General features: G+C 44.3%; 7 protein-coding genes across 12 annotated transcripts; 6 read left to right on the plus strand and 1 right to left on the minus strand.

Moving 5' to 3' along the window:
• Positions 1 to 15,405: 15,405 nt before the first annotated feature.
• amacr (alpha-methylacyl-CoA racemase) lies at positions 15,406 to 50,906 on the plus strand. 3 transcript variants are annotated; one of them, XM_041897858.1, is made up of 6 exons: positions 15,406 to 15,491; positions 15,839 to 16,174; positions 20,698 to 20,841; positions 29,905 to 30,065; positions 48,006 to 48,192; positions 49,637 to 50,906. In XM_041897858.1, the coding sequence occupies exons 2-6, from the start codon at positions 15,868 to 15,870 to the stop codon at positions 50,044 to 50,046; spliced, it is 1,209 nt and encodes a 402-aa protein (XP_041753792.1). In that variant the 5' UTR covers positions 15,406 to 15,491; positions 15,839 to 15,867; the 3' UTR covers positions 50,047 to 50,906. The 3 variants fall into 3 exon arrangements, with proteins under 3 accessions (XP_041753792.1, XP_041753793.1, XP_041753794.1); XM_041897859.1 differs by having other exon boundaries at positions 15,412 to 15,491; positions 15,917 to 16,174; XM_041897860.1 differs by having other exon boundaries at positions 15,423 to 15,491; positions 15,898 to 16,174.
• Positions 50,907 to 56,245: 5,339 nt separating this feature from the next.
• LOC121582209 (membrane-associated transporter protein) lies at positions 56,246 to 76,809 on the plus strand. 3 transcript variants are annotated; one of them, XM_041897863.2, is made up of 7 exons: positions 56,246 to 57,147; positions 60,312 to 60,488; positions 64,791 to 65,149; positions 67,065 to 67,205; positions 68,024 to 68,147; positions 74,354 to 74,559; positions 76,522 to 76,809. In XM_041897863.2, exons 1-7 carry the CDS (start codon positions 56,676 to 56,678, stop codon positions 76,741 to 76,743), a joined length of 1,701 nt encoding a protein of 566 aa, XP_041753797.1. In that variant the 5' UTR covers positions 56,246 to 56,675; the 3' UTR covers positions 76,744 to 76,809. The 3 variants fall into 3 exon arrangements, with proteins under 3 accessions (XP_041753797.1, XP_041753796.1, XP_041753795.1); XM_041897862.2 differs by having other exon boundaries at positions 67,068 to 67,205; positions 76,516 to 76,808; XM_041897861.2 differs by having other exon boundaries at positions 76,516 to 76,805.
• Positions 76,810 to 77,987: 1,178 nt separating this feature from the next.
• Positions 77,988 to 80,623, minus strand: LOC121583225 (relaxin-3 receptor 1-like). Its single transcript, XM_041899415.2, has one exon. It carries the CDS (start codon positions 80,278 to 80,280, stop codon positions 79,048 to 79,050), a length of 1,233 nt encoding a protein of 410 aa, XP_041755349.2. The 5' UTR covers positions 80,281 to 80,623; the 3' UTR covers positions 77,988 to 79,047.
• Positions 80,624 to 91,437: 10,814 nt separating this feature from the next.
• Positions 91,438 to 99,181, plus strand: gzma (granzyme A). The gene is made up of 5 exons (XM_041899416.1): positions 91,438 to 91,598; positions 91,721 to 91,868; positions 92,278 to 92,437; positions 92,663 to 92,932; positions 98,858 to 99,181. The coding sequence occupies exons 1-5, from the start codon at positions 91,514 to 91,516 to the stop codon at positions 99,035 to 99,037; spliced, it is 843 nt and encodes a 280-aa protein (XP_041755350.1). The 5' UTR covers positions 91,438 to 91,513; the 3' UTR covers positions 99,038 to 99,181.
• Positions 99,182 to 103,753: 4,572 nt separating this feature from the next.
• On the plus strand, positions 103,754 to 167,781 carry LOC121582210 (ankycorbin). 2 transcript variants are annotated; one of them, XM_041897864.1, is made up of 18 exons: positions 103,754 to 103,988; positions 104,560 to 104,639; positions 129,508 to 129,638; positions 135,391 to 135,479; positions 135,988 to 136,052; positions 146,963 to 147,020; positions 147,876 to 147,946; positions 159,199 to 159,305; positions 159,500 to 159,687; positions 160,180 to 160,217; positions 160,696 to 160,782; positions 161,446 to 161,535; positions 161,822 to 161,977; positions 162,534 to 162,635; positions 162,848 to 164,383; positions 164,603 to 164,764; positions 165,738 to 165,803; positions 165,903 to 167,781. In XM_041897864.1, exons 2-18 carry the CDS (start codon positions 104,604 to 104,606, stop codon positions 165,978 to 165,980), a joined length of 3,060 nt encoding a protein of 1,019 aa, XP_041753798.1. In that variant the 5' UTR covers positions 103,754 to 103,988; positions 104,560 to 104,603; the 3' UTR covers positions 165,981 to 167,781. The 2 variants fall into 2 exon arrangements, with proteins under 2 accessions (XP_041753798.1, XP_041753799.1); XM_041897865.1 differs by lacking the exon at positions 160,696 to 160,782.
• A 43,214-nt stretch (positions 167,782 to 210,995) lies between these two features.
• LOC121583135 (ragulator complex protein LAMTOR1-like) lies at positions 210,996 to 211,418 on the plus strand. Its single transcript, XM_041899340.1, has one exon. The coding sequence runs from the start codon at positions 210,996 to 210,998 to the stop codon at positions 211,416 to 211,418; it is 423 nt and encodes a 140-aa protein (XP_041755274.1).
• Positions 211,419 to 219,904: 8,486 nt separating this feature from the next.
• On the plus strand, positions 219,905 to 237,059 carry LOC121582211 (fibroblast growth factor 10-like). Its single transcript, XM_041897866.2, has 3 exons — positions 219,905 to 221,131; positions 234,753 to 234,856; positions 236,077 to 237,059. Exons 1-3 carry the CDS (start codon positions 220,807 to 220,809, stop codon positions 236,266 to 236,268), a joined length of 621 nt encoding a protein of 206 aa, XP_041753800.1. The 5' UTR covers positions 219,905 to 220,806; the 3' UTR covers positions 236,269 to 237,059.
• Positions 237,060 to 285,100: the final 48,041 nt, after the last annotated feature.

Raw genomic sequence — 285,100 nt, forward strand, 5'->3', positions numbered from 1 at the left:
TTAAATACACAACATTATTCAAATGACACGATTCACATTACAATGTTAAAAGCGCATACCTTTAAAGTTGATAAGCCATACCCTAACCCAGCCTACACACCCATGAATATGCCATCAATGCCGAGTCTATCAGACAGTGTCGAATTCTTCTCCCAAACAGCATCGAACACATCGCTGAAACACAAATAATTGTCTTACATGGCTGTCGTTTACGTGAGTAACACATAAAGCATTCACAGAGAAAGAAACAGAAGTTAGTTTACCCAAAAGTTCAACAGAGTTTGACAAACAAAGCCAAGGAGGTGGACAGGGATGTGCACTGTTCCCTGTCCTCCACGGCAGAACCAAAGCTGCCTTGAGAAAGGTTCGGCTCAGGTATTTATGACATTGCTCACCTCATCTCACACCACTGGCTACATTCCTCTCCCACCAAATGTATCGGCGCCCCGACAATGTACTGAAAAAGAAAAGGAGTGAAGAGAGCATGACAGACATTTCCCTTAAATAATAGGCCCACATCTTAATCGCCTAACTTACCTACTGTACTGGTGACTCACTGTTAAGCCTCACTGATTGAGGTAATCTTCGAGGGCCTTCAACATCAGGAGTCTCTTCAGGCCCAGTTTAAAATACATCGTTCTCTTTAGCCTTTACGATCCCATCCATTCGCAGTCCAGGGGCTCCCTGCTCCAGTTCCACTGAGATCACATCTTCCTCGTCACGGCACTCATAGATTAGCACTCCTGTGAGATCATCACAGTCATCAATAGCGTCTTCACTCACCTCATCAGCTGGTTCACGGTTCTCAAGGCTTCCTTCTTCCCTTAATTAAGGCCAAGGAACTTGATCTTCATGGAGCTATAGTTCTCCATGTTCCTCTCAGTGGGTTTGAACCCTCTATTAGCAAAGGCGACAGGCCTGAGCCTCCTCTTGAGATAGCACCGCCCCTAATCCCCCATGGCTACCATCAATCTCTAATACAAAAGGTTTTTGGAAGTCAGCATATACTAGGATAGGTGTTGAGATCAAAGCTTGTCTGAGCTTGTGGAAACATGCCTCGCATTATGTTGTCCAAGCCTCTGCTAGTGGTTTCCTATGGGTCTTTCCATTTTGACCTGGGGGTGGTCAGCTGGGCCACTACTCGGTGGAGGGGTGCTGCCATCTTGGCGAAACCTGCTATAAACCTCTGGTAGTAGCTGGTAAACCCCAGAAAAGAGTGAAGATCAGCCAGGTTGGTACTGTAGGAACCCTCATTCTCTCACGGCTGCAACTTTGTCCGGGTCAGTGCCAACACCTTCCGCTGAGACTACATGACCGAGGTACTTCACCTGCTTCTGAAAGAAATTCAACTTTGACAGTTTAATCTTCAGTCCTTTCTGGTGCAACCGGGAGAACACTTCCTCCAGCCTCTCAAGGCGTTGCTGCACTGAGGACGAGAACACAATCACATCATTAAGATACAAAAGAACAGACTGGAAGCAAACATGCGAACATGTGCTCCACGAGGCATTGGAATATACTTGGAGCATTGCATAATCCAAACGGGATCCGATTGAATTCAAATAGGCCAAATGGTGTGCAAAAGGCAGTCTTGGACTTCTCCTTTTTAGGCAATCTTTACCTGGCTTTATCCACTTTCCAAATCAAGAGTTGAGAACCACTCAGCCCCAGTGAGGGCGTCCAACGACTCTTTGATTCTTGGCAGGGGAAAAGCATCTTTCCATGTCTTTGCATTCAGTTGTCAATAGTCAACACACATCCTTCTACTTTCATCTTTCTTCAGCACCAGTACAATGGGTAAGGTAAGGGCTGCTACTCTCACTGATAAGGAGGGACTCTTCAATAACTGTTTGATGTGGGCCTAACCAACTCATACTGGGAGGGGTGGATACTAGTAACGGAATCTCACGGGTGATCAGATTAGTGCACCCACCATCAGTTTCACTCTTAGCAAACAAAGTGCTATACTTGTCTAACAGGGTTTTGGCTTGTAGTTTCTCTGCACTATCAATACCCTCAAAGGGAGGGAAGTCCAAAACTTGCCTCTCACTGGGACTGGCTACCTGAGAAGAGACGAAGGCTGTGCACTCATGGGAAACCCATTACAGCATTTCACTGTAATGTCTGCACCTGTTGTATTCGGCGCATGTGGCCAATAAAATTTGATTTGATTTGATTTGATCTGCAAGGAACTCTATTTGGGGTCAGTTTCAACTACTACTCAAGCTATTTGTATAAACGCAACATGTAAAGTGCTGAGGAGTATTTCTGTCTTTAATAAAGCCCTTTTGTGAAGAAAAAACAACAACAACTCATCCCCAGTGGGTGGACCTGGCTCCCAAGTGGGTGGGCCTAATGCATTTATTTCAATTGACTGATTTCCTTGAACTGTAACTCAGTAAAATCGTTGAAATTTTTGCATGTTGCTTTTACATTTTTGTTCAGTATATAACCCTGCGAGGGGTCAGCCAAACGTCAGAGTAGCCAACATTGGTGACTGGAACATAAGCTACTCCTCTCTCCGCTAGTGTAGCACATAGGGATGTGTGAAACTTATTCCTCAGCCTGAAGTGTCCCCACTTGTGCCAGTGAATAGCTAGCTTTTCGTGAGGCGCTGACTGGTAAGACCCTTCAGGAGGGCGGTCACATGTGCTAGCATGGCAGCGGTCCAGAGTTTGTGCCAAGTATGGGCTGAATCGGGAGGAAGTGGTAGCCGCTAAGCAAGCAGCGTGACGTCCTTTACACTAGCACCAGGGAAGGGGAACTAACAACCCGCCGTCCTCTGGTTCTAGTAGCTCAACCAAAAACTTGAACTGTTCCTGGGAAGGAACCTTGGGACATGTGACAGGTATAAGTGTCAATGCACCAGCAGTAACACGGAAAAGGGGTCTTACCCTGTACCCTGACCTTGTGGGCCTCATATAGAAAAGCTACTGCCTCTGCCATCTGGCAGTGTCTGAGGGCTCGTCTCCACCCGGGGGCTGCCGATTGCACTGTAGGGGCTTCAAAGAGGTTGGGGCCATACTGTTCAAACAAGTCATGGTAAAAAAAGAAGTTGAACCAACTTGTGGTGCTGAAAGATAGCCGAAGGATAGCTCTGTCATTCGGCCAGTTCAGGATCAAACAACAACAATTTGCAGTATAGACTAATAGGCCTACCACTACGTATATAGCTATTTGTAGGCTATGGTCTAATGTAAATACAGTGGGGAAAAAAAGTATTTAGTCAGCCACCAATTGTGCAAGTTCTCCCACTTAAAAAGATGAGAGAGGCCTGTAATTTTCATCATAGGTACACGTCAACTATGACAGACAAAATGAGAATTTTTTTTCCAGAAAATCACATTGTAGGATTTTTTATGAATTTATTGGCATATGATGGTGGAAAATAAGTATTTGGTCAATAACAAAAGTTTCTCAATACTTTGTTATATACCGTTTGTTGGCAATGACACAGGTCAAACGTTTTCTGTAAGTCTTCACAAGGTTTTCACACACCGTTGCTGGTATTTTGGCCCATTCCTCCATGCAGATCTCCTCTAGAGCAGTGATGTTTTGGGGCTGTCGCTGGGCAACACAGACTTTCAACTCCCTCCAAAGATTTTCTATGGGGTTGAGATCTGGAGACTGGCTAGGCCACTCCAGGACCTTGAAATGCTTCTTACGAAGCCACTCCTTCGTTGCCCGGCGGTGTGTTTGGGATCATTGTCATGCTGAAAGACCCAGCCACGTTTCATCTTCAATGCCCTTGCTGATGGAAGGAGGGTTTCACTCAAAATCTCACGATACATGGCCCCATTCATTCTTTCCTTTACACGGATCAGTCGTCCTGGTCCCTTTGCAGAAAAAACAGCCCCAAAGCATGATGTTTCCAACCCCATGCTTCACAGTAGAGTATGGTGTTCTTTGGATGCAACTCAGCATTCTTTGTCCTCCAAACATGACGAGTTGAGTTTTTACCAAAAAGTTATATTTTGGTTTCATCTGACCATATGACATTCTCCCCAATCCTCTTCTGGATCATCCAAATGCACTTCAGACGGGCCTGGACATGTACTGGCTTAAGCAGGGGGACACGTCTCGCATTGCAGGATTTGAGTCCCTGGCGGCGTAGTGTGTTACTGATGGTTGGCTTTGTTACTTTGGTCCCAGCTCTCTGCAGGTCATTCACTAGGTCCCCCCGTGTGGTTCTGGGATTTTTGCTCACCGTTCTTGTGATCATTTTGACCCCAAGGGGTGAGATCTTGCGTGGAGCCCCAGATCGAGGGAGATTATCCAGTGGTCTTGTATGTCTTCCATTTCCTAATAATTGCTCCCACAGTTGATTTCTTCAAACCAAGCTGCTTACCTATTGCAGATTCAGTCTTCCCAGCCTGGTGCAGGTCTACAATTTAGTTTCTGGTGTCCTTTGACAGCTCTTTGGTCTTGGCCATTGTGAAATTTGGAGTGTGACTGTTTGAGGTTGTGGACAGGTGTCTTTTATACTGATAACAAGTTCAAACAGGTGCCATTAATACAGGTAAGAGTGGAGGACAGAGGAGCCTCTTAAAGAAGAAGTTACAGGTCTGTGAGAGCCAGAAATCTTGCTTGTTTGTAGGTGACCAAATACTTATTTTCCACCATAATTTGCAAATAAATTCATTAAAAATCCTACAATGGGATTTTCTGGAATTTTTTTTCTCAATTTGTCTGTCATAGTTGACGTGTACCTATGATGAAAATTACAGGCCTCTCTCATCTTTTTAAGTGGGAGAACTTGCACAATTGGTGGCTGACTAAATACTTTTTTTCCCCACTGTATAAATAGCGTACATTTAGCATAATATCATTGCACTGTTTGCGAGGAGAGCTTTATTGCGAGTAGGATTTCATTGTATTGTGTAGCTTACACGCTGTATAATAAATAAACTTTGATTTGATTACCCAGCTAACAATGACCTGTCGGTCCGCCAGCGTTTTTAGGGTGGCATGCCGTCAGCAGCTTGCCGCGGTCGGGCCTCCGGCAGCAAACCATCCTCAAGCCGATAGTCGGCAATCGGTCATCCGTCCACTAGCGTTTCTTGAGCGGCAAGCCGCTATGCTAGGTGGAGGTCTGACCTTCATTGGAGGAACTTCGGCATGTCGATATGCGGACCTGTGCGTGCGACCTGCTGTAACACCTTCTCATAAATTGAATAAGTACTGCTACTATTGCTGAAAACAATATATACAGTGCCTTGCAAAAGTATTCATCCCCCTTGGCGTTTTTCCTATTTTGTTGCATTACAACCTGTAATTTAAATGGATTTTTATTTGGATTTCATGTAATGGACATACACAAAATAGTCAAAATTGATGAAGTGAAATAAAAAAAAACTACTTGTTTAAAAAAAGTATAAAAAATTAATAACGGAAAAGTGGTGCGTGCATATGTATTCATCCCCTTTGCTATGAAGCCCCTAAATAAGATCTGGTGCAACCAATTACCTTCAGAAGTCACATAATTAGTTAAATAAAGTCCACCTGTGTGCAATCTAAGTGTCACATGATCTGTCACATGATCTCAGTATATATACACCTGTTCTGAAAGGCCCCTGCAACACCACTAAGCAAGGGGCACCACCAAGCAAGCGGCACCATGGTCAGGGTCAGGGACAAAGTTGTGGAGAAGTACAGATCAGGGTTGGGTTATAAAAAAAGATCTGAAACTTTGAACATCCCACGGAGCACCATTAAATCTATTATTAAAAAATGGAAAGAATATGGCACCACAACAAACCTGCCAAGAGAGGGCCGCCCACCAAACCTCACGGACCAGGCAAGGAGGGCATTAATCAGAGAGGCAACAAAGAGACCAAAGATAACCCTGAAGGAGCTGCAAAGCTCCACAGCAGAGATTGGAGTATCTGTCCATAGGACCCCTTTAAGCTGTACACTCCACAGAGCTGGGCTTTACGGAAGAGTGGCCAGAATAAAAGCCATTGGTTAAAGAAAAAAATAAGCAAACACGTTTGGTGTTTGCCAAAAGGCATGTGGGAGACTCCCCAAACATATGGAAGAAGGTACTCTGGTCAGATGAGACTAAAATTGAGCTTTTTGGCCATCAAGGAAAACACTATGTCTGGCGCAAACCCACCACCTCTCATCACCCCAAGAACACATGCCGGATGTTTTTCATCGGCAGGGACTGGGAAACTGGTTAGAATTGAAGGAATGATGGATGGCACTAATCAAAGCCCAGACCTCCATCCAATTGAGAATCTGTGGTATGACTTAAAGATTGCTGTACACCAGCGGAACCCATCCAACTTGAAGGAGCTGGAGCAGTTTTGCCTTGAAGAATGGGAAAAACTCCCAGTGGCTAGATGTGCCAAGCTTATAGAGACATACCCCAAGAGACTTGCAGCTGTAATTGCTGCAAAGGGTGGCTCAACAAAGTATTGACTTTGGGGGGGTGAATAGTTATGCATGCTCAAGTTCTGTATTTTTGTCTTATTTCTTTTGTTTCACAATAAATAATATTTTGCATCTTCAAAGTGGTAGGCATGTTGTGTAAATCAAATGATACAAACCCCCCCAAAATCCATTTTAGTTCCAGGTTGTGAGGCAACAAAATAGGAAAAATGCCAAGGGGGGTGAATACTTTCGCAAGCCACTGTAGGTTAGGGTGTAGGGGCAAATCTATGTAATCTTGTCTTCCAGAGATTTTATTATCTATTTACTTTATTTAGCCTAATCAAATAAAATAAAATTGTATTTGCCACATGCACCGAATACAACAGGTGTAGACCTTACAGTGAAATGCTTACTTAAAAGCCCTTAACCAACAATGCAGTTTTAAGAAAAATAAGTGTTGATTAAAAAATAGATGAATAAAATATAAAAAATAATAATAATTAAAGAGCAGCAGTAAAATAAAATAACAGCAGGGAGGCTAAATACAGGGGGTACCGGTACAGTGTCAATGTGCAGGGGCACAGTTTAGTCGAGGTAATTGAGGTAATTGTCACGAACAGAAGAGGACCCAAGAGCGCAAGTTCAAATTCAGAGTTCTTTATTCAAGGTTACAGGCGGGAAGAGGAGTCCCAGGGGTGTCAGGGGTCTTTCAGGGTCCTCCTGTGGGTACCTGTGCTCCGGGGGTCACCAAATGTCCGGGGGTGTCCAGTCCAAGTGCTTAGTGTGTGTGTTCCCCAGTGATGGAGCGGCGTATCGGGCTGAGGGTGGTGAAACGTCTGGGCACGCTCATCTGGTGGTCGGAGACCGGAGGGGCTGAAGATCGGAGAGTAGTCGAGGTCCAGAAGGCAGGTTGGGATAGACGGGGCAGTAGAACAAGGAGGCAGTCAAGAAAGGATCGGTATCACAAACAGGAGTCAGAGCGCAGACAGGCAGGTTACTGGTCCGGGTTTGAAGACGATCTGACAGGGCTTGGCTGAAAAACAGGGCTTGATATACTGGGAGAGGTAGTGGGGGAAATGCAGTTCAGCTGGCAGAGTAATTAGAACAGAGTGAGGCAAGGTGAGGATGGTGAGTGGGAAATGCAGTGCAGCTGGCCAGGTAACAAGAGCAGAGCAGGGCAGGTGGAGCTAGTTAGGCTGAGTAGAGAGAGGGAGGTGAGCAGAGTGGAAGATAATTGAATGCAATTAATGTTGCTACCAGGGAGAGAGAGTGCTCATGACAGGACCCCCCTCAAGGGACGGCCCCAGAAGTCCCAAGAACAACATCATGCCGGGAGGGTGGAGGGGGAGCAGGCGGCGGGTCAGAACTCCTCCGAGCGGTCAGTGAATCTCCTCATCCTCAGAAGGAGCTGGAGGGTCACGGTCGGGAGACAGGACAGGCACTGAGACAGGAGCAGAGGCGGGCCGGACGGGCTAGGAACCCCTCTTGGACGGCCCCTACGGATTGCAGGCTGATCAGGATGTAGTCGGTGGAAGTCAGTGATAAGGGTCCGGTCCACTATCCTCCTGGCCGGGATCCAGGTCCTCTCCTCTGGACCATATCCCTCCCAATCAACGAGGTACTGGAGACCCCTACCCCTTCGCCTAGGCGGAGCAGCCGCCGGACGGTGAAGACAGGACCGCCATCTACGAGGCGCGGAGGAGGTGGCGCCGGAGCTGCAGGGACCAGGGGACTTTCATGGACCGGCTTGACCTTGGAGACGTGGAAGGTGGGGTGGACCCGCATGGAAGCTGGGCAACTGAAGTCGGACCGCCGTTGGACTGATGACTTTCTGCACAGGAAAAGGACCAATGAAGCGAGGGGCCAGCTTTTCGTGATACAACCCGCAGCGGCAGATCCCGGGCAGACAGCCAGACCTTCTGACCAACCCGGTAAGTAGGTGCTGGGGTCCTCCGTCGGTTGGCACCGACGGCGTAGCTGGTTCCAGACTTCAGGAGCACAGTGCGAGCCTGGGCCCAAGTGCGGCGGCAGCGGCCGGGCATACGCAAGAGCAGACGGACAGGTGGCATCCGCCTCCTGGCTGGCAAACAGTGGAGGTTGATACCCGTAGACACACTGAAAGGGGGAGAGCCGGTGGAGGAACTGGTGAGTGAATTATGGGCATATTCCACCCAGAGCAGGTGTTGAGCCCAGGCCCGGGGGATTTTGGGAAGCCACACACCTCAGTGCCTTCTCCAGCTCCTGGTTCATGCGTTCAGTCTGGCCGTTTGACTGCGGGTGGAATCCAGACGATAGGCTGGGGTGGCCCCAAGGAGACGACAGAACTCCTTCCAAAAGGTTGCTGAGAATTGCGGGCCCCGGTCTGACACTATATCCTGGGGTAGGCCATGGATACGAAACACATGTTCCAGGACCACCTGGGAGGTCTCTTTAGCAGAGGGTAGTTTGGGAAGGGGGCACGGAGTGGGTCATCTTACTAAAGCGGTCAACAATGGTAAGGATGACTGTGTGTCCGTCAGAGGGCGGAAGGCCCGTAACAAAGTCCAGTGAAACGTGGGACCAGGGCCTCTTGTGTATGAGTAGAGGTTGCAGCAACCCAGCAGGAGGCTGGTTGGGAGTCTTGTTTCGGTTACAAGTGGGACAAGCTCGGATGAATTCTCGGACATCCCGTCTCATCCCCGCCACCAGAACCGCTGGCGGACCAGATGAAGGGTGCGAGTGATGCCGGGATGACAGGCCAGACGGGATTCGTGCCCCCACTGAATCACAGGTGACCTGAGATTTGCTGGAACAAACAGACGGTTGGGGGCGCTGGTGCTTGGACCTGGCTGGTCCCGAAGAGCCTCCATGACCTGCTTCTCGATCTCCCAGGTGAGGGCCGCACGACCAAGTGGCTGGGAAGAATGGGAGCTGTCATGGCGGTGGTCTCGTCCCTTCTGAAACATCCGGGGAAGAGCATCAGGTTTGATGTTGCGAGATCCCGGGCGGTAGGAGAGCGTGAAATTGAAGCGCGTAAGAACAGAGACCACCGCTGTTGACGGGAGTTCAGCCTCCTGGCTGTTTGGATATACTCCAGGTTCTTGTGGTCTGTCCACACTACGAATGGTTCCTTTGACCCCTCTAACCAGTGCCGCCATTCTTCAAGGGCGAGCTTGACAGCCAACAGCTCGCGGTTCCCAATGTCGTAGTTGCATTCGGCAGGGGTTAGCAGACGGGAGTAGAAGGCACAGGGGTGCATCTTGCCATCCTCAGCTGCTCTTTGAGAAAGCACTGCCCCCACTCCCACGTCCGAAGCATCTACCTCCACCACAAACTGCCTTGCTGCATCTGGCATCTGGAGGATGGGAGCAGAAGTGAAACATGTCTTGAGGATATTGAAGGCCTTATCAGCAGCTGATGTCCATTGGTACGGTTGTTTAGTGCTGGTTAGCGCCGTGAGGGGTGCAGCCACTGTGCTATAGTTTCTGATGAATCTCCTATAAAAGTTGGCAAAGCCCAGGAACTGTTGCAACTTCTTCCGAGACTCAGGAACTGGCCAGGAAGTGACAGCCGACACCTTCGTGAGATCCATCTGAATGCTGCCCTCGGTCACCACATACCCCAGGAATGAAACGGTCTTGGCATGGAACTCGCACTTCTCTGCCTTCACGAAAAGAGAGTTCTCCAGCAGGCGGCGCAGGACCAACCGGACGTGGTGCGTGTGTTCTGACAGAGTCTTTGAGAATATTAAAATATCGTCAAGGTACACAAATACGAACGTATTTAGCATGTCCCCTGAGGATATCATTCACTAGGGCTTGAAAAACTGCTGGGGCATTGGTGAGGCCGAAGGGCATGACGAGATATTCATAGTGGCCGGTTGGTGTGTTGAACGCTGTCTTCCATTCGTCTCCCTCCTCATCCGCACCAGATGGTAGGCATTGCGAAGGTCCAGCTTAGTGAATACAGTGGCTCCCTGCAGCAGTTCGAAGGCAGACGAAAGTAAGGGCAGTGGTAGCGATTCTTAACCGTGATGTCGTTCAGACCCCGGTAATCTATGCATGGACGAAGAGAACCGTCCTTCTTGCCGACAAAGAAGAATCCCGCTCCCTGCGAGGGAAGACGACGGTCTAATTATCCCGGAGGCAGAGAGTCATTAATGTAGTCCTCCATGGCCTTTCTTTCCGGGGCTGACAGTGAATACAGACGACCCTTGGGAGGTGCTGTGCCAGGCAGGAGATCAATCGCGCAGTCATAGGGTCTGTGTGGGGGTAGAGATGTCGCCTTGGATTTGTTGAACACCTCTTTCAGGCTGTGGTAACAGGCCGGAACATTGGATATGTCGGAGGTAGCGCTAGATCCTTCCCGGTGAACGGGCAGGGTGGCCCCCTTAAACAGGTCTGGTGACAACTCCTTCCCCACTCACGGACTGTTCCTGTCTCCCAGTCGATGTGGGGGTTGTGCTGACGGAGCCACGGGTATCCAAGAATGAGTGGTTGGCCAGGTGAGTGTAGGAGGTGAAACTGGATGGACTCCTGGTGGTTTCCTGACAGCAGGATTGTCACAGGGGCGGAGATATGAGTGACAGTGCCAAGATGATGCCCATCCAGGGCTCGTGCAGGAATGGGTTGTGTCAGTTGATGATGGTTCACGCCCAGTTGCTGTGCAAGCTCAGGGTCCATGATGTTTGCTTCGGCCCGGAATCCACAAGGGCGGCCAATGTATGAGTCTTGTCAGAAAGCTGAAGGCGGAGATGAAGCAGGGTCTTTCGGATGGAGGGAGACTGAAGGCTTGTTGAGCTCACCCGGATCTCCCCTACACCTGGTGAGCTGCGGCTTTTGCCGGACAAGTAGCGACACGGTGATTCTCGCCACCACAGTAGAGGCAAAGGTTGGAGCTTAGACGGCGCCGACGCTCCTCGGGAGTCAGAGAGGCACGGCCAATCTCCATGGGCTCAGGCTGATTGAGTTGGCTATGGGACTTGACAGGCAGGGGCTGGACAGAAGCGGTATCGACCCGAGTACGGATGGCAGGTTGACTGAGACGGCCCTTCTCCCTCCTCCCGGGTCTGTACGGCGGTCAATGCGAGACGGCAAGGTCAATGGCGGCATCAAGCGTTGAGGGCGGGTCATGGGAAACAAGCTCGTCCTTGATATAGTCCGCCAGGCTATGGAGGAAGGCTTGCACCAGTGCCTCTGGGTTAAACGAGCTTTGACTGGCCAGGGTACGAAAGTCAATGGAGAAGTCTGCCACTGTCCGATTGCCCTGACGGATGGTGAGCAGAGCTTGTGACCGCTTCGGCTGTTGGCGAGCCTAGGTCAAAGACCTTTAACATCTCCTCCTCAAAGGCACTGAAGGAGGCACAGGCTGGGGTTTGCCGGTCGAATTCCGCCGTTCCCCACAACCGAGCTCGACCGGTGAGATGTGTGATGACATACCCCACCTTGGCTCCCTCTGTTGAGAAAGTCCTGGGCTGTAGTGCAAACTGGATTCGGCAGCTGCTCGAGAATGGTCTTACTTGCTTCTGGTTGCCATCAAAGCGTTCGGGTTCCCAATCCTTGGTTCAGGAGCGTGGGGATCTGGTGGCAGCACTGCCGGGCCTGCAGCATTGGGACCTCCAGCGGAGGGATGAAGGAGTATCGGTGGTACAGGAACAAAAGGACCAGGGGGGGTGCAGGTGGAGTAGCCGGGCTTGGAGTAGTTGCAGGGCTTGGGCTAGCTGTTGTTGCTGCAGTTGGAACTGTTGTTGCTGCTGGTTGTAGCTGGAGAAGGGAAGCGATGTCGCCAGCCATCCGATTTATGTCTCCCTCAGAGCGTTCCAGTCGCTGTAGGGCAGTCCTCTCTGGCTCTTCCTCCATCGTGGTCAGGGAGTGCGCTGGGTCCATGATGGTCAGATCGTTCTGTCACGAACAGAAGAGGACCCAAGAGCGCAAGTTCAAATTCAGAGTTCTTTATTCAAGGTTACAGGCGGGAAGAGGAGTCCCAGGGGTGTCAGGGGTCTTTCAGGGTCCTCCTGTGGGTACCTGTGCTCGGGGGTCACCAAATGTCCGGGGTGTCCAGTCCAAGTGCTTAGGTGTGTGTTCCCCAGTGATGGAGCGGCGTATCGGGCTGAGGGTGGTGAAACGTCTGGGCACGCTCATCTGGTGGTCGGAGACCGGAGGGGCTGAAGATCGGAGAGTAGTCGAGGTCCAGAAGGCAGGTTGGGATAGACGGGGCAGTAGAACAAGGAGGCAGTCAAGAAAGGATCGGTATCACAAACAGGAGTCAGAGCGCAGACAGGCAGGTTACTGGTCCGGGTTTGAAGACGATCTGACAGGGCTTGGCTGAAAAACAGGGCTTGATATACTGGGAGAGGTAGTGGGGAAATGCAGTTCAGCTGGCAGAGTAATTAGAACAGAGTGAGGCAAGGTGAGGATGGTGAGTGGGAAATGCAGTGCAGCTGGCCAGGTAACAAGAGCAGAGCAGGGCAGGTGGAGCTAGTTAGGCTGAGTAGAGAGAGGGAGGTGAGCAGAGTGGAAGATAATTGAATGCAATTAATGTTGCTACCAGGGAGAGAGAGTGCTCATGACAGTAATATGTACATATGGGTAGAGTATACAGTGGAACAATTCTCATTCTTAACAATGAGTTAAAATATAGGGTAATTACTGTGCTTATCACCAAGAACACTACTGTTATTCCCCACTGTTATTCAGCCTTATTCTAAAATTGATTAAATAAAACATTTCCCTCATCAATCTACACACAATACACCATAATGACAAATCAAAAACAGTTTTTTATAAATTTTTGCAGAAGTATTAAAAATAAAAAATTGAAAAATCACATTTACATAAGTATTCAGACCCTTTACTCAGTACTTTGTTGAAGCACCTTTGGCAGCGATTACTGCCTCGAGTCTTCTTGGGTATGATGCTACAAGCTTGGCACAACTGTTTTTGAGGAGTTTCTCCCATTCATCTCTGCAGAGACTCTCAAGCTCTGTCAGGTTGGATGGGGAGCGTCGCTGCACAGCTATTTTCAGGTCTCTCCAGAGATGTTCGATCGGGTTCAAGTCCAGGCTCTGGCTGGGCCACTCAAGGACATTCAGAGACTTGTCCCGAAGCCATTCCTGCATTGTCTTGGCTTTGTGCTTAGGGTCGTTGTTCTGTTGGAAGGTGAACCTTCACCCCAGTCTGAGGTCCTGAGCACTCTGGAGCAGGTTTTCATCAAGGATCTCTCTGTACTTTGCTCCGTTCATCTTTCCTTCGATCCTGACTAGTCTCCCAGTCCCTACTGCTGAAAAACATTACCACAGCATGATGCTGCCACCACCATGCTTCACCGTAAGGATGGTGCCAGGTTTCCTCCAGACGTGATGCTTTGCATTCAGGCCAAAGAGTTCAATCTTGGTTTCATCAGACCAGAGAATCTTGTTTCTCATGGTCTGAGAGTCCTTTAGGTGCCTTTTGGCAAACTCCAAGCGGGCTGTCATGTGCCTTTTACTGAGGAGTGGTTTTCGTCTGGCCACTCTACCATAAAGGCCTGATTGGTGGAGTGCTGCAGAGATGGTTGTCCTTCTGGAAGGTTCTCCCATCTCTACAGAGGAACTATGGAGCTCTGTCAGAGTGACCATGAGGTTCTTGGTCACTTCCCTGACCAAGGCCCTTCTCCCCCGATTGCTCAGTTTGGCCGGGCGGCCAGCTCTAGGAAGAGTCTTGGTGGTTCCAAACTTCTTCCATTTAAGAATGATAGAGCCACTGTGTTCTTGGGACCTTCAATGCTGCAGACATTTTTTGGTACCCTTCCCCAGATCTGTGCCTCGACACAATCCTGTCTCGGAGCTCTACAGACAATTCCTTCGACCTCATTGCTTAGTTTTTAGCTCTGACATGCTTTGTCAACTGTGGGACCTTATATAGACAGGTGTGTGCCTTTCCAAATCATGTCCAATCAATTGAATTTACCATAGGTGGACTCCAATCGAGTTGTAGAAACATCAGAAGGATGATCAATGGAAACAGGATGCACCTGAGCTCAATTTTGAGTCTCATAGCAAATGGTCTGAATACTTATGTAAATCAGGTAGTTCTGTTTTGTATTTTTTATGAATTTCTTAAAATTACTAAAAACATGTTTTCGCTATGTCATTATGGGGTATTGTGAATAGATTGATGAGGGGAAAAAATTATGTAATCAATTTTAGAATAAGGCAGTAATGTATATAAATGTGGAAAAAGGGAAGGGATCTGAATACTTTCCGAATGCACTGTATAATTTTTGACCTTTTATTATTGTGCACGTGCACAACTCATAAACACATAATATTTTGTCTATGTAGAGTAAGATGATGGCAAGGATCTTCAACTAGTAGGCATAAACCACCTGAATATTGATATACATTAGATTATTCTTGAAGGTTGGGTGGTTTTGAGAAAAAAATATTGTTATAACAAGAACATTTTCAAACACCCAGCTCTTGGGAAACATAGATCAGGGGTTGCCAACCCTCCTGGAGAGCAAGCAGGATTTTCTTCCAGCCCTATTTTAAAGAGATAGTTCACCCAAATAACAAAATCCAAAATGTTTGTGTCCTTACCTTGAAAGCAGTCTGTGGACAAGGAGACTGCAATCTATGATTTAGTTACCCACTGCAATCAACCATTAATATTAGTATTTCCTGTGCAGAGCCTTGGTGTAGTGGTAACACTCTTCGGCACTTGTTGCATACAACTTTCCACCTGAGAACAGAGATCAATCCCTAGCTCCAACCGTCCCACTGTTTCTTCCATTTGCCTGTCTACCCATCTCATTTAATTACTGTCTGAATAAAGTGTCAAACCACCTAAAAAATATGTTTAAAAAATATTAGCATACTTAAAATGTCATCCCAGAAAGTAACAAGTTTTTCGAATTTTGAGTGTTGATTTATTTTTCAAAGCATCCTGAATATGCCTGACCTGTGTTTTTTATTTGTTTTATAGGCCTAAGCCATGTAATTTGCTTCTATTCTCCACCAATGACTGTATATATGAGTTCTCCATGCTTAGTGATTATTTAAAGACTACAATTCCCGTGCACCCCCAGGAGTTTGGCGTCATCCGGAAGTGCCAGTAGTCAGAAATATTTTGTTCACGTTTTGTTGTTGTCCAGCAAAGGTAGGTGTTTCTGAGTTTCTATGAAATAGACTAATGCCCAAACACTAAAATTGAATACTTTAGACATTGGCACATGTACTGCGTGTTCGCTATTTATCTACATAGCATGCCAAAAGAGAACTTAGCCTACGAAGCTAGATAGTGGTGGAAGCAACTCTGCCAAGTGAACTATGACCCATATTCATTGTACGTTGGCCGCAGCAGTCATTGATTATATTTATATTCAACAAAACCTTTTATCAAGCTATTTTGGATGCACAATAGCATGTAACAAAATGTAATTACTATTAATATATCTAGTTAATAAAGGTTTTAATATACTTTAATTGTCCTTTTTGTTATGATAGGCTAATCACACTGTATCACACTGAATTGCATGTTCATTACATCACATACAATACATCAGAACACCCATCTTACAACAGCGGGTCGATTCATGGCGCTTGCTGGTGTGCGTGTCATCGAGCTTGCGGGCCTGGCCCCAGTGCCCTTCTGCGGCATGATTCTGGCTGACTTTGGCGCCAAGGTGATCCGCGTGGACCGGACCAAGGTTGCAATGGCAATGGACACGCAGGCTCGAGGCAAGCGCTCGGTGGCGATCAACCTGAAGAGCCCAGAGGGAGTAGCTGTGCTGAAAAGACTCTGCATCCAATCAGATGTTGTCCTTGAACCCTTCCGCAAAGGTCAGAGATGTTCATATTGTGAAAATGCCCCCTTATAGATTAGACATGGCATATGGGGTTATTGAATGCCACTTATCTATAGAAACATGGTCAATTATTGACAGGTGATAGAGATGAGAGTCAGGGTTAAAGGTTTGTAATTTGTTTCCATTCATGTGGTACAATTCAAACTTACTTTTCAAGGTCCAGCAGTAACTCCTGCACCCATAATGTGTGTGCACATGTGAGCATGCGTGTACTGTATCAATCATTTACTAAACGAAGAGAGCAACGTTACAGATGTTCACCAAGGTCTGATTGGGAGTGGATGTACTATACAGTGTAAGAAAATGCATTTGAATGCACCAACTGGTGTTGGCTAAGTCATAAATAAAACAGGGAAGGGATTCCCATACACAGTTTGATTGTTCCCACATGTGTTCTGCCCAGAACACACATGTCAAAGTGAAACGTGTGATGGACCTATAAGCCTTTGACGCATTATAGGTTTATCCATAGACAGCAATGCGTAGACCAGTGCATTTTATTTTCAGCTCAGAAATCAAAATGGAACAATTTCCTACTGGATTCGGAGGGACATCTTCCAAGTGTGCAGTGCACTTTGGACACATTCCAATATATAGTATCAGAAATTGCAACAAATTCATAAAACATTTTTTACCTTGAAAGGAGACTTCTTGCTAATCAAGGGAACGCTCTTTATTTTAATGTAGAAAGCCTAAAATGTTTAATGAATCATAGTTGTCCAAAAACAAATGTAGTCCACTGATTTCCCTATTAAATGTGTCGATGTGGCCATTACTAAACACAACAATTAAAACCAGAGTGAAATCAATTGCTCTCATCTGGTCTCCTGCTGTGCTGGGTTACAATTTATTGAGTTTCTCATCATTTGGTGTAAAAAAGGCTAAGCTCTCTGCTCAGGTTAAATGCAGAAGACACATACAGGCCATGGAAGAACTGGGACATTTTCAGTTTCCAGGAATTGTGTACAGATCCTTGCGTAATGGTGTGATGGCGGCAGGTGAATGGCATGACAATGGGCCTCAAGATCTTGGCACAGTATCTCTGTGCATTCAAATTGCCATCGATAAAATGCAATTGTGTTCGTTGTCCGTAGCTTATGCCTGCCCATACCATAACCCCACCGCCACCATGGAGCACTCTGTTCACAACGTTGACATCAGCAAACCGCTCGCTCACATGACGCCATACACGCTGTCTGACATATGCCCGGTACAGTTGAAGCCGGGATTCATCCGTTAAGAGCACACTTCTCCAGCGTGCCAGTGGCCATCGAAGGTGAGCATTTGCCCACTGAAGTCGGTTATGACGCCGAACTGCAGTCAGGTCAAGACCCAGGTGAGGCTGACAAGCACACAGATGAACTTGCCTGAGACGGTTTCTGACAGTTTGGCCAGAAATTCTTCGGTTGTGCAAACCCACAGTTTCATCAGCTGTCCGGGTGGCTTGTCATAGACGATCCCGCAGGTGAAGCAGCTGAATGTGGAGGTCCTTGGGCTGGCGTAGATGCACATGGTCTGTGGTTCTGAGGCCGCTTGGACATACTGCCAAATTCTCTAAAACGACATTTTTAAGCCTCGGCTTATGGTAGAGACATTAACATTAAATTCTCTGGCAATAGCTCTGGTGGACATTCCTGCAGTCAGCATTCCAATTGCACGCTCTCTCAACTTCAGACATCTGTGGCATTGTGATGTGTGACAAAACTGCACATTTTAGAGTGGCCTTTTATTGTCCCCAGCCACAAGGTGCACCTGTGTAGTGATCATGCTGTTTAATCAGCTTCTTGATATGCCACACCTGTCAAGTGGATGGATTATCTTGGCAAAGGAGAAATGCTCACTAACAGGGATGTAAACAAATGTGTGCACAGAATTTGAGAGATATAAGCTTTTTGTGCGTATGGAACATTTCTGGGATATTTTATTTCAGCTCATGAAACATGAGATCCAATACGTAATATGGTACACTAATCATAGTTCGGTTGTAATCCAGAAACGTTAGAAAATGTATCTAGATCCTCTGAGGCTGTGCAGGGATCCAAATTGTGGATTTAAAAGAAAACATGAGTCGTCAGCGTACAATGACACCTTTGTTTTTAAGCCCTGGATTTCTAGGTCCTTGATATCATTGTTTGATCTGATTTTAAAAGCTAACATTTTGATGGCCATAATAAAGAGATATGCCCATAGTGGACAACCCTGTTTTACTCCTCTTGACCGTTTAATACTTTCGTACTATTTTACACCTGGGGTTACTATACATACAGGTAAAAGTCAGTAAATTAGAATATTTTGAAAAACTTGATTTATTTCAGTAATTGCATTCAAAAGGTGTAACTTGTACATTATATTTATTCATTGCACACAGACTGATGCATTCAAATGTTTATTTCATTTAATTTTGATGATTTGAAGTGGCAACAAATGAAAATCCAAAATTCCGTGTGTCACAAAATTAGAATATTACTTAAGGCTAATACAAAAAAGGGATTTTTTAGAAATGTTGGCCAACTGAAAAGTATGAAAATGAAAAATATGAGCATGTACAATACTCAATACTTGGTTGGAGCTCCTTTTGCCTCAATTACTGCATTAATGCGGCGTGGCATGGAGTCGATGGGTTTCTGGCACTGCTCCAGGTGTTATGAGAGCCCAGGTTGCTCTGATAGTGGCCTTCAACTCTTCTGCGTTGTTGGGTCTGGCATTCTGCATCTCCTTTTCACAATACCCCACAGATTTTCTATGGGGCTAAGGTCAGGGGAGTTGGCTGGCCAATTTAGAACAGAAATACCATGGTCGAAACCAGGCACTGGGTAGATTTTTGCGCTGTGTGCAGGCGCCAAGTCCTGTTGGAACCTGAAATCTCCATTCTCCATAGAGCAGGTTGCAGCAGGAAGCATGAAGTGCTCTAAAACTTGCTGGTAGAGCGGCTGCGTTGACCCTGGATCTCAGGAAACAGAGTGGACCGACACCCAGCAGATGACATGGCACCCCAAACCATCACTGATGGTGGAAACTTTACACTAACTTCAGGCAACGTGGATCCTGTGCCTCTCCTGTCTTCCTCCAGACTCTGGGACCTCGATTTCCAAAGGAAATGCAAAAATTTGCTTTCGTCAGAAAACATGACTTTAGACCACTCAGCAGCAGTCCAGCTCTTTTTTTCCTTAGCCCAGGTGAGGCGGCTTTTCGCGCTGTTTCTTGGTCAGCAGTGGCTTGACCACGAGGTATGCGGCAGTTGAAGCCCATGTCTTTCAAGCGTCTCTTGGTGGTGGATCTTGAAGCCCTGACTCCAGCAGCTGTCCACTCCTTGTGAATCTCCCCCACATTTTTGAATGGTTTTTTTTTCACAATCTTGACTAGGGCGCGGTGATCCCTATCGCTTGTACACTTTTTCTGACCACAGTTTTTCCTTCCCTTTGCCTCTCTATTAATGTGTTTGGACACAGAGCTCTGAGAACAGCCAGCCTCTTCTGCAATAACCTTTTGTGTCTTTCCCTCCTTGTGCAATGTGTCGATGGTCGCCTTTTTGGACAGCTGTCAAATCTGAGTCTTCCCCATGTTTGTGTAGGCTTCAGAACTGGACCGAGAGACCATTTAAAGCCCTTTGCAGGTGTTTTGAGTTAATCAGCTGATTAGTTTGTGGCACCAGGTGTCTTCAAAATGTAACCCTTACACAATATTCTAATTTTTGTGACACTGCGGAATTTTGGATTTTCATTTTGTTGCCACTTCAAATCATCAAAATTAAATGAAATAAACATTTGAATGCATCAGTCTGTGTGCAATGAATAAATATAATGTACAAGTTACACCTTTTGAATGCAATTACTGAAATAAATCAAGTTTTTCAAAATATTCTAATTTACTGACTTTTACCTGTACATTTAGCCCATTGGATAAGAGATTATCTTAAATTTAAAAAATCTATCTATCTAAATTGTAGTCGTACTTTATCGAAGGCCTTTTCAAAATCAACTATGAATACACTATTAACAGAAAAAACAATCTTCAGTTAGTGGAGATGGAGGAGACTGAATTGAAAACAACATATGCTTAAAGTACTTTGCTTCCTCTTTCAAAATATAGTTTGTTGATTCATGGATGACTCCGTAAATTGTTACATGTTTCTGTAAATTATTTTTGGTAGTATTTCTATGTTGAAAGTTAGCTGTAGTTACTTTCCCACTTCACTCTATTCAGCTGGTGGCTGTGTTGAAAGGACATTTTCCCCAGGGTTCGCACTGTGGTTGGTGTATCTGATGGTCATATGAGTGCAGAGTGTATAGAAATAGACTGCCAGACAGTGTCCCTTGTTTGCAAGAGGCTGTAGTTGCTTTGTGGTGCGTTGCCTTCTGTTTCTGGGTATGTGGTGTGAGTGTTTGGTTTTGAATAAGCTGGGCCTGGCTAATGGTACACTTTAATGTTGCTCCTCTGTACTTTTATTCCTAATTTGAAGATATGTAAAGTATCCTTTAACTGTGTGTTTCTGTGTAGGAGTTATGGAGAAGCTGGGCCTGGGTCCAGAGGAGCTACTGAAGGAGAACCCTCGTCTGATCTACGCACGCCTCACCGGCTACGGCCAGAGTGGAGCCTACGCCAAGGCTGCTGGTCACGACATCAACTACCTCGCCATGTCAGGTAGAAACAACTTCACTTTACATCCATCCAGGACATAAGATGTGGAACAGCTTCAGTTGAAAATCAGATATAGAAATACTGATTATTCAATGGCATATTATTTAGGACTGATAGCACTACAACTAATGAATGGTCTCGATGGCAACCATCTAGGTCATTACACGAATAGAGTGCCATTTTTGCGCTCCTTTTGATATTTTAAATAGAAATTATGCACCAATATTGTATTTTAAAAGCCTGTTATATATTATATTACAAGTGTCCTTTAACCCTTAGCCTACAATAGTCGCGCCCCCGCGGAAATCGAATTAACATAATAAAACAATCCACATGTTTTTTGCATGGGCTGCTTCTCAATTTACCGCATCTGCCGATATCGCCCTTCTTCATCTGCGGTGAAAGGTAGCAGTGCTTGTCAGACCATGAGACATCCCGAAAATCGGTCTTCTCACGAAAACGTCTGTAGAGTCTGAACGGTTTGGACTATTATGACCACTCTTTTGAAAGATGAGACTCTCGCGAACACGGTGTTGTTCTCCGTTTTGCTCTAGGACTCCCACAAGCCTCACAAGCCTCGTCTGAAGTTCCCTGGTATCAAAATGATAGTTTAGTGCCTAAAATAAGGGGGTAAATACATGTAAAAATATATATATATATATATATATATATATATATATATATAAAACAATATACAGTGAGGAAAAAAAAGTATTTGATCCCTGCTGATTTTGTGCGTTTGCCCACTGACAAAGACATGATCAGTCTATCATTTTAATGGTAGGTTTTATTTGAACAGTGAGAGACAGAATAACAACAAAAAAATCCAGAAAAACGCATGTCAAAAAATGTTATAAATTGATTTGCATTTTAATGAAGGAAATAAGTAGTTGACCCCCTCTCAATCAGAAAGATTTCTGGCTCCCAGGTGTCTTTTATACAGGTTCACGAGCTGAGATTAGGAGCACACTCTTAAAGGGAGTGCTCCTAATCTCAGCTTGTTACCTGTATAAAAGACACCTGTCTACAGAAGCAATCAATCAATCCAAACTTTCCACCATGGCCAAGACCAAAGAGCTCTCCAATGATGTCAGGGACAAGATTGTAGACCTACACATGGCTGGAATGGGCTACAAGACCATCGCCAAGCAGCTTGGTGAGAAGGTGACAACAGTTGGTGTGATTATTCGCAAATGGAAGAAACACAAAAGAACTGTCAATCTCCCTCTGCCTGGGGCTCCATGCAAGATCTCACCTCGTGGAGTTGCAATGATCATGAGAACGGTGAGGAATCAGCCCAGAACTACACGGGAGGATCTTGTCAATGATCTCAAGGCAGCTGAGACCATAGTCACCAAGAAAACAATTGGTAACACACTACGCCATGAAGGACTGAAATCCTGCAGCGCTCGCAGATCCACCTGCTCAAGAAAGCACATATACAGGCCCGTCTGAAGTTTGCCAATAACATCTGAATGATTCAGAGTGGAGAACTGGGTGAAAGTGTTGTGGTCAGATGAGACCAAATCGAGCTCTTTGGCATTAACTCAACTCGCCGGTTTGGAGGAGGAGGAATGCTGCCTATGACCCCAAGAACACCATCCCCACCATCAAACATGGAGGTGAAAACATTATGCTTTGGGGGTGTTTTTTCTGCTAAGGGGACAGGACAACTTCACAGCATTAGGGGACGATGGACACGCCATGTGCCGTCAAATCTTGGGTGAGAACCTCCTTCCCTCAGCCAGGCCATTGAAAATGGGTTGTGGATGGGTATTCCAGCATGACAATGACCCAAAACACATGGCCAAGGCAACAAAGGAGTGGCTCAAGAAGAAGCACATTAAGGTCCTGGATTGGCCTAGCCAGTCTCCAGACCTTAATTCCATAGAAAATCTGTGGAGGGTCCTGAAGGTTCGAGTTGCCAAACCTCAGGCTCGAAACCTTAATGACTTGGAGAAGATCTGCAGAGAGGAGTGGGACAAAATCCCTCCTGAGATGTGTGCAAACCTGGTGGCCAACTACAAGAAACGTCTGACCTCTGTGATTGCCAACAAGGTTTTTGCCACCAAGTACTAAGTCATGTTTTGCAGAGGGGTCAAATACTTATTTCCCTCATTAAAATGCAAATCAATTTATAACATTTTTGACATGCGTTTTTCAGGATTTTTTTGTTGTTATTCTGTCTCTCACTGTTCAAATAAACCTACCATTAAAATTATAGACTGATCATGTCTTTGTCAGTGGGCAAACGTGCAAAATCAGCAGGAGATCAAATACTTTTTTCCCCTCACTGTATATGTTTCCTGATCTTTCTTATATCTCTCAGATATAGGACAGACACTTCAGAACAAACTTCCTTCTTAGATATTTTTTGGGACTATGTTGTTCCATGTAGTGAATCTGTTATTCAATGCGTTTCTATTGGCTAATAGCAGGAATGCCAAATTCAGTGTTTCATCCAATATTTTTTTGATATCTTAAAGGGGTCTTAATTCTAAATCAGATTGCTAAATAATCCTTGGTATGACCATCTTAAAACAATTCCATATGTTAGCGTGAACTCGTTTTAATATGGTGAACCTATTCCTTTTAAAATTATAAGAAAACATTGAACATCTAATAGTCAACTCATAGTGTAAAAGCAGGTGAGCTGGTACAACTGTTAAAACACGTTTTAACAATTTTTGTAGTTTTTTGGGGGGTGGAAGCTTGCAGTCAATTGCTGCTCCCTGTTGCACACAACAAGCTTCCATTCCCCCCATCACAAAGGGAGTTATGGCTGATTTGAAATTGGCACTCTAGTCTCCTTTTCACCTCATTTAACACCTGATTTACAAAAAGTACATCTCAATAGGTGGTCCAGGTAAGTCATGACATAGCATAAGTGGGGGTGTGTCCAATGTTTTTTTGTGTGTGTGTAATTTACTGTATTTACTTGCGATATCGCTTTTCAACAGTAAAAGTAAAACAATCGCTGGAGGATGTCTTTAAGACAAGAACATCAACCCTGTTATGTCAACCCTGTTACGTATCTGTGTCAATAACGCAAAATTAACTTGCTAACAACCTTTTGTCGAATTCGTGTGGCTGTCGTCATCAACCGGAAACAGGGTATGCTATCATTTGACTTTTAAAATAAAATTCCACTTAATTACTCAAAATGACGGCGTCGACACGGCCACGACTTTTCACTGTGGAAGAGGATGTATCTGGTAATACACTTTGAAAGCGATGATGTCGAGGTGAGTGAAATAAGTAAACAGCAGATATAAAGTACCAGTCAAAGTCTGGACACACCTACTCATTCAAGGGTTTTTTCTTTATTTGTTTATTATTTTCTACATTGTAGAATAATAGTGAAGACATCAAAACTATGAAATAACACATATGTAATCATGTAGTAACCAAAAAAGTGTTAAAGTAGCCACCCTTTGCCTTGATGGCAGGTTTGCATAACAAACTTCCCTTATCCACCACCTTACTGATCAACGCCCGGTCACTGAGGGTGAAAGCGGATGAGCTGTCAGCGAATCTGCGCTTCCAACATGAATACTAGGAGGCCTGTTTGCTGGCGTTTACTGAGTCTTGGCTGGATGACAGAGTCCCGGACAGGGAAGTGGAGCTGGCAGGTGGTGTAAATCGATCCTGGTAAGCGAGAGACTCTGTACCCTCGACATTGAACTGCTTTCTGTCTCACTGCGACCCTTTTATCTTCCCCTTGAGCTCCCCCAATTGTTTGTTACCGTTGTGTACATTCAACCAGAAGCTAATACAGCAAAGGCATCATAGATTATTTATAATCTGTCACAGAAAGTGGATTCCATCTCCCCGACGCACCTACATTTATTTTACGGTATTTTAACAACTGCACTTTGCACAAGATCCTGCGCACGTACCACCAGTATGTGAAATGTCACACCAGGAAAAATAAGACTCTTGATTTGTGCTATGGGACAATACCAAATGCTTTCTCTGCCACCACCAGACCTCCCCTGGGGACATCAGACCACAATGTTGTCTACCTCCGGCCAACCGACTGTCGGCTCCTGGAGAGGGAGAAACCTACAGTTAAAACTGTCCAGATCTGGAACAACAATAGTATCACTCGTCTCCAAGGGTATTTTGACTGTACTATGTGGAAGGTATGAGGACAGCAGCTCTGATCTTAACGAACTCACAGACTATGTAAAGTTCTGTGTTGAGTCAGTTGTGCCTACCTGTAAAATCTTCCCTAACAATAAGCCTTGGGTATCAAAAAATCTAAAATCACTACTTAATAGGAAGAAGGCAGTTTATGCTGAGGGCAATAGACAGGCTTTAAGAGATGTACAACATGATACTGGTAGACAAGGAGGCATTCAAGCAAAGGGTGGAGAGGACCCTCTCCTCAGGAAACTCAAGGGTGGCCTGGCAGGGGATTAAATCCATGGCTAGTGCCCCCCCCCCACATAGGCAGGGGAAAGACCAATGCTGACTTTGGGAGACATGAGGGCCAAAACATGGCTAATCAACTAAATGTTTTCTTCTCAAGATTTGAATCCGATGGCTTTGTGTCTGAGGTAAAACAAATGGAAGCATCATTACAAATGTTTGAGGGTTGTTGTTAAACAGGCTGATGTTGTGAAGTTGTTCAGGGGATGTAATGCACACAAGTCCAGGCCCAGACAAAATAAGTGGACATGTGTTGAAGCACTGTGCTGAACAATTAACTGGTGTTTTTACAGACATTTTCCAATCCTTGCTTGACCAGCAACACGTGCCAGCATTGTGGAAAAACTCTATAATAATTATACCCATTCCTAAAGCATCTAATCCCTGTGTGCTGAATGACTGCCGCCTTCACATCCTTAGTAATGAAATGCTTTGAGAAAATTGTGAAAAGTCATATTCTCAGTGCCAACCAGAAGCTCTTCGACCTGTTTCAGTTTGCCTATCAGCCCAGCAGAGGAGTTGACGATGCCGTTCTTACGCTCCTCAACATGGTCTATAGACATCTAGAGGGCGCCAAATCCCATGTCAGTGTTCTGTTTGTTGACTTTTCTTCTGCCTTCAACACAATCCAGCCTTACATTCTGGTACAGAGACTCATAAGTGACTTCTTAGATGGAGGGCTGGTTTTGTGGCTGTTGGACTTACTGAGCCAGAGGTCACAGCGGGTCAAGGTGGGTCCCCACGTGTCGGAAAATACGCACCACCAACATGTGTTTTGTCCCCACTCCTGTACATCTTGTACACTAATAGTTGTACTAGTTCCCATCCTGACAGACACCTAGTTAAGTTCGCTGATGACACTGCCTTGATCAGCCTGTTGTATGATGACGAGGAACACCATGGCCCGGTCCTAAATGACTTTGTAGAGTGGTGTGATGAATCACACTTGGTCCTCAATACCAACAAGACCAAAGAGATGTGCATAGACTTCAGGAAGCGAACAACACCTACTTCTGCAACATGTATCAGAGGTCAGAACATAGAGATTGTAGAAGAATACAAATATTGGGTGTCCTCTTGAACAATAAGCTTCAGAGGAGTAAATGTACAGACCTGATCTACAAAAAGAGTCAACAGAGACTGTACTTTCTCAAAAATGTTGACTGTACTATACTGACTTTTTGTATTGTTTGTTGGTTTGGCAATGCCACTGGATTGTCACAGCAGCAAGCAATGTATTTGGAGTCAAACAGACAGGCTTGGATGAGATCTTTAAGGTCAGGGCCCTCAGCAAGGCTCACAAAATTATTTCAGACCCAAGCCACCCCCTGCTCCCGGACTTTGAACTACTCCCCTCTGGGTGCAGGTATAGGGCAGCCCCCCGGCAGGAATAACATAACTAGACAATAATTTGTGCCAGGTGTGATATCCCTCCTAAACAGCTTGGGCTAATGTTCCTATCGACCCAGTAAGGCCAGCAGGCTAGTCTCTTTTTTTTATTGGTATGTAACTGTTATGAATGTTGTATTGTACATTTGTTTTCTACTGTATTTAAACGCCACTTTAAACGTGTATATGATACTGCAACAAAATTTCCCAATGAGGACAATAAAGTCAGTAAGTAAGTTGTTTGCATTTTTACATTGTTACAGAAGTAAACATTTTTGTCAATACAATAGCCTACTTTGTTTGGGTGCATTTAGACTTTATCTAATAATTATAGCATTTACTGAATTGTTGTCAAAGTGCTATTTTTACATTTTATGCCACTTTGTAGGGTGGAGCCGTGCTTCAAGAAGTTTCATGGCATGTTGTAGGCTAAATGCAAACACTGACATTAATTTGTCCTACAAATCTTATAGGGAAATTGGGTTTTGAAATACTTATATTGTCCTCTGGTCACATTTAAATAATATTTTAAAGTATAATATAATTATACTTTTTGAGTGAGTCATTTAGTCAAATTTACTACAATTTTAAATACTCTTAGGGTTTTTTGTTGTGTTGAGTGTTAATAGTTTTTTGATAGTGAGTGTCTTTACACAATGGAAGACAAAATTAGTGTTATTCCTATTGACATGAATGTGGTGTCATGTTTACATTTTAGTCATTTAGCAGACGCCCTTATCCAGAGTAGTGAGTGCATACATTTTCATACTTTTTTTCATACTGGTCCCCCGGGGGAATTGAACCAACAACCCTGGTGTTGAAACACCATGCTCTGCGAACTGAGCTACACGGGACACTATATTAAAGAAGAGGTTGTGCTCTTTAAAACCAAGTTAAATTGTAATTTGTTTTTTTGTTTTTTTTGTTTGAAATGTGAAAAAATTAGCTTTATCTTTAAAATTCTCAGTAATCTACAGCAGCATTCTATAATTCTATTGTGGTCTAAAATACATATTTGTATGTTTTAGTGTTAGAGAAAATGTGCATGTTTTTCTAAAGGTCTCTTGATCAAAACATCTGTCCCCACCGCTGTGAACGTCTCACTGAGCTCTAGATTGCCTTCCTGAACTCGTTAGGAACTCACCTTTCATCTCATATTAGTATTGTCCATATATGACAAACAAAGTGTTTTTTGTTTAAAATCTATGAACTATTTTAGATTAATGGCTATAAATCAATATCTGAATGTGCTATAGGGATGAAACCACTCTCCTGCTGCGCTATGATGTAAGGATTGAAGGCATGTGCTTTGTCAGTGGCTGTGACGTAGGTTTCAGCCAGGAGTTGATGGACAGTCGGACACTTAACATCCATTTTTTGTTTTTAATTATATAAGGACTTGCCATTAGACTAGATTTTTTTCAGATCATTTACAGCATCCTTTGTTTACACTTAACATCATTTTTTGTTTTTAATTATATAAGGACTTGTCATTAGACTAGATTTTTTTTCAGATCATTTACAGCATCCTTTGTTTATGTACAGTGGGGGAAAAAAGTATTTAGTCAGCCACCAATTGTGCAAGTTCTCCCACTTAAAAAGATGAGAGAGGCCTGTAATTTTCATCATAGGTACACGTCAACTATGACAGACAAATTGAGAAAAAAAAATCCAGAAAATCACATTGTAGGATTTTTAATGAATTTATTTGCAAATTATGGTGGAAAATAAGTATTTGGTCACCTACAAACAAGCAAGATTTCTGGCTCTCACAGACCTGTAACTTCTTATTTAAGAGGCTCCTCTGTCCTCCACTCGTTACCTGTATTAATGGCACCTGTTTCAACTTGTTATCAGTATAAAAAGACACCTGTCCACAACCTCAAACAGTCACACTCCAAACTCCACTATGGCCAAGACCAAAGAGCTGTCAAAGGACACCAGAAACAAAATTGTAGACCTGCACCAGGCTGGGAAGACTGAATCTGCAATAGGTAAGCAGCTTGGTTTGAAGAAATCAACTGTGGGAGCAATTATTAGGAAATGGAAGACATACAAGACCACTGATAATCTCCCTCGATCTGGGGCTCCACGCAAGATCTCACCCCGTGGGGTCAAAATGATCACAAGAATGGTGAGCAAAAATCCCAGAACCACACGGGGGGGACCTAGTGAATGACCTGCAGAGAGCTGGGACCAAAGTAACAAAGCCTACCATCAGTAACACACTACGCTGCCAGGGACTCAAATCCTGCAGTGCCAGACGTGTCCCCCTGCTTAAGCCAGTACATGTCCAGGCCCGTCTGAAGTTTGCTAGAGTGCATTTGGATGATCCAGAAGCGGATTGGGAGAATGTCATATGGTCAGATGAAACCAAAATATAACTTTTTGGTAAAAACTCAACTCGTTGTGTTTGGAGGACAAAGAATGCTGAGTTGCATCCAAAGAACACCATACCTACTGTGAAGCATGGGGGTGGAAACATCATGCTTTGGGGCTGTTTTTCTGCAAAGGGACCAGGACGACTGATCCGTGTAAAGGAAAGAATGAATGGGGCCATGTATCGTGAGATTTTGAGTGAAAACCTCCTTCCATCAGCAAGGGCATTGAAGATGAAACGTGGCTGGGTCTTTCAGCATGACAATGATCCCAAACACACCGCCCAGGCAACGAAGGAGTGGCTTCATAAGAAGCATTTCAAGGTCCTGGAGTGGCCTAGCCAGTCTCCAGATCTCAACCCCATAGAAAATCTTTGGAGGGGAGTTGAAAGTCCGTGTTGCCCAGCGACAGCCCCAAAACATCACTGCTCTAGAGGAGATCTGCATGGAGGAATGGGCCAAAATACCAGCAACAGTGTGTGAAAACCTTGTGAAGACTTACAGAAAACGTTTGACCTGTGTCATTGCCAACAAAGGGTATATAACAAAGTATTGAGAAACTTTTGTTATTGACCAAATACTTATTTTCCACCATAATTTGCAAATCAATTCATTAAAAATCCTACAATGTGATTTTCTGGATTTTTTTTCCTCATTTTGTCTGTCATAGTTGACGTGTACCTATGATGAAAATTACAGGCCTCTCTCATCTTTTTAAGTGGGAGAACTTGCACAATTGGTGGCTGACTAAATACTTTTTTCCCCCACTGTATGTACCATGGTCCATACGGACATTGAGAAAGGATGATGCATCTCCCTCCATCTCTGCTTCTCTCACTCATGTATTCCTCTCCTCCTTTGTCAGGCTTGTTGTCCATGCTGGGCCGGAGCCATGAGAAGCCCTATGCTCCTCTGAACCTGGTGGCAGACTTTGCAGGCGGGGGTCTGACATGTGCCCTTGGGGTGGTCCTGGCACTGCTGGAGAGGACCAGGTCAGGCAGAGGGCAGGTCATTGACACCAGCATGGTGAGTACAAGATCACATCAGCCCAGTTGAGGTCTGAGCAGATCACAGGCCACATTTACACCCACAGTGCTGTTCTCAGTGCGCTGCCAGGCATCAAAGTACTGTTTTCTGTACACCTCCATATCCTCTAAAGACAATAGTGAGATGATGCTCTATAGCTCCAGGACTGTATATCATAAGATGATAGACATACTGGTTTGTACGTTGCAACATACACATTTTTGCCTAAAGAATGCCATAGGATATAATGTATATTTAACAGTAGATAACTATGTGACATTGAATGCGGGCTATCAACAACAAATGGTTGTGTTCCTGCCCCTTTAACCTGAACACTGCTCTGACACAGAAATCACAACCACAACACTATCAGCATGTCTTGTGGTTAGCTCAGTACAGTCCCACTACACAGTGCAAAATCGCAGATCAATTCCATCACTGAACCAACCCAGCACCACAATCGCAACTGAAAAAAGTAAAGAATACTGTATCTGTGATATTTTTAAGCATTCTCATGTACAGTACCATGTGAATTTTAAATGCCATTGATGTCCAGTATGGAGATTAGGTAGGATGTGCTAAGTACTTGACTTAGGCAGGAGCTCACCGGAACTGAGTACCTGCACCTTCTATAGAATATTTGCTCAAATAGTATTGAGGAGTTCCTGCACCTAAATATACTGAACAAAAATATAAACGCAATATGCAACAATTTCAACGATTTTACTGAGGTACAGTTCCATGGAGGAGGGTTTTGGATTTTTTTTTTTTAAGTGGTAGGAATCTGGTTATCTATATATTTATATTTATATACAGTGAGGGAAAAAAGTATTTGATCCCCTGCTGATTTTGTACGTTTGCCCAATGACAAAGACATGATCAGTCTATAATTTTAATGGTAGGTTTATTTGAACAGTGAGAGACAGAATAACGACAACAAAATCCAGAAAAACGGCTGTCAAAAATGTTATAAATTGATTAGCATTTTAATGAGGGAAATAAGTATTTGACCCCCTCTCAATCAGAAAGATTTCTGGCTCCCAGGTGTCTTTTATACAGGTAACGAGCTGAGATTTGGAGCACACTCTTAAAGGGAGTGCTCCTAATCTCAGCTTGTTACCTGTATAAAAGACACTTGTCCACAGAAGTAATCAATCAATCAGATTCCAAACTCTCCACCATGGCCAAGACCAAAGAGCTCTCCAAGGATGTCAGGGACAAGATTGTAGTCCTACACAAGGCTGGAATGGGCTACAAGACCATCGCCAAGCAGCTTGGTGAGAAGGTGACAACAGTTGGTGCGATTATTCGCAAATGGAAGAAACACAAAATAACTGTCAATCTCCCTCTGCCTGGGGCTCCATGCAAGATCTCACCTCGTGGAGTTGCAATGATCATGAGAACGGTGAGGAATCAGCCCAGAACTACACGGGAGGATCTTGTCAATGATCTCAAGGCAGCTGGGAACATAGTCACCAAGAAAACAATTGGTAACACACTACACCGTGAAGGACTGAAATCCTGCAGCGCCTGCAAGGTCCCCCTGCTCAAGAAAGCACATATACAGGGCCGTCTGAAGTTTGCCAATGAACATCTGAATGATTCAGAGGAGAACTGGGTGAAAGTGTTGTGGTCAGATGAGACCAAAATCGAGCTCTTTGGCATCAACTCAACTCTTGTGTTTGGAGGAGGAGGAATGCTGCCTATGACCCCAAGAACACCATCCCCACTGTCAAACATGGATGTGGAAACATTATGCTTTGGAGGTTTTTCTGCTAAGGGGACAGGACAACTTCACTGCATCAAAGGGACGATGGACGGGGCCATGTACCGTCAAATCTTGGGTGAGAACCTCCTTCCCTCAGCCAGGGCATTGAAAATGGGTCGTGGATGGGTATTCCAGCATGACAATGACCCAAAACACACGGCCAAGGCAACAAAGGAGTGGCTCAAGAAGAAGCACATTAAGGTCCTGGAGTGGCCTAGCCAGTGTCCAGACCCTAATCCCATAGAAAATATGTGAAGGGAGCTGAAGGTTCGAGTTGCCAAACGTCAGCCTCGAAACCTTAATTACTTGGAGAAGATCTGCAAAGAGGAGTGGGACAAAATCCCTCCTGAGATGTGTGCAAACCTGGTGGCCAACTACAAGAAACGTCTGACCTCTGTGATTGCCAACAAGGGTTTTGCCACCAAGTACTAAGTCATGTTTTGCAGAGGGGTCAAATACTGATTTCCCTCATTAAAATGCAAATCAATTTATAACATTTTTGACATGCGGTTTTCTGGATTTTGTTGTTATTCTGTCGCTCACTGTGCAAATAAACCTACCATTAAAATTATAGACTGATCATGTCTTTGTCAGTGGGCAAACGTACAAAATCAGCAGGGGATCAAATACTTTTTTCCCTCACTGTTATATATATATATATATATATATATATATATATATATATATATATATATATATATATATATATAACTGTAAATCGCTCTGGATAAGAGCGTCTGCTAAATGACTAAAATGTAATGTAAATGTAAATAGTTTCTGAATAGTTGGGGCGCGAATCTGTTGCATCCCGCAGTGTGTGCGATGTTTGTAAACCATCTGTCAATGATGGCTTTACAGTGGTGTGGTGTTGGACTGATGTTGTTTATCGTGTACATACCCGCTACAAAAGGACAAAATTATGAAAACGCTGCGGAATCCAATATACAGCAGAGAGTTTCTACTACAATGCAACTCAAACACAAATGCGATGGATATCCCAATGGCCCATCTAATCCCCGATTGTCTGCGAGTGGATTACAAACCCAAATGCAAATGTAAAAAACGCGGGGGAATCAGACAGAGAACAAACTTCCATTACCCACCACCTTACTGATCAACGCCCAGTCACTGAGGGCGAAAGTGGATGAACCGTCAGCGAATCTGCGCTTCCAACATGAATAGTATTGAGGAGTTCCTGCAACTAAACATGCAATTTCAACGATTTTACTGAGTTACAGTTCATAAAAGGAAATCAGTCAATTGAAATAAATTCATTAGGCCCTAATCTATGGATTTCACATGACTGGATTTCGCAGCCATGGTTGGGCCTGGGAGAACAGTCCCACCCACTTGGGAGCCAGGCCCACCCACTGGGGAGCCAGGCCCAGCCAATCAGAATGAGTTTTTCCTCACAAAAGGGCTTTATTACAGACAGAAATACTCTTCATTTTCATCAGCTGTCAGGGTGGGTGGTCTCAGACGATTCCGCAGGTGAAGAAGACAGATGTGGAGGTCCTGGGCTTGTGTGGTTACACATGGTCTGCGGTTGTGAGAACAGTTGGACGTACTGCAGAATTCTCTAAAATGACATTGGAGGCAGCTTATGGTAGAGAAATTAACGTTCAGTTGTCTGGCAACAGCTCTGGTGGACATGCCTGCAGTCAGTATGCCAGTTGCAAGCTCCCTCAACCTGAGACATCTGTGGCATTGTGTTGTGTGACAAAACTGCACATTTTAGAGTAGCCTTTTATTGTCCCCAGCACAAGGTGCACCTGCGTAATGATCATGCTGTTTAATCAGCTTCTTGATATACCACACCTGTCAAGTGAATAGATTATCTTGGCAAATGAGAAATGCTCACTAACAGGGATGTAAACAAATTTGTGCATAGAATTTGAGAGAAATAAGCTTTTTGTGCGTATGGAACATTTCTGGGATCTTTTATTTCAGCTCATGAAACATGGAACCAACACTTTACATGCTGCGCTTATTTTTGTTCAGTATATAAACGGTACCGACACTCAAAATGAGTACTAGCACCTATTTCAGTCTAAGTCAAGCACTGGATGTGCTCAAGGTTTGGTTTCATTGACTTTTGCCGTACCACACTGTCATATTTTTATTAGAGCCCCATTTTCATTTTTCAATGAATATATTAACTCCATGATCGCTGTAAACATTACGTTTTGCCTAAGGCTTGTACTTTATTTTTCCTCCAGGCATTGTTGGCACTTTTCTATAGCTTTTCCAAAGTTAGTTACCCCAATTTTAACTTTAATACTATGCATTGAAGAGATATCTCCAAATGTACTTCCCAAAAAATTACACGGTTTTAGTTACAGGAAAAATCATATTGTAGCTATTCAAATGTTCTGTAAACCAACAAAGACATGATTCTCTTTATGTAGACAGCATCTGTAGGTAAACAAACAGCCGGCTACTTCCTATTCATGCCTGTGATGTAGATGATTGATGCTTTGTCAGTAAGAAGTACATGTAATATGCTGTTACTGCCTCAGTGAGGGTCCATGACAATCACATCATTATTGTTGGTCTGCAAGGCAATTAGCCCTGCCATTTTGTTCAATGGCAACCATCTCAAAATATTTCTTTAATCTAGTGCCACATGCAAACATGAACACAGCTGTGAGGGGTCAGACTGACTGCCGAAAGGTACTTAGCACAGTAGGAGGTCGTTCTTTCTCTTGCTAGAACAAAAGACACCGCCTGCTGCGTACCGACCTGGTACCGACGAACCAGACGTTTCTACATGTAGAAGCCTGCCCGTCAGTGGCCGACAACTTAACTTTGAGCTAATCAGAGAGCACTGAGCTCCGCGTTACAACAAAAGGAAAAAAGAGGGCACTTTTCCCATTGTAATCCACTCCCTTTTCATCTGAATTGTTCTAACTAAAACAATAAAGCTGCATAATAAATATTTTTATTCTAGATTAACTCTTTACATCTTTTACATCTAGCTAAGGAGTTTTGTTCCTTGACGAAGCATTTTTTGTTATGTTTGGCAATGTGCACTTTCTCATTAGTTAGCTAGCTAACGTTAGCTTGCTAACTGAACCAGGCAGTGTCACACATTCTAATGAAACAAATAGGGTTGTAAGTGCTGCACAATAAACACAACACTAAATGCTTTACAAGCTAGCTATCTAGCAAGATGAAATAATTTAATTCACTCTCCATTATCCCATACTGCCAGTGCCAGTTCGCTTGCTAGCTAACATTAGCTAAATGGTTAGCATTTCCATTTGGCAGATAGCACAACATAGCTAGCTAGCTACTCCACCGAATCTCTGCAGCTAACAGGCAGTTGCTTAATTGAAAAACGAATCCATTGTGATTTAATTATAATGTTGCTAGCTAAGATAGTTATCTAGCTAGTTGTGGCCATCTGGCTAGTATCAATAAAGGCTTATTATAAATTCTAGCTAGCTAGCAACAACACTAGCGCCAAAGAAAGTACAGTGTGAAGATGGGCAGAAACTGCATCTCCAATAGAAATCCCCTATCACATTTGTCATGGCGACGATGGCTAGCTAAACTCATGCGCAGAAACATGTAATCGGGTCCAATGGTCGTCTCGCACCGAACTGCGCATGTGCAGGCCGTTAAATCAAAGGCACTCCTTCGATATGAAGTTGTTTTTGACAAACATGAAAACGTGTGTCACTTTTACGAGGTTGGAGTAATAACATGTTCAACTACTTAAGACATTAGCTCGAATCTAGTTTGTGCCTTTAGATTTAGAGAAAATAACAACTAAGGAAGAATTTTTCACTTCTCTCATTGACTTCTCAAACCCCAAACCCTTGCCTGGTCTGCTTGGTCTGTTTCGCAAGAGTGCTCGGAAGTCTCGTGGTGTTCTGCCTCTGGGTTTAGGAACTCTGTGCTAGTGCAGCTTGCTAGTTGGCTAACATTAGCTATATAGCTACAAATGTAGAAGCAGGCAAAAATAATGCTACTGCCACCTTGTGGTCTGGAGTATTTTAACGAGGCTGATGGTGGATGATCTGTTCTATGTGAACAACAAAACATTTACTGCCGATACTCTTGGCAGAGGTGCTAAGTACCTATCGACATGCCCGGTCCTGGCCGTTCTGCCGTCCAAGGCGAGACAAAATAATTGCTGCCCTCCTATCCCCACAAAACTAGGATAGTGTAGTCGGCCTGCAATGCAGTTTTATGAGTGCCCATCCATGTCATACCATTTGTAAAATAGGCAGTTTCATTGGCTTTATTAGCCTAATCCTGATTTCATGACCAAGGTTTAAGACTAATAATTTTGGCTATTTAAGATCTGCATATCAGATACCCAAGTTTATCAGCAGTTATTTTGAGCCTATTTGCGATGCGAATCAATGTGTTTACACAGCGGGAAATGCAGAAGTATTTTCTTTGCTATGATCAGCTCGTCAAAAATGGATATATAGAAATCTCTGACAATTTAGCAGGAGTGAAACTCCCGGACAGCAGTCGTGAGTAGCCAAATTTTACATGGAGTCATAAGATCAGCCACGATGGCTAAGTTTCCACCTCCTGAAAACTTTGACTTCAGTTGCCCAGAACACTGGCCAGAATGGCTCCAACGGTTTCATCATTACAGGTAGAAACTAAGCTAAACAAAGAGGGTGGAGAGGTACAGGTCTGTACTATGCTCTATTTGCTGGGGAAGGAAGCTGAACAAGTTTTCAAGACATTCACTTTTTCCATGGAGGAGGATCAGAACGATTTATGAGACTGTTATGAGTGAACTGGACATTATTAGAGGCCGCTTTCATCATCGCGCCCAAAAGTCAGAAGCCTGCACGAGAAATACATCGGAAGCCTGCACGAGAAATACATCAGAAGCCTGCACGAGAAATACATCAGAAGCCTGCACGAGAAATACATCAGAAGCCTACACGAGCTAGCTGATTCATGCGCTTTCGACACTGCCAAAAAACGAAAATATCCCGGACAGGTTGGTCATAGGGATATTAGATAAGGATTTGTCAGAGAAGCTTCAGCTAATGCCGGACTTGATGCTCGACAAAGCGGTAGAGCTTGTGAGACAGTCGGAGCAAGTAAAAGGGCATATTAGCGAACAAGGGGCTGATGCTAACGCTGCACAGCTCAGTGAAGTAGCATACAAACGCACGTCGCACAATGAGAAACAGAGACAAAACAAAGGGGCCAAAGAAAAAGGACACCATGTGAACATGACAGGACACTTCAGATGTAGTAAAGCTAAAGAGGACAGATGTGCTGCTAGGAATGCAGAATGTAGGAAGCTGGAATATTTTGCGGTTCTTTGTCGCTTCCGTGTGGTCAAAGAGGTTACTGCAGCCAACAGGGGAGGAGAAGAGGATGAGTTCTATTTCCTGGGAAAGTCACAGATGTTGATGACTCAAACAATGCATGGACAGTGGAAACTGCCAATAAAATGTACTTAAAAAGACGTTTAGGTTGACACAGGCAGATACAATTGTCATCAGAAAAGACTTATAGCACACTAAAAAATATGCCACCACTGAAGAGCACAGTAACTAGACAGCCCAGGGGGTGAACTGAACTGTATGGGTCACTATACATTTACTAATATTTGGAAAGGACAGCAGTTTAGGTTCAAAATGTATGTGATAAAGGGGTCAAATGTTAGCCATCTGCCAGGCCGTAATGTAGATGTTGCAATGGGCTTAGTAAAGAGAATAGAAGAAATCAAAAGCACAGAGGAGCTCAAGAGTGCTCATCCTGCAGACGTGGGCAAACTGAAGATAAAACCAATCAAAATAAGCCTGTGAGATGATTGTGGTACCCTACAGTGTAAACACAGCCAGACGTGTGCCCATGCTCCCCAAGGTGAAAAGGGAGCTTGACCGCATGGTGGCGTGATCACAGAGATCAGGGAGCCTACAGAGTGGTGTGCTCCTATGGTCCTGGTTCCCAAGAAGAGCAAAGATCAGCTGAGGGTATGTGCTGATCTGAGAATGTTAAAAAAGTCAGTGAAAAGAGAGTCATACGTTCTACCTACATATCCTGCGAAAGCTGGCTGGTGCCAAGATGTTTTCTCTTTTAGATGCAGGAAGTGGCTTCTGCCAGATTCCACTAGACAGAGAGAGTGCCAAGCTTAACATATTTATAATGCCTTTTGGAAGGTACTGTTTCAGCAGACTTCCATTTTTGGAATCACTAGTGCCCCAGACATCTTCCAGCATGAGATTACAGGGCTCCTGAAGGACTAAGAGGGCGTGGCCATTTACGTGGATGATATCCTTATTGTCTCAGACACACCAGAGGATCATGATGTGAGACTCCTATACACACTGAAGGAAGCAGGTTTGAAGCTCAACCAAGACAAATGTCTACTGCGACAGAAACGTCTCAACTAGCTATGACATGGCATGCCATTCTCGTCAAAGCAGTCACCCAGCTGGAGCCACCAAGCAACATGACTGATCTGAGGATCATTCTGGGTATGATCCACTGCCTAGGCATGTACCTACCGGGTCTAGCTGATGTCACCAAACCGCTCATCAACCTGATCGAGTGATGCTGCAATGCAGGTGGAGGCCTTTAGGAAGGTAAAGCAACTCGTCACCTGTACTGGCATTTTATGACATGACAAAGCCTATCATAGTCAATGCAGATGCCAGTAGTTATGGGTTAGGCGGGGTCCTACTACAGAAATACGATGGACAGTTAAAGTCAGTCGCTTATTGTTCCAGGACTCTCACAGATGCAGAGAAGCGCTATGCACAGATGGAAAAGGAGTGTCTCGCGGTAGTCTGGGCATGTGAGAAGTTAACCAGATATCTGTATGGCCCAGATGCATTCACACTGCAGTGATATCACAAACCTCTCATTCCACTCCAAAGACCTTGACTTAGTGCCTTTGAGGTGCCAGAGACTGTTGATGTGAATGATGCGTTATAACCCAACACCCTTTCCAGACATCCGCAGGCAGCTGTTACATGAGAGATCGCAGAGCTGACCAGTATAATCGAGGCCTATGAGGCCATGCTGTATGAACTGCATCCTATCTCACCCACCAAGTTTGACGTCGTCAAGAAGCAGACACAACAGGATGCAGAGCTGCAGATGGTGAAACACTGTGACAACAAGATTACCTAAGTATGCAGTCAAAGTGCCAGACAAGGTAAAAGCCTACTACACCTCCCGACAGCACATCTCAAGAACTAGTGTTGTATGGTAATAGAATAGTAGTGCCACAAAACATGAGAAATGAGATGTTAGAGCGCATACATGACACAGTCATTAGGACATTTGTGAAGTGCCGGGAGCGAAGTAGTGTGTGGTGGCCTGGAATAAGTAAACACATCCAGCAAATAGTCAGTACATGCAAACACTGTCAGGAGTCCAAATCTATTCAGAGGAGGGAAGCTCTGATCACCACTCCACTCCCCAGTCGCCCATGGGAAAGAGTAGCAGCTGACATATGTGAACTCAACAAGCAAAACTACTCGGTAGTTGTGGAATACACTATATATACATAAGTATGTGGACACCCCTTCAAATTAGTGGATTCGGCTATTTCAACCACACCTGTTGCTGACAGGTGTATAAAATGGAGCACACAGCAATACAATCTCAGACAAACATTAGCAGTAGAATGGCCTTACTGAAGAGCTCAGTGACTTTCAACGTGGCACGGTCATAGGATACCACCTTTCCAACAAGTCAGTTCGTCAAATTTCTGCTATGGTAGAGCTTCCCCGGTCAACTGTAAGTGCTGTTATTGTGAAGTGGAAATGTCTGGGAGCAACAACTGCTCAGCCGCGAAGTGGTAGGCCACACAAGTGCTAAAGTGCGTAGCGCGTAAAAATCGTTTGTCCTCGGTTGCAACACTCAATACCAAGTTCCAAACTGCCTCTGGAAGCAACGAAAGTACAAGAATTGTTAGTCGGGAGCTTCATGAAATGGGTTTCCACATTGATACATTCAATTGATTGCACATGATTTGGAAAGACACACACCTGTCTATATAAGGTTCCATAGTTGACAGTGCATGTCAGAGCAAAAACCAAGCCATGAGGTCGAAGGAATTGTCCATAGAGCTCCGAGACAGGATTGTGTTGAGGCACAGATCTGGCGAAGGGTACCAAAAAATGTCTGCAGCATTGAAGGTCCCCAAGAACACAGTGGCCTCCATCATTCTTAAATGGAAGAAGTTTGGAACCACCAAGACTCTTCCTAGAGCTGGCTGCCTGGCCAAACTGAGCAATCGGGGGAGAAGGGCCTTGGTCAGGGAGGTGACCAAGAACACGATGGTCGCTCTGACAGAGCTCTACAGTTCCTCTGTGGAAATGGGAGAACCTTCCAGAAGGACAACCATCTCTGCAACACGGTCTTAATGGTAGAGTGGCCAGACCGCCCGCTTGGAGTTTGACAAAAGGCACCTAAAGACTCTCAGACCAATCAGAGTCTAGTCTGATGAAATCAAGATTAAACTCTTTGGCCTGAATGCCAAGCGTCAAGTCTGGAGGAAACCTGGCACCATCCCAACTGTGAAGCATGGTGGAGGCAGCATCATGCTGTGGGATGTTTTTCAGCGGCAGGGACTGGGAGACTAGTCAGGATTGAAGGAAAGTTGAATGGAGCAAAGTACAGAGCGATCCTTGATGAAAACCTGCTGCAGGCGAAGGTTCAACCTTCAAACAGGACAACGACCGTAAGCACACAGCCAAGACAACACAGGAGTGGCTTCGGGACAAGTCTCTGAATGTCTTGAGTGGCCCAGCCAGAGCATGTACTTGAGCCTGATCGAACGTCTCTGGAGAGACCTGAAAATAGGTGTGCAGCAACGCTCCCCATCCAACCTGACAGAGCTTGAGAGGATCTGCAGAGAAGAATGGGAGAACGTCCCCAAATACAGGTATGCCAAGCTTGTAGCGTCATACCCAAGAAGACTTGAGGCTGTAATTGCTGCCAAAGCCACTTCAATAAAGTACTGAGTAAAGGGTCCGAATACTTATGTAAGTGTGATTTTTTCCGTTTTTTATTTTTAATAAATTAACAAAAATGTCTAAAAACCTGTTTTTGCTTTGTCATTATGGGGTATTGTGTGTAGATTGATGAGGGGAAAAAAATATTTAATGAATTTTTGAATAAGGCTGTAACCTAACAAAATGTGGAAAAAGTCAAGTGGTCTGAATACTTTCCGACAGTACCGGTCAAAAGTTTGGACACACCTACTCATTCCAGGGTTTTTCTTTATTTTTTCTATTTTCTACATTGTACAATAATAGTAAAGACATCAAAACTTTGAAATAACACATATGGAATCATGTAGTAACCAAAAATGTGTTAAACAAATCAAAATATATTTGAGATTTGAGATTCTTCAAATAGCCACCCTTTGCCTTGATGACAGCTTTGCACACTGTTGGCATTCTCTCAACCAGCTTCATAATGTAGTCACCTGGAATGCATTTCAATTAACAGGTGTGCCTCGTTAACCTCTACGGGATTGGTGTCACGTATACGGGAAGGTTGAGCTAACGTGCGCTAATGTGATTAGCATGAAGGTTTGCTGTTACTTACATAGACATGTCTTACATGGGTTGAAAGCTTACATTCTTGTTAATCTAACTGCACTTTCCAATTTACAGTAGCTATTACAGTGAAATAAAATCATGCTATTGTTTGAGGCGATTGCACGACAACAAAAAACTTATCACGGCAACTGGTTTGATACATTCACCTCTGAAGGTAAATAATTCAGTAAACTTCCTCTGATTTGTCATCCTAAGGGTCCCAGAGATAAAATGTAGCGTAGTTTTGTTTGATAAAACCCATTTTTATATTCAAATATAGGAACTGGGTTCTACAGTTTGAACCCCTGCTGTCTCTGGCTACACACCCACCCCGCCCGGCCATCTAGATGTGTGAAAGTTGGTGTATAAGCTAATGATCCATCATATATGACATTCCTGGGAGTGTGTAAACTTACATTTTGGATTACCATATCAGATCCCTTAAGCGGTTAAAAGTTAATTTGTGGAATTTCTTTCCTTCTTAATGCGTTTGAGCCAATCAGTTGTGTTGTGGCAAGGTAGTGGTGGTATACAGAAGATAGCCCTATTTGGTAAAAGACCAAGTCCATATTATGGATAGAACAGCTCAAATAAGCAAAGAGAAACGACAGTCCATCATTACTTTAAGACATGAAGGTCAGTCAATACAGAAAGTTCAATAACTTTTAAAGTTTCTTCAAGTGCAGTCACAACAACCATCAAGCACTATGATGAAACTGGCTCTCATGGAAGACCCAGAGTTACCTCTGCTGCAGAGGATAAGTTCATTAGAGTTACCAGCCTCAGAAATTGCAGCCCAAATAAATGCTTCACAGAGTTCAAATAACAGACACAGTCCAAATGTGAGATTTTTGGTTCCAACCGCCGGGTCTTTATGAGACGCAGAGTAGGTGAACGGATGATCTCCGCATGTGCGGTTCCCACCGTGAAGCATGGAGGAGGAGGTGTGATGGTGTGGGGGTGCTTTGCTGGTGACACTGTCTGATTTATTTAGAATTCAAGGCATACTTAACCAGCATGGCTACAACAGCATTCTGCAGTGATACGCCATCCCATCTGGTTTGCGCTTAGATGAACTATCATTTGTTTTTCAACAGGACAATGACCCAAAACCCACCTCCAGGTTGTGTAAGGGCTATTTGACCAAGAAGGAGAGTGATGGCATGCTGCATCAGATGACGTGGCCTCCACAATCACCCGACCTCAACCAATTGAGATGGTTTGGGATGAGTTGGACCACAGAGTGAAGGAAAAACAGCCAACAAGTGCTCAGCGTATGTGGGAACTCCTTCAAGGCTGTTGGAAAATCATTCCTCATGAACCTGGTTGAGAGAATGCCAAGCGTGTGCAAAGCTGTCGTCAAGGCAAAGGGTGGCTACTTTGAAGAATCTAAAATCAAAATTATATTTTGATTTGTTTAACACTTTTTTGGTTACTACATGATTCCATATGTGTTATTTCATAGTTTTGATGTCATAACTATTTTTCTACCATGTAGAAAATAGTAAAAATAAAGAAAAACCCTTGAATGAGTAGGTGTGTCCAAACCTTTGACTGGTACTATATATATAATATTCTGATCAAAAATATTTACGCAACAATTTCAAAGATTTTACTGAGTTACGGTTCATATAAGGAAATCATTAGGCACTCATCTATGGATTTCACATGACTGGGCAGGGGTGCAGCCTTGGGTGGGCCTGGGAGGGTATATGCTAACCCATTTGGGAGCAGCCCCCCCAATGGGGAGCCCAGCCAATAACAATATCCTGCAGGTGAAGAAGCTAGATGTGGAGGTCCTGGGCTGGCATGGTTACACGTGGTCTGCGGTTGTGAGGCTGGTTGAACATACTGCCAAATTCTCTAAAATGACGTTGGAGTCATCTTATGGTAGAGAGATTAACATTTAATTATCTGGCAACAGCTGTGGTGGACATTGCTGCAGTTAGCATGCCAATTGGACGCTCCCTCAACTTGCGACATCTGTGGCATTGTGTCGTGTGACACAACTGTACATTTTAAAGTGGCCTTTTATTGTCCCCAGCACAAGGTGCACCTGTGTAATGATCATGCTGTTTAATCATCTTCTTGATATGCCTTACCTGTCAGGTGGATGGATTATCTTGGCAAATGAGAAATGGTCACTAACAGGGATTTAAACAAATGTGTGCACAAACTTTGAGAGAAGTAAGCTTTTTGAGCGTATGGAACATTTCTAGGATTTTTTTTTTCAGCTCATGAAACATGGGACCAGCACTTTACATGTTGCTTTTATATTTTTGTTCAGTGTAGAAATGGCTTACCTTAAAGACATGTCAGGAGAAACTACTCGAGCTAAACTGAAGAACATCTTCGCCAGGTGGGGATGCCCAAATGTGCTAATTACAGACAAAGCTCCCCAGTTTTCAGGTAGAGTTTTGACGCAATTCTAAAGACAGATTTCAGACACATTACCACCTCACTATGTCCAAGCAAATGGTGAGACAGAGAGAGAGCCATGCAGACCGCCAAAAGGATCCTGAAACAGGCTGACCCATTCCTAGCGCTCATGACCTACAGAGCAACGCCACTGCAAGCCACAGGTGTGAGCCCAGCTTGGCAGACATCTCCGCACCACAGTCCCCACACTGGAGGCTAACCTACAACTGGCATGGCCAGACCTCCAGCAGGTGAGACGTGTCAACAAGAGAGCAAAGCAGAGCTACAGGCGTGTCTACAACAACATGTGCAACGTCAGAACCCTTCCAGAACTCCAGCCCGGAGTCAACGTCGCCGTGAAGCTGGGTGGTGAAAAAGGCTGCTCAAAGGCAGCATTAGTGCTTCAACAGTGTGACACACCCACGTCATACTTGGTACAGACAGACAAGGGAGTGCTACGCAGAAATTGACGCCACCTGAAACCCTTCCAGTGCTCCAGAGACTTCTACAGAGGGTGGAGAGGAACAACCAGAGTGTGACACAGAGTTGCACTTACCTTTTCTTGATGCCGACCTACCTCCTGTCACAGCACCACAGACTCCAGTACACATGACTTCTCGTGGCAGAGTTGTCAAATCACCAGACAAATATGGAGAGTATGGGCAGTAGTTGACACGTAGCCTGCACTATGTGGCAGAATAACCCCACTGCAGCTATGAAGGTGACTGGCAGTTTACCCAGCTCACCTTAGGTTAGAATATAGTTAATGTTGAAGAAACAAGAGACTGTTCTAGGGATTATTCGGTTGACCAAAAAGTAGTTGATGTTTGTGTTGATTAACTTTTAAAAACAGTTGTTTACGAATTCATATGTTAAGGAGACAAAAGTTTATTACAGAGTGATGGATATAAACAGTAATTAATGTAATGTGATGTTTTGACACATTTTAGAAACATATCTTAAAAGACTCAAAGAAAGGGTGATGTGTTGTATTGGAACTATTTTATAATAGCGTGTATATTCATGACGTCATAAATGGTGATTAGGCGAGTCAGTTCGCGTGCACCCGTCAAATAGCAAGTCCAGGGAAGACAGTCTCCGGTGTTATGTTGTGTTATGTTGTTTGTTTCTTTAAAGTCAACTAAAAGTGATATTCGCCTCCAGATTCTTCATATAAAGCTTAACTCTACAACTTGAACCTACAAATTCACACCGCATGGAATATCAAAAGAAAACTCGGTGACACTTGTATATCAGATTCCCATGTCATGTTCATCGGACGTCCATTTGCAGATGTACTATTTGCAGGTTTATCTTGGCAATCAGCCTTGTACTTGATGATGCTCAGTGATTACTCACAATTACAAGTCTGGTGCACCCCCAGGAAGCCTGAGCAAGCAGCTTTATCATGTGGAGATGAGCTTCTCAGTGTTCTACTCATCTACAGTGCCTTCAGGAAGTATTCACACCCCTTGACTTCTTCCACATTTGTTGTGTTGCAGCCTGAATATAAAATTGATTACATTTTAGATTTTTTGACACACAATACCCCATAATGTCAAAGTGGAATTATGTTTTTCATTTTCTTTTAAACAAATTAATTAAAAATGAAAAGCTGAAATGTCTTTAGTCAATAGGTATTCAACCTCTTTGTTATGGCAAGCCTAAAGAAGTTCAGGAGTAAAAATTTGCTTAACAAGTCACATAATAAGTTGCATGGAATTCTACACAGGGACACTAAGTCAATCTTAAATGAATCATTGTTTATTAACAGCAAGCTGGAGAGGTCACAGTCAAACGTAGATGCATAAAGTACCGGTCTGAAGTGCGCTCCACCGGGGCAGTCCCGCTTAGTTCTCTTTATATACTGCTTACACAGACAAGTTACAGTTGAAGTCGGAAGTTTACATACACTTAGGTTGGAGTCATTAAAACTCATTTTTCAATCACTCCACAAATTTCTTGTTAACAAACTATAGTTTTGGCAAGTCGGTTAGGACATCTACTTTGTGCGTGACTCAAGTAATTTTTCCAACAATTGTTTACAGACAGATTATTTCACTTATAATTCACTGTATCACAATTCCAGTGGGTCAGAAGTTGACTGTGCCTTTAAACAGCTTGGAAAATTCCAGAAAATGATGTCATGGCTTTAGAAGCTTCTGATAGGCTAATTGACATCATTTGAGTCAATTGGAGGTGTACCTGTGGATGTATTTCAAGGCCTACCTTCAAACTCAGTGCCTCTTTGCTTGACATCATGAGAAAATCAAAAGAAATCAGCCAAGACCTCAGAAAATTCATTGTAGACCTCCACAAGTCGGGTTCATTCTTGGGAGCAATTTCCAAACGCCTGAAGGTACCATGTTCATCTGTACAAACAATAGTACACAAGTATAAACACCATGGGACCACGCAGCCGTCATACCGCTCAGGAAGGAGAGGCGTTCTGTCTCCTAGAGATGAATGTACATTGGTGCGAAAAGTGCAAATCAATCCAAGAACAACAGCAAAGGACCTTGTGAAGATGCTGGAGGAAACCGGTACAAAAGTATCTATATCCACAGTAAAATGAGTCCTATATCGACATAACCTGATAGGCCGCTCAGCAAGGAAGAAGCCACTGCTCCAAAACCGCCATAAAAAAGCCAGACTAGGGACAAAGATCGTACTTTTTGGAGAAATGTCCTCTGGTCTGATGAAACAAAAATAGAACTGTTTGGCCATAATGACCATCGTTATGTTTGGAGGAAAAAGGGGGTGGCTTGCAAGCTGAAGAACACCATCCCAACCATGAAGCACAGGGGTGGCAGCATCATGCTGTGGGGGTGCTTTGCTGCAGGAGGGACTGGTGCACTTCACAAAATAAATGGCATCATGAGGAAGGAAAATTATGTGGATATATTGAAGCAACATCTCAAGACATCAGTCAGGAAGTTAAAGCTTGGTTGCAAATGATTCTTCCAAATGGACAATGACTCCAAGCATACTTCCAAAATTGTGGCAAAATGGCTTAAGGACAACAAAGTCAAGGTATTGGAGTGGCCATCACAAAGCCCTGACCTCAATCCTATAGAAAATTTGTGGGCAGAACTGAAAAAGCATGTGTGAGCAAGGAGGCCTACAAACCTGACTCTGTTACACCAGCTCTGTCAGGAGGAATGGGCCAAAATTCACCCAACTTATTGTGGGAAACTTGTGGAAGGCTACCCGAAACGTTTGACCCAAGTTAAACAATTTAAAGGCAATGGTACCAAATACTAATTGAGTGTATGTAAACTTCTGACCCACTGGGAATGTGATGAAAGAAATAAAAGCTGAAATAAATCATTCTCTCTACTATTATTCTGACATTTCACATTCTTAAAATAAAGTGGTGATCCTAACTGACCTAAAACAGGGAACTTTTACTAGGATTAAATGTCAGGAATTGTGAAAAACTGAGTTTAAATGTATTTGGCTAAGGTGTATGTAAACTTCCGACTTCAACTGTATATTTGCATGATTTCGCTCATAATTAACGTTTGGTTCATGCATGTGACCGACCAATACCTCATGAGGCTCCTTCTCTCCAAGCTGAGACCTTGAAACTGATATGTCCCTTTCTCAAAACAAGGTTCAGGGCGTACTGCCAAATTGCAGATACTGATGGTGAGGATTCCTCCCAGGCACGTTCAATCAGTCACTTGCATGAACACAGAAATTGGTTATTAGAAAAGCAGAAACATAACATTTTCCATCACTCGCTCTGTGATCATTATCATTACATTTGATTAATTTGGTTATTACTTAAACTATCAAAGGAGTAAGTAAAAAAAATTAACGCATTAAACCACAGACACTTTCAAACCCTTCATTCTGGGTTGTACAATCCAACTTGTAAAACCATGGCTTAAGATCTTTGCTTCATACAGTTACACTTATGCTTCATTACACAATTTCATTTATGGATTCTGGCAATGACATTTCAGCTGGAGCTTTTATCGCGAGTGGCATGTTAATGACAGATCGGTATCTCAATGCATTTGTAGTCTAAGTTACTATACATTTCGCAGTGTGCAGACCTCCACAATCAACTTGATTTAGAGAAATGTAGGCCAGGGATGATGTTGAAATCAGTGCAACTTTGTGTTTGCAGTTTGTATGCCAATCGTAAAAACAGTATATTCATGATCTCTCTAACCTACACCTCCCTATTATTTCCAGGTAGAAGGAGCTGCCTATGTTGGCTCGTTCGTGTGGAAATCTCGTAGTATTGGCATGTGGAACAACTCGCGTGGGGAGAACATGCTGGACAGTGGAGCTCCATTTTATGACACGTACCAGACCTCTGATGGGAAATACATGGCTGTCGGGGCTATTGAGCCACAGTTCTATAACCAACTCATCCATGGTCAGTTTTACTCAACTTTACTTTCACTGATTGTCTTATTTTCTTTCTCTCCTGCTTCTCTCTCCTGCTTGTCTTTCTCCTGCTTGTCTTTCTCCTGCTCCTCCACCGCTTCTCCCAACTGTCCAGGCAGGCTGATCAGCATCTCTCTGCAGATGATCCCTCCTTCCCTCCCCTGGCATACTGAGCACATCTAACAGTCTGTCATGTATAATGCATATTATACACACACACACACACAAACACACACACGAACACATCATGCACAGCAAGATAGGGCAAACAACACACACTATTCTTTTTCATGTATGCAAACCGTCTTTCAGCTGTAAAAACCATTTGCATTTTAATAACTGGACAGATACAGTGCCTTCAGAAAGTATTCACACCCCTTTACTTTTTTCACATGTTGTGTTACAGCCTTCATTTAAAATAATGAAATTGAGAGAAAAAAACAATTTTTTAACACAAGGCCTTATCTACACTGGAGTTGCTTATCAAGAAGATGGTGAATGTTCCTGTGTAGCCGAGTTACAGTTTAGACAAGTCTACTTGAAAATCTATAGCAAGACCTGAAAATGGTTGTCTAGCAATGATCAACAACCAATTTGACAGAGCTTGAAGAATCTTTTAAAGAATAATGGGCAAATGTTGCACAATCCAGGTGTGGAACGCTCTAAGAGACTTACCCAAAAAGACTCACAGCTGTAATCGCTGCCAAAGGTGCTTCTACAAAGTATTGAATCAGGGTTGTGAATACTTATGTATTTCATTTTCATTAAATTTGCTAAAATGTCTAAAAACATGTTGTCATTATGGGGTATTGTGTGTAGATGGGCAAGAAAATGTGGAATAAGTCAATGGGTATGAATAAATTCTGAAGACACTGTAAATACCCACAGGACACCTCTTGATTAACTAATCTGTATTTGTTTAAAGATTTCTCTAAACTCTCAAATAATGAAGTGTGTCATTCTCACACAGCTTGAATGACACTGTTTGAGCCAGATAAAAGGAATATCAATGATGAACCTTTCTGTAATGTCAAACATTGATGGGTGCTTTTTCATTACCTATGGATTTAGTTTGAATAGATATTACTTATTTTTCCTGTCACTATCTGGGCAAGTGGCAAAGTCATAAACCCTGACTATTTTTAAAATGTCTGTTCTTATTATCTAATTTTAAACCTAACCATAACCACGCTGCTAACCTTATGTTTAACCTTAACCACACTGCTAACCTTATGTCTAAACCTAACCTTACCCTAACCTTAACCACACTGCTAACCTTATGTCTAACCCTAACCTTACATTTTTGTTTTCAAAATGTTTTACGATGTATCTAACTTTGACTTTGCCACATTTAGTGGGAACCAATATTTCCTCTACTGCATCCCTATCTATGTGTTCCACATATCTCATCACTTGCATATCACCATTTCTAGGCCTGGGATTGGATGCTGCCAACCTTCCTCCCCAGATGAGCTTCTCTGATTGGCCAGAGCTGAGCCAGATCTTCACTAAGCAGTTTGCCACTAAGACACAGGAGGAGTGGGGTTGCGTGTTTGACGGAACGGACGCTTGTGTGACTCCTGTTCTCTCTATGGACGAAGTGATCTCCCACCCCCATAACCAGGAGAGGGCCTCCTTCCACAGGGACGCCCAGGGGGAGGTGACTCCGAGCCCCGCACCTGTCCTGTCCCGCACCCCTGCTGACCCCTGCCTGGCTCGGGACCCCCTTATAGGGGAACACACACGCCCCGTTCTGGAGGAGTTTGGCTTCAAACTAGCAGAGGTAGATCAGTTGCTCTCAGCTGGTATTATTGAGTGTAACACAGCCAAAGCACGGTTGTAGCCAGGCCTTTCTCCTTCCACTGCCCCCACCCTCTCTCCTCTTCCCTCCATCCCTTTGTCCTTCTTTAAGAAAAACACCCCAGCTCGCCAATGTACACTTTAGTGTTTTAAGAGTTAGACAATGATCTTTGGTACATGGTGTGCCATGCATTGCTGGTGTGGGAGTTACTCAATCATGAAGTACTTAGAGCCCTTGGATGAATCACACTGCAAATGCATTTAATTCATATAATTGTTATGATTATATGTAGCTCACAGATGTTTGTAGTAATGGCTTCCCTCCAATATGCCATAATTGCTTCAGTAGAACATCTTTACCTACTGCAAGCCCTGTTGCCTTTGTAAAGGTTTGCACTGTAAGCACTGAATTGTAATTTATGTAATTATGTTAATAGCTAGATAACAATGACAATATGTCAGTCATTACGAGAGTAAGGGAGAGCAGAATGAGGAGGAGAGAATGTTGACCCTTGACTGTAAGTACTCTTTCATATAAATTATTACCTATATCCAAGGTTCGTGATTGTACATTATCAAATAAAATGTTATTGATCACATACAGCGAATACAACAGGTGTAGACTTTATAGTGAAATGCTTACTTACAAGCCTATTCCCAACAATGAAATAATTAAAGTAAGAATAATAATTGCTAAATAAAAAAGGAAGTAGTAACACAATAAAAAGGAGTACCAGTACCGAATACATGAACGTGTCATAATGTGCCCCTGAAAATATGGTAAGAAATGATTCTCAGCTATTGACTGAAGTGCCTGTATTTTATTTTAAATGTGTTAAAAGGTGAATGGGCACCCTATTAATAATATTTCTTGACAATTTGTATTAAAATACTTCAATTAAAGTCATGTTTATTTTTTCATTTAATTGTGTAGTACCACTGTTAGATCAATGTAATGCATGATGTTCAGAAGCCTAGAATTATATTTGATCATATAAGTATCACCCCAAGCTATAGATGCAGCACTTTAAATCAGGAATATAATTTACTACAGACATAAACTTGATCAATGTTGTAAACATATGAAGTCGGAGGTTTACATACACCTTAGCCAAATACATTTAAACTCAGTTTTTCACAATTCCTGACATTTAATCCTAGTAAAAATTCCCTGTCTTAGGTCAGTTAGGATCACCATTTTATTTTAAGAATGTGAAATGTCAGAATAATAGTAGAGAGAATGATTTATTTCAGCTTTTATTTCTTTCATCACATTCCCAGTGGGTCAGAAGTTTACATACACTAAATTGTTTAACTTGGGTCAAACATTTCGGGTAGCCTTCCACAAGCTTCCCACAATAAGTTGGGTGAATTTTGGCCCATTCCTCCTGACAGAGCTGGTGTAACTGAGTCAGGTTTGTAGGCCTCCTTGCTCGCACACGCTTTTTCAGTTCTGCCCACAAATTTTCTATAGGATTGAGGTCAGAGCTTTGTGATGGCCACTCCAATACCTTGACTTTGTTGTCCTTAAGCCATTTTGCCACAACTTTGGAAGGATGCTTGGGGTCATTGTCCATTTGAAAGACCCATTTGCGACCAAGCTTTAACTTCCTGACTGATGTCTTGAGATGTTGCTTCAATATATCCACATCATTTTCCTTCCTCATGAGGCCATCTATTTTGTGAAGTGCACCAGTCCCTCCTGCAGCAAAGCACCCCCACAGCATGATGCTGCCATCCACGTGCTTCACGGTTGGGATGGTGTTCTTTGGCTTGCAAGCGTCCCCCTTTTTCCTCCAAACATAACAGTCATTTTAAAAATTTCTTTGTTTCATTAGACCAGAGGATATTTCTCCAAAAAGCACGATCTTTGTCCCCATGTGCAGTTGCAAACCGTAGGCTTTTTTATGGCGGTTTTGGAGCAGTGGCTTCTTCCTTGCTGAGCGGCCTTTCAGGTTATGTCGAAATAGGACTCGTTTTACTGTGGATATAGATACATTTGTACTTGTTTCCTCCAGCATCTTCACAAGGTCCTTTGCTGTTGTTCTGGGATTTATTTGCACCTAAGTACGTTCATCTCTAGGAGACAGAACGCGTCTCCTTCCTGAGCGGTATGACGGCTGCGTGGTCCCATGGTGTTTATACTTGCGCACTATTGTTTGTACAGATGAACGTGGTACCCTCAGGCGTTTGGAAATTGCTCCCAAGGATGAACCCAACTTGTGGAGGTCTACAATTATTTTTCTGAGGTCTTGGCTGATTTCTTTTGATTTTCCCATGATGTCAAGCAAAGAGGCACTGAGTTTGAAGGTAGGCATTGAAATACATCCACAGGTACACTTCCAATTGACTCAAATGATGTCAATTAGCCTATCAGAAGCTTTTAAAGCAATGACATCATTTTCTGGAATTTTCCAAGCTGTTTAAAGGCACAGTCAACTTAGTGTATGTAAACTTCTGACCCACTGGAATTGTGATACAGTGAATTCTAAGTGAAATAATCTGTCTGTAAACAATTGTTGGAAAAATTACTTGTGTCATGCACAAAGTAGATGTCCTAACCGACTTGCCAAAACCATAGTTTGTTAACAAGAAATTTGTGGAGTGGTTGAAAAACAAGTTTTAATGACTCCAACCTAAGTGTATGTAAACTTTCGACTTCAACTGTGTATATATATATATATATATATATATATATATATATATATATATATATATATATATATATATACATACACACTACCGTTCAAAAGTTTGGGGTCACTTAGAAATGTCCTTGTTTTCGAAAGAAAAGCAAATATTTTGTCCATTAAAATAACATCAAATTGACCTTCTAGGCAGATTTGCAAAGAAAAAGCCATATCTCAGACTGCCCATCTTAATCTTTTATTTTTATTGGCCAGTCTGAGATATGGCTTTTTCTTTGCAACTCTGCCTAGAAGTTCAGCATCCCAGAGTCGCCTCTTCACTGTTGACGTTGAGACTGGTGTTTTGCGGATACTATTTTATGAAGCTGCCAGTTGAGGACCTGTGAGGCGCCTGTTTCTCAAACTAGACACTCTAATGTATTTGTCCTCTTGCTCAGTTGTGCACCAGGGCCTCCCACTTTTTCAACATTAACAATGTCTACACTGTATTTCTGATCAATTTGATGTTATTTTAAATTGCTTTTCTTTCGAAAACAAGGACATTTCTAAGTGACCCCAAACTTTTGAACGGTAGTGTATAATATATATTTATATATACAGTGGGGAGAACAAGTATTTGATACACTGCCGATTTTGCAGGTTTTCCTACTTACAAAGCATGTAGAGGTCTGTAATTTTTATCATAGGTACACTTCAACTGTGAGAGACGGAATCTAAAACAAAAATCCAGAAAATCACATTGTATGATTTTTAAGTAATTAATTTGCATTTTATTGCATGACATAAGTATTTGATCACCTACCAACCAGTAAGAATTCCGGCTCTCACAGACCTGTTAGTTTTTCTTTAAGAAGCCCTCCTGTTCTCCACTTATTACCTGTATTAACTGCACCTGTTTGAACTCGTTACCTGTATAAAAGACACCTGTCCACACACTCAATCAAACAGACTCCAACCTCTCCACAATGGCCAAGACCAGAGAGCTGTGTAAGGACATCAGGGACAAAATTGTAGACCTGCACAAGGCTGGGATGGGCAACAGGACAATAGGCAAGCAGCTTGGTGAGAAGGCAACAACTGTTGGCGCAATTATTAGAAAATGGAAGAAGTTCAAGATGACGGTCAATCACCCTCGGTCTGGGGCTCCATGCAAGATCTCACCTCGTGGGGCATCAATGATCATGAGGAAGGTGAGGGATCAGCCCAAAACTACACGGCAGGACCTGGTCAATGACCTGAAGAGAGCTGGGACCACAGTCTCAAAGAAAACCATTAGTAACACACTACGCCGTCATGGATTAAAATCCTGCAGCGCACGCAAGGTCCCCCTGCTCAAGCCAGGGCATGTCCAGGCCCGTCTGAAGTTTGCCAATGACCATCTGGATGATCCAGAGGAGGAATGGGAGAAGGTCATGTGGTCTGATGAGACAAAAATAGAGCTTTTGGTCTAAACTCCACTCGCCGTGTTTGGAGGAAGAAGAAGGATGAGTACAACCCCAAGAACACCATCCCAACCGTGAAGCATGGAGGTGGAAACATCATTCTTTGGGGATGCTTTTCTGCAAAGGGGACAGGACGACTGCACCGTATTGAGGGGAGGATGGATGGGGCCATGTATCGCGAGATCTTGGCCAACAACCTCCTTCCCTCAGTAAGAGCATTGAAGATGGGTCGTGGCTGGGTCTTCCAGCATGACAACGACCCGAAACACACAGCCAGGGCAACTAAGGAGTGGCTCCGTAAGAAGCATCTCAAGGTCCTGGAGTGGCCTAGCCAGTCTGCAACCCAATATAACATCTTTGGAGGGAGCTGAAAGTCCGTATTGCCCAGCGACAGCCCCGAAACCTGAAGGATCTGGAGAAGGTCTGTATGGAGGAGTGGGCCAAAATCCCTGCTGCAGTGTGTGCAAACCTGGTCAAGACCTACAGGAAACGTATGATCTCTGTAATTGCAAACAAAGGTTTCTGTACCAAATATTAAGTTCTTATTTTCTGATGTATCAAATACTTATGTAATGCAATAAAATGCAAATTAATTACTTAAAAATCATACAATGTGATTTTCTGGATTTTTGTTTTAGATTCCGTCTCTCACAGTTGAAGTGTACGTATGATAAAAATTACAGACATCTACATGCTTTGTAAGTAGGAAAACCTGCAAAATCGGCAGTGTATCAAATACTTGTTCTCCCCACTGTATACACACACACACACACACATAGTATACTGAGGATTTATCATGTATTGGGACTTTTACGACAGACCAGCCCCTGTTTTAATTTGCCCTCTATTTTGACTATACTTAGAAATTGGTTGTGTAAAGTCTCGCCTCCCACCTAATCTGATTCCCTTGGATTAGGCGCCTCCTGTCGCAGTGCTGGAATCCCATTTCACATTCCTGCTTTGAGAATATCCTTCATCGTGGATAATGTAACTACTACTATTAAGATTACCACTGCTTTGCCTTTCCTCCTTATAAACCATGACATTTAGTCTAATTCTAAAACGGCACAGTAAATATTGACCTTTAGAATGAATACATTTCCATTTTATGCACATTATCAGTTTTGACATGCTGAACAGGGCATAAATGAAAGTAATTGACCATAGAGAGATTGTATGTTTGTTTGGACACACTTTAATGTTTCAAACACGACTTGCATAATTCATGTAGCCTGATGACATTGTCTTCCGACGGGTGATGTCACTACTACGCAACACTCATCTCTTACTGTCTCTGATGCAAGACAATGGCCTGATGGAACACCTTGATAAGAATGTTGACTTCATCCATAAAGGAAAGTAAATGACTGTAGAGATGTTGTGTTTGAAGTACAGTTCACAATTTTACTGTTTCAAATGTGTCTAGCATAACTAATCTAACCATGATGGACCACATTGATAAGAATGTTCACTTCCTCCACTCAAAGTAGTCTAGCTATTGTCCCCTCAAACACGTGACCGTATCTAGCCCTCACTCATTGGTATTTTTAACTCTGGAACACAATGTATCTACTACGTTAGTGACCTTAGGACTCGAGGTCTGGTGAGAATGTGGCCTTTTAATCTGTCTGACTCTAAGCATCTGACTGCCTCCCCAGGCCTCTCTGACTGCCTCCCCATGTTCCTCTGACGTGGGCGGTGGGCAGGGTTCCCATGAGAAACTCTGGGAATTGCCTCAACGTCTCACATGACTGAGGCAGGGTGAACTAGCTAGTGTCTCATGACAAATCCTAACAACGTTTTAGAAACTGAATTTTAATACATAGAGGAAATAAATGTGTTCAACTGCTGAGGGTACATCCTTGTCTTTGGACATCCAGTGTAATGGTATGTGTTAGTCATAGTCACGTGTGGATGGCTTCTCTTCCAGGAATTGTATACTGTAAATACGTTGGCTCCTCCATCCCCCCTCCACTCTTCCATCAAAGGGTTACAACTCCTTTTCTCCACAGGGATCACATGCTACATCACTTGATCAACCTGATGTGCACACGAGCAGAACACCAGCAGACCACAAAGAGCCCTTGTGAGCGAACTGCATAAAAACAGGAAAGCAAGGATTCAGATACACATGCAATGTAACATGCTTTAGCAGAGTTGTAAATTCATCTCTTGTCATTCTCCTGTCATCCAATTCTCTCTCTCTGTTGGGACTACTGAATTTCTGGTAATCAAGTGATAATTTCATGGAACTCCAAATTATTCCAGGAATAGTTTTGATGGAAAGGAATGTAGTGTTGTGAGATGGGGTTAAAAGCCATAATCTTAGTCACGTGCTTTAAAAAAAAAACTAAAAGTTGAAACATTCATCTAAATCAAACCAACAGCCACACCCCATCTCTCCTCCCATCTCCTCAGCCTCTCCTCTCCTCGCCTCAGATCAGGACTTGTGGCTACTTGGACTCATTGCTCAACTATGCAGTAGAGAATTAGCTGGAGCCAAGAAGCAGAGATTGGGCTGTTTGCCATTGACAAGCGGGCTGAGAGCTACACCCATACACCCTCCGTCTCCCCCAGTAGCTATGTCCTTCCTCACAGGGGACCAACCCCAGCCATGCAGGCTTCCGGAGCCCGGAACACACATCACAGGTCTGGACTGTTACTCAATGGGGAGTGTGGACTGTAGGGAGTCTACGAAGGAGAACTACTTGGACAATATGGAGCCCGTTGTGTTTGGGGTGGTGGAGCTTCCCAGGCGCTCTCGGGGAAGGCTGTTGCTGCATGGCATGGTCATGTTTGGAAGGGAATTTTGCTATGCGGTGGAGGCAGCCTTCGTCACACCGGTGCTGCTCAGTGTGGGACTCCCTCAGAGCTTGTACAGCCTTGTGTGGCTGATCAGCCCCATCCTGGGCTTTCTGCTGCAACCCATCATCGGCTCGGCCAGCGACTACTGCAGGTCCCCGTGGGGCCGACGGAGGCCCTACATCCTCGCACTGGGGATTATGATGCTCATGGGCCTTACCTTGTTTCTAAATGGAGATGCAGTCATATCAGGTAAGAGCCCATTGCTATCAGGCATAGTGTTCTACAAGGTACGTGAGAACTAGTCTATGTTTTTTCAATAGTTGGGCAGCTTGGATATGAGAAACCAAAATATTTTCACTGTAACATACGTAATATATTTAATTTAAACTTGTGCTTAGTTAATGGGCTGTTTCAATGTTAATAGAAAATGTAAATATGGGTTTTAAAGCCCTGCCCGAGCCACCCCTACCCTAAGAGAAACATGAGGGTGTCATGCTCTGAACTCAAACTGCTAATTAAATTGTCTGAACACCAGATTATCTTGCTAGATTCCGTGTCTAGTGGGCACATATTTACACAGTCTGAGATGGTCAAACTAATTAACAGCTGCCAGAAGAGGGTAATAACTGAAAACGAAGAATGAAAGTATTACATATTTACATACACATATTACTACATAATTTAGTGTGTTTGTCTGGCAGTTGAATGTGTTTCATAACCATTAATGAGAAGGTGTCTTAGTGTGTCTAGACAGAAGGGTCAAATGTTCCTATTATTTTGACTGGACTGTTTCCCTTCACCAAGTTGATTGCACAAGATGTTCAGCAATTATTCCAAAAATGACAAGCTTAAATGCAGGCCTTGAACAACAGCAATTATTGAAACCTTACTCTGAGTACTGAACACAATCCTGAGAGGATCTGGATTCTCAAGGGAAAACTAACTATCATCATCTGCAAAGAACAGAAATGAAAGAGATATGGCATATCTTTACACCTCTGCAAATACTGAGACGTACACTGAACAACAATATAAACGCAACATGTAAAGTGTTGGTCCCATGTTTCATGAGATGAAATAAAAGATCCCAGAAATGTTCCATATGCACAAAAAGCTTATTTCTCTCAAAGTTTGTGCACAAATTTGTTTACATCCCTGTTAGTGAGCATTTCTCCTTGCCAAGATACTCCATCCACCTGACAGGTGTGGCATATCAAGAAGCTGATTAAACAGCATGTTCATTACACAGGTGCACCTTGTGCTGGGGACAATAAAAGGCCACTCTAAAATGTACAGTTTTGTCACACAACACAATGCCACCGATGTCGCAAGTTTTGAGGGAGCATGCAATTGGCATGCTGACTGCAGGAATGTCTACCAGAGCTGTTGCCAGAGAATTGAATGTTCATTTCCCTACCATCAGCCAACGTCATTTTAAAGAATTTGGCAGTACCTCCAACCTGTCTCACAACCGCAGACCACGTGTGTGGCGTCGTGTGGGCGAGCGGTTTGCTGATGTCAACGTTGTGAACAGAGTGCCCCATGGTGGCGATGGAGTTATGGTGTGGGCAGGCATAAGCTACGGACAACGAACACAATTGCATTTTATCGATGGTAATTTGACATTTTTTTAAAGGTATCTGTGACCAACAGATGCGTATCTGTATTCCCAGTCATGTGAAATCCATACATTAGGGCCTAATGAATTTATTTCCTGATATGAACTATAACTCAGTAAAATCTTTTAAATTGTTGCATGTTGAGTTTATATTTTTGTTCAGTATACATGTTTGGCCCATACCTCTTTTCAGAAACTGTTATATCTACTCTTGTTCATGTTGTTAATTTTCACGTCCATGAATTTGAGCTTACTGGGTCAAATACATATTTCAAATACTTTTAAGTAGTTGAGCTGTGCTTGTGGATTGAAAAGGATAAATTAAAGTAGAATAATACTACAATATCTAAATGCATTCACTCCATAAGGGCTTGGATTGGATTTCCTTTTGCAGCAGTATTGTACATTGATCTGACAACCTAACTTTTTGTTTTCAGTGAATGCCTTCATTGTGGGTTGATATCCTCAAAATAGTTTTCAGTTATGCCGGATTTAACCTTCTCTGTAATAATACTGTACAATACAAAGTGTGACCACTTACAGTACTTTTGTTAAGATTAGTATCTCCATTCTTCAACACTGTAGTAAATAGTAAAACAGGATCTGTGACATAATCATAATGCACACACTGGGTGTTAGCTACTGTAGTGTACAGTACAGTACAGTACAGTACAGTATATTGTGTTTCCTACAATGGATAGAACTAAGCTTTGAGGAAAGTTCTTGAATTTCTCTGAGATCAAAACGTAGGCCTCAATACATCCGGCATTCCTAATGAGACTGCAACACAACACCCAACTGGGATTTGTAATGGGATTAGTAATCACCCAAATTTATACGGCTGTGTAGGTTTTAATTCTGCTACAATCTGTCAGCCAAATGTTTCTCTCTCAAGATAAAGGACATAATTCTGTTTATTTGTGCTCCGCTGTGTGCACAACATAATTATGACAATTATTCTGATTGATTTGCTACAGTATCTCTTTTTGATGAGCATCAACACTAGATAACTACTGTGGTGGTCCTCTGTAGCTCAGCTGGTAGAGCACGGCGCTTGTAACGCCAAGGTAGTGGGTTCGATCCCCGGGACCACCCATACACAAAAAAATGTATGCACGTATGACTGTAAATCGCTTTGGATAAAAGCGACTGCTAAATGGCATATTATTATTATTACCAATACACATGTTTATACAGAGTGTCAGATTGGGGATATTAACATACAATTAAGTAGGAGTTGTTTTTCTAGCCAGACAGAGCCGTGCTGGCAATGTGTTTTGTTTCAGTTTGAGTTTCTTTTCTTTTTAAAGGCAAAAACAAATACATTTGCCTTTCAAACTGCCCTTGCATTGTGTTGAACAAAAGGAATGTGGTTTCAAACATGCTATTCCTTGCTATGTGGTGAATGTATGATTGTATTAGCCCCCATCGATCATGCTCTTGATGAAACCGTAAGTATCAATGTACTGAAACTATATGATCAAATGTGTTTGATCAAGTTGTAAACAAATCCACTGACTCACTGTTTATCTCAGAAGCCCTGGAAAATATGTCTCATCACGTCTGTAAATGTCAGCTGGGACAGTGTCTGTCTTGAAGGTAATTGCTGAGCGAAAGATGTACCTCTTAAGGCAAACTTAAATTATTCAGCTGCTATGCCCCATCCTAAACAAACACAAAAAGCTTTCAGAACTATCTGTTATTGAAAGTGGAACTAGTTGTAGTAATGAGTGAAAAATCTGACAGACTGAAACCATAACTTCAAGTAAACTCCTGTCTTTCTCCTATTTTGCAGTGTTAGTACAGGATAGGTCATTGAAGAGGATATGGGCCATCGTCATAGTCATGTTTGGAGTGGTGCTATTTGACTTTGCAGCAGACTTCATCGATGGGCCAGTCAAGGCCTACCTCTTTGACGTCTGCTCGTACACAGACAAGGAAAGAGGACTGCACTACCATGCCCTTCTCACAGGTAAGAAAAATATGATATAACCTCCCTCCCACTAGTCAGATTCAATATTGTTTGATTGATAGGCTCTTACTTTTATGCTTGTGGAATATAGAAATTCAAATTGGTAGGCAAATGTGGAGATTCATTGCTTATTTGCTGTCTTTGTTGATATAGGTTTGCTTTTATATTTATATTATATGTATATTTTCAGTGTTTAGTTATCATGTAGTTAATGTGATTGTTATGGAATAAGAACTGGCCTCCCAATCTCCACTCCTTTATATTAAGTTATTTTAGTCATGAGGCAGCCGGATTGGGATCTCTGACAGTATGCAGAGTGCATGTCTGGGTGTGGGGAGGAGAGGGTCCCTGCAGCACCGAGTGCATATTCACATGTGATGTAAATACCTCTCAGTATGCTCTGTGCTTTTAAGTGGCTGTTTAGTAACCTGGAGCCTGGCCCTCAGAGCTCGCACAGTGAGTGAGTGAGTCAGTCAGTCAGTCAACAAGCGCGTGAGTAAGTTTTCAAGTGTACTAGCGAGCGAGTGCGTGGACTCAGCTGATGGCAAGGGAAGCCGGCACAGAGTGGTGTGAGCTTGTTCAGTAGGTCCTAATCCAGCAGATACTCAGTCATGTGTTGGAGTCATGAGTTGGAGCTGAGAGAGAGAGACCTGCTATTCACCGTAGCCCTGGTATGTGGAGGAATGTGTGTGTTTCTTGATACACAAGAGTTGGCTGTTATGATATTTCTCTTTTGTACTGTTTATTAGCTTAGCAGTCACACGCCCTGAACATAAAAAACGCCCCAAACTGAATTTTGACTACCCTCACAACTCACAAAATGTTACTAGCCTGTGAATTTAGAGGTGATGAACTCGAGAGTCAATTTACATTTACATTTTAAATCAAATCAAAATCAAATCAAATTTTATTGGTCACATGCGCCGAATACAACAGGTGCAGACATTACAGTGAAATGCTTACTTACAGCCCTTAACCAACAGTGCATTTACTTTAAACAAAAAAAGTAAGAATAAAACAACAACAAAAAAAGTGTTGAGAAAAAAAGAGCAGAAGTAAAATAAAGTGACAGTAGGGAGGCTATATATACAGTAAAATAAAGTGACAGTAGGGAGGCTATATATACAGGGGGGTACCGTTGCAGAGTCAATGTGCGGGGGCACCGGCTAGTTGAGGTAGTTGAGGTAATATGTACATGTGGGTAGAGTTAAAGTGACTATGCATAAATACTTAACAGAGTAGCAGCAGCGTAAAAAGGATGGGGGTGGGGGGGGCAGTGCAAATAGTCCGTGTAGCCATGATTAGCTGTTCAGGAGTCTTATGGCTTGGGGGTAGAAGCTGTTGAGAAGTCTTTTGGACCTAGACTTGGCACTCCGGTACCGCTTGCCGTGCGGTAGCAGAGAGAACAGTCTATGACTAGGGTGGCTGGAGTCTTTGACAATTTTGAGGGCCTTCCTCTGACACCGCCTGGTATAGAGGTCCTGAATGGCAGGGAGCTTTGCCCCAGTGATGTACTGGGCCGTACGCACTACCCTCTGTAGTGCCTTGCGGTCAGAGGCCAAGCAGTTGCCATACCAGGCGGTGATGCAACCAGTCAGGATGCTCTCGATGGTGCAGCTGTAGAATTTTTGAGGATCTGAGGACCCATGCCAAATCTTTTTAGTCTCCTGAGGGGGAATAGGCTTTGTCGTGCCCTCTTCACGACTGTCTTGGTGTGTTTGGACCATGATAGTTCGTTGGTGATGTGGACACCAAGGAACTTGAAGCTCTCAACCTGTTCCACTACAGCCCCGTCGATGAGAATGGGGGCGTGCTCAGTCCTCTTTTTTTTACTGTAGTCCACAATCATCTCCTTTGTCTTGGTCACGTTGAGGGAGAGGTTGTTGTCCTGGCACCACACGGCCAGATCTCTGACCTCCTCCCTATAGGCTGTCTCATCGTTAGTCATTTAGCAGACGCTCTTATCCAGAGCGACTTACAGGAGCAATTAGGGTTAAGTGCCTTGCTCAAGGGCACATTTACGTCATTTAGCAGACGCTCTTATCCAGAGCGACTTACAAATTGGTGCATTCACCCTATAGCCAGTGGGATAACCACTTTACACTTTTTTTTTTTTTTTTTTGGGGGGTGGAAGGATTACTTTATCCTATCCCAGGTATTCTTTAAAGAGGTGGGGTTTCAAATGTCTCCGGAAGGTGGTGAGTGACTCCGCTGTCCTGGCGTCGTGAGGGAGCTTGTTCCACCATTGGGGTGCCAGAGCAGCGAACAGTTTTGACTGGGCTGAGCGGGAATTAGTGGATAAATGCATGAAAATACAGAAATCCCAAAATATTTGATATGACAATTGTTGAAACATGCCATGTCCAAGATATGCTTTGAAGTATGTATTGATTATTCTTTTAGAGCTAGAGTTGTTTACATAGCTGGATGTTTTTAGAGATTAGCTGTCTGAGCATGTAGAATGTTAATGGTTTTCATGGTCTTTGGTTCAATGTCCTTTCTAACTCACTGTGTATATCCAACCAATAACACAGATGCAGACTGTTTCCAAACCGCTTCTATGGATAGATACAAAATAAAGTATAACGTTTGACTAGTTTCTCTGCAATAACATATCATTTACAATAATGGAAGGAGGGGACCAGAGATATACAGTATACATACAAATATAGCCTGCCATATAATTTTCTTTATATGGCTCTAGAGAGGCTATTTGTTATAATAGTCAGGGAGTAGTGCAGTGACGTGAAATCCTAGTTTGAGGTTTTCAAACTCAATGCATAATTGATGACTGATTGTTTCAGTTACATGCAGGTATCTCATTGTAGGATGCAGGATGAAGAATTTAGGGAACATACGTCCAGACTTAATGCAGACAGACAGTTGATGTAAAATCCTAGTTAGACATACTCAAAATTGCTGCATAATTTATGAGAAGTTTGTGTTACAGGCTTCTCAATGTAGGGTGCTGGTGTAAGAATTGAGGGAACATACAGTAGTATGTCCAGATTATAGGGATATGTCTGACAGAACAAGCCACTTATCTGTGTGGAGGATCGTACTACGTGACAAAACTCATTTATCACAACATTACTCCCAGCTTCTCTGAGATCACCCAGCCTCAACGTTACATTGTGACATGAGCTTTAAATTCAGATGCAAGAAGCATTATTTTATCAATCAGACCTTGTATTTATTAAATACAGCCCACATTATCTTCCTGGGAAAATTCAAAACCACCACAAGCAAAATGGCGGCAGTAGGCAGAGATGGTGAAACAAGGCTCTTTACTGGTGGTCCCGAAGCCAAAATACAAAATAACAGACTTATCACCATAAAAGGAAAGCGGAGCAAATAAGTCTCCAAAAACCGGCTGACAGCCAAAATACTACATTTTAGTCATTTAGCAGACGCTCTTATCCAGAGCGACTTACAGTTAGTGAGTGCATACTGGACCCTGTGGGAATCGAACCCACAACCCTGGCGTTGCAAACGCCATGCTCTACCAACTGAGCTACATTCCCTCCCTTACCCTGGGCCAATTGTGCGCCGCCCCAGGGGTCTCCCGGTCGCGGCCGGCTACGACAGAGCCTGGATTCGAACCAGGATCTCTAGTGGCACAGCTAGCACTGCGATGCAGTGCCTTAGACCACTGCGCCACTCGGGAGGACTACTACCTAAGACTGAAACAAATAACGAAACAGGGAGAACACTTCTCAAGTACCTGTACATAGGTCTCTGATCAGACACTGAGTAGTACTGCTGGACATAGAGAAACTAACAGAGAAAACTGAGCAAGGGAACACAGGGAAGTGAGGGCATAAATACATAGGTGAACAGGTAGACACAGGTGACACCAATATGATACTGATTAGTCCAGACTGTGAGTGAGGAGGTGCCTAAGGTTGTCGGAGGATGACACCTAGTGGGTCGCTCCGGAACTGCGACCCCCTCCTGTAACATTGGGCCAGTAACAGAAAGGTTACTAGTTCGAATCCAGAACCAACAAAGGTGAATAATCTGCCGATGTGCCCTTGAGCAAGACACTTAATCCTAATTTTAAGATCCTAGCCGTGATCCCACTCCCAGAGGCTGTCTCGGGGAGTTGACATATGCAAAAAAGACATTTCCAATTCACACGTGTATGATACATACTTGGGACAAATATAAGCAGCCTCCAAATGATTACATGTTTTTCTTTATGTTCAGATGATATCTGATGACTCTGCTATGACCAATGGCCTAGGGCCCCCACCACCTGACCTCTTAACCAATATCTATTGTGCTTGTTGTCTGTTGCAGGGCTTGGGGGTGCCTTCGGGTACCTCGTGGGAGCCATGGACTGGGGTCACTCGTCCCTGGGCCGACTGCTGGGGTCAGAGTACCAGGTCATCTACTTCTTCTCTGCTCTGACCTGGACGGTATTCCTCATCGTGCATCTCTTCAGCATCCCAGAGACACCCCTAGCCAAGGACATTAACTTGGATACGTTGAACCCCAATGCCCTCCTCCTCATCAGCACACACAGCAGCAGTGGTGGCTATGGATCCTTGCATGGATCCATGTCGCAAGAGTCGGAGCCAGACCTCCGGCCTCGTTCATTCTCTGCCCTGGGGGAAGCCAATTCCGTCACATCCAGTGCCAAGCAACCCAACAAAGAGGTATGTCAAAGACATACCATGGAGTCTACTCTGGCTGACATTCTCTATGAGATCCTGACTTTGATACCAATACTGTGTTTTACAGGTAACAAAACAAAGAGATTGGTCTATGAAACTACACACACTAATGAAATGTCAAATCCCTTGAAAGACATCAGTGTTTACTAAGAAGAATGTGATCACACTGTAGAGTAATCTTGATGTACACTGCAGTATACGTGCTGTGATTTAGTGTTTTATGTTCATATCTCATGGCACTTCTATGGCACTTAAAAAGAGGTGACTACCTCTCGAGTATCTCCTTGGGTAAAAGCTCTTGATTTACTCGTGAGGAGATATGTATTATATACTATTTACACAGTATAGTGTGACCTTTGTGTTTTCTGACACGAGTCTCACTAAACGCTGCTCACACGCAGGCCCTGACCCCCAGGCTCCAGACTTTAGGCTACTCTTTGATAGGTTAAAGCCTGGGAATTATGTAAAGTACTTATGTAGTAGTAACAATGACTCTGTTGTATACTGATAACGCAAAATGAATGTTAGAGCTTTAAGCTATGAGCACAAGTCATTTATAAAGCCATTGTGTGTCAATACTCTCAACATTAGACTACGCAAACAGTCTGGGTGGGCGTATCTCTCTTTGGACCATTGTGAGTGGTCTGTGTCCTTAGCCAAATGTGGCATCGTTGTGTGAGATATGTGCTTTCATGTCTCTATGGTGTAGCACTGCTCTGGTGTGTGGCAGTGGTGACCACTCCCCAGGCATTGCCATAGTAACCACATAATTAGAATTTTGCAGTATTTCAATGTGTATAATTTCCATATGTGGCGTGGATAGAGGATAGTGGATAGAGAAGAGGGAGTTGGAGATAGGAGGATTGTTAGAGGACAACAGTCATGTAGTTATTTAAAGAAGCAAGAAATAATGACTTGTGTTTGTCTGTTCCCAAACCCAGTGTTAATGGAGGAAACAGGTGTTAGTTACCGGCGTCAGCTGGATTACATGCATGGTTACCTTGACGCTGATGAGACCAGGCATTCATCTGGCCTGGCTAGAGTGTAAAACACCCACTAAAAGGTTGTAATGTCACCTTACACGAGAAATTCATCATTATACTGTACTGTGCTATAGGTAGCTCAGCCCCTGGAATTAAATGAATTACATGATCTCTAAGGCTCATCCAGCCATTCAAACCAGTGCTCTGAAAGTGACACATATTTAACAATTCATTCAGCACCATGACAATGGAAATGTAATGACTGTATTTATGCCCAGCGTGTTACTATTGCTGGAAAGGAATTATGACTGACTTTTCAGTTATTCAACATTTTATGAAAAGAGACAGGAAATGATTACTGTATATTCTTAGATGATACTATTCTAGCAGGCGAGGGTCCTCTATTATCACAGTAGTCAGACAGGGTACTTTGGTGCAACCATAGATTTTCATATTCTATTTCGGTGGGTACAGCCACTTTACAGAATTCATAGAAAACGTTTATGGGGAATTTAGTTTGGGATAATAACATGAGTTTATGTATTTTGTCATGCCACACTGTGTACACTTACACAGTATAAAATAGCTTTAAATCCTACAGAACATTAGTTACTATATTACAGTACATTCTATTTCACCCATTTCTTTAATCCCTTGTTCTTTGTTTTATTCCCTCTGTTCCTGACTTGTTAAAACAGGATTTTTACAGGATAAGGCCAGTGTATCTGTCATTAGCTAGTAGCCTTCATCTGACCTCTCTTTATCCTTATCTGACCCCTGACTGTTCCTCGTTCTTTTTAAATTCCCTCTGTTCTTGCCTTATTAAAACTTGATTTCTACTGACCCCCTGCTGTTCCTGTGTGAGTCCTTCTGAAGTCTCATGACCTAACCCTGTGTGTTTCTCTATACTGCAGCAGAAGAGGATGACTCTGAAGTCATGTCTCCTGGCCATGATTAACATGCCTAGTCATTACCGCTGTCTCTGCGTCAGTCACCTGTTGGGTTGGACCGCCTTCCTCTGCAACATGCTCTTCTTCACAGACTTCATGGGACAGGTGAGAAGAGGAAGAGAGAGAGAAGGAGAGGGAGGTGGAGTGAGAGTGTGTGTCTGAGTGTGAGGCGGGAGGAGTGGGTTGTTCATTCTATGTAGCTACCATTAAACGTCAAACTAATGCTATCACTCATGCACTACTAATGATTACACTTATTTGACACTGGCCATTAGAGAAGTGAATCTTTTCACTCAATTTACATTCTAATGTCATCTTTAACATTAGGCGATAGCAAGATGTTCGTCATTGTGTTCATTAATAGGCTTCCTCTCTATTGGTTTAGCACCATCACAAAATACTCTGATTGGTGGGTAGTCTCTTGTCACAGCCTTAGCTGATTGGTTCTGTGTGCTCAGATGAATTGGTCTGTAATGACAGATGGCCTTTATAATGATCACGGCTGATCTGGATGCTACAAGCACTCACACAGGCTGCAGTTACACAGTGGTCATGGTGATTTAGTGGTTGAAGGCAGATTGAGCAGCATGCCAGGCGTGAACAAACCCTGCTTTGTCTGTATCAATAGACAGCTGTGGCACAGAGATGGTTTATGTTGTTGATACAGGCTTTGGTGGCTAAATAATAACAAATGGGATGGAGCTTGTTAACTGTTACAAGCTACTGTACAGTACATGCGCTATAAAGCAAATACATCATCATCATCCATCACTTCATGCAGGCACTAGTTTTTATCTCAATCCTCAACACCCATACCACCACTTTTATTGATTATTTGTGGGGGTGTATGTAATTATCATAATTATCATACTTGGTCATAACTTGTGTGTAATAATGGTTGAGTTGATTGTGTGTGTTGACAGATTGTGTATAAGGGCAACCCGTATGCGGACCATAACTCCACAGCCTACGAGCGGTATGAGAGGGGGGTGGAGATTGGATGCTGGGGTCTCTGTATCAACGCCATCTCCTCTGCTCTTTACTCCTGTAAGTCGTGTCGCAGCAAACATTATCGGAGTCAGCTAATGTCCACAACACGTGATTTAGCTCAAGGGTATACAGTGCTGTGAAAAAGTATTTGCCCCCTTTCAGATTTTCTCTATTTTTGCATATTTTTGATACTGAATGCTATCAGATCTTCAACCAAAACCTAATATTAGATAGGGAACCTGAGTTTACAAATAACCCATAATAAGACCCATCTCATACAAAAAGTTGACTCAAGTTTGCCAAAAAGCACCTGGATGATCTTCAAGACTCTTGGAGAATGTTCTATGGACAAATGAGTTGAAAGTATAATTTTTTAGATGACATGGGTCCCATTATGCCTGGCGAAAATCAAACATTGTATTCCACAGTAAGAACCTTATACCAACGGTCAAGCATGGTGGTGGTAGTGTGATTGTTTGGGGATTCTTTGCTGCCTCAGGACCTGGACGACTTGCCTTAATAGAAGGAACCATACATTTTGTGTTATATCAGAGAATTCTACTGGAGAATGTCAGGCCATCCGTCTGTGAGCTGAAGCTGAACCGCAGCTGGGTCATGCAGCAAAACAATGATCCAAAACACACAATCAAGACTATATGAAAATGGCTAAAAACAACACATTTGAAGTTTTGGAATGGCCTAGTCCAAGTCCAGACCTAATCCCAATTGAGATGTTGTGGCAGGACTTAAAGCAAAAAGTTCATGCTTGAAAACCCACAAATGTCGCTGAGTTAAAGCAGTTCTGCATGGAAGAGTGGACCAAAATTCCTCCACAGCGACATGAGAGACTGATCAACAACTACACTAAGTGTTTGGTTGGAGTCATTGCAAACTTGTCGTTTCTCTTTGCTTATTTGAGCTGTTCTTGCCATAATATGGACTTGGTCTTTTACCAAATAGAGCTATCTTCTTTACACCAACCCTACCTTGTCACAACACAACTGATTGGCTCAAACGCATTAAGAAGGAAAGAAATTCCACAAATTAACTTTTAACAATGCACACCTGTTAATTCAAATGCATTCAAGGTGACTACCTCATGAAGCTGGTTGAGAGAATGCCAAGAGTGTGCAAAGCTGTCATCAAGGCAAAGGGTGGCTACTTTGAATAATCTTTTTTGGTTACTACATGATTTCATATGTGTTATTTCATAATTTTGATGTCTTCACTATTATTCTACAATGTAGAAAATAGTAAAAATAAAGAAAACCCTTTGAATTAGTAGGTGTGTCCAAACTTTGGACTGGTAATGTATATATACAAAGAAATGTCAATAGAAAAACATGTCAAATGAAACGAAATGCAGCTAGTTTGCTGTGTTTTCAACTTCAGTTTGAAGTGAGTGTTCTGTGTAGTTGGCTAGCTAGCAAGCAGCGAAAAGCCTCCATAGCTACCATTTTTGTTTGCTATAGCAACCTGCAAAGTTCTGGAGCTATCAACCAGCGCTTAGTTAGTTTTGCTTTACATGGCAGACAATGCCTAAAATTGACCAGAGAACGCCTAAAATTGCACTTGACAACCAGTGTTAGTGAATGTAGCATCACGTTTTGTTGAAAAATGTATGGTTTGGGAAAGAATCTTGCTTTTTAATGCTGGTAACCCGTTAATAAATAATAAACTCGGCTTTGCCTCGTGGCTATGACCATCTCACAGCCATGATAAAAATGTCAGAACACATGGCCTCTCGTGTATTTGAGCAATAAGGCCAGAGGGGTTCTTATGCACGACGCAAGTGCCTGGATACAGCCCTTAACCATGGTATATTGGCCATATACAGTACCACAAACCCCAGAGGTGCCTTATTGCTATTATAAACTGGTTACCAACGTAATTTGAGCATGTAAAAATACATGCTTTGTCATACCCATGGTACAGTGGCTTGCGAAAGTATTCACCCTCTTGGCATTTTTCCTATTTTGTTGCCTTACAACCTGGAATTAAAATTGATTTTTTGGGGGGTTTGTATCATTTGATTTACACAACATGCCTACCACTTTGAAGATGCAAAATAATTTTTTTTGTGAAACAAACAGGAAATAAGACAAAAAATAAAAAAGGTGGCTTTGTAAAGCCACCTTTTGTAGCAATTACAGCTGCAAGTCTCTTGGGGTATGTCTCTATAAGCTTGGCACATCTAGCCACTGGGATTTTTGCCCATTCTTCAAGGCAAAACTGCTCCAGCTCCTTCAAGTTGGATGGGTTCCGCTGGTGTACAGCAATCTTTAAGTCATTCCACAGATTCTCAATTGGATTGAGGTCTGGGCTTTGACTAGGCCATTCCAAGACATTTAAATGTTTCCCCTTAAACCACTCAAGTGTTGCTTTAGCAGTATGCTTAGAGTCATTGTCCTGCTGGAAGGTGAACCTCCGTCCCAGTCGCAAATCTCTGGAAGACTGAAACAGGTTTCCCTCAAGAATTTCCCTGTATTTAGCGCCATCCATCATTCCTTCAATTCTGACCAGTTTCCCAGTCCCTGCCGATGCAAAAACATCCCCACAGCATGATGCTGCCACTACCATGCTTCACTGTGGGGATGGTGTTCTCGGGGTGATGAGAGGTGTTGGGTTTGCGCCAGACAGTGTTTTGCTTGATGACCAAAAAGCTCAATTTTAGTCTCATCTGACCAGAGTACCTTCTTCCATATGTTTGGGGAGTCTTTCACATGCCTTTTGGCGAACACCAAACGTGTTTGCTTATTTTTTTCTGTAAGCAATGGCTTTTTTCTGGCCACTCTTCCGTAAAGCCCAGCTCTGTGGAGTGTACGGCTTAAAGTGGTCCTTTGGACAGATACTCCCATCTCTGCTGTGGAGCTTTGCAGCTCCATCAGGGTTATCTTTGGTCTCTTTGTTGCCTCTCTGATTAATGCCCTCCTTGCCTGGTCCGTGAGTTTTGGTGGGCGGCCCTCTCTTGGCAGATTTGTTGTGGTGCCATATTCTTTCCATTTTTTAATAATGGATTTAATGGTGCTCTGTGGGACGTTAAAAGTTTCTGATACTTTTTATAACCCAACCCTGATCTGTACTTTTCCACAACATTGTCCCTGACCTGTTTGGAGAGCTCCTTGGTCTTCATGGTGCCGCTTGCTTAGTTGTGTTGCAGACTCTGGGGCCTTTCAGAACAGGTGTATATACAGTGGGGAGAACAAGTATTTGATACACTGCCGATTTTGCAGGTTTCCCTACTTACAAAGCATGTAGAGGTCTGTAATTTTTTACCATAGGTACACTTCAACTGTGAGAGACGGAATCTAAAACAAAAATCCAGAAAATCACATTGTATGATTTTTAAGTAATTAATTTGCATTTTATTGCATGACATAAGTATTTGATACATCAGAAAAGCAGAACTTAATACAGAAACCTTTGTTTGCAATTACAGAGATCATACGTTTCCTGTAGGTCTTGACCAGGTTTGCACACACTGCAGCAGGGATTTTGGCCCACTCCTCCATTCAGACCTTCTCCAGATCCTTCAGGTTTCAGGTCTTCGCTTGGCAATATGGACTTTCAGATCCCTCCAAAGATTTTCTATTGGGTTCAGGTCTGGAGACTGGCTAGGCCACTCCAGGACCTTGAGATGCTTCTTACGGAGCCACTCCTTAGTTGCCCTGGCTGTGTGTTTCAGGTCGTTGTCATGCTGGAAGACCCAGCCACGACCCATCTTCAATGCTCTTACTGAGGGAAGGAGGTTGTTGGCCAAGATCTCGCGATACATGGCCCCATCCATCCTCCCCTCAATACGGTGCAGTCGTCCTGTCCCCTTTGCAGAAAAGCATCCCCAAAGAATTATGTTTCCACCTCCATGCTTCACGGTTGGGATGGTGTTCTTGGGGTTGTACTCATCCTTCTTCTTCCTCCAAACACGGCGAGTGGAGTTTAGACCAAAAAGCTCTATTTTTGTCTCATCAGATCACATTACCTTCTCCCATTCCTCCTCTGGATCATCCAGATGGTCATTGGCAAACTTCAGACGGGCCTGGACATGTGCTGGCTTGAGCAGGGGGACCTTGCATGCGCTGCAGGATTTTAAACCATGAAGGTGTAATGTGTTACTAATGGTTTTCTTTGAGACTGTGGTCCCAGCTCTCTTCAGGTCATTGACCAGGTCCTGCCGTGTAGTTCTGGGCTGATCCCTCACCTTCCTCATGATCATTGATTCCCCACGAGGTGAGATCTTGCATGGAGCCCCAGACCGAAGGTGATTGACCGTCATCTTGAACTTCTTCCATTTTCTAATAATTGCACCAACAGTTGTTGCCTTTTCACCAAGCTGCTTGCCTATTGTCCTGTAGCCCATCCCAGCCTTGTGCAGGTCTACAATTTTATCCCTGATGTCCTTACACAGCTCTCTGGTCTTGGCCATTGTGAAGAGGTTGGAGTCTGTTTGATTGAGTGTGTGGACAGGTGTTTTTTATACAGGTAACGAGTTCAAACAGGTGCAGTTAATACAGGTAATGAGTGGAGAACAGGAGGCCTTCTTAAAGAAAAAACTAACAGGTCTGTGAGAGCCGGAATTCTTACTGGTTGGTAGGTGATCAAATACTTATGTCATGCAATAAAATGTAAATTCATTACTTAAAAATCATACAATGTGTTTTTCTGAATTTTTGTTTTAGATTCCGTCTCTCACAGTTGAAGTGTACCTATGATAAAAATTACAGACCTCTACATGCTTTGTAAGTAGGAAAACCTGCAAAATCGGCAGTGTATCAAATACTTGTTCTCCCCACTGTATATATACTGAGATCATGTGACAGATCTTGTGACACTTAGATTGCACACAGGTGGACTTTATTTAACTAATTATGTGACTTCTGAAGGTAATTGGTTGCACCAGACCTTATTTAGGGGCTTCATAGCAAAGGGGGTGAATACATGTGCACACACCACTTTTCCGTTATTTATTTTTTAGAATTTTTTGAAAAAAGTTATTTTTTTCATTTCACTTCACCAATTTGGACTACTTTGTGTATGTCCATTACATAAAATCCAAATAGAAATCCATTTAAATTACAGGTTGTAATGCAACAAAATAGGAAAAATGCCAAGGGGGATGAATACTTTTGCAAAGCACTGTATACGGTCTGATGTACCACGGCTTTCAGCCAATCAGCATTCAGGGCTCAAACCACCCAGTTTATAATATTGCTTATACCATAGCATTGTTGAATACTTGTTTCTGATTGGCTTGAAGGGCATTCTAGAGTGTGCATTATTTCCCTATTAAGCACGGTATATTTGCACGGTAGAATTCAATGGCTATGGTTTATTCTAACATGTTCTATGTTTGAGCTGCTTTTGAAAGCAAAAGTTGAATTGAAAACATTATTGGCATTGTTGAATTCGATTTTAATAATAGCAAGCTAGGACTGATGGTTTGGTTAGCTTAACTAGCCAGTCTGTTTGTTTGGTTACTAAAGCAACTTCTGTAGCTATCTAGTAAACTTGCTAGCTACTTTAGTGGATGTTGAACACATTTCTACCTGCAAATGAACACATTTCTAGCGGCAAATGTGTTAAATTATAGCCATGGTATAAAAGGGATAATCAACTCGGGGCTCTATGCGTTCTCTGGAAAATAATGCATCTCCGTGGAAGGTCAGTTCCACTCTGCTAGGTGTCGTGGAACACACCTTCCACGTCGTTCATTATTTTCCATAGAGCTCATAGCCCCTCGTTGATTGTCCCTCACTTAATTATACCTGCAGTCTTCTTGGACGTTACGTGTTCTTATACCCAGTAGTATATTTTACATTTTTGTCATTTAGCAGACGCTCTTATCCAGAGCGACTTACAGTTAGTGAATACATATATATATTTTTTTATACTGGCCCCCCGTGGGAATCAAACCCACCCTCTATCAACTGAGCTACATCCCTGCCGGCCATTCCCTCCCCTACCCTGGACGACGCTGGGCCAATTGTGCGCCGCCCATGAGTCTCCCGGTCGCGCCCGGCGGCGACAGAGCCTGGATTCGAACCAGGATCTCTAGTGGCACAGTTAGCACTGCGATGCAGTGCCTTAGACCACTGCGCCACTCAGGAGATTCATATAATGTAACAAAAAAGGCTTCATTGGCAGTACCAGTCCACATACTGTGTAAAGCTGAAATCTCTCTCTCTCTCTTTCTCTCTCTCTCTCGCTCTCCCTCCCACCCTCTCTCCACCCTCCCCTCCTTCCATCTCTCTCTGATGTGTCTACAGATGTCCAGAGGCTGCTGCTGCCCTACATCGGTCTGAAGGGGCTCTACTTCGTGGGATACTTTGTGTTTGGTCTGGGCACCAGTCTTATCGGCCTGTTCCCCAACATTATCACCACCCTCATCCTGTGCAGTGTCTTCGGAGTCATGTCCAGCACCTTGTACACCATCCCCTTCAATCTCATCTCAGAGTACCACCGCGAGGAGGAGGTCAGTACCCTCTCTCTCATAGCCTGGTCCCAGATCTGTTTGTCCAACTACAATGACCATAGGAGTTGGCAAGACCGCACCAACAGATCTGGGACCAGGCTACTTTCTCACACCTCAGATAGCTGGAACTGATAGTGGATTGTACATTCTGAGGCTGTAGCAGCTTACATTAAAAGCTAATAATGTGTAGTAGTTGCGGAACCTCATCCACCACCTGTCTGTAGCTCATACATGGAGTGATGCGCAGCTGCCCTTTTAAACTGGAATGCTCACCATGTCATGTATCACAGGTGAGCTCCCCTTTTCCCTTTCATGAAGGTGTAGAGTTACTTTCTTGATTTCGTCTATATTCTGTTTTCTGTCCAACGTGAGTGTCATAAGTCTCTTGTAATTCAAATTGCAAATGTAATCCCACTGTAGGTTGCTTTCTCTGGAATACTTGAATATCATTCAGGGCAAATAACTTTGTACCCGCATTTCTTTAGAATGTATTCCCAAACTGTCTAAATCAATAACCATCACCCCTCCAAAGAAGAGTGTATTATAAGACAATGAGTGGTGAGGAGTGCCATCCAAATGTGTCTTAATACAGTGAGATGACAGAGTGGACCCAAGTGTATCACTAGAGCTGCTAGTGATTACATTACACTTCCCCTCAGATGGGTGACCTTCTGTCCTCCCAACCCCCATCTCCCCACTCCCCATGAGCATGACTATTAGCCAGGCCATAGATCACCGCTATCTGTTGAGCCTGTCAACGTTGAGTGGTAAACGCTGTGTTGGTCAGCATGGGCCCCATGCTAAGCGCAGGTGTGCCCTTCACAACAGACACGCATCCCAAACACCTGTTGGACAACGTGTTCCTTTCCATAACGCTGATGCACAACAGACCTCGCTTAGACATAGTGCTGTTAGTGTTTTGGCTAAGCAGTGAACACCCTTTCAGTATGTAAGTAGGGAAAGGCTTGGCTTTGGATGGAAAAAAGTGATTAATGAGATTCAGTTTAGCCAATCTGCACTTCACTTTGGATTCAACACTTTCTGTCACCTTCAGTAAGGGCATTTCTGGACAGCGCTCCATGGTTAATTGTGAAAATAGTAGACATATATTCTATAAACACAGGACATGGGGAAATACATTTGCTCCAAATCATTTAGATTGATGAAATGCACATTTTATCCCCCCCAAAAAAGGAAAGGTATAGACAAGTAATATGTTACCCACATGAGAACATACTTTTCAGCAATAAAGCCCCCAAATTACTAACTGTAGTCCAGTCTGCCAATGCACGGGGCTGATTCATTTCAGAACATATAATCCCTAAATCGCTGCTTTCCCCATGAGTTGGGGAAAGACATACTGAATAATCAAACAGATGGAATATTCCAACAACGTCCCCAACTCACAAAGCAAAAGTTTTTCACACCAATGTACTTTTCCTTCATATCATGTTCATGTCTGTTTTTCCACTATTTCCCTCTGATAGGTTAGTAAAGTACACTGGTTTATATCAAACCAAACATCTAATCTTGTTTCAGCTCCATTTCCTGGTAATCCATTGTGTTATCAATATATTTACTCCCTATAGAGCAGGACCTGAAGGGGATTTGTGTTAACTAGTTTATTGATTTGGAGCTGAAGCATTGCTTGTAATTCTGCTTACTAGGCAATGTTCACAAAATACTTCCACAGCTTGTCAAGTTCTTGTACTGTGTCACAATGGGTTATATTTCCTTTAGTTTTACCACATGTTCTTTCACAACATGTTTTATAGTGGGTGGACTGTGAATTCGTTTTGTCATGAATACATTTTGTTGTGTGTGTGTGTGTGTGTGTGTGCGAGTATGAGAGTATGAGAGTGTGTTTGTTATACAGTAAGTAGCATTTCTAAAATGGATTCTTCCTGTTGTGACATAATACTGTTAAAAATGTAACGTCTCCCATCCCCCCACCAGGTGCAGAGGAAGATGGGGAAAGGGAATCATGCAGGACAGGATCGAGGCACCGGCGTGGATTGTGCAGCACTCACATGTATGGTGCAGCTGGCTCAGATCATCGTTGGGGCGGGACTGGGGGCATTGGTTAACATGGCAGGAAGTGTGATTGTGGTGGTCCTCTCAGCATCAGCAATGTCTCTAATTGGCTGTCTGTTCATCACCCTCTTCATCAGATACGTGGAATAACCTCTTTAATAAAGATATTAGGTAATACCCTTTAACCTCGTCTCCCTCTTCCTTACACCCTATAAAGGTTTTTGTAAATAGATTAAAAGCTGCTTCATATGCTCTTGAGCAAGGCAGAACAAACTGTGCAGATCAATGGGTTCCACTCATCCTCCCTCTGTTCCCCATCTGCTATACCAGTAGATGTTCTAAAAAATATGTTGGTGAAGACAGATGGGGCATACTAATGGTGTGCCCTTAGGCAAGGCTTTTAACCAATATAAATTCATCTGTAACGAAGTCTAAACTGTGAGCCAAGTTGCCCCAGAAGAATTCTGCCAAGCACATCACTCGAAATTGAATTCATTCAAGTGCCTTAGACCGCTCCCGAGTGTCGCAGCGGTCTAAGGCACTGCATCTTAGTGCTAGAGGCGTCACTACAGACCCTGGTTCGATTCCAGGCTGCATCACAATCCGGCTGTGATTGGGAGTTCCATAGGGCGGCGCACAATTGGCCCAGTGTTGTCCAGGTTTGGCCGGGGTAGGCCATCATTGTAAATAAGAATTTGTTCTTAACTGACTTGCCTAGTTAAATAAAGGTTAAATGAAAAATAAAAAAAAGAAGTTAGAAATCCTAGACTTTATTTCATGTGGGTTTAACTCCTTTGAAACAGATTTTATTTATTTTTATTTTTATTTCACCTTTATTTAACCAGGTAAGCAAGTTGAGAATAAGTTCTCATTTACAACTGCGACCTGGCCAAGATAAAGCAAAGCAGTGCGATAAAAACAACAACAACACAGAGTTACATATGGAATAAACAAAACGTACAGTCAATAACACAATAGAAAATCTATATACAGTGTGTGCAAATGTAGAGGTAAGGCAATAAATAGGCCATAGTGCAAAATAATTACAATTTAGTATTAACACTGGAGTGATAGATGTGCAGAAGATGATGTGCAAATAGAGATACTGGGGTGCAAATGAGCAAAATAAATAACAATGAAAATAACAATATGGGGATGAGGTAGTTGGGTGGGCTAATTACAGATGGGCTGTGTACAGGTGCAGTGATCGGTGTGCACAGAAGCATCCCACTGGGCAAAAACTGGTCGAATCAACATTGTTTCCAGATCATTTCAACCAAAAAAATTAGTTGTGATGACGTTGAATCAATTTGGGAAAAGTAATCAACGTAAGGGAATTTCATTTTTTTCACCCAACTTTTTACCTAAATCCAATGACATGGTGAAATGTTTTGTTGATTTCATGTTGAATTCACATTAGTTGACAACTCAACTAAATGTAAATCAAAACTAGACATTGAACTGATATCTGCGCCCAGTGGGATGTATTGTGCAGAATGTCATGTGGTATGCATGCACAGAGGTGCCGTATGTCATGTGTAATGCACAGAGGGTTATTGTCAATGATGTGCCCTTTGCAGTGCTCTTTCCGTTGTTTCACTTTCAGGGAGAGTGAGTAGGTGTCTGTCAACCCCCCACCTTTCATAAGCAACTCTACAGATCACCACTGCACACCTCTGACATGGCCATCTTTCCTAGAAGCAATTAGCTCAGAATAAAGGACATGTCACTGCTGGTGTTTGCTCCTATTATATTGATGATCTCTGTACTACACCTCTAAATGTAACTCTGAAAGATGTTAAAGGACAGGTAATCCAAATAAATGTGAGAGGAGAGGTTATAATAGGCCACTTCATTCCCATTTCAATTACTGATTTATAATGTCTTTGCACAACTGAAGTAGATTTTGCCCCCACTGAATACATTCCCTACAGGTTAGATCTAGCACAGTAATTCTAAAAAGGCAATGCAAGTCATTAGGGATGTAAAACTAATGAGCATGTGTAGGATTTATTTACCACATCAGTGTTGTAATCTACCAGGGAGGTGAATGTTAAGATTATCCTGGTCTTTATTTTGATGTGTCACATGTACATTAAAGCTACCATTTACAGACTGGCTGGTTTTACACATGAATGATTTGCGTCTAAATACATTTCGAACAGGGAAATACCTTTATTCAGTTGTAACACGGTTTAGTGGCAGTGAAAAAGGCATCTACAACACATTTCTGATAATGGCTAGACAAGTCTTTGCTTCAATCAGTCCGGAGCATACCACTTCTCATTGATGATTAAAATTGACAAAATAGTGGTGATAGAAATTAATTAATACATCTATAAATATACATTGAATAAATACATCGATCAACACAATAATACATTCATTCAAATAATGCATTAATTTGAAATCGACTTGGTACAATAGACAGCTTGGCAAATGTATTTGGACAGGCTAAGTACTGTTCGGGAGCATATCGTTTCTCCCATTGTAAATGACAACACCAGGTGGATAGAAAACCAAGGCTGGCTCTGCCGGACAGAGGGCTAACGGAACCAACGCATGCCCGTGCTCGTCCTGCTCCGGCTTGGTCATTGCCGTAAACGGTCTCATGTTGGTCACCGATGGAGACATTATTTGCCCAAAAAGTTTTTTCAAAGCCTTTCTGAACTCTCTTCTCATTAGACAATACAATATGGGGTTTAAACAGCTGTTGGAGTGCGCCAAACAGACAGATACTGGGAATACATATGCCTGCGTGGTGTAATATTCCCAACTAAAATGCACAACGTTGTGTTTTATAAGAATTCCCCACGCCGTTAGTGCCTGGTTGGGCAACCAACAGAGGAAAAATGACAGAACCACTATAGTCACAGATTTAGTCACTTTGGAGCGTCTTTTTGCGGTGGAGGTGTTCACGTTCTTGGATGTGATGAAGCGCAGCAGCAGCAGGTAGCAGACGGAGATTATCCCCAGCGGGATTAGAAACCCGATCAGTACCTTTTGGCTATGGTAAAGTCCAAGCCAGAATTGTGCGTCGACAGTGTCTGGAAATTTAACAAGACACAGTTCCTCGTTGGAGACAGTCGCAGTTGTGGAAAACACCGCATGGGGCAAAGCTGCGAATATAGCAGCAACCCATATGGCAATGCTCATAAAGCGCGCGGAGCAGCAGCGCGGACGGCGCCGCCTGCTATTGAGGGCAGATGCAACAGACCAGTACCGTGCCACACTCATAGCAGTCAGGAAAAACACACTTGCGTACATATTCATCGCTGTCACGTAAGACACTATCTTGCACATGGCTTTTCCAAAAAGCCAAGTGAAGTCCAAAGCGTTCTCTATTGCCCAAAAGGGAAGAGTTAATACAAACTGTAAATCAGTCACTGCTAAACTCGTCACGAAAAGGTTAATAGACGATTTTTTCCATGCTTGTTTAGACTTCATGAGGTATAAGACAAGGATGTTTCCTATCAACCCCAAGGCACAGACCACAGAGTAAATCACAGAGATTATTATTCTCAGGACGGCGGATCCATCCCCCACGAAATCAAAGGACTGGTTCGTTTCATTAAGCATGAAAGAGAAGTTCAACGCAGAAACAGGATAGAATCCGGAACCTTCCTCGATAAGTTTCCCCTGCATCTCCGACCTCAGCCCAGCACTGCTGCGATTAAGAAAATCCATTCCATGCTCTGCCAGTTGCCTAGGATGTTATGGGTATCCGAACTGTTGAGACGCACCAGCTGCAGCCTCGGCGGTCTCCCTCAGTGTTCTTGTTGCCTCTTGCCAACACACAACAACCTGCTAGATGTAAAATCCACTTCGAAATGGTCGAAACCCGATCCCAGATGACAACTGACATAAAAGTAAAAGTGTTTTCATACATGTATCCATTATCAAGTTTTGATAGAAAAAACTAAACTTACAATGATTCGTTTTTTTTATAAATACAATGTATCATGCGTAAAGTCGTGCGTAAAATCATATGGTGTGACCGGTTATATTATCAAGACAAAATTAAGGGACCCTGTAATATACTGTAACATGACTGGCAATTATCTGCCTGGGACGCGTCTTATTCAAGCGTCTTCGCGCGGATTGGACAATGTGCCTTTCACGCATGTGCACTTACGGTCCGCATTGCTGATTTCAGGCAGTTTATTTACTGTGCATGAGCGAGGATCTATCAAAATCAAATAGCTTCTCCTCTGCTCCCCACTACAGTAAACCTTTAATGGAACGACAAGGGAGTCCTAAACCATTTGAGCTCATGCATTAATCATAGACCCATGATTGGTATTACTCTTCCATTATTTATGGAGAGCTCTATATCATCTGCAAAACTTCAATATATAATAACATTAAATGTGTGGTTTCAATTCCACTGCCACATTATCCACAGTTGTGTGAGAGAGCCATGCTTTCCAGTCAGATTTTCCACTAGGCTACAAATATTTTTCCCTCTTCTATCTAATTCTATTTATAAATGTATTTTTGTACAATCTCCGTCATCCACTGTAAATCACTTTCTGACAACTGTTGATGTAAAAGGCCTTTATAATTGATTGATTGTGCAGTGAGAGAATAATATTATCGTTGTCTTGATCATCCTCACCTGTTTTACACCTTGACACTGTATAATTAACACTAATGCTGCCAGCTGCTGTCAGTGTTAATTTGAAATTCCAGTTAAAGTATTGAATTCACTCATGAAGTGGAGAATTTATGTTTAATTCAATTCGATTTCAACAATCTCCAAGTCATGGAATTGGAATTGAGTTGGAATTAGACTGTTTGGACTGTTTGGATTGGAAATGAATTGGAATTGTAAAAACATTTAATCTTTGGAATTGAATTGAATTGGAATTCAATATTTGTACATTTCCAGCTAATGGAATTAATGCACGTAGTATCAATATTTAACTGCATGATTTATTTAAAATTATTTCAACTTGTATTTCTATATCTCCAGTATAGCTAAGTTGTCTGAATAGTGACATGATCAGCCTAAAAGCCTGAGGGAATTGAATTCAAATAGGAATTTGTGGAATTATTGGGGATAATATTGAAATGGGATTACATTCTTGGAATTTACCTAACAATGGAACTGAAACAGAGTAATTAAATTATCTCTGAATTCAAAGACTGACCTGGAATTTGAATTGAATTAAATTGAATTTACAAGGAGAGGGAATTGAATTAAAATTGAATTTGTGGAATTATCCCCAACATCGACTGCCGCACCTGAATACCTGCACTGTGCTGTATGTACATGGTACCACCTCCTATATTAGATACAACCTGTCACAATCTTACACCACCATGGTACATCACCTCACTCAGTTGGCAATCAAGGATTTCCTCTCACACATAATTCACATTCACTGCTTGTGTTATTCCCATAAATTCGGACCTCTCTTCTCTCTCGACTCTGTTCTCTACTCTCTGTCTCTGGTTTTGAAATGTTCCTGAGTATATGCCACCTGATAAGCAAGCGTGAGCACTGTACATATTTCCAAGTGCTCCAAGTCCTACTGTTATGTATGCAAGCATGACTGTAAGTCGCTTTGGATAAAAACGTCTGCTAATTGGCATATATGAATGAAAAGTCAATATTCAGATATACTAAAGGTTAATATTGTCACAGTTAGAGTCAGGAGAAATCCTATTCATGTATCTGATCACTTTACAGCCTTTAAAGTGGTGAATTTCTGAGATCGGGATCCTCATACAAGCATGTAGCTGGGAGGTCGACGCTCAATCTTGTGCATGATCTAAATGTCAACTCTCAAAGATACTGTATCAAGTTAAAGCTCGCTGCTGTTTGGGCAAGACACCAGAAGGTGGCAATCATCCGTTGACTACTTTTGCTGAAGAGACAAATTGAAGCTATTCAGCAAGTCTCTCCGTACAGGCATTAGTGTGCATGTAGAATGATCTGTGAGAATATTTATTTATTTATCTACTATAGTGAGAGTCTCTGGTAGTTGGGGTGAGCAAGGTTACACACATGGTTTTAAAAGGATTTTGAAATCTGATAATGTCATACAGTCTTGAAAAGGGAAGACATCAGATGCTGACAACAACCATACCATCTAAGGACATGTTTTAATCTTCCTTAAGACATGTCATGTTAACTGAGTCATTGCTATATAAAGATTAGTCTGTTATTTTTGTATTGGTGGTTTGTCCTCTCTGTGGTACTTTGAGCAGTGATGAAAAGTAAGAGATGAAAGGAGAAGAAAGCAATTGTTTTCAACAGAGAACTGTGCTTCGCTGGTGAAGCCTTTGAGCAGCATAGTGTGAAGCTACAGCATATTCACCTCTTAATGAAAAGCTTAAATATAGTCCCAGAGAGAGATCCTGTTCCTCAATGGTAGAAACACATGTTCAAAGGCTTTATCAAGACTCCCATCTCTCTCTTTCTCACACACACACACACACCATCACACACACACACACACACACACACACACACACACACACACACACACACACACACACACACACACACACACACACACACACACATACACGCACACACACTGCAATCCCAACAGACGGGTTTGAAAGGCATTGTCTAGGTGTGAGTGCTTCACTTGAAGGGCTGCCTGTTATCGTTTACTGTCTCCTCCTTGAGAATGGCCTCTGTCACTGTCACCTAGCAACCTCTGTCACATACTCTTGAGGAATTGCACCTTAAAATACGTCACTTTGCTTCAATTGTACCAGCTTGCTTTGAAAACACATATTCAGCTGACAGATGACAGCTGGACACCACCATGTTTTTATAATTATTTCAGTGAGAGACTTGGAAGTGAAAAAGCAATATAACAACTTTGTTAGAGTTGAATAGAGTGCTTTCCCTGCTGTTTTCAACTACATTGTGTGTGTGAGGTATTTCACATCCAAACTATAATATTAGTTATACCCTAGAGGTAGCTAGCTTTTCCTTTTTTAATTTTTCCCTTTTTCCAATTTGTTATATTTAGTTAGAAATTAAGTACAGTATTTGGCAGTAGTGAAGAAAAAGTCTAAATGAAGGTTAAGGTGATACTGCACAGGTATCAATTCATGGTCAATTAATTCAGACTATTCTATTTTTGGTTACCTCAAGGCTAATGGATGGCCATGGTAACAGGGTTGGTCAGAGTAGGAGCTGTGTTTGATGGGCTTTTAAACGTGTCTCTTGTCTTCCACCTTACAGACGTTGGACCGTTTTCCTTTGCGTTCTTGCCTTGGGGAAAATGTGTGGGAAGAATACATACAGTAGCCTCATCTGTGTTATTTGTGTACAGTTTCTTATGAGGTGTAATGCCCTGTGCTGTCATTATCAATAGGAAAAACAGTAAGAGAAAGATAATGTGAATGTATTGGGTAGTGTATTGTACACTCTTAGTTTATTTTTGTCTATCATCTTCAACTCAGAAGTGGGGAAGGGGGTTGAACAGTAAAACTCACACTCTGAACTGGTGATATGAATTCGCATTGTCATATGGTTGTGCTCTTGGTCCCAGGTCATCTGACATGTTTTTGTGTCTAACAGCAACTTTAACATTTGTCCCTTCAATAATTAATGAGGAGTTGCAGTCGGCTATCTTCATCTTTTATAAAGGTGTCATGAATCCCGCTTCCTGAGTCTGTTTTTGCCTGACTTGCCTGTTTTCTGTCTTGGAGTCTGTTTCCTGAGATTCCTGAACGCACCCTGTCTGGTTGCCGGGCGACGAGGCTAGGCGGGAGATCTCTCGATTACCCGCACCTGCATCTCATCAGCTATCTGCACACCTGGTCCTGATCATCACCTCTCCACTTCATAAGCTCTGACCTGACATCCATTCCCTGCCGGATCGTTAGCCATGAACAGTATGTTGTGTCAGCGTATCAGCCTCAAGTTTACTAGAGTTAGTTTTGTTGTTCTGTACTTTTTGCTTGCCGTGTACTCACCTCTGTTTACTCTGTCTACAGTCATTCTCCCGGAACATTCACCCCACGCCTGCCTGGTTGTCGGTGGATTCTGTGACACCATTGGATCTGCCTATTCACTCCCACCAACTCACCTCCGCTGCCCGCTCCGTCTCCTGGATTATTCTGCTTCCACATTTGAGTCTGTAAATAAATTCTCACCTTCGTTCTACTCACCTTGTCCTGGTCTGCTTCTGGGTTCTGCTTTAGAGTATCGTGACAGAACGATCCGGCTAAGGATGAACCCAGCGGACCTGGACTCCGTTCGCCATGCCATTACCCATCAGGAGAAGATGTTGGGACAACACAGCACGGCGCTACAGGAGATAGCGTTTTCGGTTCGGAACTTTTCTGCTAGTCTGACGAGTATCCAGGCTCAGCTCAGTTTGCCGGCGGATCATCCACCACCTGCTTCACCCCTCTCACCTGCCGCTTCTGGAGCTGTTTCCTTCCGTGAGCCCAAGGTTCCGACGCCAGATAAGTACGAAGGGGATTTGGGAAGATCCCTTTCATTTCTTATGCAGTGTGGATTAGTGTTTGATCTGCAGCCCCACTCTTACGTCACAGACAAGGCTAGGATAGCTTTTGCTATTGAACTGCTGCGTGGAAAAGCTCTGGAGTGGGCTTCAGCCGTATGGGAACGACAGGACACCTGCATGGCGTCATACCAGGAGTTCACGGCAGAGATGAGGAAGCTTTTTGACCATCCAGTCCGAGGTAAGGACGCAGCTAAGCGTTTGTTCTCTCTTCGCCAAGGAGCTCGCAGTGTGGCAGACTTTGTTATCGAATTCAGGACCTTGGCTGTGGAGAGTGGGTGGAATGAGGAGTCACTACAAGCGTTTTTTTATCAGGGGTTGTCGGAGCAACTCCAGGATGAGCTGATCTCCTATCCGGAGCCTAGTGACCTGGACAGTTTGGTAGCATTATCTATTCGGGTGGATAACAGAGTCCGAGAGAGAAGGAGGGAGAAGCAATGGGGCCCGTCCAATCAATCAGCTATTCGGTTACCATTCGGGTCAGGAAGTGGACCAGAACGAGTCGATCATTATTCACCACACGGGAGTAGTGGAGAGGTCCTGCCTCCAGATCCTGAAACCATGCAAGTGGGGCGACACGGGTTAACCAAGGAGGAGCGCCAACGTAGATGTGAGACCAACAGCTACCTCTACTGTGGTAGCTCGGGACATTACATCTCCGCTTGTCCCCAGAGCCCGTTAAACTGCCCGGCTCGCTAAGTTTGGGAGGACTTTTAGCGAGCCAGTTTCAACCTCTCAATAGCTCTGTCAGACCCCGTTTTCCTGCAACCCTCATGAACAAGAATCAGAGTTTAGCGATTAACACTTTTATCGATTCAGGTGCCGATGGCAGCTTTATTGATGCCGACTTGGTGGAACAGCTGGGGCTTTCCAAGGAGTGATTACCGGAAGCCATTGAAGCTACCACTCTGAACAGCAGTGGTCTGGCACGTATCACTATGAGGACTGAACCTGTTAAGATGCTGTTGTCAGGGAATCATTCAGAGGTTATCTCCTTCTTCATTCTGCCTTCTCCCCATGTTCCTCTGGTTCTTGGATACCCCTGGCTGAGAGAACACAATCCCACGTTCGATTGGGTGACTGGCAAGGTAACTAGTTGGAGCATTGAATGTCATGCTAACTGCCTTAAGACTGCCTGTTCCCATTCTGTTCCCAGTCAGGTCATTGATTCTACCCCCCCAGATTTGTCCCTGGTTCCTGAAACATATCACAATTTGGGTGAAGTGTTCAGTAAGCAGAAGGCTCTGTCACTTCCTCCCCACTGACCATATGATTGTGCCATTAACCTGTTCCCTGGAGCTGCCTATCCCAAAGGATGGTTATACAGTATCTCTCGACCTGAACGTGAAGCTTTGGAGACCTACATAAAGGAGTCTCTAGCTGCTGGTCTCATTCGTCCCTCGTCATCACCCCTGGGGGCAGGATTCTTTTTTGTGAGTAAGAAGGGTGGCTCTCTTTGACCTTGTATTAATTATCGGGGTTTGAATGATATTACGGTCAAGAACAAGTATCCCCTGCCCTTGATGAGCTCTGCTTTCGACTCCTTACAGGGTGCTACTGTGTTCACTAAGCTGGATCTACGCAATGTGTATCATCTGGTCCGGATCAGAGAGGGGGACGAGTGGTTGACTGGTTTCAATACACCGATGGGTCATTTCGAGTATCAGGTGATGCCGTTTGGACTGACCAATGCTCCAGCAGTGTTCCAGAGTATGGTGAATGACGTCCTGAGAGATATGATCAGTCTTTTTGTGTTCGTGTACCTGGATGACATTCTTATCTTCTCTAAGGAGCTTTCCAGCCACGTCCAGCATGTCAAGCAGGTTCTGCAGCGATTGTTGGAGAACCGCCTGTTTGTGAAGGCAGAGAAGTGTGAATTTCACGCCCACACTACATCCTTCCTCGGGTACATCATCTCCAGGGGAGAGATTAAGATGGACCAAGAGAAGGTTAGGGTGGTTCTGGATTTATCCCAGCCCGGTACGAGACAGCCGTGTGGCCGCTCCATTAACTTCCCTGACTTCTAGTACCAGAACCTTCTGTTGGAGTCCTGAGGCAGACCGAGCATTTCTGGATTTGAAGAGTCGATTCACCAACACCCCGATTCTCTCTCAACCTGACACTGCCCGTCAGTTTGTCGTTGAAGTGGATGCGTCTGATGTGGGGGTTGGCGCCATCCTGTCCCAGCGACGCTCCACTGACGGTAAATTCCATCCCTGCGCCTTCTACTCTCGTCGTCTTTCGTCTGCGGAGAGGAACTACGATGTGGGTAATCGGGAGCTTCTCGCAGTGAAACTTGCCTTGGAGGAGTGGCGCCACTGGTTGGAGGGGGCGGAGCAACCGTTTATTGTCTGGACTGACCACAATAATCTTGATTACCTGCAATCGGCTAGACGTCTCAACTCCCATCAGGCCAGGTGGGCTTTGTTTTTTGGACGCTTTAATTTTTCCCTGACGTTCAGATCTGGGTCTAAGAACGGCAAGGCGGACGCCTTGTCCCGGATGTTCTCCAAGATGGAGGAGAGTGGGGCCAAGACTGAGACGATTCTTCCCCGGAACTTTGTCGTGGGAGCAGTTACGTGGAGGATTGAGGAGGAGGTTATGGCGGCCCTTCGAACGCAGCCGGTCCCGGTAACTGTCCACCCGGTCGGTTGTTTGTGCCAGAGTCTGTCCGTTCTGCTGTCCTCCAATGGTCCCACGCCAGCAAGATGGCTTGTCACCCTGGCGTGGCTCGGACGATGGCATTACTACACAGACGATTTTGGTGGCCTGCCATGGGAGAAGATACCCGGAGGTTTGTTGCTGCCTGTCCAGTTTGTGCGCAGAATAAAAGTGTAAATCGGCCCAGCTCTGGACTTCTTCACCCCCTACCTATTCCTCGGCGACCATGGTCGCATCTGGCCCTGGACTTTGTCACTGGGTTGCCCTCTTCTGAGGGGAACACGGTCATTCTGACTATTGTGGACAGATTCAGCAAGTTCGCCCACTTTGTGCCCATCTCCAAGCTTCCCTCTGCCTCTGAGACGTCCGAGATCCTGGTTAGGGAGGTTTTCAGGGTCCACGGGTTGCCCAGTGACATAGTTTCTGACCGTGGTCCTCAGTTTACCTCTACTGTCTGGAAATCCTTCTGTTTGGCCATTGGAGCTACAGTCAGTCTCACATCTGGATTTCACCCCCAATCTAATGGTCAGGCGGAGAGAGCCAACCAGAAGCGCTGCCTTGTCTCCTCCAACCCCACCTCTTGGGTCTCTCAGTTGCCATGGGTCGAGTATGCCCACAATACTCTCCCTACATCTGCCACTGGGATGTCTCCCTTCCAGTGCCTGTACGGCTACCAACCTCCCTTGTTTCCTTCTCAGGAGAAGGATCTCTCGGTTCCCTCTGTCCAGGCCCACATTCGTCGTTGCCACCGGACCTGGCATCGGGCCAGAAAGGCCCTCCTTAGAGTTTCTGACCGGTATCAGCTCCAGGCGAATCGTCGCCGTATTCCAGCCCCCGCTTATGCCATCGGAGATAAGGTCTGGTTGGCTACACGGGATCTTCCTCTGCGGACTGAGTCGAAGAAACTGTCACCGAAGTTCATTGGTCCGTTTGTGGTGGAGAGAGTGATTTAATCCTGTTGTGGTTCGACTCAAGTTGCCTAGAATGCTCAGAGTCCATCCCACCTTTCATGTCTCCTGCCTCAAGCCTGTTCTCCTCAGTCCTCTGCTGCCCCCTCCGCCTCCTCCTCCTCGGATGATCGGAGGTGGTCCTGTCTACACGGTGCGCCGCATCATGGATTCCAGACGTCGGGGTTTCCAGTATCTCGTGGGCTGGGAGGGGTATGGTCCTGAGGAGAGGAGTTGGATTCTTCGGCGTCAGATCCTTGATGCTGACCTCCTTCGTGACTTCTACCGCCTCCATCCTGGCGCTCCGGGTAGTCCGCCCGGTGGCGTTCGTCGGAGGGGGGGTACTGTCATGAATCCCGCTTCCTGAGTCTGTTGCCTGTTTCCTGAGGTTCCTGAACGCACCCTGTCTGGTTGCTGGGCGACGAGGCTAGGCGGGAGATCTCTCGATTACCTGCATCTCATCAGCTATCTGCACACCTGGTCCTGATCATCACCTCTCCACTTCATAAGCTCTGACCTGACATCCATTCCCTGCCGGATCGTTAGCCATGAACAGTATGTTGTGTCAGTGTATCAGCCTCAAGTTTACTAGAGTTAGTTTTGTTGTTCTGTACTTTTTGTTTGCCGTGTACTCACCTCTGTTTACTCTGTCTACAGTCATTCTCCCGGAACATTCACCCCACGCCTGCCTGGTCGTCGGTGGCTTCTGTGACACCATTGGATCTGCCTATTCACTCCCACCAACTCACATCCGCTGGCCGCTCCGTCTCCTGGATTATTCTGCTTCCACATTTGAGTCTGTAAATAAATACTCACCTTCGTTCTACTCACCTTGTCCTGGTCTGCTTCTGGGTTCTGCTTTAGAGTATCGTGACAAAAGGTTGTCTGCAGTACACTCCCTCTAGTGTTGTTTCATCACCAACCATTGATTATACACCTGGAGCATCTGTGGTTAAAGTAGAACGAAGACATTCTGAATTGTAGTTGCTTTGCCTTGTCCCCGTCAATGTAGATGTCAACTTTGAGTGCCCAAGGAAGCGGATTGGGAGGTGTGTTGTACATCTCTGACACAGCATAAAGAACATTCTGGCCATGGTGTTATATGAAGTTAAGTTATTGATAGTTATTGGTCTGTTTGTTTGTCTTTGATGGAACTAATGGGAAAACAACATTAAAATTGCTTGAAGATGAAAAACTCACCACAGACAGTATAAAGATTAAATATGTGTATAATCTACAGATATGAGGTAGGCCTTAAACAGAGACTAATGAATAATATATTAAGCAAGACACTTATCTCAGGTAAACTCTCCTTCAAATCGTTCTGAAATAAGATGAAAGGTGATCTACTGTTGCACAGCAAGAAAACAACATGTCATGGTACGTAAAGGTAGCAGCCTACCAAACTCTGTCATAGAGGGCAAGTGGGTGACAGAGTTTTTTTTTCCTGATGCAACTTTTCAGCAGTTCAACACACTTCAACACTTTTAACTTGGTGTGATTTGAATGTCTGTGCCTATTTGGAGAAAAATAAGAGAATCTGAACTATCTGTTCAATGGGATTGACTTCTGTGATTCTGACATTTTCTATCTAGAGAAAACATGGTGCTCAGCTTTTTGTTTAAGCTCTCAATAATAGACTTGAGAGGTAACACTTTTGAAAGGAAACTGGGGGTTGTAGCCTGGGGTTAGTCTGTGACATGGCCATGATTTTCTGCATAAAACCCATTAATTCCCAGCAGACAACCGCTGAGTTTGAGTGGTTTGAGATCCCCCTCAGCATGTCAAAAATTGCATTAATCAGAGGACCCCTGTCTCTGAACTGATAGAAAGGTAATAACTCAGTCATTGGTCTAAAGTTTGATTGTCAGTGTCAAAAGCTTTTAAAAGTGGCTCATTTGCCAGTGTAAAAGTTGGCACAGTTGTGTCTTTAAACTTACACAGCGCTGCCATTTCAAGAATGACAATGTATAAAGCAAGACAATATATTTAACATCATTCAACACATTAGAGATTTGTGTAGAAAAACATCTCAGAGAGTAAATCAAATCTTCAAACTCATACTGTCTGCATTGTCACATTATGGGAAAAAATCTATCTCAAGGGTGTGATCTCAAGGGGTGAAGACAAAAAAAGGTGTGAGTGAACAGTGTTGACAGGAAGCGTGCTCTGCAGTGACTGACTAAGCAGCGCTTATGCAATGTGATGATGTTCAATCAACGTGGAAAACTGATTGGATTTGAAAAAAGGAATTGACGTAAAGGAATTTGACTTTTTTCACCCAACTTCTAACCTAAATCTAATGACAGGGTGACATTTTTTGTTGATTTCACGTAGAATTCACGTTAGTTGATAACTCAACCAAATGTAAATCAAAACTAGACGTTGAACTGACGTCTGTGCCCGGTGGGGTAGCACTCATTTGAGCAGGTCTTGAACTTATCTCAGAAGTTGTCTCAGAAGTTCCTCCATAAATCAAACCTTTATCCACTTATCTTGTACACTATTACTACTATGTTTACTATGTTCTTAATTATATAATGCTAAAACACATGACACATTTCTCCAGCTCAAGTTCACACATTTTGCAAGCAGTGTAAAAGTCAGAGAGGGGAAACAGCAAAGGTGTCAAAACCAAGGCATTGTCTGCAGGTGTTGTGAACAGCAGATGTGTTTGTAAACACCACAAGAGAAACCCCACAGCAAAAGCAGAGCCATATCTCATCTCAGCCCCCTTACCCCTCCTACTGAACACTCATAAAAGGTGCCTTCCATGGACTCAGTGGGCTGCTCTACCTGACCACAGTTGAGATGGAGAGATTCAGCAGAATCATGCATTTTGGGGGACCACTGCTGCAAACCACCCTCTTGATTGCCTCTGTTTGGAAATTAGCAGGTAAGGGTAGTTATCTTCTATGTCCATCTTTCAACCTGTGCCTGGCTGTGTCACGTTGTGCTACTCTAAAGCGCTGTGCTGTATCTATTGTGATACGTGATGTTGATGTCTTCTTCTCTCAGCTTGCTCTGAGGTTACAATCGTGGGGGGACATGAGGTCAAGCCTCACTCCAGGCCATGGATGGTGTCCCTTCAGGTTGATAACAATCACATCTGTGGGGGCACTCTGATCCGAGACCAGTGGGTTCTGACGGCAGCTCACTGTAAGGGGTAGGTTAATTGGCTGATTACTTGGATTTAACACCATGTTAATATCTCAATTACTGAGTTCAGGCAAGGACACCATATATATATATATTTTTATAACGTTTATTTGGCAGGGACAATGTACAACAAAACTCGTCTCAGAGTATGAGAAGTAATGCGTTGCAGCAGATTTAGCTGACCGCTAATTTACATCTGCAGTCCCCGGCATGTGAACATATAAACATGAAAACATTATGTACAAACAGACATTTAAAACCATAGATAAGGACATACAGATATGTACATACACCATACTTTGAAAATAAGTGCTTTTTTGCTTTTACCTAATTTGCATGTGGTTAAAGTATTTGGAAATGGCCGTTCAGAGGAAATTATGTAATGTGAACAAGAAAACCGTGTTCTTGAATTGCAGTGTCTTTGGTGAGTCTAAGAAATCCGTGACAGCCCTCCTTGGAGCTCACTCTCTGACAAGCAGCAAAAACAAAAACACACAGCGGGTAGCCATTGAGGAGTACTATGTGCCTGGCACCTACAGTGACAGAACCAAGGCAGATGACATCATGTTAATCAAGGTGAATTAATCACAGCAAAAGCATGCACTCTGGGGCGCTGTGCCTCATTAGTAGGTAAAATGGAATCAATAATGATATAGTTGGTTGTTGTCCCAGATGTATTTGTTTATTGAAGATGCCATGAGGACGCTTGCATCATGCAGCGCAAGATACACCAAGTCTGCATGTCATCATCACAAGCTAATTACCTGATGCTTAACAATAGGGGGCTTTTTGTTCTTACAGCTGAAGACGAAAGTCAAGACAAACAGCAAGACAGTGAAAGTGAAAGAGGTTTCAAAGTCTGGCAAAGACCTCCAGGCTGGCACACATTGCCATGTGACAGGATGGGGGGTGGTAAGTGCTACAGGTAGCATGCCATCAGACACACTGCAGGGGGCAGAGGTGGACATACTGGACAGGAAGCTCTGTGATTGCTTCTACAACAGAAACCCTGTGATCACCCAGGACATGCTCTGTGCTAGCAACAACAAAAGACAGGCAGATGCTTGCAAGGTACAGTTTGTGGGGGAACTGATAGATCTAACTACATTGATTACCATTTTGTTGCAACATACTGTGTGGGTATTTTTTTGCATTACCCTTTGAACCAGTCACATACCATGAGCTCTAGTTACTTGGTCCTGTCATGAGCCCTCTCACTCCACCGGGTTACCACCTTAATGTGTTTCCACTATCTTCCACTCTGCTCATCTCTCTCTCTCTACTCAGCCTAACGAGCTCCACCTGTCCCTGCTCTGCTCGGCTCTAATTACTCTGCCAGCTGCGCTGCATTACCCACTAACCTCTCCCAGTATTTTAAGTCCCGTCTTTCAGCTCTCCTTTGTCAGATCGTCTGCAAAGCTCACACCCGGAACCTGTGTGCTCGCGCTTCTGGCTCACCCTTGTTTTGTGACCCCGGACCTGCCTGATTCTTGGATACTCTTCTGCCCCAGGAAAACCAGACCTGCTTTCTGCCATTACGACTCCTGACTACTCTTCGACCCCGGACTTCTGGACCACCAACCACCGGCGTCATCGGACGCATCGCTGCCACTGGGGGGGGGGCACAGACCCAGCACATTGGACGGGATAACCCCTGGAGCCTTCACTCACTCCCTACTTCCCTTTTCCCTTAAGTTTTAATAAACTTTCTGGTGTGACGCAATTGTGGTCCTCTTGTCGTCTGTCTGAACCGTGACAGTACGATCTGACCATCATGGACTCAGCGCACACTTCCCCCGACATGGAAACCGAAGAACCTGAGCAACCCACCGCCATGCTACGCCTGGAACACACTGAGAGAGAGCTAGGCCGCATGAGCGGCGACATCACCTCTCTGCTTCAGGTCGGCCACCAACAGCATCAGCAGTTCCAGCAGCACCAGCAGCAGTCCCAGCAGCAGCAACAGCAACTCGCCAGGATCATCCAACTCCTCACCAACCTTACCCCAGCCAGTCTGCCCACCAGCCCTGCCTCCGAGTTACCTGCCCCGGTCATTTCAGCCGCGGCCCCGGAACCCAAGATTGGAAACCCCGAGCGGTTCAACGGCGATTCTACCCAGGTCCGGCCATTCCTGACTAGCTGCCGACTTCAGTTCTCCTTGCAGCCAAGGACCTTCGCCACGGAGGGGGCTAGGGTCGGGTATGCCATCACTCACCTGACGGGCCGAGCTCGACTCTGGGGAACAGCAGAGTTCGAACGTCAAACCCCCGCATGTGCAACCTTCGACCTGTTTGCTGAGGAGATGCTGAAGGTGTTTGACCTGGATTCACCAACCGCAGAGGCGTCTCGTGAACTGTTCAGTATTCGACAAGGCAGACGTACAGTCGCAGACCATTCCATCGACTTCCGAACCCTGGCAAGACGAAGTTCTTGGAACACACCATCGTTGGTGGGACGCGTTCTTCCATAGCTTGGCTGACTATATCAAGGACGAGTTGGTCTCCCATGAACTGCCTTCCACTCTTGATGAAGCCATCGCACTGACTGTCCGGATCGACAGAAGGATACAGACCCGTCGTCGTGAGAGGGGGCGCCAAGGTCCACCAACTACCGGCATTCGGAGAGATCCGACTGGGCTCCTGTCAGCTACTGCCACTCACCCAAGTCAGCTTGATCAGTCTGAGCCTATGGAGATTGGGCGAGCCTCTCTCACTCCTGCAGAGCGCCAGCGCCGCTTCACCTCAAACCTCTGCCTCTATTGTGGAGGTGATGGACATCGTGTGGTAACCTGCCCTTTAAAAGCCGAAGCTCACCGGGCATAGGGGGAGTCCGGTTGAGCTCAATGACCATCCAGTCCTCCGACCGCAAACCCTTGCTGCAAGTTCACCTCCGCCTCTCTGACTCTACTCACACCCTGGCTGCTCTGGTGGATTCTGGCGCCGAAGCCAACATAATGGACATCAAGCTGGCACGCCAACTGGGACTGGAGAACCTCCGTTTGACACCTCCTATTCCTGCCCGGGCACTGGACGGACACTTACTCGGATCGGTCACTCATGTCACGGCCCCGGTCTTGATGGGTCTGTCCGGAAACCATCAAGAGACTATCCAGTTTCACCTGCTCCCCTCTCCAGGCCAACCCCTCATCCTGGGTTACCCATGGCTCCGCCCGGCACAACCCTCAGCTCGACTGGGTGACCGGGGTGATCAGGGAGTGGGGAGAGGACTGCCACCGAACCTGCCTGCTTGCTGCCGCACTACCCCCTCGGCCAGTACCTACTAACTCCGCCCCTGACCTCTCCCATGTCCCAGAATGCTACCATGGTCTCAGAGAAGTGTTTAACAAAGCAAGAGCCACATCTCTGCCCCCTCACCGACCGTACGACTGTGCCATCGACCTCCTCCCTGGAACAGCCCCTCCAAGGGGCCGTCTTTATTCGTTGTCTGCTCCTGAAAGAAGGTCCATGGAGGACTACATCAATGACTCTCTGTCCACAGGATTGATCCGTTCATCTTCATCTCCGGCTGGTGCTGGCTTCTTCTTTGTGGGGAAGAGGGACGGATCTCTTCGCCCCTGCATCGACTACAGGGGACTCAACGACATCACAGTGAAAAACCGTTACCCTCTCCCTCTGCTCACCTCTGCTTTTGAGTTGCTCCAGGGAGCCACTGTTTTTACCAAGTTGGATCTCAGAAACGCTTACCACCTAGTGCGGATCCGGGAGGGAGATGAATGGAAGACCGCATTCAATACACCAACAGGCCACTACGAGTATCTGGTTATGCCTTTTGGCCTCACCAATGCTCCTGCTGTGTTCCAGGCTCTAGTGAATGATGTACTGCGGGACATGTTAAACAAGTTTGTCTTCGTTTACCTGGATGACATCTTAATCTACTCCAGAAACCTGTCTGAACACACCCGCCATGTCCAGCAAGTCCTTCATCGTCTTCTGGAGAATTCCCTCTACGCCAAGGCAGAGAAATGTGAGTTTCACGTCAAGACAGTGGCCTTCCTGGGGTACATAGTGGCAGAGGGAAGTATCCAAATGGATCCTGCCAAAGTATCAGCAGTCACGTCATGGCCAGTTCCGGAGAACAGAAAGAAGCTGCAACAGTTTCTGGGGTTTGCTAACTTCTATAGAAAGTTTATCCGGAACTACAGTACCGTTGCTGCCCCTCTCACTGCTCTAACCAGCACCAAGCAACCCTTCACCTGGACCCCAGCAGCCGACAAGGCCTTCAGTACCCTCAAGGTAAGGTTCACCTCCGCTCCCATCCTCCAGATGCCTGACGTGGACCGGCAATTCATTGTGGAGGTGGACGCCTCGGATGTGGGAGTTGGGGCTGTGATTTCTCAGTGGGCTGCGGAGGATAGGAAGCTCCATCCCTGTGCCTTTTTCTCACGTCGGTTGTCCCCCTCTGAGTGCAATTACGACATAGGGAACCGAGAGCTGCTGGCTGTGAAGCTTGCCTTGGAGGAGTGGCGTCACTGGCTGGAGGGGTCCACCATTCCATTTCTCGTTTGGACCGATCATAAGAACTTGGAGTACATCCGCACGGCCAAACGGTTGAACTCCAGGCAGTCCCGCTGGGCCCTGTTCTTCACCAGGTTTAATTTCACTCTGTCATACCGGCCTGGATCACGCAACACCAAGCCAGACGCCCTCTCCCGTCAATTCCAGAAGGATGACAACCCCTCCAAGGATCCTGTGTCGATTCTGCCAAGTCCCTGCATCGTAGCAGCTCTGACCTGGGCTGTTGAGGAACAGGTGCTGGAAGCTCTCCGTAACCAGCCCGGTCCCAGCACTTGCCCAGCTGACCGCCTTTTTGTCCCCGAAAACCTAAGGTCCCAGGTCGTTCAGTGGGGACATGACTCCCGCCTAGCTTGTCACCCTGGCTCCACCCGCACTTACAACCTGCTCGCCCAGAGGTTCTGGTGGCCCGCTCTGAGAAAGGATGTACGGGAATTCGTCCAAGCCTGCCCCATCTGCAACCAACACAAGTCGTCCTGCCAGCCCCCAGCCGGATTGCTGCAGCCCCTGCCTGTGCCCAGACGTCCCTGGTCTCACATCGCCCTTGACTTTGTCACGGGGCTGCCCCCTTCAAGGGGCAAGACCGTCATTCTCACCATAGTTGACCGATTCAGCAAGATGGCACACTTCATTCCCCTCCCCAAGCTCCCAACCGCCAAGGAGACCGCCCAGGTGGTCCTGGAACACGTCTTCCGGATCCACGGACTGCCAAAGGATGTAGTTTCTGACCGTGGTCCACAATTCTCCTCCGCTTTTTGGAAGGAGTTCTGTCACCTGCTGGGAGCCACAGTCAGTCTGACTTCCGGATTCCATCCCCAATCCAATGGGCAGTCAGAGCGGGCAAATCAGGAGCTCGAGAAGGCACTGCGATGCATGACTTCACGCAACCCCCACTCCTGGTCGCAGCAATTGACATGGGTGGAGTACGCACACAATTCTCTGACCTGCTCTGCCATCGGTATGTCCCCTTTCCAATGTGTTTATGGATACCAGCCTCCTCTATTTGCCAGTCAGGAAGGGGAGGTTACTTGCCCATCTGCACTTGCGTTTGCCCGTCGATGTCGCCGCACCTGGTCACAGGCCCGAGCCACACTTCTCAGATCCGTTGCCAGCTACACTACCGGGGCCAACCGTCGGAGAATCCCTGCTCCCACCTACCATGTTGGTCAAAGGGTGTGGTTGTCGTCAAGGAACCTGCCACTCAGGGTGGAGTCGCAGAAGTTGGCACCTCGGTTCATTGGCCCATTCCCTATCATAAGAGTGATTAGCCCAACTGCTGTCCGGCTCCAACTGCCTAATTCCATGAGGGTGCACCCCACTTTCCATGTGTCTAAGATTAAGCCCATTCATGAGAGTCCGCTGGTCCCTGCTGCGCCTTGTCCTCCTCCTCCACGGCTCGTCGATGGTGGTCTGGTTTACACCGTCCGCCGCCTGCTTCGGTCCAGACGGAGGGGTAGGGGTCTCCAGTACCTCATTGACTGGGAGGGCTATGGACCTGAGGAAAGGACCTGGGTGCCAGCTAGTCGGATTGTGGATAGGACTCTCATCACCGCCTTCCACCAACGGCATCCTGATCAACCTGCAATCCGTAGGGGCCGCCCCAGAGGGATCCCTAACCGTCCTGCCCGCTCGGCTTCCTGTCCTGTGCCTGATCCTGTCTCGGGACCTGTCCCATCTCCCGACCACGGCCCTCCGGCTTCCTCCGAGGATGAGGGCGTTCGCTCGGACCGTTCGGAGGAGTTCTAGCCCTCCTCCGGCTCCCCTCCTCCCGCCCGGCGTGGTGTTGCTCTTGGGACTTCTGGGGCCGTCCCTTGGGGGGGTTCTGTCATGAGCCCTCTCACTCCACCGGGTTACCACCTTAATGTGTTTCCACTATCTTCCACTCTGCTCATCTCTCTCTCTCTACTCAGCCTAACGAGCTCCACCTGTCCCTGCTCTGCTCGGCTCTAATTACTCTGCCAGCTGCGCTGCATTACCCACTAACCTCTCCCAGTATTTTCAGTCCCGTCTTTCAGCTCTCCTTTGTCAGATCGTCTGCAAAGCTCACACCCCGGAACCTGTGTGCTCGCGCTTCTGGCTCACCCTTGTTTTGTGACCCCGGACCTGCCTGATTCTTGGATACTCTTCTGCCCCAGGAAAACCAGACCTGCTTTCTGCCATTACGACTCCTGACTACTCTTCGACCCCGGACTTCTGGACCACCAACCACCGGCGTCATCGGACGCATCGCTGCCACTGGGGGGGGGCACAGACTTAGCACATTGGACGGGATAACCCCTGGAGCCTTCACTCACTCCCTACTTCCCTTTTCCCTTAAGTTTTAATAAACTTTCTGGTGTGACGCAATTGTGGTCCTCTTGTCGTCTGTCTGAACCGTGACAGGTCCAACTAACATCCATGTTAACCTAGACACGTATTAGCTTATCAGTGCATGAAAGGTCAAATGTTTGTTGACCTTTTCCAGGGGGATTCTGGTGGTCCGTTGGAGTGTAACAAAGCCTTTGTAGGCTTGGTGTCTGGAGGAATGGGCTGTGGCAACCCCAAGAAGCCTGGAGTGTACACCCGGTTCTCCAAAAGACACCTGGATTGGATCAACAAGATCATCAAGCATCAATCAAACCCCGCCAATGTTGGCATCCTGTAAGGATGGAATGGGTCAGACCATAGATTGTTTGAACTAGAATCAAATCCAGTCCAGCTCCTAGGTCCCTAAGGCTCATACAATACATGCATTTATGTCATCACCCATTTGCCTTTCTGTTTAAAATAAAGAGTAACTGCAACTATAGTGGTGTTAACTTTTTCCTGACTGTTTTCTTTTTCTTTCTAGAGTAGTGGCGACCCGCCATTCAGGGCAGGTTTTGAAATGTGGGGCTCACTGCCTTACTCAAGAAAGGGGGGTTGCCTGTTTTGCATGTTATTTTGGCATTTAAACGTGTCACATATCAGTTTGCAAACAATGTAAACAAATAAAAATTATAATTGAGTTAATAATGCTGCATACGAACATGGTCTCTTTTTTGCTTTCTTGAATAAGGCAGCTCCAAAATGCAGGTGTTTCAGCCTAGCTCAGTGCTTTCTGTGGTGGTGGGGCAGCCAGTGGAAAATACGAAGCATAGGGGTTGGTAATGTTCTCTAGTTGCGCCGTGATCAGCTCAGTGTTCTGTCACTCATGGGGACACTATGTCACTGCCAAATCTAAGGGTAGAGCTTGAAAATTCAAGCCCCTTGGGTGCTGTCATAGAGTTATATTTAAAGTGCCCATCCAAGAAGGCTTAAGGTCATTGGCCACATATAAAATGACGTCAAATCACGTTATATCTACAGTAGCTTTGATTGGACTGATCATGTCAACATCATACTTTAAAAATCTTAGCTAGCAGTCATCATCATGAATCAAGTCAACAATCTACTGGTAAATCCTTTTTAATCCTTGTCATATGAAGAGAAATAATGAAGAGAAATTATAGATAAAATGTATCGGTGCTCATCGGCCATTGGACATAAACATTACACAACAAGTTGGAAATGGCAAAATCAACAATGAGTGGTTTGGAAGGAATCAGTGGCTAACTGCAAGCATAGCAAAGCAATCAATAGCCTGCTATTCAGTGGAGTGGATGTGTGGTCCCAATTCTGGGTTTAAGGGTCTCTTTTCCAAGCTTAAAATGGTAAACATTCAACATTGGCCATGATGTCAACCCAGCATGATTTCTGCCGCGCTCAAAACAACTGTTAACTCAGAACTGGGAAATCTGATTTCAGTGAGTTCAAGATAACTTGGGACTCTGGGAAGAAAATGAGCTCCGACTGGGAAAATAGGCTTTGAACGGTCATCCAACTCGGAATTGTAAGTCAGGGTCTCAGGCCTCTTTCTAGAAGATCAATGACGTCATCATGATCAACCTTGTTTTTTTCCTAGTTCTCAGTTGTCTCAAAAGCACCGTAAATCCAGAGAATGCCAGACTTTGATGACAAAGTTCGATGACAGAATTTGCCCACGAAGGACTGCCGCGCCACCTTCCTGTTCAAGTGAGCACAGCACAACAAGGTGAGTCCAAAAATGTCTTGTATGCTGCTGCATAAATTATGTAATATGCCAGGGAGATATGTATACTGTAGCTAAGAAAGCAATACTAAGTGTATGTTGTGTAGTAAGCTGTTAGTAGCCCATGTGCCTCACCCTAATAATTTGGTCTATTTTCCCCTCTTAATTTCACCTACTGTTTTGACTTGGTGGTGCACGTGTAGCCTATAACCTGTTTTAAAGAAATGTAATCATCGAATATTGTAAGAATTTTTATTGTCTACTTATATGCCCCCTTTATTTATCCTACGGTTCTGACTTGGTGTACAGGGAGAACACTGTAAGAACGGCCCATGTTCTGAATTCTGTCGCTGTACATTTCAAAAGTGCTGAACAAATAGTTATATTGACTATGTCCGTCCTAGCTCGCTCATTAATGTCTTAATCGAAATTACGGATTGCCTCTTTTCCGCTTGTCGTCCCATTATGCCATAGTTTGTACATCTCAATTGTCAGTAGAAGCCACATTTGTTTAAGCAAGTCAGCCATATCAGCTATGTTTTTTTTAAAGGCAGTAAATGAGGCTGAATGAACTGTTTCGCTGCCAGACAAGGCACCGCTGATAGCCAGGTGTAGCAGTGGTAAGGTGTTGGGACTGCTGTTGGGACTGCTGTTGGGACAGCTTTATGTAGGCCCTAACAGTTTGCGGGCACAGTTTGTCACTGTTACAGTGCAATTCATGTATTGTTTAGCGTTGTGTTGTGTTGTGTAGTGGCTTTGCTGGCATGCATCCCCAAAATGTTTGTTTCGTTTTCCCCACCAGGATTTACATGCTAAAATTGCCACTGTTCTAGAGGATGCATGTTTCAATGAAAAATTGTGTGGGGCTTTTCAATGCATTCTCAAGCTGAGCTAAACATTAAGCTTTGGATGCCCTCTGTTGAAACCATGTAAATGCTTTGGTAAGCTCAGCACAGCACACATTGACATTATGCAAATATGTAAAGAGTCACAGGGCAAGAGTGAACTGCAAAGAAGACAGCACAGCATAGACCACAACAAAGACAAGCACAATAACAACTATTCACTTTTGTGTTGTCTGCTAAATCTCTTTCATTAGGGACCCGTGTAGCTCAGTTGGTAGAGCATGGCGCTTGCAACGCCAGGGTTGTGGGTTCGATTCTCACGGGGGGCCAGTATGAGAAGAAAAAAATGTATGCACTCACTAACTGTAAGTCGCTCTGGATAAGAGCGTCTGCTAAATGACTAAAATGTAAATGCAGTAATGTCACTTTATAAAATCTAAAATACAAGCAAAGCCACCCTATTGAGTTCAAGCGGATAGCTTGAGGGACAACTTTTTTTCAACAATAACACTTCTCATTGGCTACCATTATTTATAAAACTAATATAGAGACGTTCTTGATTTTCAGATACTATAACACCGACATCAGACTAAGGATGGACAAAGAGGACTACAATATTAATGAGAGGAGAGACTCATGGGCACAGAAGTATCTTTGCTGGAGGATTGCAGCAGGACTTTCAGTACCAATCTTATGCCCAAAAGATTTGGGGAAATTGGGAAAAATATCAAGATAAAAATATAGGAAATTCAATATCTGTCAATACCCTTTTTAGAGCTCACTGCTGTGCTGTCAGGAGATCGTTTTCTGTGGATGTGTCATGTGTCAAAGTTATGCTCGCTGAAAAGGGTTCTGGAAAAACGCTTCAATCAATGTAAGTGCAAGAAACACATAAAATATCTGACAGTTGATTCAATCAGAGAGTAGAAGCCTAATGGTGGGTTCAACTTCAGCCCACTACGACTGAGCCAAGCAATCTCATCTCTGAGCCAAGTGAGTCCAGAGAGTGGCCATCTAATAGCCAGATCCTCCTCCTATGGTCACAATGGTTATATATCTCCAGAGCAGAGCATCTTGCACTTTACAACTCACAGGCCCCGACAGGACCTCACCTCATCACTATAGTGAGGATGAACGAGAGTAGAGAGGAAATTACAGAGCATTACTACCATCTACTGGACAAATGTATTTAAGAAAGTGCCTCACAAAGTGTAACATCACACAACTGTAGCGCCTGTAGAGCGCAACATTGATGCAATCTCAGGCTGAGTATTAGTTGAAATTAATGAGTGATTTTTATGGATGATTTTAAGTGAGGAATGCCAGACCTGACAAGAAAAAGGTGCATAGAAGGAAGGTTTTGGTGCGGTAATTGCTCATCTCTGTTAACAGTTTTAGTTAAAGAAATAGGAAAAAAGGAGTAGATCTACACACATCAATCCCTTTTTTGCTCATGCCCCTCATGAATCCCTACAGTCTCGCCACAAAACCCTCAGTGGAGGATATTTCACTGCTGTTACATCATGATTGAGACTCATGCAGTGATACTCCTCCGGTAATCTCCAGGGTAGAGTTGGCTCAATTTCCCACATGATGAAGCAAAATTGGGGTTAGGTAGGGACTGGGATAGGTTGTTCTTCAGTCCTGGTCGTGGGGACCCATAGGAAGTGCAAGATTTTGTTCCAACACAGTATTAACCTTCCTGTTGACATAGGCCTACTGTAAATCTACAACATAACCAGGCTGGTGAAAGCCTATGGCAACATGGATTAGTATTTGGACAGATGTAGGCTACCACTGCTTGAGGCAGCTTTTGTTGTTTCATTAATCCAGCCAAATGTCTTTGTAACATGGATTAATGGATGATTCATGTCTACCATAAAATAGCCAACATATCTGGTGAGGCTAAATTGCATTGAAGTATGGTTTCTAAATGTTTGCGATTGTAGTAAACCATGCTGCTGAGGACAAGAGCCTTGTCATATCACAGTTGTTCACATGGGATAGACAGAGCATCAAAGCAGACAGATAGAAGTTTTAAAAAATAAACAAAAGATTTGCATTGGTGGCGAAATCAGAAAAATATACAGAACTGCACAACACTGACTGCCCGCCCAACTATACAAGTCTATTTGTAGTTTATACAGACAGGAGTGCTGCTATTTTTTGCGCTCCACCGCGGGGCGCAGCCTTCAAAGAGTGCAGAAATTGAATCCGCAGAAATGTAGTGTGATTTTGTGTAGATGCTTTTGCTGTCTACTGTGCTAGAGATGTGTGATCGCCGATGTCGGTGTTGTAAACCGTTTTTACTTCTGTAATTGCTGTCAAAGGTTGCAATAAACGCAAGACTATAATTAAATTGCACATTTATTGTATAAAATGTTTATTCATGAATGGGAATATGCAGAAGAGTTTGGTCACGAGGGAAGAATGACGTCACCCTTTCAACCCGTGGAACAATCAGAGAGCTCCCGAGCAAGCGACAGGGACTTGAATAGCCCAACTTTTAATGTATTCAGCCTAAACCTAGCCAGCATAGCCTATCTTGGTGGTCTATTTGTTCACATTAGCCACTCCTTTTCTATGTGTCGATGCTATTTGAATAGATTTTTACCGACTGACAATTTAGTCAACTCTGCATTGAACAGGTTTTGTAGACTATCAAGAGCAGGCTATTCCTCTGTGAGTCCAACTTTTATAGGGTAAGTGTCCAGTGTTCATATTTACAAAGTTGATGCTAGACTGAATTGTTAGCTCGCTAGCTGTTCGTATCTTTCGCTAACGAGCAAGCTTGGTTGAGTGATACAAATGTATCGGATAAAAAAATTGCCGTTGAACATTGTGCACTAATGTAGCCAAAATTATTCAGCAATCTATTGCTACAGGTCACTGTAGCCACCTCAAAATCACTTCCAACGTGCCGGGACTCGAGCGCGCGCTGAATACTTTGTAGCAGCCTAGAACTTCAGTCCCATGAGTTTGTTTTCATTCATTAGTGCTGGATAGGCTATGGCGCCTTTCGAATAATGACCAGAGTGCAAGACACGTTTCTATTGCAAATTGTTAATATTATACAGTTACATAATAATAATAATAATAATAATAATAATAATAATAATAAGGGCTAACTCTCAAATGAGAGAAAAGTGTTACATTTTCACATTTTATAAATGCCTCGCCCTGTTGCACTTTAAATACTATTTAGAATTCGTTTTTTCAGCAGTTAGGCTTATTAAAAGTGTAAGATATGTAACTATTCATTTTTTGTTTCAGAGGCTCTCCTGGACAAGTGGGAAACTGTATGGACCAGGCTTAACATGAAGAGCCTTAAAGCAAAGTTTAGGAAGACCGACGTAAGAACATGCATTACTTGTCAGTGGGGTTGGGTGGTGGTGGTATGTTATTGCCTGACAGAATGTTTTAATTCATTCATCCATTCATCCGTATGGCTCTTTGACTGTCATAGCAATGAAGCCGTCAGCCGTAAAGCTATTTCAATAACAGCCTCCATAGGTCGTTTCTCCATAGTTGTGACTGAATCATTTGGGTGTGACTTTTCCAGGCTGGGAGTGTTCTAAAGATCCTACAGGAAGTGAGTAGCTTCCACTGAGTATGACTCATCGGTCGTCACGGTGACCTGTATCAGACAGCTTCAGTGCCAGAGAGGAAGAGTGTTGGCATGAAGGGGGGGCGAGTTAGACACTTTAAAATTGGGTACCTCCGTCATCTCGGATGAGTACGTACCTAATCAGGAAGCTGGGGAGAAGTCCAAAAGTCAGGGAGGAGAACACTCAAGTTTGGGTTTTCATAAATCAATTTACATTTCAGAACTGTTCCTATGTTATTGACAGGCAGAGGATTTAGAGGCAGAATACCTTCACTGAAATATGTAGAAGTTGAAGATTCCTCCTGTGTCACTGGAATACTAAGAGTTGCCAAGAGGCCCAAAAACAATTTCTGGGTGGGATTATCTGTGGGAAAAGTACTCTGTGTTTAGCACTAGTAGTGCGCCTTATATCATATGACATACATGGAAGGTATATGTTCTTGCATTATGCAAATCTGATGGGAGATTATAAACCTAGATACGTGGTCCTCTGTAGCTCAATTGGTAGAGCATGGCGCTTGTAACGCCAGGGTAGTGGGTTCGATCCCCGGGACCACCTATACGTAAAAATGTATGCACACATGACTGTAAGTCGCTTTGGATAAAAGCGTCTGCTAAATGGCTTATTATATTATTATACCTCTATTAGCTTGTAATTATAAAAGTGTGAGGCTATATGCAAATATTAATGCCACAGATAATGGAGTCGTGGATCTGACGCTGTTGTGGTAAAACATAACCATTGCTTATTGCTGACAAATGTATTTTAACAGTGGGAGTTTCAACCCGTGGGTGTTTTTCACATTAGGTTGCTTAGGAACAGTCCGTCTGTCCGTCTGTGTCTCTGTAACCATCTACTTCACACCCACATAACCACTTCTCACACTTTTCTGCGATTAAAAATTCATCTTCTGGCCTCTAGATTGGCTACAGTTCACTCTTTCCACTGGTTGCCTTAGTGTAAGTAGATAGAAAATGACCTAAACTGTGACCTGATTCTCTACTCTCATCCTCCCAAGAAACATATCATTCATTGGGGGTCGTGGTAGAGTCTTGGACTGAATACATTCAAAACAAACGTTCAAAACTGCTCACTCAGGAAAAGAAAACAATCAGAACCAGCCATAGACTTATTAACGTTTATAATATATTTTTGTTGAATTCTGGTTTTGCATACAATTGATCCCATCTTATGAATTTAACATGCCACTACTAGTTGTAAGAAGAGGCTCATGAGAGGTTCTCAAGTTGAGCTATTGGCCCATACATTTTCCATGTGGCGTATAGATGGACAGCCTAAGTCAATACCAGTGCCATTATGAGGATTGACTTTTCCTCTCATACAATCTGAGAAAACCCTCCTCATATGTCAGAGTAGTGGGATTACTGTGGATCATCTAGCTCCACAGACCACATTCATTCTTCCCTCAGCCATACCAAGCTAATCAAGGGCAATAGAAAGTAAATATCCTCCTGATTCTATTTTAGGGCTGTGTGTCAGCCTGAGATTGCGGTGGAATTCATTCCAGAGCTAGACATTCATTCTTTTACAAAACAAGGAGATCTAGAATGCCAGTATAAATCGTTTTATGATGTCAGCCTTTTGCCAAATAGTTATTTTAATGTAATGGCTGTTTTATCCAAGGACTACCACAATGTTAACTGTCAAATCAATGCTAAATGTGTCTCTCGGGATACTCTTAATCTACAATGATCTATTTGCAATAGGCATTCAAATCAATCACTCTTACAACAGGGAACTCAGCTGAGAATGATCAGGAATGGAGTGGAGTTGTCTACAGTGATTATTTGTGAAAAGTCTTGCCCTTCCAGCAATGTCATTATAGTTCATACATCCTAGTCTCAGCTATCCTTCCCTCTGCACCTCCCCTACCCCCTGTTTCTTATGGCCCAAGTGCATATTTTTGTGTTTGCCAACAGTAGACAGACTAGACAGTAATACCCTATAGACCTGTCCTTACCTGACACCTTCACCGAGTCCAGTCATCTAGTATGTATGCAACTCTCTGTTACAGTTTAGCCTCTGTTGCTGCAACTGTAATTGGCTCATACAGGTTAGACACTGTTCCGTTGACCTGAAGCTGTTTTACGGAATGCAAGCGCCTTCAAAACCCAAATTGGAACTGGATCATCTAGCAGGCCTGTATTGACAGGGCCAGGTGGCGTAAATGTGCTTTCCCAGCTTGGTATTAAACAGATTTAACGTTGCATGAAGGAAAATGTTATATCAAGTGAGCCATGTCTAAAAAGAAGGCTCACTGGTAAAAAAAAAAAAAAAAGCAGCCATTATAAACTATCAGCAGCAGGTGTCTTACAGTGTCTAGCTATACAAGGTCATAGTAAAGGAGAAGAGCTGATGAAAGTTTTTCTTGGTGTGTGTCTGTGAATATTGTTAGCGTTTTAGTCTAAGCCCATTTTGGCGATAGCAACAAAATTGAGAGCCCTGTTTTTCTGTCTCAGTAAGTCTCTGTGGCTAATTGCCAAGCACATTCCCAGAAACCAGGTTATATCCAGTCTGAGCCCTCCCAGTCACCAATCAGAAATCCACAGCTGCAGTATCTAGACCACAGATCCAATCAGGAGAGAGCTTGAGACCTGGCCAAACTGCAGGTGACCAATCATAGAAACTGCCAGCGGCGCAGAAAAGGGAATGAGACTGGCTGGGCGCAGCGGGACAGGGAGGAGTTCAAGCCTCTGAAGTACTATGCTAGTAGAGTCTTTGTAGATCCCTATTCCCAAGGTCTCTGTGGTTTACAGTAGCTACCTTCTGGTCTGGCCGAGTTACCATGAACAGTTTTACACACACACACCTACACATTTCACAATATTCCTCATTTGAAATATAGGAGAAATATAGATCTTGGGAGTGTACTCAAGGTCGTTTCATTCATTTATTATGAGTATTGTGGTATATGTATTGAAAATACCACCGTCTGGCCGGTCATGAGAAGAGACATTGTAAACAACACTGGGAGCTATTACAACCATGTGTGACCATGCTCATCTTGTCGTCATGTCAACATACTCTGTGTCCCTGCATTACCCTTCTCCCTCCCAGACAGACTCTCTAGCCTACTACCATACTCCTGCAGTAGAGTTGATGTATTACCCTGCCCTGGCTGCCCAGAGGGATTAACAAAGGCTTGTCTCAATACACCGCCCCCTCCAATCCCCTCTAGCCTCCAGACTGTGTCTAATTCATGCGTGTGCTGGATTATGCATCCTCGACTCACCAAACACAGCTGTCTGAATGATCTCAGTACAGAGCAGACTACACACACACTGTCTCTTATCGCTGTCATCTCACTGAAAGGCCTCTTAATGGGGGACAGTGACAGTAACCTTTAATCTGGGCTACCTGGTGGGATGTGAGGGGATGGATCCTAGAGGCTTGTCTGAGGGGGGTCCCAGAGACAGCCCAAACACTGACATGGAGTTTATTAAAACTAGGACCATGTGGTTTCTTTATCAGTTGTTTACAGATGCAGAGAGAAAGTAGGGAAACATTGTCAATCACAGAAGGCTTGACAGTAATTATAGGTTGAGCTGACTCTGACCCGGAGCATGGTATAGAATGGCTCTCTGGATGGTTGAGATGTTTAGAGCGTGGTGCTAATTCTGTCTGTGTTTGAACACGATAATGGAAAAAAAAAGTGGTAATAAATCAAATGTTCCTGGGCTCGGGCTGGCGTCAGTTACATTATCGCCAGGAATGAGGTAATGGTACAGTCCACTGATCACTGATAAAGGGAATGGCACTAGAGCAGAGGGAGAGAGAGAAACTTAAGTAGGGGAGAGCAGAGAAGTAAATGAAGGCCTCACTTTAAAGTGAACTTGGAGCACAGAGTTATTGGATTTAGCACAGATTGCATTACTGCATGCATAGCATGTGAACTGAAGGAGTCGAGGTGAAAAGCTTGTCGTGAGATCACTGACAAGGTCATACTGCTATTTGTCACAATATGGCAACCTTGTGTTCATTTGTTGTTCACATAACATTCCTCCTCTGGTCCATCTGATTTAGCTGGTATTTTGGTAGTTGCTCCTCCATAATGCATAGAGTGAGAAGAGAAAATAAATAATGTACACATGCCTTATGGTAACCATGTATGAATGTGTTTCTGTGAGGGAGAGCTGTTTTTTCCACAACCCCAATTTCGGAACAGGCATTCAGGCATCCAAGTCGAATGTTGTTTATTTATTGAACAGGAAAGGCTATTTGTGTTAGTACTGGGCTTATTTTTACTGTATGCTTCAAAAGCGACATTTAGGCCTCGGCTTGGGGACACAACTGAAAGGAAACTCCTGCACAATAAACTTTGTGCTTACTCCACCAACTGCAATGGTTCAGAAAACCAGCATCTGCACCAAGATCCCATATGAGGGAAAACATGATGTTCTTACTCTCAGACCCATAGCAGGATACATATGCTTTCCAACAACAGTCCCTTCTCTGTACCCCTGCCTTGGCTACTCATCACCTTTACAAGATGAAAAACAGTGAAAGTAATTTAGCCAAGATCAGAGTCAGCGCTGTTGAGATGCGGAAGCCAGAGGATGAACGGAGGGACTTGAGGCAAAAGGAAATGTGGAAATTATAATTTCTTCCCTCTGTTTATATAGCAGTAGTTGATGCCATGGCAATATACAGTAGAGTATTTTTGCATGATGTTTACACTCAATGGATTCCTAGCTACAATTGCTAGTCTAAATAGGCTATAAAGTTAATTTGACTAAATGTGGGGGTGTGCATTCAACACAAGTTTAGAGGTTTAACCTCTACGGGATCGGTGTCCTGTATACGGGACGGTTGAGCTAACATACGCTAATGTGATTAGCATGACTGTTGTAAGTAACAGCAAACTTTCCAGGACATAGACATGTCTTATATGGGCAGGAAGTTAATCTAACTGCACTGTACAATTTACAGTAGCTATTACAGTGAAAAAATACCATGCTATTGTTTGAGGAGAGTGCACAACAACAATTGGTTTGATACATTCACCTTTGAAGGTAAATAATGTACTTACATTCAGTAAACTTGCTCTGATTTGTCATCCTAAGGGTCCCAGAGAAAAAACATAGCATAGTTTTGTTTGATAAAATCAATTTTTATATTCAAATGTAGGAACTGGGTTGTACACTTTGAACCCCTGCTGTCTCTGGCTCCACACCCACCCCGCCCGGCCACCTACATGTGTGAAAGTTAGTGTATAGCTAATGATTCATCATGTACAGTGAGGGAAAAAAGTATTTGATCCCCTGCTGATTTTGTACGTTTGCCCACTGACAAAGACATGATCAGTCTATAATTTTAATGGTAGGTTTATTTGAACAGTGAGAGACAGAATAACAACCAAAAAATCCAGAAAAACGCATGTCAAAAATGTTATGAAATGATTTGCATTTTAATGAGGGAAATAAGTATTTGACCCCTCTGCAAAACATGACTTAGTACTTGGTGGCAAAACCCTTGTTGGTAATCACAGAGGTCAGACATTTCTTGTAGTTGGCCACCAGGTTTGCACACATCTCAGGAAGGATTTTGTCCCACTCTTTGCAGATCTTCTCCAAGTCATTAAAGTTTCGAGGCTGACGTTTGGCAACTCGAACGTTCAGCTCCCTCCACTGATTTTCTATGCGATTAAGGTCTGGAGACTGGCTAGGCCACTCCAGGACCTTAATGTGCTTCTTCTTGAGCCACTCCTTTGTTGCCTTGGGCGTGTGTTTTGGGTCATTTTCATGCTGGAATACCCATCCAAGACCCATTTTCAATGCCCTGGCTGAGGGAAGGAGGTTCTCACCCAAGATTTGACGGTACATGGCTCCGTCCATCGTCCCTTTGATGCGGTGAAGTTGTCCTGTCCCCTTAGCAGAAAAACACCCCCAAAGCATAATGTTTCCACCTCCATGTTTGACGGTGGGGATGGTGTTCTTGGGGTCATAGGCAGCATTCCTCCTCCTCCAAACACGGCGAGTTGAGTTGACGCCAAAGAGCTCCATTTTGGTCTCATCTGACCACAACACTTTCACCCAGTTCTCCTCTGAATCATTCAGATGTTCATTGGCAAACTTCAGACGGGCATGTATATGTGCTTTCTTGAGCAGGGGGACCTTGCGGGCGCTGCAGGATTTCAGTCCTTCACGGCGTAGTGTGTTACCAATTGTTTTCTTGGTGACTATGGTCCCAGCTGCATTGAGATCATTGACAAGATCCTCCCGTGTAGTTCTGGGCTGATTCCTCACCATTCTCATGATCATTGCAACTCCACGAGGTGAGATCTTTCATGGAGCCCCAGGCCGAGGGAGATTGACAGTTATTTTGTGTTTCTTCCATTTGCGAACTTCCACACCAACTGTTGCCACCTTCTCACCAAACTGCTTGGCGATGGTCTTGTAGCCCATTCCAGCTTTGTGTAGGTCTACAATCTGGTCCCTGACATCCTTGGAGAGCTCTTTGGTCTTGGCCATGGTGGAGAGTTTGGAATCTGATTGATTGATTGCTTCTGTGGACAGGTGTCTTTTATACAGGTAACAAGCTGAGATTAGGAGCACTCCCTTTAAGAGTGTGCTCCTAATCTCAGCTCGTTACCTGTATAAAAGACACCCGGGAGCCAGAAATATTTCTGATTGAGAGGGGGTCAAATACTTATTTCCCTCATTAAAATGCAAATCAATTTATAACATTTTTGACATGCGTTTTTGTTGTTATTCTGTCTCTCACTGTTCAAATAAACCTACCATTAAAATTATAGACTGATCATTTCTTTGTCAGTGGACAAACGTACAAAATCAGCAGAGGATCAAATACTTTTTTCCCTCACTGTATGACATTCCTGGGAGTGTGTAAACTTAAATGTTGTATTACCATATCATTTTTGTATGTTCTCTAAAGTTATGTACTTGAAAATGTATAAATTGACCAATTCGGCACATTTGGGCAGACTTGATACAAAATAGTCCAGTATTGCAATGCTTCACTGGATCAATCTGAAACTTTGCACACACACTGTTGCCATCTATTGGCCAAAATCTAAATTGCGCCTAAACTGCAATATTATATTGTGGCCTTTCTCTTGCATTTCGAAGATGATGTAAAGAAAATATATATATATAGAAACCGCATGTTTTTTTGTTTGTATTATCTTTTACCAGATCTAATGTGTTATATTCTCCTACAATAAATTCACATTTCCACAAACTTCAAAGTGTTTCCTTTCAAATGGTATCAAGAATATGCATATCCTTGCTTCAGGTCCTGAGCTATAGGCAGTTAGATTTGGGTATGTCATTTTAGGCGAAAATTTAAAAAAAAAGGGTCCTATCCTTAAGAGGTTAATACCATGAGGTGATACTGTACATGGGAAAATGTACCATTTTGTATGAAAAAAATATGAGACTGCTGCTGCGTCTGAGAGTGGAAGTCTGTCTGAAACCTACCATATGTTCTTTGTTTAACTCTGATTTCTCTGTGGTCTCCAATCCCTTATTTTGGTTGGAGTTTCAAAGTCATGTATACTACTCGAGTCTATTTGAGATTGCTTAAGCAGTTTCAGCTGTTATTTAGTAGAAAGGATGCATTGTTTGGGGACATTGTGCATATGCTTTGTATTAGGAAGTGCTTGAAGTTAACATTTTCATTGTTTATCGTAAGGCTGTAGATACTTGCCACCCTTTCTACACAAACATGCATCTGTGTGGTGGTAGACAGACAATACCCATAGGGACACATTGGAATTGGTGTCAGAACTCGGGTCATCAACTGTTCCTCAGATCATTGTTTTGTACAGTTTTCTTTGCTGATCCTGAAAAACAAACCGCAAGTTTTTGCTCCAGTGTAAAACGTTCTCCATAAGGCAAACACTAAATCATGGCTCTGGGGTTTTGGTTGTCCTTGGGGGTCCAGAGCAGAAAAAGAGAGTGCAGACAGACAGCAACTGTAAAAGTCACTAACTGGTCTCAGTATAAATCTAGGCTGATGATTTCACCAGCAGGTCGTAGTGGAAGTCCTTCAGACCAGACCTGGTATGGTAGTACAGTGCACAAAAGTGAGAATACCAGAGGCAGCAGGTATACCTTACAGTACATTGCTCTTATTGTGTGGAGAAGTAATCCTTGAATAGTTGGCACGGTACAGTATAGAGAGAATACCAGAAGCTGGCTCAGTCACACAACTGTGAGCATTGGAATGAGAACAAGTCTACATATGGAAAAGTGTATTCGGATGGCAATCCAGAACAGAACACCCCATATACTTTACTATTGTGTAGAAAGTACATGCCTTGTTTCACAGTATTTACAGTTGAAGGAACACACTTTCCATGGACTGCTTTATGTTGAGCTTAACATACACTCAAAATCACATGGCTTACTGGGTCTTGGTGCCTTTTCTACCTAGATTTGCCCCCTCACAATCTCCATGAACCCCCTCTCCCAGGTCAAATCTATTTATAAGATTGGGCTGCAGATTATGGTCTAAGTGTACTTTTGCCCTCAGGAAATTGCATCCGGGATAGAGCTTTGCAAGATGGCCTCCTCTTTGTTGAGTGGGACACGACAACAAAAGTGCAATTGAAGCAGTTTCCAGAAATGCTGCATCTGCAATTCTCCATAGCTCTTATGTAGTTTGTTTCTGTTCTGCAGAAAGCCCTCCTATACATTATTTAATCTCTGCTATCCAGTAAAGAGCCCTGCTATCACCAGGGAACGGTAAGCTGGTGTGACCCAATGAGCTCAATTTACAGTGTGTTTATGATGTTGGCCCAGTTGCCTGCTGTACTGTAATGGGAGTGGTACAGTTAGGACCCAGGTGCTTGCATGACCTGTGGCTAAATAAGTTATGCGCTAAAAGGTTTTGTTGACAGGCAGGACTCAGTCTTTTGGAAATCAATTAGCATGTTCAGCTTTAAGTGTAATTGTTATTATGGCAACATTGGTAAGATGATCAAACGTTTGTTTTAGCCTGATACTCAGGTCACTGCTTGAGGGGATGTGGAAGTCTTCTGATGTAGACATTTCCTTCTTCCTAATATAAAGTGGTTAAAGCTAAACAAATACGTTGAGTGTAGCTGAAGGAATTACACCTTTGCGGTCTGGGTTTATTTATTCTATGGAGACATGGGGCGTCAGTGAACAGGAAATGGACTCTAGTCTAGGACAGATTTTGGAATAACATTTGATGTGAACATGTATTTTCACCAAATTAATGTATATTTTCTTTTAACTCTCCATGCTTGTTAGAAAAATGATTTTGATCAGTTATGATGCAATTGTGTATATCTGTTCCATTCAAAACTCATTTTGATATTTGCCTTGGGGATTAGTATTTTATATATATATATTTTTAGTCATTTAGCAGATGCTCTTATCCAGAGCGACTTACAGGAGCAATTAGGGTTAAGTGCCTTGCTCAAGGGCACGTCGACAGATTTTTCACCTAGTCGGCGATTAGAACCAGCGACCTTTTGGTTACTGGCACAACACTCTTAACCACTATGCTACCTGCCGCCCCATTTAAAGTGATACTATCTGGTTTGACAACAACCGTTCTTTTTTGAGATGTCACTTATGTCTCAGAGAGAGTAATGATGTTGGGTTTTGACAGACACGTCGAGGGGGGGCGGTTCACAGTCCTTACATAAAGTAGTCCCCCTGTACACCATACTGTAACCGGATTCATCAGGGATAGGGCTGTTCGGAGGAAAACATTACAATAATAACCTTTTAAAAAATACTGTTAGGGTAATTCATGGCAAATCTAGTCTATATTTTGCATGTAATGTGGCCAAAAGGGAGTACTTTCTCTATCAGTATGCTATCCTGCTGCCAGGCTATGAACAGACACCATTGTGTAGCGATTTAGGGGGAAGAGTTAATGCTTTTCACAGGGTTGACTGGCCTATTGTATAGGAGATGGTACATTACATGTTTAACCTGCCTGTGGGCTGACACACCATACACAGTTACACATTGTCTGTACTCTGGGGTTTAGGTTGGGAGACTATCATGGTGCTAGTTTCATAGACAGATGAAACAATCAATTTGTTGAAAATCCCAAATTTGAATTATTGCATCAGATCAAACCCGAATAATATTGTGAAAAGGTTTCATTAGTTGATTTTGGAACACTACTCAGATTTTTTTTAACACTACTCAGAGGACAACTGTTCCCGCCCCTCTCGTTCCCCTGAGGAAGACCTGTTAGAGATAAGGGCTGAATGTTTACTCTTGGAAGAGGGTGGTTATGTTTGTCCCATGTCTTTCTTTACCCTGATGGTCATTTAGCCACACATTTTAAGTGTTTCCTGTTTTTACAGGGCCCTGACTCAAGAGAGACCCCAGACCAGCCGGTAGCTGCTGGGCCGTTTTACATAATATTTCTTTCAGCTCTGGGTTTATAAAGGGATGTGGCTAGTCATGTTTTAGTTTTATACGCATCGAAATCCATGTGAAAATCTTTTTTTGTTTTGTTTACCCTTTCACTTTTGCATTAGTTTGAGTGCATCGCATCTTCCTCCAACCACTCACTCAAACTGATCATCTGTCTCCATGTTAGACAAAAGAGCATATTCCAGCCCAAGTCGATCCATGCCTTCACTAGTGTGATCCATGTACTTCTACTGATGGACAGTGGCCTAATCTGTAGCTAGTGTTTCCATGCTTTGGGAGGGGGCTGATTCAGCTGGATGCCGAGTTAGCTATTGGTCCAGATTTGTTTTGAGTGTAAATCTGCACTGGTCCCCCATAAGTTGGCACTAAGCTCTGAGCAGGGAGGAGTCTCGTGCCTCGCATGACTTATGTGCAAGGGCTGATACATACACGTTTTACTGTGGTGAGTGAGTGTACTATATAAGTGGCGCAGTGGTCTAAGGCACTGCATCTCAGTGCTTGAGGCGTCACTACAGACCCCCTGGTTTGATTCCAGGCTGTATCACAACCGGCCGTGATTGGGAGTCCCATAGGGCGCGCACAATTGGCCCAGGTTTGGCCGTTGTAGGCCGTCATTGTAAATAAGAATTTGTTCTTAACTGACTTGCCTAGTTAAATAAAGGTAAAAATAAAGTGTGTATTACTATTCTCTAGCATTTGCAAGCACTATTGTCACATTTCCTTGGGGGGTTTACTGTTGTGCATTTTATGGCAGTTTTATCAGAGGCACAGCATCCAGCCACAACCATATTACAGTGGTTTTTAATTTGATCCATTCCATGGAATGACACTCCCTTTGAAATTTGAGCATTGCATTCCACTCCACTTAATCCACTACTGTAAATCTGTCAAATGTAATGTTATTAAGCAATCCTCTGTAGCTCAATTGGTAGAGCACGGCGCTTGTAACGCCAGGGTAGTGGGTTCGATCCCCGGGACCACCCATACGTAAAAATTTATGCACACATGACTGTAAGTCGCTTTGGATAAAAGCGTCTGCTAAATGGCATATTATTAAGGCATTCACATTCCACTGCAGCAATAGTCCACCTCCTGTGTGTCCGTTTCATCTATCGCACTAAACCGTACAGTCACATGATATTGTTCAGTGTTCTGTTTGGTTAGTTCTCCTAGAGCATGGTAGTGTTTTCATGTTTTGTTATCTTCTCCGTTCTACTGCAGTTCAAGTAATGCTGGTGGAACCACAGTTCCACAGACAACCTCTGGGTTCAAATGAAAGAGAACTGGGAACTGTGGATGTGGTTTGGAACTGCAGAGAAACTTGTCTTTGAAACCGTGAAATGTTTTTGCAGGCTCCAATCAACAACTTTCTTATAGACTATTTACTAAACGTGAATAAGGCCAGTCGTCCGACATGAGAAGACCAGTGTAGGCCTAATGGTCAGGAAGCTTATGTGGACTTTGACCCCAGTCTGTCAGAAGTGCAGAGTGAGGGGTCTTTAATGATGTTGGAGAACAGAGCAGACCAGAGCAAGCCTGCCACCACTTACAGTAGCTGCACTGTGTCTCTGTATTCATCTGGAATCCCTGTTTACCCCCCTGCACGTTCTGGCTGCAGCCGCTATAGTCTGTATCTGGCTGGCTGGCTGGCTCACTCCCTTACTGTACTACACACTGACTGACGATTACCGACTGTATCTTTGTCTGGCTCACTCCCTTACTGCACTACCAATGAGTATGTTACTGACTGTCTGTATCTTCAAATCACATTCTTTGGGTCACGTACACATACAGAGCATTCGGAAAGTATTCAGACCACTAGACTTTTTCCACATTTTGTTACATTACAGCCTTATTCTAAAATTTATTAAATTGTGTTTTTTTCCTCATCAATCTACACACAATACCCCATAATGATTAAGAAAAAACAGATTTTTAGACATTTGTGCAAATGTATAAAATGAAATAAACTTAAATATTACATTTACATATGTATTCAGACCCTTTACTCAGTACTTTGTTAAAGCACCTTTGGCAGCGATTACAGCCTCAAGTTTTCTTGGGTATGACGCTACAAGCTTGGCACACCTGTATTTGGGGAGTTTCCCCCATTCTTCTCTGCAGATCCTCTCAAGCTCTGTAGGTTGGATGGGGAGCGTCGCTGCACAGCTATTTTCAGGTCTCCAAAGATGTTCAATCGGTTTCAAGTCTGGGCTTTGGCTGGGACACTCAAGGCTATTCAGAGACTTGTCCCGAAGCCACACGTGCATTGTCTTGGCTGTGTGATTAGGGTCGTTGGCCTGTTGGAAGGTGAACCTTCACCCCAGTCTGAGGTCCTGAGCGCTCTGGAGCAGGTTTTCATCAAGGATCTCTCTGTACTTTGCTCCATTCATCTTTCCCTCAATCCTGACTAGTCTCCCAGTCCCTGCCGCTGAAAAACATCTCCACAGCATGATGCTGCCACCACCATGCTTCACCGTCGGGATGGTGCAAGGTTTCCTCCAGATGTGACGCTTGGCATTTAGGCTAAAGAGTTCAGTCTTGGTTTCATCAGCCCAGAGAATCTTGTTTCTCATGGTTTGAGAGTCCTTTAGGTGCCTTTTGGCAAACTCCAAGCGGGCTGTCATGTTCCTTATACTGAGGAGTGGATTCCGTCTGGCCACTCTACCATAAAGGCCTGATTGGTGGAGTGCTGCAGAGATGGTTGTCCTTCTGGAAGGTTTTCCCATCTCCACAGAGGAACTCTGGAGCTCTGTCAGAGTGACCATCGGGTTCTTGGTCACCCCCCTGACCAAGGCCCATCTCCCCCGATTACTCAATTTGACCGGGCGGCCAGCTCTAGGAAGGGTCTTGGTGGTTCCAAACTTCTTCCATTTAAGAATGATGGAGGCCAATGTGTTCTGGGGACCTTCAATGCTGCAGACATTTTTTGGTACCCTTCCCCAGATCTGTGCCTCGACACAATCCTGTCTCGGAGCTCTACGGACAATTCCTTCGACCTCATGGCTTGGTTTTAGCTCTGACATGCTCTGTCAACCGTGGGACCTTATATAGACAGGTGTGTGCCTTTTCCAAATCATGTCCAATCAATTGAATTTACAACAGGTGGATTCCAATCAAGTTGTAGAAATATCTCAAGGATGATCAATGGAAACAGGATGCACCTGAGCTCAATTTTGAGTCTCATAGAAAAGGGTCTGAATACTTATGTAAATTAGGTATTTCTGTTTTAAGGCTGTAACGTAACAAATGTGGAAAAAGTCAAGGGGTCTGAATTCTTTCCGAATGCACTGTATTTCGCAGATGTTATCGCAGGTGCAGGGAAATGCTTTTACAGTTGAAGTCGGAAGTTTACATACACTTAGGTTGGAGTCATTAAAACTCGTTTTTCAACCACTCCACAAATGTCTTGTTAACAAACTATAGTTTTGGCAAGTCGGTTAGGACATCTACTTTGTGCATGACAAGTAATTTTTCCAACAATTGTTTACAGACAGATTATTTCACTTATAATTCACTGTATCACAATTCAAGTGGGTCAGAAGTTTACATACACTAAGTTGACTGTGCCTTTAAACAGCTTGGAAAATTCCAGAAAATGATGTCATTGCTTTAGAAGCTTCTGATAGGCTAATTGACATAATTTGAGTCAATTGGAGGTGTACTTGTGGATGTATTTCAAGGCCTACCTTCAAACTCAGTGCCTCTTTGCTTTTTTTTTTTTTTTTTTTTTCCTTGGGGGATGGATCAGCTTAATATTGCAGATATATTGTATCTTCTATCAATGTAATTGTCTGCATCACTTCCAATCCCCCATGTTTTTTTTATTTTTTATATATATATATATTCCCCTTTATTACTTTTCAACCCCACCATCCTTTCCCTACTTGGAGTAAATTAGTGAACAACAACGCCCAGGCCTCTACTTCCGGTCTATAATTACTATCTACACCTTATGGACAGAGTTAATTTTACAATAATTCTATATCCATATATATATATATATATATATATATATATATTTATTTATTTATTTTGCTCCTGAACTTCTTCTACTCTCAACCTCTCCGATCATTTTCATGATGTCCATCCGGTTTGCTTCTAAATGCCATATCTTTCTAACTGTGCTCTTTCCCAAAAGCTCCCAACATACAACCTATATACTTATTATGGACACAGTATGCTTACATTATTAGCTATCTTTGTTATTATTTGTTGTTATTTGTTATTAGTCCCATCCTTCAACTCTATTCAATACCTCCCATCTATCTCTTAACACCATCCATATAGGATTTCTATTTGCCATATATATTTCAACCATACTGTGATGTTTTACAAAAGTTCTGAACCTTTCTATTCTCATTGCTTCTACAGATTGTGAATTAAAAATAAACATTTTTGCTAAAAGTATTATTATATTATTGATTGATTGACTAAGACTTTTCAGATCACCCAGTAATGCTATCTGCAAGGTTAGTTCCAGGTAAATATTGCAATCCTTTAGCCATTCCTGGACCTGTGTCCACAAACAAGCTACAAATGGACAGAACCAAAACAAATGATCTAATGATTCTATCTCTTCACAGCAAAATCTGCAGAGCTGGGAAGATTGTATCCCCCATATAAATAACATTCTATTGGTAGCAAGAATTTTATATAATAATTTAAATTGAAAGATTCAAATTTTTGAATCCGGTGTCGTTTTGCGTGTCAGTTCATAAACACTATGCCATGGGATTGGTACGTCAAAGATCTCTTCCCAACTATTTTGCAATCTATATGGGACGGCTGTCAATCCTTTGGTCCTTAAGTGAAACTGATATACTTTTTTATTTATCACAGTTTTCCTTAACCAATTATGTTCTTTAATGCAAGGCCGACAGACAAGTTCCTTACTTTCTCCCCCTTCAACTTTCCTCTTCCACTTTTGCGGTAAGGCTGCAATTATTTGGTTGTAATTTTGGGTAGAGCAGACATTTCCATATGTTTTTGTTAGCTGCATGTGCGACATAACTCCACCAGTCCTACCGATGATATCATTTACGAAGATTATACCTTTTTTAAACATTCTGTCAAAAAATAAAGGTTTTTTGTCAATTAGTATATTTGAATTTAACCACAATATTTGTTGCATTATTTGTTCTGTCGTTTCTGGAGGATTAAATTGAAATTGCAACCAACTTTCTATGGCTTGTTTTAGAAATAGTGACATTTGGGTGCCTCTTTGCTTGACATCATGGGAAAATCAAAAGAAATCAGCCAAGGCCTCAGAAAAAAAATGGTAGACCTCCACAAGTCTGGTTCATCCTTGGGAGCAATTTCCAAAAGCCTGAAGGTACCACGTTCATCTGTACAAACAAAAGTACGCAAGTATAAACACCATGGGACCACGCAGCCGTCATACCTCTCAGGAAGGAGACGCGTTCTGTCTCCTGGAGATGAGCGTACTTAGGTGCGAAAAGTGCAAATCAATCCCAGAACAACAGCAAAGGACCTTGTGAAGATGCTAGTGTCACGATCGTCAGGGTAAGGAGTAGACCAAGGCGCAGCGTTGCAGGCAAACATACTCATTTATTAGCGAAACGTGATCAAAACAACAAAAGACGGTAACGTGACAGTACACGGTAAAACACAACCAACTCGAAACAAGAACCCACAAAACACAAAGGAAAACCGACAGTTTAAATATGGCTCCCAATCAGAGACAACCAGCAAACAGCTGACACTCGTTGCCTCTGATTGGGAGTCACTCAGGCCAACATAGAAAATGACAAACTAGAACCCCCAACATAGAAATATAACACATAGAATAAACACACCCTGGCTCAACAAATAGAGTCCCAGAGCCAGGGTGTGACAGTACCCCACCCCCCCTAAAGGCGCGGACTGCGACCGCGCCTCAATAAGAGCTAAACAGGGGAGGGCTGGGTGGGCATACCTCCTCGGCGGCGGTTCTGGCTCCGGCCTTGCCCACCATCCTCCAATCAACCCCCCATAGCGCCCCTGGTCCGGTCTAGCCCCGCTGGCCGGAGCCGGACTGACGACACGCACCCCTGGCTTGGTGCGTGGAGCAGGAACGGACCGGACCGGGCTGACGATGCGCACCCCTGGCTTGGTGCGTGGAGTAGCACCTGGCCGAACCGGGCTGACGATACACACCCCTGGCTTGGTGCGTGGAGCAGGAATGGACCGGACCGGGCTGACGATGCGCACCCTGGCTTGGTGCGTGGAGTAGCAACGGGCCGGACCGGGCTGACGACTCGCACCCCTGGCTTTGTGCGTGGAGCCGGAACGGGCCTCACCGGACTGACGACTCGCACCCCTGGCTTGGTGCGTGGAGCCGGATGGGCCTCACCGAACTGACGACTCGCACCCCTGGCTTGGTGCGTGGAGCCGAACGGCCTCACCGGACTGGACGACTCGCACCCCTGGCTTGGTGCGTGGAGCCGAACGGGCCTCACCGGACTGACGACTCGCACCCCTGGCTTGGTGCGTGGAGCCGAACGGGCCTCACCGGACTGACGACTCGCTCCCTGGCTTGGTGCGAGTAGCAGGAACGGGCTGGACCAGGCTGACGACTCGCACCCCTGGCTTGGTGCGAGTAGCAGGAACGTTCTGGACCAGGCTGACGACTCGCACCCCTGGCTTGGTGCGAGTGGCAGGAACAGGCTGGACCAGGCTGACGACTCGCACCCTTGGCTTGGTGCGAGTGGCAGGAACAGGCCGGGCCGGGCTGGCGACTCGCACCCCTGGCTTGGTGCGAGTGGCAGGAACAGGCCGGGCCGGGCTGGCGACTCGCACCCCTGGCTTTGTGCGAGTGGCAGGAACAGGCCGGGCCGGGCTGGCGACGCGCACCGTAGGTTTGGTGCGAGTGGCAGGAACAGGCCGGGCCGGCGACGCACACCGTAGGCTTGGTGCGAGTGGCAGGAACAGGCCGGGCCGGGCTGGCGACGCACACCGTAGGTTTGGTGCGAGTGGCAGGAACAGGCCGGGCCGGGCTGGTGACGCACACCGTAGGTTTGGTGCGTGGAGCAGGGACAGGCCGGGCTGGGCTGGCGACGCACCCCGTAGGCTTGGTGCGTGGAGCAGGGACAGGCCGGGCTGGGCTGGCGATGCACCCCGTAGGCTTGGTGCGTGGAGCAGGGACAGGCCGGGCTGGGCTGGCGACGCACACCGTAGGCTTGGTGCGTGGAGCAGGGACAGGCCGAACCGGGCTGTGGAGACGGATAGGAGACCTGGAGTGAAGAGCGGCCACCACCCGTCCTGGCTGAATGCCTACCCTCACACACTCTGTGTGTGGCATCCGCACAGGACGTACAGGGCTGTGTACCCGTACTGGCATAACAGCACGTGACACTGGAGCAGGATATCCGGGACCGCGGAGAGGCATTGGAGACCACGAGCGTTGAGCCGGCACACTCCGTCCTGGCTGCATACCCACCTTCGCACGACACGTGCGGGGTGCTCGCACAGGACGTACAGGACTATGCCGGACCACTCGTGGCCCAGTACGCCGCTCCGCATACCGCGGAACCTGCCCCGTCCCATGCTGCCATGCCTGAGCACGGGAAGTTGGTTCCGCTCTCCATCCAGGCTCCGCCAACCTGCCTTCTGGCCCCCCAAACCCGGTGGCCTCCTCTCCAAATCGCCCTGTGGCAGCCTCCTGCTGCCCAGCCGCCCATGCCGTGTGCCCCCCCTAAAAAAATGTTGGGGTTGCCTCTCGTCCTTCCGACGATGACACTGCTGACGCCGCTGCTCCTCTCTCGCCAGGGCCTTAATCCTACCCCAAGGTCCCTTGCCCCCGAGCATGTCCTCCCAGGACCACGATTTTCCCACCTGGGCCATCGCCAACCTCTCCATCTCTTTACCTGGCGCTTCCTCCCATGTCCAGTCTGCCTGCTCCTGGACACGCTGCTTGGTCCTTTTATGGTGGGTTCTTCTGTCACGATCGTCAGGGTAAGGAGTAGACCAAGGCGCAGCGTTGCAGGCAAACATACTCATTTATTAGCGAAACGTGATCAAAACAACAAAAGACGGTAACGTGACAGTACACGGTAAAACACAACCAACTCGAAACAAGAACCCACAAAACACAAAGGAAAACCGACAGTTTAAATATGGCTCCCAATCAGAGACAACCAGCAAACAGCTGACACTCGTTGCCTCTGATTGGGAGTCACTCAGGCCAACATAGAAAATGACAAACTAGAACCCCCAACATAGAAATATAACACATAGAATAAACACACCCTGGCTCAACAAATAGAGTCCCAGAGCCAGGGTGTGACAGCTAGAGGAAAAAGGTACAAAAGTATCTATATCCACAGTAAAACGATTCCTATATCGACATAACCTGAAAGGCCGCTCAGCAAGGAAGAAGCCACTGCCCCAAAAACCGCCATAAAAAAGAAAGACTACGGTTTCCAACTGCACATGGGGACAAAGATCTTACTTTTTGGAGAAATGTCCTCTGGTCTGATGAAACAAAAATAGAACTGTTTGGCCATAATGACCATCGTTATGTTTGGAGGAAAAATGGGGCTGCTTGCAAGCCGAAGAACGCCATCCCAACCGTGAAGCACGGGGTAAAAATGAAAATGAAAATTATGTGGATATATTGAAGCAACATCTCAAGACATCAGTCAGGAAGTTAAAGCTTGGTCGCACATGGGTCTTCCAAATGGACAAAGACCCCAAGCATACTTCCAAAGTTGTGGCAAAATGGCTTAAGGACAACAATGTCAAGGGATTGGAGTGGCCATCACAAAACCCTGATCTCAATCCTATAGAAAATGTGTGGGCAGAACTGAAAAGGCGTGTGCGAACAAGGAGGCCTACAAACCTGACTCAGTTACACCAGCTCTGTCAGGAGGAATGGGTCAAAATTCACCCGAAACGTTTGACCTAAGTTAAACAATTTAAAGGCAATGCTACCAAATACTAGTTGAGTGTATGTAAACTTCTGACCCCCTGGGAATGTGATGAAATACATAAAAGCTGAAATAAATCATTTTCTCTACTATTATTCTGACATTTCACATTCTTAAAATAAAGTGGTGATCCTAACTGACCTAAGACTGGGAATTTGTACTAGGATTAAATGTCAGGAATTGTGAAAAACTGAGTTTAAATGTATTTGGCTAAGGTGTATATAAACTTCCGACTTCAACTGTATTTCTAGCTCCAACAGTGCAGTAATACCTAACAATACAAAACAATACACGCAAAATAATTATCAGAACGAGCAATATCAGAGTCCGGAATATAAATATATATGTACTTCATAGTTTTCACACCTCTTGACTTTTTCCACATTTTGTTGTGTTACAGCCTGAATTTAAAATAGATTCAATTGAGATGTTTTGTCACTGGCCTACATACAATACCCCATAATGTCAAGGTAGAATTATGTTTTTTGAAATGTTTAGAAATTTATTAAAAATTAAGATAGAATTCACAGCCCTTGTCCTTTTCCACATTTTTGTTGTGTTATAAAATGGGATTAACATTTATTTAATTTGTATTTTTTGTACAAGATCTACACAACATACTCTAATGTCAAAGTGGAAGAAAAATTCTAACATTTGTAATAAAAAATAAATGGATGAAAAATAAAACACTTATCTTGATTAGATTATAAGTATTCAACTCCCTGAGTCAATACATGTTAGAATCACCTTTGGCAGCGATTACAGCTGTGAGTCTTTCTGGGTAAGTCTCTAAGAGATTTCCACACCTGGATTGTGCAACATTTTCCCATTATTCTTTTCAGAATTCTTCAAGCTCTGTCAAATAGTTTGTTGATCATTACTAGACAATCATTTTCAGGTCTTGCCATAGATTTTCAAGCAGATTAAAGTAAAAACTGTAACTCGGCCACTCAGGAACATTCACTGTCTTCTTGGGAAGAAACTCCAGTGTAGATTTGGCCTTGTGTTTTAGGTTATTGTCCAGCTGAAAGGTGTATTTGTCTCCCAGTGTCTGTTGGAAAGCAGACTGAACCAGGTTTTCCTCTAGGATTTTGCCTGTGCTTAGCTCCATTCCGTTTCTTTATTTTATCCTGAAAAACTCCCCAGTCCTTAACGATTACAAGCATACCCATAACATGATGCAGCCACAACTATGCTTGAAAATATGGAGAGTGATACTCAGTAATATGTTGTATGTTTGTGGCAAATCCAATAACACTTTGTATTCAGGACAAAAAGGGAATTGCTTTGCCACATTTTTTGAAGTATTATTCTAGTGCCTTGTTGCAAACAGGATGCATGTTTTGGAATATTTTCATTCTGTTTAGGATTCCTTCTTTTCACTCTGTCAATTAGGATAGGATTGTGGAGTAACTACAATGTTGTTGATTCATCCTCAGTTCTCATATCACAGCCATTAAACTCTGTAACTGTTTTAAAGTTACCATTGGCCTCATGGTGAAGTCCCTGAGCGGTTTCCTTCCTCTCCAGCAACTGAGTTAGGAAGGACCACCTATATGCGCTTGCATGTGCACCAATATTCTTTATAGGCCTAATCGTAGAATTACACATAGAATCCCTATTAATTCAGTAGGATCTCTGTGGGCCTAGTCGTAAAGATTTGTCATTTTAACTTGTATTACCTTTTATTGTGGCATAAACACAACCCGTCATGATGTTTTCATCTGCTTGTAAAACAATCACTTCAAAGTTACTAGGCTTCCCACTCACGTTCATACACTCACAACATATTTCCAGCCTCCAAACAGTGGTGAATGAAAAGACACATCTGTTACACAAAACACCAAAAAGTGTAATGACATTTGGCGACTGTCATTAGGCCAGAATTGATGCATCCCCTGTTGTCCACACACGGCTCGGTGTCGGCCACTCATTTCTGCCTTGGCAAAATGTCAGTGTTCTCGTCGAACCACATCGCATTTTGGAGCGTAGGCTGTGCCACCCATTTTCAAGTCCATTCGCATTTTTCTCTGACATGCGGTAAAGATAAAAAGTGGTGTAATAGCCTACAGTTTTCTTGATATTTTGTTTTAGTTATTGTGATAGGCTCATGTTTTACCGGTACGGCGTACCCCCACTATTTATTTTTCCGGGACACCGTACCGGACTGTACCGCCTTACTTTCACCCCTGACTGTATCAGAGATTCAATGACCAGGAGATTGCATGTGATGAGCTGCTGCATTTTACAGCTTGACCTTTTCCCTACCCTCAGCTAGCTGGCTGCAGATAGCCTAGCCGACTGGAATAACACTGGCTATTCCCAAATCTCTTGCAGAGCCGTGTCTCGTTACGCTGCATACCCAAAATAGTGACAGAGACTACAGCAGCCACACCGGACCCTCTACAGTATCTAATCAGGGCTGGCTTTGCTGCTCTACTTTCCCCTGGCCCCTGCTGTGGCCCCTGCTGTGTACAAACTGCATGTCACCAAGTCCTCCACCAGCACAGCTCAGATGGTGCTACAACAGAAAGGGATAAATCCATTTATAAGCACAGTAAGCAGTAGGCACCACTGTTCAATCACATCCCATGGACAAATTCATGCAGTATAAATTCATTTTCGTGAGTACATAATGCTAGAAATGTTGATTTGACAATGTACCTTTTTTCTGTTCCTACAGTGCACAATATATCATATTTGACATCTGTAGGAGCCTTCAAAGGGCGTTTTTCTCCAGATGTTACACACTCAGTGGCCAGTTTATTAGGTACCCCACCCCCTTCACGAAAATGGTTAGCTCCTACAGACAGTGGGTCATGTGGCTTGCTATATAAAGCAGGCAGACAGGCATCCAGGCATTCAGTTACTGTTCGATTGAACATTCGAATGGACAAAACGAGTGACCTAAGCGACTATGAGTGTGGTATGATCATCGGTGCCAGGCGTGTCGGTTCCAGTAGCTCATAAACGACCGGCCTCCTCTAATAACATAGCCTCAACGGAAACTTGGCTTTGAAATAGCTTAGGAAAGGACACAATGGAATAGCCATCATCTCCTACCATCCATATACTGATGTCTGATAGACATCTTGACTTTTGATGACACTTCTATTGTAGGTTGGCCCTCAAATAAAACTGAATTAATACTACCTACCAGAGCAGACAGTTTCCTTCAGCGCAGCACATAAAGCTGAGTACATGAGTCATGCAACAAGTCACAAAGCATTGGTGCGGTTTGTTTTTGGTGTGGGAGGGAGTGCTAAAGCTTCTTGACTGGGGAGTGTTCTCAGTGTTATTTTTCTCCCTGTTAGGGAGGCGGACTGTCAGACTGATGGATAGTCCTCCTCTTGCGTGTAGAGTTGACTTTCAGAGTTCCCACTCTACTCACGTCACCTTACTTTTCCTCCTCCTTCTCCTCTCTCTCTCTCTCTCTGTCTCTGTCTCTGTCTCTGTGTCTGTCTGTGTGTGTGCGTGCGCGCACAAGTGCGGAGAGAATAGATACACTTTCTCCCTTCATAACTCACTTTCTCCCTTCATAACTCTCTCGTTCCAGTCTGAGCCTCCCATCATCCTAACAGTTAAGTCAGTGCCTTAACCCTCCAAAAAGATGGAAGTGAATGGGTGGATGGCTACTATCATCGAGCATATGAGCATGCCAGGCAGGGTAGGACAGAGTCAGTGTGGCCTGGCCAGGCAGTGACCTCCCAGGGAACATACAGTCCCACTATGAGGTCAGACTGGAGCCCTGTATGTCTTGACAGTCAGTCAGGATTACAAATGAGGGCAATTCGTTGTGAAAATGGACTGTAGCCGAGTTAGAAAAACAATCCTCCCGTTTTTGGACATTAGTCATTTTCTGGGGTCATTTCAACAACTCCATGGGGCCTCATTTATCAAAGGTGCGTGCGCACAAAAAGATCACAAACCTTTCACAATTACATGCACATGGCCAATTATGCAAGTTAGGCGATGACGTCATTTAGCGACTTCTAGCGACTTTTAGGACAGCCAATAGCTACTTTCCTTACTGAGGAGTTGACAACACTGGACCGGTAGCCTATGACAGTATGGGTAGGCTACAGTATTGCTGTGCGATAGGAGCGCGAGTCAGCGTGACAAAATATCCTGTTTTGAACAACAATTCGTCTTTTGCATAGAGTGTGCAGTGTAGCGTTTACTTTTAAATTGTTCAATAGACAGTTAATCTTGCAGAATTCACGGCCAGTGTTTGGCACTCGCTGAACACTGGCACTCGCTAATTTGTTGAAAAAAGTCACTGTAGAAGATTAAAACATTCTGCACACACCTCTACAGAAATGTGATCAAATTTGCCATAGCGCTTTAGAAACTGTCATGGCCCAGTTCCAACATCTTCAAATCATACAGCCAATGAGGGATTTATGTTACCATAAAACGTGAATGGAGGGCATTTTCCAGGCGTGGTTGTAACGCGAGCACAGAAATATAATATGGCTCTGATTTATCAATGAAAACATGCGTATATGTTGCATGCGACAGTTTGTTAAATCTCAATTATTTGTTGCGCACGCAAATCTAGAATCTCCATGTATGCCAGAATTTTGTTAGAAATGTACACACGGTTTATAATTGAGGCCCCTGGGCCCTGGTAAAATGAATGCCCTTGAAAATCTCTGCAGACAAGCTTTTATTTGAGCAATTTATTTCATGGGTTAGGAGCAGAGGGAAGCTGGCTCCCCTAGGCATTGTGTTTTCACAGTAATATGATCCAATGGATTCAGGCGAGAAAACATGGGATAGGCCTAAGTGTTTCGAACTGAATGACTGTCGTGCCATATAGCCAAGGTCGTCATGGCCAAAAATGTGTTAAAAGTGAAACAATCTTCTGTAAATGGTGTTGAAACAGCCTCCTGGTGCAGCTTGTCTAATGCCTATAAGCTATCCTAATGCCTATAAGCTATAATGAAATTGTGTTCCTCAGGTTATGTAATTGAGAGTTCCCTACTTAAGGATTAAGTCTAAATGGGATAATCACCTAGACTAGATGTTACCAGAGAGACACGGCTGGCCGCGTTCACAGGCTGAATTGTGTTAGCTAGGTTCACTGTGGAGTAAAACCAACAAACAGCTATGACGTCTCTCATCTTTTATGCTGATTGTCTACAATGGGTAAGCGGCTGTGGTCTTTGCCACACAGGATGTGAACAGTAGTGGTAGAGTAGTAGGTACATTCAACTCTGTGAATCAGAAGCATTAACCTCTGTGATGTTGTTTCGTTCTCTCTCTCCTCAGGCCCATGAATGGAGCAAAAACGATGAGCGCCTCCTGGCAGCTGTGGAACATGGGGAGGTGGAGAAGGTGGCCTCTCTTCTCACCAAGAAAGGAGCCAGCGCGGTCAAACTGGACAGTGAGGGCAAGTCAGCGTGAGTATCGAGGGTTGAGGGATGGTGTTGGGCCACACACAGATTAGAAACGGGGAATTGGGACAGCTTGGAGATTTAGGAGGTGGGTTTTGCAAATTGAATTATGGGACAATTTGGAATATGAGTATAGTAATGTTTATTGTTTGAATCAATCCCATATTTGCTCTTCTTCCCCGGACCATCTAAAACTCCAATACTGATACTGTTTCAGTGCAGAATAGAAGTTGCAGTACATGGATATTCCCTCACAGTTCTATGATGACACATCTACAATAGTTGATAATGATGGAATTGGCCCCAGGCAACTGTTCAACTCGATAAGCCATAGTCCCTGTCACTAGTGGAGATGCTACTGAACTGAACTGCCCTAGATACCCTGTTGAAGGAGGGAATAAATAATGTGGAGTCAGATAAGGTTGAGGTTTTATCATGGTTAGAGAAAGTTAAAGAAAGTAATACAAATCACTGGTTCTTAATTAACTGCAACCTGACAAGGAATTGCTAAGTATAGCACCATATAATATAATTATATCTGTACGAGCATCACTGTCATCATATATCTCCTTTCTTCCTTCTTGCTTTTGTCTATCTTTTTTTGCTTTGCCCTTCCTCTTATTCCATATTGAATATGTGCTAAAGTCTAAATGGCATCTATTGTTACTCATGATGGGGAAATGATTAAATTGGTGAGCTAATGATTCATAAAATGCACCCCACGCACTTTTTTGGCGAAGCCAAGACCCATTCTAGAGGAATTCCTGTGCCCTTCTCTCATTTCATGTGTACAGACCTGTGAGAATCTATGGCCTTTCATTGATAGCCTATTGAAAATAATATAATTCCCATTGTATAGAGTAGGGCATGGTCTCCTTTGTGTTTAACAAGCTCCCAAATACCACAAAGCGTGATTGTGTCCTGATATTGTCCTGATTTCTATAGGCTCTGAATGGACGTGACAGCCATGCTCCCACTTACTAGCTGGACCAGATAATGCAGAGGGACAGAATTAATGTTTGACCTCTTTCTGACAGTTGCTGACAGAGCACCACTGCCAGAGACCAGTGAAAGATGACACCACTGACCTAAATATATTTAGTAATTTACTTTGAGGGAGATTCGCTCACACCAGCCAGCCACACAATTAGGGCTGGGAATTGCCAGGGACCTCACGATACGATATCAAATAAAATAAAATGTTATTTTTCACATACACATGTTTAGCAGATGTAGCGAAATGCTTGTGATATTATCACGATACTTAGTTGCCGATACGATATGTATTGCGATTCTCACGATTCTATATGTATTACGATTCGAAACTGGGATTTTATTGCGATTTGATGTTCCAAAAATATTGCTCACTATATGTCTGCTGCAGAGAGACAAGAGAAAGCATGAGAACGAGTTTTGATCAGACAGGGAAATAAAAGGGCTGAAAACATGTTGACTCACTATTTAAAAAGAAGATGGAGAAGAAGCTATAGGATGAAAACTACCAGAGTTTTGGCGCAGGTACAGCCAACTAGCTCTAGCTAATGCTAACTACAGAAGCCAAAAATATATGTTTTATAATATATTTTTTTACAAATCGATACTTTGAGTCAAATGTCTATATAATATCGTCCAAAAATAATATTGCTATATGTAACTAGCGATTTCCCCTCTCCCATCACTACACGTGTCTTTTATGTCACTCGTACGAAGAGACCATTGTTTACATCCCTGACCTTCCCAGGTTTCCCAGAAGGTCACACACTGACTGGCATGGCATTCCCAAACAGCCAGTGTTGCCATGGAGATACTGGAGACTTCTAATTAGTGCATCATGACTGGAATGGATGGAAACTGCTAGTGTCTGAAAGCACAAGATCTCTCATTATTATTATTATTATTATTATTATTATTATTATTGCAAAACACACACACACACAGACAATCACATGATAACTATGTTGGTGTGTATGTGTCCTATGTAGGCTAATACATTAGGAAAATGTAACTAATTCAGTTCATTACATGATGTGTAATTGCAAGAACAAAGCCATTTTCTTAAATTAATATTGATTTATCGTTTTCTAGGAGTTAAATTGTGCCCTTCCACTAGTGCTTGTTATCATAAATTAATAATAATTGTTGACCTTGCAATTGATGTCCTGAGGAAGTGTTATTGGTGTTGAAATGTGGGCTCACGGAGGAAGCTGTTGGAGAATGCTTAATTACACATTTATTTATTTTATTTTTATTTCACCTTTATTTAACCAGGTACAGTGAGGGAAAAAAGTATTTGATCCCCTGCTGATTTTGTACGTTTGCCCACTGACAAAGAAATGATCAGTCTATAATTTTAATGGTAGGTTTATTTGAACAGTGAGAGACAGAATACAACAAAAAAATCCAGAAAAACGCATGTAAAAAATGTTATAAATTAATTTGCATTTTAATGAGGGAAATAAGTATTTGACCCCCTCTCAATCTGAAAGATTTCTAGCTCCCAAGTGTATTTTATACTGGTAACGAGCTGAGATTAGGGGGTGCTCTTAATCTCAGCTTGTTACCTGTATAAAAGACACCTGTCCACAGAAGCAATCAATCAATCAGATTCCAAACTCTCCACCATGGCCAAGACCAAAGAGAACAAGATTGTAGACCTACACAAGGCTGGGATGGGCTACAAGACCATCGCCAAGCAGCTTGGTGAGAAGGTGACAACAGTTGGTGCAATTATACGCAAATGGAAGAAACACAACATAACTGTCAATCTCCCTCAGCCTGGGGCTCCATGCAAGATCTCACTTCGTGGAGTTGCAATGATCATGAGAACAGTGAGGAATCAGCCCAGAACTACACGGGAGGATCTTGTCAATGATCTCAAGACAGCTAGGACCATAGTCACCAAGAAAACAATTGGTAACACACTACGCCGTGAAGGACTGAAATCCTGCAGCACCCGCAAGGTCCCCCTGCTCAAGAAAGCACATATACATGCCCGTCTGAAGTTTGCCAATGAACATCTGAATGATTCAGAGGAGAACTGGGTGAAAGTGTTGTGGTCAGATGAGACCAAAATCGAGCTCTTTGGCATCAACTCAACTCGCCGTGTTTGGAGGAGGAGGAATGCTGCCTATGACCCCAAGAACACCATCCCCACCGTCAAACATGGAGGTAGAAACATTATGCTTTGGGGGTGTTTTTCTGCTAAGGGGACAGGACAACTTCACCGCATCAAAGGGACGATGGACGGAGCCATGTACCGTCAAATCTTGGATGAGAACCTCCTTCCCTCAGCCAGGGCATTGAAAATGGGTCGTGGATGGGTATTCCAGCATGACAATGACCCAAAACACACGGCCAAGGCAACAAAGGAGTGGCTCAAGAAGAAGCACATTAAGGTCCTGGAGTGGCCTAGCCAGTCTCCAGACCTTAATCCCATAGAAAATCTGTGGAGGGAGCTGAAGGTTCGAGTTGCCAAACATCAGGCTCGAAACCTTAATGACTTGGAGAAGATCTGCAAAGAGGAGTGGGACAAAATCCCTCCTGAGATGTGTGCAAACCTGGTGGCCAACTACAAGAAACGTCTGACCTCTGTGATTGCCAACAAGGGTTTTGCCACCAAGTACTAAGTCATGTTTTGCAGAGGGGTCAAATACTTATTTCCCTCATTAAAATGCAAATCAATTTATAAAATGTATGACATGCGTTTTTTTTGGATTTTGTTGTTGTTATTCTGTCTCTCACTGTTCAAATAAACCTACCATTAAAACTATAGACTGATCATGTCTTTGTCAGTGGGAAAATGTACAAAATCAGCAGGGGATCAAATACTTTTTTCCCTCACTGTAAGCCAGTTGAGAACAAGTTCTCATTTACAACTGCGACCTGGCCAAGATAAAGCAAAGCAGTGCGATAAAACAACATATGGGGTAAACAAAACATAAAGTCAAAAATACAACAGAAAATCTATATACAGTGTGTGCAAATGTAGCAAGTTATGGAGGTAAGGCAATAAATAGGCCATAGTGCAAAATAATTACAATTTAGGATTAACACTGGAATGATAGATGTGCAAGAGATGATGTGCAAATAGAGATACTGGGGTACAAATGAGCAAAATAAATAACAATATGGGGATGAGGTAGTTGGGTGGGCTAATTTCAGATGGGCTGTGTACAGGTGCAGTGATCGGTAAGGTGCTCTGACAACTGATGCTTAAAGTTAGTGAGGGAGATAAGAGTCTCCAGCTTCAGAGATTTTTGCAGTTCGTTCCAGTCATTGGCAGCAGAGAACTGGAAGGAATGGCGGCCAAAGGAGGTGTTGGCTTTGGGGATGACCAGTGAGATATACCTGCTGGAGTGCATACTACGGGTGGGTGTTGCTATGGTGACCAATGTGCTAAGATAAGGCAGGGATTTGCCTAGCAGTGATTTATAGATGACCTGGAGCCAGTGGTTTGGCGACGAATATGTAGTGAGGACCAGCCAACAAGAGCGTACAGGTCACAGTGGTGGGTAATCTATGGGGCTTTGGTGAAAAAACAGATGGCACTGTGATAGACTACATCCAATTTGCTGAGTAGAGTGTTGGAGGCTATTTTGTAAATGACATCGCCGAAGTCAAGGATCGGTAGGATAGTCAGTTTTACGAGGGCATGTTTGGCAGCATGAGTGAAGGAGGCTTTGTTGCGAAATAGGAAGCCGATTTCTAGATTTAACTTTGGATTGTAGATGCTTAATGTGAGTCTGGAAGGAGAGTTTACAGTCTAACCAGACACCTAGGTATTTGTAGTTGTCCACATACTCTAGGTCAGACCCGTCGAGAGTAGTGATTCTAGTCGGGTGGGCGGGTGCCAGCAGCGTTCGATTGAAGAGCATGCATTTAGTTGGAGGCTACGGAAGGAGTGTTGTATGGCATTGAAGCTCGTTTGGAGGTTTGTTAACACAGTGTCCAATGAAGGGCCAGATGTATACAAAATGGTGTCGTCTGCGTAGAGGTGGATCTGAGAGTCACCAGCAGCAAGAGCAACATCATTGATATACACAGAGAAAAGAGTGAATTAATGTTATCAGACTGTTCTAGGCATATCAAACATGTTAGTCAGGCAAGTGTGTTTGATTAATGCCTTTCCATTCTGAGGGTAATTCATTTAAGCAGATACACTATGTAAGCTCTATTAAATAGTGTAGACACTTCATTTATCTAAACACTTGCTTATCCCAATTTTCCTATATTAGATCATCTGTGTTCATAAAAAAATCGGTTGTGTTCCAAAAAACTATTTGAAAGAAATGGTTTTGCTATCTCTTCCAATTAAAATAATAACTTTTCACAGCAGAACTGAGTATTAACAGTTGCAAACACACTTGGATGATTACTCAGTCTGACTACTTCAATATTTCTCTCACACGTCCTTGGATCAGTCAAAGCAATTTGGCAGAAAAGTGCACCAGAATGCTTGGAATCTGGAATCTGCTATGCTGTTTCCTTTTTCAATCATGTTCTTTCATAGTTGTGTGGAAGACATCCTCTATAGCGGTGGTAATTGCTCTGTTGTCGTGTTCTTGAGTTGACTGGTCCTAGAGGCCATGCGGCTGCCTGTGTTCGCTCTGCGTGAGTGTGTTAGCTCTGTGAGTCTGCGTGATGGCCTAGATGCTGTATTTTCTGTTTATTCCTCCAATGACATGTTTAACCCCCACTGTACCGTTCCACTGTGTTAGACTGATCATCTTGTTGTTCTGTCCTGTCTCTCCCCATACAGTCTCCATGTGGCTGCCACCCGTGGTCAAACTGAGTGTCTGGCAGTCATCCTGGCCCATGGAGTGGACACATCAGTCATAGACACCTCAGGTTAGTGGACTGCATACCTCAGGGTTCCCCAATAGGTGATTTTATTTGGCACATCAAAAATCTGTTGTTGGACATAAGACAAGACAAAATCACCAGGAAGTCATCTCAAAGTGATTTTAATGTATGACATATGTTCCCAAGTATTCCCACGCATAAATAGAGAGGTATATGTTATCGTGTCCAAGTGTAATCAAGGTTTGAAATTATTCTGTTTTTGTCAAATACTATATTTGTTTGGGATTCTTGCGGCCAATTTGCAGTCTACAAATTATTTATAACTATGCCCCCCGACCATCCACTCAAAGAAAAATCACCCCCATAACATGTGAATATATCCTGAACATACTGTAGGTGAACACTCACCTATAGAACTAATCTGCCCAGAAGCTTTTCTCAAGTATGATTCTACTGCTAGTGGTTACAGATATGGACTTGAGACCAGCAGGGAGTTTAATTAAACTGAGGCTGCAACGGAAGATATCTCACCAGGATGTCTTTTACTCCTCAGGTTTTAGTGCTTTACACCTTGCTGCCAAAAATAACCATCAGGAGTGTGCAAAAAAGCTTATACAGGTAAGATGGAGCTGCTGAATGAATGAAACTGCAAACATAAATGATGACCGATTAACTCACTCACTGGCTGTATCGGATGAAGCCATTGATTTGTTCTCCGGTAGTTCATCATTATCACCCTTATTTATGGGTCATTTGTATGCAAGAGAGCTAAAACAGTTGTACTTTTTGTTGAATCACAATTTAAAAAGGGGCTCTCTGAACCCATGACCACCTCTCTATCCTTCACACAACTTTGATATGACCTCAGTTTAGCCATGAATATAGCCATGTCTGTGTTCATGCATCTGCAGGAACTTGTGCAAATCAACAAGTACAGTGGATAGCTGGTTCAAGTCCTGTTGTAGTTCAGGGATTTTTGTGTTGAACCCAGATATTAAGAATAAATAATGTGTGCATGAACTGTTGTTAGTCAGTATTTTTAGCATGTCATAATTGTGTGCGTAAAATATGATTTTATGAAGCTGTCAGACTCAATAGGTCCCGTGTAGCTCAGTTGGTAGAGCATGGCGTTTGCAACGCCAGGGTTGTGGGTTCGATTCCCACGGGGGGCCAGTGTGAAAATGTATGTACTCACTAACTGTAAGTCGCTCTGGATAAGAGCGTCTGCTAAATGACTAGAATGTGAATCTGTCACTTCAGTCACACTTTTGAACTGATGCGAAGCCAGTACACTTGACTTGTAACTAACCTCAACTATAAACAATGGTTACTCTCTCTCTCTTACTTTAATGTAGGCTATTTTTGCCTTGATTACCTCAGAAGCTCTATTTTCCCATGTGCTCTGTTTTTAATTAATCTGTGTTGCCGCAGTCCGCAAATGCTAGTTGAGGTTGTTTTTGTCCTATGGGGAAAAACTAATGCTATTTGTTGAATATTAGGAGTACAGTAAAACTTCTGGCATTAAAACTTCTGTAATTTAACCCCTTGACGGTTATGATGGGGAGAAAATCTGAGCTGTAAATTGTTTAACCTGTAGCCAAGGCTTTATAGCCTCCATTTCATTCTGAAAGTATTCAGACCCCTTGACTTTTTCCACATTTTGTTATGTTACAGCCTTATTTTAAAATGGATTAAATTGTTTTTTTCTCTCCTCATCAATCTACACACAATACCCCATAATGACAAAGCATAAACAGGTTTTTAGAAATGTTTGCACATTTATAAAACATATAAACCTGAAATATCACATTTACATAAGTATTCAGACCCTTTACTCAGTACTTTGTTGAAGCACCTTCGACAGCGATTACAGCCTCGAGTCTTCTTGGATATGACGCTACAAGCTTGGCACACCTGTATTTGGGGAGTTTCTCCCATTCTTCTATCCAGATCCTCTCAAGCTCTGTCAGGTTGGATGGGGAGCGTCACTGCACAGCTATTTTCAGGTCTCTCCAGAGATGTTCGATCGGGTTCAAGTCCGGGCTCTGGCTGGGGCACTCAAGGCTATTCAGAGACTTGTGCCAAGGCCACTCCTGCGTTGTCTTGGCTGTGTGATTAGGGTCGTTGGCCTGTTGGAAGGTGAACCTTCACCCCAGTCTGTGGCCCTGAGCGCTCTGGAGCAGGTTTTCATCAAGGATCTCTCTGTACTTTGCTCCGTTCATCTTTCCCTCGATCCTGACTAGTCTCCCAGTCCCTGCCGCTGAAAAACATCTCCACAGCATGATGATGCCACCACCATGCTTCACCGTAGGGATGGTGCCAGGTTTCCTACAGATGTGATCCTTGGCATTCAGGCCAAAGAGTTCAATCTTGGTTTCATCAGACCAGAGAATCTTGTTTCTCATGGTCTGAGAGTCCTTAAGGTGCCTTTTGGCAAACTCCAAGCGGGCTGTCATGTGCCTTTTACTGAGGAGTGGCTTCCGTCTGGCCACTCTACCATAAAGGCCTGATTGGTGGAGTGCTGCAGAGATGGTTGCCCTTCTGGAAGGTTCTTCCATCTCCACAGAGGAACTCCGGAGCTCTGTCAGAGTGACCATTGGGTTCTTGGTCACCTCCCTGACCAAGGCCCTTCTCCCCTGATTGCTCAGTTTGGCCAGGCGGCCAGCTCTAGGAAGAGTCTTGGTGGTTCCAAGCTTGTTCCATTTAAGAATGATGGAGGCCACTGTGTTCTTGGGGACCTTCAATGCTGCAGGATTTTTATGTTACCCTTCCCCAGATCTGGTCCTCGACACAATCCTGTCTCGGAGCTCTACGGACAATTCATTCAACCTCATGGCTTGGTTTCTGCTCTGACATGCACTGTTAACTGTGAGACCTTTATATAGACGTGTGTGCCTTTCCAAATCATGTCCAATCAATTGAATTTACCACAGGTGAACTCCAATCAAGTTGTAGAAACATCTCAAGGATGGTCAGTGAAAGCTGGATGCACCTGAGCTCAATTTTGAGTCTCATAGCAAAGGGTCTGAATACTTATGTAAATAAGGTATTTCTGTTTTTTATTTGTAATACATTTGCAAAAAAATCTAAAAACGTGTTTTCGCTTTGTCATTATGGGGTATTGTGTGTAGATTGATGAGGAACATTTGGTATTTTATCCATTTTAGAATAAGGCTGTAACTGTGGAAAAAGTCAAGGGGTCTGAATACTTTCCGAATGCAATCTGCCACAATATCAATGTTGCCAGCTAAGGTATAAGAGGAGATAGTAGGCCTAGTTGGACAAGGCTATCTGAATGTGCACATGATGGAAGTTGGAGGTAGCCTAAATATTAATTATTTAATAGAATAAAAAAATGCACTGACTATTATGTGACTAAAATGGCTGTGACTACAACTACACTAAAATTGTCCAGAGTTTTAGTCGACTGATAATAACTAAAACTAACTATGAATGATATTACTAAAATGTGACTAAGACTAAAATGTATTTTAAGACTAAAACTCAATCTAAAATAGCTGTCAAAATGAACTCTGCTGTGAGTGTGTCTTAATGCTAATATCAGTCATTCTATATAGTTTTGTTTAGAGAATGGATCTTCCTTTTCCCCCCCAAAGTTGTACAGTACCATCTGAATTCAAAGCTTGAGTGTAGCAATTCTGTACTAAAGCAGTTCTTGTGATCTATACATAGCCTATCAACAACTGAGTGAACTATTTTCAGTGGGTTCATTTTAAGTCTCCATGAGATTGAGACAATTTTCTAAAAATTTGGGAAGCTGAAGTCAGATTTAATACATATCCTTCCCTCTCTCTGGTAATGCCTGTCACTTGAATGGCCAGCTAAGCCACTTGCCCATACAGATTGACTTGACACACTGTCGGAAATCTGATGCAAGGGCACTCCCATTAACTCCAAATGAAAATGCGTCTAGAAATAGCTTACATACTCTTAGTTAACACAGTTCACTAAAGGGGAACAATGGTGCCTAAACCTCTCTGGCTTAGTGTGGGACTGTCTGTGAAAGTGAGCACCTCTCTCACTCAGGGAGAGCGAGGTAGAGCTAGAGCGAGAGCTACGTCGCAAGGTTATGCGCCCCTCACTGAGCGCTAGATAGAACTTTGTGGAAGACAGAAAATATACAGAACAAAATGAACTTTCTGTCACAGCAAACATACTCCATTTGGGAAGCCCAATCGATTGTGACATATACATTTTATGTGATTTAAATTTGGGTCACAGGTTCACAATTTTACCTTTTCTGAGATCTCTGCCAAGCAAGCAGGAAACAGTAGCCCACCGTGGGCTTACTGCACGTGCAACAGCACACACACACGAGGGAACTTCTCATAAACACAACACTGTCACTGACAGTTTTCAAAATATACTGAACAAAAATATAAACAAAACATGTAAAGTGTTGGTTTCATGAGTTCAAATAAAAGATACCAGAAAATCTTTGTACGCACAAAAAGCTAATTTCTCTCAAAGTTTACATCCCTGATAGTGAGCATTTCTCCTTCGCCAAGATAATCCATCCACCTGACAGGTGTGGCATATCAAGAACCGTGATCATTACACAGGTGCACCTTGTGCTGGGGACAATAAAAGGCCACTCTAAAATGTGCAGTTTTGTCACACAACACAATGCCACAGATGTCTCAAGTTTTGAGGGAGCGTACAATTGGCATGCTGACTGCAGGAATGTCCACCAGAGCTGTTGCCAGAGAATTTAATGTTCATTTCTCTACCATAAGCCGCCTCCAACGTCGTTTTAGAGAACTTGGCAGTACATCCATCCGGCCTCACAACCGCAGACCACGTGTAACCACGCCAGCCCAGGATCTCCACATCCGGCTTTTTCACCTGCGGGATCGTCGTGAGACCAGCCACCCGGACAGCTGATGAAACAGGAGTATTTCTGTCTGTAATCAAGCCCTTTTGTGGGGAAAAACTCATTCTGATTGGCTGGGCTTGGCTCCCCAGTGGCAGAGCCCCTGCCCAGTCATGTGAAATCCATAAATTAGGGCCTAATGAATTGATTTCAATTGACTGATTTCCTTATAACTGTAACGATCCCGGCAGTCTGAGTCGGGTCCTGTCTGTGGACTAGTTTTTCTGCTCGTGATCTCCAGTTTCCCGAGGGTTCTGGAACGCTCCGGGGAGCTCTCTTGATTTCCGCACCTGCATCCCATCAGCAATCTGCACACCTGGTCCTGATCATCACCCTTCTTAGGCTCTGGCCTAACATCCATTCCCTGCCGGATCGTTAGCCATGAACAGTAGGTTTACCAGAGTATCAGTCTTAGAGCTCCTAGCGTTAGTTTTGTTGTTTTGCACCTTGTTGGTTTGTTGTTTACTTACCTCCGTTTTGTTCCATCTGCAGTCACTCGTCCGGAACCTTCATCCAACCTCTGCCTGGTGGTCGGGCGGCTGCCGAGCCATGATTGGATCAACCACTGCACCCCCAACAACTAATCAACGCCGCCCGCTCTGTTCCCTGGATTATTCAGCATCACTCTTGAATTTGTAAATAAACACTCACCTTCGTTTCAACTTACCTTGTCCTGGTCTGCTTCTGGGTTCTGGCTTTGTAACTCGTGACAGAACGATCCGGCCAGTAATGAACCCAGCGGACCTGGACTCTGTTCGCCATGCCATTACCCATCAGGAGAAGATGTTGGGCCATCATAGCACGGTACTACAGGAGATCGCGTTGTCAGTTCGGAACCTTTCTACCGGTCTGACGGAGGTCCAGAACCAACGCAAGTTTCCGGTGGAGGATCCACTACCGGTTTCACCCATCTCGCCTGCCGCTTCTGGAGCTGTGTCCTTCCGTGAGCCCAAGGTTCCGACGCCGGATAAATATGAGGGGGAGCTGGGAAGATGCCGTTCTTTCCTTATGCAGTGTGGGTTAGTGTTCGATCTACAGCCCTACTCTTATGCCACAGACAAGGCTAGGATAGCCTTTGTGATTGAGTTGCTGCGTGGTCGAGCGCTGGAGTGGGCTTCAGCCGTTTGGGAACGACAAGACCCCTGCATGGCTTCATACCAGGGGTTCACGGCCGAGATGAGGAAGCTCTTCGACCATTCCGTCCGAGGGAGGGACGCAGCTAGGCGCCTGTTTTCGCTTCACCAAGGAACTCGCAGCGTGGCCGACTTCGTGATCGAGTTCAAGACGTTGGCTGTGGAGAGTGGGTGGAATGAGGAGTCTCTGCAAGCAGCCTTTTACCAGGGTCTGTCGGAGCAGCTCAAGGATGAGTTGATCTCCTATCCGGAGCCTAGTGACCTGGACAGCTTGGTAGCCTTGTCTATTCGGGTGGATAATCGAGTCCGAGAGCGAAGGAGGGAGAAGCAATGGGGTCCGTCCAATCGATCAGCTTCTCAGTTCCCAGTCGGGTCGGGTGGTGGACCAGAACACGTCGATCATTCTCCACCACAAAGGATTAGTGGAGAGGTCCTCTCTCCCGATTCTGAACCCATGCAAGTGGGGCGGCACGGGTTAACCAAGGAGGAGCGTCAACATAGACGTAAGACCAACTGCTGCCTCTACTGTGGTAGCTCGGGACATTACATCTCCACTTGTTCCCGGCGGTCGTTCAACTGCCCGGCTCGCTAAAGTTGGGAGGACTTTTAGCGAGCCAGTTTCAACCTCTCAGTACCTCTGTCAGACCCCGTTTCCGGCTACCCTTGTGAACAGGAATCAGAGCTTAGCGATTAACGCTTTTATCGATTCAGGTGCCGATGGAAGCTTTCTTGATGCCGAGTTGGTGGAACAGCTGGGGCTTTCCAAGGAGCAATTGCCGGAAGCCATTGAAGCGACCACTCTGAACGGCAGTAGTCTGGCACGTATCACGATGAGGACTGAACCGGTTAAGATGCTGTTGTCGGGGAATCATTCGGAGATGATTTCATTCTTCATTCTGCCGTCTTCCCATGTTCCTCTGGTCCTTGGATACCCCTGGCTGAAGGAACACAATCCCACGTTCGATTGGGTGACGGGCAAGGTAACGAGTTGGAGCCTTGATTGTCATGCTAACTGTCTCAAGACTGCCTGTCCCCATTCGGTTCCCAGTCAGGTGATTGAGGCTAAACCCCCAGATTTGTCCCTGGTTCCCGAGACATATCACGATTTGGGGGAAGTGTTCAGTAAGCAGAAGGCTCTGTCACTCCCTCCCCACCGACCATATGATTGTGCCATCAACCTGTTCCCTGGAGCTGTCTACCCCAAGGGAAGGTTATACAGTATCTCCCGCCCTGAACGTGAGGCTTTGGAGACCTACATCAAGGAGTCCCTAGCTGCTGGTCTCGTTCGTCCCTCGTCATCACCCCTGGGGGCAGGATTCTTCTTTGTGGGTAAGAAGGATGGCTCTCTTCGACCGTGTATTGATTATCGGGGGTTGAATGACATCACGGTCAAGAACAAGTATCCCCTGCCCTTGATGAGTTCTGCCTTCGACTCCTTACAGGGTGCTACGGTGTTCACCAAGCTAGACCTACGCAATGCGTATCACATGGTCCGGATCAGAGAGGGAGACGAGTGGTTGACGGGTTTCAATACACCGATGGGTCACTTGAGTATCAGGTGATGCCGTTTGGACTGACCAATGCTCCAGCGGTATTCCAGAGTATGGTGAACGACGTCCTGAGAGATATGATCGGTCTCTTTGTGTTTGTTTACCTGGATGACATTCTGATCTTCTCGAAGGAACCTTCCGACCACGTCCAGCATGTCCGGCAGGTTCTGCAGCGATTGTTGGAGAATCGCCTGTTCGTGAAGGCCGAGAAGTGCGAGTTTCACGCCCACACGACATCCTTTCTCGGGTACATCATCTCCAGGGGAGAGATTAGGATGGACCAGGAGAAGGTTAGAGCGGTTCTGGAATGGGCCCAGCCCGGTACGAGATTGCAGCTCCAGAGATTTTTTGGGGTTTGCGAATTTCTACCGCAGATTCATCCGGGATTACAGCCGTGTGGCCGCTCCGTTAACTGCCTTGACTTCCAGTATCAGGAGCTTCAAGTGGAATCCGGAGGCGGATCGAGCGTTTCTGGATTTGAAGAGGCGATTCACCAACGCACCGATTCTCTCTCAACCGGACACGGCCCGTCAGTTCGTCGTTGAAGTGGGACGCGTCTGATGTGGGAGTTGGCGCCATCCTGTCGCAGCGATGCTCCACGGACAGTAAACTCCATCCCTGCGCCTACTACTCTCGTCGCCTTTCGCCTGCGGAGAGGAATTACGATGTGGGTAACCGGGAGCTTCTCGCGGTGAAACTTGCCTTGGAGGAGTGGCGCCACTGGTTGGAGGGGGCGGAGCAACCGTTTATTGTCTGGACTGACCACAAGAATCTTGCTTACGTGCAATCGGCTAGACGCCTCAACTCCCGTCAGGCCAGGTGGTCGTTGTTTTTCGGACGATTCAATTTTTCCCTGACGTTCCGACCTGGATCTAAGAACGGCAAGGCGGACGCCTTGTCTCGGATGTTCTCCAAGACGGAGGAGAGTGGGTCCAAGACCGAGACAATTCTCCCCCGGAACTGCGTCGTGGGAGCTGTTAGGTGGAAGATTGAGGAGGAGGTGATGGCGGCTCTTCGGACGCAGCCCGGTCCCGTAACGGTCCACCCGGTCGGTTGTTTGTGCCTGAGTCGGTTCGTCCTGCGGTCCTCAAATGGTCCCACGCCAGCAAGATGGCTTGTCACCCTGGCGTGGCTCGGACGATGGCGTTTCTTCGCAGACGTTTTGGTGGCCTGCCATGGCCGAGGATACTCGGGGTTATGTTGCTGCCTGTCCAGTGTGTGCGCAGAATAAGAGTACCAATCGGCCCAGCTCTGGACTACTTCACCCCCTTCCTATTCCCCGGCGACCATGGTCGCATCTGGCCCTGGACTTTGTCACTGGGTTGCCCGCTTCTGAGGGGAACACGGTCGTTCTGACTATCGTGGACAGATTCAGCAAGTTCGCCCACTTTGTGCCAATTGCCAAGCTTCCCTCTGCCTCGGAGACGTCCGAGATCCTGGTTAAGGAGGTTTTCAGGGTCCACGGGTTGCCCATTGATATCGTTTCCGACCGTGGCCCTCAGTTTACCTCTGCTGTCTGGAAGTCCTTCTGTTTGGCCATTGGAGCTACAGTCAGTCTCACATCTGGTTTTCACCCCCAATCTAATGGTCAGGCGGAGAGAGCCAACCAGAAGATGGAATCCACGCTACGCTGCCTGGCTTCTTCCAACCCCACCTCCTGGGTCTCTCAGTTGCCTTGGGTTGAGTATGCCCACAATACTCTCCCTACATCTGCCACTGGGATGTCTCCCTTCCAGTGCCTGTATGGCTACCAACCTCCCTTGTTCCCTTCTCAGGAGAAGGAGCTCTCAGTGCCTTCTGTTCAGGCCCATATTCGTCGTTGCCACCGGACCTGGCATCGGGCCAGAAAGGCACTCCTTAGAGTTTCGGACCGGTATCAGCTCCAGGCGAATCGTCGCCGGATCCCCGCTCCCACCTACACCATCGGAGATAGGGTCTGGTTGGCCACACGGGATCTTCCTTTACGGACTGAGTCTAGGAAGTTGTTACCGAAGTTCATTGGTCCGTTTGTGGTGGAGAAGGTGATCAATCCGGTGGCAGTTCGACTCAAACTCCCGAGGACGCTCAGAGTCCATCCCACCTTTCATGCCTCCTGCCTCAAGCCTGTTTTCCTCAGTCCTCTGTTGCCTCCTCCGCCTCCTCCTCCTCCTCCTCGGATGATCGGAGGTGGTCCTGCCTACACGGTGCGACGCATCATGGATTCCAGACGGCGGGGCCGGGGTTTCCAGTATCTCGTGGACTGGGAGGGGTATGGTCCTGAAGAGAGGAGTTGGATTCCGCGGCGACAGATCCTAGATGCTGACCTCATCCGTGACTTCTACCGCCTCCATCCTGGCGCTCCGGGGGAGTCCGCCCGGTGGCGTTTCGGCCGGAGGGGGGGGTACTGTAACGATCCCGGCAGTCTGAGTCGGGTCCTGTCTGTGGACTAGTTTTTCTGCTCGTGATCTCCAGTTTCCCGAGGGTTCTGGAACGCTCCGGGGAGCTCTCTTGATTTCCGCACCTGCATCCCATCAGCAATCTGCACACCTGGTCCTGATCATCACCCTTCTTAGGCTCTGGCCTAACATCCATTCCCTGCCGGATCGTTAGCCATGAACAGTAGGTTTACCAGAGTATCAGTCTTAGAGCTCCTAGCGTTAGTTTTGTTGTTTTGCACCTTGTTGGTTTGTTGTTTACTTACCTCCGTTTTGTTCCATCTGCAGTCACTCGTCCGGAACCTTCATCCAACCTCTGCCTGGTGGTCGGCGGCTGCCGAGCCATGATTGGATCAACCACTGCACCCCCAACAACTAATCAACGCCGCCCGCTCTGTTCCCTGGATTATTCAGCATCACTCTTGAATTTGTAAATAAACACTCACCTTCGTTTCAACTTACCTTGTCCTGGTCTGCTTCTGGGTTCTGGCTTTGTAACTCGTGACAATAACACAACATGCCTTTTATATATAGTCCTATTTTCAGAAACCATTTATCTTTCAATCAATTTCTCTGTAGCCTAAACCAAGCGGAAAATGTGTGCGACACAACAACACACACAACTTTAGCGGTCAAGAAATGTATACTGAAGCAAACATTTTAGATAAGAACATATCCTCATACCTTTCTGTCATGTCAACCATCCATCCAAATAAAATTGTGTCCGCTTGGCTTTTGTCTTCATAAACCTTCACTTACTTAGCCTATTATGGGGTAATCTAGCCCAGTTCCTAGACAGAGATACAGTGTCTCTTGTCTAGAAACTAGGCTAGATTAGCTATCTCATAAGGTATGCGGATATTGTCTTATCTAAAACGTGGGGTAAATTTGCTTCAGTATACATTTCTCGAGTGCTTAAGTTATGTGTGTTGTGTCGCGCATGGGAGAAAGGCATTGAAAGAAAGAAATAGTTTGGGACTATAATACAAGGCGTGTTTGGTGATGTGGTAAAGTCTGATGTATTTTGAAAACTGCCGGTGACAGTGTTGTGTTTTATGAGGAGTTGTCTCGTGCGTGTGTTGTTACACGTGCAGTAAACCCACACGGGCTGCTGTTTCCTGCTTGCTTGGCAGAGATCTCAGAAAAGGTCAAATTGTGAACCCGTGATCCAAATGTATCATATACAATTGGGCTTCCCGGATTTAGTATGTTCGCTGTGACAGAACATATTTTTTTTTCGTATAAGTTTGTTATATAGAAAATCTATCTAGCGCTGCAGTGAGGTGGAGAGGCGCATAACCTTGTGACGTAGCTCACGCACTACCACTGCCTCGCTTTCCCTGAGTGAGAGAGGTGCGCACTTTGACAGACAGTCCAACACTAAGCCAGAGAGTTTTAGGCTCTTAGACAAATTTCAAAAATGTGCCATAGTTCTCCTTTTTAAGGCTCAGACCAATTTTTCAGATCAATCATCACAGTGATGGAAAAAATAATATGGTAATATAGATGTTGACCTAAGCCTGTGTTTTCCCACCAGAGTAAATGTGTGTTGGATGCTCTGGACAGCTCAGGGAAGACAGCCCTTCATCACGCAGGTAAGACTTGATTAGAAATAACTTATATGCAGAAGGCCTCTATAATGCCTACATAAAAGTATGACACTTTATGGCTATAGGACATCCCTAGGCATCAGCTCTGGGAAATTGTAACGTAGGCATTGAAGATTCACACTGAAATGGTGGTGTTCATCAGAAATTGATTGAGATATATTTGTATTACTTGAGACCATCAAACTAGGAGGATAAAATGGCTTGATGATTCCTCTTCTTAGGTGCAGAGCAGCAGATAGCCTATCCTCTAAGCACCTGATCTCAATTCCCCTCTTTCAGTCACGGTCCAGTACCCATCTCACCATCCATCCATCACACCATCTCACCATCCATCCATCTCACTGCTGCTCAAAGTCCTGCTGATAATTACAGAAGCGGCCGCGACTATAAGACCAGACTACACATTGGGTGTTTTTTATACAGTATATGACAGGAATGTTTCTGAGCCTGGGGTGAACCATACTGTACTAAAGAACATATACATTTAGAGAGCCTTCAGCCAGCAGGGGATGCTTTTATATGGGGAGAAAAGGCTTGGATCAAAGACTACAGTAAAAAGGGCCATGTCAATAGCATAGTAAGAGACCAATTTTCTCCAGGGTTCCAACTTCCAACTATGGATGACTGCATGATAATTGCACCATGTTGGACACAGTAGAGTTCTATTCAGGGAGTAAGCTGCTATAGGAGGAGTCATGCCAGGGGCCTGTGGGAGATCTTTGACATGGCTCTCAAAGTTAGTCAATTACCTGCCATGGCATTTGTATTAGTGCCGTATATAACTCCATGGTATGCAAGGCATTTTGGGCTTTCAATTGATTCTCTTATTTTCTCCCTCAGCTGCCAGTGGAAGCATTGTGATTGTCCAAACCTTATGTGAGCACAAGTGTCCGGTAAATGTCAAAGACACGGTATGTATTCCATTCGATCAGATACAGTGCCGTTTTCTCATTCAGTTGAAGATATTGTTTGTGTAGTCTTCAACTAAAAAAAAACATCCAGGCCTGAAGTATTATTACTAGAGAGAAGGCTGTTCTGCATAAATGCAGCATGCAGCAATCCCACTGTACTGGTTCTGCTGTGCCTCAAACATGACAAGCAAACTAACATCTCCTGACTGACTGTGTGTGAGGGTGTGCATGCAAGTGTGTGTTTGTGGGGTTGATGGTGTGTTATTGTGGTGTTAACGGTGTGTGTGTTGGGGGTTCGCTGTGTGTGAGAGCCATACATTGTGTATTTGTGTTGTGGTAGCTGGGCTTATGTCTCCAATGGAGACATTTGACATGTCTGTGGTTTCTTTCAGCTCTGTGTTGTTTTTCCTCCTCCTCTTTGGGAGGCGTGATGCCACATCCCTGCTGTACAAGATGTCTTCCTCCCGCCAGCTTCACTGACAAACCCACTCCCAGAACACACACTCACCCTCATATAAAAATGCCTATGTTACTTCCAATTACGTTAATTGCAGCACAGGGGTCGTATAAAGTGCCGTGAGGGCTTTTATTTATGTAGTGTTTTTAGAGTGCTTCTGATTCAGTAATTTACTGCCAGTCTACCATGGGATACATGTTTTAAGAATGTATATCTCAGTAATAACCATACAGCACAGTCCGAGCCTCTGATTCAACTCTGCCGTAGAGAGGCATGCTCTTCCTTTAGTGAGGGTTTGTGTTACATTCGCTGTCTTCATACTTAATTGTTTTAAACGTTTCTCAAATCCTGCATTTCCTCGTACTTTTGCCAAGTCTATAATGTTGAGATAGAGTATTTTTCATCAGCTGGCCGCCTGAGAGAAAATGATACATAAAACAAGATAGGAATTACGATACTCTTTTGTTAACAAATGATTCAATTTGGCACAATCAAAGATGTTAGCTTTTGATGGGGAGGTATTTGAAAAAAGACAGCTGTGCTGCAGTGTAGATATCAACCCTCTCCAATCCAGCTGTGGCTTCTCATCAACTCTCCGTCGTCCTGAAATAGCACTGAACACTGATACACTTCAAGGAACTGGGCGCTGTGGTGGGCCAGGGATGGAGTCACACACCAGTCAGAGTTTTTAAGTGCATCGCTTTCTCACCCCACTCAAACCCTGGTTGACACGTCTTCATTACTGTGAGCTTGTCATCCTGTCTGTATCCTCTGGATGATAAACACAAAAGATAACTATGTTGTGTCTCTGTTAGAGAACTATTGCAGCAATCAAAGTCTCTTTCAGAAACAATCACGAGTAATGGTGGAGTGCTCCACAGTGTGATCTATTCATCAGATAGAAATGGGCTTTGATGCCATCTGAACAGCGGTACTTTAGCTGTGTGTGGGCAGAGCCTGCTGTTCAGAAACAGTCGGGTGCGGGAGGCAGGGAGCTGTGGTATGTATCCTTGTTGAGAGGTTTTGTTAAGTTCACAGAGTATGACCTCACTAGAAGTTGATGGAGACAGTCATCAGCAGTGCACACAATGTCAAGCCAAAGTACCTAATTTGGCTGCATTTCACATTCAGTGGGATGAGCTGTAGCTAATGTACTGTGGACACACATATGCAGACATGCTCTTACTCCATGTTACTGTAGGTCAACACCACTATAGCCGTGGTTCACAGTGAAGGGTGAACCTGGATCCTGGTCTCTCTCACATCTGGAACTAATTCTTGTTCTCTTCTAACAGAAATGGCTGGGGAAAACATGCCAACTTGTTAATACTTGACATACCACATGCCTATATATCTTCTTTAAATACTGTAAATACCACCAAAATGATGTAACAAAGAGAGAATTCTTGTGATTGCCAGTTTTTGAACATTCACAGTCGCGGAGGGGTGAATGTTTACAGTGTGGTTGGCTGTAATCCATGTTCATGTCAACGCACCGATAATACACACAGAGACAGTACTACGTCAATACCATTACAGGATGGTGATGAGGTACTGTAGTCACGCAGGCCTCTCACTTGCAGGAATGAACAGAGTAGAAATAAGGGAAACTATAGCCAGTGGGACACATTATTGCTGTATCAATGTGGCTTTGATAGGACCCTGGGCACTCCTTCATGGTTAACCCTCCCAATCTCTGTGTGTCGGGCCAGACAGCCTTAGCCACAGCTCTCTGTGGTGCACTGTGCTGAGTGCTGAGATTACACATGGTTTAAAAGTCAGATTGTTACATTAGCCTCCTGGGCCCTGGCAGCCAGCCTCTGCTCTGCTGGCCTAACCCACAGATGCCATACTGGGGCTTTATTTAGGCATGAGGATCAGTCCTCGTATTTCTCGTCCCCTTGTTTCCCCCCCCCCAGACTGTGAGGAGTATGAAAACATTCACACTCTGGAAAACATTCACACTGGAAAACATTCACACTGGAAAACATTCACACTCTGCAGCTGCCAGGGCATTGTCTGCCAGAGATGAGGAAAGCAGGACTTTTGTCTTGTTCTGTTTTCAAGACCAAAGTTAGACCTTTCAGCTGGGAAAGACATGAAATAAGGCCCTTAGAAACCCACATAATAGCTTTGCCCTTTTGTGGTGTGTGTTCGTGTACCACTAAGCAAGTCTGACACATTCCCAGTTGACTCTGACACATCTCTGAACCCCATTTAGATTCTTCAAGTGTCAAATGTTGTATTTGTCACACCTACACTCAATGGCTAGTGATGTTTCCTCTTTCCTACCAAGGTTGATCTGTTGTCTCTGACCTACAGATGTAGGATCTTAATTTGAGCCAGTTTGCTACATCGGGAAAATAATCCTGCAGCAACAGGAAATGTGAATTATTATGTGGATTATAATAAATTGGCATTTTTGTAGGGGTTGATACATTTTTTGTAAGAGAAAATCAAGTCAGAAGCCTTTTTAAACCTCAAATAGCCTACAATGGTTATCAAATTAAGATCCTACACCTGTATAGACATAACTAAAACTGTACAGTATGGTCTGAAAAGATTTCCATGTTATTTACCAGAAATCACCCCAGTGAATAAGAATAAGGTCTAGCTGTCCAGAGTGTGGTCTGAACGTCGGATATGTTAAGCAGCTCGGAAGGTCTCATTTTATACACCAGAGAATCATCCAAGGTCATTCTTGGTGAATAAGAGCTGTCACTGTCAGTTTTCTCACACCTGGCTGTCAGAAGCCTCACCACCTTGACAGAGCTGGTAGTCAGCGTCTAGACAAGGTCTTGGCTATGTAAGTATCACCAGAGAAATCACTCAATCTACTATTTACAGTGCCTTGCAAAAGTATTCATCCCCCTTGGCGTTTTTCCTATTTTGTTGTATTACAACCTGTAATCTAAATTGATTTTTATTTGGATTTCATGTAATGAACATACACAAAATAGTCCAAATTGGTGAAGTGAAATGAAAAAAATAACTTGTTTCAAAAAAAGCAAAAAAATTAATACCGGAAAAGTGGTGCGTGCATATGTATTCACCCCCTTTGCTATGAAGCCCCTAAATAAGATCTGGTGCAACCAATTACCTTCAGAAGTCACATAATTAGTTAAATAAAGTCCACCTGTGTGCAATCTAAGTGTCACATGATCTGTCACACGATCTCAGTATATATACACCTGTTTTGAAAGGCCCCAGAGTCTGCAACACCACTAAGCAAGGGGCACCACCAAGCAAGCGGCACCATGAAGACCAAGGAGCTCTCCAAACAGGTCAGGGATAAAGTTGTGGAGAAGTACAGATCAGGGTTGGGTTATAAAAAAATATCAGATACTTTGAACATCCCACGGAGCACCATTAAATCCATTATTAAAAAATTTAAAGAATATGGCACCACAACAAACCTGCCAAGAGAGGGCCGCCCACCAAAACTCACGGACCAGGCAAGGAGGGCATTAATCAGAGAGGCAACAAAGAGACCAAAGATAACCTTGAAGGAGCTGTAAAGCTCCACAGCGGAGATTGGAGTATCTGTCCATAGGACCACTTTAAGCCGTACACTCCACAGAGCTGGGCTTCACGGAAGAGTGGCCAGAAAAAAGCCATTGCTTAAAGAAAAAAATAAGCAAACACATTTTGTGTTTGCCAAAAGGCATGTGGGAGACTCCCCAAACATATGGAAGAAGGTACTCTGGTCAGATGAGACTAGAATTGAGCTTTTTGGCCATCAAGGAAAACGCTATGTCTGGCGCAAACCCAACACCTCTCATCACCCCGAGAACACCATCCCCCCAGTGAAGCATGGTGGTGGCAGCATCATGCTGTGGGGATGTTTTTAATTGGCAGGAACTGGGAAACTGGTCAGAATTGAAGGAATGATGGGTGGCGCTAAATACAGGGAAATTCTTGAGGGAAACCTGTTTCAGTCTTCCAGAGATTTGAGACTGGGACGGAGTGTCACGAGTGTCAGTGTAATGTGGTGGGTCGAAGTCAGGCGCAGGACACAGAACTCGAAGAAACGTACTTTACTGAGAAATGAGTAAAGAATTCAATACAGAAATCTCTCCACACAGGGAGGAACTAACCCGCTCACAAACGACACAAGAAACGAAAACAACCATGCACAAAACACATTGGGAGCCACTGGGTTAAATAGGGAAGGCGTGATTACAATAATGGGCAACAGGTGTGTGACAATAGACAACAGGTGCAACATAGAAAATAGATCGGCAGCAGCTATTATTCCGGTGATGACGAACGCCGAAGCCTGCCCGAGGACGCGGTGCGGGGCGAGTTGGATGAGTACGGTGGAAATCCCTCAACATGGAGGGATCGAGGATGTCCCTCCTAGGGACCCAGCACCGCTCCTCCGGACCGTACCCCTCCCACTCCACGAGATACTGCAGGCCTCCCACCCGACGCCTTGAATCTAAGATGGAACGGACCGAGTACGCCGGTGCCCCCTCGATGTCCAGTGGGGGCGGAGGAACCTCCCCGTATCTCAGACTCCTGAAGTGGACCAGCTACCACCGGCCTGAGGAGAGACACATGGAACGAGGGGTTAATACGATACTCAGGAGGAAGCTGTAACCTATAACATACCTTGTTCAATCTCCTCAGGACTTTGAATGGCCCCACAAACCGCCGACCCAGTTTCCGGAAGGGCAGGCGAAGAGGCAGGTTTCGGGTCGAGAGCCAGACCCGGTCCCCCGGTGCATACACCGGAGCCTCACTGCGGTGGCGGTCACATGGGCATCGTTCCAGGTCTCCTGCGAGCGCCGAAACCATTCATCCACCGCAGGTGCCTCGATCTGGCTCTGATGCCAAGGTGCCAGAACCGGCTGATAACCTAAAACACACTGGAATGGAGTAAGGTTAGTGGAGGAGTGGTGGAGTGAGTTTTGGGCCATCTCTGCTCAGGGGAGGAAAACCGACCACTCCCCCCGCCGGTCCTGGCAATACAACCCTCAGAAACCTACCCACCTCCTGGTTGACTCTCTCCACCTGCCCGTTACTTTTGGTGTGAAACCCTGAGGTCAGGCTGACCGAGACTCCCAGACGTTCCATGAACGCCCTCCAAACCCTCGAGGTGAACTGGGAACCTCGATCAGACACTATATCCTCAGGTATCCCATAGTGCCGGAAGACGTGTGTAAATAGGGCCTCAGCAGTCTGTAGGGCCATAGGGAGACCGGGCAGAGGAATGAGGCAGCAGGACTTAGAAAACCGATCCACAGCGACCAGGATCGTGGTATTTCCTTGTGAGAGGGGAAGATCCGTCACGAAATCCACCGATAGGTGGGACCACGGTCATTGTGGAACGGGTAGGGGTTGCAATTTCCCTCTGGGCAGGTGTCTAGGAGCCTTACACTGGGCGCACACCGAGCAGGAGGAAACATAAACCCTCACGTCCTTAGCTAAGGTGGGCCACCAGTACTTCCCACTAAGACAATGCACTGTCCGACCGATACCAGGATGACCAGAGGAGGGTGACGTGTGAGCCCAATAGATCAAACGATCGCGGACCTCCAGTGGGACGTACACACGACCCTCTGGACACTGGGGAGGAGTGGGTTTGTTACGCAACGCCTGCTCGATGTCCGCGTCCACCTCCCACACCACCAGTGCCACCAGACACGACGCCGGAAGTATGGAAGTGGGCTCCACGGAACTCTCCTCCATGTCATACAGTCGGGACAGAGCATCTGCCTTAGCGTTCTGGGAACCTGGCCTGTACGAAAGGGTGAAACAAAAATGGGTGAGAAACATTGACCACCTAGCCTGGCGAGGGTTTAATCTCTTCACCGCCCTGATGTACTCCAGATTGCGGTGGTCAGTCAAAATGAGAAAAGGGTGGTTATCCCCCTCAAGCCAATGTCTCCACGCTTTCAGGGCTTGGACCACAGCCAACAGCTCCCGGTCCCCCACATCATAGTTGCGCTCCGCCGGACTGAGCTTCTTAGAAAAGAAGGCACAGGGGCGGAGCTGGGGTGGTGTACCCGAGCGCTGGGAAAGTACAGCACCTATCCCAGCCTCCGACGCGTCCACCTCAACTGTGAAAGCCAAGGAGGGATCCGGATGAGCCAGCACTGGAGCCGAGGTAAATAGGTTCTTCAGCTGATTGAACGCCCTGTCCGCCTCAGCTGACCACCGCAGACACACCGGTCCCCCTTTCAGCAACGAGGTAATGGGAGCCGCAACCTGACCAAAGCCCCGGATAAACCTCCGGTAGTAATTGGCAAATCCCAAAAATTGCTGCACCTCCTTCACCGTGGTTGGTTACTCACGGCCGAAATGCGGTCACTCTCCATCTTCACCCCAGACGCGGACATGTGGTACCCTAGGAAGGAGATGGACTCCTGAAAGAACAGGCATTTCACCGCCTTGGCATACAGGTCATGCTTCAACAGTCGTCCAAGTACTTTACGCACCAGGGACACATGCTCGGCCCGTGTAGCGGAGTATATGAGAATGTCATCAATATACACCACTACACCCTGTCCGTGCAGATCCCTAAAAATATAATCGACAAAGGCTTGGAAGACTGATGGAGCATTCATCAACCCGTATGGCATGACGAGGTACTCATAGTGTCCTGAGGTGGTGCTGAAAGCCGTCTTCCACTCATCTCCCTCCCGAATACGCACCAGATTGTACACGCTCCTGAGATCCAATTTCGTGAAGAAGCGCGCCCAGTGCAGTGATTCCGTCATACATGCTATCAGAGGTAAGGGATAGCTGTACTTGACCGTGATCTGATTTAGCCCACGGTAATCAATGCACAGGCGTAAACCACCATCCTTCTTCTTCACGAAAAAGAAACTTGAGGAAACAGGTGAAGTGGAGGGCCGAATGTATCCCTGTCTCAGAGATTCTGAGACATATGTTTCCATAGCCGCCTTCTCCGCCTGTGACAGAGGATACACGTGACTCCGGGGAAGTGCAGCGCCTACCTGGAGATTTATCACACAATCCCCCGGACGATGGGGTGGTAATTTAGACGCCCTCTTTTTACTGAAGGCGAGAGCCAAATCGGTATACTCGGAAGGAATGTGCACTGTGGAGACCTGGTTTGGACTCTCCACCGTAGTAGCCCCCAAGGAAACCCCTACACACCTCCCTGAGCACTGACTGGACCATCCCCTGAGAGCCCTCTGTTGCCAGGAAATAGTGGGATCATGAGTGGTTAACCAGGGAAGTCCCAACACTACAGGATGCGCAGGAGAATCAATCAGATAGAGACTAATCCTCTCCTCATGATCCCCCTGCGTCCTCATTAAGAGTGGTGCGGTAACCTCCCTGATTAGACCTGACCCTAGCGGGCGACTATCTAATGCGTGGACAGGGAAGGGCACATCAACACGAACAGTAGGAATCCCTAAACTATGAGAATATTGACGATCCATAAAATTCCCAGCTGCGCCTTAATCTACTAGCGCCTTATGCTGGGAATGAGGAGAAAACTCCGGAAACACAACCTCTATACACAACTGACCAACAGGGAGCTCTGGGTGAGTCGGGTGCTTACTCACCTGAGATGGTCGACCAGTGCTCTGCTTACTGCCTCGACTCCCTGGGGACCCTCCCCAGCACTGACCCGCAGTTTGTCCTCTGCGGCCACAGTTGGTGCAGGGGACGACCCCTCTCCTGGTCTCCCTAAGCGCAGCACCTCCAAGCTCCATGGGGGTAGAGTCGGAGGTGCTGAGGAATGGAATGAATGGGCCCTGATCAGAACGTCTGCGGGTCTCCAACAGGTTATCCAGCCTGATGGACATCTCCACCAGTTGGTCCAGGTTGAGATTGGTATCCCTGCAGGCCAGTTCCCGCCGAACGTCCTCCCTTAGGCTGCACCGATATTGGTCGATCAGGGCCCTCTCATTCCATCCGGCGCTGGCTGCCAAAGTCCTGAACTCCAGCGCAAAATCCTGGCGCTCCTCCTCTCCTGTCTTAGGTGGAACAGACGCTCACCCGCCGCTCTCCCCTCCGGTGGATGATCGAATACCGCCCGGAAGTGGCGGGTGAAATCCTCGTAGCGGACCGATGTAGCGTCAGTTCCTCCCCACTCGGCGTTGGCCCACTCGAGCGCCTTCCCCGACAGACAGGAGATGAGGGCGGACACGCTCTCGTATCCCGAGGGCGCCAGGTGAATGGTTGCCAGGTAGAGCTCTACCTGGAGAAGGAAACCCTGACACCCGGCTGGTGTACCGTCATATGCCCTCGGGAGCGAGAGCCGAATCCCACTGAGCCCAGGTGGCGAAGGGTTGGACTGTGGTATGGGTGGTAGAGTGGTTGGAGGAGGTGTAGGAAGGCCACCTCTCTCCCAACGGTCCATAGTATTCATCACCCTCTCCATGGTGGTGCCGAGAGCCTGAATGATACTCTCCCATCGTTGAAGTCGTTCCTCCATCGATTCGGACTGACTGGCTGTACCTGCTGACTCCATGAGGTGCGCGTGGTTCTGTCACGAGTGTCAGTGTAATGCGGTGGGTCGAAGTCAGGCGCAGGACACAGAACTCGAAGAAACGTACTTTACTGAGAAATGAGTAAAGAATTCAATACAGAAATCTCTCCACACAGGGAGGAACTAACCCGCTCACAAACAACACAAGAAACGAAAACAACCACGCACAAAACACATTGGGAGCCACTGGGTTAAATAGGGAAGGCGTGATTACAATAATGGGCAACAGGTGTGTGACAATAGACAACAGGTGCAACATAGAAACATAGAACATAGATCGGCAGCAGCTAGTATTCCGGTGACGACGAACGACGAAGCCTGCCCGAGCAAGGAGGAGGGGCAGCCTCGGCCAAATCCGTGACACGGAGGTTCACCTTCCAGCAGGACAATGACCCTAAGCATACTGCTAAAGCAACACTTGAGTGATTTAAGGGGAAACATTTTAAATGTCTTGGAATGGCCTAGTAAAAGCCCAGACCTCAATCCAATTGAGAATCTGTGGTATGACTTAAAGATTGCTGTACAACAGCGGAACCCATCCAACTTGAAGGAGCTGGAGCAGTTTTGCCTTGAAGAATGGGCAAAAATCCCAGTGGCTAGATGTGCCAAGATTATAGAGACATACCCCAAGAGACTTGCAGCTGTAATTGCTACAAAAGGAGGCTCTACAAAGTATTGACTTTGAGGGGGTGAATAGTTATGCACGCTCAAGTTCTGTTTTTTTTGTCTTATTTCTTATTTGTTTCACAATAAAAAAGATTTTGCATCTTCAAAGTGGTAGGCATGTTGTGTAAATCAAATGATACAAACCCCCCAAAAATCAATTTTAATTCCAGGTTGTAAGGCAACAAAATAGGAAAAATGCCAAGGGGGGTGAATACTTTCGCAAGCCACTGTATGGTATGTGACTTGTCTGTCTGGGGAAAGTATATGTTGCCAATGGTGAAATTATTTTTTAACTGGCTCCTGGTTTTAATCTATGGTAGATGTTAGAAGTAATTAAGTTACTTTGAAGTTTAGTTTGAAGGTACAGATGTAGGAAATGTAACATTTGTAGTGAATTGCAGGTTTAAAAAGGCTTCTAAAGTTTGTAATTTCCACTTTGAATTTTCCCTTATGAAAAATGTATACATCGCTACAAAAATGTCCATTAATTATAATCCACATAATAATTAATATTTCCTTTTGCTGCAGGATTATTTCCCTGCTGTAGGAGACTGGCTCAAACTAAGATCCTACATCTGTATGAAGTTTAGTGTCAGCCAACAGTATTTCAGTATATGGTTGGTCCAGTAAGTGTTTTCAGAGAGCTTTCAGGGATAATATGTGATTTTTTGACATTTTCCATCTACCAGTGAGACAGAAAGTGTGTAAATCCTCCTGATTGTGTTAAGAGTCAACGCCCAGTGCAGTGTGTAATGTCCTGTGAAGCAGAGACTGCCTGAAATTGGGCTACAGACTGGGCTTGTAGATATTGCCTGCCTCTGCTTTTGATGAGGTGTCAGTTTCCTAAACCTTATTATTAAGGCAAGCCAAACCCTGGGGAAAAGGATAGAAGGAAAGGAATGTAGAAAATATGTGGAACATATGTGGCTGGCTGGCTGTGTTGTGTACATTATTTGATAGGGAGGACTCTGTGCATGGGACGGAGAACGCTGTGTGTGTGGAGGGGTATACGAAGGGGTCTGTGTGTGTGTGTGTGTGTGTGTGTGTGTGTGTGTGTGTGTGTGTGTGTGTGTGTGTGTGTGTGTGTGTGTGTGTGTGTGTGTGTGTGTGTGTGTGAGAGAGAGAGAGAGAGAGAGAGAGTACATTTTCTTTCTGAGCTGTGGGGGAGAATGGCTAACTCGGCGTGCCAAAATAATATAATAGAAGGCCTTTGCTTTCATTTGTTTGAGTGGAGGTTGGAGCTATAAAGTCGTGCTTTTATTTTAGCAGGATGCTGAAGGATGTAGCCCAGCCTGTTACCGCTCATCAAAGCTCCAATTGTCGTTTTTGGAATTGCATTGTGGTCATAGACTACATGAGCGAAACAGCTTGTTTTTCTCTGTACTATGTGTCTGGTATGTTTTCATTGCAGCATACCAAACAATGCTTCTAGTGTACAGCAGCTGAATGTACTGTAGAGCTTACATTCCAATCACTTCTACCACTTCTTCCTTTCCGAGAAACAAGGTTGTGGATCCTTTAACAGTACATTATGTGAACTTCAGAATGACAGTTCAGTACAGTATGTGAACTTCTGTGTTCACGTACTATGATGAAGGCATCTGAACAGACCGTCTACAGTATACTGTTACTTTTACTGATGTGTGGGTCCTGTAGGATGGCCTCAGCCCCCTGCTGCTGTCTGCCAGACACGCCCATGCGGAGGTGTGCAGCAGCCTCCTGGACTGGGAAGCCGACGTCAACGCGTGTGATAAGAACGGCAGGTAAAGAAGGACTCATCTGTCAGATCACACGTCTTCCACTTCATAACTTCATCTCATCATTACAGGGTTGTCTACAAGTACATTACATTAAAATACCATGAGGGTGGTGGTGATGATGGTGAGGAGGAGGAGAAGAGGAGGAGGATGATGTTAATGATGAGTATTGTGATACTATTTCTGACTGTGTGATACAGGACAGCGGTGATGCTGGCCAGTGAGAGCAGCAGTGTGTCTGTAGTGGAGGTTCTGGTCCAGAGAGGAGCTGACCTCCAGGCTGTGGACTTTTTGGGTCATGACGTCCTGCACTATGCCAAAATGTCTGGCAGCAGTGAAGTCAGGGCCGTCCTCACTGCGGCGCTGCACAAGACCCACTCAGACACAGGTGAGATAAGAACTGTCTTTAGTACTGATCGAGCCTAGTATGAGGCAGATGACCAGAGACTCTAGCAGACTCCTTCAGGCTTGATTTCCCTTCAAATCTATTTGAGGTGTGTGGAAGTTATGACATTCAAGCACAGTGTTTCCCAACTCATCTGTCAGAACACACAGAGTCACTGCTCTAGCAAACTCCTTCAGGCTTAATTCATTTGAGGTGTCTGGAAGTTATAAAGTTCAAGCTTTCGGATGTATGTTAATAGCTGTTGGTTGTAACATGAAGCATTGTGTAAAGTTATAGACAGAAAGATGTTTTGACTAGATGAACTTTTGGCTTTTCTTTCCTTTTCTCCATAATCTACCCAGATAAATCATTGATGTCTTTGTGGTCAAGCTTTGAAATGCAACCTTTCAGTTTGCCTGTTATGCAGAATTTACCCCAACACTGCCATCTTCAGGCTGTGTCTCAAATGTTATTTTTTCCCCTCTCCTCATTCAGACACCCCGAAGTCCCCAAAGTCCCCCAAAACTCCTCAGGTAAGTTACCAGTACTTCAGCTTGTGCAATCTTTCTATCTTCTTCCAAACTTCACAACTGCAACCAGTTTTCCTGCTCATTGACCCTACACACATTAACTTGATATAAACAAGTCTAATCCGAATAAATAAAACACATTAGACAGTCAAAAACAACCTCTTGCCACAGTATCATCATTGAACAACCTAATCTAAACTTGAATGAGATGATAGCTTTCTGTTTAAACCTTATGTTTCTTTTACATAATGAAAATCGGTTTGAAATGCACCTCAAGCAGCATGTATGAGCATGAATCTAACACCTTAGCTAAACAGATCAATCTTCAAGCCCTTGCTACTCCTGGATAAATACCTTCTTTTTGATCACAAGTTCTCCAAATGTTTGATTCTTCTTGTTCACTAACTAACCTAATTAAAAACTGCGGGATCGTTCTTCTGTTTTTTTCTTCTTTCTTCCCACTCCTTCACTCACACCTCAGCATGATCAAGTGGCTAGGTTAGGTGGCGATCGAAGCACAACTCCCAAAAAACGAAAAGCACCTCCACCTCCCATAAGCCCTGTGCAGGTAAAGGCATGTCTCTGTCTGTCAGTCTGCCTGCCTGTCAGTCTGCCTGCCTGCCTCCTTGTCAGTCTGCCTGCCGGCCTGCCTGTCAGTCTGCCTGTCTGTTTTCGGTCTGTTTTCGGTCTGTTCGTTTCACATATGGGTGGTTATCTATGTATCTGCTTCCCTTTTGATTGATCCTTAGCCCTGTTTGTGTCAGGTAACACTTCACTTTTACTTTCAGTCTGAATGAAGTTCTTAAACGTTATAATATGTATTTACCTTGTCTGTATCTGTTTGAATTCGCAGTAGTAATTACTGTGTCTATACAGCAGAACACTAAGAAATGTAATTCATGTTTTATGTTTCCAAACTTTCTAGATGCCTAGTCCTTACTTTCATCCATACATGACCCCAATTGAAACATTATAATATGCGTTTACCTTGTCTGTATCTGTGTGAAAACCCAGTGTTGTCCTTAAATGTTTTGGACCCACCCTGCTGTCTACTGCTTTTATTCAAGGGCTCTTTGTATTCAGTGCATTAGGGTTGCTATTCTGTCTGTCTCAGTGTAATTGTATGTATTGACAACTATTACTGAAGTACTGTAACTGAAGTGTCCAGTGCCGAACGCAGGAGTAAACACTGAGAAATGTAATTCATGTTTTATGTTTCCAAACTTTCTAGATGTCTAGCCCCAACTCTCCCGCGTACATGACCCCAAATGAAACTCCAGTCTCCAGTAAAAGTTTTGGATCTAAAGTATTTAATTATAAGGTACACTTACACTCAAGCATTTTTTAGAAGTCATTACAGGGCTCTCATTTAAAAGAACAGCTCTTTTCTCTAAAGTATTATCTTGGTTGTTGCCCATCATGGTTTTTGCTGTGTCGATATTTTTATTTATGTTGGTTTCTCCTCTCTCTCTCTCTCTCTCTCTCTCTCTCTCTCTCTCTCTCTCTCTCTCTCTCTGTCTCTGTCTCTGTCTCTGTCTCTGTCTCTCTGTCTCTCTGTCCCTCTGTCTCTGTCTCTCTCTCTCTCTCCGTCTCTGTCTCTGTCTCAGGAGGAGGAGTTGCGGAGCGTGTCTCTGAGGGAGGAGGTGGAGAAGCTACAGGGGGAGAAGTGCATGCTGCTGGAGACCATTGAGGATCTGAAGCAGATTGTGGACCAGACTGTGACTATGAGCCAGACTGAGACGGAACCGGGGCCGGAGCCCAAGGCGAGTTCCAGCTACAGTGCAGGCCTGGCCTTTAATATCACTTGCCTGCGCTGCTTTGATCCCAGTCCACTAGCATTCTCTGTCCTGTTTCTATCTCTCTCTGGAACCCATTTATACAGCTGCTGTGCTGTGTTTTTAGCGGCCGGGGCTGTGTTCAGGTAGAGGGTCCTGTCTGCTCCAGGGCACTGTCCTGCTGTAGCTCAAAAACCCACATAGTCACCCACACAGTCTGAACTGTTGACTAATATTACTACATGTACTAATGGAAGGTTATGGAAGTCTCATGTATGGGCGGCAGGTAGCTTAGTGGTTAAGAGCATTGTGCCAGTAACCGAAAGGTCGCTGGTTCTAATCCCCGAGCCCACTAGGTGAAACATCTGTCGATGTGCCCTTGAGCAAGGCACTTAACTCTAATTGCTCCTGTAAGTCGCTCTGGATAAGAGCGTCTGCTAAATGACCAATTATTATTATTATTATCATGAAATGCCCCAAGAACTTAACATATTCCCTGGTATCCAAACAATTGCATGTTAACTGTAGAAGTGTGTTGATACAGGCAGAGGACTGTGGGAAGGTAGACTCAGCTCTGGTAGTGGCCCTACAAGCAAAGATTACAGCTCTGTCTCTGGAGAACCAGCAGTTAGCCCACATACTCAAGGTAAGCTGTCAAATGAAACACTCGTCATTCCAAAAGCATGGATATCCCATTATAGTGATACTAGGCCTTTTATCTTCCTTTTTATAACTGTCAAGAGTAATACCAGTGTTTTGTTTACTATAATTAGTCACTCTACATAAGAAATATCCATTAAGATCCTAATAATCGACCAAACCTTGTTTCTTATTTTTCTCGATTTCATCTCTCTGTAGAAGCGTCCGTCTCCCCAGGGAGGTGAGGTTGGCCAGGAGGACTCGTCCCGTCCGGACAGTATGAACTCTAATGCCTCCTACCACACCACCCACGAGTCCCCCAGCGAGGCCCTGCTCCAGCCTCAGGGGACCGAGGAGGACATGTCTGAAGGGTCCGCCCTGGAGCTCAGCAGCACCTCCCTGAGACCAGAGGAGGAAGAGAGTGAGGAGGAGGGGAAGGAGCGAGGCGAGGAGCAGATCAGGCTGCTGAGGGAGACCCTAGGGATCGTCCAGTGTAAACTACAGGAGACGCAGAAGGAGAACCGCATGGTCCATGCCAGGATCAACCCTGAGCAGGGGGAGGAGACAGGAAGGGAGGGGGAGGTGCTGCTTGAGAGTCTAGCAGAGCTCCAGGCCAAGCTGACAGAGACACAGGAGAAACACCAGCAGGCCAGAGAGGAGGTGCTGGGCCTTAGGGCACAGATTGAAAGAGGAGGTGGTGGAGGAAGTGAATTGGCAGAGCAGGAGCTCCAGAGACTGAGAAGCTCTCTGGAGCAGGAAGTGAAAGAGCTGAGGTCCCAGCTGGCCCAGTCAGGGCAGCAGAGGGAGAGGGATGTATGCCGGATCAGGGAGCTGGAGGCTAGGCTGAAGGCAGTAGACGACAGCTCTGATCATGATAAGAGCTTGCTGGTGGACCAGTACAAGGAGGCACAGGAGGAGATCAGGATGCTGCATGAGGCCCTGAGGGGGACGGTCCCTGTGGAGGCTGCAGCTAATGACTTTGAGGAGATGAAGGACGAGCTGGGGAGTGTGATCGATGGGCTGCAGCGCCGCCTGCTGGAGCTCTCCAAGTCCTACAGCGAGGCCAAGAGTGAACTGATCTCCACCAGGAACCAGCTGGATGAGACCCAGGCTGTCAAGTCTAAGCCTGGCAGCCCTGTAGCCTCCCCAGTCAAAGAGCAGGACATGCTGAGGAGCAGAGTGGAGGAGCTGCAGGCATCGCTAGCCGACACACAGAGCAAGTACTCCGCCTCTCTGGAGGAGATCGCCCTCCTGAAGCAGGAGGCTGATGCTCAGGCCCAGGGGTCAGTGGCGTTAGCTGACCACACACAGGTGGTGTCCTCTCTGGGCAGCGCCATCAAGGACCTGGAGGGCCAGGCAGACGCTCTGAGACAACAGCTGTCCCAGAGGGCCCTGCAGGTGGACGCCCTACAGAACAGACTGACCGTGGAGAAGGACCACACACCGGACGACTCTATATCACGGCTGGAGCACGAGCAGATGAGAGGGGGCCTGGAGACAGAGGTGAGCCACCTGACGCAGCTCCTCCAGGGGGCCCTGAGGAAGCAGGATGAGGTGGCTCTGGAGGCGGCTGCAGCGTGGCAGGAGCTGAAGGAGGGGAGGAGCGAGAGGGAGGCCCTGCAGGAGCTGGCCATCAGCAGGGAGAAGGAGAACCACACTCTGAGCACCAAGCTCAGAGAAGCCCAGGATGCCATAGGTCAGCTGAAGAAGCTGGTGGAGGAACATGTCAGCTCAGAGAGAGAGAAGAATAAGAAGGTTTGTAAGTTACAGCTTTCTGTTTGTAAAGTGTTTAGTACAATGTTCACCGGTCATGATGTATCAAATTTCCCTGGTTTGGCAAAGGCAATACTTTGAGTTTAGAGAGCTATCCCTCTATTCTGCTTCCTCATTACATTTTGTTTTGTCTTTGGCCATGATAGACAATCAGTTTGGTCTAAACCCTTGTATTGATCACCCGTGTTGTTTGTGTCTCAGATTGATGACCTGTCGAGAGAGGTGGGGAAGTTAAAGGATGCCTTAAATAGCCTATCCCAGCTGTCCTACAGTGCAGGCTCAGCTAAGAGACAGCAGACCCTGCAGCAGCAGCAGTTGGACAGCCTACAGCAGCAAGTCAAGCAGCTGCAGTACCAACTAGGGGTGAGTCGTGAGTCATACACTTTCAAACTATAGCTAATATGACTCATTCAACCATGAATCAGTATACTACATTCGTCCTCACTCTGATAGCGTCAGAGAAGAGAGGATACACTGTTTACACGAATCCCTTCGACTAAGGACTTTCCTGGAACAACTGCCAGATAGTTGGAAGCTGAATTGCGGTGAATGATGTGCTGAAATGTTGAAATGAAGATCTCTGTACTGTCATGATTAGCCAACGACTTTAGTTTTGGGTTCCACCGTGTTAGAGCCAAGACATCTAATGTACTGATCCAGGGCATCCTCCTCTGGTCTAGGACATAATGAGACGTGGGCTGGGAGGCCAAACGGGATCCTGTATCCCACCATCTGCTGCTGCTTGTCACAGGCTGCACACGGCTTCTTATGCCTCGATCACATGGACAGCGTTATTGCATTTTGGTACACCAAAAGTACATGAATTTCCAATGGAACGCTGCGTTTGCCTTGCAGCATTGCGTTGCAGAGGCAGTTGCAGTGCGTTCTGTGTGGTGCATACATTGGATTTATTGAACGTATGCGTCAAACTGTATGCGTAGACGGCTTGACAGAAATGGTAGCAGAAGGTGAATGTTTAACTTTTGTTGCGCACATATCCAGATGATGCTGCATATTATTTTTCGCATTAACACTGTCGGTGTGATCAAGGCGTTAGTCATTGACCACCCTGTTCCTTTAGATGTACTGTCTAAATCAGATGGCTATGAGGAAGGACATTTACATGTAGATGCTGATCTTTGAAGGACGTCTACTGTAGTTTATGTTATTGGTTTCTGTCACTGCTGGGCGTTTGCCTAACTATGCAGTCTTTGGTTTATTACTTATCTTTAATAATTCTGAGCAGTTTCACCATGGTTTTATAGCTGATGTATGATATTCCACTAGCTAATTGGTTGATAACACACTAAGCTGTTTCTGCATCTCTTTACTATAGGAGTCAAAGAGGCAGCACCATGAGATAGTGTCCGTCTACAGGATGCACCTCCTATACGCCGTCCAGGTACGTTTTTATGCATACTGTGTACTCTGTATGTGATTTCATATTAAATGGTGCAGGTGTGGTTTTAATGTTATGACGTCATGGCTTCATTCCTCACAGGGTCAGATGGATGAGGATGTTCAGAAAGCCTTGAAGCAGATTCTGAGGATGTGCAAGATGCCAACAGAAGCCAAATGAAGTGTCTGAGATGGAGCAGCCTATCTATCTACTGCCAGTGCTGGAGAGGAGACACAAGGAAACGACATCCTTACACGCTGGTCTCCTAACCTACATGACCTATCACACGTGTGCCGCATCCGTCCATCAAACACACACTTCCATCAAAGATAATGATTCTTTATCTGCCTACAAATGATTTCAGAGGGGAGCTAGAATATGAAGACTCCTTGTCAGTAGATTTGAATGGCATCCTATCTTTGATCTAGCAGTGTTAGTTTTGTATTGTTGTCAATTAGTTTAATTATAGCACTGGTTTTCATGACATAATGATATAATCCAATTTTTGGGACCTCTGCATGCAATTTTTCCTAAATCAACCACATGCAAAATGCTTTTTTAGACACAATATTTGCCTAATAGCACAAACCTTTATAAAAATGAATAGTTTCAAATGTATGCAAGATGTTTCTAGATACATTTATGAAATGAAAACAAAGAAGTTTGATAGTTGTATTTTTTAACAACCCTATTTGGGGGGTTTGTATGAATTCAATATTGTGTGTGATAACCTAGGCCCTTTTTAGTGTCTGCAATCTGTGAATGCCAATTTTACCCAATTGGGGTATTTTGTCCTCATTTACACCATATTCCCTTGGAGGTTTTTTAAATCAATATGACTTTATGAACAGATTCAACCTTTTGAATAATGAAATCCCCATTGATTCAACAGTGATATTTATTTAGCAATAATCCAGTACTTGAAGGGTGAATTGGTATCAGATCTCTGGGGAGTGTCTCTCTGAGGACATAAAATACCCATGTGACTAATGCACTTTCCTAATGCTGTACTCCCGTTCAAACTCTATGGCCTCAGCAGATTGCCTGTCCCATCCGGGACATCTTAGTTTTTGTGTCCCATGTGCCTGCTCTTTCTGTGTTGAAGCCTGACAGACTTGTCTTGATTCTTGATCTTCTTCCCACGTTTTGTAATATCATTATAGTGTAAGAGCTGTAGCAGGTAGTAATATTTTGTATTTTTTTGAGGGGGGGGGTGAAACAACCAACTATTTCAGTGTATCTTGGTATGACAGCATGTGAGTCTCTTGGACTGTTGAGCAAGTTGCTCAGCCTCATTCAATCCTCTTCATCCACATACTGTACATGAGCAGTGCAGTAGGAATAGTATAGTGAAATGTTAGCACCATAAAACGTGAAGTTCATTACTCATAAGTAGGGCTATAATCTCTCGTGGACAGATGCACGTAACATAATGATAGTAGCATCTGTCGACAGACAGGAATGCAACGGCTAACGAGGAACTTTGTTATGGTACCGCAGATTTTTCGTCATTTGGACAAATCACAATTTCGCAGGCGCTCGCATTTTTTGAATTTTCGGGAGGGGACATTCGTCCCATTGACTTGCCCGACACTAGCTGATCTTTCCGTTTAAAGGGGTGGAGACTTCGCTAGTCTTGTTCAAGAGGCCAGGATTCCGGTCTAGAAGCACGATTTCGACTGCACCTACAGTCTTTCTTCGGTACTGCAGCTTAACTGATGCCTGGCCCAGAAAGACAATTCACATAGACGATACCATAGAGAAATCAGATTTGAAAATTCCAAATAAGACACTTAAGTCATTACCTTTGTGCACACACATCCATTGAATTATTTAAATAATTGTCACTGAGGCAGATTTTTTTGATTTCTTCTTTTTTATTCATAGCCGAACATATTAACATTTTCTATTCAAATCAAATCAAATCAAATCAAATTTTATTGGTCACATGCGCCGAATACAACAGGTGCAGACATTACAGTGAAATGCTTACTTACAGCCCTTAACCAACAGTGCATTTATTTTAAACAAAAAAGTAAGAATAAAACAACAACAAAAAAGTGTTGAGAAAAAAAGAGCAGAAGTAAAAATAAAGTGACAGTAGGGAGGCTATATATACAATAGAATAAAGTGACAGTAGGGAGGCTATATATACAGGGGGGTACCGTTGCATAGTCAATGTGCGGGGGCACCGGCTAGTTGAGGTAGTTGAGGTAATATGTACATGTGGGTAGAGTTAAAGTGACTATGCATAAATACTTAACAGAGTAGCAGCAGCGTAAAAGTATGGGGGGGGGGGGCAGTGCAAATAGTCCGGGTAGCCATGATTAGCTGTTCAGGAGTCTTATGGCTTGGGGGTAGAAGCTGTTGAGAAGTCTTTTGGACCTAGACTTGGCACTCCGGTACCGCTTGCCGTGCGGTAGCAGAGAGAACAGTCTATGACTAGGGTGACTGGAGTCTTTGACAATTTTGAGGGCCTTCCTCTGACACCGCCTGGTATAGAGGTCCTGGATGGCAGGGAGCTTTGCCCCTGTGATGTACTGGGCCGTACGCACTACCCTCTGTAGTGCCTTGCGGTCAGAGGCCAAGCAGTTGCCATACCAGGCGGTGATGCAACCAGTCAGGATGCTCTCGATGGTGCAGCTGTAGAATTTTTTTGAGGATCTGAGGACCCATGCCAAATCTTTTTAGTCTCCTGAGGGGGAATAGGCTTTGTCGTGCCCTCTTCACGACTGTCTTGGTGTGTTTGGACCATGATAGTTCGTTGGTGATGTGGACACCAAGGAACTTGAAGCTCTCAACCTGTTCCACTACAGCCCCGTCGATGAGAATGGGGGCGTGCTCAGTCCTCTTTTTTTTTCCTGTAGTCCACAATCATCTCCTTTGTCTTGGTCACGTTGAGGGAGAGGTTGTTGTCCTGGCACCACACGGCCAGATCTCTGACCTCCTCCCTATAGGCTGTCTCATCGTTGTCGGTGATCAGGCCTACCACTGTTGTGTCGTCGGCAAACTTAATGATGGTGTTGGAGTCGTGCCTGGCCATGCAGTCATGGGTGAACAGAGAGTACAGGAGGGGGACTGAGCACGCACCCCTGAGGGGCCCCCGTGTTGAGGATCAGTGTGGCAGATGTGTTGTTACCTACCCTTACCACCTGGGGGCGGCCCGTCAGGAAGTCCAGGATCCAGTTGCAGAGGGAGGTGTTTAGTCCCAGGATCCTTAGCTTAGTGATGAGCTTTGAGGGCACTATGGTGTTGAATGCTGAGCTGTAGTCAATGAATAGCATTCTCACGTAGGTGTTCCTCTTGTCCAGGTGGGAAAGGGCAGTGTGGAGTGCGATAGAGATTGCATCATCTGTGGATCTGTTGGGGCGGTATGCAAATTGGAGTGGGTCTAGGGTTTCTGGGATTATGCTGTTGATGTGAGCCATGACCAGTCTTTCAAAGCACTTCATGGCTACAGACGTCAGTGCCACGGGTCGGTAGTCATTTAGGCAGGTTATCTTAGAGTTCTTGGGCACGGGGACTATGGTGGTCTGCTTGAAACATGTTGGTATTACAGACTCAGTCAGGGACATGTTGAAAATGTCAGTGAAGACACTTGCCAGTTGGTCAGCACATGCTCGGAGTACACGTCCTGGTAATCCGTCTGGCCCTGCGGCCTTGTGAATGTTGACCTGCTTAAAAGTCTTACTCACATCGGCTACGGAGAGCGTGATCACATAGTCGTCCGGAACAGCTGGTGCTCTCATGCATGCTTCAGTGTTGCTTGCCTCGAAGCGAGCATAGAAGTGGTTTAGCTCGTCTGGTAGGCTTGTGTCACTGGGCAGCTCGCGGCTGTGCTTCCCTTTGCAGTCTGTAATAGTTTTCAAGCCCTGCCACATCCGACGAGCGTCAGAGCCAGTGTAGTATGATTCAATCTTAGACCTGTATTGACTCTTTGCCTGTTTGATGGTTCGTCGGAGGTCATAGCGGGATTTCTTATAAGCGTCCGGGTTAGAGTCCCGTTCCTTGAAAGCGGCAGCTCTACCCTTTAGCTCAGTGCGGATGTTTCCTGTAATCCATGGCTTCTGGTTGGGGTATGTACGTACGGTCACTGTGGGGACGACATCATCGATGCACTTATTGATGAAGCCAGTGACTGATGTGGTGTACTCCTCAATGCTGTCTGAAGAATCCCGGAACATGTTCCAGTCTGTGCTAGCAAAACAGTCCTGTAGCTTACAGCCAATGTCTGTCATGTTTTTGGATGATGTGATGATGTCCTCGCTAATCGCGCTGCTCCCTGTGGGCACTGATTGCTAGTGAGTTGGGCTGAGTAAACCAGATGCAACCTTGATAGAGACAGTCCATGAATCGGCGAATGTGAACGTGAGTAGATTACGTTGAAAACAACGGTCGGCCATTTCAGACACTTTCTCTAGTTCTTCTAGTTTAGTGGTCTCGTTAGTACATTTTCTAACACGTCTCCCTCCCAGAACTTAATCGATCATCTGATGCAATTACGCAAGATTTCTGTTCTGGGTGTCCGAGATTATTAGGGCTCCAATGTATCTTTGATGCTGTTTGGTGAGCTGTGTTAAGTTTTTTAATCAAGTGCTGTATCATTGTGGCCTGGTAAGAGTAACAACTGCAGTATTTCATCCCTGCATTGCCACTGTTAACCTCTACAAATCATGTATTTTACAATAGCCAGGGAATCTGAACTCTTTTGAAAACAAGCACCATTACAGTTGTACCACTGAAATGGTACAAGGAACAATGCTGAAGATGCATCTAATGGTAAATAAATGAGTATATTAGTGGGTTGAACACTCTTACATTGACTGTGCCATGTATTACACCTTGTACTCCCATAGTGATCACAGTGATGTGCAATTACATCACAGCTGTGATATGCAGGATGACATACATAACCCGAAGCTATACATACCACCACAGTGCTGTACTCTGTCGTTAGCATACACTTCTGCTCTTTGGGCTCCTCGCTGTGTTTACACAGGCAGCCCAATTATGATCTTTTGCCCAATTATGGGGAAAATATCTGATCTGATTGGTCAAAAGACCAATTAGTGGCAAAAGATCAGTGTTGGGCTGCCTGTGTAATCACAGCCTAAATGATTTAGGATGATCCACTACAGCGGAGTAAATTTTGAATATAATAGAACATGATAAAGACTGGAGTGAAGTCCTTATATCCCAGGTCACTCGATGAGTTTCTCTAATATCTCTTGTTAATAAGGTAAAAAGAAGACTCCTCTCTGACAGAGAGGTTAATAAGCGTGTCTCCTGTTGTTTTTTCAACAGTTTTTGTAATGGAAATTGATTTTGATGTGTCTGTTTGCCAGTTGTTTTTCACCCAATTCAATAAATTGTGAAGACCTCACCTTTTGCCTTTTCCATGAATATGGCATGTATTGATCCAACTGGCTGTGGGGATGATTACTTTTTATTTCAACCCCCGCCAGAGAGCCCAAGGGCCCTAATCAATAATCAATTAGGATGACAGAGGGGCTTCTGCCAAACAATAAAGAATAACTAGCTCTGATTTCAACACACACCACTTTTGGTGACGTAAAGCAGGTGGACATAATTTGTTCTCTGGAAAACTACATTCTCTTTTTAGAAGTTGTAGAGCATTAGATGGATGTTGATATGGTAAGCGGCTCAGGTTACCCCAGGCATGGATGTCTGTGTTATACCAAGGATTTATCTCTATTAGCCTGACAGCAGACTGCATTTACAGCCCTGATGACATCCTCCTTTTGTATACAGGGACCTGTTTCAAAGCCTTTTGTCTGGACAGTCACTATGCCCTATCTCTGGTCATTATTCATGTCTGTTCCTCTCAGGCCTAGATTCAATCTGTAGGCTATAGTGCGATTTGAAATGTAAAGGCAATTTTCCCATGTTCGCATTCAAGGTAAACGCTGCCATGGCTGTAACTAATTTGAAAAAATAAATGAATAATACAAATATATATTTTGTACATAATAATGAAAATCAATTACGGGTCAACATCTAAATATTTCTCCCAGTGTTGATCAAAGCTCTGAAAGCTTATATTCTTGATCTGACTGAATTCTATTCGCACCTGCCTGTTTGCGAATGAGTGGAATCATGAACAGTTGTTTGTTCATTATGTTCGCCTGCGTCCTCCAGATTTGCCTCCTGGATAAGCATTTTTAGCAGCACATTCACCACTCTCAAACGGCAGAGGGCCTGAGACATGAAACAAACTACCCCAGGTCGCGGTCGGCTCTGCTGATAGTATGTTTGCGAGATGCCGGACAAAAGGCCATTTAAAAACTGTCCCGCGACTCCTGCCGTGTCTACAGACATCCTCCAAACAAACAAAAACCGACTCTCGGAGAAAGAGTGCACAACTTGTAAATAGTCGCTTATACATGTCTATCAGTCAGATGACTAGCTGCCGGCAGAGACTTCTATTACAGTGACGTTGAAGGGCTCTGGCTAGTATTACTTACCCAGCTAGAATGAAGTAAGAAGCTAATGTTAAACGGAGCCTGAGGCAGACAGTGTAGCCTCACTGACCGCAAGCAGCACACATATTTTACAGTTCTGTCCTTGCTTTGACTTCTTGGAATTCATTCTCGGGTGTCATGTGGAAGATATTGAGGCAGAGTTGAGAATCTGATTTATCCTGAAGACATTCTATTGATCATTTCAATTGATAATGTGCTTCAGAGAAGTGGAAATAAGGTTATTGTGCCCTGCAGATGTACTGTAAATTGTGCACAGTCATTATCCTGCTACCATACACACCCATCTCAAGTGCATATTATTGTGCCTGCAGAGGAGCATGACTGGGATCTGTTTTTTAATGTAGTCAACTGGGTGGGACTTCCAATTTCATTGGCTGATCCCTCCTGGTGACCCTGTTGGAGTCAAGTCCAACCGGGTCATCAGGAGGGATCAGCCAATCATGAAGAAGAAAATGTACTACTTAAAAATGGAGATAGCCTCAATGGTGCAGATACAAAGAAGAGTCCTCTATCTACGTTGCACCTCCGACACCTCCAAAACATCAGCTATGTGGGTGTCGGCTATCGCCGGTTAACGCTTGATCTGATTGAATCTAGGCCTAGGTTAGAGGGCACTCTACTTCCTCGCAGGCCTGTGCTGACCTCAGGACACTGACAGCTCCTTTTGGTATGCACCCGACACACACACACTGCAACAGACTTTCCTTACTGTGCCCGTGGCCTCAGATGTGCTGCCAGCTGAATTTCGGGTAATTTATCCGCTCTATTTTCCTCTTCCCGGTGGCACGAGCCTTTAGAGTTTCCTCCCCTGGCCCACTGTCATTCCCCTAGGGCAGAGAACAGAAGAGAGCCACCACTATAAACCTCTGCCATATACTAACTCCTAGCGCCAACAAACTAGTTCACTTCTCCTGACTCACGCCAATAGATCTTTATAACCTTTAAATTCTATATTTTTTCCTGGTTAGAAGGGGCTAATGGCTCAATTCCTGCTAGGAGAGGCAATGATAAAACTAATGGAAACTTCTAGGACTGAGGACAACCACACTCCCATATTTAGACAAATCAGGCAGTTTCATGCAGGCACTATGCCAGCCAGTGCATCGAAGCCAATGCAATATTGTGAGGTCCAACTCAAATTAGTTTGACAAAGTTCAGGAAAAAAAGATTTAGAATGATGGTTCGCATGCACTATGCTAATAGTTTCATTGACTATATTTCTTTACTTCACCAGTGAAGAAGTTTACTATTTATCATAGACTGTATGCTATTTAATACACCTCTTTGGAAATGTGGAAACATTTCCATAGCAATTCTCTCAGCCTCTGGTAGGTGGCAGTATGGACTTACCAACAGTATGATCACGCACAATATTGGCCAAATTACAGTTCCCTTTTTGGATAACTGCATCCTTTAAGCGAAGTTGTCATCATAAACTCCGCTGCAGTCAAATTAAGTCATACTAATCAATCCCCTGTCTCTAGACCCTGCATCTGGACTTAATAGGAACATACCAGAAGACATTAGAGGAAAACAAAAATATGAAAGATGTGTGGATGGAGTTGGCAATAAGAGGTAAATTATATTATTTCAATTTCCAAATCCCATTAATATGAAGAATTACTACTGCATTATTGAAGTAAAACTGTACAGGTAAAAATAAAAACTATGCTTGTAGGAAGATGATCTCCTTCTCATAAAGTCTCTGAGAAAGTTGTAAAGCTGTCCATGGGATAATTTAGATGGGATCCATCCACAGCTTTTAAAGTAAATTATATCTATTGTAATACACTCCTATTGTGATTAATCACCCAATAATGTATTACGTTTTCAAATCAGTGTTGTTACTGATATGCTGTCAATATTTGATTTCCAAAACAATGATGTTGTCTTTAACCATACATGCATCCATGCAGCACAGGCGTATGAGTTTCCTAAACCTCCAGGGATATCTGGGTTACATGCTTGTGTTCAGTCAAATGCAACCGCATTTGATTGTTGAGTAATTAACTGATGTCCGCAACATGTTCTGCCTCTGTTCATCATGCCTCAACCATACCATCAAAAACATTGCCTAATACACACTGGTCCAGAAAACCAGATCCGATTAATGTATTCTCTGTACAAGGCACATGCTGCTAAATTGCTGCAAGATGTGAGGCCAACTGCTTACCCATAGAGCACACGGAGTGTGGTGGTGGTGGTGATGGTGGCAGTGCTCGCGAACCCAGGTCAGGGAGATTGAGTTCCACTGGCACTTTGTTATCAGAATTTGTGGGATCATAGAGCCTGCTCAGGTACATTGAGATACGGGTAGGTATGTGAGTGATCATAATGTGCGTAAAAAATTATCGTTCCACAGCGAATGGCAAATCTATTGGCAAATGGCTTTCTTTTTGGCAAATGGCTGTCTTTTTTGTACAGCATACACATGAAGTTCTGATGAGCCTAAATGGAAACACATGCCACAATCGGATTTCATAACAGATGGGATGATATTGCATTATTAATAACAGAGGGTTTCAAGCTGGAGAAAAAAATGTCTCGAAGGCTGGGCTTAAATAGCTCAACACACTTTCTACTGGGGAAGTTTCTCTGACTAGAGAGAACCGGAGAACGCAGAGCTTACCCCCATACCCCACCCGACCCCACACACACACTACTATACACATGCTGTTAACAGAGGTGCTACTGCCCCCCGAACTAAAACCCTGGTCCCCTTTGACCTTAACCTCCCGCCGAGGCGCCAATCCAACCCATAACCACACCACCCCAATGTGCCTTGGTTAGATGCCAGGGTGGCACATGTAAAGCAATTAGCGCACACAGCTCCCTAATTAACACACAGCTCCCTAATTAACACACAGCTAACCTAATTAACACACAGTTCCTTAATTTAATGTCTTCTTTAGCCTCCAGTCACATCTGATTCACCAAAAATCTAAGGGTGGAAGCTGTGTTTGCACTGAGTCAAACAACAAGCAAACAGACCCATTTGGAGGGAGGGGAGGGGGGGTTCAAAGGAGGGATTTCAATGTTTGCAGCCAAGTGACAGAGATTTTATGGGCGTACTTTAGGTCTAAGAGTCTGACACTTGTCTATGAGTGGCTTATTAAAAAGGTGAGAAGTGAGTGTACTGTCTGGAGGGGGGAATAATTGTGCTCTTAAAAAGGACTTCAAAAGCCTAGTGGTGTTCGTGAAAATGTGTTAGCAAACGTGAAGGGAACCCTGGGAGGAAGTGGCTAGCAAGGGTTTGCTTCTCTGGCGTGGCGACATGTGGCAGATGAAACTGCCTGGTTGGAGAGGGGAGGTGGAGGGAGACAATCTGCCTGGTTGGAAAGGGAAGGTGGAGGGAGGCACAGACACCATCTGTACAGGCAGTCTCTGACTGGGTCATTGGAGACAGGGACAAGCCTGACAGGAGAAAAGTTAGACAGGGAGCAGGTTAGACACGGAAGGTTAGTGTTCGGGGTGACCTTTTATGTGGGGAGCTTTCACTGAGGGTGAGGTCTGGCAAGGAAAATTATTCATCTTACAGCTGGTTATTACGTGTCCGACTGACATATCCAATCAAGGTCTGTCCTTCAATGGTCGTACCCTGTCCTCTGCCAGCATGCTGAGGTGATGAAATGGCTTCATTTTTTAGTGAGGTTGAGTTGATCCTATTTTACTGTGAGTGCCACAAGGCCCGCTCTGCTCTGTGTCCAGACTGGCACATCACCAGGCTTCTTCCTCTACAATATTGAAACTTTGTTCCAGTGGGGATTAGTTGTTCTCTGTGAGTTTATTCATGCCTTTAGGAAGAGGGTTAGAATCAGAATCAGCAAAGCTTTGAGTCTGACTCTGGAATACATAACAATTAGCTCCACAGATCAACTAGCGTTTCAGACTGAGACCTGACTAGACTGAGGAATAGGACGTTATGCCAAGAAAGACCGCTTTTACTGTACTGACAAAGGACACATGGGGATTTCTTGCATTACCATCATTGGGGAGAATTTCCCCATAATTGTTGCCCAGAACCCCAAAATCGAAAGCCTGGTCTAAGGTTGGATGTTGTCCAGGGGCTGAGGGTACTGCATCCTGTCCGACACTAGTCAAGTGACCAGGATAATTGTCCCTATCCGGCTCGAAGGACCATGAATAAGACTGTCACTCAGTGGTGACGAGGTGATTTAAGACATCCTAATTACCCTGTGTCCCTTGTTAGAATGACAATAACTCAGTAGGAGACTGTTGTTAATTGGCTAACATTGGCATGCAATGTATGTCAATCAGAGATTAGTGAGCCAAAAATGCATATCAGTGAGTGAGAGATTTCATGAAAGGGTCGTTATTTTACAATGCTACATCCTTTGATTTCCCTCACTCCTTTGGTTAGGGAGCGGTCAATTGTGACCCAGAGGAAAATGGGGAGGTCAGGCTTTTTCAATTTCAGTCATGGGGAGGGTTTTGTATTTTTTTATTTAGTCCAGGGAAGGGTCATGTAATTTGTAATCGATTAAATGTCATATTATTCAGGGTTTGAGAATTAGTTGCTTATTATAGTATTTCTGTGTGCCCGATGATGATGCCCCTCATCCCTGATTCTCTGCTGGGCTCGCAATATCAAGTGTGCCTAGTGTGGTCTCAATAAAATGATCCATAGCCTCTACTATAGGCTATAGGCCTAGGCTATACGAAGAGCCTGCTCTGAGAAGCACAGGACAAAGTTATATTTCTATGAAAATGTACTTCCTTCCCAGTTTTTGCACTGCTGGGATGGTGTATATAAAACTAGGCTACACTGCATTACACACTGAAATGGATAGGCTATCCCAATCATGAGCCCCGGCCTGTCCTGCTGTTGCTGATGTAAACCCTTTTGCGCTGCCTAACCAATGGCTGTGCTGTGTGCGGTGGCACTTCAGGAGGCGAGTCAAAGGCTTCTTCCGGAAAAAAGCACATTTTAGTTGTAAAAAAATTCAATATCTGATGTCCTGTTCAGTTTGAGAGGGAGAGCGTGAAGATGATGAGGACCGGAGGTATGCTTGCTACTGCTATAATTGATTTGAATAAAAACAATATGATTTGTTGCCCATAATCAAGCTATTTGTCAGAGTTATTGACCTCACAATAAGCCATATTTGAGTAATTTACATAACTTACATTACTATGAAGCGGCTGCCGGGAGATGGACAGCACATGGGTGCTGAAAGTTGACTAATTCGAGAAGGCCTAATTAATTTAAACAGTCTTCATTTTAATTAGACTACTAACAACAAGAGGGCTTTGTGTTGGAGCCTATTTCTTCCTATTCATTAAATAAGAGGTAGGCCTACCTGTTTGACAGACAAAATTATAGTCTACTTTACATAGATTTTGTCAGCCAATTCCTTCAATCACCATGCACTCCTTAAATATCTCACCGTCATTGAAGAGCTTGGTGTGTTGAGTTAAAACCAGGGCTCGAATTGAGGGGGTATGTGAGGGTATTATGGCTTTCGTTAAAGAAAATGGTTAAAAACATAGGCCTACCCCTTGTTAGCTTAAGATTTAGATTTGTTTTTTTATGGATCTGATTATATAAAGCGATCTATAACAACGCTTTAATCCTGCTAGAAACAAGTTGTAAAATGCTGGGGAAAGATGCGACTCCGATGCATATGGGATATCTTTGGTTTGTCTCTATGACATTTAGAGGTTGCGCTACAACCTATAGGCGAGGAGACAAGAAATTGACTTTGCTGAAATTGACTTTCGACATTTCAACAGGCTATTAAACAACATACTAACTCTAAATCAGTCAGGAGCAAGCCAGGTAGCCTAAGAAGTCAAGTCGCAAGTCAAGTAAAACAAATTAAATCTTTACATGCAACAACTTGTTCAACTACAAATCTCTGTCTATTTATTGAGGATATACCAGACAACCCTTTTCGTTATTTTGTCTACAACATATTTTTATTAGCCTATATAATTGTAAAATAGTGACCTTGTAGCAGTCGTAAGGGCATGAAATCAGCAAAAGGCAAGGCAGGTTGATTGTTGACTGATGATTTATTTACGGGTCTTGGTGATCCAATGGTGAAAGCGCCATAACCCGGGAAATATGAACAAATGAAACAATACATTTAATTAAATAAACAGACCTCATGAGTCTTGCGAATGTTCATGTGCGCTATAAACATCACACCCACTCAGAGCATGGTAAGAAGTGGTTGGCTAAATGAAAATGTATCGTAGGCCTATCAAACATGAAACAAAAATGTCTACGTGTTGAAATAAACGGTACGGGGATGGAATAACGAAATACCAGCAATTATTTTGGTATTAGATGGACTATAGATTCAGCACATAGGGCCTATACATTTAAACGTGTGCGAGCAACAGCAAACATTTCAACAAGAGAAAAAAAGCACTCTCCACTGGCGGGAGTTTGGAGAATGCAAGTGAAGAGCCGTGCCTAAGCTTCATAAGTAAATTATAAATTTCAAGCAATTGTTGTATACCAAAAGACCATTAGGCCAATGCTAGTAATTGTTGCCCCATTTCTGGTGCGCTTCCAAAGTAAACAGTTCATATTCTTGATCAACAAACAATTTTTGGAGCTGCATATTTATTTATTATGTCAATCCTATTTCCCTACAATTTGACATTTGCTCTGCACCCGATCCTATAGCTGTACAGCAAATCAGCAATCTGTTCGCTAGCGCACCCCATACCTGTGTTGATTGACAGTTTGCTGGTCCAATCAGAGTGCCGAGTGTGCATTTCACAAAACATTACAAAACCTGGTCGATATTTTCAAGTCATCAGTCTCAAGTCAAAGTCCTGAGTCTTGAGGCTCCAAGTCCAAGTCAAGTCTCAAGTTATTTTATTGACTATCAAGTTGAGTCTCCAGTCATCAAATTTGTTACTCGAGTCAGACTCGAGTCCAAGTCATGTGACTAGAGTCCACAATATAGGCCTACCTGATGATAGGCAGCTGCTGTGTTTAACAACAAATGTTTTTGTCTCTAATTCATTGATGATCAGATACTTCGGTTGTAACTGGTTCTGTTGTGCTCAATTTTGACAGTTGATAGACAACTTTAGCACTGTTCCAAACTTAGACTATCCTCTTTTTTTAACAATAGCCTGTATAGAAATCAAAAGGTCTCTGGTGCTGCAGCAGGCTCTCATTCGTTGTCATGCGCTGTTGTGGTATTAAAAAAGGTTATTCTCCAGTCATGTAAAATGACCTGAAATTCCATGAAATGCGTTTAGAAAAGGCAATTGTTTTTTCTGACCACAAATAAGATGATAGATTCATGCAGTGCTTTTATTATAATGGATATCTTTTCACCCCTACGCTTGTCCGCGGTGGTCTGTGAATCCACAACTTTCTGGCTACTTTGTCATGTAATGCTTACAAAATGAAAAACAGTTTCTAAAACGGCATATCTAAGGCTCTGGTCTGTCCTAGGAGTGAGGGTAAATGTCAGGCATGTTCTCTGCTGTCCACTTTATGTTCTAATGATTATTTTGGGTATAGGGGAGAGTCTCTTGGTTTTTTTCAAGCGTTCAGGGAGGGTCGGGTAAAAAAATAAACATCTGAAGGGAGGGCCATCCATTTTCATCCCAGAGGTCAGATTTTCTCCAGGTATCCCTCATTATAAATAACGTACAATCCCTTAGATGTTAATGTTGCATAGATGATTAGACATTAAAAATGTTCCAATTAAGCAGGCAGCTGTAGAACAGATGGTTGACCCAACTTAGACTAAACACACTCTGAGAGGAGTCAGGGCAACCAGAGCCTTATCATTGTGGGCTCACATTAACATTCCCATCAACAGCTCTGGAAGTATTGAATTAATCTTCCCTTTGATCCACACAACTGAAAGGGAGCAGACATCTTCACTCCTAGTCCATTTATAGAGCTCGATATTTCAAAGCATCACAACCATGGGTATACCAACAAAATGCCAAATAACTTGCTTTAGTACACAGTATATTGAATAATTGTTTGTGAATGTATCATCTGTACCTGTAATTACGTTTTAGTTAGTGTGTGTTAAAGGTTAAAGTACAAGACATTATGTCAGTAAATTTATACTCATACCTCTCCAGACTGGGTTGGTCAGATCCTGTGTCTCATATAGGCTTTGGCATGGTCACAGCAGGCCTGGGGGAAAGTACATGAGTTTTGCCCAGAAGTACATGAGTATTGTATGGGTGTAAAGGGCAACTGAAACCAAACACCTCATTTCTAATAGTTGTTTAATCTCTTTTATACACGCAGTAATGGCTTTTCTCCAAGGCTTTTTTTTTGTTCATGTGAATTGAGTTGAACCCGTGGCAGTTTGACAGACACATCCAGCTGCTGTTTTTGATATCTTTTAACTGTTGTTTCTGACACCTGAACAAGAATTAGTATCTAAAGAAACTTTCAAAGCATTGATAATTATCACGGTCAGAAATCCCTCTCAACTGATATAAAAGCTTGAGTTTTGTCTGGGGAAATAATCCCTCAATACTTACAGCTACATAATTACAAGGCTACTACAATGGAGATAACACTGCAGGTGCATGGAAGGGGCCAGCATGTGAAAAGCTGAGCAAATCTCCCAATGTTCATGCTGACAAGAAATGCTGGTGTTAGTGCAGACTAACAGATTACCAGCATCCTGTAAGCAAGCCTGTTTTTCAATGTACTCTCTCTCTCTCCCCTCTGTCTTTACTCAGCAGAAGTGCTGTAACCCTGTTTCTCTGTGTACTCTCTTCCCTCTCTGTGTACCTCTCAGCAGCTGGGCTGGGCTACTCCATTAACCTCGAATAGGATTACACACAGAAAGAAGGAGTGGCAACAGAGACTTTAGGAGGCCTACCATGTTAGATTTGTTTTGTTCAGTGGGGAGAATAAGTGAAGAACTAAGTAACTCCATGATACTGTGTGCTATATTAGTAATATATCACATCTCTCTAATGATTTTAAATCAATAATATGAAGCAAAAATGTATACAATTGTAAAAAAATGGTATCTTTCTCAACTGTAAAGAAAATAATTCTTTACATTCTATTTATAAACAAAGATACAATATTCTCTCATACACTTAGCTCTGTGGTGTGATTGGAGGCAAGGGAGTGAAATATTCTCTCCATGTCCCTAATAATCTCTGTACATAACGAAACCTTGAGATACTTTTAGAACTGGCCACACACTCCTGGCAAATGCCTGTGGATCAATTACAATACAAATTTGCGTTTATCGCTTTGTCACATCTGAACACTATTACTCTGCTGGCTGTTTCCCTGGGAACCACTCACAGCCCGTTTTATGTATGTTTTTATTATCACTCTAATTCCTCAGCTGAGCGTCTTTCTCCTTTAATGTTATTAATGTTGGTCTTTGAAATGGCTTCTTCAAGACAATCTGAAACAAATTAAAGAGCGATTAATTTACACTACCGGTCAAAAGTTTTAGAACACCTACTCATTTAAGGGTTTTTCTTTATTTTTACTATTTTCTACATTGTAGAATAATAGTGAAGACATCAAAATTATGAAATAACACATATGGAATCATGCAGTAACCAAAAAAGTGTTAAACAAATAGCTACCCTTTGCCTTGATGAGAGCTTTGCACACTCTTGGCATTCTCTCAACCAGCTTCATGAGGTAGTCACCTGGAATGCATTTCAATTAACAGGTGTGCCTTCTTAAAAGTTCATTTGTGGAATTTCTTTCCTTCTTAATGTGTTTGAGCCAATCAGTTGTGTTGTGACAAGGTAGGGGGGTATACAGAAGATAGCCCTATTTGGTAAAAGACCAAGTCCATATTATGGCAAGAACAGCTCAAATAAGCAAAGCGAAACGACAGTCCATCATTACTTTAAGACATGAAGGTCAGTCAATATGGAACATTTCAAGAATTTTAAAAGTTTCTTTAAGTACTGTTGCAAAAACCATCAAGCGCTATGATGAAACTGGCTCTCATGAGGGCCGCCACAGGAATGGAAGAGTTACCCAGAGTTACCTCTGCTGCAAAGGATAAGTTCATTCGTTTTTTTTAGTTTTTTTTTAGGGGGTAGATCAGCTTTAATATTTCAGATGGATTGTAACTTCCATCAATGTAATTGTCTGATTCACTTCCAATCCCCCATATGGTTTTTTTGTCGCATATATATATATATACTCACATACACATACATACACACACATATATATATATATATACATACATACATATATACATACATCCATACACACACACATATCCTTTTAAAAATTATATTTCCCTTCATTACTTTCCAACCCCACCACCCCTTCCCCAATTGGAGTAAACTAGTGAACAACAACGATTAGGCCTCTACTTCCAGTCTATACATACAATATAAATTTTATGGACACAGTCAAATTCTACAATAATTATATTTTTGTAACTTCCTCCGATCATTTTCATGATGTCCATTTGATTTGCTTCTATATGCCATATTTTTCTAACTGTGCTCTTTCACAAAAGCTCTCAACCTATAACCTATATACTTATTATGGACACAGTATGCTTTACATTAGTTATCTTGTTGTTATTAGTTGTTGTTATTAGTCCCATCCTTCAGCTCCATTCAACACCTCCCATCTATCTCTTAACACCATCCATATTGGATTTCTATGTGCCATATATTTTTCAACTGTACTGTGATGTTTTACAAAAGTTCTGAACCTTTCTATTCTCATTGTTTGTTTGTTCATTAGAGTTACCAGCCGCAGAAATTGCAAAGCCCAAATAAATGCTTCACGGAGTTCAAGTAACAGACACATCTCAACATCAACTGTTCAGAGGAGACCTTCATGGTCGAATTGCTGCAAAGAAACCACTACTAAAGGACAGCAATAAGAAGAATAGACTTGCTTGGGCCAAGAAACACGAGAAATTGACATTATACCAGTGGAAATGTGTCCTTTGGTCTGGAGTCCAAATTGGAGATTTTTGGTTCCAACCGCTGTGTCTTTGTGAGACGCGGTGTGGGTGAACGGATGATCTCTGTATTTGTATTTCCCACCGTAAAGCATGGAGGAGGAGGTGTTATGGTGTGGGTGTGCTTTGCTGGTGACACTGTCTGTGATTTATTTACAATTCAAGGTACACTTAACCAGCATGGCTACCACAGTATTCTGCAGCGATACGCCATCCCATCTGGTTTGGGCTTAGTGGGACTATCATTTGTTTTTCAACAGGACAATGACCCAACACACCTCCAGGCTGTGTAGGGGCTATTTTACCAAGAAGGAGAGTGATGGAGTGCTGCATCAGATGACCTGGCCTCCACAATCCCCCGACCGCAAGCAAACTGAGATGGTTTGGAATGATTCGGACCGCAGAGTGAAGGAAAAGCAGCCAACAAGTGCTCAGCATATGTGGGAACTCCTTCAAGACTGTTGGAAAAGCATTCCAGGTGAAGCTGGTTGAGAGAATGCCAAGAGTGTGCAAAGCTGTCATCAAGGCGAAGTGTGGCTATTTGAAGAATCTGAAATATAAAATATATTTTGATTTGTTTAACACTTTTTGGGTTACTACATGATTCCATATGTGTTATTTCATAGTTTTGATGTCTTCACTATTATTCGACAATGTAGAAAACAGTAAAAATAAAGGAAAACCCTTGAATGAGTAGGTGTTCTAAAACCTTTGACCGGTAGTGTATTTTTGTGGGACATTACTATTTTTGGAGACCTAGGCTTTAATTGAGATGTCTTAATTACAAACAGATACAAATATATTAAGTACATGTGTTCTGTTTGTACAGTACTGTAATGACAGCAAGAAATCAACATGGGAAATTCTTTCATAACAAAGAAAAATGCTGAGAACAAATAGAGACATATTACTTCTCTCTTGCCATATTGATGTCATGTACTGGACTGTTATAGTAATCATCATTAGCTGTAGGTAAAGTAATTCTATACAAGTTACATGCTTTGATTCATTTTGGCTGCAGAGGCAATGCATCAACATAGTACTTACTGAGAAGGACGGTTCTGGGCTCTTTTGGTCAACAGTGTAACCGTCTCCAAATTCATCATGCCATCCGCCATTCGCACCATATGTTTTTAATGATTTGGAAAGAGTTATATTCTATCTGGCCAACATGCATTTCTCTCACAAAACACCTGCAGCTTGCTGTTCCGCAACTTCCTGTGCAGTGCTGTGTTACTGTATACAAGTACTGAATCATTTTTATCTCAGAACACCAGCGTGAATGTGTTTGATTACAAACCAAACTTGGTTGTGAGAGAGAAGCAAATCTAATAAAGAATTGTAACATCATAGGACCACATTACATATTTGAGCTGTTAGTTGGGGTTTTCCACACAGAGTTCTGCATAATTATTGTGCTGCTATTCCAGTAAAGCAAAGGTAAGAACCCAAGATTACGAATGGGGAACACAAGGTATGAAATACTCAATCTGTTCTGGACAACCGTATATCCGCCTATTGGACACAAATCAAACCTTCTAGAGGGGTGTGACCCGGATTAAAGTAGTTACACAGAAACACAAGGACACCGTAAACAGAGTAATGTAACCTCAAAGAGACATTTGGAGGTGTGTTGAAGAGAAACAACTCATAAAAGAGGTGGATGGCTGTCCTGACAACAGGTTATTCCCCTTATGACATACAGAAAGGCAAATATCCGCAATTGTAAATTGGGCCTGAGAGTGCACCATACTCAACTTACTTTTCCTACTAACCTTCTTCTGGCCTATCTTCCAATACATTACAACTCTCCCAAACCATGTTAATGCACCATTCTATACTTAACAAAATTATAAACACAATATGTAAAGCATTGGTCCCATGTTTCATGAGCTGAAATAAAAGATCCCAGAAATGTTTCATATGCACAAAAAGCTTATTTCTCAAAAGTTTGGTGCACACATTTGTTTACATCCCTGTTAGTGAGCATTTCTCCTTTGCCAAGATAATCCATCCACCTGACAGGTGTGGCATTTCAAGAAGCTGTTTAAACAGCATGATCATTACACAGGTGCACCTTCTGCTGGGGACAATAAAAGGGCACTCTAAAATGTGCAGTTTTGTCACACAACACAATGCCACAGATGTCTCAAGTTTTGAAGGAGCGTGCAATTGGAATGCTGACTGCAGGAATGTCCATTGAATGTTAATTTCTCTAGCATAAGCTGCCTCCAACATTGTTTTAGAGAATTTGGCAGTACGTCCAACCGGCCTCACAACTGCAGACCATGTGTAACCACGCCAGCCCAGGACCTCCACATCCAGCTTCTTCATCTGCAGGACCGTCTGAGACCAGCCACCCAGACAGCTGATGAAACTGAGAAGTATTTATGTCTGTAATAAAGCCCTTTTGTGGGGAAAAACTCATTCTGATTGGCTGGACCTGGCACACCAGTGGCCTATGCCCTCCTAGGCCCACCCATGGCTGAGCCCTTGCCCAGTCATGTGAAATCCATAGATTAGGACCTAATGAATTTATTTAATTTGACTGATTTCCTTATATGAGCTGTAACACAGTAAAAGAGTTGAAATTGTTGCATGTTGCATTTATATAAAGTAATAACTATCTTCAGAACAATATGTACATTTCTGAAGTAATTATGCCTTAAAAACATTGTATTAGGTACTTGCCAAGCACAAGCAAATTAATAAGGCAGTGGCAGGCAGGGAGAACTCCTGGTGCCCTTTGAGGTGGTGGAATTGAGGCGTACTCCAGACACCATGAGTAATATGCTACGCAGCCTTTGGATGCTTCTCAAACCGAGAACAATTTGATTAAGCAAAGTCAGCCCTAGTTAGTCAATGATAAATCAACTTAGCATTTGGCTAAAACCATCCGCTGTGATTTCCTGGAAACTGTGCTCCATTTACAAAGCTGGACGTTTACAATGTCCATCCTGGGGCAACACTGCATTGCTACATACAACTATGATCCATCTCAGCACCCATTAAAAAAAAATCACACTCCTGAGACCTGACATTCATATATATTCCTATAGCATACTTATTCTCAACACACTAACAAAAAACTATATTCTATTTCTTTATTGTCATTATAGATTGCACTAGCTAATATACTTAGTTTAATGTGACAAACTGTTTACAGTAAACACTGGCAAAAAACAAAAGGGTTGAAAACAAGAGTGCCCTTTATATATTTACTCACTTGACTCTTCTCCGCTAAGGTTTTTGCTGGCTGGACAGATGCTGCACTCCCCTCCTCTCTACTCTCTACTCCATCAACTAGAAAACGGATCTCCATGAACATGTCTAACCCCCTCTGCACCCTCTTCCACCACTCAACATCCCAAAGGCTCCTCATGATTTCATGGTTGTGACTGAACACATGGACGTATATAATTTCATGACATATTGACTGTTTTATTGCTTAAGGAGTTATTGACATGGGCCTAGGAATCAGTGTCATGTGTTGTTCAAACACTCAAACAAGCCAACATGCTGTGTCCCGGTCCATAAAGTGAATGCAGTGCACACTTAGATCCAGGGTTAAATAAGCATCTTTCTTTGGCCATGTGAATTGGGCTAATCTGGCAGAAGACTGACCTGAGAGCTTCAAAGCTGAGTTTAGACCACACTCTCCACATGGACGTAGCCTATATGTGCTATGACTATAAGCTGCTGCTGGGGAGAACAGAGATAATGCCATGACAAGATTAAGGTGTACAGATAAAGAGACACTATCTCCCCAGTGTCCACTAAATGGCTTCTTCAGAGGTCTGGTCACAGTGTGATAGCAAAATCTTTAGCTACAGCCTCACAGACTGACCGAAAGGAAGGAAATGTAGCACAGAAGAACTTCATAGTGCACATAGATTGAACAATACAAACAATATGCATTTACCATGGCTTGGTCCAACATTTCCTAAATAATCGGAGAGAAATTGCATTGCGTAATAAACAGTTTTTTTTTTGTTGCCATTGTTGAGCAGCTACAAATCGACTACTAATCAGAACAATCAGTTACTAATCAGCTACTGTAGCTTATATGAGCAAGAAGTTAAGTAAAACAGATGCAGCTATTTATTGCTCCCTTTCTGACCTTTATGTTAATCCATTGCATTTCTCTGAAATGAATCTGTTCCTAATTGCAGTCACTTTAGCTCACTTGCAGGCTTGAGACCTGATCATTGGTTCAATTGGCCATTTGGAGTTAACATTGTTTGTCCTCACTGACAATGCTTTTGGACTGAGAGAAACTCAAACTGCATGGCTGTGAAATATTAAAGATCCAGCTGGATGTCTTTCCACACTGAGAGTTTGCCATGGCCTGTTAATGTTGTTTCATTTCCCTCAAGCCTGGAGCAGGTCAGCCGGAGAAGTTATGAGACTACCATCTTATCCCTGTCTCTGGGCCTGTACACAGTGACCACCATTCCTGAGCCTCCAACAGTAGCTATTTATTTACCTACATCTTTCTCCGTGGGTTCGGAAATCTACTTAATCCCATTATACTGTGGGGTCTTCAGGTAGGGATTAAAATCCTAATGAGACTTGATGTGATTATGCTTTTAATTGATAACCCACTGAGATATGACCATAATCCAGCTCTGTTGGTTTCAGTCAAAGGTTGAGGGGGTCATCAGAACTGCATTGCTTGTTTTAGTCACAGCGGGTGAGAGCTGATGAGGCTACAGTCCAGCATGCAAAGGCTGATTTCATTAAATCAGCTGTTATACCAAACATACTTTTGATGTATTGCCATATTTCAGCAGTAAACTGTTTTTATTTGTATTTCATCAGGATGAGAAATACTAGTCTTTACTATATCTCAATGTAAATGGAGAGGAGACTTCTATCTGTCACAAACAAAATATAAAAAATGTTACAGTGAGCCCACATAGTTTATGTACAAATCTTATACCCATAAGTGACATGATCCTAGAAAATTAATTATCCATCATCTCTTGGTCAAGAAGCCGAATGTGTGTGATGTGTTAGTGTGTGGTCTCTTCTGACGGATGTGTGTGATTTATTTGTAAGACGGGCTCGGGTCATGGGACCCATAAACCGTGAACATTGTAAAGTGGGGCAGGGGAAGGCTATGAAGAGTGCAGACAGAGCCATGTGTTGTCGGGGCTGGGGGCTGATGAGTGGGAGTTGAGAGAGGGGCTTTGTGGTTGTGGGGAGCTGGATGGATGAGGAGGAGTTGGCAAGGAGATATGGTCAGGGCCTCTCTGACAGTACCAGGCAGAGGGTGTCAGCACAGGGCAGCCGTGGAGCTGAAGGAGGGAGGGTCCCTGGAGCAATGTGCTCTGTGGTAGAGGAGGCTAGTGCCTGTCAGGATGAGCAACAGTCCTGTCTATATGAGACTAGCCAGCTCCCCTATTATCACCAGACAGGATTCTCTTTCCTTCATCAACCTAGAGCGAAGCGCTAGAGCCGATGGATCGCTCAGACAACAAAAAGGGGTCCCACGGGGGGCTCTGAGGATTGGGTTAGGGTCACATCATGAGAAGGGGGGGCTATTTTGACGGCTTGACTTGAGCTCTTCATTCTGCATAAAGGGTTATTTCTCTGGGGAGAAGACCTAGTTGTCTCAATGCAAACTGGCTGCTAAATCATACTGTTAGTCAGTAATCTGTGACTGATCATGTCAGGGTGGTATGCCAACAAATAGATATCTGATGGATATCTCCTTTGACATACAGCGGGGGCCCCATTCTCTCTGGGGTGATAGGTCTGCATATGGCTCATAGAGAATGTGTGAGCCATTTTACAAGCCTTTCAGTGGTGTCGAGATAGCCCCGGTAGAGTATGTTGGAGGATCTAGACTTGTTTATAAGTGCAGCATGTGTAGCCCACCCGGAAGCCATGTGTTGGGTTAACTATATGACCCTCACTGACAGGACACTTTCCACTAGTATTGGCTGTAATGGATCTTTCAAATGGTGTCTATATTGCAGAAAGCTTTGACTCTTCACAGCAAAATGAATAAAAATCATTTTTTACTCATTTATAAACTATCTGCAAATTAATAATATACAGTCCGTAACCTATGTATGAATCCTTTATAAAGGCTACATTAAAGTGGTAATGCAATACTATGACTTAACATCTGATTTCTGATCAGTGCTTAGTCATCCTCTGATGCCTTTAGCTTTGACAGCAACCAGGCATTGACTTGTGACTCATAAAGGTTTACAACTGTTTATATGTTTTGTATTGCACAGTCATTTACAGTTCAAATTCTGTTAGGAATGTGATACAACTAATTAACCAAAGAGTTGCACAATCATTGAGGCAGCACTGCTGTGAAATCCACTCATAACATTAGCCCTGAGTCATTGCGGAAGGAACAGCCGTTAGTACTGCAGCACCAGTCACGTTGGGGGAGGTGGAGAACATCGATACACACAGAACTGAAACTGAGACCAGGAGGAGAAGGGTCAGTGTCACTGTTGTGAAGATTCTTTGATTGATCACCAAAGGAAACTTGCGGACTCAATGTATTTCCCTCTCCTCTGCCATTGCTAGTCATTAAGGTATACATGTTTGATGGCTGTGCTCTTCTGCTTGTTTGAAGGAGATTCTCTTGATGAGGCTATTCGTCTTTGTCTTGTTCCATTGGGTTTGATATGTGTTTGTGACTTTCCTCAAGTCACTGAAGCTTACATCACCGCTAGGTGCTGATGCAAGGATCAATGTCAGAGAGAGAGAGAATTCAATTACAGGTCATGTAGCACGGGTTCCGTACACTCGCACAACCCAAGTGTCTTTAATTTGCTTAGTGAGAAAACCTTTTCCACTGGCTCCTACTACTGATTACCTTATTTGACCTAAGACACTTGCTCTCTAGCGAGTGGCTTCTGTTTAGCCAGAGCCAACGCCCACATCGCAGACCAACAAACAAACAACAAAACACGTTTGCTTGTACAAACTTGCATGTAACATATGTTTGAAGTCACACCTGTATTATGAAGTTCCATATTTATTTATTGCAGTTATTTGCTATCCATAATTTCTGTGATGTGGTCTGCGTATAAACATCAAAGTGAAATGTGTTTGCCTCCATATGGGGAATTTTGGCCACTGCCGATACATTCTTGATAAAGGACATCAGAGTTGCATACAACATGTCCCCATATGACCCGTCTTTGAAATTCACACAAATATGCAAGTGGAGGATTTTTCCCCTTAATTAATACCAGTGTATCATCAAGACCCTTTCAATCAAATATCAAAAGTCTGTCTGGGGGTGTGGGTGTGAGGAGATGAAGCTAGGGTTAGAGTAAGGGTTATGGCTAGGGCTAGGGTTGAGCCAGGGTGTGGACATGAAGCTAGGGTTAGGGTTAAGGTTAAGGTTAGGGTCATGGCAAGGTTTAGGGTTAAACCGGGCAGTGGACATGAAGCTAGGGTAAGGATTAGGGTCGGGTTAGGGTTCTGTCTTTCTGTCTCTCTGTCTCCCTGTCTCTCTAGCCCCGTTTATACATGGTTCTAACATGCGTCCTTTGCCCTGATTGTGCCCACATTTTTAAACAAGTGTAGACGATTAAAAGACAAATCTTCCTGACCACCTCCAGAGGTAGTCAGACACGCATTGTTTCTGGATATCTTCCAAGTGTAGACGGATCTGGACAGTGAAACCATTTAAATCATCATTATCCCACCCTCTAAAATCATTGACAGGTGGCACCATTGATTTATGGCATTAATATGTGCCTTAAAATAAACACATATTATTTTGAAAGAATATCTTTCCAATTATTTGCATACAGGGAGGGACCAGGATATCTGGTCACAGACACAGTGGATGGATAAGATACACATTTTACTACCATGTGTAAATGCAATGTCTACATTGTGGCCACTATCAGAATGCAGATAAGATCAGGATAAAGGACGAATGTTAGCACCAGGTATAAACAAGTCTTCTGTCTCTCTTTCTGTCTGTCCCCTCTCTGCCATGACTTATCTAATCAATCACCAGCATCAGCAATTGAATGACATTATATAGGATTTCAGACAATCCCTGTCTGCTGTACTCCAAGGAGAATAGGAATGTTTGGTCCTGTTGCGCTTTTGAAATGATATCCATGATACTTTAAAGAGAATTGACATAGTGAGCAGTATAGTGGTGAGTTGGTTGATTGGACTACTTCTCTGGTGACGGGTGGGGGGGGGTGGGAGGTGGGGGTTGTCTTTAGAGCTCCTGATGGTTTTAAATGAGTTCATGGTGATGATTTGATGGTGGTGGATCGGATGAGGAGACAGTCTGACAGATAGTAAACCCATCACCAGGGATAACAGCGGCTCATTGACACCAAAGGCTACATACAAGACAAGAGGGAAAGTGCAGCGAGTGAGTATGCATTTTATCACATAGCTAGGGGCATAATAATGATAGAGACCATCCAACCACAGGCACATGTGCTAGGAGTAACAACATTGCATGGCCTGGCACCACACCATCATCAGCAAACGATTTAGTTGGTGAACTCATTCTTTCATCTGAGTGTATCCTAATCCGGTCATTATACTGTAGCTATCACTAAATAGACAGTGTGTCCATGTGCCTTGTTTTGGGTTTGATGTGGTCTTGGTTGCTTCCATGTGGAATGTTTGTTATCTGATAGTAGTGAAAACATTTGTTGTTAAATGGAGCAGGTGAAATGACTTGTGATCATTGATGGAATTTCTTGTAGGCTATACAGAATGATATTACACAAACATGTTGTATTCCTCTTGATCATCTTCCTTGTTTGAATTCTTACTGGACTTGTACAGACAGACTAGACTACTGGGCTAGACTACAGCTGGGCTTTGAGTCCATGGGCCATTGTCTGTAGAGATGTTACAAACCAGCTTACAGGCCTCAGGCTCTTTTGTTCTTTTCAGTCATTATAATTTCCAGACATACCTTTCAACTTCCCTGTCTCTTTTCTACCTGTATGATAAAGATAGTTATACGAGAAAAGAGTGTAAGCAGGTTGGAGGTTAGCCTGATGAAAAGAGCCTCTGAGTTGTTTTTACAAAGTTGTTTCTCAGTCTCCAACACCACCTGTACAGGAAGAGACTGTGTCTGTGTGATTCCAGCTTACCACCAACATCAAAAGAGAGATGTACTGTGCTGAATGATGTGTTTAAGAGGAGCACCGATCTGAAACTGAGTCGTATAGTGAAGAGTCTCAGAGCCTGGGATAACAAAAGCTTATTTCTAGCCCCTGTCCTGTGTTCTGGAGGATTTAATATTGGTGAATGAATGGAAACAGGACACGTCCCTTGCTACCAGCTCGCGTCGGTATGCAGCACAGCAGCAGGGCAGAAGTTGCAGTCAAAGGTGTGTGTAATGGGATCCTCTCTAGACCTGGGGGTTTCAGGGTTTGCCATGAAGTCCCACACTAAGTGAAATGGCTCCACTTCAATGGCCCTGCCCTATTCACAAGGCTGCTGGTAGCTGAGAAAACAAAAAGGAAGATTGTAGACAAAGCGCAGTGCTGACGTAAGTGAAAAGGTCAGCTTATTCTGTTGTTTTTTTACTCTGGCAATTCTGACCCTACACTCTTAGAAAAAAGTGTTCCAAAAGGGTTCTGCGGCTGTCCCCATAGGAGAAGCCTTTTTAGTTCAATGTAGAACCCTTTTTGGTTCCAGGTAGAACTCTTTTGGGTTCCATGTAGAACCATCTGTGGAAAGGGTTCTACATGGAACCTAAAAGGGTTCTACTTAGAACCAAAGGGGTTCTACCTGGAGCCAAAAGGGGTACTTCAAAGGGTTATCCTATGGGGACAGCCAAATAACCCTTTTTGGTTCTAGATAGCACCTTTTTTTCTAAAAGTTTACATGTTAATATTTTCGAGGACTGCTGTCAAATATTTCAGGGACAGCTGATTTTGTGTGTGTAATCATACATTGTAACATAGAGAGTAGATACAACCCAGCAATTTGGAATAATTATTTAGAAGAATATGGGAATAAATCCTCCCAGCGTGCATCATAAATAATCCCATACTAGGCTACATCATCCCTGTGGACTCCCCCTTATATTTAACCCATGTGCCAAAGTTTCCCTTAAACAGATTGTAGGAAGATGGTACCTTGTAAAGTCACATGTGTGATACTTGATTCTGCTGTACATCAATGGATACCTAGGTCGTACTGATTGGAGATTTTTTTGTTGTTCATAATTCAGTTTTTTATTTTCGCTTTTACGAAAAGGGTCCTGCCTTATTTTTTGTTCTGTTTTTACACAAGTTGTCTGTGTTTATAACAAGTGACATCATAGCCAGTTTAGCTGCAACATTTTAGACACTGTGATTACAAGGGAGATGTTCTATTTTATTAAATTGCTGCTTCCTTACAATAAAAGGTCTGTATGCAGTATTTAATTTATTTGTTCTATCAATAGTGTGTTCACTTCACACTGCAATATTGATTTCAATTAAAACAGGTGAGGATTAACTTCATGCATATATTCAACTTTTCTGAGAATCAGAATCAGACTATTCATAAAAGTAGTAGTTTGTCTTTAAAGCGGCAATCAGCAGTTGAAACACCGCCCCTGTTTCAGTAAAAACAGAGCTATGGATGCAAGTACTGACCATCCATGATATCACATAAAATCATCGTTTGAAGCAAGTTTTGAGACTATTTGTCTAAATTTACTTTGTTTACAAACGTTGGAGTAAAACAAGCTTATATTTTGGGTTCTGATGGGGTACGACAGTTGAGCTAAGCTCATGAGAAATGTATAAGTTATGTTCTTCAAGAATGAATGTGAACATGTCATTAATTTATAAGTCCAAAAATGGATGTAGCAACTGCAGATTGCCCCTTTAAGTTTGTCATTACAACCCCAGTGAACCCCCAATTTAAGACATAGCCAAGAAAAACAAATGTTTTCAGTCTTTTGTATTAAACAAAACATGAACATTCAGGTAACTGCCAAAATAAAGGAAACACCAACATAAAGTGTCTTAATAGGAAGTTGGCCCACCACGGGCCATAACAGCTTCAATGCACCTTAGCATAGATTCTACAAGTGTTTGGAACTCTATTGGATGGATGCAACACCATTCTTCCACAATAAATTCCATAATTTGGTGTTTTGTTGATGGTGGTGGAAAACGCTGTCTCAGGCGCCGCTCCAGAATCTCCCAAAAGTGTTTAATTGGGTTGAGATCTAGTGACTGAAATGGCCATGGCATATGGTTTAAATCGTTTTCATGCTCATCAAACCATTCAGTGACCACTCGTGCCCTGTGGATGGGGGCATTGTCATCCTATGGGGGCATAGCCATGGTAGCCAAAATAATGGCCTGCCCAGCATTCTTATACATGACCCCAAGCATGATAAGATGATAATTGCTTAATTAACTCAGGAACCACACTTGTGTGAAAGCACCTGCTTTCAATATACTTTGTATCCCTCATTTACTAAAGTGTTTCCATTATTTTGTCAGTTACATGTACAGTGCATTCGGAAAGTAATCAGACCCCTTGACTTTTTCTAAATTTTGTTACGTTACAGCCTTATTCTAAAATTGATTAAATTATTTTTTACCTCATCAATCTACACACAATACCTCATAATGACAAAGCGAAAACAGGTTGTAATTTTCCCGCCCAAATGTATTACAAAAAAATATATATATATACCTTATTTACATAAGTATTCAGACCCTTTGCTATGAGACTCGAAATTGAGCTCAGGTGCATCCTGTTTCCATTGATCATCCTTGAGATGTTTCTAAAACGTGATTATATTCCACCTGTGGTAAATTCAATTGACTGGACATGATTTGGAAAGGCACACACCTGTCTATATAAGGTCCCACAGTTGACAGTGCATGTCAGAGCAAAAACCAAGCCATGATGTTGAAGGAATTGTCCGTAGAGCTCCGAGACAGGATTGTGTTGAGGCACAGATCTGGGGAAGGGTACCAAAAAATGTCTGCAGCATTGAAGGTCCCCAAGAACATAGTGGCCTCCATTATTCTTAAATGGAACAAGTTTGGAACCACCAAGACTCTTCCTAGAGTTGGCCGCCCAGCCAAACTGAGCAATTGGGGGAGAAGGGCCTTGGTCAGGGAGGTGACCAAGAACCTGATGGTCTCTCTGACAGTGCTCCAGAGTTCCACTGTGGAGATGGGAGAACCTTCCAGAAGGACAACCATCTCTCCAGCACTCCACCAATCAGGCCTTTATGGTAGTAGAGTGGCTAGACGGAAGCCACTCCTCAGTAAAAGACACATGACCTCCCGCTTGAACTCTTTGGCCTGAATGCCAAGCATCACGTCTGGAGGAAACCTGTCACCATCCCTACGGTGAAGCATGGTGGTGGCAGAATCATGCTGTGGGGATGTTTTTCAGTGGCAGGGACTGGGAGACCAGTCAGGATTGAGGGAAAGATGAACGGAGCAAAAATCATTTAATGAAACTGGTTACAATTGACGGAGTAACCCATGATTCAACAAATTATATTTTGAAGGAGGAAACAAGGTACTTTAAGCATATGTTTTTGTTTCAGTTGCCTCCATCTCCTCTAACTGAAGCTAATTGTAGAGATTTTTTTTCTATTGATCATGTAAAATTAACAGCCAAACAGAAAGACTCATGTGAAGGTGAAATTACAGAGGAGGAACTTCTGGATGCAATTAAAGACTTTAAGTCCGGGAAAACTCCAGGGTTGGATGGCATACCAGTCGAAGTATACCAAACCTTTTTTGATATACTAAGAGGACCGTTATTAGCATGTTTTAACCACTCCTATGTAAATGGTAGATTATCTGACACTCAAGAAGAAGGTCTGATCTCATTATTACTGAAACAGGATACAAGTGGAAAATATAAAGATCCAGTCCACTTAAAAAATTGGAGGCCCCTTACACTTCAGTGTTGTCATGCAAAAAGTCTAGCTAAATGTATAGCGCATAGAATTAAAAAGGTATTGTCGGATATTATTCATTCTAATCAGACAGGTTTTTTACATGGAAGATACATTGGAGATAATATAAGGCAAGTATTGGAAACAATAGAACATCATGGAAAATCTGAGAAACCAGGCCTGCTATTCATAGCAGACTTCGAAAAGGCATTTGATAAAGTACGACTGGGGTTTATATTTAAATGCCTGGAGCATTTCAATTTTGGTGAATCTCTTATAAAATGGGTCAAAATCATGTAAAGTAACCCTAGGTGTAAAATAGTAAATAATGGCTATTTCTCAGAAAGTTTTAAACTGTCAAGAGGAGTGAAACAAGGTTGTCCACTATCGGCATATCTATTTATTGTGGCCATCGAGATGTTAGCTATTAAAATCAGATCCAACAATAATATCAGGTGATTAGAAATCCAGGGCTTAAAAACAAAGGTGTCATTGTGCGCTGATGATTCATGTTTTCTTTTAAATCCACAACTGGAATCACTCCACGGCCTCATAGAGGATCTAGATACATTTTCTAACCCCTCTGGATTACAACCAAATGATGACAAATGTACTATATTACGTATTGGATCAATAAAAAATACAATTTTTACATTTCCATGTAGTTTACCAATAAAATGGTCTGATGGTGATGTGGATATACACAGAATACATATCCCAAAGGAAATAAATGATCTCAATTCAATAAATTATAATAGAAAGTTAGCAAAAATAGATAAGATCTTGCTACCATGGAAAGGTGGGTGCATCTGTCAATTTGTGGGAAAATCACCCTGATTAACTCTTTAGTATTATCCCAGTTTACCTATTTGCTTATGGTCTTGCCTACGCCTAGCGAACAGTTTTTTTAAATTATATGAGAAAGAAATATTCCATTTTATTTGGAACGGCAAGCCAGACAAAATTAAACGGGCCTATTTATATAATGAATATGAATTCAGAGGACAGAAATGATTAAATATTAAAGCATTAGACCTATCACTAAAAGCTTCAGTCATACAAAAGTTATATATCCGAACTGGTTCTCTAGCAAATTAGTAAGTTTGTCTCACCCAATGTTCAAGAATGGCCTTTTTCCCTTTATTCAGATTACAACCACTCACTTTCAGTTATTTGAAAAGGAAATCATCTCCCAGATATCACTATTTCTAAATCACTGTTTATGACAAGAATAACGCAATACATAACTGTATAAACTGACTTGGAATGAGTATAGTGCAATGTCATGTGTGTCTGTCTGAGAAAGGTTAAAGTGGATCCAATGTTGTACTGAGAAGCCCAGCTGTTTTCTATCGTGTAATAGAGGCTTGGATATTCTCCTGACAAGGCTATTAATATTAGAAACATATTGCTTTGTCATATTTTACATGTTAATTGTGCTAAAATGTACAAATCAGCTTTATTATACTGTAATAATACCTCCCTCAATTTCAAAGTCAGGTTTGGCATGTTACTGTAAATATATTGAAAGCATGCAATGATTTCATGAAGTGCATCACTTTTTTTTCTTCCATTTGGTATGTACTGTAGCTATGTGATGTGCAGAACATAAGGTTGTGTTGTCTGTCAGCTGAGCTAGAGGTCTCTGGCCCAGTTTAATAACCTGATCTCTGAAACAGAGCCTAACTACTCTACAGAGGAAAGAAGGGTGCCTGGTTTCACCTGAGATATGCTAATAATGTGAAGATATATATATATATATATATATATATATATATATATATACAGTGCCTTCGGAAAGTATTCAGACCCCTTGACTTTTTCCCCATTTTGTTACGTTACGGCCTTATTCTAAAATTGATTAAATAAATAAAAATCCTCAGCAATCTACACACAATACCCCATAATGACAAAGCGAAAACAGGTTTTTAGAAGTTTTTGCAAATGTATTCAAAATAAAAAACAGAAATACCTTATTTACATAAGTATTCAGACCCTTCGCTATGAGACTCGAAATTGAGCTCAGGTGCATCCTGTTTCCATTGATCATCCTTGAGATGTTTCTACAACTTGATTGGAGTCCACCTTTGGTAAATTCATTTGATTGGACATGATTTAGAAAGGCACACACCTGTCTATATAAAGGTCCCACATTTGACAGTGCATGTCAGAGCTCTGAGACAAGATTGTGTCGAGGCACAGATCTGGGGAAGGGTACCAAAACATTTCTGCAGCATTGAAGGTCCCCGAGAACACAGTGGCCTCCATCATTCTTTGATGGAAGAAGTTTGGAACCACCAAGACTCTTCCTAGAGCTTGCCGCTCGGCCAAACTGAGCAATCGGGGGAGAAGGGCCTTTGTCAGGGCGGTGACCAAGAACCCAATGGTCACTCTGACAGAGAGAGAGAGAGAGAGAGAGAGAGAGAGAGAGAGAGAGAGAGAGAGAGAGAGAGAGAGAGAGAGAGAGAGAGAGAGAGAGAGAGAGAGAGAGAGAGAGAGAGAGAGAGAGAGAGAGAGAGAGAGAGAGAGAGAGAGAGAGAGAGAGAGAGAGAGAGAGCGAGAGCGAGAGCGAGAGCGAGAGAGAGAGAGAGAGAGAGAGAGAGAGAGAGAGAGTTGGGTAGGTTACTTTCTAAATGTAATTTAGAAAGGCTCCATCGAACGCATTTGGTGTGTCATCATAGTGGTCTCTGACTTGTGGTCAGACTCGCTCAGGTGGAACAAACTGAAACTTGCGCCTTTTTTCAATGTCGCATTGAATGTCATTGAGAAAATAGAAAGGTGTCATCATGTATTTTTTTCACCAAACATCCTTTCTGAATTCAAAAGTAATCCAAGAAGTAATCATCTAGTTTTTCATAAGTATCTGTAATCTGATTACACATTTTTTGCTGGTAACGTAACTGATTAAAGTTACAATTTTTTTGTAACCCGATTACATGTAACTGATTACATGTAATCAGTTACTCCCCAACCCTGCTCCTGTCTATTTACACTACAGTATGGAACTGTCACGATTCAGACAGACGACAAGAGGACCACAATTGCGTCACACCAGAAAGTTTATTAAAACTTAAGGGAAAAGGGAAGTAGGGAGTGAGTGAAGGCTCCAGGGGTTATCCCGTCCAATGTGCTGGGTCTGTGCCCCCCCCCAGTGGCAGCGGTGCGTCCGATGACGCCGGTGGTTGGTGGTCCAGAAGTCCTGGGGGGAGGAAACACAGACACAACGGGGGCGGATGAAACAAGGCAGAAGTACAGTTCAAGGGAAATCCAAATACGTTGTAGCAAGGCAGAAGGCTGGTCAGAGTTACCGGGGTCGAAGAGTAGTCAGGAGTCGTAATGGCAGAAAGCAGGTCTGGTTTTCCTGGGGCAGAAGAGTATCCAAGAATCAGGCAGGTCCGGGGTCACAAAACAAGGGTGAGCCAGAAGCGCGAGCACACAGGATCCGGGTGTGAGCTTTGCAGACGATCTGACAAAGGAGAGCTGAGAGACGGGACTTTAAATACTGGGAGAGGTTAGTGGGTAATGCAGCGCAGCTGGCAGAGTAATTAGAGCCGAGCAGAGCAGGGACAGGTGGAGCTCGTTAGGCTGAGTAGAGAGAGAGAGATGAGCAGAGTGGAAGATAGTGGAAACACATTAAGGTGGTAACCCGGTGGAGTGAGAGGGCTCATGACAGAACCCCCCCCCCAAGGGACAGCCCCAGAAGTCCCAAGAGCAACACCACGCCGGGCGGGAGGAGGGGAGCCGGAGGAGGGCTAGAACTCCTCCGAACGGTCCGAGCGAACGCCCTCATCCTCGGAGGAAGCCGGAGGGCCGTGGTCGGGGAGATGGGACAGGTCCCGAGACAGGATCAGGCACAGGACAGGAAGCCGAGCGGGCAGGACGGTTAGGGATCCCTCTGGGGCGGCCCCTACGGATTGCAGGTTGATCAGGATGCCGTTGGTGGAAGGCGGTGATGAGAGTCCTATCCACAATCCGACTAGCTGGCACCCAGGTCCTTTCCTCAGGTCCATAGCCCTCCCAGTCAATGAGGTACTGGAGACCCCTACCCCTCCGTCTGGACCGAAGCAGGCGGCGGACGGTGTAAACCAGACCACCATCGACGAGCCGTGGAGGAGGAGGACAAGGCGCAGCAGGGACCAGCGGACTCTCATGAATGGGCTTAATCTTAGACACATGGAAAGTGGGGTGCACCCTCATGGAATTAGGCAGTTGGAGCCGGACAGCAGTTGGGCTAATCACTCTTATGATAGGGAATGGGCCAATGAACCGAGGTGCCAACTTCTGCGACTCCACCCTGAGTGGCAGGTTCCTTGACGACAACCACACCCTTTGACCAACATGGTAGGTGGGAGCAGGGATTCTCCGACGGTTGGCCCCGGTAGTGTAGCTGGCAACGGATCTGAGAAGTGTGGCTCGGGCCTGTGACCAGGTGCGGCGACATCGACGGGCAAACGCAAGTGCCGATGGGCAAGTAACCTCCCCTTCCTGACTGGCAAATAGAGGAGGCTGGTATCCATAAACACATTGGAAAGGGGACATACCGATGGCAGAGCAGGTCAGAGAATTGTGTGCGTACTCCACCCATGTCAATTGCTGCGACCAGGAGTGGGGGTTGCGTGAAGTCATGCATCGCAGTGCCTTCTCGAGCTCCTGATTTGCCCGCTCTGACTGCCCATTGGATTGGGGATGGAATCCGGAAGTCAGACTGACTGTGGCTCCCAGCAGGTGACAGAACTCCTTCCAAAAAGCGGAGGAGAATTGTGGGCCACGGTCAGAAACTACATCCTTTGGCAGTCCGTGGATCCGGAAGACGTGTTCCAGGACCACCTGGGCGGTCTCCTTGGCGGTTGGGAGCTTGGGGAGGGGAATGAAGTGTGCCATCTTGCTGAATCGGTCAACTATGGTGAGAATGACGGTCTTGCCCCTTGAAGGGGGCAGCCCCGTGACAAAGTCAAGGGCGATGTGAGACCAGGGACGTCTGGGCACAGGCAGGGGCTGCAGCAATCCGGCTGGGGGCTGGCAGGACGACTTGTGTTGGTTGCAGATGGGGCAGGCTTGGACGAATTCCCGTACATCCTTTCTCAGAGCGGGCCACCAGAACCTCTGGGCAAGCAGGTTGTAAGTGCGGGTGGAACCAGGGTGACAAGCTAGGCGGGAGTCATGTCCCCACTGAACGACCTGGGACCTTAGGTTTTCGGGGGACAAAAGGCGGTCAGCTGGGCAAGTGCTGGGACCGGGCTGGTTACGGAGAGCTTCCAGCACCTGTTCCTCAACAGCCCAGGTCAGAGCTGCTACGATGCAGGGACTTGGCAGAATCGACACAGGATCCTTGGAGGGGTTGTCATCCTTCTGGAATTGACGGGAGAGGGCGTCTGGCTTGGTGTTGCGTGATCCAGGCCGGTATGACAGAGTGAAATTAAACCTGGTGAAGAACAGGGCCCAGCGGGACTGCCTGGAGTTCAACCGTTTGGCCGTGCGGATGTACTCCAAGTTCTTATGATCGGTCCAAACGAGAAATGGAATGGTGGACCCCTCCAGCCAGTGACGCCACTCCTCCAAGGCAAGCTTCACAGCCAGCAGCTCTCGGTTCCCTATGTCGTAATTGCACTCAGAGGGGGACAACCGACGTGAGAAAAAGGCACAGGGATGGAGCTTCCTATCCTCCGCAGCCCACTGAGAAATCACAGCACCAACTCCCACATCCGAGGCGTCCACCTCCACAATGAATTGCCGGTCCACGTCAGGCATCTGGAGGATGGGAGCGGAGGTGAACCTTACCTTGAGGGTACTGAAGGCCTTGTCGGCTGCTGGGGTCCAGGTGAAGGGTTGCTTGGTGCTGGTTAGAGCAGTGAGAGGGGCAGCAACGGTACTGTAGTTCCGGATAAACTTTCTATAGAAGTTAGCAAACCCCAGAAACTGTTGCAGCTTCTTTCTGTTCTCCGGAACTGGCCATGACGTGACTGCTGATACTTTGGCAGGATCCATTTGGATACTTCCCTCTGCCACTATGTACCCCAGGAAGGCCACTGTCTTGACGTGAAACTCACACTTCTCTGCCTTGGCGTAGAGGGAATTCTCCAGAAGACGATGAAGGACTTGCTGGACATGGCGGGTGTGTTCAGACAGGTTTCTGGAGTAGATTAAGATGTCATCCAGGTAAACGAAGACAAACTTGTTTAACATGTCCCGCAGTACATCATTCACTAGAGCCTGGAACACAGCAGGAGCATTGGTGAGGCCAAAAGGCATAACCAGATACTCGTAGTGGCCTGTTGGTGTATTGAATGCGGTCTTCCATTCATCTCCCTCCCCGGATCCGCACTAGGTGGTAAGCGTTTCTGAGATCCAACTTGGTAAAAACAGTGGCTCCCTGGAGCAACTCAAAAGCAGAGGTGAGCAGAGGGAGAGGGTAACGTTTTTTCACTGTGATGTCGTTGAGTCCCCTGTAGTCGATGCAGGGGCGAAGAGATCCGTCCTCTTCCCCACAAAGAAGAAGCCAGCACCAGCCGGAGATGAAGATGAACGGATCAATCCTGTGGACAGAGAGTCATTGATGTAGTCCTCCATGGACCTTCTTTCAGGAGCAGACAACGAATAAAGACGGCCCCTTGGAGGGGCTGTTCCAGGGAGGAGGTCGATGGCACAGTCGTACGGTCGGTGAGGGGGCAGAGATGTGGCTCTTGCTTTGTTAAACACTTCTCTGAGACCATGGTAGCATTCTGGGACATGGGAGAGGTCAGGGGCGGAGTTAGTAGGTACTGGCCGAGGGGGTAGTGCGGCAGCAAGCAGGCAGGTTCGGTGGCAGTCCTCTCCCCACTCCCTGATCACCCCGGTCACCCAGTCGAGCTGAGGGTTGTGCCGGGCGGAGCCATGGGTAACCCAGGATGAGGGGTTGGCCTGGAGAGGGAGCAGGTGAAACTGGATAGTTTCTTGATGGTTTCCGGACAGACCCATCAAGACCGGGGCCGTGACATGAGTGACCGATCCGAGTAAGTGTCCGTCCAGTGCCCGGGCAGGAATAGGAGGTGTCAAACGGAGGTTCTCCAGTCCCAGTTGGCGTGCCAGCTTGATGTCCATTATGTTGGCTTCGGCGCCAGAATCCACCAGAGCAGCCAGGGTGTGAGTAGAGTCAGAGAGGCGGAGGTGAACTTGCAGCAAGGGTTTGCGGTCGGAGGACTGGATGGTCATTGAGCTCAACCGGACTCCCCCTATGCCCGGTGAGCTTCGGCTTTTAAAGGGCAGGTTACCACACGATGTCCATCACCTCCACAATAGAGGCAGAGGTTTGAGGTGAAGCGGCGCTGGCGCTCTGCAGGAGTGAGAGAGGCTCGCCCAATCTCCATAGGCTCAGACTGATCAAGCTGACTTGGGTGAGTGGCAGTAGCTGACAGGAGCCCAGTCGGATCTCTCCGAATGCCGGTAGTTGGTGGACCTTGGCGCCCCCCTCTCACGACGACGGGTCTGTATCCTTCTGTCGATCCGGACAGTCAGTGCGATGGCTTCATCAAGAGTGGAAGGCAGTTCATGGGAGACCAACTCGTCCTTGATATAGTCAGCCAAGCTATGGAAGAACGCGTCCACCAACGATGGTGTGTTCCAAGAACTTCGTCTTGCCAGGGTTCGGAAGTCGATGGAATGGTCTGCGACTGTACGTCTGCCTTGTCGAATACTGAACAGTTCACGAGACGCCTCTGCGGTTGGTGAATCCAGGTCAAACACCTTCAGCATCTCCTCAGCAAACAGGTCGAAGGTTGCACATGCGGGGGTTTGACGTTCGAACTCTGCTGTTCCCCAGAGTCGAGCTCGGCCCGTCAGGTGAGTGATGGCATACCCGACCCTAGCCCCCTCCGTGGCGAAGGTCCTTGGCTGCAAGGAGAACTGAAGTCGGCAGCTAGTCAGGAATGGCCGGACCTGGGTAGAATCGCCGTTGAACCGCTCGGGGTTTCCAATCTTGGGTTCCGGGGCAGCGGCTGAAATGACCGGGGCAGGTAACTCGGAGGCAGGGCTGGTGGGCAGACTGGCTGGGGTAAGGTTGGTGAGGAGTTGGATGATCCTGGCGAGTTGTTGTGCTGCTGCTGGGACTGCTGCTGGTGCTGCTGGAACTGCTGATGCTGTTGGTGGCCGACCTGAAGCAGAGAGGTGATGTCGCCGCTCATGCGGCCTAGCTCTCTCTCAGTGTGTTCCAGGCGTAGCATGGCGGTGGGTTGCTCAGGTTCTTCGGTTTCCATGTCGGGGGAAGTGTGCGCTGAGTCCATGATGGTCAGATCGTACTGTCACGATTCAGACAGACGACAAGAGGACCACAATTGCGTCACACCAGAAAGTTTATTAAAACTTAAGGGAAAAGGGAAGTAGGGAGTGAGTGAAGGCTCCAGGGGTTATCCCGTCCAATGTGCTGGGTCTGTGCCCCCCCCCCAGTGGCAGCGGTGCGTCCGATGACGCCGGTGGTTGGTGGTCCAGAAGTCCTGGGGGGGGGGAGGAAACACAGACACAACGGGGCGGATGAAACAAGGCAGAAGTACAGTTCAAGGGAAATCCAAATACGTTGTAGCAAGGCAGAAGGCTGGTCAGAGTTACCGGGGTCGAAGAGTAGTCAGGAGTCGTAATGGCAGAAAGCAGGTCTGGTTTTCCTGGGGCAGAAGAGTATCCAAGAATCAGGCAGGTCCGGGGTCACAAAACAAGGGTGAGCCAGAAGCGCGAGCACACAGGATCCGGGTGTGAGCTTTGCAGACGATCTGACAAAGGAGAGCTGAGAGACGGGACTTTAAATACTGGGAGAGGTTAGTGGGTAATGCAGCGCAGCTGGCAGAGTAATTAGAGCCGAGCAGAGCAGGGACAGGTGGAGCTCGTTAGGCTGAGTAGAGAGAGAGAGATGAGCAGAGTGGAAGATAGTGGAAACACATTAAGGTGGTAACCCGGTGGAGTGAGAGGGCTCATGACAGGAACCAATCAAGGTACCAATCAAGAGTAACTTTGCTGAAACAAATTCACAATTATGTAGTTGGTTCTCAACACTACAGGTTCCATTTTAAGAAGAACAGGATCAAGCGTTCCTCTCATAAGAAGAGACAGGGTCTAAAGACAATGAGGGTTCAGGTTAATCCAAAACTAAAGACTCACGTAATTGGTCAGCTGCTCGATTAAGTTCTGGGTCCATACCTAAGAGAAGAGATCAAGAAATGCTAGAATGGGGAGCGGAACCAGAACGAGGATCGCCACCCTCTCTCTTATGGACTGAATGTCCCCTCCCGTTCCGAAAATCAAAAGATGCCAACACCTGCGAAATCGTGATATGTCCAAATAGTGCAAACCAGTGAAAACAGCGGAACTCCTGCTGCTCATTATCCTACGCATCCCATTCAGTCCCGACAAATTCTCTCGGTTTACACGCAGAATCTTTCCACGTGAGATTAGAGCAGTATCAACAACTACAAATGAATGAGCAGATAAAATAGTTACATTTTGCTGTTTTGATATTAACTCAAGACTGACGTCAAAATATTTTAGCAACTTGCAATACATAACAATAATATTGTGATAGTTGAAGAATCTACATGTTTGAAATGGGACCCAGAGAGGTTAAGAGTTGATTGTACTGCAGTTGAACCCTTCAACCTTGGTTGGAATGAATAATTGGAGTGTGGACCCAGCAGCCATGTGCGTCATTAACCCTAGGCATGCACTGATAGAGCTTCCTGTGTGTCCCCCTCCCTCCCCCTCCTCCTTCCTGGCCCCCGGCCCTCAGCAGGGCCACCAACAACAGGGTGACACAGAGCCAAGACCTCCCGCCCAGGGAGGGCTCAAGGAGAACAAGGGTCGCTCCCTACACTGAGACAATGATTCCATTACCACAGAAGGTCTCAGCTTTCCATTGACTCAGGTGGCTTTGTTCTGACTGAGATAACCCACAGTTCACTGTGTAAAGGTCTCCAATAGGATCGGCTGCTGGAGGAAATGTAAGTTTATTAGTATGTTGAATATTAGATATCTGGGCCTGATATTTGATTTGTTAACTATGGAGTGAACTCATGGCTCCCATCTCCTGTTGAGTCTGACCTACAGGAGGTCCCCTTATTCCAGAGGGCCTGGGAGTGTTTTGGACTAATTGCCCCTAGCCTCTTCCCACCTACATACACCTGGCGCTCATTTCAGAGCTTCCGTTCCTAACAGTTCATATCTGCCATAGAAGAGCTGGACATCAGATAAAACCACATAGGGGAGGTGAGGCTTCACACATGACAGCTGACGCAACGATTAATCACAGAACCTAGAGTCCGATGGGAGCGCCATGTGTGCCTCCCTCAGTTTAAGCACTCCACCACCTCACACAATTAAAGTCAATTATCTTGACCTTTATACAACCTCTGGACCCAGGTTAAAGGGATAGAGTCCTCAAAATTCACTTACCTTAACTGACATTTTGGAGATATTTACTTATCACACATACCGTACTAAATAGTCATTTTTATTGAGTCAGCATTGCTATAGGGTCCTGATCATTCTGAAAATATGTCTAAAACACCTTACAAACACGTCAATTAAACTGTTTTTATAGGTATGTAGACTTCTTTTTTTTTTTTAAGGTAAACTTCAGACAGGAAGCAGAACTTCAAACAGAAAGTCACTTCTCTGTAGCAACTGCCTTTTAGGGGATGGGGGGTGCAAGTGTGCATTGACATCTCTAAAGGTGTACCTAAAGCTCTTTATCATCCTAACAGCATCACTTAAGACATTCCCCTTCGCTCTGACGGCAACCACCATTCAGACTTTTATGACTCACATGAAATTGCCTGCTTATTTTAAAGCTCTCAGACAACAAGACTGTTTGGCACTCTGCTCACATTTTAATGATAGGACCGTTGATTGGTTACAGACTTTCGCTTTTAACTTTCCGCTTAGTGAAATAAATAATAGGACCATAAGAATCAAAGACAATCTTTTTGTATTTTATTTCAAAAAACAATTTACAACCCTTTGCCTATGTGACTGTAGTTCTGCCAGTGTCATTTCATATTTAGTTTCTTATGGTCCTGTAAAATTCTTAAAGTGTATTTGCTGGTTGGTTAAATGTGACAGCCACAAAGTCTGTTCATCGCCTCTCCCCATTCCCTGAAATGGAGGAATGGCTCTGTACGATGATTAATTCATCTGCTCACTCGCTTTCCCTGAAACCAGAACTAATCCTGCCAATACATTATTCACCAATAGCCAACACTTTGACCATGAATATTTAAGCACTGGCCACCTAATGTTTTTGTCATGGTGTTATAGTTCCCTTAGTGGTATGAGACAGAGATAGCAGTGCAACGTTGAATGTTCAGATGGTCTGTAGCGTAATATTAGTCCCAGGAGGTAGAAAAGTGACCAATCATCGTTACATCCATTTCAGGACAGTTTGCATAAATCTAAATTGATTTCAGACAGAGGAGGCTGGTGGGAGGAGCTATAGGAGGACGGGCTCATTGTGATTTCTGGAATGGAATTAATGGAACGGTATCAAACGCATCAAACATATGGAAACCACATGTTTGACTCCGTTCCATCTATTCCATTCTAGCCATTACAATGTCCCCATCCTCCTATAGCTCCTCCTACCAGCCTCCACTGCTTTCAGATCAACAGCAGTGTCTTAGAATTTGATTCATACCTGGTGTATTTACTTCCTCTTTCTCTCATGTGTTTATGTTTTTAAGCTTACTATTGTTTGACTGTATGCATTAGTGTAATAGTATATGGAAACCTGTAAGACAGATGTCAGTGAATCATGTCTGTGTAACAGATGTCTTTGCATCTAAAAAGCAGTAAGGCAATATTTTCCATTCACATGTAAAGTATAATTAGAATCATTATGTCTTCATTTTGAGTCATCATTCTCAAAATACAGTAACTTCTGTAATTTACTCACTTCTAAGGAACAAATCTTTCTGTCATCACAAAACTCACCTCAGCACTAAGTAGCCTTGTTAATAATGGAACAAGGTAGGAGACTTCTTTTGCCATTCTTATCATTCAGTTACACCAGTCTAGGCCTTGGGGACCAGTCATAATGAACAGTCATCTGTTTTGAGCTGGTGCAGGACAACAGTACATGGTTTGTCTGTCCATGAATATAAATCAATTAACCCAGATTAATTGTCAGTAGCTATGCCAACATAGTGTATGTACTCAAGACGGAATTGCTGAGTTAAGGGAACACATAATGTAGTTGGTTGACTTCAGCTCACTGCTCACTGGCCGCAGCACATGAGGAGATGATCAGAAACATTTAGCAGCATTACGCGTTTCACGATCAGATGATGGGAGAGTCTCTGAAGACAAAAAGCAGTAACTCACCATTCACAGATCCCCAGGAGAGGAGAGAGGGGGGGGAGGGAGGGAACATGGGAGAGAGAGAGAGAGAGGGGGAGGGAGGGAACATGGGAGAGAGAGAGGGGGGGGAGGGAAGGAACATGGGAGAGAGAGAGAGAGGGGGGAGGGAGGGAACATGGGAGAGAGAGAGACAGCGAGAGAGAGGGAGAGAGAGAGGGGGGGGTCGAAAGAGAGAGAGAGTTAGGGAGAGAGAGAAGGGAGAGGGGTTAGATGGAGAACTGTTGTTTGCAAATAAGCCTCCTCCATCTGCAGTGCGATCAGTGAAAATGACCAAAACAGCCAATGTTATGTAGTCTACCTCAAAGGAAAGCAACTCAAGTGATTGTGTTTTATTTTGTTTGCTTTGTGTTTTAATATATTTGTTTATCTCATTTGGAGCACATTGTTATTGTGAAGACTCCACATCCTGTAACACCTTCTGATGCTTTTTAAAAATCTTGAGGGGAGATGTGTTTACTATGTTTCCAATTCAGGCACACAAATGCATTTTGTGGAATGTGGGTAGATGTTTGATGGATTTCCAAGTGGGATGCGATGCGGCCTGGTTTGATTGGTTTGTCTGAATTTTTTGGGAACGTGAATCTCAGGAAATCTTGTTCTGCTCCAAGTTCTTGATAACTAGAAAAATATGCAATATAAGTATATTGCTAGAATAAGACTGGGGTTGATAAGGAAAACAATTTAAATCAACCAGATAAACTATGGGAGATATTGTCTCAGACGGACTTGAAAGTGAATTAGACCGTCCTTAATAATATCCCCTTGGTCAGGGACCCTTTCACAATAACTTAACCTAAATCCCACTGACTGCCCCTTGTTATAAACGCAACATGTACACTGTTGGTCCCATTATTCATGAGCTGAAATAAAATATCCCAGAAATATTCCATACATAAAAAAAGCTTATTTCTCTAAAATGGTCTGGACAAATTTGTTTACATCCCTGTTAGTGAGCATTTCTCCTTTGCCAAGATAATCCATCCACCTGGACAGGTGTGGCATATCAAGAAGCTGATTAAACAGCATACACAGCTGCACCTCGTGCTGGGGACAGTAAAATGGCCCTCTAAAATGTGCAGTTTTGTCACACAAGACAATGCTACAGATGTATCAAGGAGTGTGTAATTGGCATGCTGACTGCAGGAATGTCCAACAGAGCTGTTGCCAGAGAAATGAATGTTAATTTCTCTACCATAAGCCACCTCCATTGTCGTTTTTAGAGAATTTGGCAGTACATCCAACCGGCCTCACAAGCACAGACCACGTGTAACCACGCCAACCCAGGACCTCCCCATCCGCCTTCTTCACCTGCGGGATCGTCTGAGGAGGAGGAGGGGGTGTGCTGAGGAGTATTTCTGTCTGTAAAAAGCCCTTTTGTAGGGAAAAACTCATTCTGAGTGGGTGGACCTATGCCCTCCCAGGCCCAACCATGGCTGCACCCCTATCCAGTAATGTGAAATCCATAGATTAGGACCTAATGAATGTATTTAAATTGACTAATTTCCTTCTATGAAGTGTAACTCAGTAAATTCTTTGAAATTGTTGCATGTTGCGTTTATATTTCTGTTCAGTATACATTTAAGCTTAAATCTGTATCTCATTACAGTAATGCATTGTTGGCTTCAACATAATTTAAGTAAAGCCCATTGAGTGAATTAAAGGCCATTAAACCACTGGCTGAACTGCTTAGCCGAACTGCTATTAAATAATTAATTAAATCAAATGATGTCATTCAAGACATGACCTAGCCTTAAAGGTCCAATGCAGCCATTCTTATCTCAATATCAAATCATTTCTGGGTAACATTTAAGTGCCTTACTGTGATTGTTTTCAATTAAAATAGTCAAATAAATATATATATAGCTTCTTAGCAAAGAGCAATTTCTCAAGCAAGAATTTTGCTAGGACTGTCTGGGAGTGGTCTGAATGGGGAGGGGAAAACTGAAAACTAGCTGTTATTGTCAGAGGTTTAAATATTAGGTCTGATATTAAATATTAATCAGATTCATGCGTAATAAATAAGATACACTTAAAAGTATGTGGACACCCCTTCAAATGAGTGGATTCGGCTATTTCAGCCACAACCGTTGCTGACAAGTGTATAAAATCGAGCACACAGCCTTGGAATCTCTATAGACAAACATTGGCAGTAGTAGAATGGCCCGTACTGAAGAGCTCAGTGACTTTAAACATGGCACTGTCATAGGATACCACCTTTCCAACAAGTCAGTCAGTCAAATTTCTGCTAGAGCTGACCCGGTCAACTGCAAATGCTATTATTGTGAAGTGGAAAGGTCTAGGAGCAACAACGGCTCAGCCGCGAAGTGGTAGGCCACTCAAGCTCACAGAATGGGACTGCCGAGTGCTGAAGCGCGTAGCGCATAAATATTGTCTGTCCTCGGTTGCAACACTCACTACCGAGTTACAAACTGCCTCTGGAAGCAACATCAGCACAAGAACTGTTCATCGGGAGCTTCAAGAAATGGGTTTCCCCCACCCGAACCCCGACAGCAAGCCCCTCAACGGCACAGAATGGAGCTCCGCCAGTGTACCCTCAGCCCGCACAGACGAACAGGCCTTACTCACATCCCTCCTTACCAAGACAGCCCTGAACATCATCGATGTCTCGGCTGCAGACTCTCAAGGCATGGAGCAGCATGAGTACATGGACAAAGCTCGGCAATACAGTACAAAACTGGCCTTGTTGAGTAACAGTCAGTCTCAGAAGAAGCCCCTCCCTCTCCCTTCCCTCACCAGCCAGCCGCACCAAGTGCTCGCTAGTGATCTGGTGCCAGACTCGGATGTACAACAGGTGTCCAAGATAGCTGCCTATGCTTACAGTGCAATCTCTCAGATCAAGGTGGATGCTAAAGAAGAGCTAGTGGTTCAATTTTCCATCCCCTGATCTACCCTCTGGCCTCCATAATACTCATCCCGTCCCGTCCCGTCCCGTCCCGTCCCCCATGCCCACAATGCATCTATGATTACCAGTCCCTGTGCTACCCAGCTATGCCACTAGCAACCTGCTGCTCCAGCTGAGGACTATGACAACCAGGCCTCCCCTGCTGAAAAGGTTAACCAACCTTGCCCTGCACTCCTCAGAACCACCTTTCAAAGCCACCATTCATCCTTCCTTCACCAGCCGTCAAGGAATTTTTAAACTCTCATATGGTAGTATAACGATAATGGTGTTAGGGCAGTTTTTGTAATTTTAAAGTTTTTTGTTTGAAGAGTGACTGAGTCTGATTTCATGAATAAACGGTTAGCTAGCTGCGCGGCATGGCTAGGCTGCTGGTGGCGTTAGCTCTGGCTGTGAGTTTCAGGAGTAGCTAGCCTCGTCTGATATGCAGCTACGGTAATATACTAACTAACTAACTAACCACAGCTAGGAAAAGAGGGTAATTAAGCATGTCCAAATGTAGCACAGTAACAGGACAAAAAAATATGTCCACAGTCAGCCAACCCACTAGTCAGCATGGGGATGCTGTTGTTCTGACACTGTGTGGACCTGTCACCCAGAACACACATTGTCACACCCTGGCTCGGGGGACTCTATATGTTGAGCCAGGGTGTGTAAGTTCTATGTGTTTTTGTTCTATGGTGTATTCTATGGGTGCTATTTCTATGTTGGCCAGAGTGGCTCCCAATCAGAGGCAACGAGTGTCAGCTGTTGCTGGTTGTCTCTGATTGGGAGCCATATTTAAACTGTCTGTTTTCCCTTTGTGTTTGTGGGATCTTGTTCCGTTTTGGTTTGTTTCCGTGTCGGTTGTGTTAGACCGAGGACGTCACGTTTTCGTTTTGTTGTTTTGTTCGTGCATTCATTATATAAATAAAATATGTTTGCAACTAACGCTGCGCATTGGTCTACTCACTACGACGATCGTGACAGAAGATCCCACCATACCAGGACCAAGCAGCGTGTCCAAGAGCAGGCAGCCTGGACGTGGGAGCAGATCTTGGACGGGCAGGGGTCCTGGACCTGGGAGGAAATCCAGGCCGGGATGGATCGTCGGCCATGGAGGGAGACGGTAGAGGCGCGACGGAGAGAGGAGCAACGGCATAATCAGTGTCGTCGTCGGACGGACGAGAGGCAACCCCAAAAAAAATTTAGGGGGGGGCACAGGGCATGGACGACGGGGCTGACGGAGGCAGACAAGGGGCGAATTCAGAAGGCCACCAGGTTACGGGAGCCATTGGTGAGAAGAGGGAAGGAAGATGTAGAGGCGCGGCGAGAGGTACTGAGGTGTATTGCCAGTCCGGTCCGGCCCGTTCCCGATCCCTGTTTAAGGCCAGTGGTGTGTGTTCCCAGCCCGGCCCGGCCTGTTCCTGCCCCTCGCACCAAGTGTACGGTGCGCGTCGCCAGCCCGGCCCGGCCTGTTCCTGCTTCTCGCACCAAGTGTACGGTGCGCGTCGCCAGCCCGGCCCGGCCTGTTCCTCCCCCTCGCACCAAGTGTACGGTGCGCGTCGCCAGCCCGGCCCGGCCTGTTCCTGCCCCTCGCACCAAGTGTATGGTGCGCGTCGCCAGCCCGGCCTGTTCCTGCCACTCGCACCAAGCCTAAGGTGCGCGTCGCCAGCCCGGCCCGGCCTGTTCCTGCCACTCGCACCAAGCCTACGGTGCGCGTCGCCAGCCCGGCCCGGCCTGTTCCTGCCACTCGCACCAAGCCTACGGTGCGCGTCGCCAGCCCGGCCCGGCCTGTTCCTGCCACTCGCACCAAGCCTACGGTGCGCGTCGCCAGCCCGGCCCGGCCTGTTCCTGCTACTCGCACCAAGCCTACGGTGCGCGTCACCAGCCCGGCCCGGCCTGTTCCTGCCACTCGCACCAAACCTACGGTGCGCGTCGCCAGCCCGGCCCGGCCTGTTCCTGCCACTCGCACCAAGCCTACGGTGCGCGTCGCCAGCCCGGCCCGGCCTGTTCCTGCTACTCGCACCAAGCCAGGGGTGCGAGACGTCAGCCTGGTAAGGCCCGTTGCTGCTCCACGCACCAAGCCAGGGGTGCGAGTCGTGAGCCCGGTAAGGCCCGTTCCGGCTCCACGCACCAAGCCAGGGGTGCGCATCGTCAGCCCGGTAAGGCCCGTTCCGGCTCCACGCACCAAGCCAGGGGTGCGCATCGTCAGCCCGGTCCGGCCCGTTGCTGCTCCACGCACCAAGCCAGGGGTGCGCATCGTCAGCCCGGTCCGGCCCGTAGCTGCTCCACGCACCAAGCCAGGGGTGCGCATCGTCAGCCCGGTCCGGCCCGTTCCTGCTCCACGCACCAAGCCAGGGGTGTGCGTCGTCAGTCCGGCACAACCCGTGCCTGGGTCACCGGTGCCTGGTCAGGACCGGTCAGCTGCTCCACACCGGAGCTGAAGCTATCCGCTCCTACGATGTCCAGTTCAGCTCCAGCCAGCGGGGCCAGACCGGACCAGGGGCGCTACGGGGGGATTATTAGAGGGTGGTGGTCTAGCCCGGAGCCGGAACCGCCTCCGAGGAGGAATGCCCACCCAGCCCTCCCCTGGTTTGTTGATGTTCAGGCGCGGTCGCAGTCCGCGCCTTTGGGGGGGGGTACTGTCACACCCTGGCTCTGGGGACTCTATATGTTGAGCCAGGGTGTGTAAGTTCTATGTGTTTTTGTTCTATGGTGTATTCTATGGGTGCTATTTCTATGTTGGCCAGAGTGGCTCCCAATCAGAGGCAACGAGTGTCAGCTGTTGCTGGTTGTCTCTGATTGGGAGCCATATTTAAACTGTCTGTTTTCCCTTTGTGTTTGTGGGATCTTGTTCCGTTTTGGTTTGTTTCCGTGTCGGTTGTGTTAGACCGAGGACGTCACGTTTTCGTTTTGTTGTTTTGTTCGTGCATTCATTATATAAATAAAATATGTTTGCAACTAACGCTGCGCATTGGTCTACTCACTACGACGATCGTGACACACATCCCACCCCTCATGTCAGTATGAAAAATGTATGCACTCACCTAGTGTAAGTCGCTCTGGATAAGAGCATCTGCTAAATGACTCAAATGTAAATGTAAATGTAAATGTTTCCATGGCCGAGCAGCCGCAAACAAGCCTAAGATCACCATGCTCAATACCAAGCGTCGGCTGGAGTGGTGTAAAGCTCGCCGCCATTGGACTCTGGAGCAGTAGAAACACGTTCTCTGGAGTGATGAATCACGCTTCACCATCTGGCAGTCCGACGGACAAGTCTGGGTTTGGCGGATGCCAGGAGAACGCTACCTGTCCGAATGCATAGTGCTAACTGTGAAGTTTGGTGGAGGAGGAATAATGGTCTGGGGCTGTTTTTCATGGTCGGGCTAGGCCCCTTAGTTCCAGTGAAGGGAAATATTAACGCTACAGCATACAATGACATTCTAGACGATTCTGTGCTTCCAACTTTGTGGAAACAGTTTGGAGAAGGCCCTTTCCTGTTTCAGCATGACAATGCTCCCGTGCACAAAGCGAGGTCCATACAGGAATGGTTTGTCGAGATCGGTGTGGAAGAACTTGACTGGCCTGCACAGAGCCCTGATCTCAAACCCATCAAAGACCTTTGGGACGAATTGGAACCCCGACTGCGAGCCAGGCCTAATTGCCCAACATCAGTACCCGACCTCACTAATGCTCTAAGCAAGTCCCCACAGCAATGTTCCAACATCTAGTGGAAAGCCTTCCCAGAAGAGTGGAGGCTGTTATAGCAGCAAAGGGGGGTCCAATTCCATATTAATGCCTATGATTTTGGAATTACATGTTCAACGTGTCCACATAATTTTGGCCCACTGTAGTATATTTTATCAGCTCTTTTGATATGGTAGTGGTCAGTTTTCTGAAGTGGCACTGCCTGAAACAGATTATCTCTCTATATCCAGAGTGGAACACCTGACAGAGGACCCACATGAAGACCTGATCTAGGCTGGAAACAAGGTAGAATTTCACCCCCTCATCTTTGAAGTAACAGAGATGGATTCAGACCCCTTATTATCCTGATACCATCTACACTCATACATGTAAGTTAGCGATTCAAATCTATGGGGACAGATTGGAATGCGTTAAATAGTGCTGTTTTATAGTTTTCTCAGGCTCTCCTATCTCAAAAGGGGGCAGCTAACAATAAGGAACAGTGCTGACATTTTAGAAAATCTAACCCCTTTTTGAAAGACGCAACCATGGATAGAGTTTTTTTGGTTGATGTTGCCACAATTCCCTATGAAGTAGTGGGTCTCTACAATCAACTTACCTGACATGATATGGACACAGGGTTCAAATTACACTCACATGGTGAGAGTATTTACATAGCTTATTTTTTTAATGATGTGCTTCACACAAAGGCTTTATGTCCAGATGAAAAACACTGGCCAAAGTCATAGGGGTAGACTAATATCAGAGGAGACCGATAATAGTGTGTTAACAGTGTTACCCTTTATCTACCCCTGTGATTGTTTCCACGCTTTCCCTAAGCAGCTTGGAGGGGAAACCGGATATCCAGTGCATCAAAACATCCAACAAATTGTTTTCTTGTGTGACAAAGTGTTTTTTCTCGTGGAGAACTTCTTCCCAACATCTGAGTTTGATTAGGATTGTTGCACAATAGAAGTGTATCAGAGAAGCAATGCAGATGAAATCAATGAAATTCAAAGAACCTGAGCAACAGGTTATTGACTGTCTTCAAACCTGCAACACATTGCTTTTGATAAAAACTAAGGTTAGTTGTTGAATACATGACAGGGTGATGCATGCATCAGATGGATTGACTTTGATACAGTAAACAGCACCTTGTTGAAAGAAGTGTTTTGGGGAAAAACAATATTTTGTTCTCCGGTAGGTCCCCCTTACTAGCTCTGACTTTGCTGATAGCTACTTTATTGAGGAAAAATGTACTTACTATTACTGAGATATGTGGTTGTCCCACCTAGCTATCGTAAGATGAATGCACTAACTGAAAGTCGCTCTGGATAAGAGTGTCTGCTAAATGACTAAAATGTAAAATGTCTCCCCTGGTTCAGTTTGTCCCTCCCTGCATCAGGTTTACAGGAAGCAGTGTATAGTACAGAGGAAGTTGATGCTAACATTAGGCTGTTTGTACAACACCAAATTAAGTGCTGAGCTAACATACTGTAAACTGGAAGTCATGGCCAGAAGGGATCAGACAGCAGACTACCAGAGAAGTAGTTGGAGCACTAACAACCAGTGTGAAATGAGGGGGAGGGGCATCTTCTCTAGTGAGATGACAATCGGATTGGACAAACAACCATGTAAGAAATGGGATTCAGAGGAATTTTTCGATTTTGAATTATGTTCTGTTTTCCTGGTTTTTAAACCTGTCGTTAGGATTTATCTCACTTGATGGACTCAGTGCAGTTCCGTGTTTGTTTTTATCGCGTTTGCCCTAGCTCACTTGATCTTTTTTACTGTGATGGATAATTCACAACATCTGAGAGGTTCTGGAAAGGCAGCCATAAAATACGATCAAAACTGACCATATCATCTTTCTTGTTATTAGCATATTTATATCTAGCTCAATGACTTCCAGAACCTATTCATGTGTGTATGCCCAGAAGTGTTACTTATATACCAAACAAGTGTGTAAATGTGCTTGTGAAAGCGATGTACTGCCGTGTTTTACTATTGTAAACCAATGAATTCAGCACAGTGTTGTACAGACCAGATATACTCTCTCTCTCTGGTATCCCCCCTCCCCTGCCCCTCACTCCATCCCCCTCCCCAGAGTGCCTGCTTGTATCCCATGGTTTGTTTGGCCTCTCTCACTGCCTCGGATGGTTGGTAGGGATTCCAGTCGTCTCTGGGACGTTAGAGACAGTCTGAAGGGTCTGTGATGCAGGTACTGAATTTACACAAGACCTGAGCCAGATTCCCTGCGGATGAATAAAGTAAAAAGGCTGAAGTCCAAAACCACCACAAATAAAGTGTCACATTTATTGATGACAAAAGTTGGAGTCTTACAATAGAACTGCATCTTTAAGGTAAAGGTTTCACTCCTTACTGAGCAGTGTCAGGATCTTGAGAGACATGCATGACATTTCTTTGGCTGTGGTGGAAATGGCTTTAAAATGACCACCATAACGCAAGATGATTGATAGATAGGTAGAGGAGGGAAAGGACCGGAGATATGGCTTTTGTCTGACAATGTGAAAAGGAAATTAAATGACGAACAAACCAGACAAGAGACCTAGATTCTTTGAAGGGTGAAATTGACTGACACACGGAAGGTCTACTTTGGGTTTTAAAAGCCTAGTAAATCACTTATGTTATAACGTAATGTATAGTGTAGTGTCTGTTTGTCCACATCTTTGCCTGACTTGGTTAAACCTCAGTTTTGTTGTAATTTGTCAGGAGGTTCAATTATATTAATGGTCAAGTTCAAGATGTTGTAGCAATACTGCATTAATAATGCATATTTTGTATTGTGTTTTTCTTTGATCTGTAATACAGTCAGGTCCATAATTATTGGCACCCTTGATAAAGATGAGCAAAAAAGTCTGAATAAAATAAATAATTCAAATACTGAGCTATGTTGTATGCGCCAAACATTTAAAAAAATTATATTAATTTATACTAAAACAATTGCTCAGAGAAAGAGATTTTGTTTAAAAAGTAATACAAAAAAATATCAAAAAGATAGGTGTCAAAATTATTGGCACCCCTGTTTTCAATACTCCGGCACCCTCCCCTTGCGAGAATAACGACACTGAGCCTTTTTCTAAAATGTTTTATGAGATTGGAGAACACATTGGGAGGGATCTTAGACCATTCCTTCATAGATTAAGATGACTTTATTGGTCAATTGCACGCAAGGTCCAACATGTATACATACAGGTTTTTGGAGAGGTGTGGGGGGCTGCAATATTGGGAACCCAGTGAGCTGTTCTTGTGGGGGGTTAAGTTCCTTGCTCAAGGGCACAACAGCAGGCAATGGCATCTAGGACTTGATACCAGCAACCCTCCGGTTGCCAGCTCACTTCCCGACAGATTTTTCCGTCCGACCTGGGATTTGAACTGGCAACACCTCGGTTGCTGGCTTGCCTCTCTAACCTCTAGGCCACCTGCCGGTTCCAATCCAAGTGTGAATGCCGTTTATCAAACTCCAGGTGATGCTATGGTCAGATGACATGAAAATAGAGCTCTTTGGCCTCAAGTGGTGGGTTTGGCGTCGAAAAACGGAAGCATATGCAAAAAAGTACCTCATACCTATGGTAAAATATGGTGGTGCATCTTTTATGTTATGGGGCTATTTTGCTTCCACTAGTCCTGTGGCCGCTGTTAAGGTCAACAGCATCACAAACTTTACCAAGTACGAGGACATTTTAGCAAAAAACCTGGTTGCTTCTGCCAGGAGGCTGAGATTTGGCTACAAGTGGGACAAATCTCCAGCAGGACAATAACCCCAAGCACACATACAAATCCACAAATAAATTGTTTATTGACCACAAAATCAACATTTTGCAATGGCCATCTCAGTCTCCGGACTTGAACCCCATTGAAAACCTGTGGTTTGAATTGAAGAGGGCAGTCCATAAGCGCAGACAAAGGAAATCAAGGACCTGGAAATATTCTGTATGGAGAAATGGTCTAAGATTCCTCCCAATGTGTTCTCCAACCTCAGAAAACATTTTAGAAAAAGGCTCAGTGCCACTGTCCTCGCAAGGGTAGGGTGCTGGAGTACTGAAAACGGGTGCCAATAATTTTGACCCTTATCTTTTTGAGATTTGTTTTATCACTTGTTAAACAAAATCTCTCTCTGAGCAATTACACTAGTAAAATTATACTATAAAATAATATAATTTCCCTTTTTTTTGCATGCAATATAGCTCAGTATTTGTATTATTTATTTTAGTCTTTTTTGCTCATCTTTACCAACTGTGCCAATAATTATGGTCCTGACTGTATTTTACAGGTACATCTCTCTCATGTTGTTTACCACTCATAATGAAAGGATAAAGAGCAAACTCCTCAGCAAATATCTATTTCTAAAAAGAGGAAGAGGCCCTAAGGAAATAGATGAAGACAATGCTCCTAGCCTCACCCTTTAAGGAGGATACCAGCATTGGTCAGAAGCACCCAGGTGCCATTGATAAGACTCTGAAGTCAAGAGAGACCTAACCTGTCTGGCAACACTTCCACCACTGAAAAAGGAAGACCGCGAAAGACAGGAAAATAGATAAATATAAAAGATACTCAAGACAGGGGGAGAGGGGGATAAGGGAATAAGAAGAGAGAGGAGAGAAGTTGAGGAGAGAGAAGTTCCACAATTCACTCCTAACCTGTTCTGAGCAACTGGTAGGACTTGGACTCAGAAGGGGAGGGAACAGGGTGAGAGGGAGGGGTAGAGGAGAGAAAGAGAGAGCGGGATAGGAGGGGAGAAAAAACAGCCTCTCCCTTACTCTATCTGACACACACAGACACACACAAGCAACTAAGCAACATTTTAAAAAAAACTCACACACATAGATCTTCAAAGCCAACTGGTTTTCATAGACTGCCAATTATCCTAAGAGATTACATCTGGGGGGGATTGCGTCAGATAAATAAGGTGAGAAGAGTGACAAGACTCACCTCAGCGCAGCAAGACAGACAGGGAGAGGAGCTCCTCAGCAGGGATCCCAACAGGAGAGAGAAAGAGGCACTCAGAGAAGAGAAGCAACACTCCACCACTCCACTCAAAGGGACTCAGCTCAGAGAGACGGAGAGAAGAGAAGGAGAGCTCCAGCTCACTCTACTCTAACTCAGAGGGACCAGGGCACAGAGACCCAGCACTCTCATTCTCACTTCCCCCACATAGAAGAGCACAGCACACCGAGAGAGAGACGCTCCAGCTAAGAGGCTCCATTATACAGACAAGTAACTTCAGAGAATAACCCAAAGAGACCAGAAGAAGCAAGGATTACATGATTCCCTTTTTTTCCCATCCTTTGATTCTTCATTTTGATGAGAAACAGCTTTAGGGTTTATGTTTAGATTTGTTTTATTTATTCATTTTTTGAACATTTTTGGCGTCTCCCCATCCCCTCTTCTAACCCTCCCCTTATCTCATCCTGTCCAGAGGTGATAGAGGTAGTTTCTCATTTGTATTGTACGAGGAGAGTGAGCGGCGGAGGGCGAGAGGTGCTTGTTTCCCAGTTTTGAGTTATGGATGTTGACACATTCCTTTGGAACACGAGAGGAATAAGCAACAGAAAGAGCAGCAGCAGTGTTGTCGTCGTCATCCGCCGGGGGTTCCATCTCCCGCTCTCAGCCCTTCTCCCTCTCCCCCATCCAGCATGGTCCTTTCTGTGAGCCTTTCTCCAGTCCTCCCAGCTCCAGTACAATGTGCATATGGACAGTGACTAAGGGTGCCGCCGCCTGGTCCTGCGTTCGTCTGTCCCTCCTCTCGGTGCTGCTCGTCCTGCTGCACTGTCCACTGCCCTCCACGTGTCATCCGAATGCACCTGGGGTCGCCACTCGCTCCGTGCTGCGCTTGCCCAGGGCTGCCAACGCCTCTTCAGACACTGTTGTGGGGCGGCATGTGCGCAGCTATAACCATCTCCAAGGAGACGTGCGCAAGAGGAAACTCTACTCCTATCAGAAGTTCTTTCTCAGGATTGATAAAAATGGCAAAGTCAATGGCACCAAAAACAAAGACGATCTCTACAGTAAGTAACCCCCCAGAAAATATGCTCTCCCTCAGCTTATGTTTTGTGAGTTTTGCTTCTTTTCTCATCCCTGTCACATGTGGGTCCCATAGAGTTTGGGGGGCGGTGGTTTCCCCCCATTATTATGGCACTGCTCTCTGGTTCCCTGCCTTTGATTTGGATCCACTGCCAACACAAATAATAAGAACCGTACCTGGTATTGTGGTGTGCAACAGTGGGCATCGATGTGTAGCCTGTGTTTCGTGTCTCTGCCTGGGCAGCAGAAGGTTCTGGGATAATGGATAGCAGCATGGTTGTTGCCTCAGTTACTCAGTGTACTTTCCTTTAGAGCACGTCTACTGAAACCAATTGGAAATAGCCAGAATAACCCTTTTCTCTCTGAGCAAATATCTTAGGGATCACATCCCTATATGCTTTCTTTTGTGACATATTATAATTGATCATTACAATTTTATATGTAATAAAACTAGTGCTACTAGTGGCATATATACTGTTCTCGTCCTTTGAGGTTTTCATCATCTTCACTTCCCAGTTGCGTAGCCGTGTCCGTCATGGGCTGACATGAATATCTGTTTCGAAGTGCTTGTATCCATCCACACCCCTGCTGAGAATTTTATCTCTCAGCTCAATGTTATGCTACTCAAATCGCTACACTTGCCTGCCTGGGTGCCGTAAAGTTTACTATGCAGCGAGCGATACCCCAGACACCCCTGCCAAAGCTCGTAGCACCTGGCCTCCACACGCTTTCTCCAAGCTTGTTGTGCCCTTTTCCGTCAGCGCACTGTGCGCACATTGGCCCTAATAAAAGAAGGCTTTGCCATATGGAGCCCATGTGCGCGAGGCTTCTCTTCTCAGACCGTGCACTCAGACGCTGAGGCTCTGCAAGATATGGCTGAAGGAATTTCAATTAGCAGAGCTTCCTCTCGCGTTCAGCACTCTCAGAGTTTAACCATTAGAAGTGGACGTGTCAATAACCACCAAAAGTTCAAGGCTTGAGAGCAGGTCGCGACTATAACACCTAGGCTTGATCTACACTAAAAATTCCCTTAATGCTACAAAACTTTTAGACAGAAATGTAATACATAGATCTTTTGAAATCCACTTTACAATATGCTGTAGGGGCACCTTGCTTGTTTATGGAAAGTTAAAAAATAAGAAAAGAAAGAAAGAGAAGTGTGCAGTATTTTGTGGTGAGTGTCCAATGCATGTGTGTGGTTCCCGCCAATAGCCCACCACATGTGAATATAATGCAGTTGTCATTAGCTCCCACAAGGACCTTAGGCACAAGCCTGCCTGGTAATAATTCTGAAACCAGATGGACAGAGCAGTTCTTGGGGAATTCAGATCCCATGCTGCCCTAATACTGTCCCATCTGAAGTGTAGCTAGACAGGGCTAGGAAGGAATGTCTGGGGGGAGGCATAGGACCTGGGCCTGTTGGAGGTAAAGTGAGAGAACTACCAGGGGGTGATACATCCATCTGAATGGATCAAAACATCTTGGGCACTCGCCACTTAGAAACACAAAACATTTGATATGAATCCAAAAGGAAAATGCCCACCAGGTTGCAGTAATGTTCTCTGTCTGTCTGACTTGAAACCTATCAGCTTGCGGTGAAAAGTCAAAGATGTGGCATAAAATAAGGTGATAAGCACCTCTTGGATTATTTATTCGGAAACTGTAGAAACTACAGGTGAGACTTCAGACTGGTATGTTTCTTTTCAGGTCTCCTGGTTTGTTCCTAGAAAGGGAGACTTGTTGACTAGTTGAAATGTCTCAGAGCAGCAGGAAGATAGAGCTGCAGGGTAATATTACTACTATCTGTTGGTGGTGAAGGGGGAGATGCTTGGGGGAGCGATTGTTTTTGTCCTTGCCCTGCAGTTTGTCCAGTCATAAACCCTAGGACAGCTGAACAATTATCCTATGTCTTTATGAGCAGTAAGATGGTACTGAGTACATGTTCATCTATCCTGTCACCTCCTCTTAGTCTGGTAGTAGCCTGCAGCACCATGGAATTTGTTTTCTTGTATTAGAAGACCTTCTTCATCAGGACAGAGACTGTAGGATGTGGGAACGGCTTCACTGTCTTAGCTCCAGTTTTGTGCTGTTCTGAAATAGGTTCACTTGGAGTGTCTCCAGCATGCGTGAAAATGTGCCATATCTTGTAAGGCAAGGCAGACATTGAGAAGGTGTGTCTGTCTGTAAACTCAAATGTCATTGTAGACTGATGCGTGGCAGAATATGATGAATTTGTCTCTAATTACATAGTGTAGGACCAGTAGGCATTGCCTGGCCAGGCCTCCACTGCCCACAGAATTGTAGCCTGTTAGGTTCTTTATCCTCTGCAGCTTTGATGTGCCCATGTACGGAGGCTAGATGTTTACGTACGGTGGAGTCAGAAGGCGAATGAATGAAAGATCTTCTAATTAAATAAAATTAAGTCTGATAACATAGCTTTTTGGAGAATTATATGATAACCATTGTAGAAATACGTAGGTAGGTAGGCTACACTGTTGGAGTACAAACCTGTGTTCTTAGAGCCTCTTTGTGTGCTGTGTTGGTCAGGTCTGTGCTGCAGCCTGGCCGGTGTGTTACACAGCCCCTTTCTCTCTCTCTCAGCCCTCTACAAAAGACCTATCTATGTGCTGTTTGAAACCCAATCCAGCCCATATTGTGTGATTCCCTTTCAGAATCCATCTGCTCAGTATCACAGTGTCACACTGTTTTTCTGGACGTTACTCTCCAGTATTAGAGTATTATAGTATTAGAGCACTGCATGTGTGAACCAAACAAACAAACGGCTTATTTTCACACTGAGTTATTCAACATGTCCAATCTATTTTCTGTTCTAATCTAGAATGTCACTGACCAATAAGAAACAGTTTATAAGAGATTGGTGTTTTTTTTCTCTTGTGATGTTCTCTGATTTGGCATCTGGACCCCTCTCCCATTCCTCTCCCTTCACTTTGCTTATCAATGAAAGAAACTGGAATCGAAAGAAGCACTCTCTAATAAACTTCATTCATCCACAGTGGACTGTGGTCTGAAGTTATAAACTGAGGGATACTGGGGAGGAGGGGGTCCGGCTAATGAGCATCATTAGACCCTGACAGTTTTGATTGAGTGGACTTAGCAGTTTACGGTTCAACTGCAGGTTGGATCGTGAGCTCCACAGAGTCAGACTCTTTCCAATCATGTTGTCAACTTTGTGGACTGTCCATCACGGAGGGGTGAGGCCAGTAGCCATCTATCCTCCTCTCACCCCATTTAGCCCTCACTCTAATCTGATGCTGCTTAATTAGCTTTGCAGGCAATCGCTGCCAAAATGGGCTGTTCTAAAGCCAAACTCATTTGTTTTTGTCAAGTTCTAGTGCATTAGGAGATCGTTGATGTGTTGAGCCCTGGAGGAGATGCTGGTGTACAGCAAGCACAGTGAATTAGTAGTATCAGCACTTCATCTGTCATGTCATGGTCCACTCCTTTCCTTCATGTAGACAAGGACCCTGGACAAGGTGCTGTTTCATTTTATATTGCAACATTTTATACAGATACCTCTAGATCCATATTGGCTGAATCCAGAGCTCTTCTGACTGACTCAAAGTGACCCTATAACTATTCAACCTAATAGTGTTTGTTGTCCTCTGCTGGCCTGGCTGGTTGTATAGCAGGATTCATAATTTCTGAGAAGATTTATTAAAGGAAATGGTTCTGACAACAGGAATCCTCTTAAGTGCTGCAAATGAGGTCTTAATAGCATAGAGGATGGGAGGGCTAGGTAAATCTAGTACTTTTATGGTTCCACCAGACCATGAATGGGGGAAGGGGGCTCTGGTGTTCCATGGCTCAGCATTAGAACCACGTCTTTGCAAAAGAGCTAAGAAACAGGCTATAGACTAGTGTTACCTATGGCAATGGACTAATATGATTGGTTAGTGATGAACAAACAAAAGGGGCGAGTGGAAGTTGTAGAAATATTATTGCTCCTAATAGTTATGTGTTAATGTTCCCCTTTTCTCAGCCCATAATTATAGTTATTGGCTCTTACATGCCTCATGGTGGTGTTGGAACACAAGGCTGTGTGTTCCAACACTGGTTTGTGTTTCTCTTAGCAAGAGTGTGGTTGTGTGTGTCTTTATAACGTGTTTATGAGAGGATAGCAAGAAACCATGATGTGAAATGTGTAAATTTATGTTGTAACTGCACCCGTCTGCACCACATGGATGGCACTCTCTCTTGAGTGTTCTCCTCCTCTCTGTGGTTAGAGTGCCCATTTATGGTTCTTGTGGGAAATCTTAACCACAGAGGCAATAAAAGTGAGTTATGAGGATTGTGTAGATGTACAAAAGGTTAGTGTCAGTGTTTAAAAAAAAATCTATTTGGCCCTAACATCTTCATAGACTTTCTCTTTTCTGATTCATAAATAATGACCAAATGTTTGACCAGGGGTTTGGAGAATGTGTGTTCCAGCAGTTCTGTGTGATGTGATATGTCTAATTTACTGCTACTTCCGGTCCTTTTATACTTTTCATTAGAAGCAACATGTTTAGGGATTCTTTTAATCTAGGCCTTCAAAGATTCAGGATAAATTATTATACCGTAGTAATTTGCTAAATGGAATATATTATTATTATCAATATTATTATTATCAATATTATTATTATTAATATTATTATTATCATTATTATTCCCCAAATACCTCCATCAATGGAGGAGGATGCAGCCTCATCCAACAGGCAGTAATTAAAAGCAGACACCAATGTGTGTGTGTGTGTGTGTGTGTGTGTGTTTGTGTGTGTGTGTGTATGTGTGTGTGTGTGTGTGTGTGTGTGTGTGTGTGTGTGTGTGTGTGTGTGTGTGTGTGTGTGTGTGTGTGTGTGTGTGTGTGTGTGTGTGTGTGTGTGCGTGCGTGTGCATGCGTGCGTGCGTGTGTGTGCGCGTGTGCGTGCATGTGTATGTTCAAATAAGGAAAGCTAGCAGTTTTCATATTTTTCTATGCGGTGACTCTGACCAAAGTCGCTGGGGACAAGGGGGAACTGAGGCATCGCTCTCTGGAATCACAGTTTTCCCCTATTCTTTAGAAATCATTATTTACACATATTCTTTCAGCGCTTCCTGATATTCACCCATCAATTTACTGTTGTGTCAATCATTGACTCATCTGAACATTTTTGGAATAGGATACAGATTTCATGAACCGCATGCTGTCCTGCCACTAAACCACCTACCCACCTCTTTATTCTGTCTGTCAGCAACCTCTCAGCTCTGTGTAAACGCCAATGCTTTACTGGGATGTTTTCTTCTCTGAAGAATGGATTATAATTCCCTGGAATTTTAAGTTGGCAATCTTTATTTTGATGAACTGGTTTTGAGTTTTCAATGTTTACCTTATGTGCAGATTCAATACCCTCAAAGACGTGCAGGAATTTATTTATTCCTTAAACCAAACCAGAAAGTCAAAGGCTCACAATTCGTAAGAATGATTCAACAGAAGAGCAACTTTTGAACATACCTTCAGCTCTGCAATAGTATGTTGTTGCCCAGAGCGCAGGATTGGTAAAGATACATGGCATTTTCTCTATTTTGGAAGATGCACTGCTAAATCTAACTTGATAAGGCATCAATGGTATAGGCCAATGTAGTTGTATGGTAGGCTGTCCAGGGAAGGAAATGTGAGCATGTTTCATGTGTTTAGGTGCTGCAATGTCACAAACATTCACTAGATTAGGTCAAAGTCGCAAATCATTGAGAACCACAGACATCACAACACGTTCAAGATGTATGTACACACACACACACACACACACACACACACACACACACACACACAGAGTGTGGTGGGACAGATGGAAGTGAGGGAGCAAGAGAGGAGAGAGTCTTAATGGAATCATCAAAGGTAGAGCAGGGAGACCAGTGCTCGGACCAGAGACGCATCTGGACAGCCCGTCCCGTTTTAAAGGAGCAGGAAGGAATGCCAGCTAATTACCCATTGCGTGCGCAAGAGGCAGGGTCGTGGGGGAGCCTGGATCTTATCCGTCACAGATCCTATATCCCGACCCCCACTGCTTTACTGGCTACTAATGCAACACGTTCCCACACTGGACCAACGCTGGCCCAACACTGGCCCCGTCCACATGGGTGCCTGCTCTGACATTTATAAGAGGGAACAGAGCCTGTGTGCCGCCACGTTCGCGTGCGTGTGTGTGTGTGTGTGTGTGTGTTTGATGGTGACAGAATAAAGTGTAAATAAGTACGTGTTACATACTCAATTCCTGCCCAAAATCTAGAGGGATCTAAGACAACAGATCCAACACAACAACCAGAGGAAAAGCTGTTGATGCACTTTCAGCAGGAAATGTTGAAAGTTGTGGTGATAGGTCTGGAGAGGATTAGTTTGTTAGGCCTAGAGCTTGAGTGCTGCAGTGCATTGTACTTTCCCCAGCAGTAAAAAGGCATCTGGACTTCAAAAACATGGCACCTTAAATCCCAGTGACCCCGGGTTCATTACATTTACATTTTAGTCATTTAGCAGACACTCTTATCCAGAGCGACTTACAGTTAGTGAGTGCATACATTTTTCACATTGGCCCCCCGTGCCTCAAAGAGTCTATAGAATGTCCAGAACAATTGGAATCACAACATTATGTTTACGCATGCATACAGTATGCAAAATGCAAGAAAGGTTATAAATTACCTTGCCAGATCAAACCCGTAAACACACATTCATATGGTAAGCACTCAGTGCCCGATGGAACGTTTTGACATTTACTGGCATAGGTACCATGCTGCAGAACCAATAGCATTAGGTAAATCACATTATCTGAGAAGACTGCATTTTTTCTGAAACCACCGTGAACATCAACATGAATTTAATTTGGTTTGCAACGTGCTGAAAACCACCATGACATAATACACAGTGGTACTATTACCCACCATTGTAAGCTGATCTCAAACCATGCTAATGTGAATGTTCTATCTCAGAGAAATCTAATGCTATCTGTTGGCTGGAAAACAGAGCTCAGGTATTTGAAACAACACATTTATACTCATTACAGGTGATTATTTTCTTCTGAATATCTGGATTTGCTTTTAATCATGCTTTGCTGCCAGGTTTAAAATCACACACAGCTTGACGTGTTTCTCCCGTGTAAGAATGCTGTGGATGCATGTTTCAGGCAAAGAAAACAAACAATATTGACAGCAGGATGGATAAGAAGTATTAGATGTACAACTTCTGTGTGGAGATGGATCTAAAACACAACTTGGCAGCCTCGTGAAAATAATTTTCTTTAACTTTGCTAAGCTAACTTAACTGTCGCTAGGTGAAGATGTAGACAGTGAACAGGTGATGTTTTCATTGGATGTTGCACTATTTAGCACCAATAGGCTACATTCACACCACATCCATCACACGCTCCTGTCACGATACAGCCATGAATAAGTTGAAAGCACCATCATACAGATTTAGCCAGTCACCGATGAGTTACTACCAACTTATATGAGTAACCCCCATCGTGGTGTAAAATATCTGTGAAAAGTAACTAATAAACAAAAAATTATTGAGTAGTCGTAAATTACAATGACAGTGGATGGTGAAAACATCCTCAAGTTTTCTTTTGCACAAACCTTTGAACGGCTTGTCCGGCTAGAGTGGGATATTGTCCTACTTTCAATTACTCACAAAGTATACAATTCCCACAACGCCACACTGGCGTTTGTGTTTCCCAATGGATCTAGTGTTCCTTCTGCCCCTAACGCTGAAGTCATTCCACGGATATGAACCCCTGTGTCATAGTGAATTTGACAGATCGTCAATCAGGCTGTCGCCAGTTGTCGGAGGGAAGATCTCTCGCCTTAGATGTTAGTCACTCTAACCTCAAGTAATGCAAATCAAACTTGGGATTGTTGAAAAGTGGAAACAAAACAAGAAGGACAGTTTTTGTACTGAAACCTAACTCTCTTAGAAGTGACACATTTTGTCTATTTCTGCAAAGAGCATTTGAATTCATTGTTTTAATATAATATAGAATTGTTTTGAATTGTCAGTATTTTTCTCTAAAATCCCAACATCCTCCCTCGTGTGGAAATAGATCATAATTTTATTTGAAAGTTGTGCCTCAAGTGGAAAACGTAGACTTTACACGTGCCTAACCTTCTCATATCCAGTCATGGGCCATACAATGGAAGCAGAGCAGCAATATCATCTTCAAAAGGGCCTAAGATAAACTGTGGAAACACTTTTACAGCCCTCCCTAACCTTAAGTTCATCTGGAGTCACCACTGACCATGTTTAGGAGGCAGGGGGGAGTTTGTAGGGGAGATGAGGGGTGTAGAGGGGGGTTGGTGGGGGAGAGCTGTGTTGTTCTGCAGTCTAATGAAGCCGGCCCCTCAAGAGAGCCCAGACCCTGCTGCACTGATCTCTCAGGAGCCTGGGAGCCAGAGGCCTGTGGAGGCCAGATCAAAGGTGCGAGGCACTGCTGTCAGGAGCCAGCCCAGGGTCAAACCCAGTTCCCCAGCCCCCCCTGCCCTGCCACTACCCCAGTCGCCCCTCCCCTGCCACTACCCCAGCCCCTCACCTTTCCTTGCCTCTACCCCAGTCCCCCAGGCCCCTCTACTGCCATTAAACCAGCCCCCTCCCCTGCCCTGCCACTACCCCAGCTAAGGCCCAGCCCCAGCCCATTCTGCCACTACCCCATCCCTCCTGGCACTACCCCATCCCCTCCTGCCAAAACCCCAACCCCTCTTGCCAAAACCCCATCCCCTCCTGCCACTACCCCAGACTCTCCTGCCCCTACCCCCATCCCTCCTGCCACTACCCCCACCCCCTCCTGCCACTACCCCAGACTCTCCTGCCCCTACCCCCAACCCTCCTGCCACTACCCCAACCCCTTTTGCCAAAATCCCAATCCCTCCTGCCACTACCCCAAACCCTCCTGCCACTTACCTCCTGCCACTACCCCAACCCCTCCTGCCATTACCCCAGGCCCTCCTGCCACTACCCCAACCTCTCTGGCAACTACCCCCATCCCACCCCCACCTAATAGGGCCTGAGCTGCCTCTACACCCCTAGATCTGCTAGGTTAATTGGAAAGACATGCCTGTCATAGGGGCAGCAAGTTAGGTTTCCCAGGACAATTATGCACACACTCTGGGGGGACGACATTGGTGGTCTTGTGGCATCTAAGCTGCTTAAACTTTAGTATCAAATTGATGCTTGGTGTTGATGAGAAAAGGTCTGTTTTCTCTCAGAATAGGGCATGCATTGTATGTTCTGTAGTAGAGTGAGTAGTGTTCTGGCTGTGTGTTGCCAATCTCAGGGTGTGGCATTCTATACATAACGTTGAACTCTTTTCGAACATGTGAGCGCATACAGTACAGAAGTGGAGAGGCTCAGTAGTAAAGCCGGCTGGATGAAGCTACAAATGTGAAAGCGTTGAGGTAATTTTGACAAGATGCGATAACGTGAGTTCTGTCACCCTGCCAAGAAACCATGGCCCTATGTGGAGATAGGGGGTCTGTGGGGGGCGGGGGGAGGAGAGAGGCCACCTACAGAGCCCAGGGTAGAAGCCAAGGCTGCTGCCGATGGGAGTCACACCAGGCAGTTGACTTGACCACCCAATGGACAGTCAGCCAGCACAACTGAACTGAGCCACCAGAAGACTGTCTGCTCTCCAGTAACGCTGTAATTAGCAGACCTAGCCTCTGCCAACTGTACTGTAGGAGAAACCCAAGAAACACAAATTACTCAAATACTGTGAAACCACATCGACCAATTGAGGTTGAAAAGAGATGGAAGTCAGATGACTCACCTTATCTAAAGAAAGATATTTCAGAAATGTTTTACCTGCACTCATACAGTATCTCATTACACCATAAACACACTGCCTCTTCTTGTGTGCAGCAGTAAATTCCTTTAGTGAGGCAAGCAAACATTGGACCTCAATTCTAGGTAGCACAAATACAGCTTCATACAGTGAAATGAGGCGGAAAACTGATTTTGGACTCTGATATAGTCTTGTCCATACTGTCTCTGGAACTAACCCTTCATTAGCAATGAAGACTGCAGTTGACTGTTACAGGACCTTGGGGCTGGTTTTTATTAATCTGCCATATAAAACTAACACAGTCCTGTTATATACACAGGTGTTTGTCTTCGTAGTTTCTGAAAAATGTTGATTGCAGAATGTCAGCACCTTTTTTTCTTGTTTGTTAAGAAAACTCTGGCTATTACACTTTCAATATTGGTCATAAAACTGTTTCGCTGCACTTAAAAGTCCACCCTCACAAAATAGAACTAAAAGTTTTGGGCGACGTGCCAACCAGAGGGAGAAAAAAAACAACCCCCCAAGCATAAAAAGAAAACAGAGTGAGGAGACAGGAAAAGGGGCAGAGTGAAGAGAAAGATAGAGAGAAACAGACGTAGATGCAGTTAGAGATAAGAGAGGGATAAGAGAGAGAGGAATGAAGCAAAGAGAGAGATAGAGTAAGGATACTCGTTTTACTGTTGTGAATGGAGGGGCTGAAGACAAATGGGTCTGGCCCTGTGCTGTGCCGAGCTGCCAGGAGCAATATGTGTCAGTCTCTGGTCTGTTCTGTGCCGTCATCAGATAGAATATTGTTGCAATTTAAGCCTTTTGTTACAGCCCTGCCTTTCAACTCCAGAGTACAGGTGATGGTTCTGGTGACTGGCAAGGGGGTCATAAAAAAGGGTTTTGCTTTAACGCACCACATCAAACGGCCCAAAGCAAACGGCGAAAACAGGTGCCTGACTTTCAACACGGCAGAGATAGATCTTATTTTGACATTGCAAGCTTACATAAAATACTGCAGTGTCACCTATATTACAGGGGAGCTCAAACTTAAAACTTGTTTTGAACCATTCACTCTTGTGCAGATGGTGAAGGTGTGTGTGGCTGTGTCTGAAATCTGACATTCCTACTACTTACTTAAACTACATACTGTGTACTAATAGTACTACATACTACAGAATTTAGAACGTACTGTTTAGTAAAACGAATGCATTAAGCAACAAATATCAGCATACTACATCCTACTGAGAATGTGTAATCTAATGCACAATTGCGTTGATTTCCGCCTTTTGTTCATTTTGGTACAGAGCTTCCCCTCAGCTGATTCTCAGCTATTATCAAACACACGTGTCTTGAAAGACGATTCTCTCCCTCAATAGTGTGCAGCGAATTGTCCTAGATGATGGCATTTAAAGTATACAACATTTTAGAAATTTCACAAACCCAAAATGCCTACTATTTAGAACGCAAAGACGGGTATTTTCCGACAGGGCTTGTGTGTTTGCGTGTTTAACTGTGAGTCAGTGTGAGTTTGTAAAGTTCGTGCATGTCTTTGCAGTGTGTTGTATTTCTGTACAATTTAGTTATTCAAAGTAGGCTCAATACACCTGTATCAATTGGCATTTCCTCTCTCTCATTCTCTCTCTCTCTCTCCCTCCCTTTGATCAGGGTTTATTCCTCTCTAATCCCACTGACTGTCATCCAACTTCTCTTCTCCTCCTTTCATCCCTCCCCTGTTCATGAACCTGAGGGAAGGCAGAGGAGCAGAGAGCAGGCCGGATAGCCTTACCACCACACTCAATAGCTGTGTGCAACCAGAGCCCATACGGAAGGGGCTCTCTCACGCCCGCTGTGTATAAAGAAGCCTGTCTAATCCGTCTGTTGAGTGGCGGCCACACTGCTTGTTTTGCCGGTTCACAGGTGCAGATAAAACATCACCGCCAATTCATACTAAATGGTTTAGCTTAGGCATTGACAATGTACTAGGAGTTCGTTTTCAGTGCAGGAACTGGAATTTCTTTATTTCTACTCTGCATCAATGGAATATCTATTCATAGTTTTATGGTGTCATGAGTTTTATAATAGCACCTTTAGAAATATGCTTATATGTTTTCACACTCCTCCTGTGTTACACATACAAGGTACAATTTCAGTCTTCGACTGTGGAAGAAAAATTAGGGGGTGAGGAGTCTGAAAGAGGTCATGACCTTTGAGTAGAATCCACAGCTGCAGACTGTATTGGTTCAAAGTTGAAATTGGTTTACATGGGAAAGTCCATAGCAGGGGTAGACTAGAGTCCCCAAGTGAGATACTCTTCCGCAAAACCGTTAACCATAACATGTAACCCAGTACAGGGACAGGACACATAGCCCAAATAGGAAGATATGGAGAGGAGCGATATGTCCAGCTGAACAAGTACTTAAGGGTAAATGCCTGAGCAACTTACCCCTGATCAAAGAATCCTGCAACAGCCCTCCTAAAACTGGGTCCCCCCTTGTCTCAGGCTGCCCATAAAATCACACCAGGACAGCAGGATGTTACAAATGTGTGTCCCAGGAGTGAGAAAGAGGGATGGCACGAATAAAATATGTCACTGGGGGGAAGATTGAAGGTAAGTCAGTGTCAGTGTAGACAGGTGCCATTAGCTACCCTGACTCTGGCCTGTCAAAGGCCACCTTGTGAGGCAATATCTCCTCTCCTCTGACCCAGGCTAGGAGGCTCCACACTGGGCCAGACCAGCCACCTCCATGCCTCCCTGCTTGCTACAAAGACCAACTTCCGCCAGAATTGGTCCTGAGCTAATCCCTCCTAACCCATGATAGCTTTATGGGTTTATATAATTGACTTTAGGATGAAGGAGACTGGTTACCACATCTTAAATCACTAATTGGTTCAAGAAACATTTAGACTGCAAACTGATATGGACATTTCGGTTTTCGCCAGCGTGCCGCTCCACTCCGAAAACAAACAAAAGCAAAGAAATTGTTTTTTCAAGGCTTAGCCCCAGCCAACGCCTCTCACTCAGGGCTTATGGCCCGTTAGCATGGGAATGAAATGGCGGCTCAGCCTGTCTGTTCTCCATGACCGGCACAGAGACACACAGCCAGGCAGCCAGTCAGTGGTTTACTGAGGGGGATCAAGCAAAGATGACTGTGATTATTCAAAACATGGTCAGGGATAACAGGCAGGGATAACAGTGTGACTCGACCTCCCAGTGTGACTCAGTAGACAAGGCCTGCAGTTCTATATATATATTTTTTTATGTAGATGACTCAATATGTTCAGTAAACATACTGGAAAAGACTATAGTAACTTACAACATCATGGACTATAACATACTGTATCCACTTACATTCACTGTAATACTTAATCAACTGGCCTGCATGCTATAACAGAAATTATAAACTGGATGGTTCGAGTCCTGAATGCTGATTGGCTGACAGCCGTGGTATGTCAGTATACCACGGGTATGACAAAACATTTAGTTTTACTGCCCTAATTATGTTGGTAACCAGTTTATAATAGCAGTAAGGCACCTCAGGGGTTTGTGGTATATGGACAATATACCACGGCTAAGGGCCGCGTTGCGTCGTGCCTAAGAACAGCCCTTAGCCGTGGTATATTGGCCATATACCACACCCCCTCATGCATTATTGCTTAAATAAACAGTGAAGCCTAACAACTGTATGCAGTCAAAAACACAGACACTGCTATCTTTTTCAAGCATTTATTCTCAATGCAGTTCAAGTATTCAATGACTATCACTTCAGTGTATTGGCCTGGTATAACTAACCTATAATGTCTGTGTGTCTTCCAGGTGTGCTGGAGATCAAGTCAGTGGATGTTGGGATCGTGGCCATCAAGGGGCTCAGCAGTAACTTTTACCTGGCAATCAGCAAGAAAGGAGAGCTTTATGGCGCAGTAAGTTTAGCCTGTACTGAAATTCACACACAGAATAACAATATCCCTACAAAAACTGGAGCTAATTATTTCGTTGAGTATACAAACTCCCCATTAGACTGATTCAGTGTTCAGAACACTCACTAGTTAGTTGCCAGGTAGTGCTTTTGCACTGCCACCTTACTGTTGAAATTAACTCTCTTCCATATTATACTCTCTTAAGGAGCTGGGTCCTTTGATGTTGTGTGAGAGCTCTTCTCTCCCCTGTCCCCGGGCCCTTAGAGAAGCCTGGGGTTGTTTTAAAGGACAGTTCCACTCCACTGCCCGTAAATAATCCCCTAGTACAAGTCGGCCCAGCCAAAAGAGTTGTCGTCTTGAAGAAAGTAAGCCGAGACGCCCCTGCCGCCCCTCTCTCCCAAACACACATATCCTCCCATATACCACACCGTCCTTGTGCTCTGCTCTATTCAGACCAGAGAAACACAATACAACAGCCTCTCCATTCTACTAAAAGCCCTCAAGGGCTACCGGCACTGTTTCATGTGCTCTCACACAGCATCTGAAACATAACAGTGAAAGGCTGTTACTACGGCTCTCTCAGTAGTGAAATCAGATTAAATGAGACACAAAAAGCATTCTAGCTAGGGAACAAAATTCCCATGACGTATTCGAAATTGTCACACCAAGGTACTGTCATTCACTCAGAAAAGTATTGGTGGCATGTCTGTCCCTCATTATACAAGTATTACATTATAATTAGCTGGTTCTACATTAATATATTCAATTTTGTGGGAGATTATTTTCACACAAGTTTCCATGAGAAAGAGGTAGCCGAACGTGAATTGAACGCTGGGCAGCGTCTCCAAAATATTCTCATATGCTTTGGGAACATTCATTTGACTTCTGGAATCAATTTGAACAGCTGTGGCTAAAGAGCATTTGGGAAAGGAACATTCTTTACGGGATCACAACTGTATCCATTTTTTTTGTCTAGTTAGTCAGGGCACTAAATGACAAGAGTAGTCTGTTAGAAGCCTGATGGACTCCACTGCCATTATGACTCTGCAAGACTGCATTTATATTGTTGTTTAGCTTGCCTAATTGGAGCCAACCAACCTGGATATCTGGATGAGAACTTCTACTTACTGAATAAATGATGCAAATGTAGACCCCAGTTCCATTGCCTATGCTGCCAAAGTTGTCGAATCACTCACAATTTGTTTTTCTTGTTTGTTCTCCAGAGGGACTTTGGTGTTGACTGTCGGTTGACCGAGCGGATTGAGGAGAACAGGTACAACACCTATGCCTCGGCAGAGTGGCGGAACAAGAAGAAGCCCATGTTCGTGGGGCTGAGTGCCAACGGCAAGTCCATGAGGGGCAAAAAAACACGAAGGAAAAACACTGCCACCCACTTCCTGCCCATAGTGGTGTAGCCACCGCATTGGACAGTTCCTTCCCCTGGGAATGTTTCACTGCACTGAGGAAAGACTGGGAACCATTAAAGACATAATGGAGTCATATGCAGTCAATGTTTTTGATTTGCAAAGACTATACATATTTTCTGAAAGGAAGGCACTATGTAAAGGAACTGTTTGAACTCATTGTCGCGGAGTCTGACTGATGATGGCACAGATTTGTTTTTAAGTTATGATTCGGCACAGGAGAAAATATGAAACATTTTTCTGTGCCAAATCATTTTCAATGGACAAACTGTTGGAGACAAAACTGAATACTGAATAAGAGGACAAAAAAGGGACACTGATTCAGCGTCACTGAAGACAAGGTCAAAGGGCAGAGTGTACCATGTGTATTTGTCTGTGATGATCTGTGGATGCAGTTACATGTATTTATGCTGTACTAACTCATACGAGGAACTGAATTTGACACTCATGCTTTGTGACAGACACATACAGTACTGGAAGCACTTAGGTGACTTAGGTGTGATGAAAGAGAAGCTGGGCCATGGAGTGAGTCAAATGCAGAGAATTTAGTCAAGCTAGCACCATAGCATAAACCTTATTAACATGCAAGTTCACTGTATTGGGTATTTCCATTCCTTTACCTGACTGCTTTAAAATAAATTATTTATTTTATGTAATATTTAAAGAAACCAAAAAGACAAAAAATATGGAATTGACAATTCCTTTTTTTTATCATTTATGCTCTTCTTTTTAAATACTAATCTATCGTTTAAACATGAATAAAATAAATATATTTCTCTTTACTATGTATAATTGTCTCTTTGTAGATTTGCACCTATTTATTTCACAATACCATAGCACTAGACAGCACATATTGCATACTGTAGGCCTAAACTCAGCTTTTGTTGTTCATTTACTATAGCTACAAAACCAGTTGTAAATCACATGCCTGGATCAACAGCAGCTATTAAGTGGTCAGAGTAACAAATTAATGGCGACTGTGGTGTGCTTTTTGACGTATCAACTCACAACTACCAACCCTTTCATGAATTAGTTGGGTACTGTAGGTAGGCTACAGGGATGAAAAAAGTCAGATTTCCTAGCAGTTGGAGCAGAAGGAATGAGCTGTTTAGAAGCTCGTCAAGACGCCAGAAAATCCAATAAGTAAATTTGACAGCTTGTTCCGAAATTCATTCATAACTCAGGGATTGACTTTGTGGTTTCACTGTGGAAAATTTAGACAGACAAACAAACCTCAAACTGGGGTACATTCTGTGCAAGATTCATATGCCAGCCAGTGTTTTTAGAGAAAACAAGGAGCGGACCCTTAGGAGTTTGCAAATGCTTCAATCCTTAAAAAGGGAAATATAGATAAGGTAAGGCTATGGAAGTTGGACATCTACAGCCCACAAAAATACAAAAAGTGATAACCAGCCAAAGAAGACTACATACAGGAAATACAATGTGACAGTTTCAGTCTGCTTTACAGATCTTGCAGTTCGCAAAATTTGACCAAAAACAACTGTAACATTTCAAACATAAGGGAAGGATTACTGCAACATAAAAAACATTGCATTCTAGAAGCACTTCAGATTCACATTTAAAGGATCAAATATCTCATTGACATCACACAAATATAGTTGTTGAGCTAAATTGTGAGTAGTTCAGTTGTTTTCACACATTTCAGCACTGTTAAGCAGATTTGGAGTTCTTCATTGAGTTGTAAAGGATACATCTGTTCTTTTATCTCTTACCAACAAAGGGAACATTTAATTTGGAGGTATGACCATGAATATGGCCTCTCTCTACTTAGGGCAGACATTTATTTAGGAAAAAAAGCTTTCTCAAGGTGGCATAGCAGCTGAGCACGTTCCACCTTGACCTGTGATGTATAAATCATGTTATTTCCCTCTGCCTCCCTAGGGAGTGTCAGATACAAGGCAAGGGCATATGGTATAACATAAATATTAGAAAGTTGTTTATGAGCTGATTCTAATTAAGCATGACGTAATGTTTAATTTTTTTCTCCCCGTAACCTCCAGATCAGTTCCAGCAATTAGCAGGATCAGACAGAGAGCTAGGGCAAGCATCAGGACACACTCACACAACACACACACACGCACACACACACACACACACACAGTACACGCACCACCACCACCATCCCCACCCAAGGGTGTGTTCAGGATTGGATCAATCACTATCAATACTCCAACATCTGTTGCTCTCTGAGGTTATTTCTGAGTGAGATGTAATCAAAATCTCTCTGTTGATCATGTGGTGTTTATATTAAGGGACTATCTTTTGTTGGACTCAATAATCCAAAATGTGTAATAGTTATGTCAAAACGTGATTAAGTATGATGCATTTGAGCACACTTCAAATATTCTTTCCTCTTAACAGGACATTCAAGCTTTGTTTATATGATTACGTGGGTGTTCTGTAAACTACATATCATGTACAATTAGACTGAAATGTATTCAAGACACTAGCAACATCTTTTTTTCTTTTACGAAATTCAAGGGCTAACATTCTTCAGACAAAGTGTTTATTTTGTTGTTATTCTAGATTGTAAAACTCCAAAAAGCAAGTCCTGCAGGCTCTAGTTTTGTCTTATCTTGATTATTGACCAGTCATGTGGTCAAGTGCTGCAAAGAAAGACCTAGTTAAGCTGCAGCTGGCCCAGAACAGAGTGCCACATCTTGCTCTTCATTGTAATCAGAGGGACAATTCCAAATTGTTTGCATAGTCAACTTATACACACACACTTACCAGACATGCCACCAGGTGTCTTTTCACAGTCCCCAAATCCAGAACAAATTCAAGAAAGCGTACAGTATTATATAAAGCCTTTATTGCATCTCATATTGCTCAAATGAACAGCAAACCTGGTTTTAAAAAACAGATAAAGCACAATGCCTCTCCCCTATTTGACCTGGATATTTTGTGTGTATGTATTGATATGTAGGCTATATGTACCATTTTTAAATGTATGCAGTTTTGTCCTTGAGCTGTTCTTGTCTATTAATGTTCTGTATTATGTCATGTTTCATGTTTTGTGTGGACCCAGGAAGAGTAGCTGCTGCTTTTGCAACAGCTAATGGGGATCCTAATAAAATACCAAATACAAAAATGAGTTTTCTGATGTCTTCAGGAAATGGTACAGATCAGTGTTTTGTTGTTTTAAGGGCATAAAGTTGCTGTTCCCTTTCAGTCGGTCACTCGGTATAACATACTATGGGGAGTCAACGACCAATCATATTCAACTGAAGAAAACTGAAATCACGCCTAACGGGCCAATGGATGCCGAGACCGCCCTCAGAAGTCCCAGCTTCCTGGCTATAATACAAGGGCTCAGACTCATTTCCTCAATTCTTCGTTCTTCAGCCCGCCTGAAGGAAGAACGTGTCACGCAATATGCAAACTTTTCAAGCACACGAAGACTACAAGATTCGTCTCCGACTTAGGTGTCTGTTAGTGGGGAGAAAGTACTCATCCCCCTAGATGTTGCGAGTTTTGGGTCTTGGTATCTGTTTTTGTGTTTGCTAAAATCTAACTACTTTCTGCTCTGCTTGTGCAGCCAGTGCTTCCTTGCTTGAATAAGATGGCCAGTGTTAAGAGTAAGTTCAAAAAGGCTAACCAGCCGAGTTTGAACCTCCGACCGTGCCCTAGGGCATGTGGTTTCACAATGAAAATTCAAGATACACACAAGTGCTGTCCTGTTTGCCTGGGGTGGAAACACGCTCAGGAGGCTTTGGCTTGGACCAGTTCATGTGACCATTGTCTCCGGCTGAGTTCAACATCCACTGGGCGTGAGGCTGACTTTGTGAGAAAGATTGGGGCTGCTGGCGAAGGGTTTTCCGGTGAAGTGACCTTGGGAATGGCGTTGTCTGAAGCTGGGAGAGAGCAGCAGTGGCGGTCGGAATTGATAGGGTTGTCATCCCAGCCGAGTGAGGCTCATTTCGGTTTCTCTGGCAGTGTTCAGAGTCCAGATTACGGGGATGATATACTATCCCTGATTGGCTCCGGAGGGTTTTCAGAGTGTGAATCGGATAACATCAGTCCAGAGCAGCCTAAAGCCCCGGCTTTGGAATCGGGGAGAGTGAACCATTGGTGGTTAATGTACCTTTTTGATGGAGCTGTGGCGTAGGGCGGCAGATCACCTGGGGGTGGATTGGCATTCATCTCCATCGCAGCAGAGTTACCTTCTGTCCCTGCAGAGGTGAAGCATTGCTTACCCCTGTTTAAAGATTTTGCCAATGAGCTAAATGATTCCCCTCATTCAGCCAGGCTGATGCTACAAGGTTACGGCGAGTTCATGAATGTAGAGGGTATGGAGGAGGCTGGGCTCATTTGCACACCTCCAATGGATGTAAAACTGGCAAGTTACTTAGCTCCAGAGGCTAACAAGTGGGCTAATCCTAACACGATGCTTCCGAATAAACAGTGTCGGTTCTCGGCGGATCAGCTGGACAAGTGTACTAAAGGCTAAGGGCGTGGCGGCCCGGTAGTTGAATGTGCTCACAATGCTGCAAATGTATCATATTGATTTGCTGCAGGAGCTGAATAAGACCGTGGAGGCGTGGAAACCGGTTTCAGAGCTTCTCAACAAAATCTGTGCTACTGCTGATTTTGTGTTACGTCTGTCTCACCGTACTAATCTGGCTGAAAAGTATGGGGGCGATGGTGGTGGCTAAGCGCCACCTCTGGTTGACGTTGTCGCAGATTCCTGAGAGGGATAGGCAGATGTATTTGGATGAGCCAGTTTCGCCAACAAGGTTGTTTGGCTTAGCTATGGAGTCCTTTCAGGCCCGTTTCGAGGATAAACTAAAACAGGATGCAGGGTCCAGGCCAGAGGCGGGTTGCCCCGGGCAAGGGGGCGGCTTCGAGGATTGTTTTTGACCGTCTTGGTGCTTCTGGGCAGCGGCAGACGTCTTGGCACACCGTGCTGGGTCGACGGAGAGCGGGGTGAAAGCAGATTCTTCCACAGCGCAGGGGAAGGAGCAGACCTCGCGACCCTAGCTGGAGGCCGGGGGAGGGGGCGTGTTCTCGGAGTCCTCCTCCCCAAGCATTTACTGTGGCAACAGTGCTCCCAAGTGGCTCGGTCAATGGGGGCAAGGAACTGGTTGCCAACGTACCTGAACCCGGTGTGGGCCGGATATCAGAACGGCGGCACCATGAAAGCACATTGTTTCTAACCAAGGTTCCTCTGTGTTCAGGGGTATCGAGAGTGCTGTATCGTCCAGGTTTGGGCATAATAAACATAGTTCCTTCCCCACGTTCAAACACACGGTTGTCAAGAGTGGAGTGGTGGATATGAAAACATGCATCACAACAAAAAAAAGAATTATCCCAGTCCTCAGGGTGGCGCTCTGCCCCTTCAGGAGTTAATGTATGGGAGACTGGCAGCGTGCTCCGTCCAGTGGCGGGCATGCGCAGTTTCACAATGGGTGAAGAGGATGGTGACGAGGGGGTACTGTCTGCAGTTCGCTGTGCGTCCTCCTTTTCGTGGCGTCATTATGTCAATGGTCCCAGAGGTCCTTAGTGTCTGTCTTGAGAGAGGAAATTTCCTCTCTCCTTCAAAAGCAGGCTATTCAGGTGGTCCCCGTGTCAGAAGTACAGAGCGGTTGGTACAGCTGGTACTTCTTAGATCCCAAGAGCTATGGAACGTTGCGTCCCATCCTGGACTTTTTTTAAACAAACACCTCAAGGTATTTTTTGGTTTTGTTTTATTTGTATATATATTTTTTACCCCTTTTTCTCCCCAATTTTGTGATATCCAGTTGGTAGTTACAGTCTTGTCCCATCGCTGCAACTCCCGTACGGACTCGGGAGAGGCGAAGGTCGAGAGCCATGCATCCTCCGAAACACGACCCTGCCAAGCCGCACTGCTTCTTGACACACTGCTCACTTAACCCGGAAGCCAGCCGCACCAATGTGTCGGAGGAAACACCGTACAACTGGTGATCGTGTCAGTGTGCATGCGCCCGGCCCGCCACAGGAGTCACCAGAGCGCGATGGGACAAGGACATGCCGGCCGGCCAAACCCTCCCCTAACCCGGACGATGCTGTGCCAATTGTACGCCACCTCATGGGTCTCCCGGTCATGGCCGGCAGCGACACAGCCCGGGATCGAACCCGGGTCTGTAGTGACATCTCAAGCACTGCAATGCAGTGCCTTAGACAAGCTGCGCTCCTCTGGAGGCCCAAACACCTCAAGGTTTGCAAGTAAAAAATGCTCACACTTCGCCGGCTATTGCAGTCGGTGCGTCCCAGCGATTGGTTCACGCCCATAGATCTGAAGGATGCGTATTTTCATGTGGCTATAAAGTTTCTGAGGTTCAATTTTGGGGGTGTGGCCTACAAGTTTCTGGTACTGCCTTTCGGGCTCTCCCTATTGCCCCACACCTTTTCTATATGATGGAGGCGGCTTTGGCACCGGTGCGGTCCCAAGGGATCAGAACATTGGCCTATCTGGACGATTGGCTGGTCGTAGCGGAGTTGAGTGTCACGCTGGTTTCACATATTCAGTCTTTGGTGTTCATAGTGAATCACAAGAACATTTGTTTGACTCCGATTCAGCGCATTCACTTTCTGGGTCTCGTTTTGGACTCTGAATCATGCTTTTTTTTTATAGAGGAGTGTTGCAGTCTGGCTCGGTCTAGCTCTGTTTCAGCTGTGGCACTCTGCGCCTTTTCGCTTGTGCCTGCGGTTATTGAGTTTGATGGCCTCTATGAGAGCTGTGGTGCCTCTGGGACTTCTGTTAATGCACCTGTTTCAGCGCTGGCTGATTGCTACATGTCTGGACACATCTCGCCACTGCCATCGGTTGCTCAAGGACCCGCGACTGCTGTTGCAGGGGGTTCTCATGGGCCGGGTGATCATGACAGATGCATCCTTACTGGGATGGGGAGCACTGCGTGTGGGTTACTCATAAATACTTTCCAGGAGGTGGGGGGGAGACTGCACCCCTTGGTGGTTGCCCAGATATGGGACCGGTTCGGCAGGGCTGACAAAGATCTTTACGCACCGCGAGAAAACGCGCATTGTCATCCGTTCTTCTCATCAAAGGATCTGGGCACTCCATTGGGAATGGTTGCTTTGTCATATCAGTGGCATCGGACTCTGATCTATGCATTTCCTCCGGTGGACCTGATTCAGGCCACCGTGGAGAGGGTCCGTCAGGAGGGTCTGTTGTTGATTCTGGTGGCTCCCCGTTGGCCCAGACAACCCTGGTTCCCGAAGATCATCCGCCTGTTTGGCGGGGACCCGGGAGGGTTCCGTGTCATTGGGATTCTATTGTCCCATGCACATGGGAGTGTTTGGCACCCACGGCCACAGATATGGAATCTGTGGGTTTGGCCCATGAGAGGTTGAATTTGACGGCTAAGGGTTTACAGTCGGCGAGTGCAGCCTTTACGAGTCAGATTAAAGGAGTTTCTCCTTTTAAGTGCTCTTTAGTGGATATTTTGATGTTCTTGCAAGAGCTTTTTGAACAGGGCCTTTCTTTTTCCACATTGAAGGTTTACAGTGCTTTGCAAAAGTATTCATACCCCTTGGTGTTTTTCCTATTTTGTTGCATTACAACCTGTAATTTAAATTGATTTTTATTTGGATTTCATGTAATGGAAAGAAAAAATTACTTGTTTCAAAAAATTCAAAAAAATAAATAACGGAAAAGTGGTGCGTGCATATGTATTCACCCCCTTTGCTATGAAGCCCCTAAATAAGATCTGGTGCAACCAATTACGTTCAGAAGTCACATAATTAGTTAAATAAAGTCCACATGTGTTCAATCTAAGTGTCACATGATCTGTCACATGATCTCAGCATACAGTGGGGGGAAAAAGTATTTAGTCAGTCACCAATTGTGCAAGTTCCCCCACTTAAAAAGATGAGAGAGGCCTGTAATTTTCATCATAGGTACACGTCAACTATGACAGACAAATTGAGAAAAATAAATCCTGAAAATCACATTGTAGGATTTTTTATGAATTTATTTGCAAATTATGGTGGAAAATAAGTATTTGGTCACCTACAAACAAGCAAGATTTCTGGCTCTCACAGACCTGTAACTTATTCTTTAAGAGGCTCCTCTGTCCTCCACTCGTTACCTGTATTAATGGCACCTGTTTGAACTTGTTATCAGTATAAAAGACACCGCTCCACAACCTCAAACAGTCACACTCCAAACTCCACTATGGCCAAGACCAAAGAGCTGTCAAAGGACACCAGAAACAAAATTGTAGACCTGCACCAGGCTGGGAAGACTGAATCTGCAATAGGTAAGCAGCTTGGTTTGAAGAAATCAACTGTGGGAGCAATTATTAGGAAATGGAAGACATACAAGACCACTGATAATCTCCCTCGATCTGGGGCTCCACACAAGATCTCACCCCGTGGGGTCAAAATGATCACAAGAACGGTGAGCAAAAATCCCAGAACCACACGGGGGGACCTAGTGAATGACCTGCAGAGAGCTGGGACCAAAGTAACAAAGCCTACCATCAGTAACACACTACGCCGCCAGGGACTCAAATCCTGCAGTGCAAGACGTGTCCCCCTGCTTAAGCCAGTACATGTCCAGGCCCGTCTGAAGTTTGCTAGAGTGCATTTGGATGATCCAGAAGAGGATTGGGAGAATGTCATATGGTCAGATGAAACCAAAATAGAACTTTTTGGTAAAAACTCAACTCGATCGTGTTTGGAGGACAAAGAATGCTGAGTTGCATCCAAAGAACACCATACCTACTGTGAAGCATGGGGGTGGAAACATCATGCTTTGGGGCTGTTTTTCTGCAAAGGGACCAGGACGACTGATCCGTGTAAAGGAAAGAATGAATGGGGCCATGTATCGTGAGATTTTGAGTGAAAACCTCCTTCCATCAGCAAGGTCATTGAAGATGAAACGTGGCTGGGTCTTTCAGCATGACAATGATCCCAAACACACCGCCCGGGCAACGAAGGAGTGGCTTCGTAAGAAGCATTTCAAGGTCCTGGAGTGGCCTAGCCAGTCTCCAGATCTCAACCCCATAGAAAATCTTTGGAGGGAGTTGAAAGTCCGTGTTGCCCAGCGACAGCCCCAAAACATCACTGCTCTAGAGGAGATCTGCATGGAGGAATGGGCCAAAATACCAGCAACAGTGTGTGAAAACCTTGTGAAGACTTACAGAAAACGTTTGACCTGTGTCATTGCCAACAAAGGGTATATAACAAAGTATTGAGAAACTTTTGTTATTGTCCAAATACTTATTTTCCACCATAATTTGCAAATAAATTCATTAAAAATCCTACAATGTGATTTTCTGGAATTTCTTTTCTCATTTTGTCTGTCATAGTTGACGTGTACCTATGATGAAAATTACAGGCCTCTCTCATCTTTTTAAGTGGGAGAACTTGCACAATTGGTGGCTGACTAAATACTTTTTTTCCACACTGTATGTTATACAGAGTGAATATATATTACTGTTCTCTGAAGGAGGGAACGAGGTATAGCATATTTTCGCCCTGCGCCGTCAGCGGGTTTGGTCTTGCTGAGACCAAGAGTGGTACTGAATTGAGGAAATGAATGCAAGCCTCGGTATTATAGCCAGGAAGGTGGGGCTTCCGAGGGCGGGCTCGGCATCCATTGGCCCGTTGGACGTGATTTCAGTTTTATTCAGATTAATTTGATTGGTCGTTGACTTCCCATATTATGTTAAACCTTGTTCCCTCCTTCAGGGAACAGTAGTTATATTCATAACTGTACCTTTTGACTTCATAATTTCTATCAAACCTGTGTGGACCTCAAATAAAATCCACACCGATGGCTTCACACATTCACAGCTTCTCTGTTTGCTCAGAGGAATTTGCGGCTTCAGGACCAAACCACAGGACCAGCTGGGAATATTTTATCCTGGAGAGCTCACTTTCCGATGCTCTGGTGGACAAGGCAGTAGATTTTAATAACTCTGAGAGCCATGGTTCTGGTGTATTTTTGGAGGTCGGACACAGGGACGTTGGTCCGAACCCAGGGAGTTCCAGGAACAGAGGTGAGTCTGGAACATCCATGAGGAGCACGGGGTCTCTGGGTCTCTGAAGAGCCTCTTGCCTTGCTTGATGTCAGCAGAATCAAATGGCGTAGATGGCTATAAATAGAGGACATTTTACTGCATTTAACTACATATATTAAAGCCTGGGCCAGCTCAGACTGAGTCTTGGACCCCTTCAGGATCTCCTGAGGACTCCAATTTCGGTTCAGCAGGTGTGTCAAACATTTGCCTTGGCCTTGACTAAGATGAAGCATGTGTTTATCACTTTAGAGAGAGGGGGAGAGGGAAAGAGGGGATAGAGAGAGAGAGAGAGAGAGAGAGAGAGAGAGAGAGAGAGAGAGAGAGAGAGAGAGAGAGAGAGAGAGAGAGAGAGAGAGAGAGAGAGAGAGAGAGAGAGAGAGAGAGAGAGAGAGAGAGAGAGAGAGAGAGAGAGAGAGGGAGAGGGAGAGGGAGAGGGAGAGGGAGAGGGAGGAGAGAGAGAAAGAGAAAGCGCCTGTGTCACTTCAGGTTCATTTGCTTTTTCTTCACACCTTTGATCCAAGCCATGACTGAGGTGTGCAGATATTTGTCTATGAAGAGCTATAAATCATTGTTCTAAAATTCCATATGGTCATTTTCTCCATGCTTATGAAGTTATCCAAATACAGACGATTAATATTGATGTATTGCTTTGACTCTCCCAAGTGTTGGAGGTTCAGATAATATATGATCCGTGTCAAGCCTTTCTGAAAACATGCCATATTTGGTTCATCCAACCAAGGCTCTGAAGCTTTTCTAATAAGTAACAATTACTGTTGTGACCAGCGGAGCAGAGGCCTTAGCTAAGCTTTGGCTCCCTCTGGCCATCCTGGTCCGCTATCCCACAGGCAGGAGAAATGTGCTTGAAGTCTAAATTAAAATATATTTGTTATTCTTGGACCCCTGACACTGGCGTGATTTTGCGCCCCTGGAAGCACAAGCACAAGCGACGATTAGCCTTGATCACAGGCAATTACAGCAGAGTGAACATGGCATACATTAGTAATGACATTGGATCAAATGTACACTAATATATTTGGTACTTGTGTCAGTAAACCACATAATAGCTTTTCTCTACTAACAATGTTTTAGAAAAACAGTGAATTAGGCTGATTAAAGAGCCAAAGACTAACTGATGCAGCCCTTTAGGAAAGGCTGCTTTGGCTTGGGCCGTAATAATGTCTTAAAACTCTGTGTGTGCAGTGTTAATTAGAAGTCAGTACTGATCCGCCTCCAAGTCGTTTGACCTTGAGTCTCAGCAGTGTCTCGGTGGTGTGAGTTTGTACATGGTTTGTGACACGGCAGAATAATGGAATGACCAGACTCTTCACACAGTGATAAATCTCCTCTACACTGATAGTTTTTCTCCCAGTTTAGTCCTGCAGCTCTAGATAAATACAGACCATGCAGGGAATCAAAACACATGGACCAGCTTTGATATTTAAATTCTGGAGCTTTTAAAAACTGTTGATTGCAAGAGACTTACAAAACGTTCTACATAATTTGCAAAGAGAAAGCATGTTTATGCAGCAGTTGTTGCCAAAAGCAGTGACACGATGCATAACCTCTAAAAAGCTTTAAATTGTTGCCTTGGAGAATACACTCAGTGGCCAGTTTATTAGGTAAACCACCCCGTTCACGAAAATGGTTTGCTCCAACAGACAGTGAGTCAGGTGGCCGTGGCTTGCTATATAAAGCAGGCAGACGGGAATCGAGGCATTCCGTTACTGTTTGACTGAATGTTAAAATGGTCAAAACAAGTGACCTAAGGGACTTTGAGCGTGGTATGATCGTCGGTGCCAGAAGCACCAGTTCCAGAATCTCAGAAACGGCTGGCCTCCTGGGCTTTTCACGCACACCAGTGTCTAGGGTGTACAAAAACCATCCAGTCAACGGCAGTCCTGTGGGGGCGAAAACAGCTCGTTAATGAGAGGTCGAATGAGAATGGCAAGAATCGTGCAAGCTAACAGGCAGGCCACAAACATTTCGGAACGCACAACTCGTCGGTCCTTGTCACGGACGGGCTATTGTAGCAGACGACCACACCAGGTTCCACTCCTATCAGCTAAAAACAAGAAGAAGCGTCTCCAGTGGGCCCGCGATCACCAACACTGGATAATTGAGTAGTGGAAAAACTTTGCTTGGTCCGACGAACCCTGGTTCCTGTTGTGTCAGGATTTGGCGTAAGCAGCATGAGTCCATGGCCCCATCTTGCCTTGTACAGGCTGGTGGCGGTGGTGTAATGGTGTGGGGAATGTTTACCTGGCACATGTTAGGTCCCTTGAAACCAATTGAGCAATGTTTCCATGCCCCAAAGAATTCAGGCTGTTCTGGAGGCAAAGGGGGGTCCGACCCGGTACTAGATGGGTGTACCTAATAAACTGGCCACTGAGTGTATGTAGTCCCCATGAAACTTCCTGCTTAGTTTGAAATAGAGCAGGTATGTATCTTTAATATTTTTGGGTATCTCATTTGTCAACTTCTTTGTGTCTCAGTGATGATGATGATGAACAGTAGCTTCAGAACCACGGACAGCTCAGGCTATAGCCTTGCCTCTAATAGAACTATGACATTGTGAGACTTTTACAATGTCACTCTTCTGTGAAAACGTTCTAACACTGTAATGTTATCAATAGTTTGAAGGCTTTTCACTAGTTCCCCACTAAACTTTGATGGCTTTAAGAAATGAAACTCCAGTGTAGTTGCAGGCACACCTCCATAATATCTAAACCTAACTTGGCCTTTTTTTTCAGTAGTTATGATTTATTCCTCCTGGAAAGCAACAGGTGCTAACTTTGTGCTAGTGCAAACAGTACATTTAGTAAACCTGGCAAAATAACTTTCTGCTTGCCCCTCTGTGCCTAAATCTGTGTTTTTTTTTTACTGTTTTCTCCCTGGAATTGATCCACGAGTACAGTTCTGCAGCCCCTCACTAGAAAAAAAGGAATCTGAATCACATTTATAGAACTCAACAGCTAAACAAAAAAATATCAGTATCTGCACTTTAACATAATACTTGAATATTATTCCTGCTACTTATGTATTAGAGGAATAGCTTAGCACATAGCACAAACAAACTGTCATTAAAATAATTTGGCGCCTGAAAGCTTTTCCAGTCCTGTGCTGTTACTTTGCTCTAAATGATTGTTTTGCTACACTCTTCTAAGCTTGGGTAAAGATCATATTGATTTGATTTGAAAGCAGATGGATTCTAAACAGTTTTTTATTTAGCTAAAATGTATTGACTGATGAAAACAACTGAATAAAATACACCACATTGCACAACATTTGAGGATTTCGGTCAAATTTCATGATTATGGTTTATATTATGATATTCTGAAAGTGTTATGCTTGAGATCATATTCCATCTGTCAGTGGTAAAGACAAATAGAGGCCTATCTGGAACTTCAAACATCAAGCACTATCATACACTTTATAGTAACATTGACTAACACAACCTGATCAGCCATTGATGTGGTCAGTACCGTGTTCATTTGTGCATGTCCATGTGGGTGTGAGTATATACTGTAAAATGGGTCAGCAGGTTCCTAATGATATGCATGCGAAGGTTCCAGTGGTGTAAAGTATGTAAGTAAAACTACTTTAAAGTACTACTTAAGTAGTTTTGGGGGATATCTGTACTTTACTTTACTATTTATATTTTTGACAACTTTTACTTTTACTTCACTACATTCCTTAAGAAAATAGTGTTATTTTTACTCCATACATTTTCCTTGACACCCAAAAGTACCTGTTACATTTTGAATGCTTAGCAGGACAGGAAAATTGTCCTACTCACGCACTTATCAAGAGAACATCTCTGGTCATCCCTACATCCTCTGATCTGGCGAACTCACTAAACACAAATAATTTGTTTGTAAATTATGTCTGAGTGTTGGAGTGTGCCCCTGGCTATTCGTGAATTTAGAAAAACAAGAAAATGGTGCCATCTGGTTTGCTTAATATAAGGAATTTTAAATGATTTATACTTTAGCAATTACATTTACTTTTGATACTTAAGTATATTTAAAACCAAATACTTCTAGACTTTTACTCAAGTACTATTTTACTGGGTGACTTTCACTTTTACTTGAGTCATTTTCTATTACAGTATCTTTACTTTTACTCAAGTATGATATTGGGTACTTTTTCCACCACTGCCCTCAGGTATCAAGAACAACATCAAACTAGCTGAAACGTGCAACCTACGATTCCCCACATGGCAGCTTCTTGTCATTGTTGCTAGCTATCTGAGAATTCAGAATTATAAATAAAGCACGGCTTCTGGCCCCATCGATGCGTGCGCATTATTTTAGTGACGTTGTCAGCCAACCCGTTTATGGAGAGCAGATCGACACAGCTGCAGGGAACAGCGTGCATTTTCTCTCAAAAAAGTGCAGAGTTGGACGATGGCTGTGGTAGGAAGTTTTAAAGTTTAAAAGAGTGCAATAATGTGCAACTTGGGTAATAACAAGAATAGTAGGCCTACCTTATAGACCCATATGGGTTAACAATAAAAAGCACAAAGCAACGAATCTTGACAAAAGGAAAGCATATTTTAGTAGTTTTACGGTAGCTATTCAATAGCCTATGGAGAGGAATGTTAAGAATGCGAAAAAGTTCCTATTCCTATAGAAATGATTGTGAGATGAAATGTTAGTGCCACTCTTAGAAAAATAATGATCAATCTGATTTAGACTATTCACAGAATTGATCCATTATTTAGATTCTCTTCCACACAACAACAATCAATTTGATCTTCCACTCCCATACTCGCAACTGTTCTAAAGGTAAAAGAACAGATCTCTTTCTGTTCTAAATGTATTGTTTGTTATTTCCCTTCACTTGAACTAAGGGGCCTAGCCCGAACCATGATACACAGCCCCAGACCATTATTCCTCCTCCACCAAACTTTACAGTTGGCACTATGCATTCGGGCAGGTAGTGTTCTCCTGGCATCCGCCGAACCCAGATTCGTCCGTCGGACGAATGGTGAAGCGTGATTAATCACTCCAGAGAAAGCATTTCCACTGCTCCAGAGTCCAATGGCGGCGAGCTTTACACCACTCCAGTCGATGCTTGGCTTTGCGCATGGTGATCTTAGGCTTGTGTGTGGCTGCTCGGCCATGGAAACCAATTTCATGAAGCACTCCACGAACAGTTCTTGTGCTGACGTTGCTTCCAGAGGCAGTTTGGAACTCGGTAGTGAGTGTTGCAACCGAGGACAGACGATTTTTACGCACTAAGCACATCAGCACTCACCGGTCCCAGGGCAAGTGCCCTTCCAGCTGAAAGTAACCTACCCAACCCTGGAAGGGAGACACAGTTTTTAGGGTTATCTGCTCTGTTATACCAAAATGGAGGTCTCTCTCTCTCTCTCTCTCTCTCTCTCTCTCTCTCTCTCTCTCTCTCTCTCTCTCTCTCTCTCTCTCTCTCTCTCTCTCTCTCTCTCTCTCTCTCTCTCTCTCTCTCTCTCTCTCTCTCTCTCTCTCTCTCTCTCTCTCTCTCTCTCTGATAAATGACTGAGGTCCATTCAGACAGTGAGCATGTCCTCTTTAAAACACACATATACTTCACATATTAACATAAACACAATACAAACATACAGTACTATATACAGTAGGGCAGCAGATAATACCACCCACCCTCCACTAACACGGAACAGCACTTGTATTGTTACTAACAAAGCAGAAGTCCTTCAACAGACTACACATCATCTCACTTCTGCGGCTATAAAAACTGCATTGCTTTCTTTCAGAAGGGGAGAGGCACATAATTGTAGCTTTGCTATCACAATGGATGAGAAAGGAGTGAATTGCTAGTGCTCATGAAGCATTAAACCAACATTAGGGCCATGCAATAATCTACCACAAGGTCCGACGTGAAAAATAAGTATGCACGTCAACCAGTGTGAGATCACACTAACAAAGGACGGAAGAAGTGGTAGTGTGTGCTGCAGGTGCAGAAGAAATGAACAAGAGTTGCCTATGGATGTCATCATCATTCATGAATCAGAAACTTGCCAATGATGGGTCCCATTTTACAATAAGTGTCTCAAATACCTGTGTATTTACAGTATGTGGTAGTAAAATGCACATACAGTGCCTTCAGAAAGTATTCACAACCCTTTACTTTTTCCAAATGTTGTTGTGTTACAACTTGAATTTAAAATGGATTAAACTGAGATTCTGTGTCACTGATCTACACACAATACCCCATAATGTCAAAGTGGAATTTTATTTTTGTCCTGAATACAAAGCGTTACTTTTGGGGCAAATCCAACACAACACATCACTGAGTACCACTCTTCATATTTTCAAGCATGGTGGTGTGCAAAGATCTTAGAGACTTACCCAAAAAGACTCACAGCTGTAATCGCTGACAAATATGTTTCTAACATGTATTGTCTCAGTGGGGTGAATACTTATCTAATCAAGATATATTAGTGTTTTATCTTTCATATTTTTTTAAATAAATGTTATAATCTTTCTTCCATTTTGACATTACAGAGTATTTTGTATATATCGTTGATCCATTTTAATCCCACTTTGTAACACAACAAAATGTGGAAAAGGTCAAGGGGTGTGAATACTTTCTGAAGTGCAATTACAGTGTAAGTAAACATTGTCAAAAAGTATTTGCTAAGAACTGTTATATCTGTTTGAGCATGCACAATTTCAAGAATTTGTAAACACACAGTTGAGATAACTAACTAAACAATAATTATAGGGTGAGAAGAGCCACACTATGGCAAATAAGTCCTCTTTTATGTGGTATAACATATCTGAATAACGTTTGACAAGCTTATTTTGGCCTTTGTGATATGAATTGCGTCAGTCTTTTCATTCCTAAAAGTGGAGCGGAGCAGTATCTTAGTACATTGTTAATTTAAATTATTTATATTTATTGTATTGACTTCCTGTTCCGTTGACCATAATGCAGGTAGAATTGGCTCAATCAAACTTTCCATTGTTCCTCCAAAAAAGAAACGGCCCTCTATAAACCTTGAGTGTTTAAACGCTGTATCTGAGTTGCAATTGATTACATACAGTTCTCACTTTAATCAGTCCAGGGATCATTTAGTAGACTGACAACCTTTGTACAACTTTGAAGATATGTCATACCTTTAGTTTACATGCAACATAAAATAGGCTTACTCAATACAATATGCTTACTGTGAGCAACGGACACATTGAGTTGTTATAGAAGTCAATTGGGTATGGCAGAGTATACCCTAGTTCAACAACAACAATTAAAAACTAAAATCCTTCCAACTCAGATTAAAAGGCAAATGCAGTTTAACGAGCTGACTTTAGGACCATGCGGACAGCTCAGAGCTGATAGGCAGGCTGTTTTATAGATGGGTTGGTTGTGTGCCCAACTATGGGACAAAACAGATGGGGTTGGCTTAGATTGTTGACAACATGTAAACTATATTTTGTCTCCAAATGTTTATTGAAAACATAAATACATTTGCACAATGAGCACTTGTTGTCATTCAAATACATCGTTACAGTTGTTGGTTTGCTAGCTAGCGAATTTTTTGCGCCTTATTAGCATTGACATGAAATCAGTCAAAACATCGCAAAACAAGACCAGAGGGGTATGCTACAAAGCAGGTTTGAGTAGTTCAACTTTGGATAACCGATCAAACGAAAGTGGCTCACCTTTTAGCCAGATACATTTCTATGGCAACGAATCCTTCGGAACTAACCAGTTCCGGGGGAAAGGCTAACTCACAGCTAACTCCACTTACCCTGAATGAAATGACTGAGCCAATTAAATCAGATTCCCTCCCTCTTGCAAAGATTGCGTCCTCATCCCTTTCATTTGAGCCGACTGATTAAATATTTTATATATCAAATGTTTTTTTGTGTGTTAAAAATGTGTAATGTTAAAATATATCACATTACACATTTAGTAATGACAGAATGTATTTTAAACTTCACGCACAGTAACACTTTTGTATGAGTTAATACAATTATTTCATCGATAGGAGTGGGGAAAAAAGGTGCTTGTGGTTGTGCATTGATAAGCAACCAAAGCACACCAAAGTCAGCATTAACGATAAGTAATAAAATAAAGCCGGCACTTATAAGAGCATATTTTACACCATAGCCTGCTGAATTTGCAAGGGGGGGGGGCACAAATGAAAATGTGGCACTGACTCACCCATGGATTAGTGTTTCAGCATTGTCTCAATGAAGAGTTTGGCGTTTGACTAGCCATGTGCGACATGCATGCGCAGTTACAAGCCCACTAGAGTTAGCGGTAGGCGGACGAGCAACGTCCACCGTCGTAGTACAGACGAGGGCTGGAATGTGAAGCTAACTGAAGCTGGTTAGCTTTAGAAAACCCTGAATAGATCTAGGTTACTTCGTAGGATTCTCCTCAGGTTATCTTTCTATATACAGGTCTGTCAGGCAGTGCTCCCAGCAGAGTGGGGTTCTGGGAGCTCTCCTCTTCAGGGCTGCATTGCGTCATAGCCAAACACCAGCGTGGACATCTGGCTTTGACATGATGTTTCCCTTTTATCACCTGCTCTCTTCACAGAAAAACAAGTCTGGTTCCTCTCACACAGACATAGGCTGCTCGGCCCTGTTCTGCTAATCACTGACTGACTGTGTGGATGAAGATGAGCTCTCTAATGGGACCCAGCAGAGAGAGAGAGAGAGAGCCCTGGCTGAAGCTGCATGGAGCTGGAGCCCTCCCTCCCTCAGCAACACTGATGACTATTTCAACACTCACCACTTTTCTTTTCATCAAATGCAATTAAACAAAAGCAATGATTCTAGCCATTATGTAAATGGATGTAACCTTATTACCTCGTGGATTTCTGCTGCATTTCAATAGGAATAGGTTTGATTCACATAACGTCATAATAATACGAAGTTGAAGATGCTGAGAACAGGAGTATTTGGATTGTCCATCTTCTGAACATAAAAACAAGTGTGTATAATTTGGAAAGAATGCTTTGGCTCTTACTGTCCATCAATGGATTTGTTTGTTTTTAAGCAAATGGCAAAAAAAGTGTAATTATGTGTGAGTACAATTACGACACCTTTTGGTTGAAAATATTTTAAATCATAGTTATTCTGCATGTAGGGAGTTTAATATGGAGCTGTATAATTACAAGACCTCTTACCGACCAATTTCTCATCTGAATAATGATATTAATCCTAAAAGCGGCAACATATTTTTAGCTTAAAAGTGCCAACGGGGGTAATTTTTACCTCAAATTGTTAATGATTGCAAAGAGACACTCTCTGTCAAGCAGTAACACTTTTTATTTAATTAACCTTTGTAACACTGGTAAATGATTTAAATTCCCCAAAATAAGCATATATATAAAAACATTGCACATTTATAGTCAAATCTCTAGCTTTGGAATGACTGACCAAGCACTATTATACAGTACACTGACAGATGTTAATGTTCCATTCTGTATGTCAGATGGATCCACTGTTTAATTGTCTGATGTTTTTATTAACTTAATTGTCTGATGTATCTATCACCTCAGTTCCAATTGCATCTGAAAGATGGGACTCTCGACTTGGTATAGAAACACTGACTGGAAGGTAAATATGTATTTAAATATTTGAGTTATGTTTTTTGTTATTGTGGCTGCCACACCCCCCATGCCCATATCTGAGGTGGGTCCATATCTATATCTTTTCAGGGTACATACATCTACCTCTGTGCCAAATTTGGTGCTTTTATCACAAAGTTGACTATTGAGTCCACATTTGTATACTAGTCCACAAGTATACAAAATAAACATAATTTTTCATTCCTCCATATTAACACAGAAATTATAGTAAATTGTGTTGTTTTTTTTTGTTGGTAACTAGTTGCTTGACAAAGTCCTACCATTTCAGAAGGATCAAAAGAAGGGTTTCGAAAATATGACATGTTTTACTGCTGCCGCTTTTAGGGTTTAACTACAGATGTAGGATCTTAATTTGAACACCCTCTGGCAGGAGAACTTGAAAGGTATTTTAGGTTTAAAAAGGCTTCTAAAGTTTGTAATTTCCACTTTGACATTTCAGACTTGACTTTCCCTTATGAAAAATGTATCAACCCCTACAAAAATGTCCATTCATTTTAATCCACATAATGATTCACATTTCCTGTTGTGCAGGATTATTTTCCTGCTGTAGCAAACTTGTTCAAATTAAGATCCTAAATCTGTAATCCAATACATAATTGTCAAACCTTTCACAAGTGCCATACTGTACATTGCAGTGATATAAAACAAACAGTATCATTGTTATGAAAGGTTTTGTACCCATCCCAGAATAGTTTTCTTTGCTTTAGTTCCGTCAGTTGATCTGGTCGTAGTGAGATGCCTCAATGGGTAATGTAACCAGTCTACATATTGAAAAGCCTCTCATGGAAAATGTAAACCACATGCTTGCCACATATAAGTAATAAACATATTCTGGCCCCCTGCCCCCAATTTCAGCCGTCACACAACACAAGCGTAGATAATAGTAATGATGACCGCCCAAAACACATTTATTTAATGTAATTATTTAGCAGGGCTTTGTAGCCCAATGTTATAAGAATGAGGACAGTTGGGTGGGTTTAATCACACAGATTGAAGACTTACTAAAATCATAATGCAAACCTTCAATGTAATACAAGTAATGTCAAAAGAAGTTGTGACGAGATTGTTACATTGCCTTATTATAAAGTAGAATTAGATAAGCCCTAGCAATTGCCTTTCTGATATCCCTGAAATATTGTATAACATCTGGGGGACACCAGAGTTGTTGACATTGACACTATTGGTCTCAGTATAGTCAACTGGATGATCCCTATCAGATGTTATGAATCGATTTGGACACTGAATTGTGTGATAGTAAATTAGAGTGAATCAGATTAGGACATAGCTGACGACCGTTCAGTCTGTCATCAACATATCATTGTGACTGTTAGTCCATTAATATTTAGTTAATCTTGAGTTATAGTGGTAAAAAAGGTGGGTAACCGATAAAGTGTGGTGGAGATGACATAAACGCTAACGCCAACAATAGGTGCGTGAACGCTACATAAAAGGGTGTGTTAAACTACATTTACATGTGTTTACACTCCACTACATCTCAGCTAAATCCATGAGAACAGCTACCCATGCTTCAGACAGTGTCCTTAGACAGTGTCCTTAGATGACGGGCTTCACAGTCTGCTGTATTATTGCACAGTACTTCAACAACTACAGCGTAGGATTGAAAACAAAGATGGAAACTTTTCAGAAGCCTTTGAGTTGCACTTGATTGTCATTGTGATGTTCTTCTAATGGAAACCACAGATCGCTGGAGAATTCATCGGCAGTGCCTAATCCTGTCAACTCCCGACTCCCCAGCTAGAGAAAAACACTGGTTCAGAGAGATGGAAACCAGGATAGCTGACCACAGTGTCACTCATGTCTTTTCCCAGACTGGACGGGGACCAAAAACTGCTCAAAGTCTGCATTTTATAAAGGCACGGACGACAATAGCGGCTAAAGCAGACATTTTTGCTTCTTCCAAATACACCTTCTCAGCCGAATCTGACACCACTTGTCACCCACAATGTCTCCAGTGTGGAGTACATTAGTCTACACGAGACCTACCAGTATCATCAGGAGTTTTCAACAGCAATTGGTTGCCACTGAAGTAGAAACAAAATCCTAGTTGGTTGGATCGGTTGGATTGCTTTCATCAGCAGAGGTCAGCAGACAGTCCCTCCGCTATTTAGAGCTATCCTAATGGACAGTTACCTTAGCAGTCCAACCAGAACCTTCAAGCCCAACCTCATGAGTCCGGTACCTCTAAATCAGGTTCCTCTTCCTGATTTTATGAGTGAGATATCTCGCATGTGGAATTCACCTGAATCTCATAAGCTTGAAGAACCAATTACACATGTCTGTCGGAGACAGACAGGTCGAGTGGCAAATGAGATAAGCCACTCCCCTCATGATAAGGAGCCACTCGCCCGCACTCTGGTCATTCTCGAGCATTCCGAACTTCCTCACACTCTTGCGAGTAGGGGAATGCGGTGAGATCTCGCACTCATAATATCAGAGAACCGTGGTTACGAAAGTAACCTTGAGTTCTCTTTCAATAATTCGTTTCGATATCTCACATGTGGGATATGGCCAACTCCCGTATCAGAAACGTGCTCTCTGAAGCCAGGTAGTCTCAACGTATCAACCCTCAGAGGCCCCGACAATGAGGACAGTATGCTCCAAAGAACGTGCAGTGACGTCTAGACGGTAGAACCTCATAAAAGTATGATGGGATGCCCAACAAGCCCCATCACAAATCTCCTGTAAGGAGATGCCCTTGAATAGTGCCCAAGAGGTAACCATACCTCTGTTGGAGTGAGCCCTAAGGCCCTCTGAAGGCTGTTACTCCTTGCTATTATAGGCCAACATAATAACATCCACAATCCAATGTGACAACTGTTGACGAGAGAGGGGCCTCCCCTTGCAGTGAGGTGCCCAGGACACAAAAGAGTTGGTCGCTCTTGCGTAAAGCTCTTGTTCTATTCAAGTATATGCACAACGTGTGTACTGGACACAAACGGTGAAGACGCTCTTCTTCCGTAGAAGTGAAAGGCGGCAGTGGAAAGCCACAAGATCCAAGGCGAGACAATTGTTATTGTCGCTGACCTTAGGCATAAAGGCTGGATTGGGCAACAAGGAAACCTTGGAAAAGCCCAGGGCAAACTGTAGGCACGAAAATGGTGAACTGACAGTGCATGCAGCTCACTCACTCGCTTTGCGGACGTAAGGGCGACCAGTAAAGCAGGGCCGGCACCAGAACGAATCAGATGGACAGGCATTTGATTTCCATAGGGGGCATATTTATTTCACGGGACCTCCTATATGTGCACACACCTGCTCGTGCACAATTTTTTAAAATGGGTTTTATAGTAAAGATATGTAATTTAACTGTAAAATGTATTACCTTTGGCATGAACACAACCAGTCATGATGTTTTCATCCGATTGTCAAACAAATCACTTCATAGAGTTTCAAGTTTGCTTACAATTTATCCTAGCATTTCTACCAGTCTGCATGTGAATTTCATAATGCGCATTTTCGTGGAACAGTTTAATTTCAATAATAAAATCATTGTTACTTGGTTATTCATAAAAATCTCAATTGAAATGAAAAAAATCTAAAAGTTAAAATTCAACTAGAGTACCAGCCTCTGCCATATGGACATGTTGATACACCCTGATCCATTGGCGGCTAAACAGATGAGTGCATGAATATAATTCAGAGATAGCCTATAGGCCAATACAGGAGTAGGCCTATAACTTCCATTGTCAACTAAGTAAAAATATATAAAGACGACAAATGAAAACAGTAGAAAATATCCTGATGAAAATGTAGATTGTTTCAATCGCATTCATCTCTCTACTCCGCCTGTCTCCTCCCCCCTTTCTGTCTGTCTTGACTTGAACTATCGCTAATGAAGTGCAACATTGTTCAAATCTATCAAATGGGTCCGGCCCGAAGCTGTCTCTAGCGAACTTGCCACATTGTATCAACTAGCCTCTTTCGGGCCTTCAGAGTTTCCAGCGCCAGTGAGCTCGGGACAGACATCTAATTTTGGGCAAGGGGAAGTGTTCAGGTATTTTATGACACTTTCACTGGATATATGGGATCATCAGATCATGACATTTTGTTCTTTCACACTGAGGCTTGGTGATTATCGAGGGGGAAAGTGTTGGAAAGATATTTCAAACACTGTGATGATTTAGGAACTATTATCATTCGCAATGGATGTAAAATAAACAGACTTCATTGATTTACAGTGTGAGGTGAAGAAAAAATTACTGAGAAGCTCAGCTTATTAGTGATGGACGTTGGGAGTTAAGACTACATTTGCGCGCAGCAGGCCAGCTACTTCTATGCATGCTCAGGCGCGCGCTCCCTCAACATTAACAGGACCGAGAAACCAGACACATGCTCAGTGCTCACATGGAGCAATCCAAACAAAAGACAATAACAAATGGACAAAACTCGAAAATGGTGGTTATGAAATAAACCAAAACTTGTTTCTCACAAGTGTAGCAGGTTGTGAACTTCGAGAATGACTGAAATGAATGTAACCGAATGATGGGGATTAAAGGTACATTTACTACTGGTGACATATGTAATTTATAAAAATAAACAATCATAAGGCAAACAATTCACACAATTAAACAATGAATGCGCAAGAATTGGCTGGGAGACAGCTGAGGCATTCTTGAGAGCTGAGCACATGCATTCTGGAGAGAGACGCACCTATATCTTCGCCACACACCCATCCCCTTCTTCTTTTCTCAACATTTTAAATTATACTCAAGACACATTATCTTCACACACATTTGTTATGCTTTTAACTGACAGCCGCAACTCAATAACCAGCTAAGTCTATTGCCATACGTGCTGCACAAAACAACCCACAGCAATTTTTTGGCTCAATCATGCTCTCTGGTGAAGTATTTTGAATTATTGTATTTATTTATGTATAGACAGGAGTAAATACATTGAGTGTACAAAACATTATGAACATAAACTGACCAGTTTAATCCAGGTGAAAGCTATGATCCCTTACTGATGTCACTTGATAAATCCCCTTCAGTCCATGTAGATGAAGTGCAGGAGACAGGTTAAGGAAGGATTTTTAAGCCTCCAGACAATTGAGATAGGGATTGTGTATGTGTGCCATTCAGAAGGTGAACGGGCAAGACAAAATATTTAAGTGCTTTTGAACGGATTATGGTAGTATGTGCCAGGTGCACCGGTTTGAGTGTGTCAAGAACTGCAACATGGAATGCTTTCAACACCTTGTAGAGCATGCCCCGACAAATTGAGGCTGTTTTGAGGGCAAAAACTCAATATTAGGAAGGTGTTCTTAATGTTTTGTATTTAAATTTACTTTAAGCCTATTGGACTATTCAAAAAGTAGGTTACCTTCGCACGTTCATCCAAAATAATCCAAGCATCCGAACAGTACACTGGGCACCCGCCAACTTTAATTCAATTCGCTTGGCTGAAACTATCTCACTGGAGAAAGCATCAGAGCGACCGAAACAGCGCTCCTCTGTGTTATTATATGTAGCCCATGTGTCTGACGATGTCTAGCAAAAAAAGAGTATGACATGAAATACTATTTTTGACCAGACAGCATCAGATACATGGGCTACGCATACTGAGACAGAGGGGCACTGTTTTGCTCGCTTGGATGCATTATCTGAGATTGATGCTTCTTTCTGTTGCCACACATCTCGGTCAAATCAATTATTAATATTTCAATATTTTATTTGGACGGGCAAGGAGGTATGGTAGGGCGGGCCAGGCCCCTTAAGGCCCACCCATAACGTCGTCTCTGCAGTAAAGCGGTCTCCACGCCTTCCAGCAGTTCAAAAGACTGCTGTGAAATAGCCTCAAGCACAATAGATAGGTCCCAAGACAGGGCGAAAGGCTTGGAAACTGGAGGTAAGCCCCTCCATGAAAAGACATAACAAGGGGTGTTTTCCCACCGTGTTATTGTCGAAGCCTATATGACAGGCCAAGATAGCGGCTAGATAGATCTTAACAGTGTAAAAAGCCTTTCCTCTGTCCATAAGGCCCTGCAAAAAGCAGAACACCTTGGATACAGAGCAATGGTAATGAATGATCTGTTTTTGGTCACACCACTTCTCATAAAAGCACCACTTGTTTCCATACAGTGAGCGTGTAGAAGGGATCCTGTCACTATAGATAGTCTTAATTCCTGAGAGGCCTGTCGCATCCAGACTTAACCTCTCACAGGCCAGGCCCAGAGGGCCATGGTGTCCGGGTGAGGGTGGAAAATCTCTCAGTTTGCTTGGGTCAGAAGATACCTGCGTAATGGAAGTTGCCAGGGCTTATCGTACAGCAGGAGAATAAGCTCTGCTAACCAGAGATTGCCTGGCCATCGAGGGGCTACCAAGATTAGGGATGAGCCTTCTTCCCTCACTCTGACTAGAGTGGGGAGTATGAGGCTTAGAGGAGGAAAAGCGTAAAGCAACAACCTCGGCCAAGGGTGTGCCAATTCCGAAGGGAGGGTAGAAAGTGTTTCAGAGAGAGAAACACTGTCAGCAGTTCGTGGTAATTTATGTGAGCAATGTGGATTTGTGGGGTCCACATTCCGTTTATTGCTTTTCCCTGGTGAACTGTGCCCCAACCCGTGAGTGAAACACTTATCGTCACCACCTTCCTTGTTGCCACTACCCCTAAGGGAGTGCCAGAAACGAAGGTTGAGGCGTTCTTTCATTGACGGAGAGCCGAGAGACATAAGAAGTCACCTTTGTCTGGTGATTGAGGTGACACCGTGTACACAGACATTGGGCAGACACCCAGCACTGGAAGTCGGACGGAGCTGCTCTTCCTCCCGGGGAAGGACTGCCCGTTCCATGATCTCGCCATCACGGTTGACAACTCCATTGTGTCCTCCTCCCAGAGTGCGAAGAGCCTTGGCGTGACCCTGGACAACACCCTGTCGTTCTCCGCTAACATCAAGGCGGTGACCCGATCCTGTAGGTTCATGCTCCACAACATTCGGAGAGTACGACCCTGCCTTACACAGGAAGCGGCACAGGTCCTAATCCAGGCACTTGTCATCTCCCGTCTGGATTACTGCAACTCGCTGTTGGCTGGGCTCCCTGCCTGTGCCATTAAACCCCTACAACTCATCCAGAATGCCGCAGCCCGTCTGGTGTTCAACCTTCCCAAGTTCTCTCACGTCACCCCGCTCCTCCGCACACTCCACTGGCTTCCAGTTGAAGCTCGCATCTGCTACAAGACCATGGTGCTTGCCTACGGAGCTGTGAGGGGAACGGCACCTCCGTACCTTCAGGCTCTGATCAGTCCCTACACCCAAACGAGGGCACTGCGTTCATCCACCTCTGGCCTGCTGGCTCCCCTACCTCTGCGGAAGCATAGTTCCCGCTCAGCCCAGTCAAAACTGTTCACTGCTCTGGCACCCCAATGGTGGAACAAGCTCCCTCACGACGCCAGGACAGCGGAGTCACTCACCACCTTCCGGAGACATTTGAAACCCCACCTCTTTAAGGAATACCTGGGATAGGATAAAGTAATCCTTCTACCCCCCAGAGGCACTGTTGGAACGACGCAATGCGGCTTTCCGAGAGTGTTGCCTGATAAGAGAGAGAATCCAGCATTACACCTAGGTATACTATTCTCTGTGTTGGCACCAAACAGCTCTTTATCTGATTGATCTTGAACCTCAGCTCAGAGAGGTGGGTTACAAGGGAAGCCGTGTCTCGTACTACTTGCTTCCGGGATGGGGCGCAAAGCGGGTAATCGTCTATGTAGTGCGAGAGCTGCCTCTATACATTTGCTGAATGTTCGGGGAGCTAGTGCTAGCCCGAATGGGACAGCAAGGTATTCTTAGGCTGAAAACCTTAGAAACCTCCTGTGATCCTGGCAGAACGATTGTATAAAAATAGACGTCCTGCAGGTCGACTGAGGTGAACCAGTTGCCTCGTCAAATAGAGTGAGACAACATGTTGAACGTAAGCATACGGAACATGAACTTTTTTCCGGGAACCAGGAAGTACCGGGAGTAGAAGCCGAGAGAGCTCTCTGCAGCTGGTATTGCTCTGATAGCCACTTTGTTTGATAGAGAGGGGATTTCCTGCTCTAGTAAGTGTGTCGAATCATCAGTCGCTATTAATTCCAAAACTCATGGGTGGTCTCAGAGCAAGCTGAAGTCTGTACCCCTTTGTAATTGTGGACAAGACCCCCGCTAGCCAAGTCTCAGTAGCTAGCCGTGTGACGCTAGCTACCACAGTAAACAAAGGGAAGGAAAAGCGGAAAAGCTCATTCTTACCCGGAGCAAAAAACTTTCCTTTCAGCCAGGTTTTTTACATGGATGATACATTGGAGATAATATAAGACAAGTACTGGAAACAATAGAAAACTGTGAAAAATCTGGGAAACCAGGCCAGGTATTCATAGCTGACTTTGAAAAGGCTTTTGATAAAGTACGACTGGAATTTATATACAGTGAGGGAAAAAAGGATTTGATCCCCTGCTGATTTTGTACGTTTGCCCACTGACAAAGAAATGATTAGTCTATAATTTTAATGGTAGGTTTATTTGAACAGTGAGAGACAGAATAACAACAAAAAAATCCAGAAAAATGCATGTCAAAAATGTTATAAATTGATTTGCATTTTAATGAGGGAAATAAGTATTTGACCCCCTCTCGATCAGAAATATTTCTGGCTCCCAGGTGTCTTTTATACAGGTAACAAGCTGAGATTAGGCGCACACTCTTAAAGGGAGTGCTCCTAATCTCAGTTTGTTACCTGTATAAAAGACACCTGTCCACAGAAGCAATCAATCAATCAGATTCCAAATTCTCCACCATGGCCAAGACCAAAGAGCACTCCAAGGATGTCAGGGACAAGATTGTAGACCTACACAAGGCTGGAATGGGCTTCAAGACCATCGCAAGCAGCTTGGTGAGAAGGTGACAACAGTTGGTGTGATTATTCGTAAATGGAAGAAACACAAAAGAACTGTCAACCTCCCTCGGCCTGGGGCTCCATGCAAGATCTCACCTCGTGGAGTTGCAATGATCATGAGAACGGTGAGGAATCAGCCCAGAACTACACGGGAGGATCTTGTCAATAATCTCAAGGCAGCTGGGATCACCAAGAAAACAATTGGTAACACACTACGCCGTGAAGGACTGAAATCTTGCAGCGCCCGCAAGGTCCCCCTGCTCAAGAAAGCACATATACAGGCCCAACTGAAGTTTGCCAATGAACATCTGAATGATTCAGAGGAGAACTGGGTGAAAGTGTTGTGGTCAGATGAGACCAAAAATCGAGCTCTTTGGCATCAACTCAACTCGCCGTGTTTGGAGGATGAGGAATGCTGCCTATGACCCCAAGAACACCCTCCCCACTGTCAAACATGGAGGTGGAAACATTATGCTTTGGGGGTGTTTTTCTGCTAAGGGGACAGGACAACTTCACCGCATGAAAGGGACGATGGACAGGGCCATGTATCGTCAAATCTTGGGTGAGAACCTCCTTCCCTCAGCCAGGGCATTGAAAATGGGTCGTGGATGGGTATTCCAGCATGACAATGACCCAAAACACACGGCCAAGGCAACAAAGGAGTGGCTCAAGAAGAACCACATTAAGGTCCTGGAGTGGCCTAGCCAGTATCCAGACCTTAATCCCATAGAAAATCTGTGGAGGGAGCTGAAGGTTTGAGTTGCCAAACGTCAGCCTCAAAACCTTAATGACTTGGAGAAGATCTGCAAAGAGGAGTGGGACAAAATCCCTCCTGAGATGTGTGCAAACTTGGTGGCCAACTACAAGAAACGTCTGACCTCTGTGATTGCCAACAAGGTTTTTGCCACCAAGTACTAAGTTATGTTTTGCAGAGGGGTCAAATACTTATTTCCCTCATTAAAATGCAAATCAATTTATACCAATTTTGACATGCGTTTTTCTGGATTTTTTTGTTGTTATTCTGTCTCTCACTGTTCAAATAAACCTACCATTAAAATTATAGACTGATCATTTCTTTGTCAGTGGGCAAACGTACAAAATCAGCAGGGGATCAAATACTTTTTTCCCTCACTGTATCATCTCTTATACAATAGGTTAAAGTTATGTATAGTAACCCTAGGTGTAAAATAGTAAATAATGGCTACTTCTCAGAAAGTATTACATTGTCAAGAGGAGTAAAACAAGGTTGTCCACTATCGGCATATCTATTTACTATGGCCATCGAAATGTTGGCTATTAAAATCAGATCCAACAATCATATCAAGGGGCTGGAAATCCAGGGCTTAAAAACAAAGGTGTCATTGTTCGCTGATGTACGCTGTGTCATTGTAGCGACATACCCAAGAAGACTCGAGGCTGTAATCGCTGCCAAAGGTGCTTCAACAAACTACAGCGTTAAAGGGTCTGAATACTTATGTAAATAAGGTATTTTAGTTTTTTATTTGTAATAAATGTGCAAAACATTCTAAAAAACTATTTTCACTTTGTCACACACCCTGATCTGTTTCACCTGTCTTTGTGCTTGTCTCCACCCCCCTCCAGGTGTCGCCCATTTTCCCCATTATCCCCTGTGTATTTACACCAGTTCGTCTTGTCTTGTCAAGCCTACCAGCGTTTTCCCCGTACTCCTGTTTTGCTCTAGCCCCTGTTTTCCAGTTTTTCCTGGTTTTGACCATTCTGCCTGTCCTGACCCTGAGCCTGCCTGCCGTTCTGTACCTTGTAACACTGTTCTGGAATACCGACCTCTGCCTGCCCCGACCCTGCGCCTGCCTGCCGTTTCTGTACCTTTCGGACTCTGCTCTGGATTACTGACCTCTGACTGCCCTTGACCTGTCGTTTGCCTGCCCCCTGTTTTTGTAAATAAACTTTTGCTATTTCGAACTGTCTGCATCTAGGTCTTATGCTGAGTCGTGATAGTTATGGGGTATTGTGTGTAGATTAATGAGGAAAAAGGCATATATTTATTTAAAAAATGTATGTGGGATTGGAAATGATGCAGACAATTACATTGATGGAAGCTACAATCTATCTGCAATATTAAAGCTCGGCGGCGTAACCTCCTGATACATCTGCGAACAGTTAAGCAGGAAACAGGAATCAAGTCGTGCTGAGAGCTTAGAGAAGTACTCTTCGTGCGGAAGAGAGGTGAGAATGACCAGAGGGCGGGCGAGTGGCTCCTTATCATGAGGAGAGGGGCTCACCTCATTTGCCACTCAACCTGTCTGTCTCCGCAGACATGTGTAATTCGTTCTTCGAGCTTCTGAGATTCAGGTGAATCCCACATGTGAGATATCGAAACAAATAATTGAAAGAGAACTAACAATTTGTTCAGTAACTTTCCATAGTAATAAAGTTCATATGGCTTTAAAATGTTGTGTGTTTTCTTTCATGAAATTGACCGGTCTGAATCGACTGAATCTTGCAACCCCCAACATCTTGCAACCCCCTCTTTGGTCCCCACTGACAATTTGGCCGAATCACCTCTCCCATGTGTCTTTCATAATCCAGACCTACATGATACAGATACAGCTGTCTTCTTCTAGGACTTTATCCACGGTTCAACTGCTATGTCATCAAATATACAAAATTAGATTCCCTGCCAAGTATTGGACGAAGATTTTTTCTTCAACGAGGCGGCCGCGAAGGATATCATACAGACACCCGACAAGGCCCAAATCCCCGTCATTCGCGTGAGGAAGAGACGGAGATATCGTGGACGTAGATCGGGGTGCCTTGTAAGGATCCGAGTAAACTGGGGTTCCATCAATCCTATTAGCCAACGTTCAATCATTTGAAAATAAATTGGATGACCTAAGATTACGGTTATCCTACCAACGGGACATTAAAAACTGTAATATCTTATGTTTCACCGAGTCGTGGCTGAACGACGACATGGATATCATACAGCTAGCGGGCTATACGCTACATCGGCAGGATAGAACGGCTGACTCCGGTAAGACAAGGGGTGGCGGTCTGTGTATATTTGTAAACAACAGCTGGTGCACAAAATCAAATACTAAGGAAGTCTCGAGGTTTTGCTCGCCTGAGGTAGAGTATCTTATGATAAGCTGTAGACCACACTATTTACCAAGAGAGTTTTCATCTATATTTTTCATAGCTGTCTATTTACCACCACAAACCAATGCTGGCATTAAGATTGCACTGAATGAGTTGTACAAGGCCATAAATCAACAGGAAAACGCTCATCCAGATGCAGCGCTCCTAGTGGCCGGGGACTTTAATGCAGGGAAACTTAAATCCGTTCTACCAGCATGTTAAATGTGCAACCAGAGGAAAAAAAACTCTAGACCACCTTTACTCCACACACAGAGACGCATACAAAGCTCTCCCTCGCCCTCCATTTGGCAAATCTGACCATAACTCTATCCTCCTGATTCCTGCTTATAAGCAAAAACTAAAGCAGGAAGCACCAGTGACTCGGTTAATAAAAAAGTGGTCAGGTGACGCAGATGCTAAGCTACAGGACTGTTTTGCTAGCACAGACTGGAACATGTTCCGGGATTCTTCAGACAGCATTGAGGAGTACACCACATCAGTCACTGGCTTCATCAATAAGTGCATCGATGATGTCGTCCCCACAGTGACCGTACGTACATACCCCAACCAGAAGCCATGGATTACAGGAAACATCCGCACTGAGCTAAAGGGTAGAGCTGCCGCTTTCAAGGAACGGGACTCTAACCCGGACGCTTATAAGAAATCCCGCTATGACCTCCGACGAACCATCAAACAGGCAAAGAGTCAATACATTGAATCGTACTACACTGGCTCTGACGCTCGTCGGATGTGGCAGGGATTGAAAACTATTACAGACTACAAAGGGAAGCACAGCCGCGAGCTGCCCAGTGACACAAGCCTACCAGACGAGCTAAACCACTTCTATGCTCAGCCCGAGGCAAGCAACACTGAAGCATGCATGAGAGCACCAGCTGTTCCGGATGACTATGTGATCACGCTCTCCGTAGCCGATGTGAGTAAGACTTTTAAGCAGGTCAACATTCACAAGGCCGCAGGGCCAGACGGATTACCAGGACGTGTACTCCGAGCATGTGCTGACCAACTGGCAAGTGTCTTCACTGACATTTTCAACATGTCCCTGACTGAGTCTGTAATACCAACATGTTTCAAGCAGACCACCATAGTCCCCGTGCCCAAGGACTCTAAGATAACCTGCCTAAATGACTACCGACCTGTAGCACTGACGTCTGTAGCCATGAAGTGCTTTGAAAGGCTGGTCATGGCTCACATCAACAGCATTATCCCAGAAACCCTAGACCCACTCCAATTTGCATACCGCCCCAACAGATCCACAGATGATGCAATCTCTATTGCACTCCACACTGCCCTTTCCCACCCGGACAAGAGGAACACCTACGTGAGAATGCTATTCATTGACTACAGCTCAACATTCAACACCATAGTGCCCTCTAAGCTCATCACTAAGCTAAGGATCCTGGGACTAAACACCTCCCTCTGCAACTGGATCCTGGACTTCCTGACGGGCCGCCCCCAGGTGGTAAGGGTAGGTAACAACACATCTGCCACACTGATCCTCAACACGGGGGCCCCTCAAGGGTGCGTGCTCAGTCCCCTCCTGTACTCTCTGTTCACCCATGACTGCATGGCCAGGCACGACTCCAACACCATCATTAAGTTTGCAGACGACACAACAGTGGTAGGCCTGATCACCGACAACGATGAGACAGCCTATAGGGGAGGAGGTCAGAGACCTGGCCGTGTGGTGCCAGGACAACAACCTCTCCCTCAACGTGACCAAGACAAAGGAGATGATTGTGGACTACAGGAAAAAAAAAGAGGACTGAGCACGCCCCATTCTAATCGACGGGGCTGTAGTGGAACACGTTGAGAGCTTCAAGTTCCTTGGTGTCCACATCACCAACGAACTATCATGGTCCAAACACACCAAGACAGTCGTGAAGAGGGCACGACAAAGCCTATTCCCCCTCAGGAGACTGAAAAGATTTGACATGGGTCCTCAGATCCTCAAAAAATTATACAGCTGCACCATCGAGAGCATCCTGACTGGTTGCATCACCGCCTGGTATGGCAACTGCTTGGCCTCCGACCGCAAGGCACTACAGAGGGTAGTGCGTACGGCCCAGTACATCACTGGGGCCAAGCTTCCTGCCATCCAGGACCTCTATACCAGGCGGTGTCAGAGGAAGGCCCTCAAAATTGTCAAAGACTCCAGCCACCCTAGTCATAGACTGTTCTCTCTGCTACCGCACTGCAAGCGGTACCGGAGTGCCAAGTCTAGGTCCAAAAGACTTCTCAACAGCTTCTACCCCCAAGCCATAAGACTCCTGAACAGCTAATCATGGCTACCCGGACTATTTGCACTGCCCCCCACCCCATCCTTTTTACGCTGCTGCTACTCTGTTAAGTATTTATGCATAGTCACTTTAACTCTACCCACATGTACATATTACCTCAACTACCTCAACTAGCCGGTGCCCCCGCACATTGACTCTGCAACGGTACCCCCCTGTATATATAGCCTCCCTACTGTTACTTTATTTTACTTCTGCTCTTTTTTTTCTCAACACTTTTTTTGTTGTTGTTTTATTTTTACTTTTTTTGTAAAAAATAAATGCACTGTTGGTTAAGGGCTGTAAGTAAGCATTTCACTGTAATGTCTGCACCTGTTGTATTCGGCGCATGTGACCAATAACATTTGATTTGATTTGATTTGAAGTACCCAAAAACTGTCATAAGGGCATTTGTCTTTGAGTTTGTATGTGTACCTGATACCTAAATATAATTATTTCAAGAGCGTGAATCTTTATTTAAATAGGCATGTCAATTTATTTTTAGGTTTCTTGAAAATGTGGATGATTTGGATGGTCTGTTTTTTAGTTTATGTTTTTGTGGATCTGAAGGTTGGTCTGTCCTCCTCTCTAACAGTTTGTGTCTCTGTGGATTTTCTCTGTGGATGTCTTTTCTCACCTCCACTCATTTGTGGTTTGATAAGATCTCTCCAGCTGCGTCCCCGTGGGACAACAACGCTTCAACACGCAGTCTCAGAGCTCCAGGTCCGTCTCTGCACCTCTAATCTGCCTGAAGCCTCCCACACCCCCTCACTTTTACAAGAAAAGCACGCTCAGCCAGATGTACACAATACCAATTAAGTTTATCTTACCTTTGCCAGCCTGGCTTTAAAGGACATGTCCTCGACTATGATTAAAAAAAGAGTCAATGATGGTGTACGGTCTAACTGTCACGCCCTGGCTCTGGGGACTCTTAAATGTTGAGCCAGGGTGTGGATTTTCATTGTTTAGTTTTCTATGTTTTTTGTTCTAGATCGTTTATATCTATGTTGGCCAGGGTGGTTCCCAATCAGAGACAGCTGTAGCTTGTTGTCTCTGATTGGGGCCCATACTTAGGCAGCCTGTTTTGCACTAGTCTTTGTGGGATCTTGTTCCGTTAAGGTTTTGTGTTAACCCAGGACTTCACGTATCGTTTGTTGTTTTGTTCGTGTAAGTACTGAATAAAGTATGTACGTTTATCACGCTGCGCCTTGGTCCGCTTCATCAGTCAATGATCGTGACAGAAGATCCCACCATAATAGGACCAAGCAGCGTGCCAAGGAGGAGAAGATGGCGTTGTCGCAGGTGGGCAAATGGTGGTCTTGGGAGGAGATCTTCACGGGGAAAGGGCCATGGGCAAAGGTGAATGCCCAGGCAGGAGAGGAGACTGTGGAGGTGCGCTACAGAGAGGAGCAGCGGCAACGCAGAGGGTACCGGCCGAGGAGGAAGCCCAAGAGACAGCCCCAAGAACATTTTGGGGGGGGGCTAAAAGGGTGGTTGGCGGAGCCACGTACTGTGCCGCGAGTGTTCCGGCACAGTCCTGTACGTCCTGTGCTAGCACCACGCACGTGTCGTGCTAAGGTGGGCATGCAGCCAGGACGGGGTGTGCCGGCTCAACACTCGTGGCCTCCAGTACCCCTCCTCGGTCCCGGATATCCTGCGCCAGTGCCACGTGCTGTAGCGCCAGTACGAGTGCACAGCCCTGTACGTCCTGTGCTGATGCCTCACACATATTGTGTGGGAATAGGCATTCAGCCAGGACGGGTTGTGTCAGCTCTCCGCTCCAGACCTCCAGTCCGCCTCCACAGTCCGGCCCGGCCCGTTCCGGCTCCCCGCACCAAGCCAATGGTGCGTGTTCCCAGTCCAGCCCGGCCTGTTCCTGCTCCCCGCACCAAGCCGGTGGTGCGCGTCGTCAGCCCGGTCCAGCCTGTTCCTGCTCCCCGCACCAAGCCAGTGGTGCGCGTCGCCAGCCCGGTCCGGCCTGTTCCTGCTCCCCGCACCAAGCTGGTGGTGCGCGTCGTCAGCCCGGTCCGGCCTGTTCCTGCTCCCGCGCAAGCCAGTGGTGCGCGTCGCCAGCCGGTCCGGCCTGTTCCTGCTCCCGCACCAAGCCGGTGGTGCGCGTCGTCAGCCCGGTCCGGCCCGTTCCTGCTCCCCGCACCAAGCCAGTGGTGCGTGTGTCCAGTCCGGCACGGCCCGTGCCTGTTCCACCAGTGCCTGGTACGGCACCGGTCAGCTGCTCCACTCCGGAGCCAGAGCAATCCGCTCCACCGGTGTCCAGTCCAGCTCCGGCCAGCGGGGCCAGACCAGACCAGGGGCGCAACGGGGGGGTGGAGAGAGAGTGGTGGTCACGCCCGGAGCCGGATCCGCCTCCGAGGCAGAATGCCCACCCGGCCCCTACCCTCTTGTGTTTGTGGGGCGCGGTCGCAGTCCGCGCCTTTGGGGGGGGGGGTACTGTCACGCCCTGGCTCTGGGGACTCTTAAATGTTGAGCCAGGGTGTGGATTTTCATTGTTTAGTTTTCTATGTTTTTTTGTTCTAGATCATTTATATCTATGTTGGCCAGGGTGGTTCCCAATCAGAGACAGCTGTAGCTCGTTGTCTCTGATTGGGGACCATACTTAGGCAGCCTGTTTTGCACTAGTCTTTGTGGGATCTTGTTCCGTTAAGGTTTTGTGTTAACCCAGGACTTCACGTTTCGTTTGTTGTTTTGTTCGTGTAAGTACTGAATAAAGTATGTACGTTTATCACGCTGCGCCTTGGTCCGCTTCATCAGTCAACGATCGTGACACTAACATCAAAAACAAGAGACAGCTGAAGGGAAAAGAGTCTGAAAAGAGTCTAAACTGAGAGGAACAGAGGTTAAGGCCAAGGCCTTTAATATACCCAATAATTTGCTTAAAAAAAAGTAAAAGTTGTTCATTCCCAGGTAGAAAGTTTGTAATTCTATGTGAAGAACTACCCAATATAACCTAGAGCAAATCCTATCAGAAGGATATATTATGTATCCTGGCACAGACATCCTAGGTGTATGAAGCTTGGCATACCCTTAATCGAGTTTGTTTATCTCTTCTCCCCTGTGCCCTGGCAGTAACCTGGTATGTGTATGCGTAAGTGTGTCGTATGGGTTTGCGTAGGCAGGGGATTGCTGATTAAGCGAGCAAATGAGTAGACCTAAGCCTCATTCATTACTGTCTAAACATTCTGACTCCAGGAGTTGATTGAATTACCCCGTAGTTGTCAAATATGTTTAACAAGATGGTGTAGCAGTAACCAGAGCAGCTAGTCTTTTTAAAAAAAGAAATAATGACGCGCATAGGCCATTATCAGTTCATTTAATAGAAAATTAACACTTGTTTTCTCTGAAGGCCAATATGAGCTTTTACATTGAATTTCACATTTCTTGTATTGAGTAATTGTGGTTTTGAAAATACAATCCTCCAGAGCACTAAAAGGGCCAAAAGTCTCATTTGAGATCCAGAAGTTAAGGTCAATGCCTCTCTTGTAATACTTTATGGCACCAAATGGCAAAACATTATTCATTAATAAGTAGAAAATAAAGATACTGCCTGGCAGCATATCAGAGTGTATACTGTATATATGTAGATGCAGGGCTTGGCCAATGTCATGGTTAATGATAAATTGTATGTATAAGTGAGCCAAACACTAGTCATGACCTAAGCCCAAAGTTTTATTCAGTAATATCAAGTAATACAGTACATTACACTAAAGAGCAATACAATACATCTATGAAAAATAAGAAATATTTAATAAAAGGTTTTGGCAATGCTGTCCCAAATTCAAATGATATTCCCAGAGAGATACTGTAACACGGGGCAAGCAAGAAGCAACTGTAGTAGTTAAACTGTGAAATATTCCTTTGGTCTTCAGTCTATTTCACATTCACATACATGACATTCGGCACTTGTTATCTCTGCAACATTATGTATCTTTTTTTAGTTAAAACTGCATCCCATAAGCATTCTTTGAAATTTCACTCAAGGGCATATTCCAATAACATTCTTATTAATAGAATGACTGGTTAAATTGTTGCCCTTTTAAGTGATGGACAAAGTGAGTTTCTGTTCATTCATTTCATTGCACATTTCTCAGGTTTCCAGGCTGGTGGTGAATGCCAGCAGGAACTCAACACATCTACCACACTAGTCTAGCTCAGGGCAGACTCTGTTGCTGAGGAATTAATGCAAGCATTCGACACATTCCTTTGTTTCAGAAACACATCAAATTGGGTGGTTTAGTAATCTCAGTTCTCCATTATTTCCAACCATTATCTGGGTTCAAGCCCAGATGAAATTCCTTTTGTGCTCATGAAAAGACAGAGAGAAACCTCTGTCAATGGATGATGCTGAATCCATCATCCCTTTAAACGTTCCGGCTATACTTTTCACATTAGTAGTCTTACATGTCTGCATGCAAATATTGCTCAATAACTGCCAAGTTATGCATACCTGTATGTCATTTTGTGTGGTTGAATTTTGATCTTATAAAGATGTTTGGTGGTAAAGTTGTGTGTTAAAATACCTATTTAAACAGGAGGAATCAGGAATCTTACAGGTAGGCAGTAATTACTCCGTCAAAGGCTGACAGAGTAGTTTTGTAGCTGACAGACTAGTGGAAAACAACAACACCTATAAAACAGGTACGTTTAATTACTCACATATGGAAATCACTTGCTTAGTGACCAAGTCATTACATGAGAGGGAAGAAGAGGAGGAAGAAGAAGTCATGGACACATGCCTTTCCTGTCTGGGAAGACAGGACATGGTACAGTTCAATGTAAACTGGGGAGAACCTGTTAGCAGTTACAGGAATTTGTTGTGCTCTGTGTTTTGTAGGTCAACATGTCCTCCTCCTCCTCCCCATTAATTGGTGTCTCGGTCTATCACGCGAGGAGAGGACGAGGAGATGGTTCTGATTAGAGCTGGGCCAGGGGGACACAGACAGAGAGGAGAGAGAGTGGGTAAGGGTATCTCCTGTTGGAACAGGTTATTTGAGCCCATTGGTGGTACAGTATACCATGGCACAGTGTTATTATCTTACTACCCATTACATTAGGATGGCAGTACTGTACATCTCAAAATCCACTCATACTGTCAATCAACCATTAAACAACCCAAAAGGCTAACAAAGGTTTTGGTTGTCCAACCTTGGAGGGAACGTCTCATCAGATAAAGTCACTTATTCCATTGTCTGTCCAAGAAGCATATGCCTTTCTACAGTATGTTGTCATTGAAACTGACATTTCTACTATTCCATGTCTCTACCACATGTCGCAGGCCAGGCTTGACCAGAGGACCAGAGGGGTGGGTGACAAGTCCATGTCTCAATGACTCATCACAGGAAGAGAGAATTTACATGAGGACTGATTTCCCCCTTGTTTACACCCCACTTGTATTTTAGTGTCAGGTGGATTAAAACAAGTGGTGTTTCGAGTGTAGTAATTTAGGGTTAATGTGTAATACCGGTTCTCTTGATGACCTAACTCATAGGACTGCTACATATACAGATAGATAGACAAATAATTTAAATGATCAATATGTAAGTATTCAAACGCAAATGGATCACATTTGTACTGTAAGTATGTTATTACACCACCTCAAGTACACGAGTTTGGTGCGACCTAATATAAAGGGGCATCCAGCAGGGTAAACCACATTGTTGTTGACGTTGAAATAATGAATTGTTTGTTTCTGCTTCATTTGACTGAATTTAGTAATGGATAACATATTACTGTATATAGGCCTATATGTAACTATACAGTACACATTGTCTTAATTTGTTGTGGTCTTGCGTCTTCGCTATGTTGTTGTTATCTGGTTGCTGCAGTACAGACCAGAACCAGCGGGTTATGGAAAGCCTGGCATAGTTGGCACCAACACCCAAACGTGTAAAGCACCTGCTAGTTTATGTTGCACAAAACCCAGACTCTGTTAAACACAAACAAATAATGCAATAATTACCTTCCAATCAGTCTTAAAGAGGTGACGTCAACCACACACTCGCAGTTTGACTGCTTTTATACTTGGCCACCCAACAATCAGGGGCTAAGAGTAGAGAGTACCAATAAAGCTTTTTGTTCCTGGCCCAAAAAGCAATAGGGCTGGGCTGTGAAGTCACACACTTCATGTTCTGTCAAGCCATAAACAACAGATCGTTGAAAAGCGTTATAGAGATGTATCAATAATTGATCGCTTGTCTCTGGAATAAACAAAAATACATCAAGTTGACCTTTATCTCTGTAAAACAACCTTTTAGACGAGTAACTGTGACCTGAGTAGAAAATAGGTTTATACAGAGAGAGCACCCCAACCTCAAAACTCCAGTTCCTCATCTACTCCGGTCTCTTCATTCAGCCAGCCCACAAAGACTATGGCCCAAGATGGGGAGGGATTTAGTAAATGTATTGCTTCCAAATCAAAGTAGGACAGAATATATCAACAGAGACTTCTGGCGGAGTAGTTTTCATTGGTTTCTTGGGGGGGCTAATCCTTTAATGTTACTAGACTGACGACCACATAGACTGCCATTAAGAGCCTTCAAGGGAGATGCACTCTATTCATGTAAAAATAGTGCTATTGTAGGAAATACACCAAAATATACATTTAACAATTGACATTTTAGTCATTTATCCAGAGCGACTTACATTTAGTGCATTCATCTTAAGAATGGGGGGGATCGAGGAGGAGGATTTTTTAAGATACTGTTTGAAGAGGTAGGGTTTCAGATGTTTTCGGAAGATATGCAGGGACTCTCCTGTCCTAGCTTCAGGGGAAGCTGGTTCTACCATTGGGGGGCCAGGAAAAGAGAAGAGCTTGGACTGGGCTGAGCGGGAGCTGCCCTCCCGTAGGGGTGGGAGGGCCAAGAGACCTGAGGTGGCAGAACGGAGTGCTCAGGTTGGGGTGTAGGGTTTGAGCATAGCCTGAAGGTAGGGAGGGGAACTTCCTCTTGCTGTTCCGTAGGTAAACACCATGGTCTTGTAGTGGATGCACGCTTCGACTGGAAGCCAGTGGAGTGTGCGGAAGAGCGGGGTGACATGAGGGAACTTGGGAAGGTTGAAAACCAGGCAGGCTGCAGCGTTCTGGATACGTTGCAGGGGTTTGATGGCACCAGCACGGAGCCCAGCCAACAGCAAGTTGCAGTAGGAAAATATACAAAACATTAACAATATTACATACTTTCATCCTCATAAAAGCTGATTTATACTAATGCATTATTTTGAGAGTGGAAAATGGAAAATGACTGGATGAACAGCAACCTGCATCACAAGTATCTACTCTGTTTGGCAAAGTGTGAGGCTTCAATGTGTCATGCTTCATAGCAAGTTTATGCAAGAGATCACACCAGTGATGAACCATGAGTTGTCAAAAGCTGCTATACACTTTTATGCTAAGCTCTAAGTCATCTTTATGATAACTGTATTGACTTGACATCATGAAATAACATTGATATCAAATGTTACAGATATAGCCTTGGTGGGAAGTAAGACATACAATCATCATGTCGACATGTGTTCAGTTCAGACAAACTCACATCTCCTGTTTGTGTTGGATTGGATTTTTCTGTTGGAATGAGAAAATGGCCTCCCACATGGCTGGATCTACCCTTTTCACCACAAATGGGTGGCATGACCAGCAGAGGAAAAACGCATCTCCTCAGAGAGAGATTAAATAATGTTCGCACAGAGAAAAAAAACACAATCGACTTCCAAAGAATGAGCAGCAAAAACAGGCTAGCTGCATAATAAGTCAACTGGAAAGTACTCTTCAAACAAAGGGCTTTTACAAAAGGCCAGGCACCGAAAGTATTGAAAGATAAATATATCGCTGCTTTTCCAGCTCAACAACCACACAATAACACCAATTGTTGATTTCTTTAGGCAAGAAAGAACTTAATGCATTTAATACTGAGTAGTAAAATTAGAATGTGTCTAGAAATACCCTTGGCCCTTTCCTAATCCCAGAAAATAGCCAATGTTAATACTTCTACACCTCAAGCCACCGTAAACCATGTTATTTCATATGGGTATTTATTGAGGGGAGGGAAGAGGTATTACATCAAGTTCGAGTCACAACTGAAACAAAGCGAGCCAAGAAAAACCACACACAATGGAATCTCTAGTATGTTTGTTTTGTTTCATTCCAGGCCTTCAGGAACAGAACTGACAGAACATTGTGGAACAGGAGCTGAGCGCTGCCCAGCAAAAAGACATGGTTGCCTGCGGTCACTGGAGGTAGAGCAGAAATAAGATGTGGCTCCCCGCATCAAAACAGACAGTGTGGTAATGCTAGACATGAGGCAACAAACTGGTCTCTTTATCCCACTCTACTCTATACAGCAGACAGAGGGAGGTTCTGGTGGTCCAGGGTCTCTATCGTTATGATGCTTAATTATCCTGACTGAGTTGTAGGAGTTAGAGCACACTCTCAAATAGCAAGTGACTGGTTATTAGAATATTATTACAAACCCCAGGAGCAGGCGAAGGAGCTGATTACTGGCTCATGTGGGAGGCACAATTTACCAGGAATGTAGAGAGGCGGAATGGGAATGAACTGCTTGGAAGTAGCGTGGCACATTGGGTAATTACCTGGTCCAAAAGGAACTGAACGGAGCGCTCTCAGATCATATCCCGATCTTGTTTAGATTTCTGTCCCCATTAAGTTCGGAAGAAATTAGCCCAAACTTTGCCATCATTTATTCCAAGATTTGCTTTGGTCCTTTGAAAGGGTCACCGACTTCCACCTGGTGTGGTCCTGCACCCCCCACAGTGACAGGAAAGGGAGAACATTGAGACCAAGCAGACCACAAGGAATGTCGAATATGGAGTCTTTCAAAGAGCAAACTAAATATTCTTGAATAAAATATTGCTTATTTCCTTTATGCTGTATAATTCTACTGGAAATTGTATTAAACTTGAGTCATTGTACAGTATATCTCACCTTCATTAAAATACCCCCCATACTACACACACAGGCACACACACACACACCAACCACTCCTGCGCTGCAGAGGTGCAGGCAGAGAGAGTCAAGGCTGCTGGACTCCTTTAATTTGCTATTGTTTGTACATTTGCAAGACGTGTAAATGATGAAGGAAACAGGTGGCCCTGATCATCTGGTCTGCAGCTGGGCTTTATGACTCACTTATACCTTCACCAAGCTACATCACACACACAAACACACACACAAACACACACAGCGATGTGTCCACTAAGTCAATCCTGAGTCAAAAGAGAGAGAGAGAGAGAGAGAGAGAGAGAGAGAGAGAGAGAGAGAGAGAGAGAGAGAGAGAGAGAGAGAGAGAGAGAGAGAGAGAGAGAGAGAGAGAGAGAGAGAGAGAGAGAGAGAGAGAGAGAGAGAGAGAGAGAGAGAGAGAGAGAGAGAGAGAGAGAGAGAGAGAGACAGCTGGAAGGGCACTTGCCCTCTGGGGCATTGTAAAGTCCTCTAGAGCTCAAGCACTTTTTCCTTTCATTTGACTTTGATTCCTGGAACCCTAAACATGGACAATTTACTGACAACAAGTTGGGCAACAGCTCAACCTCACTTCATTCAATGAAATAACAATCTACAACACAAACACTCTCTGCTGAGTCTTTCCAAATTAGAGATCTTTACTTTCCTGGATTTGAATCAGATTTTGATAAGATACAATTAATGGTCCTCTGTAGCTCAATTGGTAGAGCATGGCGCTTGTAACGCCAGGGTAGTGGGTTCGATCCCCGGGACCACCCATACGTAAAAATGTATGCGCACATGACTGTAAGTCGCTTTGAATAAAAGCATCTGCTAAATGGCAAAAAATGATTGTTCCAGAGATCAAAAAGGTATATCAATACCTATGCCACATGCCAAAGTAAGCATAAGTGTAAAGTAAGCATGCTATGACTAAACATGTTGGCGGTACACATTATAGATAGCTTTGCAACGGCCAAACACATGCCAAATGACTGTGTTAATATAACAAATCTGTTACATTTACAATTGGTTACAACAACCTGAGAGACAGGACGCTTGACCAATCAAGGGACTTCCTGGGTCTCTCTTCACACTTCAAACAACATCATTTGTAGCTCCAGACCAGAGCCAGTTTGCTGCGTCAGATGTTTTACGGGAAAGAAGGCCTGAGTGCTTCATTAAAACAGCCCTCTCACCCTCCTGTGAAGGTTTTTCTTGCCCATTTTTTATTTATTTTTCCATTCTTCATGGCTTATTGGGATTCCTTCTTTGGCATTTGTGTTTTGGCTGTACCGTTATGGTCATTTGTTCTTAACTGCTCATAAATTCATTTGATTTCACAAAATATATTTTTTTGCCAGTGTGAGCTAACTGGGTGAATAAAAGGTGCTATGTTTGCCATACAAAGACCATCAACCGTACGGGAAGTTGTACGGGCAGTGTGCCAGAGCCTATGTGTTTGAAGGGTGAACAACAGCTAATACACTAACCAAGATATGATGAAACCTCTGAAATATGGATACATTAGCATACAACTGGCCTACTATTCTTTCTTGTATGAAATCATTTCTAACACCCACTGACCAGTGCACTGCCAAATGACCTTAACGATGAGCTCACAGTAGGTTTCCCCTGCGGCACCATTTTCCACCATGGGGGATGACAAGGCGGAATCAATGCAGTGTATCTTTGGCCAGTTCTACTCTGGATGACAGATAAAGTTCAGCAGCTCTTGGCGGTTCGGAGAGAATGCTGTAATCTTGCATCTTTGGCTTTCTCCAATTGATCTGTGTACCCTGCCTAGACTGTGATGGACATGTAGCTGATGGGAGTCCAAACAAAAACTCACCCACGCAACACAGTGAATATAATGGATCTATCCTAATAGCTAGATAAAGGTTACATGGACTGGAAAAGGGTGCTCAATAAAATGTTGGACTTTATACGTATGTAAAGAGTGCCCACTGCCTAATTAAATCAAAACGGGTGATCAGGTTTCTGGAATAAGTCAAAAACAATACTCTTCAAGTGCTAAGTGAATGTAGCCTGTTTAGATTCCTGATATCAAATCAAACAATGTTTACTGTATTCTTCCATTGAAATAGGATGCTGTTTATGACGTATGCATGGAACCCAATTCCCACTATTTATGGTGATTCATATTGGAATTCAAACCACAACTAATGACACTCCAAACAGACACTGATGACCATTCTAATTCTCAAAATACTTGTCGAAACGTGATGTTAGTGTGAGGCATAAATACTTTAAGGCACTTGACGTTGTACAAATATTGCACAAGAAAAGAGCTCAAATATCAAATCAATCACGTTAGCATAATTAACACAATTCAAGTTATCTGCTAAAACTGGGAATAGAGGGGGATTTGATATCCCCCCATACCAAAAACCTCAGGATGGGACAAGACTGAACATGTTCCTGCTGCTGAGACCAGTAGTATGGTTCAGGCCCTCACTCCCCCACACATGAGTACTAATCTATGGCCAAAATGTTAACTCAATTTGTCAGTGTTATCTTCATGTCAACAGTTCCCCTCAAATATTTATAATAGGCCCTGTGCTCAGACGACCAGTGAGAGTAGGATGAATCTAAGAATGTTAACATGTAGGGCCCAGTTTTTCCACAGGCTGCTAGACTAGTACTGGGAAACGGTAGTCACGCCCCAAACAACATGTTTTATAAGACAGACCTCTTCAGGAGAGAATGAGTCATGAGTCATTTTTATAAATTAGCATATCATACATCTGTGATTATAACCCTATATAGATATAACATAATTAATATAATATATCAGAACCACTCACAGCTGCACTGAAGTTGGGAGATGAGACAAATGCATGAATGAGATGAGCAGTGAGTTGGAGCTAGCTGTCACACAGACTGTCCCACTGATGGACAGTCTCCGTGGGGTTGGTGACCCTGTAATCTATGGAGCACAGCAGCTAAGGCCCTAATGCATCACAAAGGTATCCTTTATTAGCCAGAGACCTGCAGCAGTAGCAAACCCAGGGAAACCACAAATGTAAACAGAGCATCACTTCCTGCTTTACACACACACACACACACCACAATGTGTCCACTGAGTCAATCCTAAACCCTGACACAAACAATTTATGGAATGTTGTGTTTATTTGATGATTCTTTCTCGCTTGCCTCTTTTGGCAGATCTTTAGGATAGTAACAACCTTACTTTATGTTTATTTTGAAGTTCTGGCTCTGCTTGGTACTTCGGGGAAACACACATTGCCTAATAGATGCAGGAAATGGGGCAACACAATGTTTGCTAGGTCACTTCTGACGTTTGTTCCATTGGTTTTTCAATATTACATTTTCATTGTTGAATCATATCTTTAAAGGTCCAATGCAGCCATTTTTATCTCAATATCAAATCATTTCTGGGTAACAATTAAGTACCTTAAGGTAAATTCACACACTATGGAGACGGAAAGTACGGAGCGTAGCGCAGTGTTGCAATGTTGTTTTTTCGTCACAAAAGGGGCAGCTCCTTGTAATACGCTTCGGCATTTGACGTAATTTTGTACTACCTGAAAATTGAGACGCGCCTTATCATTCCTTCTGCAGCTGTGGGGGCAGTGTTGTCGCTTTGTTCCTTGATCTGATCTATAGGCTACATAGGCTATTCATCAAAGTAGCCTATTTTGCATTGATAGACAAATATAATCTCAGCGACTGTTCAAACAGTAAACCATACAACAAGAATCCACCCAAAAAGGTATTTTGTTTAGAAGTAATAACAAGTGATTACTGGTTATTGTGAAATAGTAGAACCTGCTGTAGCCAACTAGCTAGCCATGTGCTTTTTTCTCCATGACCAAAACATGATGGCCTTCTTTTAGCTGACATGGGAATGAATACACAAGCAGCATATCAAACTGGGATAATGTTTTAGGTTACACTGGCAAGTATAAGAATATTTGACTGGGCATATTTGTTTTTATTATAAATCTGATTATTTCACATGGAGATGTGGGAAACTAAAAAGGCTAGCAAGCTTGCTATGTTTTTAGCCAGGCTAAAGCCAGCTAGCCAGGCTTACAGCTAGCTACTACTAGCAAGGGATGGCGACTCTTCCTTGCTTTCTCAAAATGAAATGACAAAAAAAAAAAAATGCTATCACCTAATGTTCCCTCTAAACTGCGCATGGGTGCGCAGCTCACCGGGGACTGCCGCACAGAATAAATATCAGCCTGCACAGAGAAGCAAGAGATTGAACTTCACTCAACTTTCTAGAGTTTTCCCCATTACTGTGGGAATTGTGATCGAAACAATGCAATATTAGCCACTTTCAATGAAACATACCGAAACAAAATGAACTATGCAAGAGATTTTGTTGTAGGCAAAATGCATCAGAGTAGGATTATATTGCATTGACAGGCACGACTCAGGACTGTACACTATACAGACCGGTGTGCCATAACCAAGTAGAGCTGCAGTTAGCCTATATGCAAATAGACCATTACCATATATGGATCTGTGCCGTTCACTTTAAACTGGACTGTGTTTACAGCATTAGCGGTCGTGAGTAGATTGTTTTGAGATCAAAGCGAGAGCTACATGTAGCGACGTGTGCACATTTATTCATCCCCCTTGGCGTTTTTCCTATTTTGTTGCATTACAACCTGTTATTTAAATGGATTTTTAAATTGGATTTCATGTAATGGACATACATGAATATGTCCAAATTGGTGAAGTGAAATGAAAAAAATTACTTATTTAAAAAAATTATAGAAAATAAATAACGGAAAAGTGGTGCATGCATATGTATTCATCCCCTTTGCTATGAAGCCCCTAAATAAGATCTGGTGCAACCAATTACCTTCAGAAGTCACATAATTAGTTAAATAAAGTCCACCTGTGTGCAATCTAAGTGTCACATGATCTGTCACATGATCTCAGTATATATACACCTGTTCTGAAAGGCCCCAGAGTCTGCAACACCACTAAGCAAGGGGCACCACCAAGCAAGCGGCACCATGAAGACCAAGGAGCTCTCCAAACAGGTCAGGGACAAAGTTGTGGAGAAGTACAGATCAGGGTTGGGTTATCAAAAAATATCAGAAACTTTGAACATCCCATGGAGCACCATTAAATCCATTATTAAAAAATGGAAAGAATATGTCACCACAACAAACCTGCCAAGAGAGGGCCACCCACCAAAACTCACGGACCAGGCAAGGATGGCATTAATCAGAGAGGCAACAAGGAGGCCAAAGATAACCCCGAAGGAGCTGCAAAGCTCCACAGCGAAGATTGGAGTATCTGTCCATAGGACCACTTTAAGCCGTACACTCCACAGAGCTGGGCTTTACGGAAGAGTGGCCAGAAAAAAGCCATTGCTTGAAGAAAAAAATAAGTAAACACGTTTGGTGTTCGCCAAAAGCCATGTGGGAGACTCCCCAAACATATGGAAGAAGGTACTCTGGTCAGATGAGACTAAAATTGAGCTTTTTGGCCATCAAGGAAAACGCTATGTCTGGCCAACACCTCTCATCACCCCTAGAACACCATCCCCACAGTGAAGCATGGTGGTGGCAGCATCATGCTGTGGGGATGTTTTTCATCGACAGGGACTGGGAAACTGGTCAGAATTGAAGGAATGATGGATGCCGCTAAATACAGGGAAATTCTTGAGGGAAACCTGTTCAGTCTTCCAGAGATTTGAGACTGTGATGGAGGTTCACCTTCCAGCAGGACAATGACCCTAAGCATACTGCTAAAGCAACTCTCGATTGGTTTAAGGGGAAACATTTAAATGTCTTGGAATGGCCTAGTCAAAGCCCACACCTCAATCCAATTGAGAATCTGTGGTATGACTTAAAGATTGCTGTACACCAGCGGAACCCATCCAACTTGAAGGAGATGGAGCAGTTTTGCCTTGAAGA

Source organism: Coregonus clupeaformis, chromosome 15, assembly GCF_020615455.1.
Source record: "Coregonus clupeaformis isolate EN_2021a chromosome 15, ASM2061545v1, whole genome shotgun sequence".
Lineage (NCBI taxonomy): Eukaryota > Metazoa > Chordata > Actinopteri > Salmoniformes > Salmonidae > Coregonus > Coregonus clupeaformis.

What these genes read in the sequence shown, in the direction of transcription:
- amacr (XM_041897858.1), top strand. Translation starts at nt 15,868, where the DNA reads ATGTTCATTACATCACATACAATACATCAGAACACCCATCTTACAACA. An exon ending in CAACTACCTCGCCATGTCAG is followed by an intron (nt 20,842 to 29,904) that starts GTAGAAACAACT and finishes CTCCTTTGTCAG; the next exon opens with GCTTGTTGTCCATGCTGGGC. An exon ending in CTATAACCAACTCATCCATG is followed by an intron (nt 48,193 to 49,636) that starts GTCAGTTTTACT and finishes CACCATTTCTAG; the next exon opens with GCCTGGGATTGGATGCTGCC.
- LOC121582209 (XM_041897861.2), top strand. Translation starts at nt 56,676, where the DNA reads ATGTCCTTCCTCACAGGGGACCAACCCCAGCCATGCAGGCTTCCGGAG. An exon ending in CTACCATGCCCTTCTCACAG is followed by an intron (nt 60,489 to 64,790) that starts GTAAGAAAAATA and finishes TGTCTGTTGCAG; the next exon opens with GGCTTGGGGGTGCCTTCGGG. An exon ending in AGTACCACCGCGAGGAGGAG is followed by an intron (nt 74,560 to 76,515) that starts GTCAGTACCCTC and finishes TCCCCCCACCAG; the next exon opens with GTGCAGAGGAAGATGGGGAA.
- LOC121583225 (XM_041899415.2), bottom strand. Translation starts at nt 80,280, where the DNA reads ATGGATTTTCTTAATCGCAGCAGTGCTGGGCTGAGGTCGGAGATGCAG.
- gzma (XM_041899416.1), top strand. Translation starts at nt 91,514, where the DNA reads ATGGAGAGATTCAGCAGAATCATGCATTTTGGGGGACCACTGCTGCAA. An exon ending in CTCTGTTTGGAAATTAGCAG is followed by an intron (nt 91,599 to 91,720) that starts GTAAGGGTAGTT and finishes TTCTTCTCTCAG; the next exon opens with CTTGCTCTGAGGTTACAATC. An exon ending in ACGGCAGCTCACTGTAAGGG is followed by an intron (nt 91,869 to 92,277) that starts GTAGGTTAATTG and finishes CTTGAATTGCAG; the next exon opens with TGTCTTTGGTGAGTCTAAGA.
- LOC121582210 (XM_041897864.1), top strand. Translation starts at nt 104,604, where the DNA reads ATGAAGAGCCTTAAAGCAAAGTTTAGGAAGACCGAC. An exon ending in CAAAGTTTAGGAAGACCGAC is followed by an intron (nt 104,640 to 129,507) that starts GTAAGAACATGC and finishes CTCTCTCCTCAG; the next exon opens with GCCCATGAATGGAGCAAAAA. An exon ending in GACAGCCCTTCATCACGCAG is followed by an intron (nt 147,021 to 147,875) that starts GTAAGACTTGAT and finishes TTTCTCCCTCAG; the next exon opens with CTGCCAGTGGAAGCATTGTG.
- LOC121583135 (XM_041899340.1), top strand. Translation starts at nt 210,996, where the DNA reads ATGGGTTTCCCCCACCCGAACCCCGACAGCAAGCCCCTCAACGGCACA.
- LOC121582211 (XM_041897866.2), top strand. Translation starts at nt 220,807, where the DNA reads ATGTGCATATGGACAGTGACTAAGGGTGCCGCCGCCTGGTCCTGCGTT. An exon ending in AAACAAAGACGATCTCTACA is followed by an intron (nt 221,132 to 234,752) that starts GTAAGTAACCCC and finishes TGTGTCTTCCAG; the next exon opens with GTGTGCTGGAGATCAAGTCA. An exon ending in AAGGAGAGCTTTATGGCGCA is followed by an intron (nt 234,857 to 236,076) that starts GTAAGTTTAGCC and finishes TTTGTTCTCCAG; the next exon opens with AGGGACTTTGGTGTTGACTG.